The sequence below is a fragment of the Neolamprologus brichardi genome, chromosome 19 (assembly GCF_056152115.1).
Source record: "Neolamprologus brichardi isolate AB-2024 chromosome 19, ASM5615211v1, whole genome shotgun sequence".
NCBI classification, from domain to species: Eukaryota; Metazoa; Chordata; class Actinopteri; order Cichliformes; family Cichlidae; genus Neolamprologus; species Neolamprologus brichardi.
This window is the reverse complement of record NC_142122.1, coordinates 2,180,523-2,468,880: the sequence shown is the minus strand read 5'-3', so window position 1 is coordinate 2,468,880 and position 288,358 is coordinate 2,180,523. Positions and strand designations below refer to the sequence as shown.

Below are 288,358 nucleotides of genomic sequence, written 5' to 3'. Positions count from 1 at the left end.
TTTTCACTCTGTGAAACTGTAAGGCTGATTATTACCACTGTTAGGAGTCCGGTTCCCGATTTGTTAGGAAAAATGAATCATCTCTTTGTGGGAACGCTGAAACTGTCCTCCAGGCCAGTTCCTGTCAAGCAGTGCCTCAAAGCTTAGACAGACTAAAGACACAAACCAGAATCTTTTTTCCCCATCGTGTACACGAGGATTGTTCTAACCCTTTTGCACCTTTGAGACATTTTCTGAAACTCTTATCCAGTGAAAAGCCACAGAGTGAAATGCTACCGACATAACATTGACCGTCATTTGCGAGGAGGTTGTTCCTACAAACGCTTGCTTTATTGGTCTTAGATGATAGCATCAACCACAATGTCTTTTGCTTTCATAATGATTTACTGCCGCCTGGTGGGATGAGCTCAGTGAATATGTGGGGTTGGCTGCCAATTCCACTTTTTCCTCTGTTTCTTTTTGGTCTGTGTGGGCCCAGGAGGTTTCTTAACTGTTACTGAGCCATTTGGACTGGAGACCAGGCAGTATGAAGCTGTATTTGGCTAAAGACCTCACTGGGCCTCCAAAAATAAGAAAGAACAGGGTGAGCATATTTGTGTGTGTGTGGGTCAGACAGATACAGCAAGCCGTGTTTGTTCAGTAACACTAATAACTAAAAATACAAATGAGCCTTTCACTGTAAACCAACTCGCCAACTTAACAGAACAGACAAATTGGAGTCAAGTCATCAGCCCTCTCATTAAGCTTTTATATTGACCATACAGGCTGTAACAATTTAATAAAGCCTTTTTAGATGTTAAGAGGGGATAAAGGGATAAAATATACTTTTACAAATGTTTAAGAACGTGATGGTGTTAACATTTTGCCAGCTGTGGTTAATTCTCTACCTGCAGCTGTTTCTGCTGGTGGTCATCTTGAGGAAATACTACTCAAAAAAGAAGAAGAAGAAGAAGACGTGCGCTTGACCCAGTCACTGCTGTTGTTTTAAAGGGAAAGAGGTTAGGACACTCCTCCTGAGGGACTGGTGGTCTGACCTGTGGACCCAAAGTCAAGGATGTGAACCACAAAGAGCAGGCTGTGACTTTATAGAGGGACTGAGCTGTAGGGGAGGGGGTGACATGTCTATGAAGGTGAAAGATGTGGGTTCCTCTCAGAGGAGGGAAAACCACAGATATTTTTTTATTTAATTTTAAATGTTTTAATCTACATCAATACTCACTGAAATAAACTTTTGTGTGTCTGTGTGTGTCTCTTGGATAAAAACGGAGTAAACTGTGCAGGCCCGTCTGCTGCGCACGCATCATGTGATCAGTGGTGTGACTGTGGCGACCTCTAGTGGTCGCTATTCATACTGCATTGCCATATGGAACTGGTTTACACCAGTGGTTAAATATGCAGCGCCACATGATACTGGGCATGCTGTGCACGACCCCTGCTTACAAATCGTGCGATGTCAAAGTTTGTAGCACAAAGCCAACGTCACTGTTAGATTTTGTAGGGAACTGTGTCAAGCTTGTAGCGGGGGTCATATTGAAAGGGAGTGAGCTGGAGCCAGTAGCACACATTATATTTATTGCAGTCATATTCAAGCTGCTCCTTGTTTCCCTGGCATCATTCATGCAGATGACAAATGATCCAATTGCATAAATTAGTTTGTTAAATGTGCTTTTTTTGTTCCAAATGGCAGAATGACACAATGCATAGTGGACGGGCTTCATATTTATTCTGCAGCATGCTGCATTTAGTTCAGTTTGACAGATGTGCCCTGCACCCCCATACACTAGCTGACCCTTTTAGTCAGTATGCATGAAGAAAGCGCCAAAGTCACTTCTTTCACCTCGCTCAGATTTTTATGGCTGACTTTGTGGACATAGAAAAGCTACCCAGGCCGAGCAGCAGACAAATAGAGCCCTGTTCATCTGTTTCTTTGGCCACCCTCAAACACGGCGTTCTTACATCATCCATAACTTTTCTTTCAACAAGAAAGTGCCATTTATGTTGCGTTTCCCCCCTCCCCTTGCAGCGCATAAGACACCGATCCCATCATGTAAAGCCATTTGTTTGGAGACTTTGTGTGGTGGCCACCCGTGTTTAAGCAGGGCCCCGGCGTGCTGATGACTTTTCCAATCTTTCCTCACAGGCTGGCAGGCAGAGTGGAGCAGAGCACACAGCCCCAGACCTCAGGCAAGCCCTAGCCTTCCAGAGTCCAGCGTTCATGTTTGTTCTTCTTCACCTTGATTCCTGTAAGAGTCTACCATCTGATGTACAGGTCAACAGCAGAGGAAATGACAATCCCAGCTGAGGATGAGGATATAACCTATTAACTTTCTCATCTGTGGGAGGGAAAATGGATCACTCACTAAGTCCTCTTCTAACCGGTGGCCGATTTCCTCCCCAAAGGAAATTAACAGTTACTCTAGAACTGTAAGTTCTCTTACAGAATCCTCTGCTCTGTCTTTGTATGCACATGTTTGATGTGTACCAAGACATTACATAGTGATAAACAAGACAGATGGACTTTATTATTAAAGTCATATTGTGGTCATTTGTTGTTTACTTGATTGAAAGGTTTTTGCTTCCAAGCAGATCTTTTAGTGAACTGTTTCTGGCCTATAGGGTGGAAATCTACGTCCTTCCAAATAAAGCCTGGAATCCTGTGATGATTTATAGCTATTTAGACAAGTGTTTAACAGAGATGTAGGATTATGGAAATACTGCTGTCATATGTAATACACAGAGCACCTCATGCGGGCTTCAGTGACCACTTAAATCTGTTGGCAGGTTGAAATGTCCCCTTCAGCTATGGCAGATGGATAAGGCTACGTTTCAATCCTCACACTGAATATTTGACTTCCTTATGAACTTGACAGTTAATGCTAGTTGGAGGTCCCAAGGTTTTCTGCATGTCATCTGTCTCCACTACAGAGAAAAACGGTGGATCCACATGAATGCCGTTTATTGTTCCATGAAGAAAAGCATCTTTTTATGATCAACTGATGTCAAAGAAGCTAAAATAGAGCCTTCCTCCTGGGATGAGATCAATAACACGGGGTAGTCACTTGATTTTTGACAGGTGTTACGATTCAGACGGGAAATTCAACTACTCATCGTGTTCAAAAACATCAATTGTTTTTATATTGAATTATTTTAAATTACATAGCTACTTTCACAATATGGCAGCTGCTAGGCTCCATGGATGGATGTACAGACGGAGGGAAATAGTTATACATGTTAACCCTAATTAAATATTGCCACTAAAGGTCATTTGAGCTCCTGCGTGTTACAGAGGCTACAAGTTTAGCTGTCAGCAGCTGTCCTTCTTTCTCATGTGGAGAAAAAGAGCAGAGGCTGCAGAGAGATGACAGCATGGCCACCCTCCTCTCCAAAATCTTTCACTCAACAGCACCGAGAGGCTTTTCTGGGAGAGACAGAAGATGACCAAGGGTCAGACTGACACACAGACATGAATTTTTCACCAGCATATTTTCTTTGGGTAAATAATCCAGTTGAGCTGGTTGAGATTATAAATCCTGGATCAAAAAATAAATAGTTTTTGAAGCAAGCAAACAAAAAATAGCTTTTGGGGATTTATTTGCCACAGTGCTGTAATGTTTACTCTTTGGTAATGTGAGGAAAAAAATTCAGTGGTAGTTTGAATTCATCAAAAGAATGAAAATGTGATCATTTGTTTATTAATTTATTTAGTTACGAGAGAACAGCTCTTTTACTCAGTGTGATTGTTTTTAATGTACTCTTAATTTGATCTGTTATTGTATATTTTACACATGTTGGTGTGGGATATTGTATTTGTTTTAAATGTTATACACCTATGTGGTATGTGACTTTTGTTGCCATGATGCCAGGTCTCTCTTGGAAATGAGATTTTTAATCTCAATGAGATTTTTTACCTGGATCAATAAAGGACTAATATACAACCTATATATGTAAACACTTTGTAACCGACGCATTGATCTAAAAATCTGTCAAATCAAATTATTACTCATTTTTTTTCACTCAGTTTTTACTTTCGCCTGGTTGGGTTTAGAAACAGATGATGATTTGGGGATAAAACACCCCCCTTCACAATCGTAACCACTGACAAGTGCCAAGTCGGAAGAGCCAGATCTCTTTTGCTATTGCAAACCGAGCGTGTCATTGTGTACAGATGACGTTTTTGTCTATATCTGTGTTGACACCCCCATGATGAGAAGAGAGTCACCAAGGCTGCTTTTAAAAGAGCATCGGCTGAAATATTAACCTCAAAGCTTTAAACTTGACAAACAAATCATCCCAGCTGCCTTTTATATACGGTGTGTGCACAGATAACTTTCCCACTGACATTCACAGCACTTCAAAGTTACCAGCAGATCAGCCCAGTAACCACACACTGTTAGTCTCTTTCAGTCTGCATCCTCCTGTAATCAAGTCCTACAAGCTCCGTCTTTCTTTTTCTTTCTTTCCTGTATATCAGTTATATTTGTTTTAACCATTAAGCAACATCTGCTAAAGAAGAAAAAAAAACTTTCAATTTTTTTCCTTTAAAAAAATCTGAAGCCCATGAAACGTTAAAAGCAGACTCCACCACCATCCGTGATCCTCATGAGGTCTTTTACACAGGTAACCCTACCTTTGATGGTGTATCTGCACCCTATTATGAAACGGTGGGGCTGCACAGCATGCCTGTGGGTCTGTGCCACTTGTAATGAGTTCCACTAGCAGGACATAAGGACAATCTACAGATCGACTCAGACTTTCATTTCTGCTGAGTCAATATCATGATGACTGTACCTCCTATTTCCAAAGTTTACTGCTTCTTTTAAAAAGTATTTGGGGCTAGTAGCCTCCTGAAATCATGTTTGGACCTTCTGGTAAAACTTCAGACACATTCCTTCTGTGGTACACTCTTGCTCTTGTATTTATTAGTCGCCCACCTGACAGTAAATGTCAAACTTTGGAGGGTTCAGCTGATCAGTGTCTACAAGCACATGAGAAGAATTTAGGCAACCTAAAGGTTTAACCGCTGAAAACGTGCGATGTTACTTCTATTTTTAAACAGGTCATTAACTGTCGCCTCCATTTTCCTTCTAACAAGTTTCGAGCGTATTCAAAATCACATTTTTTTCTCTAAAATTCTTCATTCTCTTCATCTCCTAAACAAACACGAAGGCTGTGAGGCGTCATGTGTTTTTGATGACTATTTTTCCATTTTAGAAACTCTGAAACATCCCCTGTTTGCTTGAAAAGGATAATCACCTAACCCATGAAATGTTGATGAGGAAAATGAGCGGAGCCATATTTACCATACGGAGAAGCTCATTAGAGAGTCAGTGGCAGGGACGAGGTGCACGAGGTGGCAAGCACCTGCCTTCTGTCTGAGGCATGCCTCTTTTATTGCAGTGGCTTTTATTTACTCACTCTTAAATTATTTTTGGTCCTTAGTTGACAAAGATAAATGAAGGGATTAATATATATTGGACTAATCTGGAAGCTTGCAGTGGGGGTAGCAGCAAGCCTGGATAGTATTTCCCTCAGGTAACCAAACGCAGGCCCACTGGATTAGGAGCCATTTGCAGTAAGGCTTAGCCATGATCCAAAGCTATTAGCAGAACATGGCTGTTGGAAAAATGACGGGAGGAGAGCTAAAGAGCTTTTTAATTGCATCCTACTGATTGTAATTCACAGATGCTCCTTAACAAATGATCGTATTCACACTTCAGCTGACGGGTTTTAGCGAATAATGTGGTCTTGAAAATATAATAAAAAGAAAGAAAAATATGATATGGGGACTTTTTAGGAAGCAAGCGTTTTTGGGGTGCTTCATATTTTTGTTCATGAATAAAAATATGTAGTAAATGTGACTGGGAAGGTCGGGTCTGGTTAAACACATCATCTCAGGACTGGAAGGTACGTATGGGAGGGGCCCAAATGATGGGTCCAATCTGAAAGCACCTGCATGGGAGTAATGTGACTTTGTAAGAGCTTCCTTTGAACGTCATGTGCATTTCTTTGCTACTGTTTAAGTGGACCAGTGTTGTATTAGCACCTTCAATTAATTAGATATTAAATCCGATGGGTTGGTTAATAGCTAGTGTTGTGGAATGAGTTGATTTTTCGCGTGTTTTTTCTGTCAGTGAGAGCATGGAGATATTTGCTTGGTAATTAGAAAATGTGCCACGCGCTGCTTACATCCTCAACATACTAGTGTGCTCATGGTACAATTGTAAATAAAGCTGCGGTTGCTGTACTCCAGCATATAGCTGGCACAACAGAGGAGAAGCAAGCAACCTTTTAATAGTGGTGTTTCATTAAGACGAGCAAGGCAAGCAGTGCCTGCAAATCTAAAAATAGACATAAAATCAGTGGTACCACCGTAAATTGGTTTCTCTCATTTCATCTCAGACATCCACCATAAAGCTTGTGATCCATCCTCTATATTACTGCCATCTTGTGGCCACAGTCAGCTATTTTCACTGCTTGCTTCACAATCATAGGAAACCGTAGCTCTCTCTGTCATATGAGTCTCTCCCGTTAGCAGTGGCTGGAGATGAGTAAGCTGAGAGGCGAGCAGCTTTTTTGGGGGGGAGGACTTCTGCATGTGGATAAACCTCTGGTTTCACAGCAAACTGATGGGAGACCCGCATGTAAAGCAAGCTGCCACTGGCTCTGCTTTCATTGCTCTGAGACAAGTTAGGATTTGTGCTTCATATGGAGACACAGGTAGCATTAGCAAATGAATGAGCTTCAGTGATTTATCATCATGCCCAAAGAGTTTCATCTTGCAAAACATCTTGGCAAACATGTGTGATGTGGAGAAGATGTTTAGAAAAAGCGGAAAATGGTGGAGCATATGCAGCATTATGTTAATACATGTGACGCTGATGGGGAGCTTTTTTTTTGCAGAATAATCAGTTTAATTCGGTTCTTTATGCTCAATTTTCAAATCATACAGTTTTATGTGTGATGACGTGTTTTCGTAATGTTTTATTGCCTTTTCATTGCAAATACAATATGGTATTATAGAAGATTTTGGGGCAGCACAATTTTCTTTTTAATCTGATCCAATTTTTGTCCAATTATTGCTAAATAGTGGAGGAAGATCTTTTTTTGTTTCTCTGTGTAGGGAGAATCTCTCCTTTCCTTTCTCTTAAAGTCACCACACTTTACTGCATTTTAAGTGTATTGTAAAATACAACATTTCAAACACTGCAAAAAATATCAAATACATAAACTGTATCTTTGTCTACAGCTGGTATATTTCACAGAAAGCACAAAAAACAACATATTGTAAAGTAAAGACTTTACAGGATTAAAAAGAAAACCCAACAATCCCATAGCTCCAAACAGGCAAGCCCTTGGTAAAACTCCCTTTAAAGAGGACAAACCACCAGCAGAACCAGGCTCAGCTACAGGTTGGGGGTATGCTAGACTACTGATCTTCCGACTGACCTTCCATTGTACAAAAAGGTCAGTCATATAAACATTGTTTTGTACCTGTTGAAGGTCAGTTTGACCGGGTACAAAACAATGTTTGGTACAACTATCCTTCAGCTATACACAACAATGTTTTGTACCCGGTTGATGAAGGTTAGTTTGACTGGAAGGTCGTGACTCAGTGAAATAGTGGTCAGTGAGAAACTTAAATTTTTACTATTTAATTTATTTATTTTTTATGTTATGCAAAGGTTGCATGAAAATACTATACTTGTCAGGTAGGTATAGATACCACTGGTTAAACTGTTTCATTTGTTGTCATTTGTACTGCAGGAAGTGGATTCAAATGCAAAAGGTAACAAAAAGGTGAGCCTTTATTTTGGCTGATTCAAGAATTCAACAAAAACAAAGAGCCTGCAGACAAAGAGGCAAACTAAGGCAGACAGGCGACACATGGGGAGGTAAACAGGCTCTGAGGCAAGGATTTCAGGGACGTCACCATTATTTATATACAAGAGGGTCATCAGGGGAACTGAAGGAGGGTAGCGAGATGGAGATGAAACCATTAAGACTAACACACAAATTATAATTATATGTAAGACACAGGAAACAAATGAGTGTCAAAATAAAACAGGAAGTAACTAGCAAATACAAATCTAAGACAAACACATACACAACAATTTTACACTAGTGGGAATATTGGAAAAAAACTTATACAAAAACTCTATATTTAAAAAAAAAAAAAAAAAAAAAAAAAAAAAAAAAACTCAAGAGCTCCAAATAACCATAAAATCCCAAAGAAAACAGAAACACAGGGACCATGACTGGTAGTAAAGTTGGCTGTGATGTTCACAGTCAATGCTGGGTCACATCAAAAGGTACCATCCTGTCATAAGGGGCGTGATTTGGGCTCATTTTTCTCTGCCTGGGTTTTTCACCCTTCAGGTGTGCTCATCTCATTGGCTGTATCCCAATTCAGGGTCTGCATCCTTCGGAGGACCCGGCCGTGGCAGTCCGCGTCATCCGAAAACCGAGAGGGCCGGAAGCACGAGGCTTGCGAAATGGGACAGTCCAGCCTCCGTCGCGCTGCTCAGGTTGCCTAGCAACCATGATACTAACCGCTGGAAACGTTTCATACAGCTTTGACAGAAATGAAGGAGACATTTTTTTGTTCTTCTGTTTTTACTCGGCTGGCCCGCTTTTCACTTTGGTCATGTAAATATAAAAAGGCCAATATTAAAGTCAGCATTATATTTATTATTGTTATTACAGCAGTGAGCGTGAAGTCTGTGTCAAATCCGGCGGGGCAGTTGTTTATTATTCCTATCACCTTAAATCTTCACTCAAAGACAAGCATCTTTACACACAACATCTGTACACACAAAGGAGAGACAAATATTGTTATTTTATTATGTTGGCATTACTAAATTTGGCTCAATGCTTACATGTGTAAAAAGCAAATGTACGAGCTGTGATAACCGTTTATGATAAAATGAAGAGTAGACTGATATATGAAATATTCTTTTATTGGGTGAGAAAATCAGACCATGTCATAACTGCTTTAAGTCATACAGAATAGATATCAGAGCCTTAAACAGGCTGACTTCTGCTAAATGGGTCAAACTGGGCAGAAAGTCTACAAACACATATTCAGAAACCTAAAGTATGTATCAGCAGCAGAATGGACCTAAAATAAATGTTTGTTTCAGTTCTATGAAGCTTTGAGTATTTTGGATTAGTAGTACTGCTGTGTTTGTTGCATCATATCGCTGTAATTGTTTATATGCTTTATATATTCTGAGGTAAGTTGATCTATAGTGTTACATCATATTCTATAAGGATGTTATGAAACTTGCTACTGCCTTTCATAGTGTTAGAGTGCTGAAAACACTTGAATGATAAAATTATTTTAACATTACCTAATAAGACTGATTAAGGACAGACAATTAGTCATTTTAAACTTTTCTAGCAGTCCTTCACACAGAGTAAACAGTCTGTCTATTCCAGGGGTGGGCAACTCCAGGCCTTGAGGGCCGGTGTCCTGCAGGTTTTAAATGTGTCCTCGATCCAACACAGCTGATTTAAATGGCTAAATTACCTCCTCAACATGTCCTGAAGTTCTCCAGAGGCCTGCGAATGAGCTAATCATCTGATTCAGGTGTGTTGATCCAAGGTGATATCTAAAACCTGCAGGACGCAGGTACTCAAGGCCTGGAGTTGCCACCCCTAGTCTATTCTCTCCATCTGTCAGCTGCTGCTGGCTTTTCCTCCTCTTCTTCCTCACAAACCGCTGAGTTTGTCCTGGTGGATCATCAGGGGTGCAAAGCCTCACAGTGGGTCCCTCAGTCTGTCCTCACTTTGGACACTTGTCACACATGAAAAATGAAATGTGATAAGCTGCGTTATTACGAGTGCTAAACAAGATGGTACAGTGGACACATGTGACTCCTGTGATTAAAGCATCTTCAGCTCGTTCAAACACACGTTGAAGTCCGTTTGGCTCGACACCACCGAACAGAGGCAGCAATATAACATAGCTAACATTAACAGTGCAGTGAATCCTGCTTGTGCCGTGATATTCAGGACAGCAAACAGAGCAGCATCATTGACTTTCAGCTTGTTGTGTTTGTGGATATATGACTGACTTTAATTATCCACAAAATCATCACATTCTCTGTAAGATTAAGGTCGACTACTGAACGGCGTATATTTTAAAGGCTTTAAAGTCAACGCTGAAAGTACAAGCATCACTATTGTCACATAACTTTGACATGTGACCAGTCATGTTTTAATCTTCATCGTTATTAAATATTTCCACATAAATAAGTGACATAATATTCAGTACTTACTTTTACAAGTTTACTCTTCAGCTGCACCGCTTCAACCATCCGCCGTTTTTTGGGGTTTTTTTTGGGAGGGTGGGGGGGATTCACCGCCGCGTTATGAATTCTGGGATAGGTTGGGCTGCTTAGGATACGCCTGACCCATCCTTCAAATTCGGCAAAATGAAGGACGCATTTGTTGGCCGCGTTTGGAGCAGCCTTCATTGCTGTGACGTCATCGGCCTTCAAATGTAGCCCCGGAATTGGGACACAGCCACTGTCCTCTGCTTCTTCAGGGCCAGTATAAGAGGAGCAGCTGCGTCATCACCTCTGCCTCCTACTAGTGGTAACAGCCAGTGGCAGCTACACTGTGCTCCTGCTCTTACATGTTTCTTTTTGTTTCCATCTGAAGAGTCTCATACCATCAATTCACACCATCAAGATAAGCAAGCTGGTTTGCAAAGTTAACCTACTTGGATCACTTACCTGCATCTTCCCACCTGACTGTTCACCCTCCAGCAGAAACACTCACCTGGATGTCAACCCGCACCCCGCTACTCCCCTCTGGAAAGTTCCCTCGTGGACTCTCAAAGCTCACAATCACCAGTCAAATCATGCTCACCATCAGGAGTCACCTGTCATTCTGATGTAACACTTGTCTTCTCTCTTCAGTGGAACCCCTTCCCCCTCAAACCTGAATGATAACCGCACAAACCAACCCTCGACCCTGCACTTTTTCCTATTTCTTTCTTTCTTACAGTTGTATTGGCGGTTGGCAAACAATTGAAAGGTCTTTTTCCTATTTGTGTATAAGTGAAACTTTTAAGTGTTGTCTCTTTTGATTCTGCTTTAGGGTCCATCCTAGTCATCCAGCTGCACAGCTGTGACACATACATCAATTTATATTCAAGCTGATGCTAATTAGATTCACTCCCTGAGTGCTACCTTTGATACCTGCTTTATAGTGTCTAGACCAGGGGTGGGCAACTCGAAGGCCGGTGTCCCTGCAGGTTTTAGATGTGTCCTTGAACCAAAACAGCTGATTTAAATGGCTAAATTAGCTCCTCAACATGTCTTGAAGTTCTCCAGAAGCCTGGTAACGAACTAATCATGTGATTCAGGTGTGTTGACCCAAGGTGAGATCTAAAACCCGCAGGACACCGGCCCTCGAGGCCTGGAGTTGCCCACCCCTGGTCTAGGGGCTGGAAATCAGTTATATAGCTTGCCAAACATACTTATTTTTTACTGACTAACTCCACAAAGAGCAGTGAATATTAGATTATCAGCACAGGTCAGCTGATCACAAAGAAAAATCTGCTGGAGCTCACAAAACAAGCTGTTGGAAACAGCTACACCTGATCTCAGAGTTCTCCCACCTGCGAAATCCCTTTTTAATCCCTGTTTAGGAGTGAAAACAACAATCAAGCGTTTTAACAAATTTCTACAATTTTTAAAAACTGAAAGTTTCTTATTTTATACCAGAACTAAATCATATACTTAACAGTGTTTGTTAAAAAATTTGTTGCAAGTAAAGCCATTAAAGCTGTACTACTAATTACTACATACGTTTGTATTTATTTAATTTATTTGTAAATTTGTCACAAATAAATGTTTCAGATCATCAGCAATTAGTTTTTTGGTAGAGCCAAGTAGGTTTGGATAGCTTTGCTTTCACAATTAACCCACATCTCTCCTGAACCTAAATTTGGCATGTTGTTTCACCTGAGCAGAGGCCATTCATCAGTTGGTTCAGTGGATACAACACCAGAAAAACCTGTTTACTATAAAATAAATAAATTAAGTGGATGTACTCAGGACCTCAGAGTGCTGCTGTGATCCTGGGAGATCACCATAGCCCAGGGTTAAGCAACTCCAGGCCTCGAGGGCTGGTGTCCTGCAGGTTTTAGGTGTGTCCTTGATCCAACACAGCTGATTCAAATGGCTCACATACTCAAGCACATCAACAGTAGGTGGAGCATCTGCATTCACTCAGCCCAACAATAAGGAACCCTAAGGAATATTATTCCCCACCTTTTCTCCGATCTGCGGCCAGTCTTGTGTCCCCCTGTGAGTCCATGTGTCATCTGAAAATGTTCTAGAGACATCTGCAGAGGTACCACAGTGGTGTTTATCCTTCATATGTGTACAGATTCTGACAGTGTGATGGTGTACCTGTGAAAAAAAATAGTCACAAAACTTTGCAAGGGTGTAGCTGAGCTGCATGAGAACTAGTGGGGCCAGAAATGTGGCTGTGGAGCCATTTACTGCACTGCAAGAATTACTGCATTGTTTTAAGTGAGCACTGTATGTCACGTTCACTAACGCACCTCAGTACAGATGCTGACTTTGAAATGTGTGCCGATAACACTCGAGATCATCCGTCTCCTGCATGATTTGGTATGAAATAAGGTTAATAATTTAACTTGCATTCATGGATCCACCAACTGTGCTCCCTAACATGGGGTCTCAGAAAGTTCATAACTGCCTGCAGTGATTTCCACAACCTAACTGTGACCAGTCGTACTGTAGTGCTACAAGAGGGCCTGCAAAACAATTCCATTAATAATGATTGCAGACTGATCCATGTTCTAATGGAATACAGAGGCTTCTCAAAATTATTTAAAATTACTTTCATGATCTGATCTACAGTAGCTCCCCAAATTCATTGACTACAACATTTGGACTTTTTTGGGATTCTTTCTTTATACTGAAACATTTTGCAGCATGTTGCACTGTCACCTCACGCACAGAAGGTCCCATGCTTGGTTAACTGTTGATTCAGTTTTGTCTCTCTGTGATGGACAGGTCCAGGTCACCTGTCTTTGCTATACACCAAATCTAACATTTGGCAAACTGGGAGAGGCTCACATTGACCCTGGATTAGAATCATGATTAAATGGTTATATTTTGATAAGTTCTGGAGTCTGTTCTCATTTTAGGTCATTTTTGTTTCTCTTTCAGTTCATATAAGAATTACAGTGTGTAATATTGGCATGTCATTATGTTACCATGAAATTAATTAGCAAACAATTAGCTTAACTTGATAAAGGAATTACCAATAACTCGGGGAAATAAGGTCACTAAAAGTAAGAATCAGTTTAAGGGCTTCACTTTTGTGTTGCTCCTCGCTATAACAACGACTTTTATGTGAAAACTTAAGATGTTCTGTCCACTTTCACATCACACCATAGGCGGGAACCGTGTTTCTTACCGGAGCACCCCTGCAGGGAAACTAGGTCAGTGTGTTGGAGCCCGTTCTCACTCCCGAGGCGTAACATGACGACGTTTTGTCACGTCCCGGGGCGTTCCTGAGGAACGCAAAAGGAGACCTTCGGCGTTCTTATGGTACGCGGCGGGTTATGGGCGAAATCCAGTGCAATGACACTCCCCCTGTATTCCAGCCCTAAACCTAACCTTATCCCTAGCCCTAACCATAACCTTTTTCCTGAGGTTAACCAGGACTTTAATGATGTTAAATAACGTGTTTCTAAGCGATTTGAAGAAAAAGAGCGAACATGTGTAAATTGAGTCCATATGGTTCTCATATTTCGTCATTTTTTTCCGAGGTCGTCATTTAGGAACGTGGTGGGTAGCCGAAAACGTAATATGTTGAGGATTTGTCACCTAGCGTAAAATGTTACGCTTTGGGAGTGAGAACGTGTTGGCGAAGGGACAAGAAAGACACCGAGGAAGAAATGGCACACTGTTCCCTTTCACGTCATCTCAGTGATTGATTACTTCGCTTAGAAGTGAGGAAAAGCGAAGCCCAAATGTAAGTAATTTTCTTTCTTTTTTTTTTGTTATATTTGTGGTGTGATTGGCATGTAGTGCCTGTGATGTTCTAGAATGTTTGTTTGCACTTAGGAAACGCCAGAATATTTTATTTATTGCATTAACATTAACACAAACATGTGCTTTATCAGCTGGTTGGCCTGTCGCGGGAAGGCTGGAGTTTCAGACTCGCACAGTTTTCATTCATAAAGTGCTTTACAAACCCCAGTCAGTGCAGCTAGCCAAACAACAAAGAACCACTAACTGCTACAGACAGTGGAAGTGGGCAGTATACTCTCGGTTTTAACATAAAACTCGTTGTTACAGCCAGGGACAGCACAGAAGTGACCACCCCCAACTGATTTTTACTTTTACCCTTCTTATTTTCCCGAGTTATTGGTTCTGGTACTAGCTGGCTAAGGTAAACTAGTATAAGTCTATTTAATTAACCCAGTGACGTAATGTTCTGTGCTGCCAGAAGATGGCGCTAAACATGTTTTTAAAGCTTTAAGCGTTCATTTCATAAACCCAATTACATCCAGGGGCGGATCCAGAGAAATGTTCTTAGGGTGGCTTTAAAGTAATCAAATATGGTGGCAAAATTAAAGCCACTTTATTTTACACATATGCAGGTGTTGCATTCTGTAATATGCAGTGTTGGGGAGTAACGGAATACATGTACCGCCGTTACGTATTTAAAATACAAAATATGAGTAACTGTATTCCGTTACAGTTACCGTTTAAAAAGGTGGTATTTAGAATACAGTTACTTTGTTGAAATAAATGGATTACACGGCGGTACTTCCCTGTTTCATATTGTGGCGGGTCAGGACTGTTTGGGTTTTGTTTGACAGCTACGTTCTGTTGTTCCAGGCGGCAGCGTTACGGTTGCCATGGTTACAGGGTGACGCTCTCTCTCTCTCTGCGTGTTTCCTGGGTGAGAGAGGCCTTTTTGTTGTTGTTGTGCTAAGCTAATAGGCAGAATGCTACAGGTATAGCTCTAAAGAATGTAGCATCATGGGCAGTGTAGTCCGTGCTGCAGGGAGAATGGACTGCCATACACAGTTATGTGTCTGTGAGCGAGGGAGGGAGAAAAAGGAAAAGTACGAGCTGTCATCGAGCAGAAACGGGAGCTGGAAGCATGTAAATATAATAATAACCGCTGCGAGCCCAGTTGTAAGTAAGCTATTAAGACTCGACTGTACACCGTGTTCGTGTTTTCCTCTGAAACAATAAGCTCCGTTGGAGCAGCCTTTCAACGCCTCTCTCTGTCTCTGCTAGCAAAGTTGACCCAGACAACAAAGTAAAGCTAGTTTTCAGCTACGAGCCCGACACGAACCCACCGTATTAGCCAGAGGTCCCTTTACTACGGTTCGGAGCCGCAGACCTTCAGTAACAGTAATAAATCACAGCAATAGTACATTCATGTAGTTGTAAACAGCATGATAATATATTAAGTAATCCAAAGTATTCAGAACACGTTACTCTCATTGAGTAACGTAATGGAATACGTTACAGAATACATTTTGGGGCATGTATTCTGTAATGGAATACATTTTAAAAGTAACCTTCCCAACACTGGTAATATGTGTTATATATGGTTCAAATTGATCAAATGCAGTAAGTGTACACATGTTTTATATGAACATAGTCTGTAACTTTCTTATCGGGTTTAACCCAAATAACTAAAAAGTTCAGTTATATAAGAAAAATGTGAATTTAGTTTGATTTTTTTTTTTTTTGTAGTGTATAGCCTTTATAATGGATAAGCATGTAGCATGTATAAAATCCAGAAAACTACACAACATGAGGGTATCAGTTTGAAACACAAGTCTAACTTAAGTTTCAAACCCTTTTTATTAAAAATAATCAAATTGTTACATGCTTAAATTTAAAGAAAATGTTAGAAATCTGCACTGTCATGAACAAATGTTTCACTAAAATTTCAAACCTGATTTTTTTTGGGTTAATAACACTCACCTGTGTTGAAATGCCCATTGGGTTGATTCAAAATATGCTCTGGCACATGGGTAGGCAACTCCAGGCCTCGAGTGCCGGTGTCCTGGAGGTTTTAGATGTGTCCTTGAACCAACACAGCTGATTTAAAGGGCTAAATGACTCCTCAGCATTTCTTGAAGTTCTCCAGAGGCCTGGTAATAAACTAATCATTTGATTCAGGTGTGTTAACCCAGGGTGTGATCTAAAACCTGCAGGACACCGGCACTCGAGGCCTGGCGTTGCCTTCCCCTGCTCTGGCACATTCATAGGCATCAGCTGCTGGTGACAGCAAGAAATAAAGCCGTCAGTGCTATGAGCTGAACTGTGGTTTGATTTGGGGGTTGGGGGGTAATACTACGCAGTATATTTAGTTTTAGAATTTATATTCAGTGTTAATTGTAGCTAGGCTCAAAGTTAATGCTAGCTTATTTTAATAAACAACATTGTCATATGCAAAACTAGGCTGGCATTAGAGTTTTTATTCCATCACAGCAGATCCTCCCCTGGTTACTGTATGTCAGTCTTTGAGAATAGAGCTTAATGGTGTAAATTAGCCTTTTTACATTTAGTGCTTCTTGTGCACTTTAATTCTGGCAGTTGCTCTGATCTAAGTAGGTTTGCTACTCTATTACTTTAAACTGAATCCGTTATCTCCACAGGTTATCTGCTGTTCTTTAACTGCAGTCTGGTACATAAAAACATATACGTGCATATATTTCTCTCTGAGCCTGTAATAAGACTCAGATCCTAAGGGGGACTCCTGCAGTGCACTACACCACACACAAGGTGGAGCTGCAGAATAAGATTTGATGCTGCCCTGTTTCATTTAGTCAATGGGAGACGTGCTGGAAAACAAAAGGAGAATTTATCGACTTTCTTATCTCACGTAGATTAAAACCTGGTTTAACAGATATGAACTCTGTTTCACACGTCCAGATGAAAAGACAGCTTCTCCATTTTCCTCCTGACCTTTTCTGCTAATCACAGCCACTGTAAAAACAAGTGCTATAAAACACCGGCCAGCTGGTGATAAAGAGCACTCACATCTAGCAGGTGGTGCTCTGTACGTAACGTCCCCTCAGTACAACCAAGCAGTTATGGTTTTATTGCCCTACACATCCCCTTCATATCTGTGTACTTCCCAGCCGCGGCCAGGTAAGACCACCTGTCGGAACAACGATAAGACAATAAGAGGGATTGTATGCAGCGATAGCCTGCCAGGCTCTGGCTTTGGCTGTGATAATAGCGAAGTGCAATATTTTGATGACTGTGGCCGTGTTGGTTTAGTGCAGTGTGTGTTTTTGTGCGTGTGGGTGAGAGAGAGAGACATTGTGTATTTCTTGAACCTTGCAAGACCTTCTGTCTGTGCTGAAGCCAAAGCCGTCCACTGGAGGGCAATGGTGCTCACTATAACAACAAACCCTTTTTCCATACTTAAACTGGTTTGATTTCTATTTTTAATATTTTCCACGTTTTATTTTAGTTTTTTTCAAAGGAACAGACACTTTTTAAAGGTACTATTTAAACAAAGGAGCTCTGAACTGCAAAGAACAGCTTCTTACTTGCAGCACATGCTGGGTGCAATAAACAAATATGGCTCACTTTTTTTTTTTCTTTTTGTTTTGCAAGATTATCTGAACGGTACCACAGCTGGAGCTGTGGCCAACACTCAGCCACTTGCACAGGGTGGTTGGCTTAGCAATTGTACAAACAGGGTTTGCTGATTATTTTTGCTTTGCTTTACCAACATGCCGTTGAGATCAGCAGATCAACAGCCAGCTTTTTGAGTGCTCTACTTTTCAGTGTGATGTGCAGTAAGTCTGAGGATCGCTGTGCAAACAGCCTCTTTATGACAGAGAGCAAGGTGAGCGGCTTCAGACACTACAAGCCAGACAACTCATCAAACAAACACACTAGAGGCACTGAGTACACTCACTGTGTACCATCTCGTTTGTGTTATTAGAGAATTTATTGACATTAGTATAATATTACAGCTTGGCACAAATAAATACAGTGCTGATGTAGTTGCTTTGTGTGTTGCGCTGCACATAATCTTCACCTTACAGCAATATTGTGTTTTCTGAAACCTGCCTGCATTTCACCACCCTGCTGTTTGGTGCTAACATACATTCAGCATCATCTCCTCAGTTATGACAGAAGATCTAAGTTGCCGCCTTTATTCTTTTCTTCGCACTCGTGGCATTAAGAAACATTGTGTTTATACAGCACACCGAAAGGTACCGTCTTTTCTGCGTGAGCTTTAGCATCTTTCAGCACCTTGCTAGCAGGCTCACCTGACGAATCTGCACAACTCCCTGCTGCACAGCTGAGAGGCTTCTTTTCTCCAGCCTAGCAACAGCTTTGGCACTAATCTCTCTCGCTCTCTGTTTTCTCTTTCATTTTGCTTTATTGTTTCTTGAATGTGAAAGTTGATGACTGATTTTTTTACTGTTCTGCCACCTTTCAAATCTCTCAGCGCGCCTTATCTCGAGATAAAACCCCCAGTGCCTGTAAATGGTTGAATTGAATGCAGGTGCACTTAGTGCTCAAATTATAGCAGAGAGAAGCGAAGCGTGTATGCTAAATCCTTACAACCAAGGAGATATCGAGTCGAACCCTGTTGTGCACTTTAAAGAAATGCTGCCTAACAAAATAAAATGTTTTTTTATTTTTTAACATGGGACAATCTGCTAATTACAACTAAATTAGCCTGAGCAGCCAATATGTGAAATGCTCTATGAAAACTGCCACTACAGAGTTCAAAGCAAAGGGAAAAGCAGTCCTGACTGCCAGACAAATAATATGATGCTCCAGCATTATCATTAAAACACTTTCTTCCAGGGTGCACTGTTCTGTGTTTATTTATTTCAAAACGAGCACCAATCGTAGCTGTCAGAAGGCCAAACAAGAGGCGCCGCAGCTGTCTCGCAGTCAGTCACATGTGATGATGCTGGCCCATCAACGTCGTTGTTCTCATATCCATAAACGGATATTTCGAAGCAGCATCTAAACTGTTTAGCCAAATTAGAAGTCAAATGAGCAACAACATCTGCTATACGTTAACGTCGAAACGTTTTCCAGAGACAACACAAAAAAAAGACGTGACCGCAGATTCAAATGCCTCCCTTTTCTTTTCAGTTCTGGGATTTAAAATGGGTCCGACATTAGAAAGACTATTGTAAGGAATAGGAAAATATCATTCACGGAATCAATATCTATTTCCATATGACATGAGAATGATAATAGGCCAACAAGCTCATACAGATGGTCCAAAAAAGAAAGGTGGTTAGGAGGTGTTTCACTTGTTCACATCCATAGAAACACATCATCACACACATCATGTGGTCTGCTATTTTCTATATCGCTGAGAAATTAAGCAACTGCCACAACTGCCAGTCTATTGCCTTTAAGTCAGCTGTTAAGCAGCTTTTACAACTGCCAGCGTCTATTTCATTTTCATTCTTTACAAGCTCGATTCGATTCGGCTGAATTATTCCTTCCTTTCTGAAGAAATAGCCACAGCTACTTACTTTTTTGAGCAGCTCAGAGCTATTTGGATTCAATGAATTGCAGATCAAATTTAGCATTTACATTAAAAACATCTAATGGTCTTGATGGACATCTTAGGCAACACTTGCTTGTCTAAGATGTCCTGCGACGGCCTTTTTTTCGTGCTGTTTTGCTTGTGGTGTTTCACTGGTGCCAAAGTGGGCCTGCTTTGCAGCCATGTGTGACTGGGGCACTTAGTGGCTCACACTAATGACCCTAATTGGGAAAGTGGGCTCAGTTTCAGGGTCACTGACAGACTGACTGGCATGTGAGGAATGTGACCGGGTGGCACCCTCCTATTGTCTGGGCCAGCGTATCAATTAGCTGCTTATCGCAGTGGACACCTTTCCGCACGTATCGCTCCACAAATGGAAAACGACCTGCTTTTTCCTCCAGAGCTTTGCATGCAAAAGATTCTCTCTCTTGCATCTTGTGCTTTTTGAGTTCCTAGACCCAAAAGTAAGAGAATCATGCAACAAGCAAAAAATTCTCACACTTTTGTCTAAAGCTTCCAAACTTGTCTTCAAAGACTTCTTTGTCATGGGAAACTAAACTCACCTGACTTGGGAGGTTTCAGTTCTTTCAGCAATCGCCTCTGACTTCCATCGCTACAGCGCCGAGCAGCTTTGTCCCTTTTGTCACACAGGTCTGTAGACAGATATGCTTTGTTACCGCAGGGAGTGGTGGGCTATTTGTTAGTGTTGTACTGTGAGCTGGAATTAGGTTTTGATGCATCCCTGTGTGGGATGAAGGTTTTCAGACAGAATTCAGGAGAAGAGGAGTCACCGAGCGAGAAGTTTCGCAGTAACAATTGTTGCACACCCTCTGGCATCGCACTGTCAGTTAATCAGGTGTTTGATGTGGTTGGCCTCATGCTCTGCTCCACACCCTCTCTGAGGCTTCATGAATGAACCTGTTGAAGCAAAATGAAAATGTAGCTTCAGTCAAGAATTTTCTGAAATCCTTTGTGTTGTCTTTGCAAAGATTAATATATTTGCTCTGCTGTTTTAGCTGTGATGTCATAAAATATGATAAAGCACAGTTCAAACTGGCTATCATATGATCCTTTCTAGTGCATTAAAATGAAAGTGAACAAAATTCAGTTCTTTCCTTAAACTAGATGAAAGTTCCCAGCTTTTTCACACAAAACTTGTCACCTTTTGTGATCCAGAACAACAAGAATATTTCGTATTTAAAATGCCAATACTCTTATGCAAGCTCTGTGCATTTTTTTTTTTTCAGACTAGGAATCTTTTAGGACCTTTTTAAAGGCTAATATAGACGGGATACATTGTTACAACAAGAAAAAGTGTTTCATTGTTCATAAAGGGACAAATGTGTTTTATTAGTTCAAGTAACATACACTAGCTTATCTACCTCTGCCTTCAGATTATTTAGAGAGTGATCTCAGAGGCGCAGTGTGGACAATAAGGCTTCCATGTGCATCTGTGATCTTTTTTTGGCCGTGCTATCCATGCAGCTCTCTCTCTGAGCGTGCTACTGTCTGCCACCTGCTTCCCTGTGGTGCCACTCAGATGTGGCTTTTCCTAATACCTGTGCTACGGTCCTCTCATTTCAGACTCAGACGTGCATTACGTTGGTAGGTGTGCATTAAAACTAAAAGCCCGCTTTGGACCATGCAATCTCTCGTGATTTGTACACAATATAAATATTTTAGTCTCAGCACATTTCAGAGTACAGGTGACGAGACGGCGGCGCAGCAACATACGATACACCTTTGTGATCTGGTTGAAGGCAGTTCAAAGTTTCTCGGATATATTCCTGCACTCAAATTATCCAAAGAAATCATCAACATCTAATCGCGACAGTCAACAGTTTACATGATGATTTTTTTTGCTCACTGCTTTTTAACCCCAGCCACTGAAAGACATGGGTGTGAGCCACGCGCAATAAGGTATGTGTGTCAACAGCGCTGGCCTGGAGGTGAACTCTTAGATACACCTTGTGTGAAGGGGGAAGAAAAGGGAAAGGCAGAGAGAAAGATGGAGAACAGCGGGTGTGGCCTGCTAAGTGAGTCAGCCGGTCTGCTGAGTGACAAATCAAATGCCAATTGACAGAGCGCACTCTGGCTCCGGATTCACTGGCTCCCTCCACTGCACAGGTGGTCTTTGTCTCACGCGTGCACGCGCACGCACGCCGCGACACACTCAGCCACTCTAAATGCACAAACGCACTGCAGTGCAACCTCAATGGATGATTGCTCTCTGCATTAAACAGGTTAATCTCTGCAGGAAAAACAATACTATTTGAGTTTGACAAACATTCCTGATCACACATAGTGAATCAATATTCAACTGGAAAACAGGAACACAAATCATACTTTCTGGGGGGGGGGGTTTCGCACCATTAAGATATTGTGCGTCTTATCCGGTGCCCCGTACATGACCTAGCAGTTGCGACACGACATGCCAGGATCTGACCTCATCCACACACAAGCACGACACTTGATTAATGGGCTCCGAGCTGAACCCTGCGAGGCTGTCCCAGATCAGTCTTTTTGTGCTGATCCTTGAAGGGAGTGGTCAAGTTGTGGCAAATTGATGGTGCTTCCCGAAAGGAGGAAGGTGAAACAAGTGCCACATAGAAAGACTTGCTGAACCTCTTTATACTGTGTGTGTGTGTGTGTGTGTCTCTCTCTCGCTCGCTCACGTACGAGAACAAAGAGAAACCACTTTCAGTTGTCAGTCACAGCTCTAGTTTACCTTGATAACTTTGGCATACTGTCAAACTTTAATCTATAATAGGTGTGTTTGCAAAGCAAAGAATCCCTAAGAATGATCTATTTGCTCATTTCTTAGGTCTTGTTTAAATAAATGCATTACATAAACTCTTTCTGTATTTGTTTGTAAACATCAGGAGATGACGTGCTGAGCAAATTTACTCTCGTGTGTGGTCACAGGGGTGCTGAAGTAGCTCCAATTCATAATGCCACCCAACAGCCCGAATATTACCCTTTCCAGCTTTCCCTAAATCTCAGTTTTCATAAACTGAAGACATGAAAAAACTACATGGATCAGCACATTTTCAACGAAATAAAATCCAACTTTTCTGGAGGGACTGAAATTGCAAATATAGAATTGTACTTTTTTAAAAAAGGGGGGAAAAACAGCCCAAAGAAAATTTGGTGGTTGAGTCCAAATGTGAAGTAACGACCTAGTCCTAACTTGTCTCACGGCATCTGTAAAATCGGGCAGGTGGCGCTCTCTGCGCCATTCTCTAACTGATGCATTTCCACCTTTTTGTACGAATCACAAATTCTGCTTGCAGAAATAACCCACTGTTTTGCATCCTCATGCTGATAACATTTCTGAAATTTTGTAAATGTGAAACGCGTTGTCATGCTCGGCGTGTTAAACATCTTATGAACAGACTTGCAACCTGCCCGCCTGTCTGCTTCCCTGTCTGCACGCCACCTCGGGAGACGGGGATTAGAGGCCTTGGAGGACTGACTGTATGGATGGTGTATGAATAAGTTGGAGAGAGGTGACAGACGGGACAGATCGCGTCTCATCACCAGTAAAGCCTCGGGGCTCCCATAGGGGACCGGTGCATCACACAGAGAGCTACATAAAGGGCCGCCGCAGACGAAGGCCTGGTCAAGGCCTAAGCTATAGAAGCCCTGACATCTGGCTTTCTTCTATGTTTCACCGCCAACCTGCTACCCCAGTCTGGCAGCTATATGCACTTCATTATTGTGCCTTAATGCACTCTTGAATCACAGTCAAAATTTAGTCCTGATATGTGTCTTTATTGCCAATAAAAATCTACTTTATATGAAGTATCTACCATAAGATATATGGCGAGTTACAACAGCATGCAGTATATGGCATTGGCAGTATCTTTATGCTGCCCATTTATGTACAAATGTGCAATGTGTGTTGCATTTTGGCCAACAAACTGTAAAGATAAAATTATGATGAGACAATAAAGGCAGGCTCAATCATTTTGAAGGGAAGATACACAGCAGGTGGTACGAAAAGCTCTGACAGAACCCCTGATTTGTGCAGAATTGTGTTGCTTAAAGGATATGGCCACCAGATGCCCATTTGGATGAAAATCTAGGTTTCAGTCTAATCTGTCAATTTCAGAAGCCAAAAACGTGTCAGCTTCATGAGCAATGCGAGAAACTTTGCTGTTAACACTGTTCCAGAGCACTTCTTTACTTTACTAGATTGAGAATTGTCAGACATTTGTTTGCAATTTTATGATTACAATTATATTTTATTAATCTTATTTACAAATAACAAGCCATACTTTTTTTTTTCCTCCTAGCAATACATGACTGCCTTTGTGCTGGGTGCACAGGACCTCAGCAGTCCTAGGAACATAGCCATAGATGGCAGTGTTTTGCCTTATTTTTAACAGCCCACTGAGTTCTGTGGAGATGCAGAAATTAAATTTAGTTTCTGTGTAATATGCTTCCTGGTGGCAGCATATATATAATACATTTATGTATACACAGAACACTTTTGGCTGATCTGTTCCTGAACTGGAGATGAATCTCTAGATTTAAGCAAATCCTTTATGATATAAATTTCCAGGTGGCATATTGTTACAATCACCTTTAAAATTTGCACTTTGTCTAAAGATTTTCCCATATTTTTGTTACTTTTTTTGTTTCCATTTTCTAATGTACTTTTAAAAATAACTGCAACAGTTTCCTTATTTCCTGTGCATAAACAGAAAAAAGGGAAACACATTATAAAACTCAGCTGTCTGTCTAGAGGCGCCGCATTTTTAATTTTCCCATTTACGGGAATATTGCCTAATTATTTTAATTTTTTTTACTGTTAAATTACTACATAAATAATAAAATCACCTATTGTACTTGATGAGGTAATCTCTGCTGCTTTTCGACTGAAACGTCCTGATATTCTTCTCGTATTTGCCGAGTCGAAGAAGATTTGTTGACAAGTTCTACTTGAATAAATTGTGTTTAAACAACAGTAAATTTCCTTGGTCTTTTGCTCCGACTGGGCCAAGGTCGGTTTTATATTCGAGCGAAATCATAAAATGACACTTGAGATAAACAGAATGTTTACCCTCCCCATGTGAGCTGAGGCTGATATGTAAATGCAGCCTTATTCTTTCATCAAATTTGCATTTACCCTCTTAACCAAACACTACAGGGCTCCAATTCAAACAGCACTAATGATGGCTGGCCCTTTATGACCGATTGCCGTATCGGCAAAAAAGGGGAAGAGCAATTTAGCCCGGAATGAAAGGAGTAAAGCATAGTAGCTATCTGTGAGTGGCTGACAATAATTGGATCAACTTTGCAGAGAAATGGATGTGTTTTGATGCTCTAGTGGCTGACTGGCAATCGGCTGGCTTTTCGCCTATTTATCATTCCCCTTTTATCTGCTGCTGCCAGACCTTTCCACTGCCTCCATTCCAGGGCCGGCTAATCAAACAACTTTTTAATAAGACCAAACTGCATCTCCGCAGCCGGAGAACAGAGCGGGGCTTCACAGAACAGCGAGGAGAATCTCGGGATGAATATCAATTAACACTCTGACATGCTGTTTTTCTGCACTGAAAAGTTTGACACAGTATCAAGAGCAGTCAGCTGACTTTGTTTGCTGCTTTCAGATCTGTCAAGCAAGCTGTGACTCACAGGGCCACAGCCTCTTCAAATTGGGCCGCTTACTGCTCATCAGCAAGAAAACATTCAGCTTAGCCGGATTTGACTTTTCGGCTCAAACGACGTCTTCCAGAACTGCTTTAACGGCTGCAGCCTGGTGCTTCGAGGACCACGCTGCTGTCGTGTTTTCCTTTGCATGTTTCCACACTGAGTGGGATTGGTCAGAACCTTCCAGTGAGCCGTTATCAGCATGTAAGGTTTAGTGCAAATAAATGTCAGTATATAAAGTTGCCCAGGCCGGTGACACTTGTTGTGGTCGTGTGGCACCTTTGCACATCTCTCTGGTCACAAACGTAAGCTGGACTTATCGCTGCATAGAAATCTGGACAGATAGTATTGCAGGGAGGAGGTTCAAGGTCCTGCCTGGCTTGTTTTCTGGCTTTGTCCCGCGGGTAAAATTGATGTCTCGCAGCCACTGCAAGATCACCAGCTGCCGCTTGTCCGTGTGGCTATAGAGAAGCTAACAATCTCCCACCAAAAACAAGTGACAAGATGCAACAAAGAACACCAAGGAGTGAACAGGGCTGTCTGTAAGGAGGAGCTCCCCGTTGGTCCACCAAAGGAAGGCAGGGTAGAAAAGCAGACCTTGATTCGAGTCCTTGCTAGGTAACTGAGGGTCTCGTGTTTGGAATGCGTCCCCCTGTGCGTGTGATACGCCACCCTGCGAGTCCACTGGCCATAGGTCACGCAATTTATCTTTGTTTTCAATGCCTCAATTATGTATTTCCTTTTCGATTTAAAAAGAAAAGATGAGGTGCCCTTGGAAGTGAACAACAAACCTCACATTTTGAGTGTGCCTGTCAAATTGCTATCTAATTGTTGCAGGGCTGCAGGGGGAGCTGATATCTGCTTTTCTCTCGCCGCCGGCTGCCGGCCCTGCCGTTCACAAAGCCAGGGATGCCACACACATTCTGTTTGTTCTACATGAGCAAACAGATTGTAAACTGGCTGATAATTTTTGTTCTGACAATGTCATTTACGGCTGTCAGCCTTTTGTCTGCTCTGTTTGCTTTATTCAAATATGAACCGAGTGGACCTCCCCTTCAGCGCTCACTTCTGCATTAAAATCACATCAATTCACTTCCATTTTGTCTTATCTGAAATTCATTGGAGGCAATCACTTGGTTGAATGCCCTGCCATTGCCATGGAGACCACAGGTCCCGTGTGGACTTCAGTAGGATTAGGAACTTGTAAGATTTAAGTCTTGAAGTACACAGTTGCTTTGTTGTGTTTCTCTTTGATTCGATGGGGAGGAATTTGCCTTTTTCTAACTTTGGACTGAGGTGAAATAAATCTGTGTGGATATTAGCATCCTCTGCTAGGATTGATAAATATTCATCTAGTCCCCCTTGGACTGATTTATCTCTACATTTACCAGTCGCTTTAAAGGCACTTCTGTAGTTATTTGCCTGACCCTGATCTGCATTCATATGGCATGGGGACCTCGGCGGTGAACCACTCTGAAAATTACATTTTATTCAGGCACCGCTCAGCTTCATTTGTCAAGCAGCCACCTCTGTGCTGAAACTATGACAGTCCAAGTGGCATGCAGTGCCTGGGTGCCCCAGTGGCACCTCTCTGCCCCGCCGAAGGACAATAAGTCCAACTCAGCGAAACGAGCAGGGGTGCTCACTGGACGCTTGCCTCCCAGGGCGTCGCACTTCACTCCTGAGGCATCCCCCCCTCCCTTTTGTTCGCCAAGGTCAGGGCACAAAGTGCTGAGTTATTCACATCAAACTGTCTGGCTGGAAGCGGCTGCAGATGTTACTGTTTTTGTGTTTGGTTTTGTCTCCTCGCTCCGTCTTTTCCCTCTCCCCCGCATCTTGTCAGAGCTGGCTGCCAGGGCGCTTGGCGTGTGAGGTTTTAAAAAGCTGAAAAAACGTGGCCCGTGAAAGAGAAGTTGAAGCCTTGGCTCCTGCACCTCATGAATTGTGTTTTTTTTCTTCTTTGCCAAAAGTACAAAGTAAACAGAGTGAAGTAAATGGATTCATTTTTAGTTGCGCCAGGCAGTTTGTGCACAACAGAGAGACGCTTCTTTTTGTCCTCTTTACCACCAATGCTAACATCTATTAGGCCACCCTTTATTGTCAGCCATGACAGGCGGTTTTCAGAACTTAATGCATTCCAAATATTTCCTCCACTTTCTTACAAAGGCTAAGAACAAAAGAAATCTTTTGAATAGTTTGCACATTTTAACTAACAAAGGGATCGTCTAGATCAAACCACTGAATAACAGTCCTAAAATATGCTGTAGATGTATGGAGTAATTTGCATCTAATTTCCTCATTGAATCGCACCGTAAACTCTGTACACTCGGGCCCGTTTAGACATCGGTGATACGTCAAGCAAGAGATGCACAGATAGATATTTTTATTTATTTAAACGTTAAAATTTATACATCAATTGCGCTTGACTCTAATTTTTATTTATCAGCGCAGACGCTTTAGCAATATGTCAATAATTTTTTAGTGCCATTTCAACATTCTGTGAAATTTGAGATGTAAACAAAAGTTCTCTCTGCTGGCACGGTGTCACCGAGAGCATCTAAACAATCAATGCACATTTGCAACTTGGTATTTACCTGCTGTTGACATCAATGGCAGCCCTTTAAATTAAGGTCATTTTGTCAGATATTGCATGACATTACACGTGGCATTTTGCAAGGATAACTATACACTGAATATAAAATCAAGGCGACCAAAAAAAACGAAAGCAATTATATACATTAGTCATTTAGACAAATGCAAACTAGGTTTTTGCAGTAGAGCAAAGATTGCCTACAATTTTGCTTAATTTCACATTTCCTGTGTTCAAAGCCAGGTGGCACATTTACATCACTGGTTTTGTCATTAAAGAGACATTTTTCAGCCTCCAACATCGCAGATCCTCCAACGATTCACCCCTCAAAAAGCTTTTGACAGAGTCTTGCCGCTGCCTGTCGAGACACTATTTCATCTATGGAAGGAGGATTATTCTCAAATACCAGCCCCTGTTTGAACAAAAGAAGCTGATGATGGCAAATTAGGCTCAGGCTTTCTGTTGGGGAAAAAGAGGAGAAACCTCTAAAGTCTAACTTGGTGGTCTCCATTTATTCATAATGATATATTCACCTACAGTTTACGTGATTACAGAAGGGAACGATCAAAGCAAAAGCCATGGACAGTTAAGGCTGCGTTTCACTCTGTGCGTTATTGCACCGCCAACGGGCCTTTATTGAGTTAAAAGCATCAAAGCGGACATTATATAACGGCGTGGGTTACACTTTAGTCAAGGACACGTCTCGGTGGTTCGTTGACAGTCTTTATTGTGCCAAGAGGCAATGGGAAATCAATGGCACTGACCTGTCCAAGCCAGTGTACCTATAAGCTGACGGAGGTCACTGTTAGGAAAGATCTGGCTCAGCAAAGTACACAGAAAACTTCAGAAGGTCCTCTGGGACGCTTTCGTCTAAATGGCGATATGGTGCGTCGATACTGCAGCGTTTCATATTCAGCGAAACAAATGCGATGAAAAAAGTGAAGGCAAAGTGCGTGCAAGCAGATCAAAGATCCAGATCAGACAATGTGCCCGATCTTCTCTGTCTTGCAGCTCCTGAGCGGCTGCTGCTGCCGCTAGCTGCTGCACAGTTGGCCGCGCTATTGATCTCATTGTGGCTAAAGACACTTCATGTACCCTGAAAGACTGCTACACAAAGCTGTGACATTGATAGGGCCACACTGAGGTGGGTCTTTTTGTTCCTGCCTGTGTGTGGGAGTTGAGCTACAGCTGGGGGTGGGGGCAGTGCTTTGAGCTGACCCGCACAGGACAAAATTTAAACTTCAAGAAGCTGCTCAGGGGTTAAACTGAAATGCTGGGCCGTCTCTTAGTCGTCATGACACTTTTTTTCTTTTTTACTCATTTAGATTTTACAATGGCTAATCCAGTTAATCTACTTTGTTGTCTAGACACGCCATCCCAAAATACCAAGCTGCAAATTTGATGTTTTGAAAAATGTAATAGATATTGTTTATTATCAAACACATAAACACAGCGTCTATCTGAAGTTCTGCCAGGTTCAGCTCCCACACTGTCAGCGATGTTTGTACGTTTTGTTAGGACTGTTGGTTTAAACCTTTCTTTGTACAGTGAAAGGGAAAGTCGGCTCGCAAAGCAGCGGCTGTCGACAAGGCTGCCTTTGCGTCGTCGCACACAAGCATCCTGCATGTAGCCACACGAGGCTCCTGCCTGCACATCTGGCTTTTATTTTCGTAGCTAAGGAGTATCTAAACAGGTCTGAATCCGAAAACGGCTTTGTTGTTTTAGTCCCAGGTGGAAGGGATGTTGGTTGCCGCAAAGAGGAATTCTCATCGCACGCTGATTTCTGTCTTTCCTGCATTCCATGCGTAACATATCGCTGTTGTTAGTGGGCACTTGCTTTTATTGTTTTTCTAAAAGCAGTCCATTTTGATAGGATTAACCATTGCTAGGAGCCTTGTTGTAGTAGACTTAGTTTATCCAAATGTAGGAGCTGTATTGTGCTGTTTTGAAAGCACCGTGGCCACCCAGATTTCTGGAGTTTCAGTGGATGACTTTGCAGGCAAGGCGTGACTGATGCGCCTCCCAGAGGAGAACAACAACTTCCGAAGGGCAAGTGGGTAATTGATTTGGTGCTTTGTTAATAGCTCGTGACTAATTAGGCATACCACGAGTGGCAAAATAAAGTACAGAATGCTGAAAACTGTCAAGAGGGCCGTTCGTTCAGTCCTCGCCTTTGCACCAAACTACATGCAAATAAAATACAACCAGTATCAATTTGTAAAACTGCTTGTAAAATATTGCTTCATCTACAATGTTTAACAGGCTTCAAACTCGCTGGTATTTCCTGGTATTTTTTGTAGGGTCAAACCAAGATGCCCCTTCATCACGTTCAGCCTTTTTCAGCTTGATTTCAGTGCCAACCTTTAGTGTTTACAATGGTCTCCCGTGTCACTTCAGCGGCACATAGGCGTCCCCTAATTAGATCATAAAGCTGATCTGTTGTCCTGATTAGCATTGAATGGACTTTGATCTGCATGTATTATCAGATTACTGTGATAACCCACCTTTGGATTAAGAAAAGGTCCGTGCTCATTGTGCTCTCTTGCTGGGAAGAAAGAAGGGGGTGTGGGTTGCTTGAGGATTAAGCCCGATGCCTCCTTTGTATGCGGGAAATACCACTTTATCAGGGAGGGCTGTGTCGAGCTGCAGGCTCTAGCAATGAGAAAGGGGGAGCGGGTTGCTCTTTCAGGGGAAGCGGTCTTCTGTACCCTGGCCTCTCTTCCAGGCCTCAGCCCCCTTTGTGGAGGCCCAGTGACCAGCAAGGATCACAAGGGATGACACACCCCAATCTGGCCTGTTTACTCAGGGAAATAATCACTAATTTTGGAATAATCACGCCTCCTACTGACCAAGACTAATTGAATGGTGGCATGCCATGGAGGCGCTGGACCAGCTTTGCGTTGCGTCTGCCTCGTCAACGGTGTTTGGCGAGGCAGCTCAGAGTGATTGATCCCCACGGAGCTGCGAACACAGAGAGGCGGAGAAGAAAGATATAGAAACATAATTAGTCATGAATATGCCTCCATACCCCTGCTGTGATGATCCCGAGATTTTAGGATTGAGGAATGTTGGATTACCCATCGGCACTATTTGGACAAGTTGGCTGCATTGTGGTGCACGGGGATAGTCCGAAAGAATACGTGACCCAGCCTAACCCTATCGAGAAATCAATATTTCATATACGGGGATTGGCTATTCATAAGCACTGAGAGCACTTGCATTTCTTCATTATGACGTGATGCTTCAATCTTACTGCCAGCTTTAGAAAAGAAAGAACCATCCCTTGCCAATAAACGGGTCAGCCCTGTTGACATTTTTCCCAGCGTGAGCCATTTTGATCACCCAAAATATTTCAGTTCCCAAGAAAGGGGATTTAGGAAAATTTTCTTTCATTCTGCTGATCATTTCATCTCCCGTCATGTTGCCATCAGGTAATTCACTGAAACTGAAAGAGAAGCTTTGAATGAAGTAATGGAAAATTTCAATCCATCTTTTCTCGCTGGCAACCCTTCCCTCCTTTAAATGCAGCTTAATGCAACAAAAGAAGCTCATGCATGTGTTTCATGCTTTGTTTGGTATTTTTCAGAAGACAAAATGCCTCCAGGTTTGGATTACTGTGAGAGCCAAAGTTCAAATTCAGTCTCAGTCCAAGAATGTCACTTTATCTAACTTTAGGAGCTTTTTAGGGTTACAAGGCTGCAGAAATAAATTAATAATAAATCAAACTTCTCTGCAAGTTGAAGCAGCGAGCAGAAAATCTTCTATGACTATAATATTATTAGCGATTCAATCTCAGCACTGACAAAAAGGACGTTCCCACCAAAGCTTGCAAATCATTTTATTTCAAATGAAATGTTGTAAACTGTCAGCCTGCATTCATCTGCACAGCTGATGGAAGGACAAAGACTGTATGGAAAAACTGAAATTGGATGCGAGATATTCTGGATTAACTTCAGGCAAAACAAACACACAAAATATGGTTTTAAATATTTTCCTAAACACGAGAGTTCCAGCTCTAAGAGTACAGACACAGGAAAAGTGAATGGCTGATATCAAGGTTCCCATCTGCTGTCAGATCAATATTTTGTGCAAGCCTTGTAGGCCTGTCTGTTTACCCTAGGCATCTGTGCCGAGCATACCAACCCGGCGCAATGTTTGAGCATGTGACTGTGTAATAATGGCTAGATAGAGGAACTAATAGCCACTGCAATATCTGTAGCTTGACCCAGTGTGCCTCTACCTAATTGATCTATAGATTAACATCAGACACATCAGTCAGGGGTTAACCTTTTCTGTTTCCTGCACTGTCTTTGCTGTGGATTATAAAGCATTTGGAAAGCTGACAGCGGCTTGCAGGAAGGAAGCGATCCCTCTTCTTTGTTTTAACGCATTTCAAGCGAGGGGTGAAGGGAAATGGCACAAGCACTACCAGCATATTAAAAGAGATGTCAAAATACTTTTTTAAAACGCTATATGTGCCACAGATGCTGTGCATACACTTTCCACAGCATGCAAGTATTATATTTATAGTCGGCCACCCTTCCTTTTTGACCCACGTTTTTATGCATCTTCCTCTTCTGTGGCTTCGGTCACAAAGTGTCTTTTTCCCCAGTCCAGACTCACGGAGGTCAGCCTAGTTCAGTCCCAGTTGGCCCCACAGTTCCCCTGCCCTATATGTACACTTGGTCTGGCTATGTAAACTTTGACATGTGGGTGTCAATCTCTCCCATATTTACCGTGGGCTTTATCAGACCATGATTAGTTTTCCGAGCAAATTTGGAGGTAAAAAGAAAAACACCACTAGCAGTATGTAAGCCAACACTGCGTGTGCCACTGTTGGGCACTGCATATTTACAAGGGTCCAGCTTGTTTTGTTAAGGCTTTCTCTGTAGGTATATGTCAACCGAGGGCTTCTGGAAGAAGCAGGGGTTTATCAACAAGCAAGAAAGGGTGCTTTCACGCACGCCGTCCACCCCGACAGGTTCGTGTTTGTTAGCTGTGCCGTTCCCTTGCTTCTACTACAAATACTTGGAGTGCCGTGGATGTCAACAGCAGCATTTCTGTGAAACAATCACAATGTCATTGACGTGTTTCGCTATACCGGCTCAAACAAGTAGGCAAAAAGACTCCCCGAAGTTCATAATGCACTCAAAAAAAGGAGTTTTGTGTACATTAAATCAAGACAGATGGGATTATTTTCATTTATTGCATTAGGAAAACAACAGCGCAGGACATCCTAAGATTGAACTTGATAGGATTATATTTGTGGACACTGGTCAATGACATACGAGGGCCCTAAGTGTTTGCCTCAAACAAATGGTCCCCACTAAACGTGTACTCAAGCCAGAGTAAATTTGATTGTGGCGACTGGAGAGAGGAGGGGTGATTTCGGCCATTCCTGTAAACACAGGAGAAAGAGAAACATTTGCTATGACACGGATAAAGCAAAGATGATAATAGCATGCAAATGTTGGCAGATGTAACAAAGCAGTTTGCTTTTACGGACCTTGAAGAGCCCTCGTAGAATATTGACACTGACCTTAGCGCTCCTGGTAATCTGCAGTTGTGCAATTTTATTTTATTTTAATTTTCCAGACATCCAAGGCCTGCTAATGCAGAATACTGTGAATAACCCTGACTTTCAGTGCAGGAAGTTTCCAGCTTTACCTCTGATTACACCCGTCTATGAACAGTCCTCTCTGCGCTAATCCAGAGTCGGCTTTGCATCGACACAAATCTTACCAAAAAGTATTCACGTTGAAGTTGTTCCTCACTCCCAAGTTACCATCTAGTCTGGACAAATCCCGCTCTGTGCTGCTCGGCGTCATGGCAACCGTGGGAACGCTTGGTCTCTGTTTAATAAACGTGGTGGGACGAGGAGCGAGGGTCCGATATTGACCACTCAAGAAAAGATTAAACGCCGGTGACATTTCCCGAGGTGGAATTTGCAATTTCCACAAATATGAGGGCGTCCTCGAGCGCGGCATGACAGCACATAAAATCAATACAAATAACCTGAATCCCTAATACCTTGATCCCTGTTAGTGGAGGGATGCATTACAACTAAGACACTGGGAAGTGGGAGACACAGCTCTCCATAACCCCACCACCAGGCTCACTGCTGATTCCTATCGACTGTCTCCAGGCCAAACACAGACGCAATAACAATTAGGTGGGACACCGGGCCAATTCTCTCACTCGCACACACAAACACACACTCGTACAGCACAAAAAAAGAAAAGAAATATAATAAAAATCATCAAAAATCTTCAAATGTTGTTTTCTGTGGGTCAGGCATATAAATATACACACGAGAGAAGGTGTTCCTCCACCATTAGAAACTATTAAATGCCACACAACATGATTCACAAAGCCAACATAAACATTCCTATTGATATTCACACTGTGGAAAAGATATCTTTGGGAACACATTGGACACACCCGTTGTGAGTCATCACACCAAGAAGGATTAGCGGGCTTACCCCAGACTTAGCCGAGGGGAGATACTGAAAAGAAAACAGCTCTCCTTCTTTATATCTTCTTTTCTGTCTCCTGCAAGAGCCAAAATTGGGGGGTGGGGGGGTTTGCTGCGCTGTACAGTAGCTACTAGGCAGGGTCTAGCTGTCACTGCAACTCTGGCGTTTTTTTTATTCTCTAAGCTCTCACAGAAGGGCAGGTGAGCGGAGGCAGGTGGCTCTTTTACAGCACGGAGAGCAGTTGGCCTCTCTTCAAAGCAGGCACCCGTAAATGTCACAGCACTTTGAGTCTAGGGAGAGCTCCTAAACAAAAGGGATACTACTGCCAGGGAACGGGTGAGGAAAATTTCCCTTATCGAGAAAGTTAAGTGCCTAGCGTTGGCTTCAAACAGTTCGATGTGGGAGTCGTCTTGTGCGCCCCATCGTATGTAGACCCGCGTACATGACTAAAATATCGTTCGGTGCAGCAGAGTAGGCAATCAAGCTCAGCTGTGCCCTTCATTTCCTGCTGATTGTGGTGTGGTTTCATTACCTTTCTATGGAGGTGATAACAGTGCACCTGCTGTCTCTGCTTCCTGTGTCTGACCACAGCGAGGCGAGCCACTCCTAGTCAGCACAGTTGTCTGCCTACAGGTGGTGGTGGAGCTGCTGACCCTGCAGTGGTGCCGGATACACACAATTACCAACAGCTCTCATAATGGCCATGTTCTTTACTCAGGATTAACTGTTTCTATTCCCCTTCCAATCCAAGAATAAGGAACCGATTCCATTTACTGCCTTAAAGGGGAACTCAGCCTGTGAGAACAGTTAATGCCAGACTTGCTCTGGCAAATGACCCTGAAGAGTACGATGAACTCGTCTTGTTTTCTTAAGCGGTGCTCTAAATAAGTCGCATTTTTTGCTCATTTTGCACAAAAAAAATAAATATAAACTGTAAAAACTGAAATGCAATAAAGTAATTGCAGAAAAATAAAATGCATGTAAGAAAAAAAGCGAAACTCAACTGGATAAGTGGAATAAAATGGATTTATTTTTTAAATTATTCCCCAGTTTGCTTTTTACAGCCTGCATCCGCGAGAGTTTTAGTTTCCCAATCCGTCATGAAGTTTTCCTCACATATATAGGTGAGCTGTTAGGTGAAGGATCAGCGATGGATGTGAGAATCTGAAGCCCGGCGCTAAAGCTCTCCTGTCAGGAGGCATTACTGCTCCGTGTTGTGCAGGAGGACAGTTGGAATCCTTCAACACTGATTTCTTAATCTACGTCTTTCAGAAGTGCGACTCCTGATGAAGTGGTCACTAAAGTGGGAGAGAGGAGGTGCAGGGAATCCAGGTGGCCCGTGACGTTCACCGGCAGGTAAATCTGAAGGAAATGGCATGCCTTGACTCCTCGCACCTTTTACTCCCCCCCCATTCCAGGCGAGTGTTTGCAAGAGGCGTTTTAAAAGCTGTGCCCCAGCTAAAGCTGCCATCATCATTACACTAAGAGGCTGAACTGTGGTGGCATAATGTGTGTGCCGAGTTACTCTGTCTGTTTGAAGGGCCCTCAGCAGAAGTGTGTCTGCTGTTGACTCTCCCCATTTAATATTGTTTGAATTTTTCATCAAGATCCCGAGCCCTGTTACAAGAGCCCTTTGTTTTCTGACTTGTTTGTACATTCTTTGTGCACGCTTGTGCGCGCACGTGAACGGTAGTGTAAGTGCATGTTTGCAGAGAGGTAACAGACAATTGTTTAGCGTTAAATGTAGCAAAGTTAGCGCTGCTTTGCATGCCTCGTAATCGTATGTCACCTATTTATTTTTACTGCAATATTTCCTTGATTTCAAAGTATTGTCCATCCCAGAGGTCTGTGAGGGTCTAATGAGGAATTCCAGACTCAGGACTGGACATCCAGCTGCAGACTCCCCTGTCTCCCAGTGCCTTTTGTTCTGGGGACCCCGACGTAGCCTTGAATGCAGGTCACTGCAGGTTACTGACAAAGCTTGGTGAAAGGGGCGTTTTGTGAGCATGTCTGAAAGAAGTGCATACAATTAAAAATAGCCTGCCCTCCTGTCAGTGTATCGCCATTAAAAACAGCTGGGCCGGGCTTCTGCCTGCATTCAGCCACGTGAAAGTTGATTCTCTCATTGTGCGCCAATCTTGTCACAACTCCCCCTTTACTGCCACCCTTTGTTGGCTGCTTTGTGCGAGCGCCATCGCGGAGGCAAAGTCAGCCTCATAAAAAGAGTTCATTTTGGATTCACTGGCCTCCGATGAACAGTGGGAACTTTCTTTATTGTGCCTTCATCCATAAATCGCTGCTAACTCACTGGGCCGTGTCAGTCTGTCTCAAAAGATTCTTTATGGGGCATTTCCTACTCCTTCCCTTGGATGCGTTTTGTAGGTGATCGTGAAGCTCGAGTTCCTAGGACGGTGCGCGGCGGATGCTCCGTTTCTTTTATTGCAATAACAGGGGAAAGAATAAAAACGCCTTTTTATTTTCGATGGCGGGAATATATTTCGATTAATCAAACGTAATTAATCTCACCTGGCTGCCAGATGATCGTGCAGACCCGTGAGAGTGTTTTCATTTTGCTGTCAGTTATGACACATTGGAGCTATCATTGGCTTTAGGATCAGTCCTCTGAGCCTACAGGTAAAAGTAAACACACAGGATCCCACCCATGGAGCAGCTGTCAGTGGCTTCAATGAATCAGCTCTACCTGTGCAACCAGGCGCTCTATGGGTTAATGGAAGTGGAGGCGGACAGTCTTGTCTGTATGGTGTAGCCGCCTGTGTTAGATGTGGTGCTTTCAGGAAGACCTCCTTTACCAGGCTTGTCATTTTCCACCAGCCCTTATTGTTCCACCCCCGTCTCCGTCTCCCTCTCTCTTTTTCTCTCTCCCCTGGGCCCTCTCTTCACTCTGTCCAAGGCCTTTTCTCATGCCAAGAAAACACACACAAGCAAGCAGCAACATGCACCCTCACACTGACACACTCTCATAAAGACAGAGACAGAAGCAGTCCAAGACACAGAAGACTCGCACAATCAGAAAGTCAATAAATGGCCTTCTTATCTTATCAGTACTGTCATCGCTCTATCATCCACAGCCGGTCCTTTTGTCTCATCGCCTAGTGATTCCCAAACAACGGATGCAATTTATACTTAGGTTTGAAATAAGCCAAACCTTTGAAATTTCACTAAATCAAAGATTAGTTTGCAGAAACGAAGAAAACATTTTTTTTGTTTGTTTGGGGGTTTTTTGTTTTCAAAAATGCAGAAGTCACCATTTGTAATCAAAGCAGGCACACAAGAAGGCCTTTAAGTTGTTTATGAACAAATCTACAGGAGTGTTTACTTATTCTAATGCGCGAGTTTTATTTTTGCTCTACGTTTAGCTCAGGGGTCACCGCAGCGGGTCGCTCTGCATATTTGATTTGGCACATCTTTACACCAGATGTCCTGTTTGATATACGTGTAGTTGTACCTTAAGCTTATACACACAGACACCTAAATAAACCATAAAAAGGTTATTACTGTGTTTCTTTATTGATAAATTACTGACTTTTGGCCGTTCTTCTTTTTAAATGTTTAATTGAAGAAGAAGAAGAACTCCCCGAATCCTTACAAATGATACAATCTGTAAAAACATGAGTTTATTCTTTTGTGATATGCTGTGAGGCCTCTGGGTTCCCTCCACTACTAAGTCATCACATGTGTGAGCAATAATAAGACAAATGTTCATTTTGCACAAATTTCTCTGATTGATATCCTCATATTTTTACATTCATAGTTAAAGCAGATGCCGTGGATTTAAAATCCAAGCAAATTCCAGGTGTATCACCACAAACATACTGCTGTGATAACATGAGAGGCCACTGTTGGAAAAAAAACCTTAAATATTCACCCACCTCCCCATAATTAACTATTAGACATAACATTGTGTTGTTTTTGTTGATATTCGAGCAGCTCTTTTAATGGTTACATAGACGGCGTTTTAAAGATAGGCTTCACAGAAAATGTAAACTCCTCCTCTCGCCCTGCTCATTTTCTCCCTCACGGCTCTCCGCCTCTCTGCTCTTTTGTTCTGTCTCTCTTTCTGCTTCGGCCTCTGCCGCTGCTGCGCTGCTGATGGAAGGGATTGTCTAGTTTTATTAATATGACAGGTGAGCCTGCCCAGCTGCTACCTGAGTGCATCTGTTTGTGTGTATTTGTGTGTCTCTGTGTGTGTGTGAGTGTGCCAAAAAGCAGCAGCTGTCTCATACACGCAATGCACTCTCATGTGAACCCTTTCACTCCACCATTATTGTGGCATATAGATTTTTATTTTATTGCACTTTTGATTCACAGCAGCCGTTTAGAGGATGGTGCAAAGAAACTCGACACATCTCAGTGAAAAGCAACGACTGGCCAGATGCTCTTCATTCTGGATCCATATTTGTGCATTATTACCCTCATATATGAGTGCTTTGTTTACTTCCTGGGCTGCAAATCACCAGTGTAATTTCCACTTCCCCACTGAAGCCATAACATCCCCTGCGCTTGTATATACACTTTATGATTTGACTCATATGTTGGGGTTCAATACTTTCGTATTGACTCAGGTAATTGAACACGAGGGACACGGTCTGTATTCATAAAAGAAGCAGAGAGACTTTTCGGTGAATCCGGGTTATCCGAACGGTTGTGAGAAGCTCCCAGCAGCGCGATCGACACGCTTTTTTGCTTTGAGAGAAGCGTCAGGTTGTATGTCTGTCGTTGACTGCAGTTCAGGCATGACCACGGCAGGACGGAGGTCTTCCACCTGAGTCGCTCCACGCTCCATTACCTGAGCGAGCCTCCTTTGTCTTATAGCTCCATGTGGAAAATGAATACAAGCTGAAACGCTTCAGGTCACCAGGCATCGCGGGTGTTGTTTGTACGTGTGCGTTTGGCTAAAAGCTGAATATGTTTTTAATTTTCTCCTTTTAAATCCAACAAACACCTGCTCTGTGGTTTCTGATCCTATCAGAGATGTTTCATGAGGGCACTACCTGAAAATCATCAACCCACCAAAGATTTCTAAACTATGGTGTATTACAGTGTTTTAACAGACAGATGTCAATAGATCCCCACTCAGTAGAACAGAGCCATCACATTTATATGTGTATATATTGTTTTTCTTTCTTTTTTTACTTTAAGGAGTCAGGATGGGCAGCGTTTGTGCCGTCGTGGCCCTGCATTGCCCTCACTGCTGTTAATTTAAGTACTGCGATGTCATTATTAAAGGCTGCCTTCATTTCTATGATGCTTTGTGGCCATCACATTTATTATCAGACCTATAATATTTACAGAAAAGAGTTAAATATATAAAACTTAAAGAACAGACAGAAATGTTGCTATATTGCCAAATAAGTCTAATTTTTCTGCTTTTTCTGCCTAGCACTAAGGCAGCAGGTAGAATTAGGAGGTCATTACTCATCAAGTACATCCTCCATGGAGTTGGATATTACGTCTTTCTAGGTGTGGGCCTGTCAAAAGGCAGGAGGTTAATGCAGTGCACTGCTGCTTAAAGCACACTTTGCTCTTTTCAAATTTAGTCATTGTGCCCGGTGAGATCAAAGCGGCCCTTTCAACATGTTGCTGTTGTCAGTGAGCTTTCATGTCTTACCTCATTACTGGAAAACTTTTCTTTGATTGAGCCGAGGTCTGAGCTGAGTTTGGCCAGACAATGGGCCTGGACGACTTTCACCATAATACAATGAGGAGGCAACAAAGATGTTGTCTCAAATCCCTCTTGAGATGCTGGGCCTCCACGCTTTACCGTGGCCAAAAAGCCGGCGAATTACAGTAAGATCCCTAAAAATAAGGATTTGTAACTCCTCTGATCAAACTCAGCTCACGACCAGCAGAGGCTAAATCCCCGCAGGGTACCAGTGTCGGAGAAGAAGATGAGACGAGCTTCTCCAAATGCCCTGCCCACTTCATTTTAAACCCCTTTGTGATGATGTCTGGAAAAATAGCTTGAAGAGGTTAAATGTAACTTTTTAAATATGCAAGTTGTAGCAGACTTAAATATCCAAAGCACCGTCGGAATGAAAATCCTTTAATAGACAATTATACTTGTAATAAAGCACGACGCCTTTCCTTAAAAATATTTTATTCATGTGGTTTCTAAACAGCTCCAACATTTTTTTTACTTCTAACAAAAATGTCAAAGCAGGGCACCAATATTTTTTCCAATCATTTTTTTGAGGAATAGAGCAAACAAAGCCTTGAGTGAATCCTTGAGTATACACGCCCCTCTCTGGCTCTGAGAATTGGGCTGCAAAAGTCAGAAAATACTGACAGAAGTGGCGTTTTATGGATCAGTAGAAAACTACTTTTGACCTTCTTCCTTTTTTTTGCTTTACCCATTATTTCCCTCCTCACACAGACATTAGCTCCACGCTTTCCTTTCTCCAATTTCTCTCGATTTATTTCGCACCTCCTGTCTGAGCTTCTCACTTTTACAACTTAATTTCCTCTCCCGCTGATTTAAGTGTTTGTTTTAAAATATTTTTATCATCTTTCCAGTGATAACTGCTTTACGGGCTCAGGTAATTGCACACCGTCAAACCAAAATGCCCATAAGAGACAATATAAATATTTGAGTGATTAAAAAAAGAGCGTTTCCTGTGACCTGGCCTCTGCAGAAAATTGAAAATGAAATAAACTGCGCCTGTTGCAAATTTTCCACTCTGATAATTTTTCCTTTCTTTGGAGGAGCCGGCCAATAAGAGCCAAGCTTTTGTTCCTGTTATCACACGCTGTTCATTTGTCTCCCGGCCGGAAAGCTGTGTTAAGATAACGCCATCCTATCATCTGATTGTCTTATCAAAGTTGAGCGACACAGCACCTCCAGACACTCTGAACAATCAGTCGAGCTGGATGAAAAGGTTAAGTTCTGCAGACACATCTCGTTAAAAAGGCCACAATACTTGGATAGAAAAGCATTTAAAAACACAACTTATTCAAGATGCTTTTTGTTGCTTTCCTCTCCCGCTTTCAGGTACCTCGCCACATCAGGCCAATACTCAAAGCCTGTTTAATTTCTTACAGCCTCCTCTCAAGATTTCAAGTGCAAGAGTGTGCAACCCTTATGCAGCGTTTGACACCAGGGTCAGTGGAATTGCCCCACTTGAACTAAAAGACATTTAGTTTGGTTTGGAAAGTGAAAACTCGGACACCGTTAATTTGTTTGCTCTCCCACTAGTCATGACCGCAGCAAATGCCATCACCTCAAAGAAGTGGTCGGCCGTCCTCACTTTTATTTGTTTGTTTCTTTGGAGGGTGTCAGAAGTTGTGGAGCCCAGCTGTAGCAGACATTGGACTTGTGCAGGGGGGGGTGTGGTGACTGTCCAAAAGGAAGGCTTTGCAGGGAGAAAGCTATAGGGAGCTAGCAAACAAGCTAGCGACAGAACAGAGGGGGGTGGTGATGGTGCAGGGAGGAGTGGGGATTCATTTAGCCAGGCATAGCTGCTCTTGTTTGTGGTTGTCCCTGACAGCGTCGGCAACGCTGCTCCAAAGCACCTGTGTTTGCTCACTAGCTTTCCCCCAATCTGCTCGAAAAATGCTGTGAGCATGTCACATGGTGGCCAGATAGCCTGGGCACCATGGGAATACAAAAGCCAGGGCTTTTAGAACAGTTAATCATTAATGGAGGCCTCTCTTTTGTCCCCATTCAGCTCCACGCTGACAGAGGCTTTGATATTACATATAGCAGACAGGTCAGTCGTAGATATCGCCAAGTACATGGACAGGAAAGCGCTTTCAGGCCGCTTGACGACGGGAAGAGTTTCCTTACAAAGAAAAAGGATCTGTAAAGGACAAGGAGAACATATATAAGTCAGTTTTATATAACACTGTAGGGTTTTTTTACTATTTAATTAACTGCACAGTAATTGTAAAGCAGCTTAGCAAATGCTATTGAGCTCAATTAGTGAGTACAGCCAACAAAAAATCAAGTAAGGGCCACAAGCTTCATGATTACGGCTCTGTCGGTGATCGTCAGGAATGCAATTAATAGAACGGGTCTTTTATAGAACTGAAGGCTGTTTTACCAACCCTACAATTAATTAACACGCCTAATCTCAGTTTGCTCTCCATCTCGAACTGTCAATGAAAAGTCCCGGGCTCATTTCATGCCTGTCAAAGTGGGCTTTAGAATAGAAGAAAAACGCAATGCGTGAACTTGCTTTCACAAAGCAAGGCCAAATTTATCTTGAGGAGAGATTAGGTCTGCACACCCACGTTCTTATAAAGCCCTAAAAGGGTCGGAGACAAACTCTTATCTTCCATTTACCTCAGCATGCCAACGGTCCTTTATTGAAAGTTAGAGCCTACCCCACCTTAACCCCCCCGGTGCTAATAATACTGTATGGGACTTGGAGAGCATAGTGGGACCACAAACATTTACGGCTGAAAATGCAGCACAAGAGCAGGCAAAGTGGCCACTCGATGCAGGATGCTTGGTGTGCCGAGAGTCAATCATTAACGTGGCACTTTTAGCGATATCTGCTCTCTCGCACAAAGTAGAAGTCAAAAGATAAATGGAGGTGGCGTTTCAGGGAATGATGTAAGGCTCCGGCGTACCAACTTGGGTTCTTTGGCAAACATAGCAGGTTTCTTTTGAGATGTTTGTGGATGCTTTTCATGCTTCTCTTAGATAATATGTTCCATAGCTGGCCACCGAAAGCGAAATGACTCAGGTTTATGTTTGTGTTAATATCACTAAAACACTTCCTGAAATCTCTAATGGAAACCTCTCAGCCTTTCCATTATCACGCAGTTTAAACTTCCCTGTTCTGTTTTTAATGACCTGCCTGAAACACGAAAACTCTTTGAACTCAGGTGTATGACTGCAGAATGATGCAGAGACGCCAGCAGAAAGTAAAAACAATTCCTTTGGCATGTTTGAGCGTCACGCAGCCATAAATTGTTCCCTTCCTTGGGTGCAGCTTGACCTCACTACAGCATGTTTATTTGCAAACCCTGGTCACCGGCGATAAGAGGTACTGATGTCCCCAAACTGTAGCTCGCAATCTCTGCTACAAACACAGTAACAACACGCCCGTGTTTTTAACTCATTTGCACGGCGCAACAATAAGGAAAAACACAGAGGCGCTAATAAATCCTCTGTCTCAGCTATAAGGAAATAAATCAGGTTGACTACAGTCAAAGGATGGGCTTAACAAGTGCATGTTTCAAACAAAAGTTCCTGTTTTAGGAGGGAAGGTGCACGGCTGATAGATGGCTTGGCAAACATAGTTGACATACCTGGCCGATGCCATGGGCCGGTCAAAACCCAGGACTGAGAGGGACATTGTGCGAGTGTTTGAGTGTGCGAGCGCATCAGTGTAGCTCTTCTACAGCCTTCCCTCTGAGGCTTCCTCTCCCTCCTCTCCTCCTCTCAGGCCGTGGGGATCACTTCAGTCAGCAGAGCCCTGTTTGACAGAGACTCAGCCTCCATATAAATCCCATCCTCCTATTTATTTGATGTGCAGTTCTACTAGGACGCCTTCGATCCGTCCTCAGGGAGCCCGCATCTCAAAACACTCAAATAGTCTGGGTGCACAGATAAGCACGGGGCTGGAATTATACTCCCAAATTCCCAAATCCTTATAGAGCATTGTTCCATTGCATTTTAAAGCACTTACATAGAAAGAAAAACTGCCATATGGTATAGGATCGTGAATGACTGCAACTGCTGTTTTCTGTAATTTAGTGTGTTAGTGTGAAAATGTGAAAAAGGCCAAAAAAAATAAGTAAATTAATAAAAGAAAAAGGGGGGAAATATTCCAAATCCTTTTCCATGAGTGCAATTTGGAGCATTGGAAATGGGTCAGTGCAGTGTGGTGGATGAGTGGTGAACCTTTACGGGGAACACCCAGGAATGTTTAGTTAACTCACCCGTCGCATTCAAGCATGTGTGTCAAAGGTGTTTACAGGGTGCTGACATTCACACACTGGAGGAGAAGTGTTGTCAGTGAAACAGCCGTGTGTGGCTCAACTGAATCTTTAACAGAAGTAATAAAAGAGATCTGGAGGAAAAACGTTCCCAAAACAAACAGCTGCATGTGAGTTAAGAGTGAAAATACTTCCACAATTATTTTTAATAAAATGAAATACAAATGCAAAGGAAGAATCGTTGGCACTGCAGCCTTTTCACCAAAAAAGCCTTAAATACATAATTATTCATTTCATTAAAAAAAATCATGAGATTAAATAATAAATTACATTTATATAATGTCTTATTTTTATATTTATTTTTGCTCGAAATTCTATCCTGATATTTAATTCATTTATTCCTTCAGATATATTTTGAATTAACACTAAAATTCGGTAAATAAAAACTGACGCAGCACTGACTCGATGAGGCAGAAGCACAAAAATGTGACCTCGTTCTCAAAGGTAAAAAATGGTCAGCGCAAAAGATTGTTTTGATCCAGCAGTCCAACATTAATCCAGCATGTAAATATCATCAGCGCGCTGTCACCGCAGCTGCTCGGTGCTGGTTCACCCAGTATTGGATCGCACTGACCCCACGCTGGATACATGTTTGACTCAGTGACACAAAAACATATTTGAATATTTCTCGTGTCATTTTTTAATTTATAGGATAAATTAAATAATTAAATATATTTGTTTAAAATTAAAGATTTTTAGTGCAGCCAAAGATGATGAAACAATTCTTTTTTTATTTATATTTATATTGTTTTATTCTACATAATCATAATTAAGCATCTTTTTATTCCAAAGTCATATTTATTTAAATTTTGTTTAATTTATGTTCTTATTATTTTTAAATTTGTCTTTTTAAATGTGTGTTGGGGGGGTGTTATCCATTTAAATTATGTTTTTGTTTGCTTTTTTTTAATATGTGTGTGGTTAAAATATGAACAAGGTATAATTACTCTAGTAAATTTCACGATTAAGTAACATGTTGATCTGCTAATAAAACCAACTTGATAATATGTGGTTTAATTTCCCCTTATTTGATTCCCCGGCAATAAAACACAATTATGCAGTCATATATCCAGCCGCTGTAACGCAGGGCAAACACAAGATATGTGAATCTAAATGTTTAGTGATTTAAAACTGTGTGATTATGAATCATATTTCCACAGTTTAAAAAAGTGCTGTTTATATTTTAACACCAGCTCTTTTAATTAACATGTTGGTGAGATGTGGGTTGTTAACACTTTTATTTATAACAGATAAATGGAGACTGAATGAAGAACAGTTTATTTTGAAAATAATAGAAAATTGACTTTTTTAATTCTTTGTACGATGTTTCGTATTTTTGTCTGACGTCTTTTTGAAAATACTAAATTTGGAAAAAATCTTTTACTCTGTTTCAAATACAAACGTCAAAGACGTGCCCATGAGCAAACACTCAGTAAGTCCTCTGTCTGTCCGTGTGACCACCCACCGAGTGCTTTGGGGCATGAAGCGAATGACTTTAACCGTGTCCTACCAGCTCGCCACACTGACCCACAGGTGACAAAACGGCTAACCTGTTAAAGTGCCTGTACACCCAATTACTTTAGGTCGCATCGCGTCCACGTCTAGTGACTGAACCACATGCGAGAAAGCTGCAGACTTCACTCAGACTGGCATTGTTTAAGGTAATTGGAGGAGTGTTGTAAGTTTCCTATGACTCACAAGGCTCTTTTCTCCACCCATGAATGCTGGAAGATTGTAGGTCGTAGTTAACTTAAAAACGAAGTCCTCCCAACTCATAAATTACACGGTAACGGACAACCTTAAGCAGTGTTGAAATGCCTCGAACAGAGCTTTATTTCAGCGTTGCTGGAGCGTGAAGCTGAGAGCACCACCCCACAAGGAGCCTGGCTCTCACAACCGCAAATAAGACAGCTATTTATCTTGCCATACCTGAGGTCTGACATGCTGGCAAAACGCTGGTGGTGCACCAAAGGTGGATGTGAAAACAAGCACTTACTGTTTCTTAATGGTGTTGCTCTTTGAGGTATTGCTTCCGTAACAGGTGATACCCTTTTTATTGTTGTGAATAAAGTCAGGTCTTGAATTTAAAATTTCTGGCCTAAACAAAAGGGTTTTCCTTCCTGGGGCCTGTCTTGGCACAGCTACTGGCACTTTGAAATCTGATCTGATAGATTAAGAGCTTATCCATTAGAATAAACCATTGTGGAATCGTCGTGGGCTGGGTTTTCACTCGGCTGAAGAAAAGAACAGTTTTCATGCCATATCTTTGGCTGCAGACTGTATAGAAAGATGCACACACTTGTATAAAAGTGGCCTTACAGACACAGCCAGTGAAAAGCTTTCTTAAACGTTTCCTTCACAACGTCAAATTGTGTTGAAATTATCCTCCGTCTGACCACCCAGGGGGTCCCTGACATCACAACCTTTACAGAGGGGGAGGGGCTCAGTGTGTGTGTTTGTGTTTAGGCAAGTGTCTGCTCACATGCATGAATATGCTGCTTCATCTTATGTGTATTGATCCTCCGGTGACGTCCCGCTCCTGCTCTTTTCTGTTTGTTTGTGTGTGTTTCAGATTCATTCACCATTGTTACTTTATTCCCTGCAGATTCCGCGGGGAAGCACGCTACTTCCATTTCCTGCCACCCCGGCAGCATTGCACGGGCCGAGTGTGTGCGAATACACATTCAGCAGAGAACTGGTCAATGTAAATGCAAACACCAACCAGCACACCAAAACAAAGGAGCACAATATGCTTCTCTCTGCCAGAGCCCCTACACTTGCTCTATTTGCCCTCTTTTCTGGTTGGAGTCACCATTAGGTCATATAATGGCAGCATCAAGTGCCCTCAGCAGCTTCCTGCCTTTGACTGGAAAAGGACTTTTTGTTGGGCGCTACAAGCACGAGCTTTCCCTGCGCCATAAATCTAGATCCTCGAAAATTATTTAAACTAGGCCTCCTGCTAAAACCATCTAAGCGCCGTTATCGCAGTCGGTGCTTGACTTGTGCTTCCTTCTCTAATACGAGAAGAGGGGTCACCCGTTATCCCCCTCCCACAGGCCTCAGCTGCCTTTTATGGTAAAGAGAGAGCAAATGGAGGCCAAAACGAGCACACATGCTAAGGTGAACAGAGATACACGAGTGATACCTCATTCAATTAGACAACGCCATTAAGGCAGGCAGAATGCGGACAGATAAATGACCATACAGTATGGCGTACAATGGGAGTTAAAAGTATAGGGCAGCTGTGCTCTTATCTGGCTGTGGTAGAAGAAACCAGGCAACAAAGGGAGGCCTAAGACTAAGAGGCTTGATGCATGGGAAAGCCATGGGCCAGCCATTGTGGCTGCCCTTCTGCTGAGCAAATAGTCCAAACTGTTCATTCCCCATCTCCCATTCTCTCGCTGGTACATTGTTTGTGTCCTTGCATTTCATTCTGACTGGGGAAGATTGCTCTCAGGGCCAGTGAGCAAACAGTCCAGAAAAGAGCCAGCTATCTCCTGCCGTTCCCAGGAGAACTAGCATTTTTATTTCAGCTCCAAGCTGTCAAAGGATTGGAGAGTTTATGTCAGGATCCTGAATTAATTGCTTTAAGCCTTGGGGCCGACGCCGGCGTTTTTATCACCAAATGTTCGGTAAAATGTTTCCTAGCAAATTATGCGGCCCCCCTCCCCACCGTTTCCTCGCTCAGTCGCCAAACATTTGGTATTGGATACATACAGGATGAGTTTCTGCAACACAAATGATGTGTTTAGTTGTTGTGACAGCACAATGGTGTGAATAGTGATGGGCTATAGCACGGCTGTCAAGGATTTGGTGGAATGAAGGCAAACAGCAAACTTTTGTGTGTGTGTGTGTGAGTGTGTTTTCTCCCTCTCCATGACGGTAGATGCACGAGCCAAGCTTGGCAATAAAATTAGTAAGCTTACAGATGCCTCAATAAAACATAGCTGCTCAGACATTTGGTGGACCGAGCTTTAAAGGCTCCAAACTGTCCCGTGAACTGCCAAACTGACTTCGGAACCGTCTGTCATCCTCATATCCATCCCATGATACTGCTAGCTAAATAACTGTACACTGTATATCATAGATTTGGAGGTGAAAAACTCCTATGAGTGACCACAAGCCGTGTATCCAACCGAGCGGCGTGTAGAAACCGCTCGTTTCAAAGAACCACTTTTTAAAATGAATTTTCCCTGCGATGAATGCATTTGTAGCTAACACTTGATACAGTTGATACATTTGGCTCCGTTCACTGTTTTAAATCTGGTGCATCTATCTCAATTATCCCAATTATTCTATGCATAATTTTTGGAAATAAAAAAAAATGCTGTGGTATTTATGAACACACAATGTTGGCGTATCTGGATGTTGCGTTTTCACTTTTTGGGGCCAAAAACAACACGGCAACGGGAAATCCGTCGTTACACACCAATAACTGAACCTGGATCCGCTGTGTGCGTGTTGTTTTTCTTTTTACCGGTCGTCAACCACTGTATTTGCGTCCAAAAAGGCATTAGTCTTTTTTCCACTTTGCTGCATGATATTAAACTATTTGTATAAATAAGCCCTTTGACAAATCACCTGTCATCTATCCCTCACCGTCTACAGTAAATCAAGGATTGCGTCGTCTGATCTACGTGCTGATAGGAAGCTGTTCCCAAAGAAACATTTGCATACGACGGGATCTCAGTGGGAAATTTGCATCGGCACATACATACAGCTGTCTCTGACTCCGTGACCTCAAACAGTGGTTGCTTGTAACAAGTCTGAACCCACAGCAAATTTAACTGTAACCATGGCCCTTCACAAATGCTTTACGACACCTCTTTCTGCCGAGACTCCGCCATAATAACCCGACTCTGACCAATAAATCTGCCAGTTGACTCCTTAATCTAAAAGGATATTAAGTGACAAACACCATGATGTTGCTGTCAGCATCAAGCAGGCGAGGGTTAAATAGTGTGTATCAGGGGACTACTCTGCAGTGGGGGGAAACATACAGGCCTCATCCTTCACAATAATCTGCTCAACAGCCCTATAGACACTTCCCAGCTTTCCTCAATCCTTCAACGGAGCATCCGTCTTTCCATTATAAATAACACGGCCATTTATATGGGATTAAATTGGGGATTAATTTGATTCAAGTCAGGGTATGGGAATTCATTAACGGGCTGACAGTGGCGCTATACATGGGGAGAATTTAATTTGAATCCCCCCAAGGGAAGCACTGTGAGGCGCTGGAGCTGTGTTGAAATGGAGGTCTGAAAGACAAGGGGGGATATTGTTCTTTAGATTTGGACACTTGTAAGGTGGCACTTTATTGCTGTTGATGGTTTGTTATCAAATTGAGAGCAGCACTGCTGTTAGCTGAGATGGCACTGAAACAGAGAGCATGCTGGACAGCAAGAGACGGGTTTATCTGGAGGAAAGGGCTCAGATTTCACCTCGTCTGTCTGCGTGGATCAAGAGTCGTTTTTGACACTCGCTTGACCGTGAAGAAGAATATAAAGGTTTCCTCACACAGACTTGGCTCTCACTCACATGGTATTAAAATGAGCACATTATTTGAATGTCAGTGATTCTCATGAATGTTGAAATGGCATATCTATAACAGCCATTCCCGACAAGCTATGCAGTGTAAAGTAAAGGCATTAAATTCAACTCGGACGCCCATTACAGAATTCGCCCCTGCAGAACACCATCCTGGCATTCTCTAAATTGGACAAGTCCCATTGTAAGATAGCCTATCAATGTGCACATGTCTGCATAGGAGAACATATGCAGGACAAAATATTCCATAGTTTGTTATTCCGAGGACAGCGCTGGGGGCACACAGGCTTGTTTGCCTTTGCTGGGAGAGGAGATTGGATTGGGGGTTTAAATGAATCGCTGGCGCACCACGTTTATAGGTTTCATTAACTTTTAATGAGTTAGGTGTCCTTCGTTGCGATTGGCTGGCAAAGCTCTGCCTTCACTTCCTGGAACTGGAGCTCAGGGGGAAGTGAGGAGATATTGCAGCATCCTAGCTTCCATGTTATGGCCGTGCGATGGCTAAATATGCCACAGTGTGTGAATGGTTCAGAAAAGGGGACGTAACATCAACACTGCAAGAGCTGGGTCTAAAATATTGAGGTGCATGGTCTCGAGGGGAATAAAGACTCCACACTAGATCAATCACAGCCAAGCAAGCGTCCCTTTACCACTGCTGACCGACACATCGGCCGTGGCGGCTTTGCCAACAAGGTTTGAGCTAAAAGATCTGCTGGGAAACGTCTGAGGAATTACCAACAAGGGCTAAAAGCACGACTGTGTGCATGTACACAAATGCATCAGCAGTCAGCCTGACTGATATCTAACTTCACGTTGTAAGCATCTCTAATCTCCAACCAATATGAGTGTTTTCTGCCTGGATGATCACACTTCTATTATCTTACGTGGAGGGTTGCTGTTTCTTTTTTCTGTTTCTCTTTGGAAACCTAATCTTCCCCTCCACTGCTGGGCCGAGCCTCACGTCAGCGCTCAAGAGAAACAAAAGCTTTGATGGTCATCTCAATTTTATCTCGATTCCACCGACATAAGACGGAAAGCTCCTCTTCAGAAATTTACATCATCTTCCACACCCTTGATATTTAGCCGTTCCCATACGAGAACTTGATTGGTTTGGTGAGGTGGGGACTGCTTCTCTTCCATTTTCATGATGACAGACCTGTGCTGCGATACTATTTAAGGATAAACACTGACCATCCATCCACTTCCAGCCTTATAAAAGCAGGAGGGTAGTGAGAGGCACCCCGTTCTGGACTGAATAGATTGCCTTTAGGTCACTGCATGTCCCACCAGCTGCTGCCTCACAGTGCTCAATGGGCATTGTTGACGGACCCCTCTCTCTCTCTCCTTCTCTCTGAGAACATGATGGAGTCCTGTGCCGGAATGTCACACAGTCTCGTCAGGAAAGTGCGGACACATCACAGTTAGCGTCCGCATTCTCAGCCTCCATCCCTCCCTCTCTCTTTCTGCCGCTCGCTCGCTCTCACACACCCAGCTCTTCATCATCTTCGTAACAAATCTGCGTTCATCTAGAGTCACCAAATAATATCTGCGTCTGTAACTCTGAGACTTTGCAAAAAAATTAAGATGAAACATGTCAGCATTACAAATGACAATAAGGTGATTTGTAAATATAGAATAAATCTGCTTTGCCTTATTAAATAATCTGTATACATAAAGATTTTTTTAAAAAGGGACAGAGGAAAATTAAAGCCAAATTTTAGTCAGAAATGATAAAAGTTGAGGTTTCACTTACATGCACATCTTGTAAATTCCTCATGATATTATTATATTCCAGGTCAGGAGGAGAAAAACAGGCTTTTCTATAAAATAGTTTCTGCTGGCTGTCTCATGCAGTTTGTATGAATTATCCACAACCCCCCAAATTAAATAAAGAAACATTTAAAAAAAAGCCAATTTTATTTTGCTGATATATATTTTTTAAAAATAAGGAACATTTGCAATTATTGAAACTCCATTTACTTTAACTGCACTGTTTTAATAGGAAAATTATTTATAAAAGCCAAATAGTTAATTCATTGCTTGAAGGTCTGCATGAGATTCATTTTATGATTTTACTTTTTAATATTTCAAGTTTGTCTTATTAAAAACAAATAAGCCACAGGAAAGAACGAAGCTCAAAAGTCATTTTAGAAAGCCAAACACACAATAAAACAATGTTTTCAACAGCTGCAACGCAAACTTATGTGGAATTAAAATGTAATTTATTAATAAATCATTTGTCCCTGCAGTAATCCTGTTTTCATTTCTACCTTTTTGTGCTAGAAATCCGTAATATGTTTGCAGAAGTGCGTATTTATGTGCAAATATCCTTATAAATACAAACGTGTGGGACAGCCTGTGAAACGGCAACAGAAGGAAAGCATTTTCAATTGCAAATTAGCTGGTTAACTGATAGATTTGATTTCGATACATTTTAATATTTCACATTTCGGACACTCTTCATGTATATTTTGGTTATGAGCTCATTTTAAATTCCTGTTAAACCAAATGTTTAGCAACGATAGAAAATAGCAGACGTTCAGAAATGACAATAACGCAAACCGAACCGTAGTGCCGCCGTAAAATGTTTATTAATTTATCAACATAACAGAATTTATTTTCTACAATTTATTTATTTATTCTGTTATTTAAAGTTGAATTAATATTTAAATCTTCTGGATTTATTTGCGCAAATTTGTCGAAATCACATAATAAAAAGTTCTGATTACAAGTATTAATTTTCTGTAAATAAGCGCTGAGAAAACTGGAGACACGTACAGTGGCTGGCCGGACGGGACGGGGCAGCGACGCTCACACCGGGATGGGCCGCCTGCTGGGAAACCATGGGTGGCTTTAAGTTTTGACTTTGTGGTCTCTTTAATATACTGAGGGACGGCAGTTTGCCTTGCTAAGATATGGGATTAGGAGTATTTCTGGTGAAAGAGGAGTTAAGTCGGGCTAGTGTGGACGGTCCCTCCCCTGCAAAAGGCTGAGACAGAATTACAGCTTGTTGGACCGGTGTCCCGCCGTCGTCATGGAGACGGATCTACTTGGGTGTTCCAGTCCGCGGGCTGCAGCGCACGGAGAGCCTATAGGTGCGCCAGACACCTTTCTGTGTATATAACACATCTGACTCTTGAAAGAAGACTGCTCCAGATTTAATATAGCCTACAGACACAGGCTGATGAACTGGGCAAGAATCGAAGAGGCTGTATTAGAAGGCCGATTGGAGGATTGATTACAAAACTACCCACTCTCACACACGCGCACACACTTTTTATTGTTCTTCCCTTCCGAGGCCAGTGTTCACACGATAATTCCAATAATTTGTTGACATTATTTCAATTCTTTTATGCGTAAACCGATGGTGTAAATGGAGTCCCATCAGGCTGATATAGCCTATTCAGTTGACGCCCATGGGTGGATGCGCATATGGCTTATAGGGTACTGAGTCATTCATCGAAGACAGAGGCCCAAACTCGCCTAGGCATTAAAATACGTCGCTGTAGGGAAAATGTCTCACTTTGGAGGTCTGGTATTAGACGCTATTTAAAGTGATAAAAAGAAAAGGAGGAAAATCGTCTATTGTTGCAGTAAATATATCCTCCTCCTCCCCCCAAAAAGACTGAACTAAACAGCAGATGATTTTATAGTACAATGATATTTGGTCTATTGTTTCCACCTACGCTGATTTTTTTTTAAACATATATAATTTCCCATCGACGACCTGCAGCGAGAGTCAGAATGCCTGCCAGAGATGAGTGCCTCTGAGAAAAAGGGGGTCCTGTTTTCAGGCCCTAATCAAGAAATATGCAAATACGCTCACAAAAAAAGCAGAGAAATCAGGTTAGCGGGCTAAGGAAAAAAAGGATCAACAGGCCGGGCCATCCTTTATTCAGTTGCTATAACAACAGATGTGCTCGTCTATGATGGCGCGGCCAGAAGCTCCAGAGGTATCCTCCCCGATGGAAAAACCTGAATAAAGTTAGGAGATGCATGAGCCCCGGCGCACTTTTGTCTGCCGGTACAGATTGAGGTTGGTTACCTTTGAACCGGCAAAGCTCCACAAGGCCATTCCCGGCTCAGTGCGCGCGAGAGGGGGCTTGACTGGGGTTACCGCGCCTTCTGAGGGTCACAGGAGAGCAGCGTTGGAATATAACTGTTATATATTGGCCGAGGAACAATTTGAAGGGCTCTCCATCTACTTCAGATTTTAAGAACCAGTATTTTGGATGCAGTGTCTTGAACATTATTATTATTATTATTATTATTATTATTATTATTATTATTATTATTACATGTTTGTGTTTAATAAAACGGTAAAGATTATAGCTTTAAAATTAAGACTTCCGGTTTTTGAATCCAGGAAAAAAAGGGAAATAAGATAAAGTTTATTATCCTAATTTTCTTAAAATATTTTATAAAACGCGTTTAATAAAATATTTTGGAAAATAAAATCGATTCAGTGTATTTATATACCGGTACCAAATAAAAGCAGCAGAGTCAGTGTTGCAGGAAAGCTCGCTTTCAGGACGTAAGAGCAGCCACACTGATACCAATCAGCCGCACACTGCAAAAAATATCTGCACTCAGTCTCACATGTCTCTGAACAAGGAAAGAGTTCCGCTGGTTTCGTGTGTTTCCTCCAGTTTAAACAGTCGCTTTTCTCTAACGTGCTACAAGTTACAATTGTGGACAGAGTTCATCTATTTGGATGATTTACTTTTGCGAAATAAGCACCAATTGAGGCGAGAGAAATTATCTAATCAACTGAAAACGTTTAATTAAAAACAAAAATTGCGCAGTTGAAAGAGTAAAGTCGTGTCCGTGGCAGTTTTTTTGCAGTGCGCTAAGGTCTCTCCAACATGCAACTCAGAGACAGGGAAACTTGCAGCAATCACACAACCTGCAGATCCTCTCAGCTTTGCACCACCCTGTCGTGAAATCAAATACGTCTCGTTTCGACTGAATTTAGGAAATCAGCCTCTGCCCCCCTCCACCCCATGCACCCCCGGGAACGGCTGTCAAACCGTCTATCCCTCCAAGTAAAATGAAAAAACGATGTAAGAAGACAGATTTATAAAAATAAAAGCTTCATACCTGCGCAAAATAGCCGCTGCTTGTTGTTGGCAGGCCACACAGGAGCCCATTGTAGAAGCTCGCCTTCTGCCTTCTGCAAAGGGCTCCAGACATCACGGCATTTATTTGAGCTCAAACTCTGTCACTGTTGACTTTAGCACAAAGCAAAGATTTCACTGCCCCGCTAGTTAAAAAAAATGATTATTTTACAGAGATATCGATCAGTGTGCTATAAAAAATCAGCTTAGCATTATATGTCTAAAATGAATAGAACGAAATTTAATGTCTGTGTAAATTTACAGAGCTGCGGCGTCCTATTCAAAGTTTACACTTGTGCAATTTGGTTTGTGTGTGTACTCTTCCTATATGTGAGCATAGCCTACACTCTATTGTTTACTGGCTTTGTTTATTCGCAGATCACGCTGTTTAAAGTACGATCTGTAAAGAGGGCCTGGAGAATAAACGCACACTTTAGGCCCTACGTGTTCAGAAGTCGAAGGGGTGTCATTTGGTTATAAGAGGAGCAGAAATGCTCCCAAACTCCCTGGCCTTGGATTTGAGCTCAGGAGGGGACTTGGAGTCATTTGGATGACAACTAGCCTATCTTATCTAACAAGTGGGGAGGGTCCCACTACTTTAAAAATAGGCAGAAGACAATGGTCCCCCAGATTGTGGGGAGAAAAGTTAGAGCATCGCATTGAGCCGGCTCTGTTCCCAAATCAGGCCCCTTTTGCAACTATTCTGCTGCGCCACGGGAGGCTGTTTTATGTGACAATGACACTAATCTTATTCAGTGATCCAAACTTTGCACTGTGCGCGTGCGTGCGCGCGCGCCAGTGTATGTGTGTGAGAGAGGGAGAGAGAGAGTATGTGTATGTGTGGGAATTTAATGGCTGGCATAATGCATGCATGTAGGCTGCATATAATCTCACCAACTGCATCTGAAGATTGCGAGATTAAATGGGAACGTGTGCATTTCTGCCTTTGGATCGACTGTGTGGGGTCAATTTTGCTAAAAATAAAAAAATAAATAAATAAAAACAATTTTAATTTTTTTTTTTTTTAAATTATCCTGCCGCTTTTTTCTTTCAAACCTCCTTTTTCCTCACTTTAGTTTAAAAATGTTATATTACAGAATGTGGCGCACTGGCTACATCTCCTTTTTTCATATAAATATTTGAATTTGTGGTTGGGATTAATGAGCATATATGTGTGTTGTTTACATTTCCTGAATGACAAATTGGGAGCATTGTTCCCGGTTTTATCCAGCAAAGCTATTAATCCAAGCTGACTGTGCGCCTTACGTGGGTAAGAATAAATTCCAGAATTTGAATTAAATAAATAACTACATCGTGAGAAACGTATTTTAGGATCCCAAACATGGATGAATGGATTCGTTTTTGTTATGATAATATAAACCAAAATTGGACTAAATTAATGCCGACTCAAATTGTATCTTTCTCCTGCAAATTCTTCTTTTGAAGTTCGTTTTTTGGATAAAATCTAATTTTTCCTATAATAATAATAATAATAATAATAATAATAATAATATAATAATAATAGTAATAATAATAAATGGTCCAACACCGTGACATTCAGAAAACAAAACCAATAACACTTTAATATAGATTCTGTTCTTGTCACTACAAGAATACACATATACAAGCCATAAATAGGAATTACACAAATGATTGAACAAATCCAGCGAGGCATTTCGAGTCATTTACGAGTCCAGTTATGCGGACGCAGGCTATTTTACAGCAAGTTGTTGTTGGTTGTCTTTGGGTCCAGTCCTGAAACCAACTTCTGAGCAGATTTCCGTCACATTATCAGTGTTTTTAATCATTAATATCAGCATCCTCTCAAAATAATTAGGCTACTAACAAACTCGACAACTAAAACTGTGGGAAACGTCAAAAATATCTGAAATACATATTGTACACAAAGTCTATACTTTTTCTTTTACAAATGTACAAAGTGAATGGGAAGAAAGTCCACATTACATGAGGGAATAAAAGAGTTTATGAGGAGTTCATAATTGGTCTGGAATAGACACCTTGGTAGTAAGTTGTGTCAGGTATGGATGAAGAATCCAGACCGGCTTTCCCCGCCATGGAGCCCATGGAAAGAGGTCCCGCCATGGGGGAGCCATAGCCGGAGTAATGCATCACCTGCTCGTAAGTCTTTAAGTCCATTTTGTGATGCTGCTGCTCCGAGGACATGAGGTTATTTATGGAGAAAGGGTGGTTGAAGGAGTAGTGGTGCTCCGGCTTCAGGTGCGCGTCGTGCGCAAGAACCGAGTGATGCTGAGACATGAGGTGCTGCCCCTGCGTCACCGGGCTAGCAGCGGTGTGCTCCGGGCTCAGGGCCTGGCTCGTCTTCATGTCCGACAGGGACCTTTTGTGGTCGCTGGAGGAGGAGTTGGAGAGCGGGGACTCGTTGCCGTTGCAGCTCTCCGAGCTGCTGTTGGAGGAGCCGCCGTCCCCCGACTTGCGGCCCGGTTCCTTCATCTTCTTGTCGCACTTAAAGCGTTTCTGCCTCCTCAGGTAGCAGCCGTTCTCGAACATGTTCCCGGAGTCCGGGTGCAGAGTCCAAAACGAGCCTTTCCCCGGTTTATCCGGCGACCTGGGCACTTTGACGAAACAGTCATTGAAAGACAAAGAGTGGCGAATGGAGTTCTGCCAGCGCTGCTGGTTCTGTCGGTAAAACGGGAAGAGGTCCATTATCCACTGGTAGATCTCGGCTAGTGTCAGCATCTTGCTCGGGGACTGCTGGATGGCCATGGTGATAAGAGAAATGTAGGAGTACGGGGGTTTGGCGTGCGTGTAGCTCCTGCGGTAGGTCTTAGGGTCTCTGGACCTGTTGATGTTAGACTGTCCGTATATCGGGCTCATGGCGTTCATGTTTGAGTACGACGTGAGGGCGTTCATAGACGCGGGCTGTGCGGTCATGGGACTCATGCTGGGGCTCAGGGCTGCGCTCATTGCCGTCATCCCTGCGCCCATGCCGTTCATGGCGCCGGTTCCCGGTGACATGCCGGTCATGGAGGGGCTCATGCCCGTGTTGACGTATGACATATTCATGGAGTTGGCCGTCATGTTGGCAGTGGTGCTCATGCCGGACATGCTCATGTAGGTATTCATAGAGTTCATTCCCAGGCCCGCGTTCATGTTGCCAACCGAGGTGTAACACTGTCAGTGAGGGAAAGAGGCATTCGTGAGTTTCATCTGGCATTGCAGCGAGGAATAAAGCGGCACAGTGATTTCTAAACACGGCGAATCGTTCTTATTTGAGCCTGATAAAAATCGCCTTATTCATCTCCATAAATAATACTTTATATTTTAAAGCTTCCCGGTTTCGTAAGTGTGAAGTGGCATTGTAGGCGTTTGCTCTCGCGCGAAGTATTTCCTAAAAATGAAAAACAGGGGTGTGTGTATATTTAACAATATATTTAACGCCATTATTACAACAAAACACAAATAAATAAATAAAATTGAGGTGACTATTCCTCTTAAAATGTGCAGCCTAGATGAAAATACTACTCGGTGTGCGTGTGGCCACTGAAAAATCTCCCCGAAATCAAACAGCACACGTGTTTATTGGGTGGAAAGCTGACCAACAATAACCCGATTTAGTAGAAACACGTAGAGACTTATGAAATTATAATCCGAGCGAAAAGTTTCTTCCCCTACATGTCAAGCAACTTTGTTAGGATAGTGCGCTGCGTGGAGATGGGGGAGGATTTGGAGGCGCCTCAAGTCAATATTTGATCACAAAGTTAATATTATCTCAGGGCTAATATTGAGTTGTATAAAATGGGATCGGCTTTAGACGGAAAAAAATATATATTTAAGGTACCCACCTCGGGCTCTCCGTAGTAGGTGCTCCAGTCGGTGTGTTCGTGTCCTTCCATTTTAACTGCTCCAAGCATCATGGAGGACTTTTACAAAGCGTCTCCCAGCAGAGGGAAAGCCAAAAGTCTCTCTAATAGCAGGTAACTGGGGACCACTGAGTGTATTTAGGTCGTCGGTCTGTCCCTTCGTCGAAGACTGGAGCATGTGTGTCTTATGGAGCCAGCCGTGAAATGCGTCTGTCAGTGACTGGAGTTCAAATGACGCTCCGTGCTGCTTGTTAACGCTGTGATATAGCTCTGTGCTCTAGGCAAGCCTCCAATCCCTACTTCTACGCCTTGGGCCCTATTTGAATAATCTCCTCGCACCTAGGCGTGAGACTCCTCGAGCATCCCCCCACCCCAATTGTACACCTGCGCTAACTGAAAAGAACAGTTTCATATGAAAAGCTTCATTATAAACTAATCTTATTGTATTTTGGTTGGGGCAGAAAAAAAGGGGGGGGGGAGAACTATAAAAGGAATGTTTGGCGCTCTTCCTTGGTGCGCTTTTCATTACGCACATCCTCCAAAGTGCTTATTCCACTTCAGCTGAGCTCAAATCATAATCCATTTTATTGCGTTGCATTCAAGGAATTTATTGCCTAAGCCTACATATACATTTTAACTATTTTACACCGAGAACACCAAAGAACACGAAAACGTTTAGAAATGAAGTAAAATCTCGTTTCAGCAAAAATCTCTACAGAGATTTAAGGCAGATTAAACCATTAACTGATACAGGATTAAATATTATTCTGCCATAGCTCTGTTGCTATATAAATCCAAGAACACATGTTTATGGCATACATAAATGATAAGACACAGTTTTAAACCTTTCTGATGTTCACCTGAAGAGGATTTCTCTTTCAGCTTTGTTTAGTCCACAGAAAAAGCAGCGAGATCCGTGTAAATGACCGCAGCGTGTTTGATATAATTGGTCATTTTAAACAATATCAAAACTTCCTACAAGCTAAAGTTTACATTTTGTCAGTACTAAAGTCCTTACCTGTTTCTCAACTGATGTAGGTGATGTTTGCACAAAGGCACAGTTTAACCTGATTTCTTAACCTGGGACTGAATTACTGTTTCTAAATGTTTTAATTAGTGTCGAACACGCCAGGCACAGCTTCAGAGCGCCCTCTCTCGGATGCCACCTCCGACTGGCTCTACTGTCTGTGGCACGTAAAGTCATCCTTTGAACTCAAACGCCCGTTAAAAAAGAAAACTGGGCGTTTTTTCTTTAGGTTGACTCAAAAGAAGAGATGAAAAATAACCGAAATCAAGAAAAACACGGAAGTGATGACGTTACAGCCCACATTCTTTTATTTAAATAGGTCGTTTGAGAGTGCGCGTGGGTGTGTAGGCCGACAGCTTTTTTTGATTTTGCTTGTTGGGGGACCTTTAAAGCACGAAACTCCTGTTTTTCATCAGACGTGCAGGCCTGTGTGTTGAGGGCCTCTCATTTTCGCAACCCGTACAGTATTTGTATGACACAAACATCAAGGTGAGGCTGCAGAGCGACGCCAGCCACGTGTCAGTAGTTGTACATCTATTTGACTGCATATTTACGCAAGAGCATAACTATCAGTATAGAGCCCCATTAGTAAAGGCGAGTAAACCTGTCGTGTTGACGAGGGACTAACACAGTCTGCTTAACTTGGAAATGAGATCATGAGAAAAAGCTCTGTGTGTTTGAGGATTTGGGATTGCACCGGCGGAGAGGTGGAAATGGAGAAAGCTGGAGATGGTCAAATCTGCGCTCTCCCGGCTCGACTGAGTTAACAACAATAAGTTTAGTGAAATGTTATTTTTGAAAGGGGCAGTCGCTGCAAAATCACAAAACGCTTCAAACAAACAGCCATGTAATATCTGTATATAATAGAGCCTTTATTAAGTGTTGAGGGCGGAAGATTAGGCGCGTTGAATATTTTCGGTGTGAGCTCATTATGGAGTGACTGGATTTCATAGATGTTAAAATATAATTTTTAAAGAGTTTTACAAATATTCTGACGCGTTTCTGTTGCAATAATGTGCTAAAAAAAATCAGATCGTGAATGCTTGCATGGCCAGCAGGTATGTTTGTGTGTGTTACGCAACGATGTGGTCACGCTGAATGTGAAAAATGTTGCGTATTTTCTTTAAAAAAAAGTATGAAAACGGATTCAAAAAGGACCTGGATTGATTCTAGTACCGCTAAATCCATTATATATGAGTCAAAAATATTATTTCATGAAGTGCTTATTTTAAAATGACAGAAACAAAAACCCGTGAGCGTTTTAAAAGGGTCCTTGACCTGTGTAACATTATGTTCCTGAATGAGACATGAAGCTAAATCCATGGTTAATCATCAACTTTCCAGAGTCGTCTGACATGAGTGAAGGTCACATTTTGGAAAAACAAAAAACTCGTGCAGGGCTTTATGCAGATGTGTTTTCTATTCAGTGGATTTTGTTTTTCTTCATTATTCTTTGGTGTAGTGTTTGCATCCAAAATGTTCCCTCCTCTCCACAGCAGACACTACATATCACTCTGACTCTATCTCACAACTGTAACATTTTTATTTATGACCCGCTCTGACTGTGTCAGTGGAATGAGGCAGTCAAAGGAATCACACGGTAAATTTAATATATGGTGGCTGACTTCAGTTTTTGGAAACACAACACACACAAAAACAAGTAAAGAAAAAGTGTCAGCAAAGTAGTGACAAAATGTGGAGAATTTCAGAAAAGTGAGCTCCGAAACAGTTTAAATGTTCCACAGAATCAGAACAAGTTCCTCCCGTGGTAGCTTTAATTTGAATTTTAAAAGCCAGAGTGGTTAATCACTGCCTCTTTATGGTTGGTACAGAAAAGATGATTGAATCATCAAAGACTGAAACTCTTGCGTTGCGTTACACTCGGCTTAAATTCAGAAGGTTAATTACACCTGCATGTATATACTTGTAAGCTGGTCTGTTAGTGAATATAAAATATGCCAAGTATCCATTCTTCTAGTGTAATTATGTAAAACGGGACTAAAGAAAAAGATTTCAGAGTCTTTGTGTTGTTTCACACTCAAATTAAAGTAATACTGTAATGCATTTTGCTTATGGTTGAGGTTCAGACCATGTGAACCTTTGGGTCAAATACAGGCAGTGTGTTCCCTTCTGTTTAACCTCTGGTTTATTCCACTGACACCAGCTTTAAAATATGCATTTTAATAGTTCACTTCAACACACTGAGCAGGGAATCTAATGGCCTGACGCTCATTGCTGCAATATGTACAAACCGCTGCCGCGTTTCTTGGCAGTTTTTCTGTTCCCAGCTGAAGCTTTCACAATCCGGCGTGCACTGAAAATGAGGCCAGGACTGCATTGACTTGTACTCATGAGATTGAGTCAGAACACAGCTCAGTGTGTTGTTATAAAATGTATATATTTCCAGTGAAAATTGACTTGAGGCACCTGAAGCAGCAGTGTAGCCCTCTTTCTCCTGCAGTTAGATTTGCCACACTCTTGATTAATTAGCCTTTAGAATGATGGGTGTTGCATTTCACACATTTAGGTGTTATTCATTTACTGGTTATGATAAGGGAATCCACTAAGTGGTGAAAATGTAATGACTGAGTTAAAGAGGTGAAAGCAAAGCACACACGTGGCCCCGAAGTGACACCAGGAAGTTTTCTTGGGTGCAGGGCAGGGGGATGGAAACGGATAGATCTGTGCTCGGTGAGAGGAAGGTGGAACATTCCTTCAAACACCCAGGAGCTGTTGGCAGTTATGTGCTAGCTTTAAGTTTCAGCTTTCAAAGTAAGGATTTCTTTCTCAACTGAAATTAAAAGCTCTGCTGAAGAATGCACCTTTTTGTGCCTTTCTACTCTCCTGAGTACACCGAGCCACACAAAACGGCACAGGGCAAAGGGTTAAGCATGTGATTCGTCAAAATAAAATTAATAACAAGAGAGTCTTCCTCTTGGAAAGTGCTGGAAAAAAAATGTTTGCGGCCAACTCGCCTGTGGTGACAGTAAACATTCCAGAGCCGGGCTGGAGTTTGGACCTGCCATTATCTGCCACAGCTGTGACAACGCCTGTTGGCTGCAGGTTTGTGGCTGGCCACACTGTGTTTACCTGGAAATGAATCTGAAAAGCGGCCGGACTGGGAAGGCACACAACCTAGCTAAATAAAAACTGAGAGTGGTCATTGCGACGAGATGCAGTGGGAGGCAGTCCAAAGTTATTGCACTGGCCCCAGTGGGTCAGGGCGCAAACACAGGCGTAAACGCAGTAAGGCTATCCTCAAACACGCACCTTTTGATATTGAGAGGAATGCGGCGAGGAATGCCATTCGATATGGTTTATGTTGACTGTATCCAAGGCATTGTAGATGCAATACTTTCCTCTTGTCATGTTAAAAAAAGAACCGATGTTTACCGCCGGCCTTCATCTGTCAAACAAGGTGACAGTTTATCTGTTGGACCACAGGAGTAGAATGAGGAAGATGAAATCCTGAGAGATGGAAGGATCCAATGCACTGAGTGTTTATGTTGCTGCAGTTTATTCTTTTGACGGGTCTGGAAATTAATTTGACCGAGAAAAAAAAGCTGCTTTATTTGTAATTAATACATGATTTGCAAAAACCTTCTAGATTATATTTGGTTTTCAGGTTGTGAGAGCAACAAAATAATACAAACTTACTGCTGTATTAAGTGTTTTTAGTTCTTATAGCCGCACACTTAGTGGGTCATATAAGACTGAGACACACTTTTAAATTATGTTATTTAAATGAACCCAGTTTAATCTCAACTGAAAGAAGTACACCAACTATGTCTTTTCAGAGCTTTTCAGACTTCTACATCATCGGTGTGATATTTTTTCCCCAACCAAAATAAATTGATCAAATTATTTTAAGTAATAAATTAACAAACAGAAAGTGCCAGATGAAGCAAATATAATATAAATTAAAACTCATATATGCAAATAGATATTGAATTTGTCAGAAGGTTCAATAAAAACTTAATTTTCAAAATATATAACTAAATATATAAAGATTAATCCACAAATATCAAAGAAAAGTTATACAAAATAATACAAAAGGAAGTTCCAGTTATACAGTTATATAATTATATTAATTTTCAAAATAAAAGCCTGAGCAATTATTTAATTGCTCAGGCTTTACAGGGTTGCTGGATATAAAGCTGCAGGTTAAAGGCTAAAATACTTTTTTTTTTTTGAGGGGGGGGGGATATATACCCACACTCTGACATAGATCAGATGCCACGACTCCTTGTGCTTTCTGAACTTTCTACAAAACGTGGATGGGTTGTGTATTAGAGCCAGAAGATTTAATATCACCAAATCAGCACATTGTTATTCATTAGTGGACCAACTGCAGAGTCAATACACATTTAATCACAGACTGAAGGCAATTAGAACAGGAGCAGAGCCACTGGTGCTATGTTAATTAAAGTGCCAGGCTCCCATGGGAAGCACTGTGTCTAAATATCACTACAATCAAGCCCGTGCAATAATCCACGACGAGCTTGCTGTTCACACGCGGCCGCCATGCTGTCAGATCCCTGTCAGTGTGGACAAGAGGGCAAACCTGGCCTCGTGATTAAAAAGTTGCGTATCAGTAATGGTCTTTTTAATCCTACGTGCGCCCAGCGTCTCACGGGGGACAGACCTCTGGTATCGTCCGTTAGGTGACAGTTAAATGAATTCATCAACTATTTTAATCGTGCGTTGATTCGTGATTGATGTTCAAACCTGCAGCACTGCAGCTGTTGCCGGGAGACCTCTCGAGAAAACACATCTCTGAATCTGAGTGGTCCATTTCCTTTTTCCATCAATCACTCAGTCAGTCAGAGTGAGGTTCAGATCTGCTGCGGTCTTATCTGTATTCCAGGCTGATGGGGAAATTCAAGTTTGGGATTACCTCTGACTGCTGACCCGAACCCATCACAAGCAACCGGCCGGCCGAGCGCTTTCATTATCTTCACGCTCCAACAAAATCTTTCTCTCGAGCAAGAAATCGTTACCAGCATATCTAAAACACTGACTGTGCACGCTTTGTTTTGCATACGTGAGAAATTAAAAGCTGGCGTTGGGGGGGAGTTATTTGTTAGAGGAGTCGATATCTTCAGCCTTCTTGCAGGCAGTTGTCTGCTTCCTGTATGGACTAAGGGCCCATCCATATGCAGATGGCTAATTTGTAGTGTTTACAGAGGAGCATAGAGGGGGCTGACAACTCATGAAGAGGGCTGAAAGAGCTGCCTTCGTGTCACCCCAGGAGCCCGGTGTTAAAGCCAGCTCCACCAGAGCAACAGCATAAGTGTCCAATCTGTGTTTGCTTACCCGTGGACACCGATGGCTGAGCCCTGGCCTGGGGCCAATAAATTCTGCCTTTTTTACAGGCTCTGACAGCTAACAGGCCATTGGGAACAGGGCCCCAATGACACAGCCACTCAACAGATTAGCACCTCATCAGCCTCCTGCAGCTTCGAACAAATATGGTGCCTGCCTCCTTAAGGACACAATAAGGCGGCCACATCTGAACAACCCCCCAACAAGAAAGCCCCTTCCCCTCTCCAGCCACAAAACTTCCCAGTCTGGCCACAGCTGCATGGTGGAGGCCCTGCCCAGCCCCTGAGCCCACCCCTACCCCAATTGCCATGATGTGAGTATTTCAGGTGAGCAAATATTGCCACTTGCCTGAGAGTTCAATGACCATTCCTTTCAGGGGGGGGTTGCGTATTGCGCCTGCCTGCTTTGCAACAGGGGCAGCCTACATTTTGCCTCACACAACAACCAGATCTTAGGATGGGTCAGGGGAATTCTCCAGGCACAGCTGGAGTCAGCAAATCAAACATACCTACATGGCTCATCTGCATTTTCCCAGACGAGGAAACCATTCCCGGCTTTCATTTCCTCTCTCCACAGCTTTTACAACAAAAGGATGACCGGATGTCCTTACAAGCCACCACACACACGGCTTTCACCTCCTTCTTTTCTCCAATATACAGTCTAAAGTGATGCCAAAGCATTTAATTAACGTATTATACAACCTTTTGGTAAATTTCAATTATTAGTCAAACGTTAAAGATGCAGTTGATCTTGTGAAGCACTCCCCACCCGTGTGTCCAATACACACCGGCCTCTGCGGAGGCATTCGTTTACCACCCGGGTCTTAATGTGAAAAGAAGAAGGAAGAGTGCTTTTTGGGAGTGATGCCCTTTACAGAGGACACAGGAAGAAAAACCGGAGCGGCGTGGCTAACGTGTGGGTTACAGCCTCTTCCAGGCAGAGTGCACTTGACTGATAAAACGACAAAGAACATAATGCAGAAACAGGAAAATCAGTTTAATATTAAACACCGATCTTGATCATTTCTTTGGCATTTGTGTTTTAGATTATTTATCACAGTCAGCATTTACTTAAAGTTCATTATTTGCTGGTCATGTCTGAAAAACAGCTGTGTGAGGACGAAAGGCCACCAGCTGAATGCCACACCAACAAGTCCCTCAGATAAAGGCCAAGACCACAGCTGACCAGTACAGGACCAGCCTAGGTAAAGGCTGCAGCCAGCTGTGTATTGGATCAGAAGATGATGTGTCAGTGCAGAGTGAAGACCACCTTGATCCCCGTTGGAAGTCAAACACAAGTGTGGGTAGTAGTGTCCTGGGAGTGAAATAGAACTGGCCCAGAGAGCAAACAAGAGCCATCCCCATCTCTCCCCCCAAAGCCCAGCCCGACCTCGTCCGGGTGATGGGTTTTTCCGTTGTTCTGTTTGTTTGCTTGTTTGGTCTGAAGCTCACGGATCCCCAGCATGGAGCGGAGAGGAGAAGCGGATGACACGGAGCAGAAGCGAGAAGAAGCGGCCGCGGATGGGGGGTTGCGAGGGCGCGTGACACGCGGACCTCCCCTCGAGGTGACGAGAGACCTGCCGAGAAGCTACCAGGCAAAGCTGCTCAACAAATACACACAGACGCCAGGATCAGGGCAACAAAGGCAGATCGCTGTCTCTGATCCTTCAGCAGATGTTATTTCTGAGAGGGATCTTGTAGCTCGGTCTTCATGTGTGAATTTTATATCAGCCTTTCAGATGAGTCTCCAAAAGAAGCTTCTAATCAGCTGTGATGTGTGACTGATAACACTGTAGTTTCACTATATGCAAAGGCAAATTCTTAATGTTATAAACTGTAATACATTGATTATATCTTTTCTCATTTGTAAAGAAATAATAATCTGCCGGTTCTGGGATCATCTGTTTTCAGTAAGAGCCACAACCAGCCTTCCTTTCAAATTTCAGTGGATAAACCAACAGAGAGTGACACCTCCTGGCAGCAAAGAGAACAGTTTTCTCTTTGGATACAGACAAAGTAAAAATACTGACACTACTTAAGACTATCTAACAGTCTTGTTCTTCCATTCTGATAACGTCTCATAACGCCGCCCTGTATGATTAGCACTCTGTATTCGACCGTGGCTCAGGGGGTTGGGAAGCGTATCTGTAACCGGAAGGTTGCCGGTTCAAGGTTCGATCCCTGGGCTCTCTGTCCTGGTCGTTGTGTCCTTGGGCAACCTACCTACTGTTGGCCAGAGGGGCCGATGGCGCGATATGGCAGCCTCGCTTCTGTCAGTCTGCCCCAGGGCAGCTGTGGCTACAACTGTAGCTGCCTCCACCAGTGTGTGAATGTGAGAGTGAATGAATAGTGGCATTGTAAAGCGCTTTGGGTGCCTTGAAAAGCGCTTTATAAATCCAATCCATTATTATTATTATTATTATTGTGTTCAGTAATGTCATCCACGTAACTTCTGTGTCCTGTAGATCAGCGGTCCCCAACCCCCGGGCCTCGGACCGGTACCGGTCCGTGAGTCGTTTGGTACCGGGCTACGAGAGTTGAGGCTCAGGTGTGAAATGTATAGTTTTCAGGGTTTTTATCGGTTTTCAGCGTTATTTTGTTATCGTTTTTATCGTTTACTCTGTTTTCCTGGGTCTTTTCACGTGTGTTATGAATAAATTTTCTTTTTTTCGGTACCGGTACTAGTTTTATTTTGTTGTATTTATCCGCGACACCTTAAAGGCCGGTCCATGAAAATATTGTCGAGCATAAACCGGTCCGTGGCGCAAAAACCCATAGAAAACCCATCAGAACTGTGCAACTTATGCTAAAGTCATCGTACAGTTTCACAATAAATATGACAGCAAGTGTTTAAAGACACTTTATAAATGATTTGTTTCTGGTTTGATTTTTCCAACAAAAATTCAAAAGCACAGTGTAAAACTTTAGAAAAAATCCAGCTTCTGTAAAAAGTTTAATGTACTTTCCTTATTACACCTCTGTAAGCTACACAGGGCCACGAATGGCTTCTACAAAATAATAAAGTTGAGCTCAGAAAAAGGAGTAACACGGTTAAATGTTAGGGTTGAAAAAGTGGGGCCACGACAGGTTAAAGGAACGCACGAATGACTGAAACCTTTACACCTCTGGGCAACCAGACGAGGGAGACATTGCCTGTTTTTTGCCTGATTCTTCTTACGCTGTATCCTCTAATTTAACGAAGACGAGCTACACTTTATTATGAGGTACGGCATGCCGTTTGAAAGAGAATATATGTTGTATTCGGGCCTGTTCAGCGTATCAGAGCCTCTGTGTCCCCCCCCTCAGAGGTTAACGGGGTCATAAGGACTGCAAAGGAAGTCCACATCTTGAAAGCATTCATGCTAATAGATAGAGGTGAGCAGTATCATGTATCCTTAGAGAGAGAGGAAAAGAGAGCTGCAGCAGGGATAATTGTGATTACTTCACAGTCTATATCCAGTGAAGGAAACTTCAAACACTTTTCTAAATTATTGACAGCTGTCTGTTCCCTGCAGCAGTTTATTGTGGGCCTACCTTACAATAGGCCCGTCCATTACACTGGAGCTGATACTCGAAGGGATCTGTGATAGCTTTCATCCCGAGTGTTTTCAGAGTTTTCCACAACCCCCGTCCTCACTACCGCCCTCTTTAACTATGTCATTACTCTCTTGTGGTGAGTGGCTGGCTCGGTAAACTGCTCGGTGCGGTGCAACAATCACATCCAGCTGCTGCGAACGGGATCCGACACGCAGGCGCACACTCGCACATCTCGATGAATCACACAGAAAACTACGAGCCGCCGCTGCCTCTGCACACATCCAAAGCCCGTCTTTATCTTTTATTGCACCTGGAGCCGTGTTCTCCAGACAGCAGGTACATAACATAATACACCGCTAAAGAAAGCAGAGAGGATTTCAGAAATTTACAAAATGTTTCATTTAGGGTTTTTTATTTCATTGGTATGTACTGAAATATACAAAACACTGACACCTGCCAATCCAGCGGCAACAAAGACAGAGAAAGGAAACTGGAACATACTCCCAAACTCGCTCCCGTGTGAAATGATCGGACAACATAGTGAACGTGGAACTCCTGATATTTTGTTCTGTTTAAAAGCCAGTTTTGCCCACGTTGCTGATGAAACATTTCAGATAGCTGGGTTGAGGTCGAATAGTCATTTTTTCAAGGAGGGTGTGACAAGTGTTGGTTGGATTCTCTGCTGAGGAAAGGTGACGTTTAGGACACACGCTGACCTTCATTTAAGAAATGTGGGGACACAGCGGCTTCCCATAATTCAAAGCGTTGCATCGTTAGATCAAAAATCATCTTATGCCATAACATCCTAATATGTTTTTATGTTTTGAACCTTTAAGAATATATTAAAGCGAAAGAGTTTGAAGCGTTTGTTGAAAATAAAGAATACACTAAAATGATTAACTGTGTATCATCAGACTGAGCTTGACTGCTTTCACAGCTGAAGACAGCTCAGGGAAACTGGAACATCTGTTTAGTTTGAAGAACAAATAAAAAGGAACAGGACGAGTAACCGTTCTCAACGTGACAAACGTGTTTTTCACTGCGATGGGTAACATCCTTTTCCCCAGATACGCTTCCCAACCCCCTGAGCCACGGTCAGGGGGTTGGGAGGTCGCCGGTTCGATGACCGAGCTCTGTCCTGGTCGTTGTGTACTTGGGCAGGACACTTCACCTACCGCCTACTGGTGTTGGCCAGAGGGGCTGATGGCGTGATATGGCAGCCTCGCTTCTGTCAGTCTGCCCCAGGGCAGCTGTGGCTACAACTGTAGCTGCCTCCACCAGTGTGTGAATGTGAGAGTGAATGAATAGTGGCATTGTAAAGCGCTTTGGGTGCCTTGAAAAGCGCTTTATAAATCCAATCCATTATTATTATTATTATTATTATTAAATATTATTCATCAAATGTGATTTCAGGAACTGTTGTCAGGGGCATTTGGCCCTGGTAGGGTCTGACAAGGCAAACAGGTTCTTGGTAAGAGCACAGATTTACATTTACCCCTATGAAACAAACATCATGGGACAAGAGCTCAGGCCTGAGCCCATGGGGTCTGGCCATGTACTCGCCGCCCTGTGAGCCTACCGCCCGAAGGAGGCGCCACAGGGTCGATGTGTGGTTGCTGAAACGGCAGACTGACGTGGTAGCAGCCATGATGCTGAATGAATTATCAGACTTGGTTACCTTGGGAGAGTTTAAGTCTGTCTTAAAGGAACGAGAGAACAGCTCTTTTACTCAGTGTGATTGTTTTTAACGTACTCTTAATTTGATCTGTTATTGTATATTTTACACATGTTGGTGTGGGATATTGTATTTGTTTTAAATGTTATATACCTATGTGGTATGTGACTTTTGTTGCCATGATGCCAGGTCTCTCTTGGAAATGAGATTTTTAATCTTTTACCTGGATAAATAAAGGATTAATATTAAAAATAAATGATGAGGACGCTGTACCAATCTGCTGTAACGAAGAGAAATCTGAGTGTAAAAGTGAAGCTGTTGATTGGCCACGAGCTGGGTAAGAATGAGATCGCAGATACAAATTCATACAGATTCCTTCTCTCACCCCAGCCAATCACAGCAGATGGCCCCGCCCCTCCCTGAGCCTGGTTCTGCCGGAGGTTTCTTCCTGTTAAAAGGGAGTTTTTCCTTCCCACTGTCGCCAAAGTGCTGCTCATAGGGGGTCATATGATTGTTGGGTTTTTCTCTGTATCTATGAAGCGCCTTGAGGCGACTTTTGGTGCTATATAAATAAAATTGAATTGAATTGAATTGAACAAATGGCAGAAATGAGCTTCCTCCAAAGGGAGGCTGTGCTCTCCCTGAGATGGGTGAGGAGTTTGGTCATTCAGGAGCTAGTTGGGGTGGTTTGTGCTTCTAACTAAGATGTTTTCTTGGTGCCTACTAGAAGAGGTGTTTGGGGCACACTGGGGGAAAAGTATCTCTGAGCTGGCTTTGGCATGTCTCAGCCCTTACAGGAGCTTGCTGGTGACAGAGAGGTCTGGGCTCTCCTTAGAGCAGCCAGTGGGCGGATGGATGGATGTTTATACAGCCAGCATAAAAGCAAAGGGTGAACTTGATCTTAATCAATATTATTCATCATCGAGTGCTACACAGCCTAGCATGGATGCACCAGGTTCTCTGTGAACTCTCACCTTTCCTTCACCTTGTGATGTTTTCTTAGAGAAACAAGAACATAGGACATTTTTTTGACTATTCGACCGCAACCCCGGAGAACATCAAAGAACACGTCCCAGCACCGGAGCGCTTCAACGGTCACATTCAAGAAAACAGCAAAAGTACAAAAATGCGACGCCGAACAAAAAGAGTCCGCTCCTTGTTGTATTGCATTCGACTACACTTCAGGGTTACGGCCTTCACAAAAGATTCACAAAGTCAAACAAGGAAAACAGTTGAAAGGAAACGTTGTGACATATTTGGTCAGGGTTCGTTGGTTTCTCTCTCCGAGAGCGAGCCGATAAAACTCGCACGCTACTAGCTGCCGTGAACAGATCACACTCTGAACACACGTAGGTTAAAAACACCTGCTGGGATCTGAGACAAAGGAGCTAATACTGCGTGACACCGTTACTTTGAATATTGGCGGGAAATGTAAAAACAGTTTGCGCTCTGTAGCAGTGAATAGTGTTTTCTATTCAGTTGCTATGGAAATTGGTAATATAGTGCAAAAACCTACCACGATTACTAAAATACATTAAAAAACCCAGAGAAATCTGCGTGATAGTTCCAGTTTCATGCCACAGGACAGTCTCACAAACAGTTTAGAAATGAGAACAAACTCGTGTGTTTATTCTCAGGCTGTAAATCCCTTGCGAAAAGTGCCCTTTAATCCCGGCGTGCGCGCTTCACGCCACTCCTCTTACATCACGAGCACGGCCTCCATCCAGAACTGTGTTCATAAACATTGTTCTGCTAGTCCTTAAAAAATGAACCAAGATTGAACAAATTCATGGAATGTTTTCGTATTATTATACACAAAGGAAGCGGGAGCACTCGCCTCCCGTGTCAGCGTCTTAATGCGTTTCTGTGACACGCATCTCCGCCTGCGTGTAGCGGTGCTTCGCACTACAACCTCTGCTGGGTTTTCCCACTTTTCCAGCCTCTCCACCCGACCGGCTTATCTCTGTTTCGAGAGTTCTGGAGGGAAAACCTGCCGCTTTCAAAGCTTCGTGAAAACTCTGTGAGATACATGTGGTGCAGCGAGTCTCCCGCTCCACTAGGGGTCCTCCTCCATGTCGTCCAGGTTGGGAGCCATGATAAAATGTTTCGGGTAAACAAGACTGTGCTCGTCCGCGTACTCCTCCCAGCGCGCGTCGTCGCTCTCGTGGGTGATGTAGCGCTCGCCTCGCCGCGTCTCAAACTCCCTCAGGTCCAACCACGTCTGGTAGTCCTGACCAAAACACAACAAAAGTCCTGTCAGTCAATCTGGCTGGCAGTTTTCACTCCCTTTACTTTTCCCGCTCCAAGTCTTGACCACGTAAGCTAAACGCTGTTATTGACACAGTGTACTGATGTGCAGGGACAGCGCTGTTGTGGTTGTTTGACTTCTACTTCACCACCAGGAAGTTTAATGGTGACACAACCACGAGTGGGCGGAACCTTTAACTCTATTCATGTTTTCCATGTTCTGACTATTAATGTTCACACAACTCATCTGTAGATTATTTTAGATGAAGGGAATTGATGACTTGACAGAATTATGACTCTGAGAATGAGCTCGAATTGCAATTTAAAGAGAGGAAAAAGCAAATGTGTCATACCTGTAACCAGGGATGGCTCAGACACTTGTCCACGCTGTACCTCTTTCTCATTTTGACTTGGAGGAGATTGTTGATCAGATCTGTGGCTGCGGAGGAATCAAGAGTACAAGAAGTGTAAGTGAACAAGATAAGTCAGAGGTGGTTTTGAGTTAAAGGGAACAAGCAAAAAGATATATCTATCAATTTTACCGCGTAATATTCTACATACAGTGAGTGGGAGGAGGTGCAGCTTGGGCAGTTGGGGAGATTTGAAAGTGATTCATTTCAACCACAGACATCAAAAAGCTGATCTAAAGTTCAGATGACCCAGACGTGTGGGTGGGGAGGAGCTACATGTGTGAATATCATTTATGTTACAGGTGCAGCAGGCCGCCAACGGCTCACAGACGAGAAGGTCAGATCAGATCAAACATTTCTGAAAGCAAACAAACAAGTAGCTCTTTGTCTTCGTACCCTCTGCAGAGATGTCCTTCCAGGGCGTGGGAGGGTACATGAAGGCCGCGTTCTGGATCTGATCGTTAATGTCCTCGTCCTCGTTGAACGGGAACGTGCCGCTCAAGCTGACGTACACGATCACTCCCACCGACCACATGTCTAAGGAGCGGTTGTAGCCTTTGCTGCGCAGCACTTCTGGCGCGAGGTAAGCCGGCGTTCCTACCACCGACCGCCGGAAGGACTTCTCCCCGATGATACGGGCGAAGCCGAAATCGCACAGCTTCACCTGGAGAAGAAAAGCGGCGTGGTTAACGTACACATGCATGATGCGTGCAAAACACATAAATATATATGCTCTCACCTGAGGGAAAGGCTCTGCAGAGGCCAGCAGTACGTTCTCGGGCTTCAAGTCACAGTGAACAATGTTTTTGAAGTGCAGATGTCTCAAGGCCACAAGGATCTGTTGCAAACACACGAGTCCCATAAGCACAGATTCAGCTAAAAAGATCAAAACTGTAAAGTCTGTAAAGCGTGCGCTGTTTGTGTGATGTATGGAGGAGACTCTGTGGTGCTGCCATGTGGAAAAATAGCAATATAAACACACTAATGCCCTTAAATACTTGCATCTTTACCAGCACTGCCATATAAGGGACACGTGATCTCATCTCATCTATATTCACAAGGCCTATTGTAAGTGAGCGCTGCACGCACGTCTGCCCGTGGCCCCAAGACCACAGAGGGCCTGGCTCGCCGATCCTGACCCCGGCTTTAACAGAGGCCCCCCCGGCCACATCTGAGCCGAGCCTGCCGCAGCTAATGGGGTTGTTGTTAATGGCCCCGCTCCCGTTTGGTACCCGAGATCCACGGAGCCTGCTGCTCCTCTAATCAGGCCACAGAGCCACCAGTATACTGAAGGCTATAATCCACAGCCAGGGAGGAGGCCGTGATGCCACGCAGACCAAATCCCGTAAACAATCCCCTCCAATCAGCTCACCACAAGAATAAACAGGCCCCAGAGCTGGAGCGCAGACCCATTACACCCCCAAAATAGGGCACAGAGAGAGAAGGGGAGGACGACGCAGCACTAAGAGGACGAAACGTGCAGCAAAGGGCAGAGAGCCGCGTTTCAGCGATGCAGACCTGCGTCACGAGGAACTTGGTGATCCGTTCGGGCAGTTTGCTCTTCTCGCTCGACAGGATCATCTCCAGCATGTCGCCGTGCAGCTTCTCCATGACGACAAACACCCGCTCGGGCGTCTCAAACATGCACTCCAAGTTAACGATACCCGGGTGATGCAGATTCTACAGAGAAACAGATCAAACGAGGAATACGCTAAGAGTAAATGCAAACCTGTGACAAATGTAATGAGCGGATTTCACTCTGTTATCAGTGATTACCTGTAATATGGCGACCTCATTCCGCAGCTGACTCTCCTGCTTGGTAGGAAATTTCATCTTGTCAATAACCTTGATGGCCACATCTCTGCCGCTCTTTCTGTGTTTGCCTGTGTTTGCCGAACAGAAAAAACATCAGTTCACAGCACAGACGCTGAATATAAACTGTTCCTTTTAATTAAAGCGCAAACATACCTCCATACACGATGCCAAACTGGCCCGATCCCAGCACTTCATCGGAGAATATTTGGTACACCGAGGCGATATCCTACACGGGCGTAATTCACACCGTTAATTTTCCTCTGCTCGTGGAAACATTCGAGTTAACTTTCCATGCCGAAACAGTCACGTCATCTTTGGTTTTTGGCAAAACTGCTGCCCTTCCAAAATGTTTTTCAGGTATTGCCAAATATGCAACTTTCACTAAATGCAGAAGTGGAACCGAGACGAAAACTCCGCAACCAAAAAATGAGTCTGCAGCTTCCCCATTTCTGCAGCGCGAAAGCTTCCACTGGATGTTTCGGCGACAGACGCACTAGGATACCGTTTCTGATCTAACCACAGCAACTATTTTAATAGCGTATGAATGCATACATTTGCAAGCTGTGCTGGGAAATTGTGCAACGGCATCTAAGAGAAAAAAGAAGCTCCACTTACCACGTTCTCCTGGACCTGGCAGTTGGACACAGATATGCTAATAGACAGCTCTTCTGCAGAGGGAAACACATGACATTTCCACATTTAACAAGTAACACAACATCACTCTGCCAATGCACAAAGCAGACACTAAATTCTTAAGCAACTGTAAGCAGAGCTTGCTCAGATACCAGTATTTCTACTTTTCTAAAACGTGCAATCTTATCACAGCTGCACACAATAACTCACAGCCCCACATAATGAAGCATTTTATTACACAATTGGCTATAAAATTGATCTGGAAAGCTATCTGTGACTGAATGCTGAAAGTATGCAATGCATTTCAAAACTGGGGATTGAGACAGCCGCAGAAACTAATTCTGCATTGGGCAGAAAGCCGGAGATAAAAGCCAACAGCAAACTTTCTGTGAGGTAATGCTCGACACAAAGAGGGAACTTCACTCTCAGACAATGCTTTGATTTTTCAATTAACAGAGACAAACACATCCATCACGCTGTCATCTGCAGATTAAACGTTTCATCTACTGATAGTAAAGTGCGGCTTAGTTCATTAGTAAATGAACGTAGTGAGTTTGAGGTCGGCTTCTAGCGTCTTTTCTCGGGTTTTCTCGTGTCACGCTCGTTATCAGTTAATCTCAAACTGCACATTTCTCATTTCTCTCTGGGAGATATTATCGCTGCCCTGACCATCAAAAGCTCAGTTTCCATACAGTCATGTCACTTCACTACTTACACTACTGTCATCCCCAAACAGTGACTTCACAGCCCCACTTCCTTTGGCCTACAGACCCTGAGTCAGGGCTTTCCCAGACTAGCAAAAGTTAACCGAGGACATCAACTTTAAGGTCATCGAAGTAGTTTAAAAATCGCCTACGACGGGGCACAGAGAGCCTTATTCTTTCTATATGAGCAAACAGTTGTCGTTTGTCACGGCCGCGACGGGTAACAAGCCTGCTAACCAAAGACACATGCACGCTGATTTCATTCCTACAGACACAAGATAAAAAACAAACAAGTTTTTCATCCGGATAAATTCTACTTACTGTGATCTTTGCCTTGGCCGGCAGCACTGGCTACACTGGGCTGAGGCGTGACGGGCATCAGGGCCTGTCTGATGGCCTTCTCCCAGCCTTGAGCCACCTCCGTGCCGACTCCAGAGGCGGCCAGAGCAGGGCTGTGGTAGTGACTGCCGTTGTTCTCCCCTACATAGTAGACCATGGTGGCTGTGATGATCTCAAAGCAGTGAGGGTTGCTGCCCTGAGCCAGATTGCTGTAGTCTCTGCACAGCTCCACCTGGAGGATCTCAGACAGAGGGATTTCCTGTGGAAGTGTGGAAGGAGAACCGATAAGAAAAGCAGACGAAACGTAAAAGAGCACAATCTGCATTTCTCAATGAAAGCTCGAGCTTCTGTCTTTCTTAATGTTTCAGCCAGTAAACAATTTATGCAAGTCCAAAAGCACATGAACGTCTGAAGGAACCAAAACAAACAGATACACTTCCCCTCCACACAGCGCTGCACATCTAAAGTGCTGGGATGGAGTGGTGGAGAAATAAAATCTCCTGTAAACTAGAAGAATATGAAAAACTACTTTCTTAGATCAAAAACATGTGATGCTACTAAATGAGCAAATCCACAATTAAGCAATGATACACAAAAGGTAACGACAGAGGAAGTAACACTCACACACGCCGCACTCAGTCGTCCCCGCTCTAACTTTCTGCCTTCCTCTTCGCCTGACTTGTGAGCACAAACAGAAAGCGGAGCCGCGCTACACTTTAAAAGTCCCCCCCTCGCCCGTCTAACTCGCTGTCAAATCAAAGGTGGGAGGGCCGAAATTACAAATACAGACAACTTCCAACCAATGGGGGCTCAAAGAGGCGCACGCCGTCTGCTCTGCGTGGCTCACCACACAGTATCAGATGAAGTGCTTGTGGTTAGCAGGGCCCGGTCACGTGAGCGCGCTCTGCGGCGGCTCGAGCGGTTCCCTGATTACAAGGCAGGGCCAGCGAGAGGCCCCGTCTGAGCACGAGGCGCTGGCGCTACCACGAGTCACCGAGACAAAAGACGAAGCAACTACTGTTCCCCCGCGGGGTCGTTTGTGAGTGGGCGTGTGCGATACTGTGACAGGGAGAAGCCCCCTCACCCCATGAAAGCTTCTTCAGAGAAAGCCACAAGTACAGGGGTCTCATCTTCAAACGAGTAGCTGTTATGGCTTCCAAATGGTGAAAATGGCTGCCATGCCTGGCGAGCGAGCCACCACGCGACCGCCACTAATCAGATTGGAGGTATAAAGAAAAGGAGCGGGGAGGACGGCGGCCACACACTGATGAGCAGCAGGCTAGAAACTGGGAGGAATGAAAGGAAAGAGCTGGAGGCAGACGGCTTTCCGGATACCAGCGGAGCTCATGGAGAAGCGGTGGTTTCGGTAGAAGACCCCCTCCCCCCAAAATACTACAGGAAATAATTTCACGTTATCTGTCCCAGATAAAAATCCTCTGCTCTGAAGCAAGAGGCGAAGACCAAACGTTGGAGCTTAGATTTACAGCAAGCCTTCAATTAGCCTCCTGAAGCTTTTAAACATAGCTGAGTGCCAAGTTGATAATAAAGAACCACATAAAGCTGCCCTGTAAACACACCCGAGGAGTCGTCCCCGCTGAGGCTTCCTCTCCGAGGATTTAGTGGCCGGGGACGCAGGGTGTGACAGAATAATTGGGAGAGGAGGAGGAAGGAATACAGTTTTTCCAAAACTTGCTTCACAACAAACGTGGACGGAGAAACAACAAAAAGAAGGCGGGACAATAAGCTGTGAGCGAGACCACCTGTTTGAGACTCAGCCGAGGTGGAAACTCTGCCCCTGTTGCAACATACCTCTGACCACAATCGAAGAGGTGTTAAAGTCTCAAAACGCACAAAGCGAGAACAACAATAAGATAATTACACGCTCCATCCTACACACGACACACATGTGGAAGTCTTTACCTTGCAGCCTGTACTTCCCTCCCCCAGGCCTCACTGTGTAATTACTCTGCTATTAAGCCCCTGCGGCGGCGTAATGACTGACTACGGCGCTGCCACCGAGAGGGAAGTGTCACACATATTCTCCTCAACTCCGTTTACACGTTTAAACCGTCACATTTCACTCAAAGCAAACACTGAGGATCAGAAAAAGAATCAACAGATCCCAGCGTGACTTTTTAGAAATGTTTTCCCTTCCCTAAAATAAGAGCTCATCAAAACTCTTTTGTGTGACAGACGCCGTCTGAATGCTGACATTTTCTTCAAAACCCCATTTAAATGTCCGTTAGTGATACTGAGGATGATGAAACGCAGAAACTCCGAGACGGCGACCCTTTCGCTTCACGCAGCGATGAGACCAGGCGGCGTTGTGAAAAACCACAGGGGGATTTTCAGTGGGACGAAGTGACCTCAGGGTAGTTTACAGTCGTGAAGCGGCAGCCTTCAGCTGAGTCACGCGGCTGCCGCTCGGTAGATTTTATTTACATATCACTCATAAGCATGACAGACAGCCTTTATACCTGAATATGAAAACACATCTTTCCTAAATGACACGTTTGAATCATAAGACAGTCGAGCGGGTGGATTCTGTCTAAGCACTGTGGGGATTTTCATGATATAACTCTGCACAGACTGGACGCTGCTTTTCTGATATTCTTATGAATAACAGTTCGTCGCACGATCGAGCCGAAGCCGTGGTTTTCCAAGAACACGGCACAAATAATAGTTTTAATCTTACTTTGTAGAACTTGGCTCCGGTGTCGTTCTGGAAGAGACTCAGGCTTTTGCTGTCCAGCCTCCAGTAATGCCTCTTCCGCTGTTAAATGGAAACCCCGAGTTAGTCCTAGCGGCAAAATATGGACCACCTACCGATATTACGGAAGTTCAAAATTTTACTTCACAAGGAAAATACCTCGTGTGCTGACTTCAGCACATGTGAACAGTTTCCCCAGCATACATTTAGGGCAGAGCCGTTTCAGGCTAAGCTCCTCTGTTGGGCTTTGGGGTTATCAGTCTTACCAGGTTGTCCCTGCTCGTGTAATGAACCATCCAGCCCTCCTTCACCACCGTGGAGCTCCGCCTCTTGGTGTGTTTGATGGACTGGACCACCCGCATCAGAGGGATGTTGGTGCTAGTGGAGGGGCTGCAAACATAAAAGGAGGTTTTTTTATTTAGCGATGATTATCACAATAACCGTAACTCTCTTAGAGTTATGATTTCATTAGCGAAACACTATTCAGAGCACAGCAGGTACTTCCTGAGACATCCCTAAGTTTTACGTAACACTGTTGGAAACATCAGGCTGCTGCTGCTGGAGAATAAACAGAGGAGTTGGAGCGTTAGACCTAGTAGTTAAAAAATAACCCCAAATTCCCCAGTTTGGATCAGAGAAGACAACCTTGAATGTCTTCCCCTCCTCTTCTTGTTTCTGATCCCTTTTTTCAACTGTTTGATTACAGTAGAGTAGAACAAAAATACAAAAATAACAACAGAAACCAGGACTGTGTAGTTCGCATGAACTCTGACATTCATCCCACATCAGCTGGTAGATTAGCCACCTGATTGGCCAATCCCGTGTCTGACTTGTCTTCTAGGAATAATCCTTGAAGCTTTTTTCTGAACTGAACGGTGTCTGTTTTATGTAAGGACTGCCTCGAGAACAAAGAAGTTAGTGAGGCTGATTTCTATCCCTTGAAAAAACCCACAAACTATCCTAACGGTCCCCAAACAGCAACTTTACTGACATGAACTCAGGTCAGCGTACAGGTGAGGTCGCCAGATGTCGTGTTTATGAAGGAAAGAGTTGAGCAGTCGTCCTTGTCTCTGGTGTCACTGGTGCCTCTTAGTCTCCATGGAACATCAAACTGTAGTTTTGGCCTACAGCTGGATTAACCAGTATGTTCATACCTAATAGTCTTGATGGGCTCTTCATCCTTCTCCCTGTCCAGCAACGGCGAGTCCATTTCAAACATCCTCTCATCCGGAGTGGATGGTTCATCTGGATCATCCATCCCTCTGCCACAATCCATGTAATTGCTGTCTACCTCCATTGTATCCATGGTAGTGTCTGAGTCCGGCCCGGGGCTCGCTGGCTCTGCACAAGAACTTTTATTAGAATTAAATATGAGAAATAAACAACTGTCCGTTTGGAAGATGATGTAGAACTTACCTCCATTGAAGTCCACCTCACCTAAACAGTCTCTTGGTACCTTTGAAGCACAGCGCTTATGGCAGTTGAATCTGCAGTCTAGGAAACAAGATGTTACAATAGTTATGGTAAAGCGCTGCTGTTCCACGTCGTCTGGAGCAGAGTCTTCATTGGTCGGCCTACCTTTACACTGCATGCCCTGGCGGAAGAGACCTTTGAGCAGACGCTTGCAGTACTGGCAGATCGTAGGACGAGTGTAGGTGTGAATGGCGAACGTGTGTGGCACCTTAACCCGTGTCTTTTCCATCTTGTCCATCCAAATAGGCCGGCCGCTCCAGGACGGGATGCGCTTCCCTGCCTCCTGATGGGACCTCTGCTGCTGGGGTTGGATGGGAAAAGGGGAAGACGGGGGTATTTGGAAGAATTAAAAACCATATGCAGGAAGGAAGAGAAAGAGGAAAGATAAATAAATAAGATAAAAACAGAGGTTGAAGAGAAGTGACATTCCATGTCTCTATTGCCAGTCTTGGCAGCCGGGGGTCCTGGCCGCCACCCGGCACACAATGCACCCGACCCCTATGGCGCCTCCTGCGGGTGGTGGGCCTGCGGGAGGATGGGCCCATGTCTCCTCTTCGGGCTGTGCCCGGCCACCAGACGCTCGCCCTCGGGCACCCTGGCTCCAGGGCGGGGCCCCGGTAACCCTATCCCGGGAAGGGTAAACTGTTCCCTCGATGTTCTTTTCATAAGGGTCTTCTGAATCGCTTTTTGTCTGGTCCCTCACCAAGGTAGGGGACCAGGAGGGACCTGGAGCCAGACCTCCCCGGGCCTGGCTCCAGGGCGGGGCCCCGGTAACCCTATCCCGGGCAGGGTAAACTGTTCCTTTTCATAAGGGTCTTCTGAACCGCTCTTTGTCTGGTCCCTCACCTATGGCCACGAGCTGTGGGTAGTGACTGAAAGAACGAGATCGCGGATACAAGCGGCAGAAATGAGCTTCCTCCAAAGGGTGGCTGGCCTCTCCCTTAGAGATAGGGTGAGAAGTTCGGCCATCCGGGAGGGGCTCAGAGTAGAGCCGCTGCTGCTCCACATCGAAAGGAGCCAGCTGAGGTGGTTCGGGCATCTGACAAGGATGCCTCCTGGGCGCCCCCTGGGTGAGGTGTTCCAGGCATGTCCCACCAGGAGGAGGCCCCGGGGCAGACCCAGGACACGCTGGAGAGATTATATCTCTCGGTTGGCCTGGGAACGCCTTGGTGTTCCCCCAGATAAGCTGGAGGAGGTGGCTGGGGAGAGGGAGGTCTGGGCCTCTCTGCTTAGGCTGCTGCCCCCGCGACCCAGCCTCGGATAAAGCGGATGAAGATGGATGGACAGAGGTAGAAGAGCCTCAGAGGGCTTTTTACTTCTATTGGTCCAAACAAGACGATCAGATTTGTCCCTCTTGCCACACATTAGAGTTTAGTTGTGATTTTTGGTGGATAAATGGAGCCGTGTGGAATCTGTCAGGAATGGAGTTTTCTTCACTTTTTGCCAACAAGTGAGCAGATACATAAACTTGGACTTCTATGGACTTTTAATGTCATTAGCATAATTACATTTCCTGGTGACCTTTTGGAGAGACAAAGACAAGAGGGGAATATCTCAGTGTGGGCTTATGCAAAAAGGGTTTCGTAAGACCTCGCTGAGGATCTCTCCACAGAGCTCTGTGCAGCACAATTCAATTTTCTGCATCAGTGGTATTCTACAACAGGGCCCAGGAGGTTCGCTCGTGGAAAAGAGCCACATTTGATAAGTTTAGAAACATTTAACAGCGGAGACAGAGCCTGTGAGCTGCATGTGGATTGCCTGCCGCACATACTTGCTCCGAATATGTCTCTCTTCCTGCTTCTCTCTCATTTGTCTTCATTTTTTCCGTTTAAGACAAAGCTTCAGTGAGTTCATTTTACATATGGATAAACGGTAATCCTCACATTTTCCCTTCTGTTCAGAGAATTCGCAGCTGCTAAAATTCCTTCTTTTTCTATCCGATCACCTTCATCCAGTCACACTCACAGCAATCCGAGCTCACCTCATCCAGGACGACCACTGCATTCTCAGCAGGTAAAGGTCGGGGGACCGAGAGCGATGGTCCAGGCAGTGAAACATTGGACAGTCGCCTCTTCCTCACACCACTACAGTTATTTGGGATCTTGAAGGCGCAGCGCTTGTGGTAGTTTAGCCCGCATCCTTAAGAAAGCAAAAAAAAAACAGATCGCATTAGTTCCCGAAATCATGGAAAGATGACATCATGGTAAGAAACGCAGTGAAGAAACGTCTCGTTTTGCAAATCAGCCGCAAGATGGTCCTGCTGATAAACAGGCTCAGCACGAGAATTTATGGGCAGGAATGTTTCACTGGTGAATAAATCTTCTGTCTTTAAACTTTATTCGCTGTCAGCGGAGAACACGAGAACATATTTCAAGTATGATTCAACAATGTGAAAAAATGTAAGGAAAGCGAGCGTGACACGAGTCCGCTGGGATCTGAATGTCAAGCATTTCAGCGGCTACTGTGCCTGCGCCACATTGTTCTCGTTCGCCTCTATATCTCCCTGATACAGTCACAAGGTCAGATATGTGGTGTGTTTTTGGATCTGTGTTTGAGTGCGGATACGGTAAAAAGGAAGGTGCAGATAAAAGCAGAGTTCTTGGGAATTCGGTAGAATTGATCCAAGTGTGGGTGCCGCTGTGTGCGCGAGCGTCTAACCTTCGCATTTAAGCCCCTGCCGAACGAGACCCCATAGCATCTCGCCACAGTAGTCGCAGAAGGTGGGGGCCTTGTAGGAGTGGACGTAAAGGGCATGGGGTCGGATCTGGAAATCTTCAACTGTGGCTTGAGCTAGAAAAGCAAACACAAACAGAAAAAGAGGTAGAAAATAGAAAAGTTCACAAAGAAACTTCATCATTAAAGATGAAGAATAAATATTTTTGAATAGAGTTTTTAATGCACGTGAGCTTGCACAGGGAAGATCTACTCTGCACTGCACATAAACACGGATGCTATGTCTCACTGCTGCAGTAGAGGGCATCACATCTGCACCACACGAGCGTGATCGAGTGATAGGGCGTGCCCGTAAGACACCAGAGACGTGCATTTTATTCCTGTTTGTTATTAAGAACCGAATATCAAATCAGCAGAGCCGTGAATGTGTCTCTCTTTCTGTTTCTCTCTTATTCGTCTTCATCTTTTCCACATTTCTGTGTCAAATGACACACGGTGAGTTCGCCGTTGGCAACAAGACTTGGCTAATCACGGCTGTGAGTCATCAAAGATGTGAAGATGAGTAAGATAAGGCTCATGCTGCCAAATATCCCTGAGTGTGTGACTGTGCCTCCTCTGTTCCTGTGCAGTCACTTATGTGGCAGCAGTGACCGACGAGGGGACGCTTAATATTTACTCTTGGGTTAAGCAGCAAATGTGCTAACGCCTTTTCATTGTGTTTGCCGATAAAAGCATTTTCAGCTTAAAAAACAAATGTGAAACGTCCTTTGCTTAAAAGCAGCATTTGATACGAGTAAAGGCAGTTGGTTAAACGAATCCGATCTCTTAATTTGAGCAAAGAATGCAGGACGGGTCAAACGGGAAAGCAAACGTTTTGATGTCACTGCTCATAATCCCTGGAATGGAAAATATTTACAGACTTTTGCAGGAATATTAAAGATCTGAGACAATTCGGGGCGGCTGTTGAGAACTACAGTGGCTGGTTGGGTGATGTTGGCAGTTTGGGAAGAAGAGGAGAAAGAGCCGAGCGAGGTCACATGTCGAGAGGCGCGCACAGCTTTCTCGCGCTGACACATGAAAGGCAGCATTCATGAGCTTTCTGCACATGCGTCTGCAAAACAACTGGCCGCTTCTTAGCAGTCGCAGTGTTACGTAATGGTTATCGTGCTAATAAGTATCAAACAACTCCAAACATAAACTCGACACGTTGTTTTTTCGGAGCGCTTCTCACGAGCGGCGGGGCCTCGCATGAATGTGCTATCTGTTCGCTCGGAGGCGAGTTTCCATTCGGAGTCAAAAGTTTCCATGTCACAAAAACAAGTTAGTTATATTTATGACAAGCAGAAGGTGTTGTAAAATATCGATTTCACGCGGCCCGTGGCGGTGAATAAGGGGCTTGTGAAAGTGGGTGGAGTGAGAAACAGAACAAAGGGACACTCGGTCAGGCCAAACCTCAAACCTCATGGGCCGAGATGGCCCGCGCAGCGTCCGCCCCGCACATCAGAGCGTGTTTACACTCTGCGGGTCCACTACAATCACTTACTGCAGGAAAAACAAGCCTTTTTCTTTGAGCTCGCAGCCAAGAAAAAGCCACTTCTGCCTGCTTCTTGCAGAGAAGGAGATATTCAGACCGTCCTTCTCCCACAGCCGCACGATCCAAAAACAAGCTCGCCGAGGAAAAACTGAACGGAGACGAGGACGAGTGTTTCACACGCAAAGATCAAGCGTCCGACATGCAAAGCGCCTCTCAAAAAGAAGGTCGCGTTCACAGATTGTGAGATGAAGCATGTGTCCATGTGTAGCAAATCTGAGATCTTCTACAGCCGTTTTCAGCAGGTATGTCTCAGGTTATAAATCGCCCGGCTCCACTGTTGGCGCTAACACCTGCAGACGGATTTGTTCAGGTAGGGGGGGATTAGGACGAGAGAAAGCGGGGAGGGAATTGCGAGCCGCAGAGACTGACACAAAAGAGCACAAGACAAACACAGACAGAAACAAAAAGAAGGAAGTTCTCCAGTCTTTAGTCTACATTCCTCAGCCTGAAGTATCCTCAGATCCTGAAACTATACAATCATCCTCTGACTAAATCCCTGCAAACAATACTGCCAGCCCAGGAGAGAGGGGGGGGCTCGGCACAGGTGGTGTCAGGTGCTTCCCAGTGGAGGCAGATGGAGCAGCAGCACAGATTGGAGCAGAACAGATATGCTAAGCCATTTGTTGGTCTCAGCACCGCAGAGGAAGCCGGCTCATTCATCGCAGGAAATAACAAAGAAAAACCGAGCACCTGTGTCGTTTTACAAAGGTGGAAAATTATGGAAACTCAAATGTCACACAGAAAGCAACTGTCTGCTTGTATTCGTTCACTAATGACAGAAAATTGCTCAAGACTAATATTTATTTTGGGCGAGCACAGAGGACGCTCACAGCAAGCATCTCAGCCCCAACGGGACCCCGAACTAGACAAAAGACGTGTTTATGAAGGTGTGGCAACGACGACTGGGCCCAAAATTTAAAAAAAAATAAGCTGACTCGAATACTTGAAGCGTATTACTTTCAGACCATTGTTTAGACTTTGCAAACACGTGGTTTATACTGCTCGGAGGAGTTTTATATTCATTTTTCTCCTGTTTTGGAAGTCTAGAAGTCTAAAACAGCAGCAACGCTGTGCCAGCAAACACACTGCACTGTATCACAGTTTGTATGTAAGAGAAGACTGAACAAAAACTGGGCAAATTGGAGGAAGTGCGCTGCCAGATTTAGAAGAATTTGGTTTATAGTATAATCCTCTAAATACATGAACAAGTCTGCTGCTGGGTTTATATTAGGGGAGTCACTGCAGGTAAATGGGTCACAACTTCCAACATATACCACGAGTACAGCAGTTTATCACGTACGCTAAGACAATCATCCGTCCTATTAAAACCACTCTATACGCTGATGTCTAAGCTGCAAACAAGACACGTTTATTTTCCCAGAACAGAAATATGAACATTGGATGAAGCTCAAAAATGTTTGTTTCCTTTGTTGAATTTAAGATTTAAAAAATCTCATTTTATCGCTCATAAATAAAAAATGATATCAAAAGCCAGGAAAAATAGTTTCCACCATGTTTTTAGGAACAGGATGTTCAGTGAATCTGTCTTTGAATAAAAGGTCTACAAACCCTCAAAATCCTGAGAATATGAACAGAAATAACGCTGCGGAGCTCGGATGGATGTGAGATATCTGCCTTGGATAATGAGCCTCTGTATTTAGAATTATGAGCTGTAAAATTACACACATTTTTTCTAAAAAGCGTATTTATGGTAAAAAAAAAATGTAAGTAACAGATAGCATCATCGTATTAATACGATCACTAAATATGCAAATCAAGCAATCAAACAAGCTCAATAATTCTACATTAATTCTGCATAGACCCCGTATAGAAGAAGTGCAATAAAATAATTATGTTTGAGGGCCAGTGTTGGTCAAGTTACTTGAAAAAAGTAATCAGTAACTAATTACTGATTACTTCCCCCAAAAAGTAATCCTGTTACTTTACTGATTACTTATTTTCAAAAGTAATTAATTACTTTGTTACTTAGTTACTTTTTAAAAACACGATTTACACCCTGAATAGGTGATAAAGTGATAGATCTTTCAGCCCAATTCTACTTTTTCTGCATAATCATCATACAAAATGTAATCAAATGGAAAAGTCTCTTTTTAAAACTTGTTTTATTAGTTTTAATCTTTTAACTTTATGCATCAAGCAAAAATTTAATTATCTGCAACATTCTCTGACTGGAAGAAATTTGTTTAACATTTAAACCTATTTTCTGCACATTCCAGCACATAAAATAATTTTTTTGTGTGTGTTTACACTCAGTCTTTCAAATAGATGCAAGTAAAACACAGCAGAAAATAAATAAAGTCAAAGACTAGCGGTCCTGTTGCTCTATTTTCACCTGTAAAGCAGGAGTGGGGTAGGCGGAGGTTTACCCTGCTGCAGGTGTGCAGCGGTCAGTGGAAGAATCCGCGAGTTTCTCTGTGAGTTTCCCATTACGTCGTAGCTACTCGGTGCTTGTTTGGAAGTTTAGGGTTTTTTTCGCTGTAAAAAGAAGTTTTCTTCCCACGCACAACGGACACTAATGTTTTTGTCACTTTTTATGGAATCAAACTCAAAGTAAGGTCAGTACTTCCACGCTTTAAACGCTGCACGCTCATACTCTCTCTGCACTCGATATATGATCCATTGTTGATCTGCACACAGCTGTTGTCACGAACCTCGCACTCGCTTACGTCACTGTTATGAGACATTCTCGCAAAAAATCACGATTTTAGTAACGCAGTAACGCAGCGTTCCTACGGGAAAGTAACGGTAATCTAATTACCATTTTTGCAATAGTAATCCCTTACTTTACTCGTTACTTGAAAAAAGTAATCGGATTACAGTAACGCGTTACTGCCCATCTCTGCTGGAGAACTTCAAGACATGTTGTTGAAAGAAGACGGTCCAGTCATCGAATAAGTGATCTGTGCTTTTGCATGAAAAAACTGTGTTTGCATAAAGTCATCATCAGTGGATCAAACTGTAACACTCTGTGTCTGCAGCTGCATTTAATTAAAATCAATCAAAAAATGTCTCTTTTCCTTTACAAATATACCAACTAACATTTCACTTAATGCTATTTTGACCTCTTAAATTAGAGGAAAATGTGCACACACCGTACAAACACGTTTACGGTAAGGTGAGAAATGACATCAGACTGCTTTGCATACCAGAAAGCACCACCTCAATGAGGTCTCCTTCGTGGATGTCTTCAGCTGCAGTCAGCCTCTGCAGGATGTTCTCATCGTTTAAGTCGTGGCGGAATAGCAGGATCTTGTCGTACATGCCAAAGAAGCCGCACTCCGGGAACTGGAGAGAAAGGGAGATACAACAAAAGAAATAAGCAAGTTTAATTGTAGGCATAACAAATACTGGTAAAGTATTTATGGTTATGCTCTGCAGTGGCTCAATATCTAACACAGAGCATTTAAAAAGGTGTGGATCAGCCAGTTGTCTTGATTCTTTTTCAAGCACGCACACACTCACATTATGTCATTTCCAGCAGCTTACATCACCGCTTGCGTGCAGTATTGTGAACCCAGTGGCTCAGGAAGAGAGCCCCTTTCCTCCCTCAGAGTAATCGACACTATATCCTTGGAATAATTCAGTACAGACTAATTCACGTGATCAAAACGAGCGGCTTGCATTTAAACCCGTGTGTTCTGCATTGTGCACTTTGACTTTTCTGAGTCATCTATTAAGACGAATCGATGACGTGTCTGCTTTTGTTGAAGTGTTTCCGCTGGATCTGAGCAGCTTTCTGCAAAAAGATAAATCACCTTCATCCAAGCATGTCTAAAACGCCCGACAGCAGCTATCGCCGCTCGCAGCGTGTTGACCAAAACAAACCTTGACAAGCTGGTCGTGAACTGCAGCTGAGTGTGCGACATAAAGTCACGTGACCAAGGAAAGGGGCGGGGTAGAGGGTGGGAGAGGTAGACGGGGAGAAGGAGGAGGTAAACATCCTGAGAGGAGTTCAGAAGAATCAGCATACAGGAAGTGCAGCGCCAGTCAATACTGAGTCACTTCCTGTGGTGAGGGCAGCTCATAACCTCTTAGAAAGCCGTGTTCTTGTCACAGGGAAAGGCCTATAATGAAAATATCCACTGTGCACGCGGCGAAACGGCAGAGTTTGCCCAGTGTTGTCGTGCTGTGGCTCCGCCGCACGTCTGTCGTGTTTAAAAGGAGGAAACGCCATCAAAAGGTCAAATCAAAGTGAAACTTACTGAACATCTACTTGGCAAGGATCTCTCCTCTGTGCTCAGACTTTTCAAAGCTCAAAGGAGAAATGCGCTTTGAATACCAGGAACCTGCGCAGCATAACGACACATCTGCACACCTGACACTGCGGAAAAAGTCCAGCGACCCTCAGTGAATTTTCAAAGCTGTCCCTGCACGGATCGGGAACTGTGACGCTGTAGTTTAACGCCGAGGCAAGAGCCCAGCCTTGATGCCAAGTAGGTTGGTACTGAAGAATCCACCAGCTGTTTCCCCCTGAACCAGGGTCACATTCAATGGGCCACACAGAACAATGCCGCTGTGTCCTGGGAGTACCAGGGGTTGGTACCGTGTCTGGGCACAGGACACATAAGACACCTGGTGGCTTATAACTGCCAAGAAACACAGAGAGAGAGAAAGCGAGACAGATTGATGGCCCGGGGAAATCATGAGTGAATCACATGACTTGTGTCAACTAAGCCTGAAGGATGAAATGCCTAAAGGTAAAAATTTAAACTCTGCAAAGCAACCGATAACCGATGGTGCTTCAGTCAGTAGTGGAATACAGATGCATGGTAATAAAGGAGCTGGACCCCCCAACATGCACTCGGCACTCCCACTGTGGAGGGGAACAGTGTCCCCCCGGGGGAAGTTATACGGCAATGGTTTTTTCCACTGAAAGGCCCAACAGTGGGGTGCTTACAAAAGCATTCATGCACTTTCAGCAGGCTCGTTCCAAGAAAAATGTCTTCTAATAACAAAAAATACTCAAATATGGTAGTGTGCAAAAGTCTTGAGCCACCCCTCATTCCCTCTCATGTTCTTATGACATTGGCTGCTTTTTCACCCATTTTCACAGGAACGTTATGGTTTCCTTGTTAAACCACCACACAATCATTCGAGCATAAAAAGAGCGCCTAAATCAAGAAATGGACTTAGTACTAGGGATGCAACGATACCAATTTTTTCAAACCGATACGATACCGATACTTGGATCTGAGTACTTGCCGATACAGAGTACAAAAACCGATACTTCTACCACACACACACAAATGCAGACAAGTTTTATTTTATTCTCTGCCGATAAAAAATAAAATCTTAATAAAAATGACCACAAAAAAAAAAAAAAAAAAATTTCTTCGCTTTTCCAAAACCTGAGTTAAAGTTGGCTGTTCCACACTGCTGACATTTTGTTTAGCCTAGCTACAGCAGCCTCCAGTTTCTCTTTTTTATCTAGAGCCGCCAGTCTCACTCGCCTAACCCTGTGCCTGTTTAGTGCGGGATGTCCCCCTAGTGGCCAATCTAAAAAACTACAACAGAAATGACAAGCCACCCTCTGATTAATGAAATAAGTTGGTATCGGTTCATGGTATCGGTTAACTTTTACGAGTATGAGTACGCACACATTTTACAGTATCGGCCCCGATACCAGTATCGGTATCGGTGCATCCCTACTTAGTAAGCATCATTTGTTCTCATGTCTTCATCTGAATCTATGGATAACGATAAAGATAACACAACTTAAGTCAGACAAATAGTTTTTGGAGCTATTTGCTGAAAACCTGGAGTATCTCAGGATGGTGTGAAATGTGTCCTTAAAAACATGAAAGTGGAGGACAAAAGATGAAACAGCAGGCTTAAAAACCTACCTACAGCAGCTCAACAGTATCTGAAGGTCATGTGCTTATGAATAAATAAAAAAAAAGCCCAGTAAAGACCAGACATGGGACCTGAGAGATGAGACTTTCATCGGAAACGTCTCAGTGGAAGAGGAGGTTAGGAGAGTGCTACAACAGTCAGTTTGTGCAAAGCACGGTGGAGGCGCTGTCATGGTTTCTGGCTGCATTTCATCCCGTGGTGTTGGAGGTAGAAAAGCACCATTAGATTTTGATCCAGCATGCAGCACCATCTGGAATCTGTCTGATCAAACTGGGAATCATCAGAAGAAAAGAAGTTGTGCATGTGCAGCGACAGCCTGGATGTTCTCTTCCTGTTCTCCAGATGTTCCACTTTTGCACAAAATGCTAGCTGCTCACACGTTAACACTCTCGCTGGCTGACTACCTGTCAGGACAGACGCCTCCCTCCTTATTGCACGCTGGGATAATTTTCCCCACGACTCCATGAATGACAAATGTATTTCTATTTGCATCCCTACTCCTGCTCATGACGTAAACCCGTGCACTGACCTCACAACAACAACTACGTGGCAACATAATCCGTATATGAAGACTTTTTCAGTTATATCCAAACTGCACGAGAAGCTGATTTTGCTCATGTGTAAAAACAAGGCACGCGACTGTAGAACGAAAGCTTTCCAGCTCGATGCCTCGGCTGACATATCTACATCCTAATCCTGTCACGCTTTCAGGTGATTAATGCTGTATGGCTCAAACCATCAGCACCAAAGGCGGTGAGGAGGGGGGCATCCTTCCTGAGGCGGCTGCAGTGTCACGGTAGGGTTTTCCTCCACCCGCCTGACACGCCTGCACTTGGACACGCAAACGCACGCACACACAAAAGCTGAGGTCGATGCCCATATCTAGCCAGCTTGAGTCACCTCCTCTTGGCTCCTCGTGCAGCACTTTCCAGAGTCCCATTCCAGAGCATCTGCATCTGCAGAACATAGCAGCTCCGAGGGCAGAGGACATTACTTTTTTCCATGCCCTACTAAAGTAAGAGGAAGCCTATGGTGCAAGAACAATAGACGGGCAGGTTTAGGACAACGTTTTAACAGTTTGTTGCTCTGATCGCAGGCGTAGAGGGAAAGCCGAAGGCCGACTTGCGGGTGGACGGACGTATAAAGCGCCGCATTTATACATTCTCTCCTTCCCGCATGCAAAAATAAACCATTCACCTCCAGCGTGCGCCCATGCACATATACATCCTTACACGCCATCACCCACACACGCTGCTGCATACATTTCCGAAGCCCGTAGTGACTAAGCGCGTCTTTTGTCATCTTCGAACGAGTCCATTCAGCCGAGCAGCCGCGACCACACACGTACACCAAAGACCCCGGCGAAGAGAAGCTGTGTGAGGTCCACAAGTCAGGCTGGAAAGACAAGTGGAAAGGGGCTTTGCAGTAGTAAGCTTTTGTTAAACGAACTAATCCGCCATTGATATGCTAAATCCCGCTGTAAGGAAAGAGAGTAAGAGGCAGGAGATGAAGGAAAGCGGGACAGATTTGAAATATGGTCGCATTTTATTAGAAGCCGAAAACAAATTATCTCAAGACGGCCAAGAAAAAATGATCTGGCTGGAAAAAAAGGCGTAGCTTTGAGGAATATTGATGCTTATTCCTATCAGACAAAATGATAAATGAGTGAAAGGAATCACAAGTCGTAGCTCGTGTATTCTGCTGCTGTACAATTCCTGCACGAGGGCCTCAGTCACAGAGGACAATGAGTTTGTTGTGAAACAGGATGGCGTGCACCTGATTATGTGGTTAAACATTTGTGTTTCGCTGCATGTGTGGCAGAGGTGAGGGCGAAGCGGCGCTAAGAGCATCGTGCAGGCTCTGACAGATGGCCGCGTGTTCGCAGTAAGGAAAAGCATGCAGCTTGACCTCGGGCTGCCTGACACCTTTATCGGTGTGGCAGCGAGCCAGACAGACGTGGAGGACGTTAAACGTCCAGCTCGTCATCGCAGCGCCAGAGATAAAAGTTGGACGATGGAAACGATGCTGCTCGTGGGAAACACGCAGAACTGCAAACCACAGTTATTTTCATCTAGTTGTCATTTTCTTGATTAATCCTTTGATGCTTTGGTTTGAAAAGTAAGAAAAGTGTAGCTCAAGTTTGACAACGCTGACGTTAAACCGCATATTTGTGTCATCGACGCTGCAAAATGTACGGATACTCAGGAAAACTGTAGAACTGTAAAATACAGAATAGCTGACATTATAATTATTATAATTTAATTCATTCTCATTCCAGCGTTTCAGGGCACCAACACGAGAAGCTTTCAGAAATACTCTTCCCGTTACATTTGGCATCCCATGGTCATGTGAATATTTCTGGATACTCTGACTCAAACGATTGTGCCGTTTTCCTTATAACACTGCAAATAACTAAATCAGATATGGCCAGAAGCAGGATAGAGCCCAGGACTTCCAGGTGTCCAGATTCTTTCTGCTTCACCTCCCTACATAAGATATGAGACTGAAGTCGGTTACTATTATTTAGCATTTCAATCAAACGGTCCCTTTAAGAGAAACAAAATGCTAGAGCGCACGGAAAACTTTACATCCTTGGAAACTGTAGATGTTTCCTCTGCAATGTCCTTGAGCAGATACGTACTTAAAGGCCGGGGCAGCGTTCTCAGGTGTAAATGTGTAAACTAATGGATTTTCTTATACTGAACCACAGATATGTAGAAACATTACAGAAGCAAAGGGTAAAAGATTATCTAACCTCCAACACAACCTAAAACGTTTCATCGGGATCCTTGTGAAACATTTAACCAGAGTCAGGAGGTAAAAGACTCTTGTTTATTTTGCTCGAGGTGGCAAGATAAACACTGTCACAAGATCGGCATGATACAAGGTGCTTTTATTCAGCAGATAAATAAATCTATTGACTGATAACCTTGTAATTATTTAACAGTGCTAAGGAACAGATCGCTGTGGCCCAGAGACACCGAACCAGAAGACACAAGATGTTTTCTGTTGCTCTGTATCTGAGCGAGCATCGGGAAGATCTTAAAGAGAGGCCAATAAGAAAAGACGGCATCTGTTCAAACTGGGTTAACAGCTACAATCGTGACTTGATTCATTCTGATGCGTCGCACATTTAAAAGGCAGCGCGCTGTGCCGACGAGCTCCGCAGTCTGTTGTGAAACCATTAGCTCCGCTGAGCCGTAGTGAGGATTTCACAAATAGGACAACAGTGTTTTCATGTCAAAACAATGGGGAAACCATTGTTTGACTTTGACGTGCTTTTTAACTCCCACAACAGAGGAAAACACTTCAATACTTCAACTAGTCCAACGGCTGCATTGGAAAATCCAATTATGTGCTCACACGAATCTTGGAGGAAAGCTGTGTAATTACTTTCTTCGAGTCGCATCAAACGCGATGTGGAAACTTTGTTAATTTATTAAAGTCAACAGTGCAATCGTATTTGTTTTCATTGCACATTATTAATGTAATACCAGGCAAGTTTTTTCCACACAGCATGGCACAAGTCACTCGTGCACTGCAAATTACAAGAGCGCTAGATGTGGGCAACAACGGCAGCCAAATAATGAATTTGTCACTCGGACGGATGCGTCAGAAGAGGGCATGTTGGAAACACTCTGCTTTTCCACTGTCTTCTGTAACATTATGTGTTTTGGCTCCTCCAGTAATCGTTTCCATTCACTTTAGCTGAATGGATTCACTTTGATGGTGAAGATGTCCTCGCAGTGTCGAGCTAATTGAGTAACGTGCTTCTTACCAGGTTTACGCAGCAGAGAAAGTCTATCCCACTAAATGCAGGAAGTAAGAAAAGATCTTGCAAGTCAATTCGAGCGTTCCCATAACCACCAATACATAAACAAACAAACACATGAATGAAATTCACATGCTGAACGACACATGTTGCATTGCAGCTCTGAGTGATGTCACACGCAAGGAGCAAGTGCAGTGGAATGAAAACCACATGGCTGCAAGAAAGGAGGCGTGACGCTTTTGATATCACGGTATTAAAGGAACAGATCGACATCCCATCCTGATACTTTCAATACCGGAATCAGGTGGAAAAATCGAGCCTGGATCTGTCCAGGCTGAGCTTCGTCTCTTAAAGCTTTAACATCACTGATTTTCAGGAAACTTCAAAATAAAGCTGGAGACTACCGAGCATAAAGTCGACCGATTTAATAAGGCAAAACATTTTCATCTAGGATTATTTCTACATGTTTCAGAGACTCTGTCATCTATACAGAACCAGCATGACTCGACTGAGCTCGAATAAACGGTCCACGATGAATCAGGCGAATGCACAGAAAGTGCTTCGTTTCTGCTCTGCAGCTGGTGCACGAAACCGTCCGAGTGCGCGAAACCGTCCGAGTGCGCGAAACCGTCCGAGTGCACGAAACCGTCCGAGTGCTTGAAACCGTCCGAGTGCTTGAAACCGTCCGAGTGCGCGAAACCATCCGAGTGCTTGAAACCGTCCGAGTGCTTGAAACCGTCCGAGTGCACGAAACCGTCCGAGTGCACGAAACCGTCCGAGTGCTCGAAACCGTCCGAGTGCACGAAACAGTCCGAGTGCACGAAACCGTCCGAGTGCACGAAACCGTCCGAGTGCTTGAAACCGTCCGAGTGCACGAAACAGTCCGAGTGCACGAAACAGTCCGAGTGCACGAAACAGTCCGAGTGCACGAAACCGTCCGAGTGCACGAAACAGTCCGAGTGCACGAAACCGTCCGAGTGCTTGAAACCGTCCGAGTGCACGAAACCGTCCGAGTGCACGAAACCATCCGAGTGCACGAAACCGTGCGAATGAAACCGTCCGAGTGCACGAAACAGTCCGAGTGCACGAAACAGTCCGAGTGCACGAAACCGTCCGAGTGCACGAAACAGTCCGAGTGCACGAAACAGTCCGAGTGCACGAAACCGTCCGAGTGCACGAAACAGTCCGAGTGCACGAAACCGTCCGAGTGCTTGAAACCGTCCGAGTGCACGAAACCGTCCGAGTGCACGAAACCGTCCGAGTGCATGAAACCGTGCGAATGAAACCGTCCGAGTGCACGAAACAGTCCGAGTGCACGAAACAGTCCGAGTGCACGAAACAGTCCGAGTGCACGAAACCGCCCGAGTGCACGAAACCGCCCGAGTGCACGAAACCGTCCGAGTGCTTGAAACCGTCCGAGTGCATGAAACCGTGCGAATGAAACCGTCCGAGTGCACGAAACCGTCCGAGTGCACGAAACCGCCCGAGTGCTTGAAACCGTCCGAGTGCACGAAACCGTCCGAGTGCACGAAACCGTCCGAGTGCACGAAACCGCCCGAGTGCTTGAAACCGTCCGAGTGCACGAAACCGTCCAAGTGCACGAAACCGCCCGAGTGCACGAAACCGTCCGAGTGCATGCCTGATTTCTATAGCAAACCTGTTTGCTCCTCCGTTTGCATGCGCAGGCCAAGAACAACACGCTGCAGCTGGAGGCAGAAGTCAAAGTGGGTTAGAAGGGATTTGAAAGGTACGTGCAGCTGACTGAAGAAGCACTCCCCTCAAATGGTTTACACTCAAGAAGGAATCTTTGCACATTTTTTTCAGATTAAGCAAATGGATCCCACCGCTCTCCATAACACGTTCACGATGCGTTGGCGACATCTGCTCCTTTTCCACTGCAAAAGGAAGACTTCGCTGGGGGTAATCGACCGAAGCAGCCGCATGCAACGGAAAGGAAACTCACGTGGTGAATTAGCAGCGAGAGAAGCTGTGACTTTCTCACTCTGGAGGCTGACTAACGTGTTTTCTTCCATGTGGTCGTATACGGCTCATGGTTCATTCATAGCTTTTACTGCATGAGGCTGTGTCATCGTGGAACACAGCAGCGAGTTCTTCATATTAATAGAAACATGCCTGATTTTGTTTAAATATATCTGACAAATTTCAGCATGCATGACAGAAACAAAGCTCCTTCAAAGCCTTCGCAGCCCCCGCTTTGCACAGAAGACAGACTCACTCTGCTTGTTTGTGCGGCCGCAGTTTGACCAGCGTCTCTGGACACTAAACAGCTTTTCACCCTGTGTACTTTCACATAAATCTGCGCCTGGTTTAGCCGTAGCTGACGCGCTCTGCAAGATGATGAATGCACGGGTCTGAATTGGTGCCAAACGTACAGATGCAATTAATTCACTGCTGCTTGTCTTGTTTTTGTAGGTGGAGGGCTGTGTGTGCATATCTGTGTATCTATGTGAACGTGTGCATCTACATTTCTGGTCCGGACTAGGAGGAATTGCAACTCTAACCACTGAGTTTAGGTCAGCTGCCTGTTCCAGACCACAGCACAGTGGAAAACTCTACACCTGTCATTCTAGACCTCTTTCAATCACCGAGAGACTCTGGGAAAGCTATACCCCTTACCCGATTTACATCAAGCACAAAAGCAGAACGTCCTCCTGCTTTTATAAAACGTAGCTGTGAAAATCCTACAGTAATTTTCTGGATGTGGAAGAACAATGCCCTTCTATCGTTATTTGGCCTTAAGAACAAAGGCGCTGAAATGAAGTCGAGATAATGGCGGTGAGGTCACTGCTTGGTTACTAGCCACCGTATCCTCGACGAGAGCCAGGTGGCTTCCAGCCGAACAACACCAAGTTTTTTTATACATGCATGACAGAACCTGCCTCATCCCTCTGCAGTGACGCATCTCCAACACGTGTGGGTGTGCGTCTCCGTGTGCGGGTTTTATATGCAACAGCGCCCAGAGGCCAGGCATAGGAGAGGAAGGCTGAGTCACAGGATCTAAGGCCTCGCAGGAAGACAGCAGTGTGATCTAAGACATGCTTGGCCAGGCCCCCGCACACCACCGATGAGTTATTGCTCCGTTGCGCTCCTCAGCCAGCACCTCCACCCCCAAAGATATACTGCAGCACATACTCCATCTCCTCTCTGTGACCTGGAGTAGGGGCCGCCAGATTCACCTCCACAGGGGGCGAATAAACAGGTGAACCTGGGGGGGAATTTTTGCGAGATTGATGGCAACTGATCTTTCTCTTGTTCGGCTAGAGCAAAAGGTCAGAAGGTGTGCAATAATGGCAGGATGTAGAAACACTGCTGTTGCTCAACAAAAGCATTAATAACTGCTGTGGGCTCTGCAGCAGAAAGTAGCTCGGGACTAGCTGCATAAGCTTTACTTTATTCCCGAGTAATAGTGAGGAATTGCTTTTACAGACGTGCCTTTGTTTCACACAGTTTTGCGTAAATGTACCTCTGAAAAGGGAAAACTAAAGCTAAATAAGCAGTCCGGCCGAATTCCAACACTCTAGCTGTCACCTCCTTCGAAACAGCCACCGAGAGGCAATTTCTCTAAATGTTTAAACACGCAGACAAGAATAATAGCAAGTGCAGGGTAGAGAAAAGCCATTTGAACGCAGGCACACAAAGTGAACGGGCTGTGCTGCTCTGCCGACCACAGCAGATTGGAGAGCAGGAGCAGAGAGAATATGGAAACAGGGAGCGGCTCTGAGGGGAACTAACCAGCGAGCACGGCTGAAGAACGAGAGAGTGACAAAAGGAGCCCAAATTAAGTGGCTGACTGCTCCCCTTGCATTCAGAAACGTTCAAACAAACCAAACGCTTCTTTCCCTTTTGCCCGCGGTGCTGCTTTCTCACAGCTGTGCATTTCTTGAGACGTTTTCCAATCGTAAGTCGGAGAGCTTGTTGTTGTATTCTTGTTGTATCGACATGTAATTTCACTTCCTCTGCCACCTTCCTATCAGTTTGACAGATCACTCTCTGCACTGAGACAGGAAAGGCAAAGAGCGCTGAGAAAACAGCAGAGAACGAGACGCTCTGTGACGCGCTCGCGCTGCAGGGATCGATGATAACGCCAAAGCGATACGACTGCACGGCCGCTGCGTGTCAGTCGGCGACATGCACGCGGTTCTGATGTTAACTGCTGAGGTCGCAAACAAGCAACTTTCTGCATTTTCAGTTTACGAGCTCCTCGAGTCAGAGAAGTGACATTAGTGGTTAACTGCGTCGAGTCCTCGTCACTACACCGCCTTTAACTGTTTCTCTTCAGCATTCGTCATGCTTGAAGTCCTCTAAGTATGCTGACATTGTCAGCAAGTGCAGTCAAGTTAGAAGCTGGTCAACAGAGGAAGGCCTGTTAATGAATACATGAATAGGTGAAGTAAGACATCCGTTATGCCACGGCAACAAATTTATGAATGGAAACTCGAGGAATCTCTCGGGAAGTGCTCCTAAATCTCTTCATGCGGTTGGTTTTGCAAAGACAAAGTCGCCAGCATGTGCGAGCATTAAATAGCTCTGCGGTGTTCCTGCGTGCCGCGTTAATATAATCGCGATGGAGCTCTGTGAGGCCGTATTAGCGGGGATTGGAGCGATGCCACGTTATCTCCCACCACTGGCTAAAGTGCGATGAAGGACATTTGAGCAACCGAGAAGCACAGACAGGCCAAGGCGAAGCCGTGATTGGTGGCAGAAGCGGCTCCTACTGATGGTTTTGGCACAGAACATCAGCCACGCGGTGCCCACAACCCCCTCTGCACCCCAAGCAGGGACTGCCAAGGGCTGTCCCAGCCCCCCTCTCCCCAGAGAGGACCACGCTTCTCCACTCTGTCATTCGCTGACTTTTGCGGCCAGGCCCCGTGCTCTGCCTTGCCACTTTACATTTAAAGGAGAGCGAGGCGGTAGAAATGTGCACTGCAGATGGTAGAAATTACTTAGCTCACTTAACTTCAGAGATATTTTTTTTCCTTTTTCTTCTCTCTCTCCCTTTTCCACAAATTACTCCAAGACTGGGGAAATTGATAGATTCCTCGTGCACGTTGGCTTTTGATTTGTACATGGAAGACTTTTGTTCTTCGGCAGTCCCATCCTGATATCCATTTAGCTCTATGGCTTTGGAATACGTTAGCGTGCCTTCAAACGACACCGAAATGTTGGGGAAAAGGCTGAAAGCCAGAAGTTTGCTTTACACTGGAGAGACTCGTTTTTCCTTGAGAAGAAGCTCAACGTGCTTTCCAGGAAACGTCTGGCCCTGTGCAGATCGCACGTGTGATGTCGAGACGTCCTCTGGGGCGAAACATGTCAGCTAGCTTCATAGGAACATTTACATGTGGCCGTATAGCGTCGAAGAAAAGCAGCGAGGGAGACGGTGCTGATTTATTTCCCATGTGTTTCGTTTGCGCCGGTCGATGTGAACTGCAGCCTCCATTTTCCATCTGTGCACTTCTTTGATGCTGTTTTCACCTCTTATTTCCTTCCCCTTATAACCTGTTTATGTCTCCTGTACCTTTCTGTCAATGATTTTCTTCCAGAAGGGGTATTTATGAGTTAGTGATACAAGCAAATAAAATAAATAGGTCTTTATTGCTGTAGCTGTAATCCTAATCTTTTCTTTTCATTTGAAAGTTTTTAAATATGTAATGAACAAGGAAGTAAAAACTGCAGATTAATACGATCGTTTTGTAGCTTCTGTCTAAACCAGCGGTCTCCAACCTGTTTTGCACAACGGATCGGTTTATGTCCGAGATATTTTCACGGAGCGGCGTTTAAGGTGTCGCGAAAAAATTCAACAAAATGAAACCAGTGCCAAAAAAAAGATTTATTCATAACACGGGAAAAGACCCAGGGAAACCGAGTTAACGATAAAACTGATAAAAATGCTGAAAACCATAAATTTCACACCCGTACCTCAACTCTCGCGGCCCGGTACCACTCCGTGAGTCGTTTGGTACGGGCAGTGTTGCCAACTCCTCAGTAAAATCTAAAAAATAGGAAAATCGCTATTGGCTGTCCTAAAAGTCGCTAGAAGTCGCTAAATGACGTCATCGCCTAATTTGCATAATTGGTCATGCTAATGTAATTGTAACCTACGTTGCTGGAGAGAGAAATAACATCGTGGACGAGACATTAAGTGAGCAAAAAATATCCTAAATGCATTTAGAATTTATTTAGAACTACAAATTAAATTTCTTTTAGCAATTATTGTTTTTTGTAATGTCACAATTCCAACCCTGCTCCTTTATCCGGGCTTGGACCGGCAAAAGTGACCCGAAATAGGCACTCTGGTGGAGTTACTTTGTGTGTGTGTGTTTATAAGTAGTTTTAAACCTGATCCACAAAACAGTATAAGAGTAAAAGAAGAACTGACTGCGTTACAGAACCCGCTGCTTGTTGAGAGTAAAAGCGATATGCGCTTTCACGTCTTTTTTTTAGCGACTTTTTTTAGAAAAAAGTCGCTAGGGGGTCTGAAAACTCGCTAAATATAGCGACAAAGTTGCTAAGTTGGCAACACTGGGTACGGGGTTGGGGACCGCTGACCTAAACAACAGAATTCCTGCTGTTGTCACCAGACCTGCAGTAAACTTCACTGGGCATGTACTGCAGCTAGGCCGGGGTCACAGGGGTCAGCCACATGCAGCTCTTTACTCATTTTCAGCATCTTTTTCAAGCAGTTATGTGAATGTGAATAGAAATAACCAACGTTGTGGAGTTTTAAATAAAAAAATGCCTAGCTTAATTTAAAATGTTTTCACATGTGCCTTATAGTCTTCTTCATTGATGTGTTAGCTGGGTAGTAGGGGTGGGGGAAAAAATCAATACTGTGTAGCATCGTGATATTTTGTTTGCTAATAATGTATCGATACAGGGACAGCAGAAATCGATACTTTGTTACAAAAAAGGTTTTTTTTCTGAGCAAGGATCCTGACATTCCTTCACTGTCCAAATGTGTTTAACTTGTTTTTGGCAGCAATAAACATGACAGTTTACTTATTTTAATTTAAGACATGTTTTATTTTAATTAAGTTTAAAACTTTTTTATTTAATGTAAAATTATATTTTGTTTTAATTTACTTTCAAATTCTTCAGTTGCTGAAGGGGCTGCATAGTTTTCATAAACTGCATAGTTCAGAATAGCTATAATTGTACCAGATGGTTGATTCAGTTAAGTTGGACTAGACTGTAATACAAACCGTTCAGTTTGTCAACAATCAAACTGAAATGAGAGAAAGACTGAGTGTGAGACTTTGATATTAGATAAAATGAATATTGATAAAGTTTACCTTTATGTAAAAACTGAAAGAAGAAAACTACCAGTTGGAATATCGGATTTTGAAATCAACAAATCAAAAATGCTTCATCAGCTGGGCTCTAAAAGCATGGCATGTTCAAAAAAGTTCTAAATAACACACCCGGTTGACTGCAGAGCAGGCACAGCTGCTAAAAGGTTTGAACTGCAAATGTGACACACTGATTTACACGTAATCATCTGTTTCACTTTCACCGTGAGGCACAAATATGTATTTTTTGGTCAAGAAAAAAAAAACAGCTCCTTTGGAAAAAGTGTTTTTAAAACAAAAACCACCAAAAAAACAATTATCAAAGCATGATTTATTAAAAATTCTTAATTATTAATGGCAGTCAAAGAACAAGTTCAGTATTAACAGGCGGAGCTACATACACAGCTGTTTGTAGATCTGTGCAGTGCAGACAGGAAGTGCGAGGCAGGAACCTGTGCAGTGTTTTGTCACCGTCATGAGTGCTTCATGTTACGTTCAACAGCTCCGTTTATTGTTTGTAAAGCTCCAGCTCAGTTTGCTGACAGCAGTTTTAGTCATTATTCAAATCTTTCACTGCACAGCATTTTTATAATGTGCCCATGCTTCCTACAGGCCCTCCTGTGCGCTCAGCACAGATTCTATATCTCGCGGCGCCCACGGGTATTAAAACGGCTCCATTCCCAGGCCTCGCTGTCCCGTACGAATCCAAACCAACACAAATCTTCTGCACTGTCGCAACTCAGCCTAATTAATCCTGGAGGAGAATTCTGAGCTGATCTCGTTTTCTCTGCCAGCTGTTACCTTGCATCATGTAAGTGATATTACTCAAAGGTTTAGAGCGATCCAAACCCTTCTGTTTTTATAATACTTTGCTTTTTTCCTGCGTGTTGTCCAACACGGCCCATTTCTGACTCAAAAAGCTCTTTGTCTGGCTAATTACAGAGGCAGCTGCAGAGCTCTGAACCAGAGACTGGGAGTTACAGTGCTGACAAAACCAATGGGGGAACCTGCGGCTGAGGCCGCTGCCTTTCATTGCATTTTCAGCTGTAGTGAAAAAGCATCAACATCCTAAGGGCTAAATTAAAGTATTCATAACGCTAACATGCTCTCTTTCCATCTCCAGTGCCAAATAAAATCAAATTTCCTTCCTCCTGCTAAACTTCATCGTCGCCTTTGATGGAGAAACTTTTAACTGATGCCAAGTTCCCCTGTAAATTCAAACATATCAAACGTGCTGCTGCCGACATTCATCAGAAAATTCTATTGTTGCACTAAATACAGTTGAACAGGAATGAAAACGAATCTGTGTTAACCGTGAAATCGGCATTACAGCGCTCCTTACGACTTGTCAAATATTCACTCCGACCGCAGCAAGAATTTAGCCTCACGCGTCTGAGTTTCATAACACTGGAATCCCACCCATGCCCAGGAACATCACATCATCCTCCAAAAATGCCTGGGCAAAGACGAACGCTCTGTAGCCGACTGCCTCACCAGGCTGACCAGCTGGCTAACTGGGAGTCGTGAACTTTTGTCCCGCCGCTGCTCCCTTTGCTGGCTGCTAGAGAGGACTTGGGCGACACCAAACAGGAAGCATTCAACAACTGGACGCTTTGGATGTTTATCTCACGCCATTCATCAAACCCCCAAAAGCAGAGGAGTCGGGCTGGTGAAACAAGGCTGCGATCAGGGAGCCATCGCGGGGTTAGATCTGGGCTTCTTCGTACCCTGACAGGGGTTGGTCTCCTCCACCCTACTGGCTCCCCTCCTCCTTTCTCACAGTCTTCAAGGAGCCTGGCTTAGGGTTGATGCTCTTGTGCCAAGTGGTGACAATAAAAGAGTTACACTTTTAAGCATTCAGCAGATTGCAAGAGCAGTGACCACAAAAGCTGAAGTTATCAGCGTCAGGGTGCGCGAGAATAAGGTTGACCTGACCACTATAAGTTGGTAATTACGAGCCAAACCGCTACTATCAAAATCAACTTCCCATCAACACAGAGAACAGAAAGAAAATCTATTCTGTAGAAGCAGCCAAGTCATGTGGTTGGTCGGGTGTTTAGCAGGAAGAAGAACGAGCCGTAGAAAAAGTATACAATGCACAGCTATTATAAAAGGTTGCATGACCCCGTGTGAAACAGAGAGACTCATTCAATACTATAAGGATAGTTTACTAAATATTAGCGTTTGAGGCATGATTCAGAGCATGCAAACAGCTGGAAATCTGACAACCGTTCAACCACAGCTGGACTAGAAATACAGTATATTCCAGATAGAAGTGAGCTCAAAAGGAAAACTATAGCAAAGTAAAGCACTCTGCTGATCAGAAAACTTTTCATCCTTAAGCTATGATCACAAGCTTTAAGGAGATACCAAAGGAATGTGACTGCAGATTTCACGATACCCTCTTAGAGCAACTGCAGCAGAAGAGTGTTTGTGCAGAGCGATGCGCTGCAAGCATTTTTCTCGAATATTAAAGCACATAACGTACCGATTAGAGACGATATGTGTGTCTAAAGAGGCAGAAACCTTCACAACAACCTGAAATAACAGCAATAATTCAAAAGATATTCTGTTAGTGGGACTCATTAAGTCCTGGTTTACTAATCAAGCCGGGCAGTGGGAGATAGAGCTGGCTGTCTAAAGGGAAAAAGCCTGGCTCAGACAGCAGACAGTAGGGAGGGCATCGACTTCTTTATGCTGTCTAAACAAAAGAGCTCAAGGACACCGCTGAGAAAGAAAAGTGGATCCAAGTTGCCATCCCGCCCTGCTGGCACAGCGGCCAGACCTGGACGATCAGCACAAAGGTGGACACACTGTGCAGCCGTTTGAATACAAATGTATCGACTAACAAGACGTCGATGTGATATCCGCTGCGGTTCGTAAGCAACCGGATTCTACACTGAAAGCTCACAAGCTGACGCAGCAGAAAGGCTGACACTGAACTGCACAGATCTGAGTTGGGATAAGCATCCCTGTTTGTTGCATGGCTGAGCGGTGAGTCACTCGGCGAAGCGGGCCAGCTCTCAGCGGAGGAAACGGCACCACAGAGGGGGAATACGCTTCCATCCAAACTCCATCTCCGCGCAGATATTACAACATAAAGTCGACGCTTTTTCCTGCCTCGGCCGCGCTGACAGACACCTGAGGTTGTGCTGACTGGAGACATCCTGGGACTGCTGTCAACGGCTAGACCGGCTAAGGTCAGAGATCCTCAGCTGGGAAAGTTGGCCGGGATGAGCGGACTCTGTATCGCTCACCGCTGTCGTGCATATTCTAGAAAAGAAGGCAGGGATGGACTGAAAGCACACGAGGCCTACAGTCATATTTTCCACTGATATCAAAGCCATATGGCTGGATTTCATGAAATAGTTGAAGCGGTGCACTGCTTCTGGCAGCGTTTAATAGAAGCGCTGCACACTAATGTGGATGAACAGGCTGGATGTGTTCTGCGGTGATGATGTACAGTATATTATGATGAAAAGATATACAGCGTGGTCAGATGTTTATAGGCTCGCCTGACTGCTGGCCATGAATTTTCTAATCACCTGGCACATCTTATCAGGCTGCCCGCCATCTTTGAATGAACGCATGCGATGCAGAGATAAAGCCGGACCGGATCTCGGTTGGATCTCAACTCAAAATGCAGGCGCTGCACTGATTTTCTTTAAGGTGTGTTTCTAAAGCATCGTGTTTCCTCACCTTTTCCTGTTGCACGTTCTGCACCATTATGTTATGAGATCCATGCAAATTTGTGCAGCGATGAGATTTTCTGCTCTGTGAACCAGAACTGTTCATAACCAGCTAGCTAGTGAGAATCAGCAGACCTCGTAAAGAACAACAACATTACCCCGCTCCTCTGGAATGTCAACTTGGACGACACGAAGCAAAGGACGCGGGCTCGGCACACACGGCTCCCGCACCGTCTCCCATTTGTTCCGCACAAATTTGCTCCTAATTCCTTTTTTTTTTTCCTTTTTAATTGTAATCATCGTGACTTCAAAGACCAGCGCGGCTCTGACCTACATAAATGTTCAGATTCTAGTGGCTGATGAAAGTGCTTTGTTTAATCACCCTCTCTTTTTATGCACTCAATGATAATTACACACACAATCATCATTATTTGCAAGAGGTTAAACATGTGCATGCACACAGAAGCCATTCCATTATTCCAATAGGCTTTGCATACTATTAATCCCTCACAACTGTTAAGAACAGCACCTATAAATGGTTAGAAACGCCACACATTTAGCAGATAGATATGAACTACAATTTTTTTTCACTGTGCAAATACAGCGTTTAACTTTCCAATTTATACCAAATACTATTTTTGTCCTTTTTGTAATTATTATATGATTATGGAGAAGAAAACCACTTCACACGACGGCCATAACATCTGGGGTACTGCGGCTTCGCTGTGCTTATAATATGAGGTTGTTTCAGATGAAGGAAATTAAAATGTTTAACCCTCATTCTTACTTCACACATTATAAAAAGAGCCCACACACGCACATGCAGGATGACTATAAATTTCTGACCAGTTTCACCACAAAACTACAAGAACATAGAAAGTAAGGCGAGGTAAACACGCCACGGCGCTCGTTTGTTGAAAGATGCAACCTATACTTGTGCTTAAAGGCTGAACTCCTTCACCGATACCATCTGCAAATAATGCTTCGAGATGCACAAAACCACTTCATATATGCGCGTGCATATGAGTTTGTACTTGCACTTGCATCGTGTCCAGTGACCTTACACAGCAGCATAAATAGCAGGCGCTAGCAGACCGTAGCTGGAGGAGCGTCGATGCTGTTGTGTGCATGCTTCTGCAGCGTTTGACTCATTGGGAGCCACATGGCGCAGATGTCTGCTTTGGAAAACAAAACCAAAACAGATGAATATGGTAGGAGATGGCAAAACACATGCTGGTGCTTCGTCACGTTGGTCCTCTTGAGCCTCTGATATTACGGCTGCACTGTGAAAAACAAGCTCGCTGCAGATAGCGAGCTTGTTTTTGTGCAACACGCTTCATTTCAGAAGAGATTAAAGAAAACAATGAAGGTGAAGAACGTCCTTTATGACAGAAAACAGACTGTTAAGTATAATAAAGAGTGAATGAAGACGTCCCTACCTTCTGATCCACTATGGAGCACACCAGGTCCTTCACAGCAGACAGCGACAGGTCACTGGCCTCCAGGTTCACCGTCTCTCTGGTCAGTCCGATCTGCAGCAGGAAGGACACCCCATGGAAAGAGCTGCGGGAGTTGGTGGGGCTGGGGGCGTTGTGACTGCCGTTGGACAGCCGTGTGTAGACGGGTCCAGACGGGCTGGACGACGGGGTGGATGGCAAGGACGGGTGGTGCACATGGACAGAGTGGAGGAAGGCTCGAGGTAAGGATGGGGGAGAGGAGGCAGACATTGGGTTTCTTCCAGTTGCAACGCAAACGTCTGAACTGTGGAGGAATCAGTGAGGGCTGGCAGAGAAAAGCACAGCTGGGTTTGTGTGGATGAACTCCTGATAGGGGGAATCTTCGGTCTTCATCAGTAACAGTCAGTCGATTGTCAAAGTGATACCGTCCTTTTCAAACTAACAGCTTATCCACCCGCTGGAGCTCCCACGGCCCGAGCTCTGCCACCAGACTGACAGGTGATGGAGGAGAAGTGTCTGAACGATACGCAGGCCTCTGCAGTGAAATCACAGCAACACACTTCATATCCTGGAGTTTTGTTCCTTCTCCTTAGTGAAGTCAGTAATCCACTCTGACCACAGGAAGCCTGTCACCACACACACGCACACACACACACTGCTTTTTAACGAGAAGCATTCTCATATCTGAAAACAGTTGTGAAAAGCATTCAGGGTGTATGAATGAATCAGCTGCTGTTCTTACAGAGTAAAGACGCTGAGCTGGATTCATTTTACGTTAGTCACAAATCTTTATTCAGAGCTTTTTCAAATCAAATATAAAGTTATTTATTGTTATCTGCAAGGATCGGAGCAAAGCACGCCCCCAAACTTTGGGGCTTGTCTATGATTTCAATTATTTAAAATGTTCTCGCTACATTTCTCGACTAACTGTGAGAAAGTTGGAAGTAGGCGACTGTACGCGAGCGCGTAAAACGCCAAAACAGCAGGCCACGAGACGCGCAGACGTCGATAAAGGGTATCACTTGTGTGTTTGTACGGATTCAAACCCCACAAACATCTGGAACCGAGGCTTCTGAACATCTGCTCCCCTCCCACTTTCGATTGGCTCGCTGGCAGAACAACCCGAGCCGAGAATGCCAGCAAAACAAGTTATACAAGCCCCGAATCTGCGCTTTCTGAGCCTGGCCGCGGAACGCTCTCTCCCGGTACGGTCGGGTTAAAGCCAAACGTCGAGTTAAACGCTTCTTACAGGATACTTTACCTTCGCTCTCGGCGCAGGGCGCTTTTCGATCCATTGTGAGAGGGCTGAAGAAACTTTTCAACTCCATCAAGTGAGGGAAGCGCAGTCGGAACTTTATTCTTCTGCACTTTGTTACAAGTCCCACAGAAAGCTCTCCGGCGCAGCCCGCAGCTCACACATACTAACTTTAGTTTTGCTCGCTGAGACGAGCCGCTCCGTGCATTAATTTTCTCTTATCTTTTATTCCAGATTGTAAATTCATGCGCATCTTATTATCCTTCCAGCTGTGACTACTCCCCCTGCTCGACGAGAAAAAGAGCAGCGACCGTCGCTGGGGCTTGGAGTCTTTTTATTATGTCCGCATAACTGACTTTCCATGAGTGGGGAGGAAAACTTGAACTACACACCATGTGAAGCAATGGCGCCTCCGCTCGAGCTCGAACCAGTGCGCATGTGCCTTTTCTTTTCCGTTATTTCAACTTGGTCATGCCAAAAGAAAAAAAAAAGAAAAAAAAAAACTTTACTCCACATGACCCGGATCGAATTGTAATAAATGGCTCACGCAAGTAGGAAGCGAGAGTCGCACTGAAGGAGTTCATACAAGTCGGGGTTTATTACCTCAAGTGCGCTCGGCTTAAGATAAAGGGACGGTGTCTATGAATAGATTAACTTTGAAGGGCTAATATGTTGTCTGACTAATACTCAGAATATTACAGAACAAATGTCAGGAAATTGTCCAACAGTGACTGCGTTGTGAGATTGTGAGAACAGCCTCTCTCTCTAATCAGGATGCTCAGTTTAAAGAAAGCCAAGAACCGCAGAGAAACAAACAGAAATCAGCCTTTATTAACAGTAAAAACATAACAAATGCATTAATACTGCGGAAACGTGCAGTCTATTCCCCTCGCCCAAGCCGCGAGGCCCCCGCAGATGTCTTTTACAGTGACACGGTCCACTTCTGATCCGCTCATCTTCTCCAGAATCTGCACGGCCTTCTGAGAATCGTTCCCCTGCTTGCAGATCACGTAAACTGGAGAGAGAAGTCAAGAGAGAGACTGGTGGACTCGTTATGTTCGATTGGTTGAAACACAACATCAGGTACAAACAGGTGAATATTTAAAAATCGAGACAGAGTAAAGTCCAGGCTAAATTTATCTCGCTGATTAAAGAACGTCACCAAAATAATGTTTTGAATGTTAATTTCTGTGAAGCGGGCCAGCTGCACAGGCTGACCGTACTTGTTTTGGAAAAGGCCTCGCATAGCAACCCCATTACAACCTGTTTCTAGCTGTCCAAAATAAGCCTCCGGCCCAGCAGTGTGAGACTACACAGTGGCGTCTGAATATGCACAAGTGACTGTACGTGCCCGTTCGTTTCAAACAACACGCCCTAAATGGTGTTTTTGCTGTGTTACCTGGCGGCTGGCAGTCACCTGCCATCTGCTGCTTCAGCTGGCTGATTCTCTCCCGGAGTAACTGGAGATGTTCCCTCTTCCTCTCCTCCAGACTTGAGAGTGGAATATCTGGCAGCGATGTAAGGCGAACAGCCACACAGACACGAGGCTCGCACGAAGAGAAAATACACGATTATGGTGCAGCCAGAACAATTTGTGTCTTAAAGGATACTGAGAGAGGAGGCTAAGTGGCATATATCCACCTCCACCAGAGGGCGCACATCCAACAGGAGATGGGGCTCTTCACTGTCCATGATCGATTTATAGTCCTGGAATCACATGAAAACAGCCCTTAATACACTTAAACTACCAGCTGCTACAATTACAGAGGTGCGGCTTCGCTTTTTGGGTAAAGGCGTGGATTTCTACGTAAGCAGGGAAACCAAAATTACTCCTGGACTCGTAATTATAGAGTAATATGAAAGTTTTAACAGTTTTTCCTTAATTCACAGGAAGCAAAACTGTTTCTAACTGCAGCCTCTTGCACAATCTCAGCTGCACCCCAATCAATCATGATCCCCATCTCTGTGCAAATGACTCAGTGGGTTTCAAAGCAGCAGTTCTGCAGAAACATAAACAGATGCAATCCACGCTCCTGCGCTCGGCGCCAAAGAGAACGTGTTATTCTTTCCCATAGAAAATTTACAGGTGCATTTTAAGTCATTTCCCATTTGGGGCCGGGTCAGCACCGAGATGCAATCAGTTTATGAATGCACATGAAAACTGAGAAAATTGGGAGTAATCATATAATAAACAGCACTAAATACAGGGAGTCACGCAATGACCCACCTGCACTGTGATCCTCTGCTCTTTGGACAGCAGGTTCAGTTTGCGGCACTGAAAAGAGAATTTTCCGAGAATTAGAGATAATTATTTGCACTTTTAAAAATGTCACTTGAATATAAATCGAGTTGATTTAAAAAACCTTCAAAAACCAGCATTCCTCTGTAAATGGGCGTGGCCGCAGAAAATGAGTTTCTCTTATGACCAACCTTGTCTGTGGCAGCAGATCCACAGAAAGCCTCGTAGTCCACCAGCCGGGTCACGCTGGGGTTTTCTCCACATACTGCACAGCCGGCCTGCTTTGGCCGCAGCCTGATCGACCTGAACCTGGCGTCTTGGGCGTCAAACATCACCAGCTGCTGGCCGCAGGAAGCTGGCACGCCCGGTCAAGGTTACTAACAAGGCTATTTACTTCTGAGAAGCACCGTGTCGCTCCATTCAGAGGTTCAGAGTCTGGCGCGTCTCCCACTGGTACATTAAAAGCCTTAGCAACATTCAGGGATTTTGCTGGGAATATGGTGCAACGCTTTCCCGGCTGACACATCACGGGAGGCGTTAGCATCAGTACAACAATGCAATACAGAAGGCAGGACGGGCGCGTCTATTCTGTCCCGTGACTCTCAGTACCAGCACGAGAACACAACAATGGCAAATAAATATTCAACTCAGAGAACGCAGACAAAAATCTTTTATCATCCAGCAGCTCATTGTTAATCAATTCTGGTGACTAAGCAAAAAAGCTCAGATGCAAAGAAGCACAATAACTAAACTATAACAAGAAGGTGAAGAAAAAAAGGATACAGCCCTGTCCAGAGGCAATCTTGAGGACTTCCAACGCTTGGAAGCAGCCCATTATCCCTGGAACTTCAATACAAGCGGGAAATATTATAAAGAACGATCATTTACACAGACTGTGGCCTCTGTGGAGGTGAGGGAACAAGACTCACCCACTCCTAACACTCCTCCATCAGAGCAGTTGGTCACCGTCTCTGGAGGTGGAGGCACTGGATACAGACATCTGTAGCAGGGGCCTCCACGGTAGTTATACACCGTCAGCTGCAGACGCACAAAAGACACCACAAACTGTACCCACTGCACCGACGAGGAAAACGGGCGTCTGCCTTCTACCTTACCTGCCCTTCCATCCGTAAGGCGCTCGCTGACACGAGAGGTTTGCCGCTGAGCACGCAGGCGTCGTTCACCAGATAACGAGTGGGGACGTTGTCTGAGCAATCAGCCACGATGTTGTATATGAGGTCAGTGAAGTCAAGGCGTCCTCGCGGTTTATCAGACACACGTTACTTACAGCTTCTTCTGAATCTCTCTTCATGTGCGCTGATAAGTAATCACAGAACGAGACTTGGCAGATAGCAGCTACGCAACATATTCATGATTTTACAAGTAGAGGTCTGTGCGATAGAGGATACTGTTGAATGAGCTGTAAAGCGTTTTCCGGCGAGAGCTGCAGGTGGTAGGGAATGCACTCCACAGTGGAATTTAACCTGCAGAGATAGATGCACATTCAAGTAATTCCCTAAAAAGTCTGTGTCCTGCATAAACAGCACATTTAATACAAACACCTTAACTGTCCTGCAGCAGCACGAGAGCCAAGAAAGCAACAAAAAAGCAACATGTGAGTCCCGACTGCAGACCTGTGGGAACCTGCTCGTGCTTCCTTCCTTCTCCATCTTTGCCATCTCGACTTCATTACAGTCGCACATCATTTGCATCGTGCATGCAAGAAACGATTATTAAAGAGCAAATATTAACAACAAGGCTGAATAAAACTGGGGAACAAGTGCAGCCCAGCATTAAATCGATGTTTCGGCTCTTTGTCAGTCAGCGAACTGACGCCCTCGTGTGGCCGTAGGTTAAAGACGTGTGCGCGAAACCACAGAAGGCCCACTGTGTGGCAAAAAGGCACAAAAAACAGCTGTCTCTAAAATAACATGTTTACAAAATATTTGTAGACTGGGGTGAAATACAAAAACAAATATAACCTGTGGCGAGACAGGAAAGCGCCGGTGTGCATTATAACGCAGCCCAATGTTTGCACGGAGCATAAAACACACTAATTATCACAGTTACTGAACATCTACTAATAATATCCAAATAGTAAGGTCTCTGTTTCCTGTCCGGGGGGGGGGCATTTTTAGACAGATTAGTAACAGTTTACTCAAAGTATTTTTCATATTTGAAGTCCTAGATGATTTTGGTATTCTCTAAACATCTGCATACCACGAATTATACGCAGTGTCCACAGAGAGCAATCTGGGAAGCCGTCGCCTATCGTGTCAGACTGAGCCTGAGTAAGATGTCGTTACTGTTGTTGAATGTAGAAACTAAATGAAGAATAAGAGTTTAAACTGTGCTGGGATGAAGGTGCCACTGCACTATGTTTTAGTCCTTCATGCTTACCTGCATGCAACCTTAAAGTGACCAGGACTAAACAGAGAAATACCCGGTCTCTGGTTTCTTGCATAGATATTGGCAGTTGTTCACATGCAGACACTTGATTGCAGCAATAAAACAGTCTGCACCTCTGAACTGCACTGGCAGCAGACAGCGCCTTGGCCTGGCCCTGGTTCTCCTCCCCATGAAGCACCTGTCTGTGCAGGTTACTCAGCTCCACTTCATCGTAGTCTAGCAGGCCGAGGCGACCTGGGGAGGCAAGAAAGGCTTTAAAACTCCTCAAACACTGATACCAACGAGTATACTCATAAGGTACAAACTTTTAAATTATGCATCCAAAGTGTGCCTGACACCCCACCTGAGGAAACAGGTAGTATGACTCTCACTAAATGTTAAATCTTAAATGTTATACCGCACGTTTTCTTGTCTCTTCAGCTTTAATCGTTTTATTCACCAAAAATTAACTTTTTATGGCTCAACATTATTTTAAGTAAACGCCACTTTTTAATGATTATTTTGGTCATGATGTCGTCTAATCAACAAGCGTACCTACCAACACCTGCTGCTGCAAGATACTGCGCCAGGGGGCAGCCCAGTCCTCCACAGCCCACAATCAGCACGGATGTCTTGGACAGATTCAGCTGACCTGCAGATAATCAGTCCTCGCTTGGTACAATGCTGTGAACATCAGACGAGTGTAATCTGCAGCCATCCGTACCTCGCACACCGAGCTCGGGCAGGAGGAGCTGTCGACTGTACCGCGTGATGTCCTCGTTGCTCAGAGCCGCTTTCCCTGTGAGCGGGGTTAGGGGCGTCGCTCTCTGATGTAGCTCCACTGATGCAGCTCGGCTCTGATGTCACACCAAATACATTTGCATAGTTTTTATTCACGTGTCACCAAAGTCTTCAACAGTTTCCCTCTAAAATCAATCCAGATGTGTTTTTTAAGGTTTTGATATTTGAAGTATTTTGTGTTTTTTGATAAACTCTGATGTACAAATGTATGGCTGCACTCAGATTAGAGCTGCACCATGTGACCACTCTCATTGAATTTTTACTTTGATGTTTCCTCATGTTAAAGAGCCAGTACTCAGACATGTTTTATGCATTTATACTAAATTACAGATCCTGGTTCACTTGAACATTTCACTCTTTTTCATGACAGCTTTCAAGCTATTCATGTTCAAAGAGATTTCAGTCTATGAAAAAGGTCAGAAAGTGAGTTGGATGAGTCTTTAAAAAAATCCAGGAAAGTATTTGATTCATGAAGCTGGACTTTGGATCATCTGGGCGAACAGAAAATGTTCTTAAAAAATGGATGATTTTGGATTGAATGGTATTAACTCAAAACATGTGAAAACAGGAGGAAAGAAACAGGTTTGATCAGCAAAGGTCAAAGGTTAAATGTTAGAAAGAGATAATAATTAATAACCAGCAGGCTAAAGTAAAGCACAAATGGGTGACATATTTAGAAGATAAGATAAACGATCAATAAACATGGTTAGATGGAGAAAATAAATTGTAGGCTCACATAAATGAATATATTAGCGTTTTTTCTTTAATTTAAAATAAGGTTTAAAAACGTCAGGTAATAATATAATAATTAGACGCCTACAATGAGGAATCTTATTTTATAAGAATTAACGCAAACTTTTCATCTTAAACTCTGAGATTTTAAGGATCAGGTGAATATGAACTCTTGTCTCAATGATGCATTTAATATTAATTATGCAGCTGGTTGCTGTGGCGACACCTTGTGATAGCCGGATAAACTCTGAGGTGTTGGAGTAACGTAACGTTACTCTGAGGTGTTGGAGTAACGTAACGTCGTTCCCCGATATCGTCACTAAACTAAGCTCCGATTATGCTCACGTTGTAACTGCACCGTTAATGCCACGCAAGAAATCAGGCACATACACACACACACCGAGACACAGACGTGAATTCACTTTCGCACCTTTTCCAGTTGCGCCAGTTTGTTCTTCAGAGCTGCGATCTCCTCCTCTTTCTGCCGCAGCTGCGCCTTCAGGCCGCACACCTCCTGCGCCATGGTGCAAAGAAAAAAAACCCACGGTTAGAAAAATGAAGCTCTAAAGCCGGAGACTCCTCTCAGACATGTTGACATGCCAAACACACGGTGCAGGCTTCCGGGTTGGTCACGTGGTAAAGACACCACGTGGTAAATGACGTCTGGAGCGCCGGTCAGAAAAAATATCAAAAAGTAGCTAAATAATAGAAAATTTTAATTAGATTAAGAAGTAATAATACTAATATAATATAAACAGGAAAATTCGTCAAATATTTTTGTGTTTATTTATTTTTGCCAGGGCGTATTCTTAAAAACATTATAGGTGAAAAATTATGCATTTATTTAATTAAAATAAATAGAAACCTATTGGAGGGGAGATCCTAAGGATCTGTTAGTGCAGTGAGTGCCAATTTACCGTCATGGTTTGGGTTCACGTGTCCTCTCGAAAGCGAAGGAAAAATCAAATGTAAAGTTGCTGTGAGAGCTCACAACGCTAATCCTACACACCCCTGTACCAGTGTGCGGTGACAAGTGGCTGATAACTCATTTCCTATATGTCCCTGAACATACCGGGACACGGAGTTGGTTTTCACTGGGGTGCTATTGGGGGGATTATAGAGGGGCTCATAGGAAACCAGGAAATCCTGTCTATAAGAGAGAAACCCCAAACACAAGCACGTGAGTTTAACGATGTTAATGCGCACAGAGCTCGTGACTCCATAAACACAGAGCAGGAGTCGCACTGGAACAATGCAGCTGCATCTCTAAATGGCAATGCGTTCATAATCCCATCAAAAAAACAACAAAATAATGCATTAAAAAAGATGAAAACTAAAACATCATTAAGCATCATAAACATACTTCATTGTTATGTGTTTACGATAAATTGTGTGCATAAAACAATAAGGAGGGGGCACCATAGTAAAGCTTCACGTGGCCGGGCTTTGCGCTGTGACCTGCAGCTTATGAACATACAGAATGTGCGGTTTGCTGCTCAAAATGAGCACCTATCAAATGACTCTGGGGTCACTGTGTCAGGCACCCATGCGGTTCCTGGGAGTGGAAAAACACACACACAGAGAGAGACGGTGACGCGCTGCGGTTTAGAGTCCTCCCTCCTGCTCTTCACATGATCCGAAAGCTTTCACAGAGGAGAGACAGGAATGTGCAAAGGAGCGACGGCATCAGTGGCTGATCGAAGCCACGCTGCCTCCACAATGTCTTTATTTCACACTGTGGCTGTCTGCGTGACCCTCATCCACTACACCAACGGGATCCCATGGACAGAAGAAAAGGTAAATATATTCAAAGGATCTGCTCACGCTCTGGGCCTGAATGCACCGTGGTACTGCCTCAGTCATGTGTTTAAACGCTGAGAGAAATCTGCTCCAAATATGAATCCATTAAAATAAGAACTCACCACGTGCTGTGTTTACTCTGACCATCAGTAACCTGCATGACTGCTTACTGTCATCATTTCCTGTCTTTGTGATGCTTTTATCGTTTAAAAGCATCTGTGCTGAATGATTTGATCGTTTTGGGACTAATAATTAACCATGTAGAAAAAAATAGTAATTTTAGCATGTTAATGCATTTATATTGTGATTATATTGTTTGTGGTTACCTGCACCGTTACTGCTGTTACATTACTCCATAAGAGAAAAAGAGAGGCTCTCAAGTAATCGGATACATCTTTATAATTAAGTGAAATATGTGTTCATGACGTGAGAACAATCCCCTGTGCTTTTAACACTGTTGTGTAATTCTCCTGAGGTACACCAGGGTATCCCTGCACAGAAATCTTCTTCATCTATATTCTTCTTCTCCTCTCCCCTGTGCTTGGTTGCTATGGCAGCACAGCCTTCATCATTGATCCTCCAATTGTGGGTCTTGGTATTTATAGACCTTAAGTGGACCCCCTTTTAACCCTCTATGAGCTCAGCGAGCCCCGGCTCTTTGAAGGGCTGTATTCAGTCTGTGTGACCACATAATTATAGTTTTCCCTCTGCAAACACAGGCCTGCTGTATGAGTCAGCCACTATGGGCTGAAGACGTACTGGGAGCAGGTTTTGTAAGTGAATATTTGTGCCTCGGCTGAAATAAACAGACCTGGGGAACGTATCTTCTGTTATTGTCTGCAAGGAAGAGCAAATGTTGTTGTTCGTTCTGCAGATGTAGCAGATGTGGCCATTTATTCCAACTCCAACAAACATAAATATAAATGACTAATTGATTAAGTGAGTAATGACCACATCAACTGATAATAACCTTAATATTATTCCTTTAAGCTCTGAATCTATATAAAGATTTTATAACCTCGGAGTGCTGCTCGTTTCCACCACATTCCCAATTAAGTACTAGCTGAAGGCCTAATAGAATAAATGGAGCCGCACATGGCTTTGATCGGTCTCTGATATTTACTCTCAGCTGTTTCCCCCCGATTCCCCGTTTGTTACCAGGACAACAGTGTTTCTCAGCAGGTGAACTTTGTGACCAAATGAAACAGGACTGATTGGAAGATCAATGTGTTTTTTAGGCCACGACTGTGAATCAGCAGTCATTGAACCGACTCTTATAGTTTGCACAAAACAGCAAACTGGCATTTTACTAAAGAAGAGTAATTCCATGTTAACAACTATGCTTGATGATTAGATGCTTGCTTTTTTAAAGGAGCCACTCTGTAAACGTGTCTCTTCTCAAAGCTCTAATTAGCTCTTGTGTCCCGACAGGCTTTTTTCACAGCTTATTAAGGACACTGTCTTTTATTTAACAGCTTCACCATGTGATCAAGTTACTCATAGCTCATATTGTCTTTATTTTTTCTGTTAAAAACGTGACATTTATTCTTTCCTCCCCCAAAGTTCCTGCATATATGAAACATCCAAATTCCCCATGTTTGTAATCTTCGCGCTGTTTCCTGTAACATGACAGGATGAACACATCATTATGACACAACAGCAGTCTATGCGTCACCCACACACTTACTTAACTTGAATCCATCACAGGCTCCTCTGCTACTATTAAACAGCTGCTGAGGAAAAAAGTGGACCATTGCACATGCTGTGTGAAAACAGGTGTTTGTTGTGTTCTATGCTCTGCAGCGATGAACAAAAACAAGCCGTAGGACTGCTGAGCAATACTTTTTTGTTGTTTTTCTGACAACCACTTATTTTAAGTATCAGTTGAATCCATTCATTTTGTCTCTTGCCTCTTTGGTCCTGTCCAGTTGCACCACACAGCTGTCACGCTAACACAGGATGAGATCCGCGCTGCCCTGTCGCACACTGATGTAGAGCAAATGTGGCAGAGGGACCTGAGACCACTGCTCGTCACCAGGTATCCAGGGTCTGCTGGCAGCCAGGCTGTGCAGGACGTAAGTTGATCTGATACCAGATCTGTGTCTTTAACTAGAGGAACAGTCATCTTTTCTATCATCATGTGTTATCATGCACACGTCTGGAAAAAGGATGGCGGGAAAAATGTAAAAATAATGTTATATTTCCTCCAAAAAAACACCTGGGAGGACACTTTCCACAGTTGTAGTAAATGCAATTCCACAGGTAATAAGAAAATGCTGTTTAATTCTGCAAAACAGGAATCAGGTCAGTATATTCAGTGGTTTAGCTGAGTAGTAAGGAGATGATAAGATGAAGGAGAGGCTAAATTACATGAAAACCTTTGCGTGCGTGTCCGCAGCACATCAAAACAACCCTGGGTTCGCTCGGAGCACAGTGGGACGTTACAGAGGACAAGTTTGTGTCACAAACACCATATGGACCTCTGCCCTTCACCAGCCTAATTGCCACCCTGAACCCATCAGCCAAACGCCGCCTGGTCCTAGCCTGTCACTACGACTCCAAGTACTACCCACCACAATGGCACGGAAGAGAGTTCCAAGGAGCCACGGATTCTGCCGTTCCCTGTGCCATGATGTTGGAGCTGGCAAGAGCCCTGGATCTGGATCTGAAAGCTCACAAGGTATCATTCAAATCATGATTTACAGCTGCAGTAAGCTAAAATGGTGAATTATACATTATTAGTAACAGGCGTTTCATTGAAACCCAAGCCTTTTGGTGCTGCTCGGTAATGTGTTTGGTGTTTTAGAGGTTGTGATCAGCACTGACTTGACTGTGGTCACAAATCACGATGAACAACACAACATCACACAACAACAACACAAATGAAAGCTGAATTAAGAGACAAGTGCTCAGGTGCTGCTAATCAGTCACACTTGATTGGCTGATCATCATCAGCGTGAGCGACTCAGGTGTGCATTAACACAATGACATCAGCGATGAGCTTCGAGAAGCAACTGTTGCTGCTCATCAATCTGGGAAGTGTTACAAGGTCATTTCCAAACAGTTGGAAGTCCATCATTCTCCAGAGAGAAACATCAGTGACAAGCGGAAAACAGTCAAAACAGCTGCCGGTCCTCCCAGTAGGGAGCGTCCCACCGAATTCAAACCGAGGTCAGACCGTGTAATGCCCAGAGAGACCCCAGAGCTTTATCTCAGACACTACAGGCCTCAGTTATCATGTAAAATGTTAAAGTTCAGCCAAAACCAGGGCATACAGGACAATGATCCCAAGAACAGCAGCAAATCTATAACAGAACGGCTGAAAACAATCGAGGTTGTGCAACGGCCGAGTCAAAGTCCAGACCTCAGCCTGACCATCGGTGAGCTGTGCATAAATAAATGTCCACAGACTTCATGTTATTGCCGCCACAGGTGGTGCTATAACCTGTTTCACAGGACTTGACGTAGCTGCCCATCATTGTGTGGTAATACAGCTCCCACCAGTACACCAGTGCATTTTAAACACCAGTTAGGATCTCTTGCAAAAAGGAAAATATGAGACTTTAGCTCTATGTTTTACACTTATTAACCCTTTAAAACCGGTCGGAGCGGGCACGCTCTGTTTTGCGTAACTATTTTTAAATCCCGGTAGCTCTGCAACCACGTGAGCTAGCGCAATATTTTTTTTTGCATATGAAACCTGAGGAGTTGTACTTACATCTTATGCCATCAGCTTGTCCTAAGTCACAGTTTCCTTCCACATATAGCTTTGCAAAAACTGCATAAAAAGCGCTTGCAGCAACAAAAACATAATATTCCAGAAACACGCTTTGCTGATCCGATCAGCTGTTTGTAACACTTCCTACATTGGATTAGACGGCAGCGCGAACGATCGCATGTCCACCATGACCTGCCCGAAACCGGAAGTGACGTCATTTTCGCGGAAATGTAGTTTTTTACGGTCCGGGCCTCAATGAGCCTATACTGGTGTTTTTAAAAGTTATGTTTGACTTTATGACTTTCTGTGTCGTTTCTGGGATGCTTAGGACTCATATTGCACTGCTGGAAATAGTTTATTTTGATGCATATGCTGCTTTTTTGCAAATTTGCACTATAATATTTATTTTCGTTTTTCCTGCAGTGTATAAAAATTGGTGTATTTCAAAAATAAAACTATGAAGGCACTCAAAATAAATTTCCTGTGGTGGGAAACTATTTTGTGCAACTTTTTTGTATTTACAGTTTTGAGGGATAAGCCTCTTAAATTTCTCTAACTAGAAATATATGTTAAAAAAACAAAAACGATTTTCAATTTTTTTGTAGTTTATTGCACTTTTTTGCAATTTATGTAATCACTATGCACTTAATTCCTACATATTATTAAAATCTAGGCTGTAATGGTTGTATTGATGTATAGCAACTTGAAATGCTCCCAAAAATGGCACTACAGCATGTAAAAATATAATATAAGCTCTGGCGGACTTGGTTCTATGGTAGGTCTTAAAGGGTTAAAAAAGAGAAAAGTAAAAAAGTGCACAAAGACTTAGGCCATCACACGCCAGGACTTCCAAATGCATCCACACAACATTAAAACTAAGTATAATGCATAAAACGAACAGCCGCCTCATGAAAACACAAACAGCAACAATGAGAATCCAACACTTTGTAGAAGCTGTTGTCAGACGCGATCTCATCCAAGCACAAAGCAAAAGGGAGCTGACGACTTTTGGAACGTGAAGAGAAACCGATCATCGAGCAACGTTTAGGAAAGCCTTTCCTCCAGTGTTGTCCCGTCTCTGAGAAACAACATCAGGCAGAAACGATTAGTGAAAACAGACTGATGTGTGCGACCTGTTGATGATGGCGCACAAACCAGAAATCACTCCCCTGCTGCAGGAAGGTCAATAAGGCAACAACTAAGACTGTTTCTTCTTAAGACTCACAGCTTTGTGCTGCATACACACACACACACACACGTTTTTATTAAGAACAATTCACTGCTCGTATTGATCCTTACATGATGAAAATATAAGAATTTGCCCAGTGCCATCTGCTAAGAGCTTTCACAGAGTCAGGGAATAAGAGGATGCAGACGCTTTTCACAGCAGAGATGTGACACGTCAAAGCAGCAAAGCTCCACATAACCAGCATTGATGAAGGCTGTGAGTCCAGAGCTATCGGTACTGCTCCAGTACGGAGCTTCCTATGCCTGATGTAAATGTAGCGTACACATTTCAAACACTGAATATTTTTTATATTCGTTTGTGAACCTGCAGGCGTCCACACTGCAACTCGAGATCGGGATAAGAGCAACATTTCAAGTTACATTCTGGATGTTTTAAATTAATTAGTACATACACGTTTTAATTGTTCTGCTCAGTATTAATGCATTGGAAAAGAAAAAAAACATTAGCATTCATGCAGCTAGCTCCTCTGCCCTTTTCCTGTTCCACAGCTGAGCTCCTGTCTGCTGGGCGGACAGTGACATCGTCTGTGACAGAGATCAGCCAGGGGACGTGTTTTCCACACTCAACTGTCTGTCACAGAGGTCACGGTGGAAATGGGAAGCACACTGAATTCAAATGCATTCTGTGGACGAGAGGACACGTAATCAATATGAGAGCTGATAAATCATGTGTTTAAAAATATGTTCTAGAAAAGAGCAACGAAGCAAAAGAATAAAATGAATATTTGTTTTCTGTCAAGTATTACGAAACAACACTAGATGGCAGCAAAACTCTTGGATAAAAAGTAATTCTACTGGTTTTTGTTTTTACTCTGTTTAGAGCTTAAATTCCAACCTGACCCTGCAGTTACTCTTCTTTGACGGGGAGGAGGCTCTTTTTCAGTGGACCGCCACAGACTCCCTGTACGGCTCTCGCCACCTTGCCCAGAAGATGGAGGCCACCGCGCATCCTCCAGGAGCCGCAGACACCAACCAACTGCACGGCATTGTAAACATCACTTCTCCTAATTCTTCTCTGTCCACATCACGGAGGATTAGGATAATCGCTTAATCACACTCAAGATCATCCTTTTGTTAGCCAACATCAATTTCAGTACAATCTGCTTAGCCCTGATCTCCTCTTACACACTCCAACAACTGAAGTGCATTTCTTAAATAGTTTTGTATTTGAAAGAATTACGCAGCCACTTATTTTATCACCGGGGAGGCTCAGAGGGCTTTATACGGAGCAGAAGTTATTACACGCTCTATAAAAGTATGATGTCATTATATATGTCCGTATCCACGCTATAAAGAGATAGCTGTTATCCAAAAACTGGGGAGATAAAGTTTCCCATCATAGCTGGTGTGTGAGCGTGTAGACAGACAGAAAGACAGAAAGGCGTGTTTTATGTGCAGCACCATGGAGCACGTGATGTAATCACCTCAAAGCAGCGAGCTGCTTAACGGGGAATTACCGCCGGGGTGTGTAGACAGAGTTTCTCAGGTGATGGGCATCATTCATCCCGTCCTGTCTCTGCTCCTCCAGGATCTGTTTGTGTTGCTGGATCTGATCGGCGCTCCCAGTCCTCGCTTTGGCAACCAGTTTCCAAGCACAACAGCCTGGCTCTCCAGACTTCAGCACATCGGTGAATAATCATTCACTAATGCTTTATGTGTAATATGCTGTGTTTGGTGTAGCGAGTTTGAGTGATCACCAAACATTAGCAGCTACATGAGTCTTATTAGTCATCACCATACAGAAGCTATTCACCTTTGTAACATGTTATCCTTTAATTGCAACATTTTAATGAGATTATGAATAAATGAATGTGATAACAGTCATTGGTTGTTAATGGAAACTAGTTAACCTGCGTGGATGCTGTTACAGTGTTTAGATTTACAGCTTTCCAGGGTTTAGTCTTTTGTGTTTCTAGCTTCCAAAGTTCTTTGTGTTTCCAAGTTCTTAGGTTTTGTTCCTTTGCCTTCCACGTCTATAGTTTAGGTTTTCTTCTGTCTCCATGTTTACTCATCTGTCTTCCCTGTCAGCCGTGTCTCCTTAAGTCTGTGTCTCTGTGTGTTATATGCTCAGTTTCTAGTCTCTAGTTTTCCGTCACTATGCCTGTCCTGTGTTCCACGTTTAGTTACTCTTGTCTCCACGTTTCATGTCTGATTCCCCTGGAAACATGTCAGTCATGTCTCCTTGTCACAGTGAAGGTCTCATGTTTCCTGTTTTATTTTGATAGTTCCTTGTCCTGTGTTCAGTGTGTTCAGTTTTGCTTCCTCCCCGTTCGTTGTGTCTGACTAGTCCCAGCTGTGTTTCCCTCCTGTTTCCCTCATTACTCCCGCTGTGCTCTTAGTAAATTCCTCGTTCACTGGTTTCCAGTTCCTTAGTTTTTTGGTTTCAGTTTCTTATTTCTAGTTCCTTGTTTTTGGGATGGTTTCTGTAAACCTGTAGAATTATTTCCAGCAATAAATTCAGTTAACTTCCTGTGTTGTAAATCCTGTGTTTGGGTCCTACATCCTGCCACCACGCAGCCGTGCATTGACAGATACAGCCATGCTGATTGGTGCAGGGAGAGAGGAGTTAGAGACAAAATCAGAGAGACAAGGCTGAGATGGTTTGGGCATGTGCAGAGGAGAGATAAAGGACAAAGGATGCTAAATATGGAGCAGGAGGAAACGAGGAAGACCTGAGAGGAGGTATCGAAGGAGGAGATGCAGACGGTTGGTGTGATAGAGGAGGAAACAGGCAGATGAGTAGCTGAAAGAAGAAAATACAGCAAATTGTTTATTTATTTTTTTACTATTAATAATTAACATGAGAGGTGTTTTCACTAACCTTTGAACTTTTATTTTCTGCTCTGCCTTTTCTAAACTTAGAAACGCGTCTTCACTCCATGAGCCAGCTGGTGGACCATCCTAACAGCGTGCAGTATTTCTGGCCAAATCACCACGTGGGCCACGTGCTGGATGACCATATACCTTTCCTAAACAGAGGTATGACCCTCAAAAAACACATTAACTAAATCAGCAGTTGCCTTTACTGTGTTGTTCTCTTTGGTGATCCTCATAATGCCTCTCTGCAGGTGTTCGGGTCCTTCACCTTATCCCCTCCCCCTTTCCCTCTGTGTGGCACACGTTTGATGACAACGAGCAAAACCTGGACCGTTCCACTATTGAGAACCTCAATAAGATCCTGCAGGTTTTTGTTTTGGAGTACCTCAGCGCCAGACCCACCGTTCCTTCAAATCCACAGAATAGCCCCTAAAGCTCCCTGTAAACCCGTCATCCTTTGATGTGTCACTGTAGTAAAGAGCCTCAGCTGCCAATTTAAAGACACAGAGCATACGCTGCATTAACCTCTATTTATATACGGAGACGCATATGTACTGCTTAACTTAACGACTGAGATAAAAGGGTTAAATTGTGTGCATCAGACGAGTGCTTGTTGTAGAGAACATTTTCCATAGATGATCTTTAGAAATATTGATCTAAGCTGCGTTTTTATTTTGAAAGTCTGAAAGTTGTAAGCGTGTAAAATGAAAGATGAGGCTCATCAGAGGCTTCATAGCTTCTTCATTTCAAGCCCCCAGCAACAATCCGAGCACAAAGGACCATCAGTGTGTTTCTGCAACACTGCTCTCTTTGTATCAGTCAAAGGCCTTCCTTACACCGCGAGGATTCATCTCAGCGCCAACACTAACATCGAGGATCTTTACCGCGCCTCGAAAAGTCGAAATAAGAGCAGCGCTGTGTTTAAAAACAGTTTTCATTTTACACACTTTCTCAGTAACAATGAAGTAAATGAAGCCGCTAAGATCTAAATTGGAGATAATTTCATTATGGATTGCTTTTGGAACGCCCTCAAACACTCGCTTATAGTCATTTGATGACATTCAGAATCCCCCGTCGGGCACGCTGTGTGAGAAATACAGTCAGACCACCCACACAGCTGCTACCAAACATATTGAGTATATGCGACACACATGCCACACTGTGTGAAATTTCCCCTCCTATATTAAACCTGTTCGGTGTTTAGAGAACAAACCTGTCAGGAGCAGGAAGTGTGGTTAATTTGTACTAAAACAACATCTTTAGCCTTTTAGATCCTCTCCTCTTAGGTGAAGTGGATGACTTCCTGTGCTGATGTTTCATGTGCCTGTCTTTGTTTATATGACGTTATTAGCTTGGTTTTAATGTAAATGCCAGAATAATATACTCTGCCAAAACTGGACTTCCTGTATTTGGAGACTGAAATAAATGTTGATTCAGAAAACAAAGTTGAGTTGGTTTTTTGCAGGTTTTTTAATCATTTGACAACTTTGTTGACGTGTTTAAGGAGATCCAGACTGCTATACGTGCTGCAGCTCCTCCTCTAAAGCCTGGCCCTTGTGAGGATGATCTACGGGAACTTTCTCTGCATTTCTGACCTGCAACAAAGAAAAGTCGACTCTCCTTCCAGTCCAACATCTTTTCAAATCACTTTTTTGATTCCTCGGCTTCACCGGTCTTTCCCCTAATCCTATCGAGAGGCGGTTCCCTGAATTCCACACCATCTAAATCCTCTTCAGTCCGGACCACTCGCGTGTAAATCGAGGAGGTTTTTGTTTGCTGGAGGCAGAAATATTTATGATGCAGAGATGATGAAGAGGTTTAGTTATATGTGAACCAAAGAGAGGGGTTGGATTCAAACTATATTTTGGAAAGCAGCACGTCTGAACAAAGAACAGAAGGCCAGGCAAATCGAGAGTTGTATAACAGTGTATGCGTGACAGCAAATTGATGAATGCCCCAGTTTAATAACAGCAGAGCTTTAATCTGAGCTGATTAGAGAGCAGAGTGTGCAGCTGCACAATAGTGGATTGATGGGTAGGGCCCGAACTCTTTCTAGGTGTGTTTGAAACTGTTAGAAAACAAAGAAGCGAGCAGCGCTGTTTTCTTTGTAAGGTCGCTCGCCGGAGTTTGACTGAGAGGTTTTATAAATTTCTAAAAAACAAAAGGGTTACACAACTTCACAACAAAGAAGCAACACTGTACTGCAGCCACCACGATGCTGCACCTTTTTTCCCACGAAAGGTCAAATTTTATATATCCCCTGGCTCATACTTTTAAACATACACATTCCCCATAACGTGACCTTTACGCTTTCTGCGCTGTTGTGCAGTGTCCACCTGTTGCAGCACTGTAAACCCACTGAACCAGCTGCTTTGTCCAATCCCAGTCTGCATCGTGTTACATATTATATGTCCCAGTTCTGTCATGCAAGAAAAAAAATCACAAATAAAGATTTTTAAAGGAAGACCTTCAGCATAGTGCTGATAATATTTTTCTGCATTTAAATTCCCCTTTTAAAAAGATTTTTGAGAGAAAAAGAACAACAACTGATTCCCTTATCAGACCCACCGAAGCCTGCACTTCATTTTCTCTGCACTGCACAAGTGTGTCCATTCTAAATGAGCTAATGGGGAATATTAATTATATTATTGCGTGTGCATAAAGAGTGTGCAGAGTGTAAGCTGCAAAGAAGCAAAACACCAGCAGAGAGCAGTGCCGAGTCATGTTCAGGTTCCAGGAAAGCACAAGCAAAGCTCTGCTGCTCCTGTTTGTCTCACATGTTGTATTTTGACGACTGCTCATTCAAATATAAGGGAAGAAATTCAGCTAGTGTCACATTAGGTCAATAGCTTAATCATATCTATGAGGCCTTTGCAGTGCTCAACACAAACGGACGAAAATGTTCTAGTTTAATTGTGATTGTTCACATTGTTCTGTATTCCCCTTTTTCTCCTGAAGCAACACAACACAAACCGGTCAGCACTGTTTCATATACACGCCTCCACTTTCAAATGAGGGCGGCGAACACACGGAAACTACCTACATCATACGGTGCGTTCAGGTACGCTCCGTAAATTCATATCACCTCTCGGGCGTTCTGGTGGTTTTTGGTTAGAAAATTGTAAAATTGGTTTATTACAAGAAAGAAAGAAAAACATGATGTAATGGTAACAAAATTAATATCTCGGTATTAGTTTTTGATACGTAAGCACTATTATGAAGGCATCTGCACTGTGTGAAAATATAAACTGTGATATTTGTTAAGTGTATCAGTGTTTTATTAATCACTCACTGGGCATTTAAGGAATAATTGTGATTTTTCCGAGTATTCCCGGCAGTACGTGAATGCAGCATTAATCCCAACCCGAGCGGTGAGGACCTGAGGGGGATTTCAGTCCAGCCTCCCGGTCGAGTGTGCGCACAGTTGTTCATTTGGTGAACACAAACAGACGCTGAGAGCGAAGCTGGAGCGAAGAATGTGACAGAAAACAGTTCTCCGAGTTCTTCATCAGCGCCGCCACATTTCGGCTCATTTCTCTCTCTCTGATTTTATTCTGAACACACCATGGAGCCGATAACCAAGTGGACGCCAAAGCAAGTTGTCGACTGGATGAGAGGTAAGTGAGCCACTTTGAAAAAATTAGATTTTCGTCTAAAAAAAAACAAATCTCATTGACTTCATTAAAAGAGAAGCTGTTCAAAGGCTTCCGTGCCCCAGCGCAGAGTCGCTCCTCGGTTATCTGCTCTTAGTTTCGTAGAAACTGCGTGACAGCATACCTTCACTGAGGCGCATAACAATGGGACTACGTTTCTTTGACTCTCACTTACACAAGAAGGACAAAGAAATGACACTTGGCTGTGTAAGCAGTCCCCTGACATGCCACTCTCACTACTGATAACACTTGATAATGAGATTTATGTTGCCACTGTGCTGACAAAGGAAATGTATTTGATTGGCTCTTAAATACACTGACTGTCCTAAGTTTGGTGTCCTAAACAAACAGGATCCAAGTGTCTCTCATTATATTTGCTGCTGCTTTTTTCTTTATTTAAATAAAGTGATATTGATGTGTAACATTCACTGTACTCTGGACTTTTAGAGCTTTAAAATCTCTAAAGAAAGCCCGAATAATTTGTCTGTAAGTTTGCACTGATTTTAATTTAATTTTCTGAGAGGAATGAGAGGTATGCTAGTGGCATAAATATTCTCTGAACCGGACTTTAGTCACAGCATAGGTATGCATGGCGTGCGGCGCAAGAAGCTACGTCGTGGATGGAGTAGCTGCAGAGATGCCAAACTCAGAAACTGAAGTCTGTGGTCATCAGCCAGGAAAAAGAAGCGCAGGCTCTCCGTGATGGGATCAAAGCGTCTGTCTTTGTTCTGAAGGACATTTGGAAACTTTTTTCATGTACTGATTTGTAAGTTTAAGCTAACTTCTGTATTTTTATGGAAGTGTAACAGTTAGTAGACGGTGGTGTATTAACTGCTGAATGAGGCGTGCCTGCTAGTGCGCATCGATAGTTGGGGGTTAAAGGGATTGTGAGGGGTTAGTTTCCATGTGTGCTGTGAAAAGAGCCTGACGGGCGTTTGTGGATGGAGGATTAGTTGTGTATATGGGCCCCACTACTGTCAGTGACCTGAAAATCTGACTCAGCAGTTGTCTCTGTAGGTCCCAACTACTGGATTTGCAGACTCCTGCAAACACATCAGAAGAAGAACTGACTGAAATGCACTGACACGCTCAGGGAAGTGCTCCCTGCTGAAGCTGGTGCATGAACAACAGTTGATGAAGTTTTGTTTTTATACATGAGAGGCTTCCAGCGTCACTGCTCTGGCTTTGCTGAATCACATTCACTTTCATCACAATAACTTTGCAAGCAGGTGGATCTGCATTTAAGCAGTCAGAGCTGCAAAAAAATGAAGCGCTGTGATATTGCACTTCTTCCTTTGGTCATTTAAACCTCTTCCTGGGTCGGCTGTGCTCATGCGCCAACATTTTCTTTGTTAAAGAAAAGCAAAGAGGCTTTTTAAAGGAGGGCCAAAAGCTACCACCAGTTTTCACAGAGAAGAAAAGGCCTCTTTCTGTCCTCAGTGACCGCTGCACCGTCCACAGCCATAACACAGCACGTAACCGCTTGTGTTGTTTGACTGAAGGAAACCTTGTGCAATCTTTTCATACCAAAGCCAAACGGCGTTGAACTGAAGGAAAGCGCACGCTTGTTGACCATTCGCACCAACACCGAACACGGCTGTTTGCAGAGTTGCTGTTTGGCGACAGAAGCCAAACGAAAGTCTCAGGAAGCACTCTGTGCAGACCTTTGCTCCCGTTCGCCTCGGGCTGTTTCCCCGGGCTGGACAGGGGCTGCTCTTGTGTATTGAAGCTGTTGTTAAACACCTCCATTGTTGCAGCGGATCAAGTGGTCGCTGGTGGATGTTTATTGTCACTGTTGATCCCTTTCAATTCAAACATTGCTGTTGTTGTTTTCTATGTGTTTAGACTGGAAATGTCCTGAAGCACATTTGCTTCACCACAAGATCTCCCAGCTGGACCTGCAGTGCTCTGTGACTGGTATGCCATATGTCATGTGTGGGATTACGTCCCCCGGGGAACTGACCGCACTTTCCTGAGAACACGCCATGTTTTCAGTAAATGCATTTTTAGCTCATTGTGATGCTTTTGAAATAAGGCTTAGATATGCTGCTAGTCATTTTCCAAATATAGTCTTGGATACACAACAGCAGTGTTTGAGTGAAGGTGGCATTCAATAAATACAAACACCTGAATAGGATGTAATACCGATTTTTCTTTTCCACCTTGCAGCTGCTGGGAGGAATCAGTGCATCTGTAAATACAATCTTACTGTGCGGCTTTTTGCTTTTGCAGAACAGCCTAAATGTCCTGCAGCGTTTTCCATAAATGTATCCTGGCTTATCAAATTTCAAAGCTCTGTGTCTGTAAAGCAGGTTGGACACGTAAACTTCAGTGATGGACTTATTTTCACCAAGCTTTGCTCAACTACTCAGTAGTAGCTAGAAGAGTAGCAGCAAGTGTGTGTTCATCCGATTTTTTTCCCACTTCCAATCCGATCCAGAACCCAAAACTCTGATAACCAGGTTAAATTAGTAAGATGTAAATCCTCACTGTGTGGAACAGACCGAGACTCAGCTCAGCTTCCTTAACTTCATTCACCTAAATTTCATTAGCCTCATTTCAGCTCAGCGTGAGCGTCATTAGGTTTCTGTTAATTGCGTTCGCGCTGGTTTGTCCGTTACATCCTCTCAGTCTGAGTGCGCATCCTTTACCTGCTCCTCACACACTTATCGAGCGTGGATTGGAGCAGACAGGAGACGGCTGAAGTGAAATCAAGTCCAGCAAGAACCGAACACAAACAAAGCGAGACCAAGACAGTGAAAGCATCGTCGCTGTGGCAGCTTTTCAGGTGCGTCCGCTCACTTTGACCAGAGTGGGTGTAGCTGCAGCGAAACACCACCAACCTAATACTTGGATATCTTATCCAAATATCAGATCAACACGTCCTTAATGACAAGCACGGTTCTGTCTCCCACCAAAGGGCTGAGATGGCGGTTATCTTGTCAGAAAGGTGACAAACGTGCTTTTGTCTTTCGCCAAATTCGAACCTGGGAAAAACAAAAGGATTGTTGAGTAACTTCACTGACGGGTGATTTCAGCAACCTTATCTCTGGAGAGGACAGGAAGGTGAGGGCAATGATGATTGATCCTTATCTGGCTGAAACAGAGTTCCTAAATGGGAGCAAGAACAGACATTGTCCAGACACCTCACCCTTATTAAGGCATCCTTTACCCCTGTTTTAGTGCCGGCTCTATCAGGAAAGTAGAGTCTATGTTTGGATAGCCGCCACAAGCATCATTAATCCATTTTTAGCAACTGTGTGTATATGCATGAGGAGAACAAGTGTCAGATTAATCCAAACATATTCTGTAAGCTGCAGAAATCTGTCTGCTCCGTCTGACGACCTCAGTCAGGAAAGGAAGTAACAGGATGGGATGATGTATTTAATTCCCGTAAAGTCCAGCCTTTGTTTTTTAACACTTTCTGCATCTTTATGTTTAACCTGTTGAGTTCCAGTGATGCGCGCATAACAATGTTTCTTTAGAAAAGAGTTTAGGGGAAGTGCTGTAAGAGGATTCCCCCTGGGGAGAGGTTACTCAAAGGCACTGCTGTGGTTTTGTTGCTGTCACGGCCTCTGTGGCCTTTTTGTCACATGCATCCCAGCCTGACAGCATCAGGCGCTCCAACATGGGGGGGGGCACAGTCAGCGTCGGGGTTTTCACACTCTGATTTGAGTAAAAGGCAGCTGCATAAATAAAACCTTAAAAATGACTTTCCTCCGCAGCTTCACCAGCAGCCGGCACATTACACAGTATACTTTCTTGCGTATGGCGCTTTATAGGTCAAACGATTGTTATCAGCGCACTGATATCAGTTTGCATTTGCATGTAGAGCACATTAAACTAATTCCCACAATGTCAGCAGATAGGAGCCCGAGTTTAACCCCACGTCCAAGCTAACCCGAAGCTACACCAGTCTGCTTTTCATTCAAATCTAAAATGTGCATTGCAAATCTCCCTGATGAGCTCAGCTTAGTCGGACCTGCAAGCCGTTTGGCCTCAGTCTGCCCTAAGAGCATTGGCCTGTGAAGCGCCATGCTTAAGTCACGGGACTGAAAGCACCAACCTGAGGTGACGCAGCCGAGTGTGTATTTACGAGTCACATGTTGACCGACCTCTCGTGCAGGGATGTCAAACGCTCCCGTGCACTCGCTGGTATGTGTCACGATTGTTCCCGGTGATGTCTGTGAATGCTACCGGACCTGCGTGCGCTGGTACAGGAGGGGAAAGGAAGTGTGTGCCTGGCTTGATATTGTTATCAAAGCACCGCTAATGCATTTATGCTCAAATAAACTCCGAACATGAGAGGAATGTAAGTGCTCCTGCTAAACCAAACCAGCGGCTCTGTGAATGAGCAGTCCAAACAGGTCACACATGTCCTTTGTTGCGTTTGGGGCCACCAGTTGCTTTTAACGGATTTAAAAATGCCACAGCCTGTCAGGTCGGTGCCCCTCGCTGACCAAATACACACAAAGCTCTCTCATCCTGCCACCTGCTTACACTCTAATGGAGTGTAATGTCATTATGATTATAAAGTGATCTGTAGTTTTATGAACTGTCGCCTACTTTGGGGTTTAGCCGGGCACTTGGGCGAGCGCCAGATCAGTGCATGTTCAGACTAGTCCTCCGTGGAGGCTGAATTCCTGTCTCGCTGTTCCCACAGGATAAAATGTCATTCCTGTGGGAAATACATTCTTGTGACTAAGCTTTAATTTGCTTACTATCTTTTTTCTAATCCACTGTTGTTTATATATGCACAACAGACGTGCTAGTATCACCGCGCACATTTTTTAGGTCTCCGTGCTCGTGTTTGTGTTTTCACTCGCCTGTGATGGTTTTTTGAACTTGTCAGCTCTCATTCACTGGTTACGCAAGAGAGCGGCGATAGATGAGGCAGCATTAATGGGCCAGTCTGTGTTTTTAAAGCATAATGAGCCCCACTGTCTGCGTGGCTTCGTGGGCTCTGAATGGGTGGATGAATAAAAGGTTCCTCGAAAAACACCTAAAGTCTTTGTGTTTGTTACGTAATTTCCAGGTCAGATTTCTATTGTTCTATTAAGAAAAGCTCATAATCAGGTGACAAGCCTCCATTTTTGTTTTATCATGGCTGAAAGTCGCCTCAGGAGTCTTCAAAACATTCCACAAACACATCCTAGTGAAGTCATACGTGTTGCACCAGCTTTAGTTTCACTTGACGCTGCACATTTTCCCGGGCTTCCCCATCCCAGAATGTGGAAAAAAACAACTATTTTTGTCATCATACTTCTAACTCATCCTCTTGTGTCCAGTCCACATACTGAACTAACCATTTTTTGTCTGAGACACAAACTCGGAGCGTTGTACAAAAGATTTGAGAGCAAATGTTGGTTCGACTGTTTGGAGAGGGAGTGGCGGCTCCTCTTTGAGAGATTTGTGGACCCGAAGAAACAATCAGAGGAGATTCTGTTGATCCTCCCTTTTGTTTCCAGCGGTGCAGCCTACCTGGGAAAACTCTGTCACGTGACCTTCCTCTCTGTTTGTATATGACAACCTACTCCAGCTGTTTCCAGTCAACAGCACATTTATTATTTGTAGGGACAACACGGCAGGTGCTGGCAAGACTAGAAACAAAGCTCACCGGTAAAGTGTGTGTGTGTGTGTGTGTGTGTGTGTGTGTGTGTGTGTGTGAGCTATCATTTATTTCATACAGCAAGAAAACAGAATGTAGGGACAGCACAGATCACATGCTGTGTGTTCGTGCGTCACGGGGGCCCTGTCCTGGCCTGTGGGTGACACACTGTCATTCAGTGCTATCTTTTCATTGAAGATGACTCACCCTCCCTCACCCCTTGCAGCAGGGAGAACAGGATCAGCTGCCCACTGCCTGTAGGCTGCCTAGTGATGTCTCGCGTTGCATAATTTGTTGAAGTTCTCCTTTCTGTCATGAAGAGAATATTAGTCACGATTAATCCTTTATTCTTAATTGATTCATGGGAAAGCCGATCGCTTCTAGTCATGCTTATGTTTCTGTTTCTATTTAAATTGTGTGCCGGACTTCTGTTTGACAGACAAACGATGCTCTCGGTGTTTTCGTGTCCTCTTCCCCTGACCTGGCCATGAGCCAGGTTTCTCCCACCCTGAAAACCCCTTCCCCTGTCACTATAGTAACCTTAACTTTATTTACAGCCTCGGCCAGTCTGGTTGACGGCCGTTGTGGCTGACCACCACCAGCAGCTCTTTGCACTGCCGCAGTAAAACGCTGTGTTGTGGAGGGTTGTGGACCTCCTGTCGGCTTAGATCGAGTAAACGCTCAGCTCGGCTCGGCTTTGCAGCAAAGTCGATCTTTTTACTGCTCTTCCAGCCTCGCTCTGTAACAAATTCGCCCTGTGATAGATTTATGTCAATCAGCAGGTTCTTATCCAAGGATGCCTTCGTCGATCCAAATTAGGATTGGACTACATTCAACCACATGAGCCACTGGAGCAATATGAAGATATCTTTAGCTTAATTAAAGGCCTCTTTCTGTCCGTCTGTCTGTTTCAGAAAGCATTGTCATGCAACAGAACAGCACAATGGATGCAAAGTTAAATTTGTCTCTGCTAGAAAACATGCCCACATGCAGCGTCAGGAGGACGTCTAGCACAGTATTCCCATGGCAAACCAAATCAGTGGGACTCATTTCCTCCCCCAAACATGGCTCATCTTTATTGTGGTTTCCATAGGCAGCTATTATGGTGCTGGTGAATTGGTCTGTAATCAGCATGGAGGGCCACCCTGGCCATACACCGTACATGTAATGGGAAAACACTGTTTTTTGCCTGTGTGTCTTAGAGGATTTGGCTTTGAAGCCGTGTTTCAGGCCTGCTGTGGATGCAGTGTTTTAAAAGTGTTCATTTTCAGCTTCTGTCTCTGACATCTTTCTCTCCATCACTGTCTCTTTGCAGAACACAACAGTCTTTAATTATAGATTTTTTCTTGGGACAGTGATGCTTAGGTTGTAACAAAGTGAGCGCTTTTGAAGTCGCGTTGACACGAAAACAGCGCTTCACGGAGGGAGCGTCCTCGTTTCTGATTGATCACCTACTGCGATCAAAACTACAACACTCTGCTCTTAAATGATAAAATCAGCAATTGTGTTGTGACTATGTTTTGATGTTCGTCAACAGGTTAAGCACAACAATATGAGCCTTGGTGGGGCCAGGAAGACAAAATATTGTGGTGGGTGGAGAGGCAGGAACAGGAGAGAGGTGGGGGCGGCTTGAGACATTTCTGAGGTCTTTGCTGCTTTCTTTAGAACGTGTTTATCCTGCGGTAACGAGCTGCAGCATGGCCAGGCGGCCATGTTATTGCTCCAACTCCTTCGCTTACCTGCGTAAACTATTACCTCGTGGTGCCTCGTATCTTTTTCTCAAGAGACAAGCAGTTTGTATCTGCTTTTCTAAGCCTGATGAACCCTCTGCCATGCACCCATGTTTATTGATTGATTTTGTACCCTTGTTCATTAGCATAGTGTTACACTGCTGAAATGATGGGCCAACTCATCTCCCGTGCAACATATTTATTTTTACAGAAAACTGTAAAGACAGAAAAATGTCTGATTAATCAGTTCTTTCGGCACGCGGACCGTACGCTGCCTCTTCACCACTGACACTACTTCCTCTAGTGTAGCTGGCATTACTTTATACAAGTAGCTTATACAGTTTCATATTCACATGCACCACTCTTATAAACTGCTTAAATCACAAAAATACATTTTACTATACGCATGAATAACATAGTGAACTCTCATTACAGTTTTATCTTGTTTTTACTTCTGTTTTAATCTATTTATGAACCTGTCTTCTTAACTGTATTTATCAAACTAATCTCTTTCAAATAAATGTTTTTCTTAACATATTTTTATAGCATTCACTCTTCATGAACTAAACATAAAGCAATTCACATTTTCTTTTATTGTGCAAAACATATATATTGCGACTTTAACCCAAAAATACCTGCACCGAGCTCACAGAGTTTCGGTACAGTCTAACACTTGGATCGGCACAGGCTAACAACTGGACCAACTTGGAAATTAGCTCTTTAGCTTAACATTCACCACAAACAAGACATTTATCATTAATCGCCACTGCTGTCTGTCACGTTTAGAACCTCTGTTTTACATTATCAACCACCCAGCTTACCTGTAAAGACAGAAAAATGTCTGATTAATCAGTTCTTTTGGCACGCAGGCCGTACGCTGCCTCTTCACCACTGACACTACTTCTTCTAGTGTAGCGTCAGCTACCGATGCGTACAGGACTGAGCGCCCTCTGCTGGTGGAACTTATACAACAGTAAAACTGACATTACAGTGGCCTTACTAAAAGAAAGTGTCTCTGAGCATAAAATAAAATGGGGGGCTACTATTTTCATGTCTCTGTCTTTAACATAGTGCCACAATAGCTCCAAAAGAAATCACCCAGGACAGAAACACACGTAGCTCATTACTTACGGGAACAAGACGCAGATTTTGTTGCTCCAAATGGTTTTTGTTGCAAACCCAGCAAACAAACAGCAGACTGGGCCAAAACGGATCCCAGCACGAGGATAGGCAGACGGATATGAACACGTTTTCCATGTACGGTGGAGTTACAGTCGGATCGTTTCTTACAAAGCAAGAAAACATTTATGAGATTATTGCAACGACAAAAAAATGAAACACACGACGTCCTTTCCACGCACACAGACCTGAGCCTTATTAAAATGATAGAAAACTCTTTCCTGATTTATCATCTACTACATTCTGTCTCATGTGTTGCATGATGAATTTAAAATATCTGGACTGACACAGTCCGGTGTCCTCATTCTAAACCTGTGAGCAGTTCAGTGTGCAGCTCGTTACTTCTGCAGGATAAGAAAATGAGCTCTAGAACCAGCGTTTTGTTCATTAATCAATAAAAAGGTCACATAAAATGATTCCTGAACATGAATTTGATCTTCCTAGAAAGTCTCGTGACTTACGAACAACTGCAAAAGTGCATCTAGCAAACATTTGATTAGCTAACTTTTCTGACACGAGCACGATTAAAGATGTCTTGCATGCACTGAAAATTAAAACACTGTAATACAGCTGAAACACACTCTGCAATAATACAGGATAACTTATTGACTCAGAAAGTTGTTGAACACAAGAAAGGAGACTTCCATGTTGCTGCCTGTCCTACATGTTCATAATAATCCACCAATCAGTGACTGCTTAATCACTTTCTTAATCACTTAAATATTGCAAAGTAAATCACCAACAGATAATGAACCTGGCCATTCACAGATAGCCAGTCTATTCATCCAATTGCCTGAGCTTAATCGGAATAATCGGGATTAACCGGATAGTCCCCGTCACCTCTCAAAGCTTCAGATCTAAGATGTCTAATCTAATCTAAACCCAAAACTGATATTCAGCGCAGGTGCAGGTGTAGCTCACTCAAACTGCCCAAGAAGCCCTAATATTACCTGCATATAGGCCGACTGTATGCAGCTGTTAGAGGTTCCACGTGTGGCGTTGAGTAACTGTATACAAGGAAGGAATTTTTAGGTTTAAACTCGGACCCAGCCAGTTTCAGAGTCGTATCCCACGCCTCTAAATTAGGCAACAAGTGTTTTTGTTGCTGCAGGTTCACAAAGACGCTCGTACTCATACGCCCGCAGCAGCGTGCTTATCTCTTTGCCCTGTTTCTTGTTCTCTTCCGTCTTCTGATGTCATTGTGACCAGAAGTCATCACATAACAGCCCGACCAAAAATACCTCTCCTAACCTCTTCTTCTCCTCCCCCCAGACCTCCATCACCTCCAGATCTTAGTCGATATTAACTGAGCTGCCCAACATCCTCCTTCCCTTCCAGCTCATTCAACCTTAGAAATCTAAAAAGGTAGCAGTCACGTGACTCGGTCTGCTGTGCTAGAGGTGAGGATTAACTGAGGGGGCTGGGGCTGGCACTCTTACTCGCTGAATGTGCTTCAGCCACGACAGCCCCCTGAACTCTGACCCTTCAGCTCTCATCAGTCATCGTCCATCACCCGTTAAGAGACAGGGCTGCTTTTGTCTTCTGTGGAGGGGCCAGCCTCAGCTGCTTAGCCCCCTTACGAAGCACACTTGGGACATGTAGCTGCCAGTTTGTAGTTGTCTGTCTTTAAGATTAGGATACATAAAGTGAAACACTCTGTTAGCTGGAGGAAGCGATGATAAGATTAAAGCATGGATGATACCGGGTCGTAGCTCAGCAGATAGGAAATGCCAGGAATGAATTAGCCTGTGAGGTTTTAGCCCTGAAGGAAACTGTGCGTCTAATATATATTCAGATTAATATTATTATTTATATTAATATTAACATTTTGTACTGTCTGCAGAAGAAGAGACAACAGGCGCAATAGAGACGGAGATCATCGTTGTGTAACTTCCCAGCTCCCAGTGTGTGTACAGGCTTTGTTGTTGTCCTGTGAAGTCATGCATTACAGGATAGCTTAGCCGTCGAGAGGAGCTTTTTCTTTCTTTTTAATTACTGCACGGCCTGGTCCAGCCAGAGACCATTGTGCCAAAGCGCTGCGAGTTCCCACAATGGAGCCGCTCAGCAGAGAACAATGAATCAAATTCCTGACCGTTCCCCACAGGTTCAGAGGCCCGGCTGACAAATAAAGACAGCGGAGTTACAGTGGCTTAGCTATTCTACACCCAGTAGCTTTCCCAGTGGCCACCCCTGTGGGGATACTGGTTTATGTGTGTGTGTGTCTGTTACATGGTGGCAAGTGCTCCCACTGGGAGCACAGGGAGGGGTTGAAAGATGGGGGAGGGAGATTGTTTGTTTCTTTCTGTTGGGGGAGAAAGACTGTGTGCTCTTTTACTAATGTAATCAAACCCCTGAGAACGAAAAGTTGGCAACCAAAAGCTGCACTGAAGAGCATTATGGATCTGAACTGATCAGTTTTCTTTCCTTGGGACGAAGATGTGAACTTGTTTCAGAAATCCTCTTTGCTGTTGTTTAATGTTGTTCATCACAAATACAGTCCTGGGCTCTTATGTGCTTTAGACAAAAAAACAGTCAATTGTTGAGATTAGGATAAGAATAAACGAACCTTTTGCAAAAGGATGTGCTCTGTTTATATTGCCAAAACTGTGTGCTTACACAGGCTTTAAGTAGGCTGCAGAGCTTAAAGGCCACTAGGCGGGTCTAGTTCCATTTATGTTGTCCAGCTCTTGTCCTGAAAGTTTATCCATTGTACTGCTAAACCTTTGCTGCTAACCTGTTTTGCACATAATCACTGTTTACTGAAACAGTGTGTGGTGGTGAGACCCCACATTGAACAGCAGGTGCCACATTAGGCACAGCCAGATCCCCTAACCTCTAACCTCTAACCCTGGCATTTGTCCGTCATCTTCTGCACTGTCAGTGATTACAGTCTGTCTTCTCCATTCTTCCTTTTTAAACTCTTTGTGACTCTGGTACTCTCACACCTTCTCTCTGATTGTTCCCGGATGAACATAATCAACTTTTTCGGATTTCAGTACCTGGATGATTGAGCCTCTGTGGGCTGGGAATGAAGCACTTATTTGCAGACTCAGGATGAAGGAGTTCTTAGTGCTGCAAGATTTTGGTTCAGATTTTGAAATGTGAGAACTTTGACAAGCAAACTCTGTTTACTTTTAGAAAAGTGAGATTTATTATTTCACAGTTTAAGCTAAAGTATTCAGAATGCTAAGTTAGCCTGCAAAATGCATTTACACTGATATGAAGTGGAAAACAGCAGATTGTCACATCTCACACTGGACTAAGCTGCCACAAACGATTATTTTGATAGTCGACTAGTCACCAATTATTTTTGCGATTAGTCGACTAATCAGATCATCATCCATTGGACATAAAACGTACAGCTTATTGCACCAGCAGCATCTGCTCTTATATAACTATCATTAGCTTACAGCTTTAAGTGTTTCAGGTATGTGCTAACTAAAAATAAAGACAAGATGATAGTTTATTAAATTTAAATGAAATTTGCAGATTGTTTCGGTGAAGTTTAATAAACTCCTTGGCATCTAAAATATAACAGGACACCGGAGTAAATTCTCGCACTCACACTTCTGATAATCAGCTGTCTGCTTGACGTTTATTCAGCTGTGTAAAAACTATAACTTTAATCTCAGCCAAACCGATTTACTCAGGAACAAATAAAATACTAAAAAAAAGCCAAACAATAACATTTTTAAGTTATCTAAGTGACTTATATATCATGTTTAACCTGAGTAGCGAAAGACGGCGGTGGGTTTGAAAACGATTTGCCGGGAGTCCGGTGTTCTCACGGCTCTAGTGAGCCTAGCCCCCGGCTAGCTATCGAGCTAGTGGGTAACAGACGTCTCCGAAAACGTCGGAGCGCTTTTGAAAATATGTGGTGTCTTGATAAACTGAGCAGATATTTGAGGTTTACACAGCTACATTCTCGCCTGAAAATATGTTAAACGTTTATTTTGTGACCCAGAAAGAATAATAAGAGTAATATTAAAACTAACTAGCTGCCGCCATTGTTGGAAACTGAGCTGGGCCGCGCTATGAATTTTGGGACACAGCTTCTTCTTCTTCGGGGTTTAACGGCAGCTGGCATCCTTGTACATGCAGTGCTGCCATCTTCTGTTTCAGTCCGTTATTACACTCTTAAATCCTACTACTTATTCCTGCGTCTTTTGGGATATTACAAAGCTTCAAACGACGCGTCGACCATTAAATTAGTCTTCGACGATTTTAATAGTCGACGTAATCGTGACTAGTCGACTAATCGTGGCAGCTCTACACTGGACAACTTTGAGCTAAAGAATGATGAAGCACGAACCAGCTGTCAAAATGCACACAGTAATTTAGACTTTTTGATGATGTAAATAGGAGGTAAGTGATTGTCTGGTGTTTTGGTGCTTTGCTTCCCGGTTTACATGCACTCGCTCTGGTTTGAGGACATTTGCCAAGCGGTTCTCAGAGGCCATAAACCTCCACAGCATTTCATCCTGTGCAGGCTTTTCAAAAGCATTCACACACTCCTCCCCTCTGCTTCCCCCTTTACTCAATTCACAATAACGTGACACTCTATCTCTTTTACTGGTTTCTCTGCCCTTTAATGAAAATTGATAGTCTCGCACACACATACACACGCCCTAACAGCCATTGATTGAGGCACAATAAATGTTTTATAAGCCTCACTGTTAGGAGGCTTTTTTTAAGTGTCAGAGGGAGAAAATGTCCCCTTTCTGTATTTGGCACAAATAAAAACATTTTAAACCTAAGCCAGAACATCACTGAGGGATTTTCCTGATGCCTACAGCTTCTAGGAAAATTCTTGCCAAAGAAGGAAAGTGAAAACAAGCTAAAGGAGAGGATAGCCCCTCATCAGTTAGTCCAATCAGTTAATTCCAGAGTGTTTTCTGATATCTACTCTGTTTTTCTAACAGTTAAGATCCTGCAATTGGAGCCCCTTCAACTCTTTTTGTAGCCTAAACCACAACTTTCCCTTGTTGGTGGAAGGACGGTGGCACCATTCCACAGGAAATGCCTTTTTAACACAGCAGGAAAGGGAGACTTTGCCCCGTCCAGACCCGCGTCTTTGTTACCATCTAATCGCATTAAGTGACTGGCCCTGTGTTTGTGCTTGGCTTGTGTTCATGTCAGTGTGGGCTCAGGCCAGTGCTCTGCCCCTTGCCTACAATGCGAAGTGGATTCCCTCGCAGAACACCGGCCAGTCGAGGGTTAAGCCTAAAAATTCTCTGAAGTCTTGCCTAAGATTAGCATGCCGAGGAATGAGAAAAATGCAATGAGCCTAACTGGACCTGACTTGTATGGAGGCTAATGGTTAACGAGTCGTGATGGATTTTCTCTGTGATTCAGTGGAGATGACTCTCACACGTAGATTATATTTTCTGAAGGATTAAAATTGCTGTCAGGGTGAACTTTGATGCCATAATGAGGTTTTAAACGTCTGAAAGGTGCTTTTTTATAGGCATGTGAACAGAAAGATTCGCTCTAAAGTCGAACGCTACCATGAAACATGCAACAGGTGTTAAAGAGTTTGCATAACTTTAAAAAAACATGATGAGAAGTGATGGTAAAAATGTCCTGAGGTCTCCTGACACTCAAAGATTCTGAGTATTTACCTCATGGGAACTCTGCGGCTGCAGAGCTCGCTGAGTCACCTGACGACAGTCGTCTGATTGGTGGATGGAACTTTTTAAACTGAGCCCTTCCCACAACACCAAAATGGTTTAATTTCAGTCTGAGTCCATAACTCCCAAAATATGTTTTATGGCTTTTTTTTAAACTGTTGTGCTTGTATTCATGCTTTAATGCGTTTTAATGCAAGTATTTGCATGCAATTCAGTATTGTTTGGTCAGGAGCAACTGTCACATGCACACCTTTGTCTTTGCTTTATGCAAACTCTCTGCAACAGGTGCACAAACTGAGCCCCACAGGGACATAAACATATGAGGTGCCATTTAAAGACAAAAGCAGCCACAGAATAAACCCACAGGGCTTCGCTCATACCTCCATGTTTGATAAGGACCCATCTGCAGACGTTGCACGTGGCCAGGCTAAAATTGTCAAGTTGCTTTTGAACTCTGATGCCCCACTTAAAATATATCACCTAATCATGCGCCGCGCTAAGTAATGTCAGTTGTGCTTCGTGCATGTGCTGAGGTCTGAAAGAGTGGGAGAGTCTCGCAGCTGACGGGTCTTTCAGAGGGAATCGGGGCGCAGGGCCATGTAGCTGCAGCTGCCGCCTCTGTGTACGCTCTTTGATGGCGAGAGGCAATGGCGTTTACTTCCACACCCGCAGCTACACACACTCACAAAATACACAAAGGCTCATTTTCTCCTCTGTTGTTTGAACTTTACTTTCTGGTCGGCTGAGGGGTGCATTGCATGCATAGGGAGGGCATGTTTTGTGCGTTTGTTTATTATAATGCACAGCTTTGAAATCATATGCAGTGTGAGAGGAGGCTGTGTGAGCTGCATCCTTGTAAGTTCAGTGACTGTAGCAGTTGGTGTCACAGTGCAAGTCATTTGTTAGTTTGGAATAGAAGCAAGGGGACACCCATGATGCTGACGCACTTATTGCAAACACTCACACCCACATAGACCCAACATGCATACACACAAATACAGCCACCCATTGTTTAACCAGTCTAACAGACTGAGAGCTCTCAACCGTTACTCTGTTTATGGTTTGTTTATCTAGCAAAGATAGCCATCCCACCTGCTCCATATCTGGACGCTGCACACGCACACTTGGAACGTGCTAAAAAACCTGACATCACCTGATTTTTGTGGTTTTGTTTTGCACGGCGACAAAAAGGTTTGTGAATGACATCAACGTACTTTGATTATCCTCATTCGCTGTTTTTTCCTTCTTGTGTGTGTTGTAGGTTTGGATGACAGCTTGCAGCAGTACGTTAGCAACTTTGAGCGGGAGAAGATCAGTGGCGAGCAGCTGCTGAAGATCACACATCAGGACCTGGAAGAGCTCGGCGTTGCCAGGATTGGCCACCAGGAGCTGGTGCTGGAGGCTGTCGACCTGCTATGCGCTCTGGTCAGTAGATCTGTTTCTGGTTGAATCTACGTGAGGATTTTATAGGCTCAGGAAGGCTCTGCTGGTCCCTGACCCTCCCCCCTCGCTCTCATTCACTAAAAACTGGTAGTTTCTGGTCTGGCAGCTAAAGGAACTAACGATGCAGAAGAGCTCGTCGTTTCCCACACATCTCAGCAGGGTGTGGACACATGAAGCAGCCTGAGGACACTGGAGAAGAGCAGCGTCACTCAGCAGGTCACAGGTGTCACAGCTGTGTGGCAGTTTGTAGATGTGGGAGATAACAGAAGCTGATGCTAATGGGTAACATGTAGCTAGCAGTGGCAGTTAGATGTGTTTGACAGATAAGATAAGAAGCTCCTCCTCCTTTCTCGCTATATGTGCACCACATACATACTTAAGCTGTTTGTTCATCAGTCTCAAAGGAAATGAAAAGTTGGTTTCGTGCTTACTCCTGCAATCATCTTCACTCCTAATTCCAGGCTGAATCTCTCCCGAATCCCATGTTTGGCTCCTCTTGCTCACTTTGAGTCACGCTGATCTGCTGTCCATCACCACAGATCCCAGAACAGCTTCCAGCTAAAGTGTGTCTGCCTGAGACCTGCAGGCGAGTGAAGAGTGATGAAACTTTCCGCGCTCCAGCTGAAAGAGAAACAGGTTCTCCAGCAGATGGGATCGATTTGGAGTTTTATCACTTCCTGTGCCATAAAAGTCCAAGCTTGTGGTCCCCGCGTTTTTGATCAGTGTCAGCATTTCTGTGCTCTCTTAAAACACGTTACATTAATCATTTGTGGCGTGGTTATTTTTGCTCAAAGCTATTTAAATGTTAAATCTTTCTTCTCCTGCATGAGGCGGGATGGAAAATTGTGGGTAGAATAGATTTGGAGTTACACAAAAGCCACATTTGAGTTCTCGTGCATAATAAAGCAAGTGTACGTGCGCTTAGCTCGGATCTTATTATCGTTCCTTAGCTTCTTTGCATTGCAATAGAGTCACATGAACTGAGCTATTAATATACACAATCTACAGGAAGGACGCTGAAGTATCTAATCTCATGACAAAAGTCCAACCTGTCTATTTATCAGTTTCATTGTGAGTGATATGCAAAATATGTTCATCTCTTCCCTTTGACACAGTTTTTGACAGTTTTTCCATCGATGCACGATAAGCTGCTGCCTCCTATCAGTGCTCGACCTGTAGTCACCGCACTGAACAGATGGAAGCATTCAGCACGTATTCATTGGGTTTTTTATTGGATTTATTTATCATAAAATTTGCACCATGTGTTGCACTGTCCCAGTAACCAGGCCCAGATTTGGATTCATCCCTGGAATCTTTTGCATTGACAAAGTGGAATCTCAAGTGATTTACGGTAAAACAAGCTCCCAGTTTGTGCTTTGGTAGTTGGTGCACTGTCCTTAACCTTTCACCCTTGATTGAAGCCTTGCAGCATAATGTTTTTTGTCCGTTTGGGGTTTCCCTATTAAGAAGCGGGCCTCAACCTTCCACTCGTCTCATGGGAGGAAGTGAGGCCCCCGATTCAATTAGCTTTTACTCAAGGTCACTGCTACTCACAGGAACGCAGCCCAGCAGCACCCGAAACCCCCACACACTCTCACACTTTCACCCACTTTCTCCCCTTTTTTTTTTTAAATTTACTGGGAGGTCAGACACTTCCTGTTGACGTAGAGGCCCTTTGCTGCGAGGCTTTGCTCTCGCTTTTTAAATGTTTATGCACGTGTGCACATCTTTGTCTCGTTAATAGTTACAAACCTAAATCATGATGAAAGATGAGCTAACGTGCAGCGCTGCAAACCTTTAGGAAGCATTCGTACTCGTCCTCCTCCGTCCGTGCGAAGGAGATCGAGATCAAACTGCTGTCTGGAGACAAAGAAAGAACACGTCAATTCATTTTACTGACTTCTCACGAGCCTTGATGCTTTCTGCAGAGTCGGTGCTGAAACTCAACACTTCTATCATCACACGAGCATTAGCTGCAGCCATTGAACATGGCTTCATCATGGGCCACAGCGCTGCTGCAAATGTTTGTGCTATTGCTTAAAGATATGTCCTTTATAGTCAAGTCTGAGCCTAAAGTCAGCAAATAACCTCAAAGAGCCCCAGAAAGGCCTTACTTTCAAAATAAAATCTGCCATCTTGGTTTTTGTTTAGCTTGGTGTGTCTAAAAGGACGCTGCAAGAATGTAAATTTGACTTGAAATGTTGTGAGGATGAAAAATGGGTTGAGTGAAAACGCAGATTTTGCTCAGACGTGGTTTTTAGCTCAGCGGACATCTGCGGGCCAGTCAGAGCCGCTGCGACGGTGTGATTAGCCTGCTAATGAAAAAGCCAGGAGAGGTGTTTGATCTGGAAGGAGCTGACGCCGCCTTGGTGCTAAAGTTACACCGAATGAGAATAAAACCACCAAGTGACTTTTCTCTCTTTTTCACATATTCCTTGATCATGTTTGCATTTCCTTAATGATGTTTCAACAAACCATTTCATGCCGAGTGTGGCGTGAATAACGCTGCCTTCAGCTACTGTTTGACTAGTCGGATTATTCCAGTGTGTCCCCGGAGACTAAAACTGGGCAAATGTATGTTTTTGAGCCCATGTTGGCGAGGGGCGGTGGAATAAAAGGAGACGCTAACCACTTGCAGATCTCGTTTGTTGGTTGCCAAACACGTGCCGTGTTACTCCTTGCAAAGCATATTTAGCTCCTGGCATGTCACTCAGAGTGCAGCGTTTGCTGGCAGCGATGCAACATCCTGTAAGCTGATATTTACCGGGACAAGGGCCAGGCTGCCCTTCCACTGCGTACATATGGAAAAAACACATTATTCCAATTTCTCAGCTGCAAGAATGCAAAAGTTTAAACACTGTTGACTCTGATAAAAGGTGAATTCTGTTGCTGCCCAGTTTCCTGCAGCAGCTCACTTCACAGCTGGTTTATAGTGTATTCCCTGATCTTTGAGACCGGCATACATTCCTCTTCTAAATAAGAGGAATGTATGCAGGAAACAGCTTAGACTTAGGAATGAAAACTTCACACCGCTTGATAAGAATCAGGTGATGGAAGTACACCCTCTCTCACACCCCAGAACAAATCTAGAGCTGGATGGTGTGATGTCTTGTTCACGATGTTCACAGATAGGGCTGCCACGATTAGTCGACTAGTCACGATTACGATTTTAATAGTCGACGCGTCGTTTGAAGCTTTGTAAGATCACAAAAGACGCAGGAATAAGTAGTAGGATTTAAGAGTGTAATAACGGACTGAAACAGAAGATGGCAGTACTGCATGTACAAGGATGCCAGCTGCCGTTAAACCCCGAAGAAGAAGAAGCTCTGTCCCAGAATTCATAGCGCAGCCCAGCTCAGTTTCCAACAATGGCGGCAGCTGGTTAGTTTTAATATTACTCTTATTATTCTTTCTGGGTCACAAAATAAACGTTTAACATATTTTCAGGCGAGAATGTAGCTGTGTAAACCTCAAATATCTGCTCAGTTTATCAAGACACCACATATTTTCAAAAGCGCTCAGACGTTTTCGGAGACGTCTGTTAGCCACTAGCTCGATAGCTAGCCGGGGGCAAGGCTCACTAGAGCCGTGAGAACACCGGACTCCTGGCAAATCATTTTCAAACCCACCGCCGTCTTTCGCTGCTCAGGTTAAACATGATATATAAGTCATTTAGATAACTTTAAAATGTTATTGTTTGGCTTTTTTTAGTATTTTATTTGTTCCTGAGTAAATCGGTTTGGCTGAGATTAAAGTTATAGTTTTTACACAGCTGAATAAACGTCAAGCAGACAGCTGATTATCAGAAGTGTGAGATGCTCGAGAATTTACTCCGGTGTCCTGTTATATTTTAGATAGCAAGGAGTTTATTAAACTTCACCGAAACAATCTGCAAATTTCATTAAAATTTAATAAACTATCATCTTGTCTTTATTTTTAGTTAGCACATACCTTTATCATTAGCTTACAGCTTTAAGTGTTTGTTATATAAGAGCAGATGCTGCTGGTGCAATAAGCTGTACGTTTTACGTCCAATGGATGATGATCTGATTAGTCGACTAATAGCAAAAATAATTGGTGACTAGTCGACTATCAAAATAATCATTTGTGGCAGCCCTATTCACAGAGAAGTGAACTCAAAGCATATCTGTCAAATCAATGATTACAGCCTTTCAGTGGACAGGAAACGACTTGTTTTGACAGGGTGGGACCATAAGCCTCGCAGGTAGACTGTGTAGAAAGATTGATGACGAGTGTGCTCTTAAACCGTTCTGTTATGTTTAATTTGCTGTTTCAGAACTACGGAGTGGAGTCGGATAACTTGAAGAATCTGGTAGTGAGGATGAGAGCTGCCACCAACAGTCTGCACATGGCCACGGCCGACCGCAGGAAAAGCCCCGCCTACGATGGAAGCGCCTCGCGAAAGCCACCTAACGATTTTCTTACCTCCGTGGTGGAGCTGATCGGCGCTGCAAAGAGCCTCCTGGCGTGGCTCGACAGGTAACACTTTGTCCCGGCCTTAATGAGAGGCGGAAGTGTCACGTTCGATCACACTAGTTTGAAATAAAGATGCAATTTGATATTTAAAAAACGAGTCTGTTTATAATCAGACAAGAGTTCGTTTTCAGCATTATAAAGACCTTTTGCATGTCAGCTTAACGTTATATCCAGCTGGCAGAGCGTCCTGTGCGCTCCTGTTGACCCGCTCCAAAACACATTACGCCATAAAAGCCGAGCATATTAAGCAGGTTGCCAGGATTAAGTGTTAGCTGGCTCAAATTAAGCTTCTCCTTTTTATGGCAGGCTCGGCTAAAGTGGTGCATTGATGTCATTGTTTAAATGGTTGTTGTGATGCTTAAGTGCAAGCAGAGCCAAGGAAAATTTATGGTTCAGGTTTGTAGGTCATTAGGCTTCTCTGACTCGATCTAATAATAATGTATTTGTACAGCACATTAGCTCAGCAAACAAGTCTTTGCACATTTGGTATTAGATCTGTTTCTGGTCAGACTGCAGTTTAATGATTTTGCATCAAGTTTCTTGTTTATTAACAATAAAAATATATAGAGACGTATTTCTGGCACACAAATAAAGTAATCCTTATTTTTTTGTGCTACTGGCCAATAAGTGCTATTTGTTTCAAGATTTGTAATATAGTCCGACATAGTCCAAGGACTACAAACTGGTTTTTGAAGCACATGTTTCAGATAGAGTGAGGTGAGAAAAAGAAAAGTATAAGCTGGCACCAGGTTGCACACTTGAGAAACATGTAACAAGCCTGTCGGTGGCCAAACAGCAATCTGAGCGAGTACAATAAACTTGAGCTCATCTCTGCAGTCCATCGCTTGTTTCCAATGTTCTCTCTTTCCTCCTTTGTCTGCTCGCAGGACGCCTCTTACAGGGATCAGTGACTTCACAGCCACCAAGAACAAGATCATTCAGCTGTGCCTGGAGCTCACCACCACAGTTCAGCAGGTCTGCATGCTAGTTAGCTCAGCAGAACATGTGGAAACACACACACACACACAATAGCTTTTTTCCACTGAGCACATACCGGCTCAGGGGCACAGATGTGTAGGAGAAGAGTGTTATGGGAAATGTGGTCTGGCAGCCATGACATGAGCCTGAAGCCAGCAGTCTGAGCACATTATTGCAAATGCTGCTGTTTTTCTCGGGATCTTTTCCTCCACGCGCTGGCTAATGAGGAGACCCCCTCGGTGTGGGGACGTTTAATGGTAAACGTTGCTTTTGTGCTTCCAGTTTCATAAAACCCACGAGTGCTCTTTTAGAGGTGGCTGCCAACATTCCCCGGGCTGCTGTACTCCTTCGGCCATGTGGTTCCTGTTTTTGCTTCTCCGAGATGCTCGCAGTGGGAGACCAAACCGTCTGAAAGCATTTCCTGTGTGTAGGTTTAGTGGAAGGATTGAGGAGGTGGTCCTTCAGACTGCTGGAAAGATGGCTAACAGATAACGCAGAGCATCGGCAGCCACCCTTTTATATTTCTGCAGAGGGTTGCTCTTGAATTGCATCAGTATAGTTATTCCTGCTTCTGCCAGTTTCACGAAACCAGTAGTGGTTTCTCATGCATATGGGGAAGACTTTATTCGACTGGGTTTTCTTTCCTATCAATTCACCCGCTTGTCTTTTATCCCTCAAGGGTTATCCCGATAAGAAACTCATTTTATGCTGCCAGCGAAAGTGGCTCCTGAGAGTGCAGGTGTCATTTTTTTTCACAGGGTTATTGCATCAAAATAAATTCCTTTCCCAGAGTGCCTATTTCCTCGCCAGAGTCTGGGATTTCAGCGCCTCCGGTGATTTACTGTGGGTGTATCGGTCATGGTCATCCAGGAGGAGTGGGGGTATCCATTTCTCACACTGCCATGTAACGTGGAGAGGTTATGGTGGAGAATAAACTTCTGATAGGTGCTGAAAGGTTTGAGAGATTAGCTTCCTCTCGCAGCTGGAGAGACATGCCGTTCGACTTGCTCGTTTTAAGCCAGCTAGCAGCTGATGAGGACGGCCGATTTCCAACTAATCCCATGATTCGAGTTTATAAAAAAGCACACGGGCTCAGAAAAATCCTCGTTTCATTTCCGATTTGTCTGAATCGTTTGGATTCCTTGTTTCTTTAGAGCAAGTGGGCTAGCATGGAAAGCACTGGTTAATAAAACGAGTTGCACAGGAGTCTGCCACAGTGATTCGTTTTATGACGGGGGAGGACGGCGTGAGGTTTGCCCAGAAATCGGGGCTTTTGAGATCGCACTTTATGTGTTCTGCCTGAATGAAGCCTGTGTTTGCACACACAATGGGACAAGGCCATAAAACACTGGATGCATCGTCCTTCTTGGCTGACCCGTCAGCGTGGAGGTCACTCTCTGTCAAAGTATGCACTTTTCATCAATCCCGCGTGTCTTTAGTTTACGCTTCGCGCTGGATGACGAAGGAAGTTCTCTGCTCTGCAAACGATAAAGTCCATCATTGTCATCACGTGGCCTCCGTGGCCTTGATTTCCTGCAGGTGTGAAGTCAGTCCAGGCTCGGCACTGTGCCAGCGCTCCACTCTCAGCCACCTCACTGCCCGACCATGCAAATCTTCTCTGGTGGCTGATCAAAGGCCCAGAGAGTCATCTGATCCACGCTGGTTGTGAGATCAAGTCCATAACGTCAGGGATCAGTACACCCAGGGAATTGTCCTCAGCCGCAGCGCTTTCTTTCTCATCTCGCCCTCGTCTACTGCGACTACTTTGGTCCTGACAAAGATGTGGGATTACTTTGGAAGCACAAACAGTTCTCAGAAATGAGAAATAAAGCCAGAAGTCTAAGTCTATGATATTGTTTTCTCATGCTCTGATACTATGGAGAAGTTCTGTAAATGTTAAAGCTTGATGGGAGTCGTGCCAGCTGATAATGACACGCTGTTTTGTTTCACGACCTCTAAACGTTGAAATATGTATTTTTAGTTCATCCTTCTTGGCTCAGTGAAGAGAGCAGCGATCCAAACGTCTGTAAAAGAAATATGCAGCTGTCTGTTTATGGAAGAGCAGCTAAATTCTTGCTGAAACCGCCATATATTCCTGGCTGGAATTAGATTGTTTGGAAACATGATTTTTTGGGGACCGATATATGTCACAGGAAATGTTTTATAATTGCATTTATTCCTACCTCGTGTTTATACTGATTTTTCGTTTTCCTCCCCAAAGTCAGGGAAACATAGCAGCCGCGTGTGTAAACCTTCACCGAATGAGTTTCATCCTTCAAACAGACGGTAAAACGTGGATCGAAGGGAATATTTAGGAGCGCTGCGTGCATTCTGCTTTGATGCGCAGCCATCGCTCACGGCCACAGACCGTCGTGCGAATCTCGTTAGTGCAAACAAGCCGACGGTTTTGAAAACAAACGCTCCGCTTTATCCCAGTGGAATGTGCAAGCTATGGAAATATGGAAAAACATGGCTGACCCCCCTATTTGCTGCCTGTACAATGCGTTTACAAAGAGCAACAGAGCTGGCTTTGTGCACATCACAACAGTTTTCCTTTAGGTTTGTAGCTCGTACGAGCCTGACACTGATACCTTTGTGCTCTGTGGTTTTGACAGAAGCATGTCACCTGTGATTTGTTGGATGTTTTCCCTCGGGGGGGGGGTTCTCTAGACTGACCCCCCCCCCCCCCCCCCCCCCTTTCCCCGCCAGCGACACAGTTGTCAGTGGGGCTGTTGCCACAGCTGTGTCCTGTCTAGCTGACACTTGGAGAGGGCCAGTGGACAGTTTCCCAGCTGACTGGGTGAAGGAGCTGCTGATAAAATCTGCAAAGATCAGCTTCGTCTTCAGAGGACCTCCCCTCCTCCACGAGCCCACCCAGTCGCAACGAAGAAAGCGGCCGTGCGTCCAAATATTTGCTCTCTGCCAGCAGACGATTTGGAAGAGGCTTTTCTGAGCACGATGACATGTTTTCCCGACTGCGCATAGTTACCGTATGACTGTTCTTATGGTATTTACATTCCAGTATAAGTCAACTGAACCACAAAGGGTGTTATGTAATTAAAGCATCCACATAATTTAAGCAAAGCGCTCATTTAAAGCTAAAAGCTGTGTATTTGTGGCTTTTTTCATTTTTCTCAGTTCTATATGGAGGATTCTGATTATATCCCATTCACCCAAACCCTGCTTCATGCTTTTGCTTTTTCGCTCTCGAGCCATCGAATAACTTCTTCCTCTTCCCTGTTTCTCTTCTCTGCAACAGGACTGCAGTGTTTATGAGATGGAAGAAAGGATCCTGGAAGTTGTAAGTACTCTGCATCTCTTTGCGAACAAAGAACTGACCTGGAAGTTCCAGCGTTGTGGGGAATGGGCCTTGAAGTCTTTTTAATTGGGCATTGTGTCAGACTTGCTTTCAGCAGCAAGGTCAGATTTTTGAGTGAATAGAGCAGGCGGGTACACAGAGGGGGAGGAGGTGGGTCTATTATGGCCTTGCCATCAATCAGTGTTTCCTGTTGTTGACACTCTCCAGACTCTGTGGGCTAACACTGGGCTTCCTCTACCATTTTCTATCTTTCTTTGAAATTCATATTACAGACGTCTGTGTTTAAAAGCTTTTTTCTTTACCTTTCTTTCTTTCTTTCTTTCTTTTTCTATTCTTTATTTGGCACGAGTCCGATTTATTTTTATTTCCTGCCTTTAGACTCCTCAAGATCAACTCTACATAAAGTATATACGATAAAAAAACCCTCTAATGATGAGAAATTATAGTATTTGCCATTAAGCAGGAAAGGAACATAGAAGAGGTGTGTTCAAAGGACTGATTTCAGTCCTATGCGTTGAGGTCGCTCCACTTAAATTAAACCTCACAGTAGTGAGGTTAATGTCAGGCATATAGTATGAATAGGAGGAACGTAACCTAACCGCCAGTTCTAAGCTGTAAAACACACAATAAGTTGATCTTTGGATGATGAAGTGCAGCACTTGATGATCACAGCGAGGAGTTTATTAAAGTCTTGTGCTTATTATTTTGACCACTGAGGCATTTCGTTTGGCGTTCTCTTCTGCAGTCAAAGATTTTGAACACCATCTGCGATCAGACCGTGAGAACCACCTCTGACCCCCTGATGAGCCAGTCGGCTTGTTTGGAAGAAGTCCAGTTGACCAACATCAATCCCGGCGAGGGTCTGGTGAGGAATGATGCTTTTTTTGAACCTCGAACTTGTGGTCGGCTTCTTGGGTTGGCTGTCTGGGAATGTATTCGATGTGTGAACTGGTAATACGCTGTTATCCACCATTTTTCTTTTCTTTTTAAACCCAGGGAATGTACATCAAGTCGACTTATGATGGGTTGCATGTCATCACTGGAACCACAGAACATGTAAGTAGGACAGGACGAGTTTAGCCAGTTTCAGTGCTGAAATTCATTCGTTTGCTGCCAGTACTCTTAAATAAGCTTTTGTAAGTTTCATCCTCCTCCTCCTCTTCATCCTCCCCCTGAGTAACATCATGTGAGGGAGTTCAGAGCTGCTCATGTGCAAAGGGGATAGTTTCTTTCTGCGCTCCACACAAACAAGTTTTACCTTTTCACCACACTTAGACAGTCAGTGACTCACACACGTGCATCACAGCCACCGTCGGATCCTCACGCCTCCAGTCCCCACTCCTGAATCACAACCTGAATCATCGCTTATAATGACCAGTTTATCTCGTTTGGCATCTTCGTGATATTATTCTGCTGACAGTCACACGCTGAGAGGCTTTTTCTCACGATTCTGATCTCTGAGTGTTCATCTGGTGCAGAAATCAGGCACGAGCGGTACCAGAGCGCCGCCCAGTTTCCACAGCATTTTGAGAATGCTGTGTTCAATAAAAGCTGTTTATGTTTTATGTTTAGTCGCCCGCAGACCTGACGAGGAAGATCCACGCTGGGGACGAGGTGATCCAGGTTAACCATCAGACTGTGGTAAGAATCCCAGATTGTGTGGGAGGTTAAAGACATGCTGTAAATCTTTAATCAAACGCACGAGCGTCATGTGCGTTCGCTTCCTGTTAACCAGGTGGGCTGGCAGCTGAAAAACCTGGTTTTTAAACTGAGGGAGGACCCTAAAGGTGTGGTGCTACTCCTGAAGAAGAGGCCCACGGGCACAACAGGTTTCACCCCCGCCCCACTGAAGAACATGCGCTGGAAGCCCCCAGTACCTCAGGTACATGCACACATGCATGCACGCTTCCTTTCATCGTCGTCTCGTCTAATCATCGTCAAACAATTACCAGCTTTTTAGGGAGTTGGTTCCAAAGCAGCAAGTCCAGACAGGGCCACCCTGAAAGAGTGCTGCTGGCTCGACTGAATGCAGCATTCAGCTGTTCTTGCACAACAAAAGAGGCAAACAAAGTCCCAGGATGTTATTCAAGCTTCTGAGCTTTAGTGTTTCAGAATGGTTAGTTTATTAGACGGCCCAACGTCACGGTTTAAAGCAAACAACAGACGCACAATCATGTGTTTGTGTTAAAGAAAAAGGGAAATGGGATAAATATCGAGCCTGTGAGGGAATGTGTGAGCTGATTCATAATCAAATGAACACATTACGCTAAATTAGGTGAGTCCCCACTGACAGAGGGGGAGGCTGCAAGCCTGTCATAAACGTAGACTACAAGACTGAAGCTCTGGCACCGCGTCATCCTGTGCGCAGCCTCTTTTATAGCCGGAGAAGACGGGAGGAGATTAGATCAGTTAGGAGGGGCTTTCTCAAATCTGTGCACAAAGGTGACCAATGTCTACACATCCACCAGCATCATCTTTTAACACGGAGTCAGACCCATCAGAGCCAGGCGTCTCCGTTTATTTGTGATAGCAAGGCTCCGAAGAGCCAAACAGACAAATCATACGGTGTGACTGGAGAATGAATGACACTGGTTTTGTAATAGTATATAATTTGTACTATTTGAGCTATTTGGAGAAGCGCAGAGAGCAGTGTTTGACGAGATCCCCAGTCGGATGTTTCGTTTGCCATATATCACATTTACAATGCTGCATCAGCAGATGTGTAATTTTGCCCTGATGAGAACAGCAGAGTAACACTCAAGGACGATGTTGGGGAGACATAACTGTGGTAAGTGTCTCAGGCTATTTTGGACTACACTCAGAATCTTTCCATACCTCAAACAAGAAGGCCCGACATACAGGAACTTAAATGTCTCGCCACATGTGGGGAACTCCTCCCGTTAGCCAAGAAGTCAGATTAAGTCTTTAAGGCTGAGAAAAAAATGTAAGCAGAAACTGTAATGACGTCATTTGTTTTTAGACAGAAACTGATCTGTACATGCAGTCAGATGAGGTGGAATGACTTTCTTCTCCAGATTAGATCAGGCTCTCATACTTGTGCTGTATTCTTTCAGAATAATTCGTCCCTCGTTAGAACCCAGTCTCCTTCCAGTTCAGCTAACGGATCAACCAAAAAGGAGAAGCCGGCTATCCTGGACTTGTACATCCCGCCTCCTCCTCTAATGCCGTACACGCCGCGGTAAGCCATCCTGTTTCATGTGCACCGATTATTAATTTACTGGCAGCTTCAGCTCTAGAAGTAGTAAAGTACTAAAACAAGAAGGCTGGAGGCCACCTGCTCCCCCCGCTGTGAGGGATTCAGACACCCCCAGTCAACCTTTGCTACAGCCTAACTCAGAGCTTTAAAGCTGATGAATAATGAGTGTGGTCCCGGCTCGTGATCACTTTCTCTTCTGCTGGTCTTCAGCCCACTCAGCTCCCACCCGTCCGTACACTACGACTGTTTTATCCTCCACCTCCTGTTGCTGTGGAGATAAGTTAATGAACATTTGTTCCTCCGTCCAGAGAGGCGAGAACAGACGCCTTCTCCAGCATCAGTAAAAGACCAAAGGGCTCCGAGTCACCTAACTCCTTCCTGGACAAGGAGAGGAGAGGACACTGCACCGAGTTTGACAAGCAAAGCGCCGGCTGTCCCATCGAAGCCAAGGTGGTGCAGCCCAGAATGAGGGAGCATAAACCCTCGCGTGGTCAGTACTTTCTCATCGCAGTGGTTTATAAATATTCTTCTGACGGAAACTCAGAAAAAGTGCTTTCAGAACAATTAACAAGCGTGAAACTTTTGTCTCAAGGTAAGCCCCGGCCGCTGTCCATGCCTGCAGACACCTGTCTGTCAGTGGTTGATCCTTACGCGAAGCCCTGGGCGCAGGGAAGGAAAGGTGTGTACAACTTATCATTTAAATTTGGAGACAGCCTCAAGTGGCCACTAGTGGAACTACACTTTATCACACATTATTTTTTCAGCCCATTAAGTTGCTGCTTAGTTAATTTCAATAAGAAAACAAGTCAAATATTTAAAAAAGATTTGCAAAGCATTTTTAGAGACTTTAGAATAACCTGTCATTGTCTTTGCTGTAGGTGAGGACCTCCTGTACAGATACCTGAGCAACGAGAGGATCCCCACCATTGCCGAGGAGGTCCCCTCGGTGTCTCCACCCTACAGGCCTGCAGGGGAACGGCATCTCATCCGAGTGGACCACATCCGGGGCAGCCGCTACTACTCCAACTCAGACCTCCACAACAGTGCCACCATCCCCTACCAGGAAGACACGAAAAAGGCTCCGGTAGCTCCCGTCTCCAAGCGCACGACGGCAGAACGCTCACTACTGGTCAGTTGGATCACGCGGCTTAAGCTATTGACTCACTGATGATGCGCTTCCTGTCCGGGGCTTCCTGTTCCTGTCTTGTCTTCCTCAGTGCCTTTGACATTTAACGTCCTCGGGCTTTCTCACACTCCTCTCTCCCATACCTCCCTGGTGTTACTACTACTACCAACTACAACTGCTACTCCTCAACCAAACCTGCTTTTGTAGTACTCACTACATTACGTCATCGCTCCTTTAACACAACCCTCATCTCTGACACAAGCCTCAGCATCAAGAGGACACAGTTGTGTTCAGATTTAGGCTTTTTTTGGCCTCGTTTGCTGTACACGGACATCTCTGTACATATCATGTAATGTTTCGGCTAAGATGTTCTTCACGTCGCTTATTTAATACACTGAAGCTCTCGACCAGTTCGGTTCTCTGTCTATTTGCTTTTCATTTGCATAAATAAGTTATTAAAAAAGAATAAGTTAGACGAGCAGCACATGTCTGTTAGCGAGGCTGTTTTTCTTTTCATGTTGCTTTTTTTAAAACATTCATTTTTGTGATTGCTTACATTAACTTCTGCCAATGGTTGCCTCTTGTAAAGCTATGCATACGATTTTTACTGTCACTTTAGTGGAAAAATGCTGCATTGGTTGTTAAAGGTGTTTATCTTGTCACTAGCAAACATTTGTGCATGATTTAAGGCTATGCACTCAACTCAGTAAACCTTTATAACCTGTGTTTCAGCTCACTCTGCAAGCACCCATCTAAAGGGCCTCTACGTACAGCTGGTTGACAGTAAACTGGTCTTTTATGTCAGTGTTTTTGAACACTGACAGAATGACGGCATTATTTAAGAAGCTACAGGGAATGAGTGTCTGTTGTTGCTTTATCTGCCTTTTTGTAAGATTTGAATAGCGATTTATTAAAAACTGCAGTTCATTTCAGTCAATTTTTGTATTGTCTTTATTTTACTGGTGCGTGTGGAGCGGCTGCTAAACGTCTCACTGTAATATGCATCTTCTCCTGCAACCCTGCTGAGCTCCATTCAGCCTCAGGTTTGGTTGTAAAGAAAAAATATATATATTAATTTCCACGCCAGGACCAAACTGTAGAGCCAGCTGTCTTTCTAACCTGCTTTGACCTTTGAGGTGAACCTGGCCTCAGTGCAACAGGATAGCTAACGTGAAGTTACCTTTTGTTGGTGTCAGATGGCGATGGTTATGTAACCACTTCCCTCTTTGAACTTTTGATTCCAGCTGGGGAGCCATATGGTCAAAGCAGGTTTTCCCACTGGGGCATCTCTTTTCTGGCACATATGTTGCCTTTTAAACATTAAAACGGCAGGTTAGGATTACCTTACTGGGACTGATCATCAGCTTTCGTCGTGAAGGTGAAGCTCTGACAGCCACGAGGAACGCCCGCCTCTCTGACCTCTCTCTTTGCCCATGTTTTCACCATGCATGCATTTACTGACTGAGAGGAGCCTGTCTTCTTATCTCTCTTTCACTTCTTCCTCCTAAAATCTTGCTCTGCCCGAGCTTGCTGAGCTGTAGTCGCCTGCGGTCCTCACTAATTTGCACTTTCTGAGACGCTGCGGTCTGCCTAAGTACTACCTGCGCTCTGTTTATCCCACTGCATAAGTTTGCTAACCACTAACATTTTATGCCTACACATCACAAATGGTTACAAGGGAACGATGTGCTGAAGTATTTCTAGTTTGTGCATGTCACAAAACAAAAATAAAAATCTGCCTTTTGTTATATAATTGCATTCTTTTTATTAACTCTAAAATCACAACCACTTGTTTTCTGTTCTCCGTTTGTTTTTCTGCAAAGCTTACCTTAATCCGTGCATAATTCAGTGCCCTGCAAGAAAGCAGCACACAAATCTTCACAATCACAATCACAGGAATATTAATCAACATAGAGCGTCTCAACATTCAGACTGAGGCTTTGAGAGCACATGCGTTAACTTAAAAATCTTTATTTATCACAGGGGTCCAGCTGGCACTCTAGCAGTGACTTCCTCAACCGGTGAGTTCCCTTCCCTCTTTCTCCTACATGCACAGACACACACACGCACAGACACACACACACGCTGCTGGTCAAAGGTCTGTGACATCTTAAATAAATTAGTTGCAAAGTGAGAGTAAAATACTTCCGTTTTAGTTGAAATTATCATTTTGTGTAGCTCCCTTGTGGTGGACATGTCGTCCTGCACGATGATGCAGTGTATGTGCTGCTACAGCTGTAATAGGACTGGCTTTGCATTTCATACACCGTATGTCATTCGTGTCCAAATTCATGGGCTGCATCCTCCTGAAGCCGCATTTGTAGACCGATTACGTCCCAGCGACGCGCCGAAGGCTGTCCAAATTCGTAGACTCCTCCGAATGCAGCCGACAAATGCGTCCTCCTTTTCCCCGAATTTGAAGGATGGGTCGGGTGTGTTCTTTGTGGCCCACCATATCCCAGAATTCATAGCGCGGCCCAGTCAAGCTCCAGTTTCCGGCAATGGCGGCCGCTACTAAGTTTTAAAATTACTCTTATTAATCTTTCTGGGTCACAAAATAAACTGTAAACATATTTTCAGGCGAGAATGTGGGTTAGCTCGTTGATAATTAAAATGAACACAAAAAACGGAGAAAGATTTCGGGGTCCATTTTCGATTTTTGTGCCGTGGCGCTGACAACCGGAAATACTCTGAATTAAGGGCGGGAGTAGATCGAGAAGGCTAGACCGTCCAATTCCATAGCCATTTACTTCCGGCCTACCCGACCTCCTGAGGACCCGGCCCACGTAGACCGCGAAGGCCGGGTCCTCAGGAGGATGCAGCCCATGAATTTGGACACGACCAGAATCACAGAAGCGCTTTTATCTCCGCCTTTCACATTGATGATACATCGGAGAGCAACTTGGAGCTGCGCGACCTGCTGAGGATACTTTTTTACCAACCTTCTGATTGGTAGATGACCTGCTCCCCTGAGCCACCTAACAATCATGTAGCAGTCCCACCTGTCCAGCGTGTCCCCTTCCCCCTCCCCCAGCGTCAGCCGTGGCTTCAGCTACTCTCCAGCTCTGAAATGAAAAAGCGATTTAGAAATAAACGTCTGCAGAGACTCTTCCAACGACCGCCTTACTTCTTACATTGTTACTGTCACTTTCTTAAAGCAGTCTTGGATAAATGTTAGCCCGTGCTTTATGAAGTGCAGCCCACAATGTGGAACGGTTTGATGGGCACTTCTTACATACAACATTTTTCCCACCACAACAGCAGGACTCAGATCCAGAGGCTGTGTTGTGTGCAGGCAGTATACCAGCTGACTGCTCTCTAAATATTTATAACATGTCGTAGGGCAGTGAACTACTAAACTACTCTCCAAAAACCCCCAAACCCTCACTTTTGGGGTCTTTTGCCCATCTTAATATTTTCCTTTTTTGTCCGTCTCTGAAAATTCTTTTCTTTGCAAATCTTCCTGGAAGTTGTTTCTTCACCGTTGGCCTGTGAGCAGACAGTTTCCCAAATCTGAAACTTTGACACACTATTTCTGTTGCTCACTGGGCACTCTCACTTCTGTTTCGCGTGCACTTTTGTGTGTTGCACAAACTGTTGCACCCCATAGAATAGCCTTAGTTTCTCAAACCACGAATCATCTGGCTATTTTAAGACAAAAAGCAAGCACACAACAGCTAATGCTCCAGATTTTCAACTAGCCAAATGAATTATTTGGAGGAGAGATGGTTACAGAAAAAGGGACCTCTTCATACTATGTCTATATATGAATATACCCCGCAAATTATTGTCATTTACAAATTATTAGCCTTCCAATGAAATCTAAAGTTTTGTCTAACAGAGTAAGGAATCTTCTACACAGCATTTCTACACATACTAGTTTACTTTAGAAAGCACAGGTAGCATCTTAGCATCCTGTAAAACTGACTTTTTTATTGAGCATCACAAACAAACCATCCACTGCTGAGCAATGATTATAATTATTTTCTAACTTACACACAGTATAAAAACTTCAGTAAGGATTTGATCTGTGTCATGAGAAAGCATCGTGGAAAAACCAGCGAAATAGAATAGAATAGAATAGAATAGAATAGAATAGCCTTTATTGTCATTGTACAAAGTACAACGAAATTGGAGTGCCACTCCCTTGGTGCAAAATGCAATAATAAATATAAATGTAAAATATAAAAAGTACAATAAAACAACCGAAGTACTGAGACAATAATAAGTACGATATATACAGGATAGCAGCATAATATAGTGACAATGGCAAGTATGGTATAGTTAAGCGGGTTCAATTGTTTTGTGCTTATTTACTACGGTGATAGCTCTGGGAAAGAAGCTATCCCTGAATCTGTTTGTCCTGGTTTTATGTGACCTGTACCATCAGCCTGACGGTAATAGTTCAAACAGTTGATTACTGGGGTGAGAGTAGTCCTTAATGATAATGCCAGCTCTGCTGAGGTATCGAGAGTAATCCGTTTAGTTTAGATGCTCACAAAGCAGGAGATGGATATTCAAAGTTATCACAGATTTTCCGAGTGTGGACAACTGGAGTGTAAAGTATTATCAAGAACCACAGAGTGCAAAAGCCTCACAGACTTAACCAAGTCGGGAACTGTAGTCACGAGGACCCTGCAGGGAGGGTGAGGTATCAGAGAAATGCCACTTCTGCACAGGAGGCAACGTAAAGCCAGACTGAAGGTGTCTAAGTACAACCTGGAGAACGATTATGCTCCCCGGTAGAGAACTACCTCCAAAGTGAAGGTTTCTACTGTGGCTGATGGTAGTTGGTAAAACAATGTTAATTACAGAGATAGATAAACATCCTCTGCAGAGCATTAGTCATTTTTATCGACGTGACTTTTTCCATTATTGAAGTTCCTTAATTAATTTAGAGCTTATAATGAAACTGAGAGTATTTGTGGCCTTTTTTTAAACAGCTCTGTCTCAGCACCTCAGCATCCAACATGTCCCACACAGCAATGTGTCCATCCACCCCCAAGATCCCCCAGAGATCTTTAGAAATGTCACTGTTATGACGAATCCTAAATCCGCTTCCAACTATAAATAACTCCATCCCACTACCAAATATGATGACATATGAGGACTGCTGTTCCCTCTCCTCATGCGTTGCCCATAGATCTCTTGTCTTGGACGCAGGGCCTGGGGAAGTGTGACTCCCCACATTAACACCCCAATAGATGACTAAACGCCTTGCACCCCACCCCCAGCCCGGTGCTTCTATTCTAAGAGCCGCACACAAGCGCGCCGCATCCGGTCTATTGCACGCTTGATCAAAAACATTACTCACAATTAGGATATATAGACAGATGCTATTGTAAATCTCATAGATACGTAGTTGACTCATCGCTGGTGGCGGTTACGAACATGCGCCGCTGATGCAGGGAAAGGAATTTGATTGACAGCGGATTTAATCGTGTGTCATATTAATTTTAGGCTGGTCAATCTGTAAAAACAAGAGGGGGGTTTTTCTCACGGTGAAGCGAGGAATGTAACGGTGCATCAGATTTCTCTTTGTCATCTATTAAAACCATTTTTAAAACAATCTTTATCATCATTTTTTTATTAATCTGAGAGGGGGGAAAACAAAAATGCAATTAAAGGGGAAGGACAGCAAGCCTTAATCCATTTCACAGCCTGCAAATCACACTGGCTGAGGCCCAGCAGAGGGCAATTCAATATTGAGAACAGTCAGAACATTGGGAGCGACCTTCTTCTCCAGCATGCTCCTGTGACTGCTCTCCAAATGTATTATCAGACGCACTCACAAATAAATCCCAACCCGTAAGTGTCTGCTTCTGCTTTGCCAAATCAGAGAGTCCGATTGGGACACAGATAAAGATAATGAGCAGTTAGCTGGGAAGCAATAAGTATGTGTTGGAAATGTTCAAAATACACTGCGGTAATGTGAGATGAATCTCTTTGGTGTGTGATATAAGTCTGCTCGACATCAGTGCGTGTGGTGTGTTTTCAGTTATTAATGTGTTGGCTTTCGTGTCTCTCGCTTGTTCTTACAGGTATAATCATCCACATTTACGATCGTGGTCCTTTTCTCAAGCTGTAAGTAAATAACAATCAGCTCCTCTCACTGAAGAAATGAAGTGCATGCACCTGAATGATGTGTTTGTGAGGAAAGGCCTGGACAAAGAGGCGCTGAAAATCGAGAGCTTCGATGGTTGACCCATTACACTGCACACAAAGCTCTTTGTTTTTTATGAATATAAATGAATCTTTCTAAGTGTCTCGATTTTTCCTGCATCTTAAATTTGACATTTGGATATGAAATAAAATTCAAAATTTTACGTAAAACTTGAAGACATTTATGTTTGGGGATAAATCGGATCCTTGACAGGTTAATTTTTTATTCAACTACAAAATCCTAAATTAAAATTTGTGCTAAATCTCTAAACTAACGTGGTACAGATCATCTTTATGTGTTAGCAGCATCACTTTGCAGAAGACTGCATCTCTGTTGAATGTGCTGTCAGTAGAAAATTGATCGTTCACCTTCTGGCTTTAACATATGTGGGAATGAGATGACTGCAGGGGTTAACTGAGGACGCACACAGTGAAACCACACACCCCAGTACCACGGGTTACTGTCAATCCTCCACAGGGGTAAGATGGCTGGACACACGGAGTCGTGGACGAATCACATTTGTGCACATTTATGTTAAGTTGTTGCTGCACAACCTCAGCCTTGCTGTCAGCGCTGATGCAGGCGTGCTATACGGGATGCCACCACCCGCTTCTTTTAGACTATTTGTGTCTATATAGGTTTATATGTTGCAGACCAACTTCTGATTTAAGTTCTTTCAGTCCTGAATTCAGAGCTTTGTGCACCAAAATCAAAATTCAGGACATGATCAGCGGCAACTGCACAGTCACCAACAGCCGGCGAGGCGCATGCAGCGCCATCAAACCGAGCGAGCGAGAATCTGATATCATCTCCAACCACTGCACCCTCCCCCCTTTACACTGTGTCAGAGTCCCCTGGTAAATAATAGCCACTCTGTTTGACCCCCCCTCCTCTTTCTGTCTCACACACAGTTTCTGGGTGGGGGTAAGTAAGTGCCATGACGATTCTCAGCACGGATCATGATGGGAGATTGAGTTGGTGTGACCAATCAGCACTCCCTTGAATCCTTTGACATGAGTCGCAGGCCAGATTATCTCACTTCCACCAACACAGAGCTGCAGTAAAACGCACAGAAATGAGACGGGCGTTTAGTTCAGCGCGTTTAATTGAAATATTAAAGGTTTCTGTGAGGTTTAGAGGCAAATCGAGGAAGTCACTTGATACAGATGAGACAGATAGGGTGACAGCGAAGCAAAGAGGAAGCCACAGCCTGCGCGAATGTGAGCGAGATAAAGAAAGAAGGCCTCCTCGTCACTTCACGCCACTTTCTACTGTACAATGGCAAGTGGAAAGAAATACGAGGCCCCTGTCTATTTAGGCTTAGTAAAAATGGAGACTATAATAACGCAGGACTCAGGAATGTGCCTGCTGGTTTACCGCCAATCCGAGCTTCTGCACAGATACAGCTCAGCCAGTGATGTTATGGCTAAAAACTCGCTCCCCACTGAGGCAGCGAAGGGTGTTGATAGCCAGGGAACAGCTTCCCTAAGCAACGAGTGGATGGGTGTAACATGAACCGCTTATGTTTCTAATTCTTCTTGCAGGCGGTTGTTGGTGATTTTTATCAACTTCTCTTAAAGTAATAAAATAAAAAAGTGCTTTGTAAGCATCAGTGCGGACATCCTCTGCATTCACCACATGTGAAATGCTGCTTTTTATACTCAGCGTGAGTTACTGTGAATGTCACAGCTGTTTGAAACAATGATGTGTTTTGAATTACGCAGGCAAGTCCAGTTTACATTTTACGCGTCAAGTACAACAACAGCTGTAAAGACAAATGTGTGTGTTGGGTAAAAATGATGCTTTTATGACGCTCTCACTGAGGTTCCCAAGGCTGTTAAACAGTTGGGATTTAGCGACACCCAGCGGTCAGGTGGGGTAACTGCGAAAACGTATGGATTTTACTGAATTTAATGAATGAATGAAAGATGCGATGTGTGGGGAAAGTGGGGAAAATATGAAATGAGAAAAATTAGCCCTGTAGTTATATCTGAATTATTGGTGGGGATAAGTCAGAAATATTTGTCACTTTGTCAGTTTCAGTCTGGGTGGTGCCTCTTTGGAGGGTAACGCCCAGACAGGACCTGAACTCACCTGAAACCAGCCGACGTGTCTTTGAATGCGCTCTTTGGCTTTCTGCTTGTGTTCCTGACATGTTTGGCAAAGTTTGGTCAACCTTTGAGCGAAGGTTTCGAGACAGACTACTTTCTCTGAGGTTATGGTGGAAGGTACAGTGTTTGTTTTACTGGCAGCTCGGACTAATTCATTTGTCCGCAGGTTTCTTTGACTTTGTTTCGCCATCTAAGCTACTGGACAACAAGCAGTCAGGCTACTGCTGACTGCTGCTGAACTACACAAGTAGTTACAGTCAGAAAATCGTTATTTAACATTTAACCTCTATTCTTTGTCATTTCATTGTAAGACGCAGATTTTTTTCGCTCTTTTGAATCCATTGTAGGTATTTGTTTCAGGTAGTGGTCGAGAAATTGCGTCATTCTTTTTCTCCCGAAAGCTTACTTTCAGAAGCAAAATCTTATTTTCAGGTGAAGTGTAAACTTCCTCCTTTAATGGTGATATAAAAGAGCGTCTTACATACAGAGGGAATATTTAATTTTTCATCTCTTGTTGCATCTAACCTCAAAGAATAGTTGCGTAAATCTGCAGGTAGGTTTGTTCAGTCTGGATCTTGCCACTAAAATTACACATGGTTCTTAACATGTGCAAAAGAGAAAACTCCAAGAGGAAGTTAGTTACTAAACACAGTCACTCTCAGTCAGGTTTGGGCAGTGGTTTGTGTGGTGATAGGCATCTACCTCCTACACTCAGCCTCTCAGCTCTGACAGCCGGAAAGCAAAGTGATGATACATTTGTGTTGAGCAAGGCACAAATATACAGAAGTATTGATGAGAGCTTCTAGTGATGGTTTATTATCGCTGTCAGAGGCACAGAGGATACTTAGCTGTTTGGACGAACCTTTTAAAGAACCAGGTATGAGTCTTTCTCTCTTCATTGTTCTAGCTGGGGACTTTGGCGAGCTGTGGTAAGTGGCTAAACTTGGACAGCTGCAGCAGGGCTCGGGACCCTGTGAACAACTCGCTGCCTGGTTTTGCCACCGAGTCTAAAAGTGCCTGTGGGTTACACGTTTCAGAGTACTTTGAAACGTGTAACCCACAGTGTAGATTCTCATTTTCTCTAACTTCACACCCAGTGGGGCAGCACGGTGCTTAGTTTTGTCTCTGTTCTTTCTCTCGAACAGTTCTGGCATTTCAAAAAAAAGGAACTTAACCTAGAGGAAGTTGGTCAATAAAGGCAACTTAGATTTCACAACGTTACTGTCCATTTATGAGCTTGAACTGCAAAGTGAGAAAAATCTTTCTGATTCTTTGTTTGGGAAAAAATAGATTTTTGCACGATGTCGTTTTGCAGAAGAGTCCTTTTCGTTTTGCTGTGAGTCAACTTTCTGTGTGTGTCACATATTAAACAAATCTGCTGACACTGATCATTGTGACACTTGTGCTGTGACTCAGTGTTGATCATGAGCGTTAACGTTTTACGTTTTTAACCTTTCTCTGAGCTTCTGCTTCCACAGAACTTCTGCTGTTTCTCAGCATGTTCGATTCAGTTTTTTCCGTCCTCTGAAAAACAAAACAACAATAAGAAAGAGAAAAAAAGCTGATTGGGAAACATCGTCTTTGCTGTACCCGTGACGCCACATCCTTTTGTCACACTGAAGAAATTTTTTTCTCCTTTTCTGTTCATTTCTGTTTTTTTTCAACCTACACATCTTTGAATAAGGTGTTTCTTTCAACAGGCTGCCTTCCCCATATCTGTGACTCCTTCAATGGCTGCCGATGACTACAACCCTGTAAGTAGCTCTTTTTTGTCTTTTTCTAACATTTACTCGCTCTCTCTTTAATGAATTAGAAACTTCTGCTTCCCTATTTATCAGTAACTCATTTGAATGTAAGCAGTATACACCCAGAGTTTAGACACCACCAGGTGGATGTTTTGTTTGACTCACTGGGGAGCAAAGAGAGTTACAAATAAAAGGAGAGCAATAAGAAACAAGTCACAGATGCTAATGGTGTTAAACAGCATGTAGAAAGACAGAGAAGATGCACGTGACACTCAGTGTGAAAACAGGATGTTTCAGACAGCCTCTTCTTCTCAGTTGTGTGGTCTGAAACTGCTGCTCACCCCCTTGCCTTTTTCTTTTTGACCTCCCCCAAACCCTCCTCTGCACTCCTCAAAGGTCTCCCTCCGACACAAATCCAAGAAGAAGAGCCGAGGAGGTGAGTCCTGCCTTATCACCTTGTCACTTATCTCAGCCTACAGCTGCAATTTGAAAGCGTAGTGGGTGGATGCGAAGCAGCGGTGCGCTTGGTGTGTGCAGAGGGATTTTAGACGAGTTCAGTTACTTTCACTTCACTTCTTTTATTTCTTGGCTCTGTGTAGCCGTGCCTTTGGGTTCTTCTGAGACGCTAACTAACTTGTATATATACTGTTTTTGCTGACTGACTCATATCGTTAACAGGTAGGATGAAGGTAGAATAGCACTTTTGCACTTTTGATGTGACTCTTCCAGGATGCTTCACGCGCTTCTTAGTTTTAGAGGTCCATTTGGTTATCAACCAAACTCCGGGAGCTCTTTCGACTGAAATGGAAACGTTTTGGTTGTTTGTGTTTGGATGTTTAAATCTGTAACGTTCTGCTTCCTCTGATGCTGTGACTAAATGCGCCGTTGTCTGGTTAAGGCAATGGTACGATGAGCAGAAGACGGATCTCGGTCAAAGAGCTCGGCCAGCCAGACCACCAGGGCTGGCTGTACAGGAAGAAAGAAAGCAAAGGCTTTCTGGGTATGAAATGGAAGAAGTACTGGTTTGTGCTGAAGAAGACTGCTCTCTACTGGTATACCAACCAGCTGGTGAGTAAAACACCCTCTGACTAGAAGACTAATGTGGGTTTTAGACTTGAGCATTTAATAGCTGGTTGCTATTCAGAGATTGCACACAGCGAGCGTACAATTGCACAATCCCCGATAAGAAAAATATTTAACACAGATAAGTCTGCTCCTCTATATCAGTTGCATGCTTTTCAACTTCTTCAATTTATCTTGCAAGATTATAAGATATGATGTAATGATGAGAATTATATCAAAAGAGAGGAAAACATAAGGAAGCTATTAAAGTTGTACCTCTTTCTTTTGGTTTTCCACCACTCTTTGGAATATTTTGTGTGTCATGTTATCTGTGTTGCCCTTTTTAAAGAGTATCTTGCATATCTTCTTTATTTTGTTACAAAGTTACAAAGTGCAACAGTGTTGCACCCAAGTCATCAAAAAAACGCCTTAAAAGAATCTTAAAACTGTTCGATGATCCTTTTTTTTTATCATGAAAAAATAGTTAAAAATAATCGGGGTAGTTCTTGAGAACTTATCAGCTGCGGATTAAGTGCTGTAATCACTATTTACAGCAGCAGGATGGTGGCATCGTGTATCACAATGACTGAACATGTAATCCGGTGATTGATGTGGCTTCATGTGTTTTTATTTGCTTTTATGCTTTTTTGTCTCATGCTAAAGATGAAACATGACTACATTTTATTACAGCTTAAGTAACAGACCACAGAATTAACACCGGGTGAGTCACAGATATGCGCTAGGCAGGTTAGTCATACTGGTTTCCTCCACAGCTGTCTCCTCGCCAGCCTGTCACTGCAGGAACCAGCGAGCGCTGGTGACACGGCGCTTCCTGAATGTGACCGTGTCACTAATAGCCCGCCGCTACATATATGTGTAATCTACATCTGTTTGACTTACTGGCACGATAACTTCAGTCCGACCTGCTGCACGTCACCACTCAGTACGAGGAAGTTAAAGAAGTTGCCTGTTGCAACTCAGACGCGCTCGTCCGTGTGGGGAAGTGGTTTGAAAGTTGTTCTAATACTCGCTGTTGTTCAATCTGTGCGTTGCAGGCAGAGAAAGCTGAAGGCTACATCGACCTCACAAACTTCATGATCGACAGAGCCATCGAGTGCAAGAAGAAATAGTGAGTCCTCACAAACAGTGCTGGGTGTGATCTATGAAATCAGTTATTATAACAGTAAAACTGACTTTTTTTTTTACCCTCGAAACACTAAACTGCTGTTCGTCTGTCTTTCCCTCTTCAGTGCATTCAAAGCTTGTCACCCGCAAGTTATGATGTTTTATTTTGCTGCCGAGAGCTACGAGGACATGAACTTGTGAGTCGTGTAAACTGGAAATGTATACATTTTATGTGCATTATAATATTTTATCAGAATTGCAATTAAGTTGGATCATCTCTTTGTTTCAGGTGGGTGAATAAGCTTGGGCTGGCCTCCATTCAGTATGAACAAACAGAAGTAAACGCTTCAGCCGGTGAGCACCTGTTTCAGTTCCCCGCCTCTGTCGTTCCAACATCTCACTTTTTTGGGTTTTAGTTTAAGAAATTTACTATTTAAGTTTTTAATCAGCAACAGAATCTTTTGTTTTTAATTGTCATGTAGCTCTTCAGTACTTTCCAAGCAAACACGCCCACTTCAGCCCCGTGTGGGGTTACTATGGGCAGACCAATATGAAATGTATGGCACACCTGGGCCCCACAGTGGGGCTCGTTGTGGGCTCTACAGTATACCCACAGTACGCCCTCATTCTGAATGTTAGTTGCCCTCTGAGACCCCGCCCAGGCCCCATACTGCAGTACCCAGACATGCCTCACATTTCATGCCAGTACCAGAGCCCACAGTGGGCTGCCCACATCTGCTCCATGGTACATTACCACCACCAATTGGTAAGGAGTGTGGACAAGGATGTTCATGCTCAGTCCCAGTTCACGAGAGATCACCACGTAGTTAATTTGGCTGATCTTTACAGCAGATGGCACAACCCTCAGGGGATCTATATCTCTCACTCTCAAACCAGCAATCTTCCACTTGATCCTTAGATCAGATAAACCGTACTACACTGTGGATCCACGTGCTCTCAGAGGAGAAAAATAAAACACTAAAATCCTATCAAACGTGTTAGTCTGTCTTATTAAACCAAATATGGCCTGTTATAGCTTCCACTCATTGACTTCTTTTGCAGTAACCCCAGTTTAGCTTCCGTTACTGAGGTTTTGAACCAGCCACTTTCTCTCAGCCTCATATTTCTGACAGTGTAATAAAACATGTTCTATGGTTGTCTCTTCTTCACAATAGTCATATTTTCTTTTTTGATGCTTCCTTATCATAAATAATGTGTCAGCAAACATGCCCGTGTGGGCCCACAGTGTCTAAATGTGGAGCTGTGTGGGCAAGGCAAGCACAAACTAGATCCTGCTGCAGTTTTGCTGTTCGGGGTCCCTATAAGACAACTGTTGGTTGCCCACAAAGTTCCCTCTCGGGGCCCCAAAAAGAGCAAAACTCCTGTAAGCCCCACGTGGGCTTACCCACAGAAAACCCATGTAAGGTCCCCAAAGGGCACAACTGCAGCAGGATCTAGGTGGGCACGCCCACTTGGGGTAAGTGTGGGTTTACAGCCCCACAGTTGGTTACATGTTTGAAGTTTTTGTTTCTTGTGTGTCTCCATGTTTCATGTTCAGAGTGTTATAGTGAAGCCAGCGATCACGAAGAAGCTGAAACCACAGAGATACCCCCTCCACCGTACTCTGAACAGACGCTGCGGGACTCCTCGAATGCCTCCGGTCCGCCTGGTAGCACACATCAGGTCAGTAACGGTTCTGGCTGGACGCACATCCATCCATAAGAGCCAACATTTATCTTTTCATTTAATATAAGATCATTTTGAATTTGATGCACATCTGTGAAGGCATCGGCAAACCTGTACAGGTTCTGGAGAAACATATGCTAACATCAGCTGGATGCTTGTTTATTTCAGCAATGCTACTTTGAGAACATTAGAATGACTCTGTACTAAGTGAGGTCACGGTAATAAACAGCCTGAATGCAGTCGAATTCAAAATGAGCATATAACTGTAGTTTAATTGTTAATGTTCAGCCAAGATTTCCATTCTGTTTAGATTAAACACACGGTCACAACTTTTGCAAAGGCAGCTGTGTCTTTAAGGGACACGACATGTTTTATTACAAGTAAATAAAACCAAGTGGAACCAAATGGGATTAATTAATAGAAAAAACTCTTAACTTAAATGTATTTGTATTTCAGGGTACCCTCCCTCCCCCTTACTCCTCTGCAGTCCCCAGCGAAGCTAACGGTTCGCTCTCCTCACCTGTCAGTACGATGACATCTCAGAGCTCCGCCTCTTCGCTCACCAAGCAGAGACAGTCCTGGTTGGACCTCGTCTCGCAGGCAGCTCCTTCTGCTGGGGAAACAGCAGTGGTGTGCTCAGCCCAGGTCCACTCGCATCAGCCTCCACCAAAGGAGACGGCAGAGGAAACGAGGCTGGAGAACGTGACCACCCAGGACTCCTCGGACACTGAATCTAATAAGGAAACGCCTTCAGCTGAGGGGGAAGATCAGAGGGGAGTTTTAAGGACGCAAAATAAAGGTGAATATTTAATATATGCGTTTTTTTCTCGTGGCCCACTTCCAGCTCTGAGAAGCAGAGCACGTTTCCTGTTTCTCAGAACTTTGATTAGCATCAGTGATCAACAGAATATACGACTGTTAATATTCTTAATTTAGCAACCACTGCATGTAGGATGATGATGAAGTGTGTTGTCTTGTTGCAGGCAATCATGAGAACGGCTCCGATGAGATGGAGAAGCTGTATATTCATCTGAAGGAGGCCAGTCTGTCGCCGATAGGAGAACGTAAACCATCAACAAAAAAGGAATTTAGGACCTCCTTCGTAAGACGCTGCAAAAACCAGGCTGTCAATGACAAGCTGCACCTTATCAGGACACTCAACAGCACATTAAAGGTACATTTCTCACCTCCCTTTTTAGTTTTTAGTTTTTTAGTTTGCGAATAGCAAAAAAATACAGTTAAATAATTTATGCATATTCAGTTTTTCACTTTTTTGCACAGGCAAAAGAAGCGGACCTGCAGGCAATCGAACAGATCCTGTCTGACCCGGAGCTTACCTCAGACAAGTTCAGAGAGTGGAAGGAGGCCAACGGACCTTTGGTGCAGGAGATCTGTGTCACACACATCCAGCAGGTGGCGTCAGAGGCCGCAAAGGCTGAAGCGTCGGTCATAGCCGCTCCTGTGGTAGAGACCAGTTTATAAAGACTCTTCATGACTTTTATGGTGTTCGGACTCTGAGGACCTCACAGTCACATGCATCAAATACACACACTTACACTTACACACACACACACACACACACACTGCTGTTGGTTATTCACTTGAGAACTCTGTTTCAAGTTCTTTTCAACTAGTAGCTGGATGAATGAACTGTTGTTTTTAGTTCCACGTGGAGACGGTGTATGATAAGCAGCACACATTAAAATGTGAAATGTGTCGTAGTATTATTTTTATTGTTTAATTTGTAGGTTTAGTGATTTTTACAGCTGTTTGTTTTTATAATTTGATGAACCTATGCATAAACTGTATATTTGGAACGGTGGAGTGCATGGAAATAATGTCTCCGTTGTTCTCTGCATGGAAACACTTTGAATTTATCTGTAGTGAATTGTGTTGTTTTTAAACTATTCACAGTCAGTTATTGGTGCCATGCACCTCCAGTGCCTGTTACACATGTGTTACAGAAGCTTTTTCAATAATGCGTGTATGTCGTCGCCCTAGAAATACTATATTCATGCTTATTAGGAAGACTTTGCTGACTGAACACTAGGGCCTGCACTAACAGAATAAATGTTGGTCTCAAATCAGAATTTCTTCTTTTTTTAATACTCAAAAGTGTCAAATTCATGTGACTGTAATGTAATTTACTGCTGAAATGTAGCGATCGCCTCGTTTTTTGTAGAAGATTTTTTTTAATCTTCTAAACCAAAACAAACTTTTTAAATTATTTCAGCTACACTGATTATTTTTGTCATTTCTGCCCATGAACATTGACAGTATGAGACAAAATCGTGTCTAAAATGTGACAGACTTTATAACTGATAACATCTGTGCATACAGTATATTGAAGTAAAGTGGGGATTTAGCAGTATTAAGGATAACTCTCAGGAAAACTCTCCTGGAATCATACAAACAAGTCTGAAAGACCTGGTACAAGTTAGATAAGTGGATGGTTATAAATAAATTCAGACATTATGTGACTGCACAGTAGGTTTGGACTCCTCAGGCCGAACAGGATTTTAATATATGACAGGACCTGCCAGAATACAGAGGCATTTTCCCCCTTATGTTTCATCTGTTGTATAAGTTAAAAAAATGTAAATAATTGTGAAGGGATGTGTGATGTTTGTTCTTAATTCTGGAATGAAAGTGTTTGTTTGTATACAGGGAAATAAAGTCAGAAAAGTGAACTTTCCCAGCCTCTTTGTATGATTCCTGGAGTGAGTGTCATCACTGATACCCATGGGTTTCAGAGGTTTTATACTGCTTCAGGTGCTCTTTTTAAGGGTCGTGTCACAGCTAATCATCTACCTCCATCTCACCCTATCTGCAGCATTCTGTCATACTAAACATGTCCTGCTTCATCCACATATTTTTTCTGTGGTCTTCCTCTTCTCCTGCCTGGCAGCTCCATCCTCGGCATCCTTTGTCCAACTTGACCACTTTCTCTCCTCTTCAAAGCATCATCGGTCGAAACCATTTCAGCCTTGCATCCCCAACTTTGTCTCCAAACCGCCCAACCTGTCCCCCTGATGCACTAACCGAATCTTCTCCACTGTGGTCAGTCACAATGAAAATCTTAACACCTCCAGTTCAGCCTCCTGTCTTTCTGTCAGTGCCACCGTTACCACATATCATATCAGGTCTCATTATACACCGTCTGATACGACTCGTTGACGCTAGGAGTCGCCGGTTTGTCTCCACATTCCCCGCTGAGGTTATGCGCCATATTGGCAGTCTCCTCCATCTCAGCAAGCGTCGGGCATGCACGCCTCTAACCGGTTATCGAGGAGACGTTTGTAAATATTTACTGTGGTCTGCCAGTCGAAATACAACACTATGGAGGCGGTCAAAGCCTTTAACAATGAGGTTTGTAAGAGATTCTCGCTAAAAAATTTGAGTATATTGAGGATATGTTGTCTAATTCACAGTCGCGGTAGCTAGTCGGCTAACGTTAGCATCTTAGTAAAGAAGAGGGTAGTGTTTGGCAAGGCCGCTGTTTCTGCACAGCAGTGCAGCGGTAACGTAAAGTCAGTGAGTGTGTACTTCGTATAAACTGGCCACACATCATGCAAGAAGAGAGTGAATTTGTTAGTACAGCCCGAATCAGGATTAAATTCTGTGAACAAATATTACCCAACGGCTGCTAGTAGCGCTAAATAGCTAGCTCGCTAGCTAGCTCCAAATTAGCAAAACCGCTTGAGCTAACTATCTGATGTGAACATGGACAGAGCATCGCTCATTCACCTTGGAAAGAAACAACAAATGATTGTGAATCAGTACTTTCCAAATTACAGTTAGCTTCCCGGTGTATGCAACCTAAACAATGTGAAGTAGCAGCGCATATCCACACTGTTAAGTTTAGCCTTAGCTATCTGAAGCCTCCAAGCGGAGACCGCAGCCGTCATTTGTCTACATAACACAAAGTCTTTGCTTTAGCATGATGATCATTGTAAATAACACCTGCATTTAATCCTAGTAAAAAATCAATCCGCTGTCCACCACAATCGAATTGCGAGTGTTTGTTTTAATGACGATACTAACGCAAATACCTGAGTCAGAGGCAAGCCCCCGACGTCGCTTTATTGTGAACTTGGTGTCTCTCTGAGCCCCATGATAGCGAAAGCCAAGGTTCTTTAAATTGTTAATAAAGCTTTGTAGTTGATAAATGGGTGTACTCATTTAGAAAGCTATTGGGTGGCAGTTTACGGTTCTTATAGGATCGCTTCAGTATTTAAACAAGCTGTTCTGTCTTTTTCCTTTCATATTTCAGCTGTACTCATTGAATGAGTACAAGCCCCCCATCTCCAAGGCCAAGATGACTCAGATCACCAAGTCTGGAATAAAGGCTATAAAAGTAAGTATGCAGTGTTATAGGATGAGGCAGGTAATAGAGGAATAAAGACATGATTATTAAAGAGAACTGTTCCTTGGCTCCCAATAAATACAAACATATGCATGGTCTAGCAACCAACATTATTCTAGTTTTGTTGAGTTGCTCCTACAGTAGAATAGACCTCAAGTAATTTTAAATCTCAATTTAGGTCACAGCACACTAAAGTTGTGGTATGTTAATGTTATCCGGTATGAAGATGGTAAAGAAAATGTGGGACCAAAATTTCTTCAGTCACATTCTGGTTTGGTCTTTAAATGATGCAAAACTGTGTCTTAATGCAAATTGAAGCATCCAAAACAATATGTGGTTATTGGTATTTAAAGGAATAAAGATGAAAATATAAATGTTGACTTTTACTACAATGGCAGTGCAGGTGGTTGTATTCCCTTTGGCTTAACACACGTAAGACCTCCAATTCTAGACAAAGGGAAACATACATTTGTGCGTAGGAACAGCATGTGGAGTAAAAATATACCAAATCAAATATGCTGTAATGACCACGTGTGAATAAGGGAGCAGCCAAAAGAAGCTGCTTTTTTAAAAAAAATCTTATGCTGTTTACTGGATAAACTACAAAGGAATGTAGGGTTATATAAACTCATCAGCAGTGTGTGCAACTCATCTGCTCTGCTGTAAAACTGCGTGGTGTTTGCATAACTTTTAATAATAGAACAGTTTAATAAAATCCCAGGAAAGCTGAATTACCTAAGAATTAAAAAATATATGAGGTGTTGCCCTTCTGCTACCTTTTATGGTTTCTCATCAGCCTTCAGGCAATAAGCAATTTTTTTTATTGATTTTTTTTTTTCATGCAATAGAAATGACTTCATATGTGTGGGAAATATGATGATTAGAGGGGCGCAGTGAGACTGAAGTACCTCGCTAGCCAAACATCCCAGTTTAACAGGGAGTTTCAGCAAAGTCGAACACCAATCAAATCTATAGGTTTTTATCAATTTATGTAGTTTTCTTATAGTATGTTTCTAATCAGACATTTGTTTGTTATGCGTCGAACATGGTAAAGTACCAGTTAACATTTTGAGTGTATGAAAAGTAACTGAACCCAGGGATGTTGAGTTAACAGGTCGTGTATCACATCACACTGAGGTTTTTTTGCCTGCTTCAGTTAATGTCTGCATATCAACGTCTGTTACTGCGCAAAGTTCATTTATGTGCTAGGCTGTTAGTAAATAACGTTTTCAAGCTTGAAGATACATTTTTCACCATCTGTATTTATAAGTCTCTTCGTTTAGTTTTTTTAATAAAACTGACTTTTAATTGTGTAAAAGGCAAAAATGTTAGTAACAAGTATAACAGTAGCTTCATTCCTGTGCAGTAAGCAGTGAGCCAGCGTGCACAGCGCCAGAAACTCGGGAATTAAAGTTAAATCCAGCAGTCATTATTTTTATTTATATAAGTCTGCTTTGTAACTCATCAAAGTTATTTTAACATATGCGATAACTGTTTTATTGCTGTTATTGTAAATCATGGCTGAATTCACAAACTGATAACAGATTTCTTTTATACATTGGAAATTCTACACACGTTACTGTGAATACAAAGCTGTTAAAAGGCTGCATTTGATTAGTTTTTACGTATATTAACACATCAGCAGCCAACAGCAGTGCACAGCGGCTTTAGCACTTCTTGTGGTCTGGAAAATATAGATGGGATGCCTTGAGTAAATCGGTTATAATTCTAAATAAAACAGATGTTAGACATAAAACATTAAGGTGAATGTGTTAGGTGCCAACAGCGCATTAAGCCACATTCAGACTACGGCAGCTTGCCACTGTGACATCATTTAAAATGAGCGTTTTAGCCTTTGTTATCTTAGGGGTTTAAAACCAGACATGATGAATGAGGAGAGCAGGACCTGACTGTGAACCTGTGAACTTTCTCATTGGCTTTAGTATACCCTGGTTGTGTCATATAATCTCCAGATTTTACTGATTGTGCTAAATTTTCTGGGGCAAATTCATCCCTTCTGCTGGCTTTGATTGATCTGTGGTCTGATGCATCACTCGGTCACGGCTCTACAAATGCCTAATCTGACCACTGTAACAGATGTAGACTGATCCCAGTATAAGCCAGTCCTATTGGAGTCTGTTGTGTATTTTACACAATTACAACAAACAGAACAATCTTCAGTCAGCAGTTTGTTGCGTGAGCATCAAATAAGGTGAAGAATACAGCTTCACATCATCTGCCGTATTAGTTTGGTTTTTGATCATTATTTTCCTATGATGTAACACCATAACTGCAAATCCTCTGATTAAAAATGATACGCAACCAGTTGTTATTCTGACCTAATTATGTTCAGTGGTACACGTGTAAAAGCTGCACTACTTGTTTTTTTAATTTTGTTTGCAATATTCACATCTCATAATAACAAGAGCCGAGTGCTATAATTAGGCTGAAATTAAATGTGATAAAAATAGAGCTGGTTATTAATCTGGCTAAATTAAAGGATACATGGCAGTGAATTTGTTTTGGGAGGCGTTTCTGCCCACTGAGACTGAGCTTGAATACTTTTCCATGTGTGGGAAACAGACTGTTGTCATGGAATTAGTGAGTTACATTGCGGGATGCAACCAAATTAGCTTTTTAAATATATCTTACTGCTGTCTGATTTTGAATCTATGGACAACGTCCTAGAATGACTTTGATGGAGGAAAAATAAAATCCTACAGTGAGTTCCGACCTCCGCTTTTATTTTGTAGTTTTTTCTGATTTTGACAACAATGACAATAAAGTGCAGACGCATGCGTAGCTGTATTGTTGTTAGCTGTTATAGTGTTGAAAGCAGTTGGCGCCATTTCTGTTCTTGCGTGCTGTTAAATGCTTTAAACTCTTGTACTTGTATTTCACTTGAATATTTTTAGTTTAGCTGAATTTGTAACTAGTTCTAACGTCACAAAATGAACAAATAGCAATAAAAGTCTCACTCTGCTTACTCAGCAGGAACTGTGCGTCCTCATGTTGCAGGTGGACTGTTATATTTTAGTAGTTTTGCATGTTGGTTCCTGTTTACAGGTCTGTCAGTGTATCATTAACACATGGCATGTAGCCAATACACAGCAAAATCTGTGTGTGTTAAAAACCCCAGCAGAAAGTGAGACTCTACATCTGGAGAAATCTTAGTAGTAAAAAGTAATCAGTTGAAACCCAAAGAAATGCTGCTGTTTTTTATTTTATTTTTATTACTTAATTTTATATATAGATGATTTATAAAAGGTGAAGGTCATTTTTACTTTTCAAAGTGGGCAAAAAGTGTTTTCCCAGAACGGTGCTTTTTATAATTTGCATGCTTGGCTGGTATCCTGCACACTGTGCCTATAATTCGGGGGGTGTTTTGCATCGCTGATCATTAGTCACTAACAAATTCTCTTTAGACTTCATTGTTTAAAGTTGTTCTTATTATGAAATACTCAAGGACCAAAACACAGTTTTCTTCTTTACAAAATGAGTTATTTTTTAGTCATTTGAATTCTGGGCCTGACACTTTGAGTTCAGGACACCAGCCTTTAACAAAAGTCCTCTCATGATATATTTCTTTGTCCTGTTTGCACTCTAAAGGAACTGCTCTTCTTGTGGTGTTTCTATGCCTTGTGTTACCTGTGAATAACACCCGTTTCCCCTTCCCTCAGCAGCTCTCCCAGCTCCCCCAAAGCACTGAAAGTGAAGCAGGAGGATGGGGTGGAGAGAGTTACAAAGAGATAAGAGAATCCCTAACCAGCTTAGGTAGGAGTATGGGTTGTTTCACAAGGAAGATGGAAGAAGACTAAAATCATTTAACTGAATTTGTTCCCACACACCCAGAGATGCACAGCTTTTGCTGTTCTGGTTGTCTTGCGTTGGTCGATGCTGGCTTTGAACTCTTGTTTTTCATATTGAAGTTGCAGTCTTGTTGATTTTCTTCGTGAGTTATTTGAAGATATTTGTGTTTGGTGCAGTTAATTAAAGTCAGTCTTCTGTGTTGCTTCATGTTGGATGGAGCTGGAGCGGAAATTCGTTAGCTTTGGGTTTAAGATGCCATCAGTGACTTATTAAATGTTGAGTATACAGTTAACTGCATGAGTCCTTTAACATTAAATATACACGTTTAGTGCTTTTATCTCCAGCAATACTCAGATTTGCATGTCAAGACTAAGTTTTTATTAGAATCTTATATTTATTTCATTGAAGCTTGAGGTTTAAAAACTGTAAATCCATGTTTTGGCAAAGCAGTCGTAATTTCTGTCTTTTGTACATGCAGGAAGTTTGCCTTTTTCATGATACCGTGTAAAATAACTGAGAAATTCAGTTAAATCTACATATTTCAGATGGTGATTTGAATGAAAGCTTGGGGCTGTTGCTTCTTGTTGAGTCGTGCTCAGATGGAGGAGAGCTTAGAGAGCTTAAACTAGATTGATGATGGTGCTTCAGTGCTGGAGCTGATCCGTAGGATAGGGCGCCACATGATTTTAGAAGTTTCTCTGTAATGTTGCTGATCATTTCAAAACAGCCAACATACGTTTGTATGTGATAAACAAAAAATAATAAATGGAAAACGATGCATATGTGACCTGCTGGGATGGTGCAACAAAGCATCTGACATTACATCTCAGATGCTTTTCTAAGAGACTGATGTCCACAGGCAGCAGTTTTTATGCTGCCATTCAAAATGAATGAAGATTCTAAAAGTAATTTTCATTCATAGCCAGATTAGAAATGCTCTTTTTAGTCACTGCCAGAGTTACATTCCCCTCTGCTATTATTTAGTGTAGATATCTGTAAGAGGAATGAACAGCAGTGCTACAGAAACTTAGCATCTTCCAACCCAGTGCACTTTAAGTGTTTTTGCACAAAGGACTGTAAAATAGAAACTTCCAGCACAGAAAACTGTTCCTGTGGACTCAGCATCGAATCTTTAATTTGGTTTAATGGGCAGAACAGCCTCAGAGTAAGGTTGCATCTGAAGAGCACTTAACCTTACTGGATTGTTACTATTCTCCATATACTGAAATTGGATGAATGATTAAAGACAGGATTTTAGTTTGTCTTTCAGCGTATCTTGAGTTCTGATAAGAAGAGACAGTCCTGCACTTTAAAAAAGGAAAAGTTACCTTAACTCATGAACCAGCCTGACAGACTCACACATGTTCAGACAATTATTTTCACAGCCAAGTTTTTTAAAAATTGATGAAAGTGTGGCATTAATGTAAAACCGTTAACGCCTGTAAGGTGCACAGCTACAAACCAGCGAATGCTGCGTTTTTGCCACATTCTGCATTTCGTCTGTGACCAACAACAAGTAGGAGAGAAATACATGGTTTTGAACCAGCCGGGTTCCACTTACACAGTCTGTGTACGCTTGTAGGTTGCCTATATTTTACCCGTGTTGACCCACTTGGCATTGCCCACCAGCAGCTGTAGATGTCTCGCTCTTTTCTTTGTGTTGTTTGTGTGTATCAGTCTGTCTGTACTTCCAGGAAAAGGACAGCTTTCAACACAAAAAAATCTCTGAAACATTCCCCTTTAAACCATGCAATAAGTGATACTGATCCCCGTCTGCACAGAATCCGTTAAGACCTAAAATTACCTGTGAAGATTATTGTGAAACGAGTTGGTCTCAGTGGATTATTTTAATTCCAAGCGTCTGTGTGGCCCACAGGCAAGTGGTGGCTTTCTTTTGCAACATAAACTATGTTTCTTTCATTCACAGTTCAGTTTGTACTAAAATGCAGCAAAGTAGCAATACGAGAACTGTAACAGCAACCTTTAGCACTGGTTTAAACTAAGTTGGTGCAAATTACAGTGGTCACCAAACTACCATTGTTTGAACCAAAAAGACATTAAATATTAAAAGTAACCTAACCTGACAGCAGCTATAACAGTGTGTGTCAGGTAATGAATGATCAGGAATAATTAGGAACCTCTCTGCAGTCTGAGGAAACAACACACAGGGTAGTTGATTAGTTACTACAGGATACAACCGATAAAATCCATGCAAATATTTTGTGAGTTTAAAATATTTTTAGACTGACCTAAAATGACCCGATCTTAAGTCATTTTACCGCCACTGACTTCCAGCCTTGTAATTTCACTGGAGGAATTTGCTGCATTTATTTTCGAATCAGGCTTCATCTTTTAGATTTTTCGGATCCAAAACGCCCGTCGGGCTATATGATAACCGACGGGTGGGGCTGAGGTAGATTTTGGTCACCCGACCGGAGATATCGCTAGCTCCGGGGATGTCGGGCTAGAGATTTTGCGAGCTCTGAGATCTGACCAATTGGATCACTGCATTTCGCAACAGGTGTGCTCGTAACTCAAATCGCGCACTGTTACTGAATACACAATGAGATGGAAATGGTAAAATAGTCCTATTTAACCTCAGGCGCACGGTTAGATGCTGCTCCAGGTCAGTCGGCTCTCTCTTAAATGATTCCTCTCCATTTTCAGATAAGGTCCCAACTCAAACGATTAGTTCATTAGCAGGCCTCTGGAGAACTTCCAGACATGTTGAGGAGGTAGTTTAGCCATTTAAACCAGCTGTGTTGGATCAAGGACACATCTAAAACCCTCGAGGCCCTGATTTAAAATGCTGCTGCTGCTCCTGAGAAGTGGATGCAGACAGAATCTGTTTCCTCCTTTTCTGGTTTGGAAACATCGAGACCAGCTTATGATCGCTTCATGTCTACTCCTTTATTTATTTGTTTGTTTATTTTTTAATCAATTTTAGCAGAAATCCGACCGTTTGGTGTATATATATGTTACACGACAAGTTTGGATCTGGAAATTTCTGAATTTCGTGTCGTTTTTTGCACATCGCGTTCGGTGTGTAACAGATTTACTCTACAGGATACTTCAGATGTATGTAGCTATGAAAGCTTTAAAATTAATTATTAAAGTGAATTTGTATTGAAAACTTTTATTGGGAATAATTAGCAACTGTTTCGATGCTGTTTTTATTTTCTCCTTCTTTAATGGATGTTTTAAACTTAAACGTGCTGCTTCGTTTAGGTTTTTTGCATTTGCTGCAATATCAAACAAGAAATGTAACATCTACTTCATGAAGCTGACGCTATTAGCTGCTAGAGTCACACACAGTGACTCGGATACTTTCTTAGAATATTTTTTATTAGAATATTTGTATAATGCCAGGACAGTTTGAGAGTGGACAGGAAGGCTGGGAGAGACACAGTAAACAAACAGGGGCAGATTCAGACCCTTGAGCTGTACGTCTCAGTGAGCTGTACCCAGCATGGTTACTTTTATGAGAGCTAATAGAGGACCAGTTATAGAAGCTCTTCCCTTATTCAGGGGCCACCACAGCAGGTAGTTGTGCACGTCTGATTTGGCAGACTTTTACACCGGATGCCCTCACTGACACAAACCTCAAAGGGATTTGTGTCTCCTAATAGGCTCGAAACAGATGTTTTCTACACAGCAGAGCCTCATTGAATAAATGTGTGATAGATCCACTGATCTAGGATCAGTTATGGCTTTTAAAAATAATTCTGTTAGACAGGAGCAGAGGAAAATTCCTTACCTTATACTTATAAATGTGGCACGATGGTCCTTTGTAACAGTCCCTCGCGTATCATCTCAGGTTAGTGTGGAAATTTAAAGATATTAATCTGAAAAGTGCAGTTAGAAAATACTAGATATGTAACTTATTTTTAAATGAGTTTTATCTTGTTTATTTACTTAAAGTCTGTTTGAGTCTGTGACTGCTAAATACAAAGAGATGAAGTTACTCTTTATATGTTGGAAGAAGTAAAAAAAGAGAAAAAATAAGTAGGATTTGGATGATGTTGCTGGCAAGTATTTGCAGGTTGAGAGAAAATAATTAGACTGGTTAAGTAGTCTGACAGAAACCCTTTAAATCTGAACACATGTTACACGAATGAAGCAAAAAATTGGCCAAGCAAAGACTTAGTTTATTTTAAGAGCTACATGAAGGCATTCATCACATTCCATGTTCAATGAATTATGTTTTAAATCTGACACTTTGCATCACAGATAATATTTGAGACCCTGGAGTGGCAGAAAAGTCTGCAGAAGTTAAGGTGGTGTTTCTGTGAGCACTGCATGTAGTGGCTGCTGGTGTAATGTAATTACACATTAACAAAATAAACAAATTCAGTTTGTTTTTTTCCGCTGCTACATTTCAGTGCTGTGAAACGTTTGAGCTCAGCCTAAATGATCCTGACTGACATAGAAAATCACAAAGCTCTCTGCTGAGTTTGAGAGAGACGTTTCATTCAGGAAGTATGAATTGATCATGTCCTGGTTTCTATATCTGCAGTGAAATGCCACATGTGCTAGCATGTGGCCGATGCTTGTTTGGTGCCTCGAGTGAAGAACAGCATCTCTGTTAAAAGTGGTGAAGATTACAGCTTTGCTTAAATGATCCCTCTGTCGCACCACCTTATCACTTTGTCTCATGAAGAAATTTGCCAGATTAAATATAACCTGATCATTTACACTCTTCGTCGTCATCATGACATCCGCAGGTTACCAAAGTTACTAATAAATGATAATACCTTTATTATAGCAGAGTTACGAAGTGCTTCACAATTATTTATCAAGCTTTACAAACATAAAACGGCTCAGGAAGAACGAGGCAGGCTTTAACTTATTTCACAACCTGTTCAGCTAATCCACTTATGTCCACTGATTATAGATGGTGGTAGACTAGATTGTGTGATATGTGGATAAGGTTGAACATGAATGGCAGGGATGAGCTGCACAGTGGGACGTTAACTCTCTGGCTTTTGTCTCGGTCCCTCTCGCTCTCACATCATGTGCTGTCAAAGAAAAGCTGTAAAGTAGTTGCTGTAATAGTCTGATCGCACGATGGTCTGTAATTTGCTCCTTTCAGTTTCTGTCTATTCCATCGAGCATTTTCAAACAGTGTGTGTGTGGGGGGGGGTCACAGTATTATGACAGTAGTACATAATTATCTACAGTGTTTGCATACTTGCCTAGATTCATAATGTGTTCATCAGAAACATGCACGTGTGTTTTACTTACTCAGTACTTTCTAAATGTCTGTAGAGGGACACAAACCACCATAATCACAGTGATGCTACTGTGCTGCTCATGTCTTCTGTCTACAAGTACAAGGATGAGTGCAGTTCGGTAACAGTTGCAGGTAGTGTTGTGCATATCTTTCACACACACAGCCTGTGCAGTGTGTGACCAGTTGCCTGGAGACTGGTCCACACTGCAGCAGGTTATGTGTGAGCATGTGTTGTTGTTTTTATTTATTCTTTGGTGTGAAAGTATGCGCTCAGTAGGGTTTCTGGAAAGGGTGGAGAATCTGTGAAGAAGACTGTCTGCTAAATGTTCACGACAGTTGTCTTTGTTTTTCATACCCAGACCCAACTTAACTCATTAGTTAAGTTGCTGCCGCTGTTGTTGTTAAAGCTAAATCACAGTTTAAGGGTCACGTAGAGGAAGTGTCTGCCTTTACTGTACGGGGAAGGAGGAAGAGACCTTAAAGGAAAGCATAGGGAGAATACAAGCACATCAAAAAAATATAAATACATCGTCAGCAGGCTAATGGAGTGGAGATGAAACACCCAGTTAATTTATTCACCAAGCCAAGTTTTCCTTTCTAATGGAATCTTTTAAAGGACTGTTTATGTGTCCTGGTGCCAGTATTCAGTGTTGTTGCACAAAACAAGTCACCTCTAAACAGTTTCAATGGTCCACTCAAGAGCCAACAATTCCTGACAGAGCTGAACACAGCATCACAGCTTATGATCCCAGTGATCACAGGGAAGAACCATCGCTAGCAGGTTGCTGGATCATTGGAGGAGCTTATTTTATGCAGGTTTAGTTCTTGTAGTAGATAATCGCAAGACACAGAACTCTGAAGGAGGAAATAGTTGGTCTTTCTGCAGGGCTGATCTAACAGTGGCATCATTTCAAACAGGGCTTGAAGCCCCAGAAAGCTGATCCTGTTGCCCAGTGTTACAATGGCAATAGTAGTTGAGTTACAGTACTCGTAGTTCTGCGTGTACTTGCCGTAAGTCAAAGTTGTCGCTCAGTGTGCACATTTATTAATCTAAGATAAACAACAAAGGTGACATGCTTTGTTTCCAGGGTGCAGTTACTTTAATTATTTACTAGTCTGTTGATTGCTTTTAAAGTAAATGAATAAAGTTACTAAAGTTTGTTTGCAAGTTTGAGTCTGTGAATGGCGAACTGCAGTTCCCACAGTCACACCATGTTAAGTCTTCATACTTTACAGTTTCTGCTGTAAATTTCTTGTCTTGAAATTTCTAGTGGACTGATTTCAGCTTCACTTTCCCTTGCATATGTATAATGTGTATATATTGAATATTGTAGTTTGCAGCTTTATGTTGGCAAAATTTCAAAACTACCAGCTTGCTTGTTTAGCTTTACTTGTATCATATCTAATGACTTTTAAAACAAATTGCTGGCAGTTTTAGAAAAAGCTCTACATTGTATGTTACCTTAGATAAGTTTAACTTTGACTGCAGCTGAACTTATTGGAATCACTCCTCCAGAAACATCATCAGACCGGCTCCTCTGCTGTACTTTGACTCCATCTGCTGGCTGTTTGCAGAATTGCATCATTAACTAGAAATTCTGACTTTTCTTAGCAGGCTGTGTAAATACTTGTGGTGAAGGGCTCCCTTTCATTTGCTTAACCACAACTACATTGCTGTTGTGCAGTTGTACAAATACACAAAAGACTGAGTCAGTAGTAAATCTTTGAGCCCCAGCAAAGATCTTCCTGATGGGATTTTGTATTTTAACATGGCACTTGTGTATCTAAACTTCACAAGAAAGCTTCAAAAAAATGTTCAAGTTTAATCTTCGTCTTTCATGAGGACAATATTAGCATTAGCAGCTGTCGAGTTAAACTAGATGTCAGTGATATGAAGAGATTTTGCTGCAAATGGGTGCACAAAAGTAACGTCTACCAAAAAGTCACTTTTAGTGCTGCACAGAGTTTCAAAAGTACATTTGAAGGTGCCTAACTGTCAAATATTTTTACTGTCAAAGCGCTGAAATGCTGCCTGTTTAAATGAGAAAAGCCTGTGAGGCTGTTACTTTCAAGTGTGAAGTGCTCAGACAAAAAATGTCCATGAAAGCAAGTACAATGATTTAATCACAATGATTTAAACGAACTAAAGCTAACACTGTAATACCCATCTCTCTTCTGTCAATATTAAGCCTATTTCTGACATTTCTGATTTATTTATGAAATAGTTTTTCTGTGCATGCCATAAGGTTTTTTTCCTCTGTGAGATGAAAGCACCTTTTCCATCAGTACCTACTCTGCTTAACTCGCCACAGTTTTCGGGGTTTTCCATTAGGTCATAGTACCAGGTACTAAAATAGTACTGCTCGGCCGACGTACCAAGTGATCCGATACTAAAATGTGACGTCATCAGACTGCATGCCACCGATTGGCTGGTCAGTGGTGTCACTTGATGAGTCATTAGTCTCTCGTTCCCGAAAATCAAAACCGCCATTTTTGAAACAACGCTGTGGTCCCCGAGCCCGAAAAGCCACAGATCGAGCAGCCACCGACGTCCACCTTTGCTGTAGCGTTCGTATCGCATACTGAATGCATCACAGGACGCTCAGCAGCGTTGCTATGACGACGACCATTCACATTTAAGCTGTACTCTATTGTAATGGAAAAGCAGTCGATCCAAGTCGAGTCGTGGCGAGTTAATCTGAGTAGGTACTTCAGGGAAAAGGGGCTTAACCCTCACAATGTCCAGGTTAATTTGGGGGGAGGCAAAGAATTTATTGCTGGTAACGCAGGAAGACATCCATCAACAGACCAAAACTGTTGGCCTGTATTTAGACGACAAACAAAACTGGCAAACTGTCTTTTAGAAACATGATCTGAAGCCAGGACAGGCTTGTCCTCATCCTGAGTAGTTACCAGGGTGGTTTACTGCTTACTCAGGCGAGGTCCTGTAGCTTGACTTGTTGCTCTTTTGGTCTGAGTTTTTGGGGAATTGTATGCAAGTACATAAACATTAATGGATTTTAAACAGTTTGGCTCACAGGGGCACAAACCTGGGACATGTCATACAAAAGCAGTAGTGGCCATACAAGTCAGGACTGTTGCTGTTCTTGTTGTTATCCCTGCAGGACTGGTCTGCATACATTTAATTCAAGCAGTGTGCTTTATCTTATTTAACAGAAAACTCTGGATTTTGTATTTGGCTAAACTAAAAACCACTTTAAAAAATTGTTACTTTTTTGGTCATTGTTACTTTTTTTAGTAAACCCAGAAATCTTTTTTTGTTTGGCAAATATTTGTTTATGTGCAGTAAAAACCCCACTCTGGCCTGCATATATAACAGGAACGACCTGACACTGGCACGTCTTTATAGATGTCAGCTGTGCAGCCCATAATATCTAAGAGTTGCTAAGTGGTGTAAGTTGTAAATAAGGAAGAACCTCTCAGTTTCAGAGTAGTACAAGTATTTGACATTCTGGTGTTTGGATTAGTTTAAGTAATCTAAGTTACTTCTAGCTCTTGATTTATGTGAATTTACAGAAATGTATGTGGGACTTTTGCAGTCCTAGCATAGATAATCCACTCTGCCATCCATGGGTGGCAGTGTAAACGACTATAGTGTTAAAATAAAGATGGGAGATAAATCGAAAGAAAAATCTCACTAAGCCATCAGAAGCTCTTCAGTGCATCTTGACACATATTTTCCAAAGTAGGAAAATCATTCTTCAGTTCATGTTGATGAAAGCGTGACCCATCAACATCTAAGAAGAGACCCTTCAACTCAGGATTTAAATGTTCCAACGTAGGATGAGGAGGGGACTCACTAAGAACACATTTGTATAAATTTATAGCTACACTTAAACTTTTTAACACACCTGTCTAGACAGTCTATATATATCTCTGCTATAAATCAGTGTTTCGCACACAGGATCTGCTTAGGCAGTCAGTCCAAGTGTTTTTATTTTTTTTCATGTGTTTGAGACGAAGACAGCAGCAGCAGAGATCAATTGCTCTTATTTGAAAGGTTTGGCTGTTTTTAACCAGCTACAACCGGCTCTTCCCATCCTGCGTTTCCCTACCAGTGTGTGCCTGCCCCAACACCGGCACCGCCAGGAATAGAATTCAAACCTGTGGGAAACATGAGCGATATTCCTCTGTGTGGGTGTTGACGGAGTGTTTTTGCTGACGCAGTCTTGTTTTGTCCTGCACGGACGCTCTCCCCTGAGGAAATGTTGCTCTTCTGCTTTTTCTTGCATATCACACTAATGCACAGTCATCACGGTCATAGAACGTGGAGCTGTTTATGGTTCATGTCTGTGCTGGAAGAAGATGAACCTCTGAAATCACTGAGATGTTTGTCTTTCCATCGAGTCTTCCTGCTCAGTGTGTTAGTGCCTAATTGTTCCATACGGTGGACTGTGTGAAAGCATCTGCATTTGTTGTTTCTCTGCTCTTTTAGTCTTTAGGGGTTTCCTTTAATTTGTCACTTTGCCTGTATTTTAATTATAGATGAATATCTACTCTACTGGGGTTTTACTAGTAGTGCTACTAGTTGTCTAACTCCAGAGTGACCTGCAGGCTGGTGTGATCATTACAGTTTAATCTGTATTCATGAGCCACTCCCGTCCTCAGCCGTAATTTTGATCTTGTCTGCAAAGCTGTTAAATTTCATGACTTTATATTGTGCAGTAATTGCGATGTTTGTTCACAGACATGAATAATAACAGCCACACTGTTGCAGATAGTAAAATAATTGTTTTTTTATTATTTGGCTCTTTTAGTTTTTGAATTCTTGTTTAAATCCACATAAAAGTGATGATGCTGTCTCCATCTGTCATGTCTGTTGTATCCTCCTTTAACAGCACTAAGCTTTAAAAAAGCAATTATTTATTTATTTTCTTTTTTGTGCATGGCATTAATTTGTAAATCTGAGGAACGGGGAGATAAGACGATTTACTTAAGAGCCTCCATCCAGTCTCTCGCTGTTCCCCTTTTGTTACTGTGCTCTGCGATGTTGTTGCTCAAGTCACTCAAAATATTTTTTTCTCTTTGCTTTACTTTCAGTTCTACAAGCATGTTGTCCAGAGTGTAGAGAAGTTCATACAGAAGGTGAGTTAATGCTTTAATGAGAAGCACGAGCCACATCCAGGCAGGTGCAGAGATATCCGTACGTTGCTCTGCTGTTCATATATCTCAACACCAGCTGTCTTTCTTCGACAGTGCAAGCCAGAATACAAAGTCCCGGGGCTGTATGTCATCGACTCGATCGTCAGACAGTCCCGGCACCAGTTTGGCACAGAGAAGGACGTATTTGCCCCGCGCTTCAGCAAGAATATCATCTCGACGTTCCAGCACCTCTATCGCTGCCCTTCAGATGATAAGGTTGGACCGTTTTTAATAGTTTTCTGTTCCTCTCTGTGGCTTCTCATTCCTCGGTTTCCCAGCACATTACTGTGACATACAGGGCGTTCGATTGAGTGCGCATGTCTCGTGTGTGATCGGTCACAGAAATATTTAAAGGTCATGTGTCTGAGAGAAGGTTTTTGAGTAAATAATTTGTCTTATTTTGTGTCATCCAACTTCCAGAGTAAGATTGTGAGAGTCCTGAATCTGTGGCAAAAGAATGCGGTTTTCAAGAGTGACATCATCCAGCCTCTGTTGGATATGGCGGCGGGGATTCCTCCTCCCAGTGTCACACCCGTCATGCCCAGCAGTGCTGCCCCGGTCAACAACACTACACCCGGTCAGTAGAAGCACATTAAAGTTCAGATTTGCTCCTCCAATCACTGCTACTGTGGTGTTTAACATTAACACGGCGACCTCGTGATTCTCTCTGTGTGTCCAGGGACCCCGGCTACACCGGCCACTCCAGCCAACATAGTGCAGGGTCTGCCTGACTGGGCTTCGCAGATTACCAACACCGACACTGTGGCTGCCGTGGCCCAGATCTTGCAGAGTCCCCAGGGACAACAGGTAAGTGAACACATCCTCCCAAAAAGTGTTTACATCAGAGCAGCATGTGTAGCTGTCGGAGTGAGAAGGCGTTTAACTTACTTTGTTGTCGCCTGTTACAGCTCCAGCAGCTGGTGCAGAGTCTGCAGATGCAGCAGCAGAAGCCCCAGCCGTCCCTGCTGCAGGCCTTGGATGCTGGCCTAGTGGTGCAGTTGCAAGCTCTGACAGCTCAGCTCACTGCGGCAGCTACTGCCAACAGCCTCAACCCCCTGGAGCAGAGGGTCTCCTCTTTTAATAAGGTAGTGCAGCAGTCAGCAGCTGTGAGTTTATTTTTATGCTTCTGTGGCAGCCAGAGCTGGAGGCGTTGTTTTTGAGTTGGCTCCATGTATATATGCACATATATGCAAAAACATTTGCATTCATTGAAACAAAAAACACTTCTTTTTTGTAAGAACTCGAATTCATTGGCCAGCGAGAAAGAAATGAAACAGAAATCTATAAAAGAGTTAAAACACAAAGTTAGTGGAATTTTGTGTGTAAACAGTCAAAGGTCTTGTGTGCATGGATGCTGTTGAAGGCATGCATCCTTGCTTCATTTGAATTCTCTTTATTTCTACTCACATTTTGTTTCTGTTGCAGAAACTTTTGGGTCCTTTTGACTTCGGGAACGATTCAGAGCGTAACGAAGAATCTAAAAAGGACAGCTCAACATCTCAACTGTGAGTTCAGTGTGTTTGACGTTTGTTTTAGTCCTTCGTTAACCCTTTAAGACCTACCATAGAACCAGGAGCTTATATTATATGTTTACATGCTGTAGAGCCATTTTTGGGAGCATTTCAAGTTGCTATACATCAATACAACCATTACAGCCTTAATTTTAATAATATGTCTGCATTAAGTGCATAGTAATTACATAAATTGCAAAAAAGTGCAATAAACTACAAAAAAATTGAAAATCGTTTTTGTTTTTTTAACATATATTTCTAGTTAGAGAAATTTAAGAGGCTTATCCCTCAAAACTGTAAATACAAAAAAGTTGCACAAAATAGTTTCCCACCACAGGAAATTTATTTTCAGTGTCTTCATAGTTTTATTTTTGAAATACACCAATTTTTATACACTGCAGGAAAAACAAAAATAAATATTATAGTGCAAATTTGCAAAAAAGCAGCATATGCATCAAAATAAACTATTTCCAGCAGTGCAATATGAGTCCTAAGCATCCCAGAAACCACACAGAAAGTCATAAAGTCAAACATAACTTTTAAAAACACCAGTATAGGCTCATATAGGCCGGTTTTAAAGGGTTAATAGTGATTCTGCTGCTTCCACCTGAGAGTTTGTGTCTAATCACGCTGCTGGCTGCTTCCAGGCCCATGGTGTCGGAGCCCATTAACAGCTCCCTCTTCCATCAGTTGGCTGAGCAACTTCAACAGCAAAACCTGGAGCAGTTTCAGAAGCAGCTGCTGGAGCATCAGCAGAAGGTAGAGCACGCACACAGAGAGCGGCCTGTTTGTTCTGCATTTATGATTTGCTACAACTTGCATTCTGCATGTTTTTGCAGGCAATGAGCATAGAAGGGCAGGACTCGATCTTTGGGCAAGAGAACTCGGTTTCGAATGCTCAGAGCAGCAGCCAGCCTCAGCTTCCAGAGCCAGACAATAAGATCGACGACTCCATAGACAACCAGCAGCAGGTACGCCCGTGGGCCATTACTGCAACTTTACACTAACTTAGAGGTTGGTGTATGCACTTAATATTTGGAAAGAAATGCATGTCTAAAAGCAGGACTGCATTAAATGATTAGTTAGCTCTAGAGATGGGCTTTACCTGAAACTACTCATGGGTTTTCTAGGACATGGATCTAGATGAAGGCCCGGATGGGATGGAAGAGGAGATCTTTGAGGCTGAAGAGAAGAAGACCTTGAACACACGGTCTAGAACAAGGTCAAGGTCACGCTCCAGGTTGGTTTGACTTTTGATGCCTGGGTTTGATGTTTAAAATCAACAGGCTCAGGGTTTAATGTTAGCATGACAAAAAGTCAGTCTGGAGAGAATTCCCAAAAGGTTTGGCGTCGTCTCTCCTCAGATCTCCAAAGAGGAGGAGGTCTAGGTCGCGCTCCGGCTCACGGAAACGCAAGCATCGAAAACGGTCGCGGTCACGCTCTAGAGATCGCAAGAGGAAGTCGTCGCGGTCTTATTCTAGTGAGAGACGCGCCCGAGAACGAGAGAAGGAGCGGCAAAAGAAAGGACTTCCTCCCATACGGTCCAAGACTCTCAGTGGTAAGAGGAAGTCATTGTTCTGTTCTGTTAAATATTTGCAAAACTTTTTTTCCCCTGATGAGTAAAAGTCCCGTTATTTTTCCCCATCTCGTTACCTAGTGTGCAGCACAACTCTGTGGGTGGGCCAGGTGGATAAAAAGGCCACTCAGCAAGACCTCACCAATCTGTTTGAAGAGTTTGGCCAGATTGAGTCCATCAATGTAAGCAGACCTCTCCCTCCTTTACCCTCTAATTTGGTTGCAGTGTGTCGTTTTGATCTCTTAACAAGAAACGTAACGACGGTGCCCCAGCCTGTCGTTACTGTAGCTGTTCCTAATGATCTGTCCCGTGTGTTTTTTACTTACTATCTTTCTTTCACCAGACACACAAATCTGTCAGTATTCTGCGCTGCGCTCTTTTGCTCTCTTTAACCTCCCCTGTCCTCGTGTCTCTCTGCAGATGATCCCTCCCAGAGGTTGTGCCTACATCTGTATGGTCCACAGGCAGGATGCTTACCGCGCCCGTCAGAAGCTCAGCACCGGCACGTTTAAGATCGGCTCCAAAATCATCAAGGTCCACATTACCTTTACAGTTTATTCCATTGTGTTCTTTGTTCGTTCTACACGGTGAAGCTTTAGATTTAGGTGCACATGGTTGTATATTACAGAAAGCTATAATAATAATCTGTTATCTTGACCTTTTGTGCGTCTTTGATCCAGATTGCGTGGGCTCTGAACAAAGGTGTAAAGCAGGAGTACAAGCAGTTTTGGGATGTGGACCTGGGTGTCACGTACATACCTTGGGAGAAGGTGAAGCTGGATGACCTGGATGGCTTTGCCGAAGGAGGAATCATCGATCAGGAGACCGTCAATGACGGTAAGAGGAAAGGAGCCTTTCTTTGGCTCAGACTCTGTTAATTCTGTGGCGGTGTTTGTTGAAATAAAAGCAGGACAAACATACGAGTTTGTGCACAAATGATGAAAACAAAACAGTTATCCAGGCAGACAAATCTTGGCATTTCATCATCAAGTGAATTTACTCTCTGCCCCGTTCCCTTTATTTATTATCCACTGGAAAACTCGGTGAGGAATCAGATTGAGTTGGAAAGAAAAACTGAACTCCTTAATCCAAACAAATAATTGAACAGTATTTGTTAACATTTTTTTTTTGGTTTGTGTCTGCAGAGTGGGAAGCTGCCAAGAATACTGAACAAGCCAAGGAAGCTGCAAGTCAGCCAGTGAGCACTGAGACTACAGCAGCATCCAACACCCAAACCGAGACCTTCAACCAGCAGGTTACCATGATGCCAGTGCAGGTACAGTCTGCCTGTAAACTGTAAAAGCAGTACACCACCATGATTCTGATTAGTTACGGCACACTGTTGTAAACCATTAAGAAACTTTGAGTCGCTGAGATGTGTTAAGGGATTTGTGTATCATAAAACTTGGGAGGTTACACTATTTTTCTTTTAACAGCGTTTTGTTTACACAGTCTTATATCCCTCATATTCAGCTTCCGGTTGCACAGGCGGTTCCCAGCGCGGTCGGTTTGGTGCCTCCTGCCTTCCCTGTCACCATGGGCATACCTCCGCCAGGTTATGGGCCGCCGCCACCCTTCATAAGGGCCAGCTTCAATGCCTCACAGCCTCCGCCAGGTAAATGATGCACGTGTTGTAAAAAGATGAGGCCGAGAAAAATTGACCAGCTTACACAAACGATTCTTTCTTGTCCAGGTTTCATGCAGGCTGCTCAGACAGCAGGGATGGCCTCCGCATCTGCCTGTGAGTCTCTATATGCTACCAGTACATGGATGTGAGTTTGAAAGTGGAGCTCCCTATTAGACCGTCAGGTTTAAATATGTTTTTGTTTTGTTTTTTGTTACCTGTAGCTCTGGTCCAGCCTTCAGTGGGCTCCAGCCAAGATGCTGTCAAGGATTCACCGTTCGCTGCTATGATTCCTCCAACAAGCACCATCCCGGGTAGCTTCATGCCCTCGGCTATCCCAGGAGCTGGCGTGTTCAACCCAGTGGGAGTGCAAACTCAGCAGGCCGCTAATGAGAAAACACAGTCTGCAGAGGGCATGGATGCTACTGCAGAGCTCACGCTGCAAGGTGACACATCGTTACTGTGTTTGAATACTTTTATTTCTAGTATTCATTTTTATGTCTCCTTTTTTAAACAATTCTGTCTGCACTTGTGTTCGTCTGCAGGCATGCAGAACGCTGTCCGCAGTGGAATGGGGCTGCTGGGCATGCACCCTACAGCTTCCCTCACCCACCCCCTGCATCAGTCTGGACTGAGTGGGCAGAGGATGCCCGGCCTGCTGCCTTTGGATGTGCGCCCCAACCTGCTCCAACCCGGAGCCGCTGCTCGCTTCCCGCTGCTCATGCAGCAGGCCCATGCCCAGCAAACCCCCGGCCTCCTAGACGGTCCAATCCAAGCTCAATCCCGCCCCAGGGCTCCCTTCTCTCAGCTGGACCCCTTCCACCGCCCCCCCAACATAACCAGTGAAAATGTATCCAAAACAGAAGATGAGTCGTCCTCTGGCGCTGACGAGGGCAAAGACCAGGACTACCGCTTTCCTCCGATGGAAAAGCAGAGCACGGGTCTGCTGCGGACGCCTCCCCCAGAGCACAGGGAGCCTCTTGCAGGATCAGGAGCAGGCGTGAGACCACCTTTGCTCCAGACCCCAGGTACTCAGCCAGCCAGATCTAGCCTCGTAGGCCGTCTGCAGGCTCTTGCAGGGTTTACACCCGATAACCGCTGGAACCAAGCCAGAGGGGACTTTGATGAACGCGACGGCATGCGAGGAGGCCCCCAGGCCCCAGGTGGTCCAAAGGGCTTCCCGGAGGCTGGTCCCACACCTGGGCAGAACTTCCCCAGCCGCTTTGATAACCGTCCCGGGACAGCAGCCGGTGTTTCTGTAAATGCCGGAGCTGTTGGGGGGCCACAGGCTTGGAACCGTAGCGGTAACGCTGCAGCTCCTTTTGAGAGCGAGCTCCATCAAGACCTAGATGAAAGAAGACGCCCATGGGACAGGCAAAGAGATAGAGATGAAAGAGATTTTGACTTCAGGAGGGAGATGAATGGAAACCGCCGCAGCCGCGAGAGGGAGCGCGAGAGAGACAGGGGCCGCGACCGCACCAGAGAACACGAACGCGAGCGAGACCACGACAAAGAGAGGGACCGCGAACGCGGAGGCTCAGCACCCCTTCTCCCTCTGCCCACACCTCTGCTACCAACTCCACCTCTCAATCCCAACCTGACACTGAACCAAGGCAAAGTGCTTGCTCCGCTTAAACTGAACCCTCAGATCCCGCCACGATTCCAGCCCCCGCTTCTGCCTCAAGCTCAGGGCAAGCTCCCTCTGCTGGGTCTCAATCAGGCAGCGCCTCAACTTCAGATCAGGTCTCCTCCTCCATCACAGAACCAAGCAGCCGTGCCCGAGCCCGAGTCAGAAACCCCAACTCCATCCGAGGCCCCCCAGGCGCAGCCGACACCCTCGACGCTTTCGCGCGACCCGTCATCTGACGGCGAAGGTCAGAGCACATTGACCGAGGCGCCTCCAAAGTCAGAGTCGCCGCCACAACCAGAGACTTCTCCACGCACAGATTCACCATCCCAGCCTATAGCCCAGTCCGCCTCTCAGACCACTGCTTCTTCTGACAGTGACACCCCTAGCCACGCCTCACCACCTGCTGAGGCGTCGTCCCAGGACTCATCCATGGCCTTCACACAAGCTGCCAGCCCCCCCGAAGATACGACTCACTCTGCGGAGGAGCAGAAAAGTGGACAGAACGATGAGGAGGAGTCACAAGAGAGACCCTCCTCTCCCCAACCGCAGGGGGTCAGTGGACCTGAGCTGGACAATGATCAGAGTGAGCCCGTGGAGGATGCTGCAAGTCTGCCAGTGGTAGACACTGTCACAGACACTGAGGGGACATAATCATCACTCAGTAGGTAAAAGATCATTTTGTAAAGTTGTCTCTTCTTCTCTGTACTCATGTCAGCAAACTACCACCACCACACGGGACATGACGATTACTGACTCACACTGTCTGATAACAAATGATTTTATCCTCACAGAAACCAGTGTACTTAAATAGAAGGCTCATTAGCTGATTTATGGATAGAGACTTTTGTTTGTATTTTATTTCCTTTTTTCCTTTTTTTAAGTTGTAATGCCACACCACCCATTTTAATTATGAGCTTGGTGAATTTTATCAAATTGCCTGCCAAAATGTTTCAATTGTATATGGGGAAATTTAGCTTTGACCTTCCTATGGAAGAGAGTAAGACATCCTGGCTGTTCGACAACGGATTGATATACTTGAAAATGGCAGCTGTTGGCCCAATTTCTGTCTCCTCTTCTTTTAAAATGCTACTGCAAAGTTTTCAATGAATGCTTTTGTGGTGTCTTGCAATGCTTTTTTTTTCCTTTTTTTTTCTCCTGAGCAGAACAAATGGCCTCCATACATTAAAACCAGAACAGCTGCTTATAATTGGGAAAAAAAATGAGCATTTTAAATAGAAAACATGAAAATGTTGTATCCCCAAAATAAATGTCTGTAATTTGTTTCTAATTATCCAGTGAACACAAACAGAACATTACATGCCCGGGGGAAGAAAAAGAAAAAGGAGCAGAGGGATGTTCTGATGTCGGCTGCATATTGTTTTAGTTTGAAATAAACATGCTTTGTCTGTTTAAAACACTTGCTTTAGGACTGTTTTCTGACCCAGGACCAGTGGAAAATGCTTTACAGACTCGTGCGCGCACACACACACACACTGTGTGCTGTCACTTCGGTCGATTTGATGTTCTTGTAACTCAAGTTGCTGCTATACCATCCATCCACAGAGCACTTTGTTGGATGCAACCGTGGGACTTGTAGTTTTAGTCTGAGGACTTCAGCCTGTATGTTTCCCTAAGCTTTTTGCTGGGTGACTGTTGAGGATGGGATTGTGCCTTTTTGACTGGATTTGTCGTTCACGATGCTATCCAACACTACTGTGCGATGTACATCAGACTGTGCGTGCAACTCTGCTTTAGACAGCTCACTGAAAAGAACGCTCCCTGCACACAATTGACTGACCTACAGTTTGAACGGTGGCTGCGCCGTTTGTGCAGCGCCGTTTGTGCAGCGCCTACCTAGAGAACAATATATCCTCCATCGTTCTGTGCATGCAGGCCTGTAGCCATGTTTTAACCTTCTGTCTTCTCTTGTTCATTTCATACCTGTAGTGGTTTTCTGTTGAGACGTACCTCTAGATATCCATAGTCTGCTGTTCTCTCAGACCAAATGTCTACTACAGGAGTTGTGATGTTGAATAAAAGTTCAAGGTGCATCAGACTTTCACTCCTTACTGTCATGAATTCCCATTCAGGCTGACCAGAATCATTATTTTGGGATTAATAGAAGTCCAATTCACGGGATTGGATTGCATCGCAATAGTCTGTAACATTTCAAGCACCACCCACCCGCTCTTCATCAAACAGTAACAGTAGGAACTCGCCTGGGTTTGGTCACGTGACCACAACCCGTGATGGATCAAACATGTGCATGAAGCTAAGACAAATAGTTCGATGCGTGTTAGTCGTTTAAACCGAGTAAATCATATAAATTAGTTCTTCACAGCTGTTTTTATAAAAGAAACACCAAAATAGCATTTTGAGACCCGACAGACTGGACAAAGGTGAATTCCACACTGCAACACAGACGCCACACGAGACCTGCTGCCCTTTATATTTTTTATAATTTAAAAAATCCACACAACAAAAGGAAAAAAATAAAGAAGGCTGGCTAAAACCCCCCCACCCTGCTGGAGAGCTGGCTGCTGCATCTGGTCGATGTGCTTACTCAGCACGCACTAGCACCCAGCTCCTCTGTGCGCTCACTTACGGCCTCACTAGGGTCCGAAAAAACACGAGCTGGAGGATTCATTAACACAATCGCCTCCATCAGCCTGTCTCCTGCCACCATCTCAGCACTTTTTATTGTTATAGAGAAATGGTGGACAAGGGCAGTGCAGTGTGCTGCTTCATGTCTCTACCTCCACTTAAGCTTAGTCCAAACAGTAGTCAACAAAAATAGATTTCATGCTGAGCATGTAGAGACCTGAGTTCTGGTAAGAATATCCAGTTGTGTGTCTATGACTCAGTCCATAAATTTCTAGCTCCCACCTGCCTCCCAAAGCCCGGGCAGTCAGCCAGGTCCATCCTCCTGCTGACCTCCCGAAAGAAAGATTTGACAGCCTGGAACTTTCAATCAATGACTATCTGTACTCAAACAGACACACATGTACACAACAGTTGGCTAGGTCTTCCATTCACAACAATAAAAATAAATATTCGCTGGCCGGAGGTCGAGCAGCTTCAGTTATATGTCTATGGCTGGGTAAAGGGCATGCCACAACTGTAGTGTGATTTATTTAGGAACTGCAGCTTTCAAATAGTTCCCGGGGATGATTTAGGATACTAGCCTGTGTGAGGTTTCCTTCCTTCGTCCCACCTGCCTCCGATCTGAGTCTAATGCCGTTTACTGTGCCAACCCATGTGCTCTTCATGCTGCATATAAATTCTGGGCCTGACCTTTACCTTTTAGCCCAGCACGGGCACCAAAACTGTAATGGCATGGAATAATGGTACATTTCCAGAAGCGCTAATGTGTGGTTTTGACTGCAGGTCAGATACACAGAAGTTCCCTGCTGTGAGGAAGTTAATTAGACACAGTGCTAGCTTTTGGCTTGTAAAAGGCTTTTTACTGTGTTGTGGGAGAATCATAAACATTTCCCAGCCTAATAATGGCTAAACTTCAAGCCCTAATTTGTTCTATAAAGAGGATTTCTCAGCAATTACTTGATACACTGGAGGTCCATTTTCACAGCCGCTATGGTGCTCCTGCTGCCTTAGTATAATAGCAGTGCCATTACTCTGTCTGGCCATTTGGGGTCAGTGTGGTGCTGCAGCACTTGTCAGTGCGCCGGCGTTGCTGTGCTCAGTGCAGACCGGATTCTTTGAGTGTGACGGCTCAAAATCTGCAGTGCTCACCTCTCTTACCTTCTGTTCTTCACCATCTCAACAGCACCTGGCAAAATATCTCTACATGAACCCCCCTCCTTTGAAGCAACAGTAACCTTGGTGTAAGGATGCGGGCGAAGGAAACCACTGATCCATACAGGACCTTCATTGCGCCAGGTCCTTGAAATGAACTCGTTCCATACCTTTTTGGGATCAATACAGACGTGTTGTGATAAAAGGAACGAGGTCTTTTTAGTGTGAGACTTGGCTGATTTCTGCAGCTTCCCAGTTGCTGCATTCTTAATTGATTAAAGCTATTGATTAGGCCTCCTAAAGCCTCCAGACAGAAATGAGCCTTTATCTGCCATGGCCAGATACCCAGATATCATATTCACTCACTGCGCAGCCTGTGCCAGATGCAGAGAGCCAGAGCGTCTCTGCTGGTGTGACCACTCGCACAGATTCATGAGCACCAGAGATGGAGTCAGAGCAAGAGACAGAGCCATCTATCTCCCATCCACCTAGTTATGCAGGAGAGGAATCCCCTATCTCTGCTCACAGTCTGCAGCCACAGTAATTACTCAGCTCTGTGGGAGTGCGCATAACTTTTCCTCTGCTTTCAAGAAGCCACTGCCCACTCTGCTTCCCGTTATCAGGGCCAGCAGACACTCCTAGACTGGGAGGCGTCCAAAGTTCTCCTCACCCAGGAACTTGGGCTCGCCGCAAAAGAGCAAGGTCATACAGCTGTCCCACTGCGCCACGGGGAAGTGTGGGTGCAGTTAGAGCAGCACCGGAGCTGGATGTTGGTGAGGAGATGTGCTCAAGGCCACATCAGCAGTGCCTGTGCTTGCAGCGTGCAGGTATAAGCAAAGCTCTTCAGGTTTTAGCTTTCTGTTCTTTTAAGTTGCAGCATGAATTTTAATGTGCAGAGCCACAGGGGAGGTGGGGGTTTGTGTTTTATAGCTTTTAAAGAAGGAAAAGTTGAAAGTGCGACGCCGAGGCTGTGATGGAATTCATCATGAGAGAGACAAAACACGGCCTCGGGTGACTGCACGTCAGTGCTTTGCAAATTGGATGAACGGTTATGTGTTCGTGCTGTTTACTCGGACACGTTTGATGCTGACAGCTGTCGTCGTGATAGAAACGTCTGATGCTGTGTAATTGTACGCATCAGCCTCACCTGGACTGAGACGTCCTGGAAATAAAAGATATTCAGTAAATTCAGATGTGTCACATTGAGATAAGGCTGATGATTCCCTCTCAGGGAACATTTTGTCTCGTTTTTTGATGAGATTTTTTTGTGTCATTCTCTCGAGATGAACAGAAATTTGATGGCAAGCAGTTGTTTTTTTCCCCCAAGACTGCTGGGAGGAGGAGAGAGCGCCTGTTTGCGCCAAGTCAGTGTGTATTTGCATACTGAGGAGGTGTGATGGGGGCACACACACACATCCTCTGTGTGTGCTGGAGCTGTCAGTGTGACGACTCGGTGCAAGCAGAGACGCGGGCCTCGCCGTTTAGGATGCGAGCAGCTCTTACCTCCGTGCACGCCGTCAGCCGTCCTATCTTTCCTGCCCGTACGCTCACTTCAAAACACACAAACATACATGATCTGTTTACATGCACCTATCTGCTAAAAGTGGCAGCCTTGAAGCGATTACACAAGCTCTGCTGGTGCTTCTGCTTCTCGTCTTCAGCTGTCTCTGCACTTCTCGAAGGGTGAACGTGGGGTCATCGGGGCAGGGGATGTTAAAGGGCGCCACTGTCGGGAACAGAGGGAGGACTGTGGGAAAATGAGAGTTGTCATGGAGGCAATTACAATCCACAAGCACCTGATTTGTTTTGTTTTTTTGTCCAGCCGTGGCTCACAGCAGGCACAGTGTTGTGCTGGGTTTTGGGGAGCTTATTAAATCTGCTAACACAGACGAGGAATATGCATATATGTGTGCTTGGGGAGTATGCAATAGGGATGAGGCGGAAAATGCTGAGCAAGCAGGGAGCGGGCTGTTTGACAGCGCAGCACATTGTGCCTGAGAATGGGGGGAACTGGGAGATGTGTATCAGGAAAGACAGGCAGGTACTGGATGCAGCCCCCACCACTCTGACATTAGTGGTGCACACACGAGGGTGGGCCCGTTAAAATGTCGTACGCACTCTTTAACCAAATCCCAGATCGGTTTTCTCATTGTGAAGCCGCCTCTCGTTTTCCTGCACTCGTCTGCAGCGACACGAGGTGTGTGACACACACATTCGTGCAGCCGTAACACACTGCAGGCCTTCTGTATTTGTTTGACTCTCATGCGCCGGGTGTTGCCTCCATTCACGGGTCTGTCATCATTTGAGAAAGACGACCTTATAAAAGCTGCTTATTAAAGGCTGACTCAGCTTCTTCCTGCAGATGTGACACCTGCTTCTTAAACCGCCAAAACAAGCTTCATTGTTTCCGTTAAGGAGGATAGTGAGTGTGCGTCTACCTGCCCACACATGAATAAACAGTCGCTGTTTGTTCCCCACCCCGGGCCCTTTTAACCCCCACCCTTTTTAACCACCCCTCCTTGCTGTTTCCAAGCAGCAGCTAGCTGGTAATTAGCCCTGAAGGCCTCCTCATTGTCTGCCTGTTTGTTTGGTGGGAAGCAGATTCCCTCCTGAGAGTCGGAGGAGTCACAAGTGTGCACAAGAGACGGAGCAGACGGTGGCAAAAAAAGAGGAAATTCCAGACTCACCAGAATGAGGCCGGAGCGAGGGGTGATGGTGATGGTGCGTGGCATGTGATCAAACCTGGTAATGTGTTTCATGGACAGACTGCAGCAGCGTTTGTCACTCGTAGATGTTAGAACGTGTAGACCTGATGGAGTAGCGCTAGGATCAGTATATTTCAGATTCAACATAAAGTCAAAGCTTCTGAAACAGCTCTGGGATCAGGAACCTTCTTTGTCTTCTTTCCAAATCCCCCACAGAATACCACACAGTCATAAATCTATTACTTTATCATGTCAAAATCAAAGGCCTGCTGCAGTTGTAGCTTATTATTTATATTCTTTAAAATATTTATTCTTGTTTTTATCAAAGGAAGACGACTTGTTGTACTTTTGAACATTTTTCCAGGTGTGTGAAGTGTTCTAGCAATAGACCATTCGTGTAGAAATCCACCTCAGCAGAAAATATCTGAAATTAAAAAACAAGGTGTCATGGAATATGCTGCAGTCTGATTTCACAATAATAAATACAGCAAATAACATTTTCGTGAAATCGATACAAGCATTTGTGATCAGTTCTTTCGGTTTATTCAGATGTTAATTTTCTTTGTTCCTGTTCACGTACGACAGAAAGTACATCCTCTTTTTAATTCTAAGGTTTTGTCCTTGACGACATCATAAAGCACACCTTTACTGCTTCCATGGGAGTTGCGAGGGTGCTGCATCGGTGTGAGCACCTCTGTAAAGGCAGAGGTTTCCAGTCAGCTGTGTGTTAGCTCAGTGCCAAAGGGGGAAAGACATCAGCAATGATCTTAGAGGACCTGCCCATCAATTCTCAAGGCATGTGAGGCCATTTCCAAAACAATTTGAAGTTCATCCTTCCACAGTGAGAAAGATTATTCACAAGTGTAAACATTCAAAAAGCTGGACAAATGCATCCCAGGAGCTCCATTTCAGACGTCACAGGCCTCAGATAGCATGTTAAAGGTTCAAGTTAATAATATGATTAAGAAAGGACTGAACATGTTTGGCTTGTTTGTAAGGGCTCCATAAAGAACACGGCAGCATGGCTTAGGTTTGCAAAATTACATCTTAAGAAACCAAAAGACTTCTGGAGCAATGTCCTTTAGACAGACGAGAGCGAGGTGGAGATGCTCGTCCATGAAGCACAAAACCAACCTCAGCACATCAGCACAAACACCTCAGACCGGCTGTCAGCACGGTGGTGGAGGGCTGATGATCTGGGCACCCAGCAGTTTGTTGGGTTGACCACAAACTCCTCTGGATACCAAAGTACTCCAGAGTCAAATGTGAAGAAATCCGTGTGACAGCTAAAGTTGGTGGACACTGGGGTGGAGTGAGAATCATGACTTCAAGTTATTGCAGCTGAGATCCTGCAGGCTACAGAATCACAGGGTGGACTTTTCACTCGTTTTCTTCCTGAATAATGACGTCACCTCTACTTGCAGCCCAGATGTTGATATGAAGAAATAGTTTAAAATTTATTATTCGAAAAATGATTTTATTAGAAGGCAATATGACCAGCGTGTTACAGACATGGCCCTTTAAGACTGTAGCCCCATGGGCGGTGTAGTCCTCGCGGCAGGGAGAACGTGCGCGCCTCCGTGTGTGAGCGCGAGGAGTTGCTACCGAGCAGAAACGGCAGCTGGAAGCATGTAAATATAATAATAACCGCTGCAGCCAAACAGAGCCTGACGAGCCCAGTTGGAAGTAAGCTGTTAAGACTCGACTGTACACCGTGTTCGTGTTTTCCTCCAAAACAATAAAGTTCAGCCGGAGCAGCCTTTCAACGCTTCTCTCTGTCTCTCGCTAGCAAAGTTGACCCAGACAGTAAAGCTCGTTCCCGGCTACGAGCCCGACACGGAACCCGACGTATTAGCCAGAGGTGTCCTTACCGCGGAGCCGCGGACCTGACCGAGGTAACAAACACGTTGAGGGCTGTTAGTTCAGTGAGAGGTTTATTTGGAAAGAAAACAATTTTCACTTGACTCAAAAACTAATGTGTAGGCTTATGTCCGCATTTTTATTTTGTTAAATACAAACAAAATTATAGCAAAAGTGCTGCCACGTGTCTGACCGGAAAGAGCTGTTTATTTGGTAGTTCAATGAAAGGCTTCAGGTGAGAAAAAAAATTGCGTTCATGTTTGCAGTTTTTTCTTTTTAAACATTATTTAAAATTAAATAAAACAAAGAAAATACTACATTTTAGTAAATATTAGTGGGTGTTTTCTTGTTTGTTTTCTTGTACTACTTCAACACTAAAGATGACAGAAGTGGCCCGAGGCTCATTTGAGTTTGAGACCCCGGGTGTAAGATGTCACGTGTTGTTGTTTATGGGATCATATTAGAAGCTAGAAGCTCCTGATGCGTTAAACCTTTGCACGTCTTTGGCTACGTTCACACTGTAGACGAAAGCGCATCAAATCCGACTTTTTTTGACCCTCTGCGACCCATATCCGATCATGGTGTGACAGTGTGAACGGCGCAAATCAGATATTTTCAAATCCGATCTGGGTCACTTTCGTATGTGGTGCTGAATCCGATACATATCCGATGTTTTAGAAAGCTGCTGTTTGATGGTCACGTCGCATTAAATCCGTCTTTTACGTCACTGACACAAGACAGATGCCAATTATCAGCGCCAGAGAAGACATCGTGAACGCTTCCTGGACATCCGGTGAAACTGTTGGGAACAACGTTGGAGAAACGTGAACATTTTATTTGTACTTGATTCTGACAGAAATCTGCAACTATCCTTTGAAGCTCCGCTCCTCTAAAACCGCAATAAGGATCATTATTAGGTTATCTACATTATTATGTAAATAACAAAATAACTTAAAGCAAAAATTGGGAAACGTAAAGTCCGAAGTCTTTATATTAAGGGCCATCAGTCAAACAATACTGTTGGTCTGGGTCTAAACAGAGCGCGTTGTGCGTGACGTCTTCTTTTGCGCATGCGGGCGCTTTGAGCGTTCACACTAGAGCGCGTTTGCTGTCACATTTTATTTGTAGTGTGAACGAGCAGACAAAAAATCGGATTTGATCAAAAAATCGGAATTGAGCATAAAGACCTGCAGCGTGAAGAAGCCTTAGTGTGTTGATGCACTTTTTTTGAAAAGCTAAAAAAGTTCAGATATGGGACACTTTGCGTTACCAAGAGAATTCTTCTCAGTTTAGCTCCTTAGAAGCAAATGTTTTTTTGTGTTTTTTTTTATTTTATTTTATTTTTATGGATTGTTCCTACTTCTCAGTTAAACCCAAGATCAAAATGTGCGTGTTTCCTCAGGGTGTGGTGCTATTCATCCATCTACATTGGTCTGGTGAGAATTACTCCGATTTGGAGCTACTGTGTTGCTCAAAGTGCAAAAAATGCATTTGAAACACTATCTGGTTATGTCTCTCTCTACAACTCGTGTGGTCATCTGTTTCTATGCAACTCCCTCCCCTCCAAAGGTTGGGGTGTGGCCAGCTAACATGAGGGCGGACACCATCGGTGCTGACGTTCTGTCTCGCTGTCGCACCACAAGCCTCTCATCACAGATAAATGCATGCTCCCTTTGGCACGGTGGTGCAGTTTGCAGGTGTAGTTTCATAAGGAGAAGAAACGGCTCACAACAAGATTTCTGGAAACAGATGTTGTTACTTTCTTTATTCCGATATATTTTTTCATAGGCATTGTGCCACTTAGTTCCATTATATTGACGAGGAGTCAGACATGTTTACGCCACATGTCTCTGAAACCTTTTAGATGGATAAACAGCAACTACAGAGGAAAAACATGGAAATCAGAGTTTGCCGTCAATCATTCCTTTGTTTTTTTTTTTGAATATGCATAAAAAAATACTGCAGAGGAAATTCTCCAAACACCGAAAAGTAGATCCTGAGTCCTGAGTGGTTAACCCCGTGTTCAGCGCCTCCTGCCGTTTGTCCAATCTGCCGAGTTTGTGCACGTGTGTGCGGCTCTGTCGATATCACCCGTGACGGTTCCTATGCCGCCCCGCTGATAGGGATTAAACATTCATCATCATGTTTATTAATGACCAGCAGGCATCAGGGGTCTCCAGGCTGTCACACACATGCTGTAGACAAGCTAAAGCTCACGATTTCCGGCACTTTCTCTCAAGAACTTGCACCAGAATAATAAACACACAACTGCAAAGGTGGCTTAAATATTCATGAACCCCTCCCTTTGTTGTTGCTTGTTTTCAAGCTTTTTTGATGGTTAGAAGTTCTCGTGTGTGCAGCTATCGATCCACTGGCCTGTTAAAGAGTTAAAGAACAGATTTAGTGTCTCTCTGGAGCACCAGCCTCTCCCATGGGTGGAGGGATGGACTGAGAACATCTGCGATGGCCGACCCCAGCAGAGAGACATCAGTGTGTGTGTGCAGGGTTGAGACGTCTGTCACCTATAGAAGCTTTAGAGGAAGTGCACTCCCGGTTTATTTCTTCCTTTCTCTCTCAACTGGACATGTAGTCATTTATAAGCAGGCGGCTGCGCAGACAGAAACCAGCTACTGTCATTTTTATTCAATAAAAGCAGCTGTGTGGCTGAAAATCCTTTGAGTTTATTTGCATCTCTGCATTTTGACCATTTTGATCATTCACTCTTCAACTCGGAGACTAGGAGATGTGCCCTCCTCTTAGGTGATACTCATAAAAACGACATACTTTGCACCACAGCCTCTGCAAATGAAATGATAAATGAGTGATGAGCAGAAGTGCGCTGATGCTGCACTGCTCGCAGCCTGCCGTCTCATTCTCTGTGTGGTTGAGCGTCTCCCTCCATGCCTTCATTATTATTGTGCTCTGCTGCCTCCCCTTATCCTTTTTTTACTCCTTTGGCCAGTCGTGTCTCATTTGACTTCTCTGCAGCTCCATCTTTGTGCTCCACTCTCCATTCTCCCCAGTGAAGCGTGTCACAGTCTGGTCAGATTTCTTGGTAACGGAGCCTCTCAGTGAAAGATGCTGCCCAGATCATAAAACTTGCTTAAAATATAGTTTGTAAAGCTGTGCATCATGTGAGTGAGGCTGAAGAGCAAACTAAGGAAACTGATCTCAAACAAAGTCAGGCTTTTAGTGGAAAAAATAGCAGTTTAAATATAAACACAGATTTTAAAATGATCTCATCTTCTTAGTAGATCTGAACTGGAAAAACAGAACAGGTAGAAGGCTGGCTTTTAGTAAGAAAATGCTGGCATTAACCAAATATTTGTAGAAACAACAACAAAAACTGATATATACACACTCTGGCCACTTCATTAGGGACACCTTTCTAGTACAAACGATTCCTGAGAATTCGTTGGTTACGTCCGAGATGTGAATCTCCCGTTCCACCACATCCAAATGAGCTCCGCTGGATTGAGATCTGGTGACTGTGGAGGCCGTTTGAGGACTCGGTGTCATTTTCAAGAAACCAGTTTGAGATTATTTGAGTTTTATGACGTTATCTTGCTGGATACCTGGTGTGTGTCATTTTATGACCATACATATCAAGGGATGGACATGGCAAACTATACATGCTTCCTAGGGGTGGGCGATATAAACGATATACGATAGAAACGACATAAATTTGGCCAACGACAGAGATTTTGACTATACCACTCTATCGCGATAGCGCATGTTGATGATGTCATCAAGCTGCGCCTGTTTTGGTCGAAAGCATCGCAGCGGCTACAAACATTATCATCTGCAAAATATGCCGACAGTTATAGCAAAGAGATGAAGCACTTTTGAAATATAGGGAAAGCCAGCTTCACTGTGCTAATGTTATGCTAACATAGCTATGTTGCTAGCAAACACGTAGCACAACATTATATACCAGGTAGTCCAACTTCAGTAACCCTGCAAACGCCACTGCTGTTTAGTTTTCTGTCTTCATTTATGTTGGAAGTGGTAGCAGAGCTGTACGTTTGAATTATTTTCAAAAATCTCTCAGTCAGAACATGGTATGTTATGTTTAGATGGAAACTAGCGAGCTAACTTCCTGCTAACTTCTAACTCCGTTAAATTTAATAACTTCTGTTTTCATGGATGTTAAACTTAATTGTTACACCCGATAAAGCAGCAACGCTGATGATTTAATTAAAGATGAAAGAATTTAGACAGTTTTTTACTCTCAGTGTTCGTTTGACTTTGGGACCTGAAGAGGACGGAGTTTTGGACCCAGATTACTCTGCGAAGCTCCTCACTACGGCAGCCGTAATGCTCTGACAATCCATCAAGCAGTGCAGCTTACCAAAGTTGTACTAAAACATTTTTTAACAGATTTCTGCAGCTAAAATCGGTTCGAGGTCAGTAAGCACAACCAGAATTCATACATAAGGCACACTCTCGATTTTTGAGAAAATTAAAGGATTTTAAGTGTGGAAAATACGTTATACAGAAGAAAAGAATCGTGATATATATCGTTACCGCACGTGCTTGAAATTATATCGCGATATGAATTTTAGGCCATATCGCCCAGCCCTAATGCTTCCCTTAGCTAGTATTATTAGAGAACATTACATACATTTTCATTGTTATGCAGATGATATCCAGCTTTATTTATCCATGAAGCCAGATGATACAATAAAGAGATTTCCTGCTTCTAAACTCAGATCAAACTGAGGTTGTTGTTCTCGGCTCTAAACCCTCAGAAATACACAATCTAACCAGATGACATCACCTTTCCCTCCAAAAGCTCTCTGAGTCGTTTTTTGACTGCATCTCAGAATGATGCTGAAAAACTACTTGGTGCATTTATCACTTTTCTCCCATATTAATGTCTCTTTATTGGCTCACTGTTAAATTCAGGTTCGCATTTAAAATCCTTCCCCTCACAAGGTCAGGCCCTGTAATAATAACAGTCAAGCCCCATCTTATCTTGAAGACCTCGTACCACATGACCTCGTGTTTGTCTTTTTCAGACCGTCCTCTGTAAACAGAGATGGTTGTTTAGGAAAATCCCAGTAGATCAGCAGTTTGTAAAATACTCAGACCGCCCGTCTGGGCCACGTGCAAGGTCATTAAATCACCTTTCTTCTCCATTCATTCAGTCTGAACTTCAGCAGGCTGATGTGACCGTGTCTACATGCTTAAATTCAATGAGTTTCTGCTACGTGATTGGCTGATTAGATGTGTAGAAATATCAAAAAATGTAATATCACAATTAATACTCAAAGGCTGTCCTTTAATTTTATGATGACTGCTGTATTTGCTTTCAAAACATTGTAGTTTACTGTGTTATCTTGACTGAAGGGGTTTAATGAATATTAAGCATTAACAAAAAGTGAAATATATGAAAGCTACCTTTCAGGCTATAGCTCTAACCTCCACCAACCAGAGGAAGGCAGCACACGAATCCCTGCTTGATCGCTCTCTTGATTGCTGGAGCGTTTTAAAGACGACCGTGGCATTACAAAAGCGTTACATAGTCAATATAAAGTAAAAATGTTTCCATTTGCTTTGCTTTTTCTGACTAATTTGCATTTAGTTACTATGCTATACCCTGACTACGTGAATACATGTGAAGATGTGCGTCAGATTTTTAGATTTTGTTTCATCTGTGGGCGTTTACAGGCTTTTGAGTCAAAACAATAAAACCTTTTCTATGTTAAAATGTCTGATTCTTTAATCTAAAGGGGATTTCTATTCCATTTCCAATGTTTCAGCGCAGCACATGTAAAAAAAACAAAATAGAAATCAGACAAATGACAAAAGAGGAAGTGTCTGTGCAGCATAATGCAGTCCGGCACAACAAGGCTTTTATGCAGCTTGAGTCACAAAGATAACTCGAATTGAAACTCAGCAGAAAACTGAACATGGAAACGAAGACGAGAACAGGAACAAACGCGTCAGTGGGAGTCGGCAGAGGAGGGTCACCGTGTTTGACAGGGTAGCAGAGGGATTTGTTTCTAATGAGTAAACAGACAGCGTACACTACTGCCAACACACACACATTCTGTGCTGTTGTGTGGGACACCGGGGAGAAAATGAGAAACGTGAAACTTGCACTCATCTCAAAGAGTTTCTCTGTTAGGAAGAATAAGTGTCAGTGAGGTCAGGCTGTTGGTTCGGGGGGTAAACGGTGAAACCCTAACTGCACAGAGAAAAGAGGGGAGCTAGGTATCACATATACCGTGTAAAGGTTTCCTTATGAAGTCATACTGAGCAAGTGAGGCTGGCCAAAATAACAGAAACATTACTTATGGGAGGACTTTAGTTTCCATCATCATAATTAAAACAGAAACATCAGCAAAGTGACCTCTGAGCCAGTTAGTGTTGCATGTGTGGGCGAGCTGTGTCGTGGTTTATACTTTATCAGATGTGGATTCATAAATGTTCTGCCCAGCTGATACAGTGTAGCTGATGTGCAAAGTTTATATATAGACACGCCTCGATACTTTCATTACACGTGTTTGAAGGCAGGATCAGAGTACACCGTCACAAAACGACTCAACTCTCCCAAAACCCGATTGCTGAAATGACCCTGTCACTACTGAGTACTTGCAACAAGCTAACTTGTTAAGTAGCAGTTTACCAGCTGCAGTGCCGTAGATCCTCGTGCTTCGTAATGATCTTATTTTTGATTAGTGGAGAACAAAAGCAAACCAAACTCTAGCAAAGCTGCTAGAGCTGCTGGACCAACGTGCAAAGAACCTCGGGAGAAGTTGAGCTCACATAAATCTGCCTGCTTCTTCTCTCCCACGTTTCACACCGGTCCGAGTATATGACCCTAATTACACTTGAACTTAATAGTTGACAAAGCAGTAGCTTTTATCTTTCAAGGCCTCGTTGAGTTATGGGGCCACAAAGAAGTCTGTTCACACGCAAGTATAATCCCAACCTTAGTGTTGCATGTGGGCAACTTCGCTAAGATGATAATGCTCTCATAAACACACCTAAAAATGATTTTAATAACTAAATATGACTGAAAACAAGAATTCAACCAAATGGTTCCCATGACCTCGTGATTCAACAGCACTAAACCTGTCTGGGGTGTCCTGTGTATTCCCTAAGACCTGGAGCGTTTCCCTCCTGCAGATATCCGCTTCATTATCCACTTAGATGTGCTTTAGTATTTTTAACAGCACACAAGAACAAGCGGAGCCAGCTAGAAGCGTTTCTGTGGAGCGTGGAGGATTTTCTCGTGCACGTCATACGCGCACTGTGCTCGAATCAAACATGTGAGTGTGCACACGCAACACAGCACACAGGAGAACTAATCTGATTTCACAGCCCAAATGAAAAGTGATGCACACATACACACATCCATTAGCTATTATTAGGTAAATAGGCTAATAGGTAAACACACAGAGAGCTGCTACGGAGACCACAAATGTCAGAGGGGCAGCAAGAAGCGCTGGATTGTAGTGGTGAGTTCTGGGCATGCTCACTTAGGGCAAACACCAACAGGCAGAGATGTGACTCGTTTATTGGAAGTCACACCTGGAGGCGAAAACTGCCTGCTAGTCATTTTTATCAGGTTTATTTAGCCAAATGTCAGGACGTTAATCGATCAGATACTCTAACGACTGGCTTCTCAGTTTGTTCACAGCTGCTAAACAAAGTGTAGAGCATGGCGCTGCACGCAAACACGCTGCACCTGAACACGCTGTAGAAATGTAGTGACAAAATCACACCAGCCCCTCCTTCACTGTAGCTCTGGCTGTCAGTTGTGGGTTATTTAATCTGTATGAGTGGTTCGCCTGACATTGGAAAATGATTTAAAATAGATTTATGTCATAAGATCACCTACCAAACTATTACTGCTCGTCTCTACAGTCCTGCGAGGCTCCTATGACCCTAATATTAACAGCCCACGGATGAACTTTAGCTAGCTAGACGTCATTACATAATTAGCACTCACCTTTGAGAATTTCGCCTCCTTCTTCTCCCAAATGGCTCACATAACTGACCTGACATTCACATCCACAATGCTTTACAAGCTGGACACGGCCAGGTCTGCACACCGCAGCACCTCCAGCTACAAAACTGAAACGTGCTGAGTGCTTTTTTGTCAGAACAGTGGTCGGCCTCACTATAAATAAACATTTCCACCTGGAAAGACTAAGAGAATAGTGCTGTAAGACGTTCTAGAATGATCTTTATTATCCCGGTCTCACAGACAAACTGTACCGTCTTCAGTGTAAGATTAAGACTTTGATTACAGTCCCCAGTTTGTTGGTGCTGATGACGCATCCTGACGGGATGAATGCTAAGAATCTTTGATGATGATAGTGTATAAAAGTGAAGGTCAACCTGATGAAACTTTTTAATGACAACTCAAAGCTGCAGATCCTAAATCTATGGAAAAATGATCCTCAGGAAACACTTTCCTCGTTTTGGATCACAGTGAATACAAAACTGATTCCATTTTGGACACTTTGCTCACTGTAGAAGTCAGAGTGGAGGATTATCCTGAGTGGAGGAGTTCAAGTATCTCGGGGTCTTGTTCGCGAGTGATGGGAGAAGGGAGCCGGAGATCGACAGACGGATTGGGGCTGCAGCTGCAGTGATGTGGACGCTGCACCGGTCCGTCGTGGTGAAGAGGGAGCTGAGTGTAAAAGCGAAGCTCTCAATTTACCGGTCGATCTACGTCCCTACCCTCACCTATGGCCACGAGCTGTGGGTAGTGACCGAAAGGACGAGATCGTGGATACAAGCGGCGGAAATGAGCTTCCTCCGAAGGGTGGCTGGCCTCTCCCTTAGAGATAGGGTGAGAAGTTCGGCCATCTGGGAGGGGCTCAGAGTAGAGCCGCTGCTTCTCCACATCGAAAGGAGCCAGCTGAGGTGGTTCGGGCATCTGACAAGGATGCCTCCTGGGCGCCTCCTGGGTGAGGTGTTCCAGCCATGTCCGACCGGGAGGAGGCCTCGGGGCAGACCCAGGACACGCTGGAGAGATTATATCTCTCGGCTGGCCTGGGAACGCCTTGGTGTTCCCCCGGATAAGCTGGAGGAGGTGGCTGGGGAGAGGGAGGTCTGGGCCTCTCTGCTTAGGCTGCTGCCCCCGCGACCCGGCCTCGGATAAAGCGGATGAAGATGGATGGATGGATGGATGGATGGATGGATGGATGGATGGTATTTGAAGTCCTTAGCATACATGGCATAAAAGATGGATGAAGCTACCATGACTTCACCCATTGGTCCTGTTTCCTGTAGTCCAGATAAACATTTCCACCTTCACCACCTGTTTGCCCGTGAAACCACACATTCATTGGCTAATGACTCGTCACTTACAGTTCATTCACCACTGAAAGTACCCCGGATAAATAATCCTGCTTTGTGAAACGCAGAACGAACCTGCAACCACACAAACTCACTTAGATAAAGAAGTCTTCTCTGGCACTGGATAAAAGTTACTGATGAAGGTAACTAGTTAGCTGCACATGCTAACCATTGCAGCAGAATAAATCCAGGCATTGAACTTGTGTGTGCACATCATTTTAAGGTAGAGAATCCCAAGTGTGACTTGTTCGTTGGAGGGATCGGCAACAGCAAAGCAGTCTTTTCTTCTTTTACTGAACTTTATCTCCTCTGAACTAACTGACGTTTATCCCTGAATGCTCATAAGCTGAAAACAAACACGCAAACATGCTAACGTAATCTTACAATCACAAAGGCTGAGCTAAACGTCTCCCTCCACAAGGCCTGTAAACAAACCAGTCCAAGTGGTTTGGAGGAAGGTATCAGCTTTCCAGGTCCTGCTTTGTTTAATAACCGACATGTCAGACAGACCACTCCCCTCGGCTGCCCTTCCCTTAGATTTGGTGCCCTCTGTTACAGTGCATCACACTAGTCGCTGATAATATTGTGCTAAAGACCCAGAGCACTGTATCTGTTTCCAATTAAGAGGTGAAATGAGCAGGTTTTTAACAAGGTGACTGTAACAGCGCCCAGCTTCCCTTCACATGGGTGTGAAAGTATTTGTCAGCAGGGAGTGAGGAGGTTATGGGTGTGGGAACCTTACCTTAGTGGGCACGGCAGAGGGACAGTCACAGTCCTAATGATGCAACAACAGTTTGGTTCTCATGCTTTAGATGTTGCAGAAGACATCCTCAAAACACACTAATTACTTCATTTATTAGCAAAAGTTTGGGTGAGATTTGCTGCGATAAAGATCCATCCTGAGACTTTCTGCTCGACGTTGTTTTCAGCTCGTCTCGTTGCTCTTATTGAGTTTGCGCGAGCTGAATTTAGCCCAACACAAATCACGTTACACTTCAGAGTGAATGATTGCATTTAGCTCATTGGAATCAGCCTTTACTGTTTTTTACTGAATGAAGCTTTTGATTTTTAGGCATGTTTGTTCGATCATTTGACTCGGTGTTAGCTTGCGATAACTCAATCAAACGCCCCCGGGTTTGCTGTGGATTCCCCTCCACTGGCCTGCAGGGCTGTGGCTGCAGGAGTGAAGAGGTTTAAAGCAGCTTAAACTGTCACGCCAGCCCAGAGCTGCAGACTGTTTCCTTATTCTCTTTCACTGAGTCTATAAAAGATGAGGCTTGTCCAGTCTTGATCTGTCTTTCATAAAGTAATCTCTCCAAAGTCCCTCAATCATTTATATTCTTTGCTCTCTCATGTGGGATATATATTCAGCCGCTAACATGCTCTTAACTTTGTCAGTGTCGAGTCTGCCCCACATTCGGGCAAAGAAAAGGACAGCCGTGTGTACTTTGGTGCATTTTTAGACCCGGGCCTGATGTCACGCTAACCGCGCGCCGGGTTGTCCTCCGTCAGTCATGCCCTCCATGAGCTTAGACATGGTACGGCGCCACCATGCACCAACTTTGACGTAGCCTGGACGACAAACAGGTTTTTGTTTCAGGACTGACAGTTTTCTTCCGGAGCTGCTGACTGTAAAAGCAAGCGAGAGCTGAATGTTTTGGAGCTGGTGCAGGTGGGCATGGTTACCTGAGAGGACGTGGTAAACAGGAAATAAGAGGCTTAAAGGGATAAAGAAGATGTTGTATTTCACAAAGTTCTCCTTGTGCAGCCTCGACGGTCAAACTATGGAGCAGCTTTCAGATGCTCATCAGGTCTGAGACAGGGCCACGCATCATACCACACGCTGGATATACTGCACATACAGTTACATCAACAAGTAGTCTGACGAGGGGTTTGTGCACGTTTTACTGTTGTCGTGTCCAAATTCATGGGCTGCTTCCTCCTGAGGACGCATTTGTAGACCGATTACGTCACAGCGACACGACGAAGGCTGTCCAAATTCGTAGACTCCTCCGAATGCAGCCGACAAATGCGTCGTCCTTTTCCCCGAATTTGAAGGATGGGTTGGGTGTGTCCTTCGTGGCCTACCATATCCCAGAATTCATAGCGCGGCCCAGCCAAACTCCAGTTTCCAACAATGGTGGCCGCTACTAAGTTTTAAAATTACTCTTACTAATCTTTCTGTGTCACAAAATAAACTTTTAATATATTTTCAGGCGAGAAAGTAGCTGTGCAAACATCAAATATCTGCTCGGTTTATCAAGATATCGCATATTTGCAAAAGTGCTTCGACGTTTTCGGAGACGTCTGTTACCCACCAGCTCGATAGCGAGCCGGGAGCTCGAGGGTCACTGAAGCCGCCGAAAACGGCACAACTCCCGGCACATCGGGACAACAGGGCACACGTGTCCTGTTATATTTTAGATAGCAAGGAGCAGACGGCGAGTTTATTAAACTCCACCGAGACAGCGGTGACGCTAATCAGAAGGCTGGACCGTCCAATTTCACAGCCGTTTACTTCCAGCCTACCCGACCTTCTGAGGACCCGACCCACATAGACCGCGAAGGCCGGGTCCTCAGGAGGATGCAGCCCATGAATTTGGACACGACCTATGACACGGCCACAACAAATCACTTCCTGTTCTACAGTTTTAAAACTCCCGATTGGCTGATTCCTTTCTTAGTGTTTTATTTTTGTTGCTGCTCATCTGACGCCACTGTGGGTATTTACCATAACTAGTCATGTGAGTTGTGATGTGCACGAATAACATCAGTTGTGAAATAGTGTCAGGAGGTTTGTTATCTTCATGCTATAATAAGCTGTAAGCTTTTGAAGCAGTTTATGGGCTTTTTTGTAGCTGATTGTGTTGTTTTTTACATCGTATCGTAACCAATCACAGCATGATTCTCTCGTGCATTTCGTACGTGTGCAGAATCCGTAATCATTTCAATGATGACTGATGGATAACATAATGCTGTCTTAATAATCCCCGCTTCAAAGCTCTGGGAGTTGTGGATATCCTTTAACAACTTCACTGCACTTACCTTGAAGTGATTCATTTTGCAGATGGTAATGAGTGCAAGTATAGATGGATGGAGGCAGGCAATCAACCACAGAAAGAAAACTATGCTTACCCTGAGGCAGTTTTAGGGAAGTTGTACATGATGACACTCTGCAAACTAACATGGATTATATCCTTTTTTTTAAAACTGGGTTAACAAGAACCGTTTTATGACTTTTTGTTGTTATGCTGGCTTCAGGTGCCGACACTTAGCTCTATACTTATCTTACAGTCCCATCCTGTTCGTCACACGGCCGTCTCAATCTTTTCTCACACGCAGCCAAACAAAAGAGTAATTCAGCTCATCACTCTGTAGGAGCCTCGTGACAGTTTCTTCACCTACAACTCAAGCGATGAGCAAACACATCCAGCTCCCCTCACTGCTCGGTAATGAACGATCGTGCTGCAGACGGGCAGTCAGACAAACACATGATGCGATGTGTGGACGACACGTCTGTCAAATATGTCGCTTCCCACACCGCTGACTCCATGCAGCTTTATATATTTATATATTCATCATCTTCAGCTCTGACACATATCTTGCAGGTCCGCAGTTTGAAAAGCATTTTAAAAGATGCTCGACTCAAAAAAATAGAATTACACTGAAAGAACTGAGGGTTTAATGTAATACTAATGTAAGTGCATGTAAATCAGGGGCTTTAAGTGCTGTGTCTGTCCTTTAAGGACCCTAATAACATTGCTGCAAAAGGGTGGCCGCTGTGACACACTTTGCTCGTCTAAGCCATTGATTTCTCATTAGTTAGGCCCTCAGGAGTGTACAAGCTATCACTTGGATCAGCCCTGTTGTATTCAATTAAAAGCCTTTCCAACACACCCTGGCTTTTTTCTACCTTATCTTTAAGCGCATATTTTTGCTGCTTCTCTGTGGCGTGAGCTGCTGCCATGGCCTCGTTCATTTTGGCTGCCATATTTAGAAACAAGTAAGGAGTCGTTTCAGGGTGTGGCGGTGGTGGCTGTGATTATAGCCCTCCCTTTGTCTCACATGCACCTTATGACATCTCCTTTGTGTTCATGAATGCAACCATGTTCCCAGCACCTTCTGCCTAACCCTGCCAGCCTTTCAGACAGCTCTATGAGCAAACCATTAGGGCTCACATCTCAAATCAGTTTGGTAATTACACGTGGACGCTGAACAGGCCGGCTCTCACATCTCAGCACCTCATATAGTGGTAATAATGGCCAGATCACAGCCTGCAAAAGGCAGCTATGAGACGGGTGTGAGCATCACTCATCGGGGACTCTGCAGCCCCCTCCCTGCGTCTCACGTACAGTAACACACACTCGCATAGAAATGCACGGACTGCGACGATCCTATTAGAGAAGCCGTAATGGCAGAACAAAGCGATGACAGTCGGAATAGCTGGACCGGGGGTGTTGAGAAGCCTCATTTAAGAGGCGAGGAAGGAGGGACCGAGGTGTGGATGTGTGTCACTATGTGGAAGCCCACATCGAGCTGTTTTATTGCGTCAGCGTAAAAATGAGACGTTTCTGGCTGAGCTCAATGCTTCCTGCTCCCCGTTGTGTTTTAAAGCAATAAACTGACAATACCAATATTTCATTTCACCGGCCCTGTCCTCACTGCTCGGTGTGTTCGCAGGAGTGGCAAAGTCAGGACCGTCGTCTTGTGCCAGGCTGACAAACACAGAGGGGATGACGGGCGGCAGGATGACCGTCAGAGCCAATTACGTTTAATGAGATGTGGAGTGACCAGAGCTCCTGAACGCTGCCAGATGACACAGGAAGCGTCCGAATGTATCCAGGATTCTGCCCTGGAAACATTGTGTGCTGGGATCGGTGGCATGTCACTGGTTGCCCAGTTGATTATTGCACTAAAATAAAAAGATGTGAATCAGTTCAAACGCAACAAGTTCCATTTGTAATGATTCACATTCCCTAACAAGCTAATTTGTCTCTGAAATCCTTTGATACTCCTGCAGATGCATATTAAGATATGTTGATTTCACAACAACATGCTTGGTTAACTGGAGCTAAAATCCCCAAAGCTATGTATATCCAACCAAGGGGGATGAAAGGCTGCTTGTTGTGATGACAGATGCTGATCAGACTGTGATGAAAGGAGTAGAAATACTGTATCTGCCTCTACGACAGGCTCTGTGGCCACAGCTGTAAACTGGCTGATATGCAGACTGGACAGGGCGGGCTGGGCTGGCACACCCGGCCAAAGAGCCACGTTATGAAACTCAAGCTTTGTGCCAGTTGGGAGGGAGTTTTAAGGAAGTAAGTCTGTAACGGTCATGTTATCAGTAATCTGAGACATCTCGACAAAGAAGGGTAGAAAGAAAATGGAACAAAGGACTTAAATTTAGTTCAAGAGAAAGAGCGATAGTGGCAGCTACCGCATACTTTCTGAGTTCCTGAGAAAAACCAACCTGTTCCCTATCACACTGCTTATCAGTTCATCAGCCCACGTGACAGTCAGGGTTGTCACTGTTATGTAAAAGATGCCCTGTTCACCATTTCCAAGGCAGGACATGCTTCAGGTGAAGGACTGTCGTGGAGAAAAGGCTTTAAACTCAACGACTTGCCCCAAGAAAGTTTCGTTAATGCTGGATTGAACCTTTGCAGAATGATTGAAGAGTTCAGAGGAAAGAGTGAAATGCTCACGCCTGTTCTGACTGTGGTCATAAATGCAGATGGAAACAAATCGTTTGGTGTCAGTGACCCAATCAGTTTGCCTCCCATACCTCATCTTATATAATAACTAACTAACAACCCATAAGTTAACTTTAAAATATAGTCTACACATTTAATGGATATTTACATTAAATCTATAATTGCATACGTTTAACTGCAGTATCATTTTCTTCACCTGAAGCCCCGACGAGCCCTCGGCCCCCCTTACATCAGCGTTATTCTCAGCTTTCTATGTGTAATTAAATACTGCATTAATCCTTTAAAGCCGGTCAGAGCGGCACGCTCCGTTTTGCGTAACTATTTTTAAATCCCGGTAGCTCTGCAACCACGTGAGCTAGCGCAATAATTTTTTTTGCATATGAAACCGGAGTAGTTGTACTTACATCTTATGCCATCAGCTTGTCCTCGGTCACAGTTTCCTTCCACATATAACTTTGCAAAAACTGCATAAAAAGCACTTGCAGCAACAAAAACATAATATTCCAGAAACACGCTTTGCCGATCCGATCAGCTGTTCATAACACTTCCTACGTCCATCAGCGTGAACTATCGCATGTCCGCCATGACCTGCCCGAAACCGGAAGTGACGTCATTTTGCGGAAATGTAGGGGTTTTTTTTACCATCGGGGCCTCATGAGCCTATACTGGTGTTTTTAAAAGTTATCTTTGACTTTATGACTTTCTGTGTGGTTTCTGGGATGCTTAGGACTCATATTGCACTGCTGGAAATAGTTTATTCTGATGCATATGCTGCTTTTTTGCAAATTTGCATTATAATATTTATTTTTCGTTTTTCCTGCAGTATATAAAAATTGGTGTATTTCAAAAATAAAACTATGAAGACACTCAAAATAAATTTCCTGTGGTGGGAAACTAGTTTGTGCAACTTTTTTGTATTTACAGTTTTGAGGGATAAGCCTCTTAAATTTCTCTAACTAGAAATATATGTTAAAAAAACAAAAACGATTTTCAATTTTTTTGTAGTTTATTGCACTTTTTAGCAATTTATGTAATTACTATGCACTTAATGCAGACATATTATTAAAATTAAGGCTGTAATGGTTGTATTGATGTATAGCAACTTGAAATGCTCCCAAAAATGTCACTACAGCATGTAAAAATATAATATAAGCTCTGGCAGACTTGGTTCTATGGTAGGTCTTAAAGGGTTAAGGAAGAAGATGCTTATAAACACACAGTATAAAATATGATCATTTTCACAGATTATATCCACGACATCCCCAAACTCATTTTAATGTTGGTGCCTCCCTATAATTCATGGACATATTTCAAATTAAGACGTCTCCTGAAATCTTGGTGCTGACGACGTTTCCTCGCTGCTCTGCTTCTTTTTTAAAGTCTTTTGATTGATTGATTTTTTATCTGTGTAGCAGTCACTTCAAATCAAGCTTAGGCTCTAACCCAGGACACCCAAGAAGTTTTTTAATTAACAATCAGAGAACAGCCAGGTTAAATAAAGTTCGGTGTCTTTTTCTCTTTTCAGTCTGACTACAGGAAGCTAACTGTGGTCACAGGCTGAGCTGTGCTCATGAATAAAGTGTAAAATGAACACTTTTCTGATATTTTTGAGGACCCTAAAGTCTTTCTTCGCGACCCCTAAAAAGTCCACGAACCACAGTTTGAAACACCTTGGTTCGTCACACGGTTAGATTTCCTTCCACGGTGCTCCATGTTGTAGTCTATTCAAGGCTCTCGGCCATCCCCCCTCTCGATGTCCGTGGGAAGGAGGAGTTTAACCCCACATTGTCTGCGAGGAGTCCGCAGTCTCTTGGCGCTCCGACCCGGGATCGTTTGGCGTGGACACGGAGGGATCGTGGAATTAGCTCCAAGAAACGCAGACTTTTTAATGCAGCGCTGGTATATTAAGAGTTTTCAGAGAGGAGGACGCAGGAGTGCTGCGGGGAATGTGTTTCACGGGTGGAAGCGTTAGCCGGTAAGTTGTAGACGAACTTATTCCCAGTCACGCTGTTTTTAATAGACGGCCGTTCACGCGTCTCCCACTCTGCGCGAAAAAGTTTAACAATTTAACAAAGAATTGTCCGGTAAGTGGACCAGTGACGGAGGCAGCGGTGTAATCCGACTGCAGCACGTCCGGTTATCCAGATTTAAAATTTGAATGATTTCATAGAGAAATCTGTTTTATTCTGAAGGTTTCTGCCGTCGTGTAATTATTCACGTTGATCTCCCCTTTCTTCCGTCTGTGGATCTGTCACGTATTAAAGCCTTCACTGTGGATGTTGTTGGACTTTCCTACCTGAAAAGCAGTAATCGTTATGTTTTATTGGTGATAAATAAATAGCAGCACCATAAACACAAACTGTGCTTGGACACGATCTAAAAGTCCCACTAAAGGTTTCTGCGTGGCTGTTTCATTCACGCAATAAATCCGAGTGCAGACCTGTTGTAGCTGCAGCAGTGTCACAGGCTTTCTCATTTATAGGCTGGGAGATGTGGGACACACAGGATGTGAATTACCTGCCACTTGCATTGTTTGGGTTTGTGCTGGGGTGGAAGGGCTGTAGCCACATACAGAGGCAACAAAAGGGCCCCGGGACCCCCGGAGCGAAGGGTCAGCCCACAGCAAACAGAGCTGTGGATTAAAGGAGGAAGGGCCTGGCATGCCTTTTGGGATGGTCATGGAAACACCCCCAGGAAGGTGTCAGTCTGACTGTCCTCCTACCTTTAAATGCCACAGATGAGAATGAAACAGTGGCTAATGTTTGACTCGAGGAGCCGCCTCATTTATCTGTCTGATGGCTTTGGCTGGAGTCTGTTCAGTGTTTTGCAGCGAGACAGATTGGATATGTGCTTGCACTGTAAATGTAAATCATTTACTCCGGTCATTTCTATCCAGGAATTATGCTGAGCCCAACATGCACAGGAGGACAAACTTCAGCAAATGCCTTGTGTTTATTTTTCTGCAGGGGGAACACGCTGCGTGCTCGGTTTATATTGCATCAGGCCTATCAGCCCCCCTGCCTCTTTAATGGACTATCCAGAAATAGTTATTTACTTACATAACTGCGTTGATCTCATGTGTGTTCCCTGTTCTTTTTGTGCGAGATCAGTAAGAATAGCGCCGACCGTGTGCATATTTTGGCCTCTGCGGTTCACATTTTTGCGGCACAGAAGTCCTCCGCCACAAGGAACACGTTGTTTTTACTTTTCTGTTTTCCCTGGATTGGAACGGGGTCTTGAACCAGAGCAAAGCTGACCGAGTGCGGCTCTTAATTTAGTGGAAAACATGTGATAGCTTAGCTGGTTCGTTCTGTCCTTCTGCGGCACGAGGGGCGAGTTTCATCTGGCAGGGCCGTCAAAGTTGTTTACGAGTGATAAAAGGGTGAGGCCACGCTGGCTTCTCTTTGGGTGGCTCAGAAACAGCATGGCTCTGTGACATAATTACACTGGAACTGCAGTCAGTGCATCAACAGCTGATGCACTTTGTTGAGTAACGTTAAGAACAGCCGTCTGACTGTCGACTGCTCTCGTCTTCGCTTCTTTTTGATGCTCCGTGTGAAAAGCAGTCTTGGTCGGGAACAAAAACTTGGAAGTGTTTTCCCCTGACTGCGCCTGTCATCATTAATTCTCAACGTGCTCGCGCACTGGCCGAGAAACGCCGATGTTTCATGTCTTCTCCTCTGCACATTTTTCTCCATATAAGGTGCACGGGTAACATCTGTGCTCGCTGTCGCACGGCGATGAAGGCCTTTCACTGTCTGTAGGTAGAGAGGCCCTGCAGAGGGAAACCACAGGGACTCCACACGGAGACAAAAGGATTTGAAAGGATCACATTTAAATGAGCAAAAACTTGATTTCTTTTCAGTTTCTCGGCACGTTTCTTGATTCCAGTGAAATGCATTTTGAGGCGCAGTCGGGCGAGCATAATGGTGGCCTGCGTGCTTCTATTTCTTGCTGCTGTGGTTGAATTTATATTTGGCTTTCAGAGTGTTTGCTGGTAGCCGATGCCAGCAGTGTCTGGAGTGGTTGCTATAAAAAGCAGGTGATCTAAAAGCTGCTGTTGACAGCATCTTGGCCAAGACTTCTCATTTCATACGGCGCTCACCGAGAGGCTGACCAAAAGACACGCGGCGGGCTTTGACCCCTTGGATTCACGCAGCTACAGGTCGAAGAGCTACCACGGACACAGCACCGAGGTTATCCTTCTTGGCTTTCAGCGGACGCTTGCACAACAGTAATAACCGAACCCTGTTGCCGCCGAGCCGCCGAGTACTTTGAGTGCTGCATAATTCAGAGATTCTGAGTTTAACTTGTTTTGCAGTGGATGCCGGGCTGGTGGTCGCACACGCACAAGCGTGCGTGCATCCACTTTGTGAGATTTGTTCAGTCAGCTTTGTGTATCTGCTCGAACGCAGCATTTCCTGCTTTGCTGCACATACTGAACCTTCAGCCCATCCACTCATCCAGCTGAGCCGGCCCATTCATGCTCCTCCTCACGCCGGCTCCTCTCTTTGAGGAGATTCATTTAATGCACGGGGCTAAACGCAGCTTCATGCTGTCTGGGTCACCTGCTAAAGGCAGGCAGTAAGGTTTTAAATGCAGGCAGGCGTGTAAACAATTGGGGTGCAGATGAAGAAGAGGATGGCGTAGCTCTTCACGTGTGATTCAGACTTTCATTAACCCCAAAGAAATAGCTGTTAGGCTGTTACTACGCTTTTATTGATGGCCTTATATATCACGCAGCGATTGGTGAACACCAGGAAAAAGCTCCCGTGGCGGCAGTTGAGTAGCAGCGCATGTAATTCCTGTAGCTTGTTAGATGGCGTGCAATATTTCAGTCTGGTAATGGTGCCGTTTCAGCATTTTGAAAGCGGACCAAGTGATTTAAAGGCCTTGAATTATAAAAGCAGTAGTTTGTATTATCTAAATGTGTGAACGATGAAATGAATGACAGTATGGCGGCTACAGAGACCTCAGTCGGACGGCGTGTGATCGTCTTCGCTCAAAGCGTAGCTCTCTGTGTAAACGCTGTTTGAGGTCTGGATTGTAAATTGAGACTGGAAGCAGTCGAGCTGCATCGCGTCTCTACTGTGTACACGAGAGAAGTCTGTGTTTACATGATGTTTGTGTTCAAGATGACGCGTGCTGGCTCATCTGTCAAGCACTCAAAGGCCCAGTTTGTATGGAAATAACCCAGTCTGTCCACACACACACACACTGGCTACAAGCCTGCTTATAACAATAGAAATTGTGATTGATCTGTCCTACCTCAGTCCAGGAGCCATAAGGTCCCACTTACTATCGGTGGCCTATTGGAAAGGCAAACACAGCTGGTGCTACAGGCTCAACGAGTGCCCGGCGCCGGGATGTTCAGCTGACGCTGTGCGTCTTGCATTGTCCTCCATGATGGATGGAGCAAATTCATTTACAACAGCATCCCAGCTGCTCAACAGCAGAATAAAAAGCCCTCACCTCTTTTAAATATTTTTTTATTATTAATTAGTTTTTTATAGTTAATTAAGACACCACATTGCTCGTCATACTCGTCTAACAGGTACCCAGCTGCACTTGGATCCTTTCAGAAGATGACAAATGATGAATCTGGGCGATACAAACGTCAGGAATAAAGTTAAGATGCTCATAAATCCATCATCGTGCACACATGGATGCAACTGTATCCAGTAGTCCATTCATCCCAGCCTTACCTTCAGCAGTCAAATATCAATCATCGCGATTGCACAACTGCAGTCTTGCAGGATATTGATGTTGCTTCGCTTCGTTCGCTCGCTCCGGTGAGCTGTGCAGAACAGCACATGTCCTTATCTGCACCGTTTCCTGGGCTTTGTGAAACATGCAAAGTGTTTCGAGGGTCTTTGGCAGCCGTTGCATTCATGCTATGTTGAGGAACATTTTCAGGCTCATTAGCACCCCTCTGCCCGTCCAGCCCGCTCCCTGCTTTAACAGTCGGCGGTTTGATCTCTGAGATAAGCTCTATTCTTTACTTCTTAGTCTCCAGCCTTTGTCACGTTGGCGTGCGGCCAGTGTAAACACAGACGGGGTCCTGATTGCTTTAGGTAACCAGCAATCCTGACGTCCACTCATGGAACACGCTCAATTAAAGATTCCTCTAAAATCCTGTTTTTCCAAAGAGGTAAAAGTATTTAAATAACCTGTTTCCTGAGCTGATATCATCATCCAGGCTTGTTCGGCTCACGGGCCTCGTCGAAGGAAAAGGATGTAGAAGTGAAGGGCTTCATTGTGCCACAATAAGAGCAACGAAACAGAACATTTTATCAGGTTAATGTGAAATTGTGGCTAAATGGTGTAAGACAGGCGTCACATCCTCAACCTAAGCCGAGCGGTGTGTGTGCTTATTTTCTATGGCACCCCTTCTCTACCTCAAACTGTAGTCTAGACACTTGGGTTTCCCTCCCAGAAACTTCCAGCTCCACTTTTCTGTGTTCGGCTAGTGCCAGGACACGATCTGAGCTCGACTGTTACGTAAGAGCCGTGTAATGCAGGGCTGGGCTTCCCTGGCTGCGAGTGACAAACGTACCCACTGCCCAGGTGGCTCTCTGTGACACTCAGGCTCCACAAGAAACTGCCGGGATGGTTTTTCACACCTGATGGCTGCAGGTGCCAAACACCGAGTGGCTTTATCTCCCCAGAAAGTACAGACCGTACAGACTGTTAGAGGAGAAACACTGGAGCAGAGGAGCAGGGCCGCTGTTCGCGTATCTTTACGTCCAACAACTCAGGATATTTTCTCATGGATGTTTGTGCTACCAAGCATAGTGCTTATCTCACAAGTGCATCCTTGGCAAGTTGACATGCACAAAAGACACAACATTTAGATAAAGTCAAGGTCGGTATTGGCCGGTTCTTCCGTGGTTAGTCATTCAGATTACAGGGTGCGGTTTGCAGTCCAGCGTGTTGTAATATGGGACAGCTGTGCAGATTTAATACACTTCCCTCCCTCAAAGAAGTCGGAGCAGGCGACACTATGCACCCTCATTCCTGCAGCTTCACTCATATCACCAAATCCATAAATCTTCCTTTAAAATGTGATGCGGCGACGGAGTCTGATGGAAGGAGGTGTGAAGGGGATACCTGAGGCTATTACAGGTATTTGACATTAAGGTGTCACTGGAGCTCCGAACCTGCCTGCTGCTCAATCCTCATGTTATTTAAGGTGCCGGAGCAACGAAAGTGAAGCGCCGGGTTTATGGACTGTCATTGATCCTGGTGTCTCTGTTCATGCAGCACACTTTAAATTAGAAAAGACGTCAGACAGCATCAGATAAAGTTGACCCAAAAAACTCTTATTAAAAAAAATAACGGGTTAAACATTGTTTGGGAATATTTTTATTTAGTTTTTTACCTAGTTTAACCCTTTAAGACCTACCATAGAACCAAGTCCGCCAGAGCTTATATTATATGTTTACATGCTGTGGAGCCATTTTTGGGAGCATTTCAAGTTGCTATACATCAATACAACCATTACAGCCTAAATTTTAATAATATGTCTGCATTAAGTGCATAGTAATTACATAAATTGTAAAAAAGTGCAATAAACTACAAAAAAATTGAAAATCGTTTTTGTTTTTTTAACATATATTTCTAGTTAGAGAAATTTAAGAGGCTTATCCCTCAAAACTGTAAATACAAAAAAGTTGCACAAAATAGTTTCCCACCACAGGAAATTTATTTTGAGTGTCTTCATAGTTTTATTTTTGAAATACACCAATTTTTATATATTGCAGGAAAAACGAAAATAAATATTATGATGCAAATTTGCAAAAAAGCAGCATATGCATCAAAATAAACTATTTCCAGCAGTGCAATATGAGTCCTAAGCATCCCAGAAACCACACAGAAAGTCATAAAGTCAAACATAACTTTTAAAAACACCAGTATAGGCTCATGAGGCCCTGATGGTAAAAAAAAAAAACTACATTTCCGCGAAAATGACGTCACTTCCGGTTTCGGGCAGGTCATGGCGGACATGCGATAGTTCGCGCTGACGTCTATTCCAACGTAGGAAGTGATATTAACAGCTGATCAGATCGGCAAAGTGTGTTTCTGGAATATTATGTTTTTGTTGCTGCAAGTGCTTTTTATGCAGTTTTTGCAAAGCTATATGTGGAAGGAAACTGTGACCGAGGACAAGCTGATGGCATAAGATGTAAGTACAACTCCTCTGGTTTCATATGCAAAAAACATTATTGCGCTAGCTCACGTGGTTGCAGAGCTACCGGGATTTAAAAATAGTTACGCAAAACAGAGCGTGCTGCTCCGACCGGCTTTAAAGGGTTAAGTGCACTGATTCCACTTTCACATACAGAAACATTAAAGCAAACCTTTGACCTCTGCAGTGAGCCAATCTTGTGGCTCTTTTATGATTTATAATGAACTCACTGGAGGATATGGAAGGGGGAAAAGTCCTTGTGTACAAACTTCTGGAAATCCAGCAGGGCAGCCATGTTTCTTGACTCAATGTTCACATGCAGCGGTCCCCACGAATCGGTTTATGCCCGACAATATTTTCATGGACCAGCCTTTAAGGTGTCGCAGATAAATACAACAAAATAAAACCAAAAAAAAAAGATTTATTCATAACACACAGGAAAAGACCCAGAGAAACCAGTTAACAATAAAAGCGATAAAAACCCTGAAAACCATACATTTCACACCCGAGCCTCAACTCTCACATCCCGGCACCAAACGACCCGGGGGTTGGGGACCGCTGTTCATATGCGGTCTTTTTGTATTGCTCTTAGTTTGGCTCCTCGCCCATGAAGCGTTTGCCTTCGGAGACTCTACCAGGGGCAAATTGGCCTGACAATCGAGCTCTTGGATTACGTGGGCATGCAAACCCTTCCACTGTGGGACATTCATGCATGGGGAGGGTTTATGCCGCTTGGCTAGCGTGACAGAAGAGCTAGACTGATGGCCGCGACCCGGATAAGTGGCTGAAATTGGATGGATGGGTAGCTGGACCTTCATTAGTCAAAGGAGGGCTTTAAGGCAGGTTCTCGGCTTCATGCTTAACCAACTTCCTGTCTTTAAAAGATAGAGCTCATTGACCCATCTGTCTCTTAGCTCCAGCTTGTGTTGTGACATTTGCATCTTTCCACTTGTCCTGTTTCAAAAAAAGTAAATAAGCTTTAAGGTCTTGAGTTTCTTGGCGTTTTATTTGCAGAGTTTTCAACGCCGCGGAGTGAAAGCAAACTCGAAGCGGTCATGACTCTGCCTCTGTTGAGGCCTTTTGAGTCAGGTTAAAGACACACCGTATGGGCAGAGCAGGAGCTTGTATGGGTTATCTCTGACAACCACTCAAACATCCCAGGTGGGTTGTCGCACTCAGCGGGACCGTTGTTGGCCTTCCTGGATGGATCTGACTGTGTGTGTGCTGCAGTTTAGGGGAACGAGTGACTCACAGCTACAGACGATATGCAATACACATCCTCTTTATGCGTGTGTGTCTTTGAGAGTACGACTGCTGAAATATGTGAGGCCAGTGTGGTTCCCATGCTATGCAGCAGCCCTTCTGCCCAAATTCTTCTCAGCTGAATAATGAGAAGTCTGTGTTACTCTGCATAGCTCTCTCAAAGCCTCCAACATCCATGTTGATGGAGTAGCTGCACACGAAGCGCCTGTTGGTTTTCAGCGGCTGTGAGTTTTGATCTCTATCTCACCTGCTTTCATGGTGGGAATCCTGCTTCCAGCATATCAAAGGAACATAAAAAGTACTTTTTCTACATCTGCCAAACAGCCTTTTATATCCTCATTGCTATTCCCCTCACATGTGACAGGATCCGGTGTAAAGTGAATGCGTACAGAGGTGAAGTCATTCATTATAAATCATTTCCACTTTGCGGGGTGAAATCATTTATTCACAGTCTCATGAGGTTAGCGATCCAAGGAGCACACCCTGACTGGTGACTAATACGCGGCTGATGTTGTGTCACCCGGCCCGCGACACGCAGCAGATACTGTTTGGTCTCCAGGTTACTGCGCTTCATCTCGTCTGTCGTTGCAAACAGCTACTCGGAGGCTTCGTTAGCTCAGGTTTTTGTTGGCAGAATAACTTCAAGAACACATCACAGTTATTACAGTAATTTTGTCTCTTTAGGCGCTCGCCCTGCTCCTCTGTAGTCATTTTGTGAGCGAGCGGTTTTGTCTCCAGCCCTGCGGTGGAGAAATCGGCTTCACTGGAAACTTGCGGGTACCATTTTTTCTACTAATAACGATCTATTACAGCACATGGGTGCACGCTGGCATGCCCGGGCTTAAGCTAATAATAAGAACACTGAGAAATGCCAGGAAGTGGGTTTTCCTGACAGTTAAGATGATTGCTGCAGTTCAAGGAGCTGCGAAAGCTGCATTTACAGTCATATTGTGTTATTAGCCTCGTGCATCCCTTTTTCCTCCCCGTCTGTGTGATTCATATATGCATTTGTACTCGATCAAATTTTGATTCCAGTAATTGGAAACAATGTTTTTCATTGTCTTCCACACTCAATTGGCCCTTAAGTAAAACATAGTAAAGCAGGCCATTAGTTAGCGGGCAGTGATGATGTGTGGGGGTTGTCTTAAGTGTTCATGTTTAATCCCAGACGTGCCTGCTGCTTTTGCTAATTATCCTATCATACAGCGCCACGGGCTTTTCTAAGCCAACAAGTATTTTAACAAGCTGGAAGGCTGCGCTCATTTTTTCCGATCTTTCCCAGCATCCATACCGTCACGTTTAATGTCTTGAGGCGCAGTAAGCGTTCAGCTAACCGCTAACTGTACATGGAATAAAAAACACAGAAGAAATGTTGGATCGCCGTCTCATGCAGCCACGCAGCAGAGTCGCTTTGATGTAGCGTGAAGCGAAACAGCTTCACCGGGACTACAGACAAGTCGGATCAGGCCGGAGTGTTTGAAGTGCCTCTGCTGTGTGCCTTTGTGGTCATTACTGCTGCTTAAAGCGGCTGCAGTGCATCAGTCCTGTCAGAAAAGCTGCTTTTGTTGTTGTTATCATGCGTAGATGGCAGCACAAGATCTGAGCAAGTTTTTCTTTTCATGTCTCGCTCTTTTCTTTTTAATACCTTTCTCGTGGTGGCTCCTTTATCTCCACCAGCAAGGAGAGAAACGCTGCATTGTTGGTACTTGGCCATTTGCCTCAAGGGTTAAGTATCCATCTCCATTCCCTCTGAGCCCACGCCAGCTTAGGAGGGAAAGCCTGTGAATAAATGCCACCCTTGTCCTCCCATAATGGAGCAGCTTGACCTTTCGTGACCTCTGCCGGTCGAAGCATCTGCCTGTCGATTTCTCCGGCCCGTCCCGTGGGACATCGCCGGGCTTTCACATCTGCCTGCGAGCGGTGATTCGATTAGTTGAGGAATTTGTTTTGCTGAATAAAAATTAAGAGGCGGACTGTAATTTTTCAAAGTCAGGAAAAGAATGGGCGCCAGCTGAAACACGCTGTAGATTTACTGTGTAGTCGTGTGAAAGTGCGCGTTTCTTTGTGCATGACGACTGCATAATGAGCATGATCCTCATTGACGTTCTTGATCCTCCCTATATGGATGGGATAATAACGAGTTTGGCAGGAGCCTTAATTTAATCATGTCGGTAAAAGCGGCGCATATGCGGCACAGCTGCCGCTGCTTAGCCGAGCCGAGCCGTGCCCTTCGCTGAGGTGGCGTTCGGTGCCCGCTTTGGCTTGTTTTGTGTTATCGGCCTTCCTAAACCACATTCCTCGCTGAAAAGGCTTTGCGGAGAAGGACAAAGGAGTTATCTTTGCGGAGATTTGCCTCTGACTTTTTCACAGCCATCGAATTGCTTCACGTGCCCGTGCATCGCCGTGACTCGTGAGACTGGTTGCACAGGTCACTCTTTTGTCGTTGCCTTTGCAAGTTAAACACAGGTGCCGCTCGAGTGCTTTGTCCAGCACCTGTTGTGGATTAAAGGTCGATAAAGGCTAATTTCTTGAGATAGCTCCGCAGTGAGATCTAATCTGGCCCTCGCCGCTTCAGCGAGCTTTGCAGAACCCGCGTCCTGATGTTGGGGTTCAGAATCTGTTCCTGCTTAGAGTGAAAAGGAGGCGGAAAATTCACATGTTTGCTCGCATGCATTAGCTTTTTCACACAGTGTTGTGCTCCAGTGAATCAGGCTAGCCCTTGACACAGTTTTGGACAGAAACTGTGTCATGCACTGGGACGAGGAGACACGCTCACCACAGGTGGTAAACCTGTTCGTAGGTGTTGGGCTGCACTGTGGCCTTAATCATTAACCCTTTAAAGCCGGTCAGAGCGGGCATGCTCCGTTTTGCGTAACTATTTTTAAATCCCGGTAGCTCTGCAACCACGTGAGCTAGCGCAATAATTTTTTTTGCATATGAAACCGGAGGAGTTGTACTTCCATCTTATGCCATCAGCTTGTCCTCGGTCACAGTTTCCTTCCACATATAGCTTTGCAAAAACTGCATAAAAAGCACTTGCAGCAACAAAAACATAATATTCCAGAAACACGCTTTGCTGATCCGATCAGCTGTTCGTAACACTTCCCACACTGAAACAGACGTCAACGCGAACTTTCACATGTCCGCCATTACCTGCCTGAAACCGGAAGTGATGTCATTTTCGCGGAAAATGTAGTTTTTTACTTGTAGACCTTAAAAGCCTATGCTGGTGTTTTTATAAGTCATGTTTGACTTTATGCTTTTCTGAATAGTTGCTGGGATGCTTAGGACTCATATTGCACTGCTTAAAATAGTTTATTTTGATGCACATGCTGTTTTCTTTGCAAATTTGCATCATAGGATTGTTTTTCGTTTTTCCTGCAGTATATAAAAATTGCTGTATCTCAAAAATAAAACTATGAAGACACTCAAAATAAATTTCCTGTGGTTGGAAACTATTTTTTGCAACTTTTTTGTATTTAACGTTTTGAGGGATAAGCCTCTTAAATTTCTCAAAGTAGAAATATATGTAAAAAAAAAAACCCCAAAAATGATTTTCAATTTTTTTGTAGTTTATTGCACTTTTTTGCAATTTATGTAATTACTATGGACTTAATGCAGACATATTATTAAAATATGGGCTATAACAGTTGTATTGATGTATAGCAACTTGAAATGCTCCCAAAAATGGCTCCACAGCATGTAAAAATATAATATAAGCTCTGGCTGTCTTGGTTCTATGGTAGGTCTTAAAGGGTTAATCAAAAAGTCTTTAAATGTAAGCAAATAAAAATCTGACTTTGACTGCATGACTTTGCATTAAGCTCACATTGCATTCCTTCATTTGCAGATACTATATGAATGAAATTCATCCTGCCCCCAGTTGCATCTCCTGTAAACATGCAACATCTTACAGTCCCGGCTCGTATGCAAGAATCCATCCATCATATGCAACGTGCAGCTAACAGCATTCGCCGATTGTGGAGGAAGTGGATTGCTGGCATTTTGGGCCATGCAGTCTGTAACCCCCTCAATAAAAATGTGTGTGTGTGTGCCTGGCTCCTACCAGCTGTCTCACCCATCATCAGTGCTTCCAGGATGTTTAGCAGACACATTTGTTTCCTCTTATCTGTGCCGTGGACAGTAACAGTTACTGTAAGTTCTCTTTAGCCTGTTTTTGGCCTCCAATAAAACTCAAGTTCAGGTTGTTAATAACCGGACGACTCGTGCGTCTGCCTTCCTGAACATTCGACCAACTTGGCTTTAATTCATAACTTGTTTATAATCAGCTCTGTTTGATCAGCAGAGATTGTTAGCTCTCCTCTTCAGTAAAGAGTCGGTTGCTGTGAGGAGCATGATGTCAGAGGATGGTTACTTTATGCGGTAATTTACACGTCATTGCCTGTGAGCTCTGTTTACTAAAGCCGTGCTGTGGGATATGTCCTTATTAGAGGCAGCATATGGTTAAGGACGTTTATATGGTGAATAATGTGATCGTGCATAAACCTGCACATGTATAGGGTCTAAATACAGCGAGTCATGTCTAAACAGAGCTGATTTCACCTGATGGATGGTTTATATAGCCCTCCAGCCTGTGGTCCTGTGTTTACAGGCCTCTGATGTAGGTCCGTGACACGCTGCCGACATCTCCACCGCTTTATCAAACCATCTACAGCCGGCCGGCCGACTCCTCTCGGCTCGGGTAGAGGCGAGGATGTGTATTTGTAACACGCCGGCTCGGCAGCGTGACGCGAATACCAAAACCTCTCCGGTGAATCATCACTTTAAACTGAAAGAAGTGCGTCCCTGCAGTTGTGCATTTGTGATGTGGTCTGGATTTGCATGCTGCTGCTGCAAAGAAAGGTCGGTGCCAAAAAGCAGCGCAGGCCCGAAACTTGTTTCAAACAAGTTAATCCCCCGTTCACGAGGAGAGGGATAATCCTGCTTGTTTGGAGTTTTGTCCGCTTGTTTCCGGGAAAACAGATCAGCGCTGCCGTGTTAAGAAAGCTAGATTTGCACTTAATTATGTCACGTCAGCATTTTTGTGGCGAGTCAAATGAGCTGGCATCTCCGCCAGGTAACCAAACAGTCTCTTATACCTGCCACTGTGTTCAAAGAGAGTCTGTAATAAGGACATTAATTACTTCAGGTAATGACTCCCAACAGTTTCCTGAGCGGCAGGTCCTTTGTTACCTATGTTAACCTTCACCGCAGTGAGCAAACCAAGCAGGCGGGCCCAGGCTCGTCTAACCACCTCTGATGGAGCTTCGTCTTGGCTTTGGCTTGTCAGTGTGTCGCAGTTTAAGGCTTCAGCAGACGTGACGGTGATGTATGAATGGGTGAGAGTGCTGAGCCAGCGCTCACTGCGACCTGGTTGTTGTCTGGTTTTGTTTTTTTTCACCTATTTATCAAAAGGTCAGTTTCTTGTGCTGTTGCTCAGATGGCGTCCTAACCTGAGTGACAAAAGAATAATGCTCGATAACTCGATCAGTGATTCATGTCCCGTCTGGCCTGACTGCATCTACACTTTAACCCTTTAAAGCCGGTCAGAGCAGCACGCTCCGTTTTGCGTAACTACTTTTAAATCCCGGTAGCTCTGCAACCACGTGAGCTAGCGCAATAATTTTTTTGCATATGAAACCGGAGGAGTTGTACTTACATCTTATGCCATCAGCTTGTCCTCAGTCACAGTTTCCTTCCACATATAACTTTGCAAAAACTGCATAAAAAGCGCTTGCAGCAACAAAAACATAATATTCCAGAAACACGCTTTGCCGATCCGATCAGCTGTTTGTAACACTTCCTATGTCCATCAGGCAAACTTTTGCATGTCCTCCATGACCTGCCCGAAACCGGAAGTGACGTCATTTTCACGGAAATGTAGTTTTTTACCATCAGGGCCTCATGAGCCTATACTGGTGTTTTTAAATCTTTGACTTTATGACTTTCTGTGTGGTTTCTGGGATGCTTAGGACTCATATTGCGCTGCTGGAAATAGTTTATTTTGATGCATATGCTGCTTTTTTGCAAATTTGCATTATAATATTTATTTTCGTTTTTCCTGCAGTGTATAAAAATTGGTGTATTTCAAAAATAAAACTATGAAGACACTCAAAATAAATTTCCTGTGGTGGGAAACTATTTTGTGCAACTTTTTTGTATTTACAGTTTTGAGGGATAAGCCTCTTAAATTTCTCTAACTAGAAAAATATGTTAAAAAAACAAAAACCATTTTCAATTTTTTTGTAGTTTATTGCACTTTTTTGCAATTTATGTAATTACTATGCACTTAATGCATACATATTATTAAAATCTAGGCTATAATGGTTGTATTGATGTATAGCAACTTGAAATTCTCCCAAAAACGGCTCCACAGCATGTAAAAATATAATATAAGCTCTGGCAGACTTGGTTCTATGGTAGGTCTTAAAGGGTTAAAAGCAAGACGCTGCCAGTTAGAGCGCCAGTTCACCCTGAACACATGGCCCAGTTTGGCACGGGGACACAAAGTTTGAATTACGATTTCCTTTTCTGTTTTTTCGAGCTTGAATCGGACACGAGCGGTCCAACAGCAACAGATTTCCCTTATCCAAAAGTGACCGAGAGGGCCGTGAGTGGTTCTCTAAAACGAGGATGGGGGAGGCCACAGGGGTAAACTCCCTCTGGCGTCAGAGCCCCTCAAGAATGCAGAGGGGGATTAATGCATGTCTGTGGCAGTGATGGATGGGACGCGGCGCCACACGCACTCGCCCAGACATACACCCACAGAGCATCTGGATGCAGACGGTTTGGCCCTCCCCTGCAGCAGGATGTGCCAGCTTAGCAGGTGTGTGCGTGCGGCTTGTGTGTCCGCTGGAACAAGGCCAGCCGCGGTTGTTTGCCCTACTACCCCAGATAGAGCTGTAGCCACCAGCCGCGTGTCATTTTGATTTGAAAGCGCAGCTTTCATCTCGCCAGCTCACCTCTGGGGCCTTTTAAACAATTCACTTTGTCCTTCTCAGATCGCAGATGAATCGATCGCCGCTCCCTCAATAGCTTCTTCTTTCCTGTTGGGTTCGGTGATTGATGCTGAATGTGCGCCGTGGCGATTTCTGCTTTCTGTGCGAGAACATCGATTACTGTACGTGCACGCGTCTCTCTTTCCCGCCGATCCGCGGCGCCTCGTCGTTTCCTGCGTGACCTCCAACAGCTGTGCACCTGAGTCGGTCCTGCAGCGGTCAATGATCTTTGATGGATCACCTTGGGGATCCTGAAGTGTGCCTCACAGTACACTACAGTGACCACTGCGGTGCTAATGAGCGAGTGGGTCGCAGGCTGATCGTATTAATCACTAGAGCTTATGAAACGTAGCGTGTGACGGATTATCTCGCCGTGCACAGCGGCAGTCGATTCGAGTGGAGATAACAGAGTTTGCTGGTGTGTTTAATGTTGGTGTTTTATGCAGACATTTGCACTCGGACGTACAAAGTCACTGTGAACTTTTATTGATGATGCCTCTGCCCTTCCTGAAGGTCACCACCGAATGCTGCGATGTGATGTGGAGATATCTGTCAGCTGTTGTGCTCCGCCCCCTCTTCGTGGTCAAGGCTGGCTGTTTACTCGTCCTCCCAGGAGCCTCAGGGTCTCCTATATCGCCCTTGTTCCACATGTTTTGCATGCACTGCTGCCACTCATGACTCAAGACAGAGGGTCTCTAATGGTGCTCTGCTGCGAGCCGATCACAAGAGACTCGAGCAGCTCGGCTGAGATGTTCTGCTGCAGCACAGATGTTGAGACGTGTGTGAGAGCATGCTGAGTGCACTGGAAAATCAATCCAGCTAAATCAGCCTGAATGCCAGATACTGCAGCTCTGGAAAACGTTCAAGTGCACGCTGTGTGTGTGCATCTCGTGTCTTTTTCCGTTACAGATTCAACCCTCTGAATGACCTTCCTTTTTCCATTAAGCTGCTTAATTAGCAGAGAAGCTGATGGAAAGCTGATTTGCACCTGGAGTCTTCCAGCTGTTTGTTATCACGCACACACAGTCTTCTTGATTGAGAGCCTGTAACCTATTCCTCCCTCTGCCATTCCAAGCATGCACATAAAAAGTGCACATTCACGTGAACACGCGCACTCTTGTGCAACAGATGGAAGCTGACACACCCTGGAGGACGTCCTCAGCCCGTGTCCCCTCTAAAGAAAAGGCCCCAAAGATGTTTAACCCTTTAAAACCGGTCGGAGCAGCACGCTCCGTTTTGCGCAACTACTTTTAAATCCCGGTAGCTCTGCAACCACGTGAGCTAGCGCAATAATTTTTTTTTGCATATGAAACCGGAGGAATTGTACTTACATCTTATGCCATCAGCTTGTCCTCGGTCACAGTTTCCTTCCACATATAGCTTTGCAAAAACTGCATAAAAAGCGCTTGCAGCAACAAAAACATAATATTCCAGAAACACGCTTTGCCGATCCAATCAGCTGTTCATAACACTTGTTACGTTGGAATAGACGTCAGCGCAAACTATCGCATGTCCGCCATTACCTGCCCGAAACCGGAAGTGACGTCATTTTCGCGGAAATGTAGTTTTTTACCATCAGGGCCTCATGAGCCTATACTGGTGTTTTTAAAAGTTATCTTTGACTTTATGACTTTCTGTGTGGTTTCTGGGATGCTTAGGACTCATATTGCACTGCTGGAAATAGTTTATTTTGATGCATATGCTGCTTTTTTGCAAATTTGCACAATAATATTTATTTTCGTTTTTCCTGCAGTGTATAAAAATTGGTGTATTTCAAAAATAAAACTATGAAGACACTCAAAATAAATTTCCTGTGGTGGGAAACTATTTTGTGCAACTTTTTTGTATTTACAGTTTTGAGGGATAAGCCTCTTAAATTTCTCCAACTACAAATATATGTTAAAAAAGCAAAAACGATTTTCAAATTTTTTGTAGTTTATTGCGCTTTTTTGCAATTTATGTAATTACTATGCACTTAATGCAGACATATTATTAAAATTTAGGCTGTAATGGTTGTATTGATGTATAGCAACTTGAAATGCTCCCAAAAATGGCTCCACAGCATGTAAAAATATAATATAAGCTCTGGCAGACTTGGTTCTATGGTAGGTCTTAAAGGGTTAAACAACATTTCTCACATTCGATTTTAACGCCGTCAGTGTGAGCACAGAGCGCAGTCCCTGCAGTGTTGTTAGCTGAGAGCCCGAACGCACACATCCGGTTTATTTAAAGTTGGTGCCGAACTCTCGGTGCAGAGGCCCGCTTCGTCTGACAGGAGCGCCACTGTGCAGAGCTGACAGCAGGGAAGCTGGCGGGAAAAACGCACATCACAGTTTGGAACAGAGGGATGAGGAACAGATGATTAATAGTGGGAGGGATAACCTTTGCGTGAATGACACAGAAGCCGAGAGATGAGTTTGAATGCGCTTCATGATATTTTCAGACTTTTACATTTGTTTGTTTCAGTCGTAGATTTGTAAAAGCAGCAGGTTTCAGGGTGAAACACGGTGTTGCACAAAAGAGCTGACCTTTCACCCTGGCTTAAAGTATCCCAGCTTAAGTAAATTCCCTCAGTCTACCCCACCTATGTGGGGGGATGTGTGTGAGTGCACATCCCCCAGACGCACACAATAAACACCCGCCCTGCACCGCCCGCTCCGTCCCACTAGGCTTTATTTTGAAAGCAAATCCAGACTCTTAATATTCCAAATTGATGTTTCAATGTGAGGCTGTGTGCTAATTGCTGCTAAAACGAGCAATTAAGCTCTATTTATTTCCTCCCAGTGGATGTTTTACTCACAGACTGCTGAAGACTGCAGTCCCCAGTGAACGGGACAATCGATGGCATCAAACCATAAACGGCCTCCAGCCACGAGAACGGCTCCAGCGTGCTGTTTATGAGAGAGATGACTGATGTCACGATGATAAATAGCAAATCAACAAATCTGTATTTTAAAAATAGATTTTAAAGGTATTTAAAGTCAGTTTTTTTTATATAAGGCTCAATTCATCCATTAAGTCGTTAATTTCTGCTGCAAATTCTGCTCTTTTTAATAATTTGTGACCAAATATGATATTATAGACGGGCTTTTAAGTGCATCATATGATATTTTTTTGTCTGGGGGGGGGGGTTAATTGTTTAAACTTTGATTTTAAATCCGGGGTGAGGGGGTGCAGATTCTCTCACACTCTTATTATTGTGCCTGAAAGGCCATCGGGGGTCCTCCGGAGCTCGTTCTCAAACTTCTGCTGACTTGTATTCCTGTCAGTTACGTCATTCCCTTGTGTTTCACGACAGCTGCGCTGCTGCACACATGACCTACAGTCCCCATGAACTACCTAGTTGGGTTTCGGTTCAGCTCTTGGAGATGTGAAATCGTGCAGAGATTTGAGCACGTGTGGGGATTTAATCTGGCTGTGTTGATCGGCGCTTAATTCATCGTAATTAGGGGTCGCAGCATTTGGCCGGCAGGAATTAGACCGAGCACCTGCTCTGTGTGAATATGCATCACGGCGGCCCTGCCCGCCTCCTCTCTTTCTCGCTGTCTCGCTCTTTTCACGTCTCCCAGTCACTCAAGTGTGTTGTTGACCAACCTTTTAGCTGCCTCCATCTATAGCCGGACAAAGGCCTTTGAGAGCAGCTCAGACTGAGCCACGAGCACCATTGTGCTGTTAACAATGTTGTTTAGCTCTGCTGAACGCTGCTGATGTCTGCGTGCGGCCGGCTGATGGACGCCTCTCCACAGCTGCTCGTGCAGCGTGCACGGACGTGACTTTGAATCGCCACAATGACTTTCTGGAGGAGAATCCATCTGAACGTTCTCGTTATATGTGCTATAAGCGCAGATACAGCTGCAACCATCCACTAATCTCCGCTCGGTTACTCTGAAATAAAGCGAGAGCGCCGTCTGGCACACAGGGTCCAGTTCTGATGGCGTGCTGTGTTCTGGTGTGGCTTTGTTAATGGGTCCAGTTTGTGACCACAGTTATGCGAACCATAGAGAAATGGAGGCATGCGTGTGTTTTTAGCCCGACGGCGGTCTCAAATTCGTCTCCGCTGGGAGACGGCTTAGTCACAACACTTTGAGAAAGTCGAATTCCCGGGAAGTTTTGCTTTTTTGTTGCATTTTAAATCAACTCCCTTCAAATTAGGACTTCCTCCCCGGCCAACAGAAACGTTCAAACGGCTCAGGCACGTCGCCGTCCCGCTCGTTTTATCTTCTTCTGCACTAAACACGCACACATCTCTCTCTGTGGTGGCTGGCTGCCTCCTTGGCCTCCTCTTGGGGTCATTGTGGTATTTCGGGTCAGACAAGAGCTCCAGTCATTGCGCCCTCAGCAGTTGCAGCGCTGCAGCCATTACACGCCAGCTTGTCTCAGCCAATCCCCTCAGACCGCTATGGAAAACCGCCCGGGCTGCAGCGGACCCTGCATCCTGCTCCTTGCCAACGGAAAAGCTGGATGTAGGAAAAACAACACGTTGGAGTAGTGGAGCCTTTCTGCGCTGCATGAGCGTTATAAAACATCCTCGCCTCTCTTGCTGAGAGAGCTCTTCTGTCGAGGACCTTTCACTTTTTCCTCTCTGGTTTTTCCTCTCGGCGCTCCGTTACCCAGGGTTACCCTCGGAGGATTGTGATTCGCTGCTCCTCCAAAGCCGGGAGGGAGTTTCCACGTGTCCTCCAGTGTGCCTGGGTGTGTGTGAGTGTTGCTTTAAGACTCAGCGAGCCTCCCCAGAGTGACTCCAGATCAGAGAACAGCAGCTAGATTTCTCCTTTGCGAGCTCTTCAAAGAGCTTTTAGATTAAAGCCCGGGCCACGGAGGTAAGGTCTGCTCTGGACTGGAGTTTTATCTTTGTCTCCTTTGTTTCTCCTGTTTATGGATTAAGAAGAGCCTGGAGTGGAGCGGCTGCATTGTGCGGCCCATTATCAGATGCACAGGTGTGGTTTACACTGTGTGTGAATGCTGTTTAGTTCCCACCTGGATCTGCTAGCTTCACTTTGCATCTCTTGTATCCGGCCTAACTCCATGTACTTGCTTTGTACATGAAGACACAACGAGGTCGTCTTTCTCAGTCTGAGACTTTATCGCTTCTGTCGCGTCCGTCTGGCTCACGAGAACTTTGTTTGACAGACTTGTTACTTTGTCTAAACTTTGTGTGAAGTTTCTAGATGTTTGCACGATTGTACAAAAAGTGTTTGGAAACATTTTCTTGGCATTAGTCTGGAGTGGCGGTGGCATACACGTTTAAATCTTTCAGAAGGCCGCCGTGACATTTTTGGTGGGCAGCCAGGCTCAGAGCTTCTAAATGTATAATGAAAAAGTCAGAAAGACACTTAACAAGCACTTTGATGGATGTTTGGTGGCTTTGGCTGGATCCAGCGCAGTATTACGGGCTTTCAGCGAGTGATTCATAGATGGACATTTCTGCTCGTGAGCAAACAACCGCGGGATACTTTAAATCTGGTTCGTATGACAAAAACTCAGCAGGAGATGGCGTCGTCTTTGGCTTCAACCGCCCTGTTTTCTCTTCTTCTTCACTTCCTGTTGTTGTTTTTCTTTGCCTGGAAAGAAACGACGGTGTTTTGCATGACTTTGACTTTAATTTGTGAGTCTGAGAGAGAAGCTTTAGGCGCGCTGTTGCTTTAAGAGCCGAGCTGTCGCAGCGCCAGAGGAAAGTGATAAGAGACGAGTCCCGCGGGCTGTGATTTGACAGGAGGAAAGCGGTGCGATTGTGTTAACACTCACAACCAATAACAAATGACCTCATGGCTCCTGGTGCACAGTAATTCAAAAAGAATGAAACCTTGTTGGTATCTTTTATTATATTTGAGGTTATTTTGTCACTGTGATATATTCTTTTCTTCAAACAAAACCTCGCCTGGATTTTCAGCAGGTCTAAAGCTGCCCTAGCAGCAGCGAGACGTTACCGCGGGGCTTCAGGGAGTGTGTCACTGCTGTGTCCGGAGTTTTTCCTGCTGTTTCTATAGTTTAGATTCAAGGACACGAAGGGCCAGGTTAGGAAAGTCCAGACTCTGCATGTGTGGGTTTGAGTTTAGAGGTTGGAGCTTCTCTGCTACAAATGCACGGTGGTCTTGGTGAAAATAAAAAGGCAGTTACATCCTCGACAATTCACATACCTGCTGTGTTTACACCAAAACGAGGCGTGGCTCATTCCTCACCGTTATCCTGAATCGCAGACCCAAGACACACACGGTGCCAGACTAAACACGGAGCTTACGTAGGAGTCGCCCAGGGCCGGGCCGAGAAGAATGCCAGGTCACGGGGTGGCAATGCTCCCTTTGCCCTCGAGCAGATGGCCTGCAGGAAGCCTTTTAACGCGAACAGAGGACTGAAGGGGAAGAGGGAGGGAGAGTTCACGACTGGGTGCAGCGGTTCGCGGCTAAAAAGGAAGACTTATCTCGTTGTTCTCCGAAAACAGTCGCACAATGCTCCGGCTCGGCGCGCAGCAGAAGGCAAACGTGTGCCTTAGTTTGAGTGTTGGCACGCCTTTGAGCCTTTCATACCCACAGCTCTGCTCTCCCCTGAATAAACTTTGCAAGAAAAGCATCGGTGGCAGCGTTTAGAAGAAAGCCGTCGTTGTGACAAGTTTGACAACCAGCTTTATGTTGATTCCCGACAGCTGCTTCCTTAGTCTTTTACTCCTGAAAGAGAATAGTTGAGTTGCTCTGCATTCATGTAGAAAGCATCTGAATCAGGCTAACTCTGCTTTTTAGCTCCTTCTGCTCTTGAACAACAGAAGTCGGGAGGCTATCGTTGGTCAGATTACTGAAGACGAGGGAAGCGTTTGACCATATACTCCACAAACGCTCCCAGCTTGACTTTTTCCAGGGTTCGTAAGAATAATGGCAGCAATTTTCCCAACTGTGGGATAAATAAAGCATCTCATGATATATCCGGAGATGTATTCCTGGAGAAAAGCTGCTTCAGTAACTCAGATTATATTTCATGCTTATATTCAACATCTTCTCCTTATAACTCTTGTGAAACGAAGCAAATGTTTAGTTAATACTGTGATCGTGTCAGACTCGCGCCTCGAGTTCATTACCGGGCCTGCTCGTCTCCACAGCCAAGTTTCCACTCTGCTTTCTGCTGCTACTTTTCACACTCGTCCTAAACAGCTGCAGAAGAAGAGAATCGTTTCCTCAAGTGGCTTTTTTCATTTTTTCTTTCTATTTAAAGTGTTGATGTTTCCTGGAATTCCTTTGTCCCTGCATTAAACGCGCTCTTTAACTTTAACACGTCTTAATCTCACCTGGCAGTCAAGGTGCACCCAAGCAGGAGCAGATAAACTCTTAATGCTGCAGATCGCTTAATCCTGAGGTGACACTTGGCAGCTTTGTTTTTACTGTAACCGCACACATGCTGTACGTATGCTGCACGTATGCTGCGAGGCTTAGCAGAGTTAGCACTGCTCGAAAGCCCTCTCAGACTGCATTACTGCATGCGTTTAGGCGTGTTGTGTTACATACACGCAAGGCAGTCACATTGCCTGGAGAGACACGTGGTGCGCTCTTTCTTCTCCTTTGGATCCCGGCCCCCTGGACGAATTTGGAGACGATGGCTGAAAAAAGGAAGCGAGCGAGGATTCAAAGGTTTAAAAATAAACAGACGGGTAAACTGTAGCTGGCTTTGAAACGCTTTCCCAAACCCGATCAAAGACGACGTCATTTACTCGGAGGGAGGTGGAAAAATGCAACAAATGTTTGGTTTGGACGGCTGATGTGGGGGCTCTGCTGGACGTGCTCCCTCGTACTTTTCTTGTACTTTGCATTTTCGAGGTCCTGAATCATTTTTACAAGATGACAAAACAAACGTGCATGCACCAAATCCTGTCCTCTGCTCATTACACAAAGTCAATTACAGTTTCGTGCACTGAGCCGACCTCTCCCTGTGTTTCAGATGAGCCAGACGACAGGAATGAGTTTATTTTGAGAGATGAGGCGGAGAGTGGCGCGAACATAGAAGCTCCAGTCTGAGACGAGGCTTCAGAGGTGAGTGTACGAAGCCTTCAGGGTCAGCGTTATGCTTTATTTCTTCTTTATCTGCTCAACTTTTATTTTATTTAATAGGTCACTCTTGAAACAGAGATTTTCAATCTTATAAAGACCTGAAGTGTTGCATCCTTCCCACGCGTCACGCAGGTTTATTTTAGTTCCTGATCGTCTCGGTTTGCTAATTCAAAGACTTGAAGGCTGTTAGAAGTGTTTGGCCTTACTTCCACCTGTTATGCAATCACATCATGGGCGACGGCGGTTACGGTAATAGTCTTAGCGGCAGTGTGGAGTCTTGTCACAGCTCTCTGATGCTAATGTAAGAGAGCTGTGAAGCATCTAAAAGTTTTTAATTGTCAACGTAACGACCACGACAGATTAAAGCCTGCTGGTGTCTAGGGATGGGTATCGTTTAGGTTTTATCCGATACCGGTGCCAAACCGGTACTTTTGAAACGGTGCCGGTGCTTAAACGGTGCTCAAACCGGTGCTTAAAGAATGGAGAACACAAAATTGGTCCAAAAACCTCTCATGTTCAGCTGTTTTTTTGTAAAAATATAACAATGTTAGCCTTTTCTGCAGCTATGGGGCATATATGGTATCACTCTTGGCTGGAAGCAGCTTAAACAATGGAAAAAACACAAACTTTGTCCAAAAACCTCTCATGTTTAACTGTTTTCTACTTTTTCTTTGGTCATTTTAGCCTTTTTGTCCAGGGTGAAGGGAGTATCTGCCATCAAACAAGAAGACAGCAGCATGTAGCTATGATGATGTTTGCTAGTTCACCTTACTGTATTAATGTAATAACGTGGTTAGCCTACTCAACGTAAATTACACACGAACAACATTAAGCTACTCACACAGAGAAGAACGGCTGCTGCTGCATCATCATCCTCATCATTTCTGCTACACTGGCAGGGCTAGGGCTAGTAGATGTGCACGGGGTGAGGTCTCGCAGCAAGCTATCAAATACGGCGCATTTCTCGGCTTTTAAAAAAACGCTATGCGTCGCCAGGTGTTTCATCAGATTTGAGGTGTTACCTCCTTTGACAGTATCACAGTATCAGCTTAAAGCACTTGTTGCAGCTGCTGAGTTTGCATCTTTTGCTGTGAAGTACAGCCAGACTTTGACCGCTTCGCCTTGGGCATTTTAATCTGTAGCTCTGCTCTAAAAGAACGTACGTACCTGGCCCCGCCTACTATCCTCAGAACGTAAAATGATTGGCTAGAATCTAAAGTGTATCACAGCTCAGGAAAAAAAAGCACCGAAATGTGCGCTGCTTTTCGGTCTGGTTACTACCGTTTATGTCAGAACCGGTGCCATCATGGCACCAGATACCGGTACCCATCTCTAGTGGTGTCAGTTATCTGCTCCTACAAGAATATAATAAAGTGAGAGGGAGACATCATTAAGCATCAGTGACCCGATGCAGCAGAATAAGCTTTGGAAATCCTGCTGCTGTAGCTCAGATGACTGTGTGTACCCGTTATTGTTTATGAGTAATGAGTTAAATTTATGCCTCTGATGAACCAGCATTATGTCATACCATGTCTAATGTGTAAGAACCACGAATTTTCCAGTCGTGACATTATGGTTTTGTTTCCCTTTTTCTGTTTTTCCAGGGCAGGATGGGAAATTCAGAGAGCCAGTACAGCATTCAGGGTCCCAAAGGCACCAGCTTGATCTTCCCCGGGAAACAGAAGCCATATTCATTAAAGCTAGGCTCAGCCAAAGGTGATGCTCTGTCTCCTCATTCGTGGTGGAAAAACGCTCCAGTAGGCTCAGGGTACAAGGCCAGGTGCGTCGGCCGCGGCTGTCTGTCGCCTCCTAAAAGCCGACAGCCTTACTCTGCCCGGCTCTGCGACTACGTCTCCAAAGGAGTGAGGGGAAGCCCGGCTCAGCACCGCTGGCATCGGTCCCCTGGATGCGGCATAAGGAAGCGGCACATGTCAGATGATGATAATCCATACGGGGTGGAACTCAACGGGCACGCCCTGAACGGAGATGACGACGAGCACGGGGATTTAGGGGAACAAAGCAGCCCGCGGGTGGTGATCAAAAAGGACGGCACGCTCAGGGTGGAGTTCACCAACACCTCGGGGAATCCTCTCCACCTGGATGAAGCCACTGGCCCGGTCCAACTCCTCAAGTTCTCCCCCAATGTGGAGTCGGCATCGACTCCCAGTCTGCCCGGGTCCAGTGGCGCTCCGCTTCCAGCCTCTACTTCCTCCACAGCCAGAACCAGCAAAGGCAGCTCGCTGAGCTCCGACGGCTCCTGGTATGACTCCCCCTGGGGGCCGAGCGCAGAGCTGTGCGAGCAGGACCAGCCTTGCTCCGCCAGCAGAACGTTAGCACACTCCCCCATTCACCAAATTGTCTCCTTTGCAGAACAGTCTCCCCCTTTGTCCATCACAGATCTGTACAAAGACCCCACAATGGCTGCGACTTTCCCCACAGCCAGGGACTTGTCCTCCCAGTTACACGAGCCGCCGCCGGGCCAGAGGCCGCACCGAGCGTCCTTTGCGTCCATTCTGGACGTTCCTTTGGAAGAAGAATGCCCAGAGCCCCGCCAGTACTCTTCGTACACCCTGCCCTGTCGCAGGCCCAAATCGCACACCGTCAGCGAGAACCTGCACCAGTACGGTGACCAGGGGCAACGGCAGGAACAGGTGGGGCTGGATTTCATCTTCCAGAAGAAAGACTCCATCAAAAACCGCATCAGACGCTTCAGCGACTGGACGGGCAGCCTCAGCCGCAAGAAGAGGAAGTCTCAGTCTCAGGTGAGCCTGCACAAGACACGACTCTTTAATGAATGACACTCTTTAATCACTCACAGGATGCATACAGATGATTTTATAGTTTAAAATCTTAGTGCATCTTCATAACTACCAAGAAGGGAGTGGTCATCAGACAGTTTCCCTCCTGGCAAGATTTATGTGATTGCGGGCCACAGCGGTTGTCCTGGCATGGCTGGCAACCAACCACCGTCCTCTGGTCCTTTAGCAACACAACACCAGCTGTCTGAGGACAGGACGCAGCGGGGTGACACGAAATGAAATCTGTAAAGCAGCCAGGGCTGGGTCTAGTTGTTCTAGTGAGGAGGGAACAATGCCGAAGCATGGACGACGCTCCGACGAAGAGGAGCGCGGGGCTGGTAATCAGATACGAATACTTTTACTGGGTGGGTAAATAGTAGTATTATTGCACCAAGACTGTTTTCTAGCAACGTGCAGGACTTTCTTTTACACGTTTAGCTCGTTCGTTTACAAGTCGGATCGATTAATCGCGTTACCGAAGATGTCCATGGGAGGTGCATTGAATTTTGAGCGGACAGCTGATCGTCGTGTGAGTAAAACGATACCTGTGCTGTGAGGAGAGCAGCCTGTCAGCCCGCTGCCTGCACGTGCTCGCAGGAACGCCTGATTTCGGTTGTACAAACATTTTAGAAGCTTTAATTTGACCTGAAACATTTGCTTAAACTGAGCCTGAACTCTCGTCCCTCCCGTCTTTGAGGGCTTGAGAGCAATTGTTCCTGCATTAATTCGTTTAGCTTTGCCTTGTAAAAGTTTTCAGAAGGCTGTTTGGGTGCTGCCAAGAGAATAGCTGTAAGCCTTTGAGAGGATCTGCAGAGTGAGACTAAAGCCGAGCTGAAGATTTAACCCCTCCTCTAACGTTAATGAGTGACTTATGTTTGTTCTGGTTGTTGTGTTCAGATTCTCGGGTCTCCCCTCGCACGTTCCTCGGAGAATAAATCTGCTAATAGGGATTGGTGCTCAGTCGGTTGAGTCTAGGAGCAAAACAAAGGGCAGAGAAGAAGAAATGAGAAGGCGTTTTCTTCTCGGAGACTGTGTAAGCTGCTTCTCGTGCTCAAACGTCCGATTATTTGCAGTGAAATATGCGAGAAGCTTTGCCGTGACGCAGTTTTCTGACCCTGTGCTTACTCGCCTCCTTCTAAAGCTGCTGCTTCGCATTACGCTGCGCTAATTCATAACCACGTGCTGGTGCAGGATCGATCTGCTCCGGTTTCCTCGTCCAGAAGTAAAATTCAAACAAGTGGACCGAGGTCTGGTAATCAATGCTGATTACGGGTAATTGTGTGAAGCACATAAATACTTACAAAGTCTACATTTCTGGTGCAGTTTGGTATAAACTAATTGAACCAATCAGGCAACTTCACAAACAAGTCAGTGATTAATGCTCGGGGGTTTCCTTTCTCCGTAATCAACGGGGCATGCAACGAGTTCTCGTTAAAGTCATTGAGCTGTTTAAAACTTTTATTTCCTTTTTCCTTTGGGAGCCGTTTCGATGCCAAACTTCGGCGTGCAATATCTCTGCGGGCTGGTCACAGCGCCTCCTTTCAGCAGGTCATCAGCTCTGGTTCCCCTGGACTCATGGGTTTAAAGGTCACATAGCGACCCCGATGCCAAAGACCAAGAATCTGCTTGTAATGAAAAGCAGATGGAGGACGGTGAGGAGAGGCTGGCCCTCTGCACAGCGTGCATCTACAGCTACTAACTAAACAACGGTGCATTTCGTGGTTGCTACAAGAGGACGAAATGGTAAACAAAGCCCGTCCTCAAGCGAGCGCCGAGTTCACCGGGTTCACTCCTGCTGCGAAACTTAAACATGAACCCTTTGCTGCCTGGTTACAGGGCGCAGCGAGGCAGAAGTGCATGCTAAATATGCAGAAGGGTGAGTGTGGATGCAGCATGAAATGCGCATTAAGGACTGAGAAGACGCAGACAGGTTGGAGCGAAACACATTAATAAACAAAAGATGGAGACAGAGCTCTGTCGTGACGCCGTCTGCACGCTGTTGCCAGGGGCGGAATCGATGCTCCGATCTAGTCAAGTGTAGGCAGGCTGTCATTAGGCATGAAAGGGTGCAATTCCATCAAGTATTCATTTGGGGAATTGGGAAGCCAAAGCAGACCTCAAATGACGTGAAATTGTCTGAGCCTGGAGGGTGCCAACCTCTCAGGTGCCATCACAGGAAATTTGTCCCACTTTTTCAGCCTAGGAAGGATTTCGAGACTGTAACGCAGACTTTGAAGTAGGTTCGAGTGGTTTGCCTCGATTTTTCAAAAGTTTCGCAGCGCCCTGGGGCTAATTGAAAGAAGCAGAGTTGATTTGTGTCCCGCTGTAAGCTCACGGGTACCTACAGAAGTCTGCACACCTGGAGGGCAAACATGCTGTGTTTTGCCTAAATGTGGATGCAGCCAAGTTTGTAATCCACAGCCCCACACTTCTGATCTTCCTCCAATTGACTTTTCTCACACTCTTCATTCACTTTTCACCTTTTGTGCCTCCTCAGGAACCCCGCTACAAGGACCTGAGTGATACCTTTGACAGTGGGGTGGATGGTCTGACTGCAGACACCAGCTCCCCCTCCCAGGTCTCCAGCCTCCTCTGGTTTCCCGGAGCCTCCAGGGCCCAATCGTCAGGAGCCATTCACCAAACGACCAACGATGCCCTTCGCCAGAACATCTACGAAAACTTCATGAGGGAGCTGGAGACGGGTACCGGGCAGGGGGGAGGCGAGAGAAGAGTGCCGTCCACCGGCACCGAGGAAGACGAGAGCAGCAGCGAATCTGCCGAAGGCTCGCTCGAGCAGCTCGACCTGCTGTTTGAAAAAGAGCAGGGGGTGGTTAGGCGGGCCGGCTGGCTTTCTTTCAAACCCCTCGTTACCCTGCACAAGGACAGGAAGCTGGAGCTGGTGACGCGGCGCAAGTGGAAGCAGTACTGGGTGACCTTGAAAGGTGAGCTTCGGCGTCCTGTCCTTGAAACTCAGATGAATCCATTTTTCTGATTCAGTGCAGGATTTGTGCTTTTATGTCTCAATGTCTGCTGAAGTTCATTGCTTCGATTATTTTTCCCGTTGAACAAGGACACGGTGTCTGCAATAATCACACGGTAAAAGCATTTCCTTCCCTTTCCAGGCTGCACGTTGCTGTTCTATGAAACTTACAGTAAAGGCTCTCCGGAGCAGGAGCTGTCGCCCCGCTACGCCCTCCTGGCCGAGGACAGCATCGTGCAGGCTGTTCCTGAGCATCCCAAGAAGGAGAACGTGTTCTGCCTCAGCAACTCGTATGGAGACGTCTACCTCTTCCAGGTGAAGAGTCACCTGACTCCTGTGCTTCTCAGAAAGTCTTTGCACACCCGCTGGTTTCTTTTTTCTTATAAACTGAGCTTAGAGCCCAAGTCTCATTTAAAAAGGCTTCAACTGATTCTCATCCAGTCTCCTCTCAGGATGAAACGAGCACATTAACCTTGATTTAAGCAGGAGTCTTTCAGCTGCCTCCTGATGATCTTTCTGAGATAAATGGTACAGTAACTTCATCGTGCATGTAATGGAAATTCTGGTCAGCGGTTTGAGCTCCTCGTTTCTTTATTTCCCTTCCAGGCGAGCAACCAGACCGACCTGGAAAACTGGGTGACGGCGATCCACTCCGCAAGTGCCTCGCTGCTGGCCAAGCGCCAGGGGAAGGAGGATACGGTGCGGCTGCTGCGGAGCCAGGTGCGCGCTCTGCTGCAGAAGATCGACATGGACGGGAAGATGAAGAAGATGGCCGAGCTGCAGCTGACCGTAGTCGGCGATCCAAAGAACCGCAAAGCTATCGAAAACCAGGTGAGCAGGTGGCGATGAGGTCTGCGGGGAGACATTGGCGATGAGGCTCACACACTTCCTGCCGTTGAGACAAATTCTCAGAGAAAATCTGCAGCGGCGATAAACGGACTCGGTGGCGTAACGAGTGCTCGTTTCACGTTTCAGTTTTTAAACTCATCTGCGTGTCGTTACCCTGCATAATTCGTGGTGAAACCACACGATGCGCCCTACTTCATTTTCCTGATTATTTCTGTTTTGGACTGCGGCGACGAGCCTGTGTTTCATTTTCGTCTGCGGGTGGGTGAAGTGGCCTAAATGCTTCGGTCCCAAACGCGTCGCGAGGGGCCCAGGGGAGCAGCTCTCTCCCCAAACATGTGATTGGGATTCCAGATGTTTCCCGGTAATGGGCTCTCAACATGCATTATCCTCTCCCGCCTCCTCGCAGCCGGAGGGAGAATCCGAAGCACCCAGCGCTGTTTTATCCTACATACAGCAGATCACAAAGAGCTGGAAAAAGCTCCAAACCTGTAGCTTAGCAGGAAGACAAACACTGACAGGAAATCAGTTTGTTTTGCAGCGTCAGGCTGTTGTTGTGGGTCATTTTTTGCACCACATTAGACACGAGGACCTGATAAAAGCTCACTGCAGGGTTGATCCGTGGAGATGTCACCGCCCAACTTTGTCCTCGGGTCTGTTTTCAATTAGCTGCTACGCCGAGACAAGAAGACGGACATGGTTGGAGTCAATGACGGGGTCAGGACTCTGATAAAGACGCCATGAGGCTGATGATAGATTTAAGGTTCTGGGGGAGTTGTGGAGCACCAACAGGGCACTACTTTGATGTCTCTGCCTACCCCCACCTATGTCTACGGTGCCAGTAGATGTTTGAAGCCTACACACACAGACACACACAGAGTGCAGTGAAGCATTGAAGCATGTGTAGAGAGATCAGGCAGATGTTAAAGAGAATCTCTTAACAGAAAAGCTCTGAAGTGGAAGTAAGTTGTGCACGCCGGCCAGATGTGACCAAACATGACTCCTGATGTGCGTTTCTTTCCCTGCGCTGACTCAAACCTGCTACATCCATCAAGCATTAAGACAAAAATTCTATTCATCAGTAACGCGCCCCAGCATGAGTCATCAAATCGAATTTTCTGCAGGCTATTTCAGGCCGTCCCGGCACAAAGACGTGGATATTTGACTGTTGACAAACCGATCAATCTGGAGCTCGCGCGCATCTTGTCAGATGTTATACATAAAAAGGATTTTTCCAAAGCAGCGGCTCTGCAGGTTTTAAAGAAAGAGCTTATCTGATTTCGGCGGCGATGCCTCCCACCCCCTTTTAAAGTCATCTTCAAACCGCTCAGTGGGAATTAAATTACGGTACGCTGCGTTTTATACAATGACCCAAGAATAGCAGGATAAAAAGACCACGAGCCGCAGCAGACAGGAAGCTGTTTGACGCGTCCTTTTAAGGGATGACAGCGAAGCCATCCACAGGTTTCTGCTGTGCTCCTTCAGCCGCTGCTATCTGCACAGAAGTTACCCACCTTTTAGTTTAACACTGACTACCGAGTCAAAATGTTTTCCTTTGACTTGACTTTGACTTTCTAAGATTCAAACAGGAACCTCTGGCTCTCAGCGCGTTCGCCCAGCTACCTGCACAGTTCCAGTTTCATACGAGCGGCGTGTCGGCCTCTCGGCGATTTCTGTGCAACCTTTGTGTTTAAGATGTTTGTGAAGTCACAGGGTTCATAAAACGCCGCCCTCGTGCCCTTTCTCAGTTTGCTCCTAATCCGAAAGAATGCCGTCAATGTGAGCGAGACCTAATGGGAGCGCCATAGGGTGCGTTATTGTAAATGAACTCGCGGTGCAGACGAGACCCATTAAAGTCAGTTTGTTATGGAGCGTTGTTTAACTGAGTGTTCTCATTAAAAATGGTCTCCAGCCAACAGAATAAGCACTTTCTTATAGCTTACACGGTGCAAACGGGGACGTGGGGACTGTACGTGTGTGTGGAGGTTTAACTGGTGGTCTGTGCAACATCATCAGCCTCTCAGGTCGTCCATAAAAACGGGCATTTGAGTTTACTACACACACACACTCTCGTCTGCTCCATATGCAGTCATCCTTCACTATCAAACCTCCACAGAACTTATGCCTTTACCCTCCACCAACATCTGCAAGCAATCGCCTGAAAAGCTCCAGACTGACCCTGGATCCCCCTCTTTCATTCCCTCCCCGCCCCTCGACTCCCTCCATTATTATTTCCCGCAGCGCTCTTCTGCTCGCTCACCTACCAAACACCAATTTCAAATTCAGATCTTGTACCGAGCGCGTCTTTCCTTTTCCCTCAGATCCAGCAGTGGGAGCAGAACCTGGAGAGATTCAACCTGGATCTCTTCAGGATGCGCTGCTACCTCGCAAGTCTGCAGGGCGGAGAGCTGCCCAACCCGAAGAGCCTGCTCGCCATCGCCGGCCGCCCCACCAAAACCACCCTGGGACGCCTGGGGATTTTCTCCGTCTCCTCCTTTCATGCGCTGGTAAGGAATACGTAAAGAGGCGACTCTGACGCTTCTGAATGGGACGTTTTGATTTACTTGATGTCTAGCAGTAACCTTGAAAACTCTTTATTCAGTTTAGTATAAAGCAGCGTGCAAACGCTCGCTTTGTGCATCACGGGAGGAAAATGAACTTAATTAAGATGGTTTGATTAGATGGAATTTCTGTTGAGAAATGTGATGGTAGTGCTGATAAAGTGTATCTGCTCAGATCTGTTCCAGAGACGAAGCCACGGTCAGGAGGCGCTCCCTGTCCCTGACTCACAGGCAGCGCAAAAGAGGCCTGTTCTCCTCCCTGAAAGGCCTCGACAACCTCACGAGGAGAGGCCGTGACAAGAGACCTTCTGTCTCACAGGTATTCACGAACACACAGACACCTGAAGATGTTTTCATATAATTCTGTGTTTAACCCTTTAAAGCCGGTCGGAGCGGGCACGCTCCGTTTTGCACAACTACTTTTAAATCCCGGTAGCTCTGCAACCACGTAAGCTAGCGCAATAATTTTTTTTGCATATGAAACCAGAGGAGTTGTACTTACATCTTATGCCATCAGCTTGTCCTCGGTCACAGTTTCCTTCCACATATAGCTTTGCAAAAACTGCATAAAAAGCACTTGCAGCAACAAAAACATAATATTCCAGAAACACTTTTGCCGGGCCTCATGAGCCTATACTGGTGTTTTTAAAAGTTATGTTTGACTTTATGACTTTCTGTGTGGTTTCTGGGATGCTTAGGACTCATATTGCACTGCTGGAAATAGTTTATTTTGATGCATATGCTGCTTTTTTGCAAATTTGCATTAGAATATTTATTTTCGTTTTTCCTACAGTTTATAAAAATTGGTGTATTTCAAAAATAAAACTATGAAGACACTTAAAATAAATTTCCTGTGGTGGGAAACTATTTTGTGCAACTTTTTTGTATTTACAGTTTTGAGGGATAAGCCTCTTAAATTTCTCTAACTAGAAATATATGTTAAAAAAACAAAAACGATTTTCAATTTTTTTGTAGTTTATTGCACTTTTTTGCAATTTATGTAATAACTATGCACTTAATGCAGACATATTATTAAAATTTAGGCTGTAATGGTTGTATTGATGTATAGCAACTTGAAATGCTCCCAAAAATGGCTCCACAGCATGTAAAAATATAAAGTAAGCTCTGGCGGACTTGGTTCTATGGTAGGTCTTAAAGGGTTAAAGAAAGAATTAAACAGGTTAAACATTAATGCACTGATTCTTCTTTTTATCTTAAATTCACTAAAAAACCTCATAAACGACATGAATGTGCATGATTACAGGCCGTGTTCACGTCTACTGTACATGAGGAGAAAGAGCCTTCAGTGCACAGTGTGCACGTTCGTTAATGGAGCAACCTGAAAGCATGCTGGCCCATCGCTCGCTCGCATGTGCAGTGCCTTTGTTAATGTGAAAGAAATAGCTAGAGACTGTTTTAGTCACGCAGCGCTCTCTGCACATTTCCCCTCCTCCCCCAGAGGAGTCTTTATTAAATGAAAAGCGCATAAGCTCACATCCCTCCTGCTTTCCTGTAAGGCTGAGCGCAAACCTCCCATCAACGTAAACACAAGGGAGCATTCCTCACCCAGGTGCATTGGGGGGGGGGGGGGGGGGGGGGGGGGGGGGCATCTAAATCCTCTCAGGTTAGTAATTAGACTCATGCAAGCTGGTTATTTATTGATACAGAAATGCAGCGCTCTGTGCCCTGCAGATACGGCCCTGGAGACGAGCCTTGGTGGTCTATTTTAAGCATCACCAAAGGAAACACTTGCGTAATTTTATGGACCCCTGTTCATTAGTCGAGCCTCTAATAAAGCAGAGGAATGTAACTTTGTGTTTCTTTGTGCTGTAATGTCAGCGTGGCGTCCAGCGTTTCCCGAGCGCGGCTCTCCGGTAGGCGAGCAAAACGCCGCCTGTCCCGTTTCGCCTGCTCTCGTCGGGCTCATCTATCCCATCACCTGCTCTGTGATATTTATGCTTGTGCATTTGCGCACGTCTGTCCCCGGCTAGGTATGCGTGTACGTGTTATTATTTTTCTGGGGGGACTCCAGCCAGCCGGCCTAATGAGGCCCACTTACATTTCACAGTGCAGGCGGCCGAGGTGGCGCTGCAGCACGCATGAATTATTAAAAGCCATATGTGGTAGATGGCGTTCTCCACTGTTTCCTCAGCCCCGCAGACACCAGCAGATGGTTGGTGTAAAGACGCTAAATATTAAACAGCCTCCTTTTATTCCCCCCCCCCAGGTTTCCTCTTGCCCACGAGCTCTTTTTTAGTGTTTTCTGGTGTTTTTGTCTTTACTTAGAGGCTAATCATGAACAGCTAATGGCTGCTGAGCGCTCTGAGGGATTTTCTGAATGCTGGGGTTTCCTGGACATCTGCTATTTTCCTTAATCCTTTTCCCAGAGCGAGGGGGTCAGTTTTGGTTTTCTGTGATTCTCTGTGGGAAATTCAACCGTCGCTGTCACAAACACGACATCATCGGCTCCTTGGCTATTTCTGCAAGTTGGGCTGACGAGTGATACGTCTTCACGCGCTCCTCAGGTTCTCCCAAACGTGCCATCTCCAAGGGTTTCTCTCCATCTACCAGTTTAAAAACACTCTCCAAGCTCCTTAATTTATTCCATCTCTTAAACCGTGCGGTTCCCTAATTTCTATCACCATTTGTTGTCCCTCTCCCCCTCCAGCTGCCCCCATTTCTCAGAGCACAAACATGAGAGCTGGCGGTGCTTCTCCCACAGTCTCCACACTGACTCATGTGTGTTGACTAAGCCTAAATCCCATTTACCACTTTGATGGCGCACTCCACAACCTTCCCCCAAAGTCATCCCCCCTGCTCTCCCCTTTTCTCTTCTCTCATCCGCCTTAGCGGAGCTCCGGATATAGTAAGGAGCTGGCCGCCAGTCGTTTGTGGGAAGTAGGCCAGAAAGGTCCGAGGATTTGCGGAAGAGTTGTTAAAGCTTTCTAAAATAAGCTGGCTTTTTTTAGCGAAGCAGCAACATTTACAGCTATTTTATAAACGTCCTCGTGCTGCGGAGAGACGCAGTCTTATTAGCAGAACAAGAGCTGGAAGTTTCTTTGTGATTGTAAAGACATTGTCTTGGTCCTGTAGACCCTCTAAGTCCGCTTGAGCCTTTTAATTTGACGGCAAAAACAAACCTTTGACTTCATGTCGGAGCTTTTTGGGGAGCAAAATAGTGAATTGAATTTGCTGCTGTGCTGCTTGTCATGTCTCTGCTGACAGATTGTCAGAGCGCAGCCGGATAACTGCAGTCCACTTAAACGAGGACTCGAGGCACGCCCTCATGACGGATAGCTCTGTCACGGCCGTATTATAGAGTTGTTGAAACGTTCTGAGGCCGCAGGGTTAGCAACACGCCTCCCAATCACAGACAGGCAGGATGGACTCGAGGAGCCAGAGAACTTTGTGGATGTGGAGACGCATAGGTGGGAGCTGGCCCTCCCCTCTGCTTTCAGACTCCCCCCTTTGATCTGCCTGCTACACAGTGTCCACACACTGCACTACACTACTCAGTGTCCACACACACATTTCCTCCACTCACTCACACACTGCACATTTCCACCAATGCACCTTCAAAGGCCACAGTTTGGAAGCAGTATCAAAGCGCTGCACTCGCCATGCGTAGTTTTTAATTAACTGCATAAAAGCACCGTGTGTGTTTAATATGTGTGTTGCTGAGATGGCGAGGTGCTAATGGCTCATGAGTCAGTCAGCGTGGTGCCCCTCTGTCTGTACTTCTTACTGTCTGTCTCTGGGTTTCAGGTCTTTGAAAGCGATGCTGGAGGCCAATCGTGCGCCCTGCCTCCCAGGAGCACCGAGGTGAGTCGCCCATTTCAGTAACTTCTTTTTAAAATAATCTCCTAAAAACTCCCCCGCCATCTGTCGCGGGCATCCCGTTGCACAGTTTCATCTGTACTATTATTAGTTTAAGTTGGAAGTAGCTGCAGTTGAAACGGGTCTGCTGCCACTTTAACCTCTGCTGTCTTTGATGGTTCGCTGTGCAAAGATATTTGAACACGCCGGGCGTGCGTACGTTGGGATCACAAGGCGCACGTGTCCGCCTGAGTATATTACACGTCCAGGATCAAAGCAGCGATTCCTTTCATGCTGATCTGCAGGTGTCTGCAAGACAAATGGAGAGCATATCTAACAGGAGGGATGGAGCCCTGTGAAAAAGCGGCGTGAACAGGGGTCCAATTCACGCCATAATTGAGTTAAAGGGTGGTGTTGTACGTGAATGTGTATGTGTGTGTGTGGGCGAAGCGTTGGATGACTGACAAGTGTGAATTCAGGCCATCTGAGCAGCCAGACTTTAAAACGCCAGCGTTTGCTGGTTATTGAGGGCTGTAATTGTAAAATAGCAGCGCGAGCTTGAGGTCCTTACCTCGCCGGGCTCCAACTTCCACACGTTCTTCTCTTTTTAATTCCCATTTCAGTTTAAAACTCCCAACATGAATATAAATAGAATCCAAATACGCCACCTGTAATAAATCCCATTGTTCACTTTCTATTTCATTGTTTTGTGTCTTAAATTTTTGGACTGCATGTTGTAGTTTTCAGTCAGATACAGGAGCCAGATTTTAAGCTTTTATAAGCTAGGCTAGGCTAGGCTAAAGTTAGCAAGCAGCTCATTTAGATTTTAAGCTTTTATAAGCTAGGCTAGGCTAAAGTTAGCAAGCAGCTCATTTAGATTTTAAGCTTTTATAAGCTAGGCTAGGCTAAAGTTAGCAAGCAGCTCGTTTAGATTTTAAGCTTTTATAAGCTAGGCTAGGCTAAAGTTAGCAAGCAGCTCGTTTAGATTTTAAGCTTTTATAAGCTAGGCTAGGCTAAAGTTAGCAAGCAGCTCATTTAGATTTTAAGCTTTTATAAGCTAGGCTAGGCTAAAGTTAGCAAGCAGTTCATTTAGATTTCAAGCTTTTATAGGCTAGGCTAGGCTAAAGTTAGCAAGCAGCTCATTTAGATTTTAAGCTTTTATATGCTAGGCTAGGCTAAAGTTAGCAAGCAGCTCATTTAGATTTTAGGCTTTTATATGCTAGGCTAGGCTACAGTTAGCAAGCAGCTCGTTTAGATTTTAAGCTTTTATAAGCTAGGCTAGGCTAAAGTTAGCAAGCAGCTCATTTAGACCAAAACAGACCTGAAAAACGCAGCTAAACATTCGTGGCCACTGCTTGGTGGCATGGTGACAGTATCAGATTTGTGCAGCAGTAATGAGTCAGTCCATCCTCCTCCTGATGGCTCCAGCAAGCCAAAATATTTCCTGCCTGATGAAATGTGGCACTGACAGATGGGTATAATGGATAGCGTTAGACAGAGGAGGAATGGTGTTATAAAGATCAGTGTTTCACAGGATGTAGTGATTCATAGCATTAGTCTGTGGTCAATGTGGCGAGTGTAAAACGGCCCTCATTAAGGGCCTAGAAAGGGACTCTGAGCAGGAAGCGTGTTGGGGAAACAACACTGGCTTTCATGCATGTTGCTGGAAGCTTCTCTGCTCTTTTCACTCAAAGTCTCTCAGATTTGGACATAAATGAGGAAAGCGGCTCATCGCAGGGATCCGTTTTGTTTGTCGGGGGGATTAAGGCTTCACGGTGTGGGAAGTTAGAAAAGAGAGAGGTTAGCGTAGCCGCTTTGATTTTTGTCAACATGCACAGTTCTTCATTTCCGTCTTGATGACTTTGCACCTATTGTGCTGCTTTGGACTCAAAGCCCTCGAATTACTCTCATAAGCACTCATCCTGCACTAATCCTTTGAAGTGAAGGGTGTGCGTCGCTCTTGTGCTTCCTTGTGTTGCTGTGTTTGTGCGTGTCATGTCCTCTCTGTGTGCGTCTTTTCCATCCAGCTTTTTCTGCAGGTCACGTTTAGCTGTTGCCTTCAGTTGGTGAGATAAACATCTGTATGGGCTCGAGCTGCCACTGCTGGAGCTGCCTTGGTATGCTGTGAGGTTAAAACTCACATAGCAGAGCTTGGCTCCTTACATCCTCGGTCCAGCCTCTCCTCCAGCAGTGGAAAACGGCACAGGGATGATTTTGTTTTGCTGTGGATTAAGACTCCTCAGCGGAGCGAGCTGATATGTTTTGACTGCTGGAGGAAAAACTCCTCGCTACTTATTCTTATGTTACTAAAACAGCTTTGCTTTAACTTCATTTATGCATTTTCACACTCCGTCCATCCTGACGCTTTATTCGTAAATAAGGTTGGTACCTTCCTCCTGGGGAAACTCCCGAAAGCTGTTTAATCAAACCAAAGCACTTCAGCTGCTGCTTTTTGGAATAAAAAGCTTCCTTGTCCTAGTTTGGGTCACTTCTGTCTGCTAAGTGGTTCTTTATAAAGATTAGGACAGGATTATGAGCCCGCCCACCCCAGCACAGATTATTTATGTTTGCACATAATAAAAGAATTATAATCTGATAAAAACAGAAATTATGAGGGTGAATATTATTCGACTGACCTTTGATTGAGCCACAGCACAAATAACGACTGACCAATGACGTGCTTTCATGTTTTATTACACACAGTATAAACCTCAGCAAAGATGTGAGCTGAGGGAAGGAATTGTTGATGCTGAAAAATCAGGACATAAAAAGTTATCAGTGTGTTTCCAAGTTTAATGTGCAAAGTAAAATAATGTAAATATCTAAAGTAAAACTGGGATGTTTGGAACAGCTGTGTTTAAAACATTGTTGCTCTGTTTTACAGGAAGAAGGAAATATAACAAAGGTTCATAGCGGGGCTAATATTTCAGTCCTTATTAGCAGAAAGGATGAAGGTTGGAACAAACATTACCAGGTAAATCAGAAGCGTAAGGTTTGCCTTCCACATCAGCGTCTTCTTCACCTCGTGCTACATTTATGTTTCATTTTTCCTGGATGGTGCATCCACAAATGAATAGCAAAGAACTGACTTGGAGGCGAATATATCAGGTTGTTCTCACCTGGCTGCAAGCTGCTCCAGTGCATGCTGAAGGTCACATCGTTATCACGCTAGCAGAAGCACATTATCTTCAAAAAGCACAGGAGTGATTCGTACGAGCCCGACTGTGCCTTAAGGTGCTCGCCTGAAATATCGCAAACAGCATCGAGGAAAAGGGGCGACCTCGAAAGACCCTGGTCTTATGCTCTCGCCAAAACCAAGAGGGAATGTTGAGTTGTTATGTTTAGCACTTATTCTTTTCATTCTCTTTGAAATGAATTTGAAAAAGACGCTTTCACATTCTTGCAACTTGACCAGAAGAGCTCAGGGCGAACGATGCAGAGCTGTGAGACGATGAAGACTCAGCTGGTCAGCTGCAGCCATGTTTCGTTTATTAGGGAGACCAACAGGGGTGAGACTGAGAGGTCTGCTGGTGAAAGAGAGTAAAATGAAACGAGTGTTTGCCTTCTTCAGTTATAAGATTCGGGTTAAGAAACAGTCAGTAGTGTTATGAGTGTGGAAACTGGTGTCATTGTAAAGGAGGGGACCGCTGGGTGGAGTAAGACGCTTTAAATAGACCTGATTGGCAATTTTCAGTCTTTTCCTATCTGTTTGAGGAACTGCTGTAATATTTGTGTTACAATGTTGCTAAGTGGAACAGAGAGGGTTATTCTTCCGCAGCAGCGGTCATCACTAAACGTCCGTTACTCCACTCTGTTCCATCTTTAGAAGCTCGGGTGGAGGACCGCTCGCTTCGAAATAATTTCCACACTGGAGGGGAAACGTTGAAGCGCTGGCTCGAAGGATCTGGCTGAACGCAAACATAAATAGCACGCGCACACTCGCCACAGAGGGCACTTGTTGAAGTCCAGCGCGTGTCTGGCAGCGGCTCGCGGAGCGTTGGCCAGGCAGCCGTCGGCCCGTTAGAACGCGCTCTGACCATGAATGAGTGTTCAGTGTTAGTCTGTCTCCGAGTTTTTGGTTTCGCAGTCACACCGGGACACAAACGGGACATTTATGCAAACATGTCGGCCTTTTTTTTTTCCATCCTCAGGTTGTGAGCGTGACCTCACATCTATAAAGCTGCAGACAGAAGTGGGCGTTGAAGCAGCACCTTGTGTTCCTTCATGCAGACGGGGTAGGGAAACATTTTTAGGAGGAACACAGGTGGCTCATTTTTTTGGCTAGTCAAAAGGACATTAAGGTGGAAATGAGGCAAATGTTTGTGTGTGTGTGGAGCAAACTGATGCTCTGAATCAGAGACTGTAGCGCGTCCCTTTAGGCCGTCTGTCTGGCAGGAAAAAAAGGTCTTTTTCCTCTTGAGGTGATTCATCAGGCAGCTCGACTCTGGCTGAAAAGCTCACACACATGCAGAGCAGACAAAGCCTCACACACTCACACACCACGCTTTATTTTATCATGCCATAATGCATCTGAAGCTGCGCTTTATATCCAACCTATTCACTAAAGCAATTATCCCTCTCATGTCTGAGTTTAACCAGCACGTTTCACATCGTGCTGAATCACAGGCTTCTTCCACCCGCGTGTTTCACTACATTCGCCGTCGCTCGTGATCCAGAGCTCTGATAATTGTGGTCTCGGGCTGCACCGCGGCGTCTCCCACAGCCCCGCAGCTCCACGTCGCAGCTGTGGCGTTTTTTCCCCCAGAGACACCGAGTCGCGACCAAAACCCCTAAATGGCCGCCTGCGAGGCCAACCCGCCCCCACCTTAATACCCCGCTCGCTCTTAATCCCGCAAATAATGCAGCACATAATTACCTCCTGAAAGTTCGAGTGATTCGATATAAATCGTCCCCCCGAACTTCACCTCAGTCCAAACGACTCCTGTGGTTGTTTTAGAAGAAAAAGCCCGGGAGAACCGCGGCGATACCATCGGGACGTCTAGACGCTTGCCAATCCTGTACACGGTCATTATGATGACTATTATATGGAGCAACTGCCATCTGTGATGTCAGATGAATTTCTGAAAGGCTAATTGTATGACATCTTTGCTCTGCCGCTTGATCCACAGCCAAGCATTTAGACTAATGGACCTGTATTGATTTGTGTGTTGTTGCTCTCTCTCTCCTCTCTTTGTTTACCTCCCTCTCCCCCGTATTCTCCTTCCTCTCTGCTCCATCTAACGCTCCTCACCCGCCTCCTCCTGCATCCTGCCTTCATGCCCCTCTCTGCACCTACACAGAGGCTGGACGTGCTGACGAGTATATACTCCATGTCGCCCCCCGAGGGCGGTCTTTGGGACAGCGTCAGCAGTGCCGCAGATGCGCTGATGTGCGTGTACATGCCAGACGGCCTGACGGTCCAAGTTCCCATCAGAAGAGAGCAGGCAGCTGCTGACCTTCTCTGTGCAGCGTGCAAGGTTGAGTTTCAAAGAAATTATGCCATTTGACAAAAATCAGACGATAATATTCCTGCGACTGTTTTAGCAAAAAACATTTGAATGTTTCATATATGCAAAACTTCTTAACTCCATCGAGAACAGCCTCAGTAATGGTCTGGTGTCAAACAGCTGTAGCAGCAGATTTGATTGCATTATGTCCCCGAGGGTTTGAAATGACACACTTCACACTGCCCCCCCTGAATGGCTGCAGATGCATGGGCTCTCACATGCATGGGCTCACACATGCAAAAACAACATGCATGCACTTTCTTAGGCTAAACATTTTTTTGTTTACTGCAAATTTCCCATCACTACATGGGAAGAGTAATTGCCACCTCGGGCCACGCAGCAGCTGTGTGGCGAAGCACTGGTGCGGAAATATGTGGGATGATTTTCGTGCCGTCTGCTAAGCATTTACTGGCTCCTGTGTAAACAGGTGAAACAGCTGGACCCGGGCGCGCACTGCCTCCGACTGCACAGGCGAGCGGGGCAGCACGTGGAAGTTCGATACGTGGCTCCCGGAGAGCTCCTCCGTGATGTGGTGAGGAAACGCGCACGATCCCACGCGAACGCTTCATTTATCCGCTCTTTCTATAACGTGTATCGATTTGTTTAATATCGCCCCGCAGGTCAACGATCAGTTGGAGGTGGTCCCGGCGAAAGTGTTTACGCTGCACATGAGCAGGCAGAGCGGCAGCGGCGACTTGGGTGAGTCGGGCACGTTTGGGCGAATCGTGTTTGGAGTTTCTGTCGTGATGCTTTATGTAATCCTCCGGTTGAATCCTCCTGGCAGGTTTTGCAGTAACAGGATACGCAGACGGCCAGAAGAACAGCAGGGTTTTTGTCAGTGAAGTGCTCCCTGACGGCCTGGCCTTCAATGAAGGTGCCGATCTAAAACGACCGATAAGAGCGTCGCGTTTGAGATCGGCGTGGCTTTTCTGAAACGAGTTTGCCCGTGTGTGCAGGTCTGCGTCCTGGCGATGAGATCCTGGTCCTGAATGGTCGGTGCGTCCCCGGTCTGGACCTGGCGTTGATCCAAACGCTGTTTGCTGAACAAACTGTGCACCTGAGCCTGAGGCGGGAGGGCCCCGTGCTGCCACCTGTGACCTCTGACCATCTGGCTCCTCCCACTAAACACAGCCAGGAAGTTCGAAGTAAACACCACCGAGCCAAGTCGTCCTCAGGTGCTTTAATCAGACACACGCTCATAGATGGAGTCGTTATAGGACATCAGCTTTACTTACTGCAAACAGCTGACAGTAGAATAGAAAGTGACGCTGGTACAAGTTGAAAGGTGACACGTTTATGAGTTATGACTGTGCAAACGTTACTTCTGCTAAAAACATTCAGCGCCATTGTGCAGAACTCCAAACCGCAAAGTTCCAGTTTTTCTTTCCTCTTTTTCTGCAGTCGCTTCTTATCTTTGTAATCGATCATCTCGGCAGCGTTATTGCTGTGACACCCGAGAATCAATGCTTCTTTAGAATTTACTGTTTATTTGAACCTCAGAGTTATTAGTGGTGAGCTGTTGCTCACATTACCAGTAAGCGCTGGGAGTTCTGTCACCCCGTCACTACGTTTCCGTTTCAGTTAATAGCTCCACTTCCTCGAGTTAAACGAGTAGAAAGAGGAGGAGGGGGGGGCTCGAGATGATGTTTCACAGCTCTGTGTGTTCTGGAGGAGAGGAAAGGCCGGGAGGGGCTTTTGACCGCAGAGGGCTCATTACTGCTGTGGATGTATAGAGCGCTGTCAGCCTGGTTTAGTCTCACGGTGCAGACGAGGTGTCAGAGCGGAGCAGGGCGTCCGTGTCAGCACAGCTGATCCCCAGCTGGAAGAGAGAAATATCTGATTGTTGTTCAGCTCTTGATTTCAAGGTAAGGAATAAAGAGATAGTATGGCTGATGTTATTTTGAGTGAGATGTAATAAAACTGCAGTCATTGCAAGACAAAAGAAACTAAAAGTGTCAGTTTGGTATATTTCTCCTAGTTAGAAGCTCCTGGATCAGGATTTGCAGTTTGCACAACCTCCTGTAAGACGTGCATATCATTTTGTGTCGCTTTTATTGCATTTCATTGCACAAAAACAGTGATAATAATTCATTAGCGTTTCCTCCACTGCGGCCGTAATTGAACACAAAGGGATTAATGACTAGAAGACCTCATTACTGCAAATGGTGCCATCAAAGCGCCTGCAGTTCTCCCGCTCCGTCTCTAGAGGGCACATGATCCCAGGCAGGCTGATAAGGAGGCAGGGAGGTATGCGCCCTCAGTGGGGGAATTAACACTTGTCTGACACGAATTACAAAAGGATTTCACTGTGGCGTTCCTAGAAGGAAGACGTCTGTCATCTGGCGTCATTCAGCCTGATGCAAACGTACGAGACGAGAGAAGCGACAGCGGATGATTAGATATATTTAGAAATTGCGGCCTAGCTATCAGACGTTGGCTGATGATGATTGCCGGCTTAAAAAATGCCAAGTTCGGCTCAATGGGAGGCCCAGAAGTTTTCTTTTGTTTCCCGCCGACACGTTGGCCTGCCTCCCAGCCGACAATCAGAAATCTTGCATGTGCCAGCTGCTAGAGAGCGTGTCCTCCAGACCTTGAATTTTAACCAGGAGGAGGCTGAAAAATGATTTTCAAAACACTGTTTATCTGTTTGTCATGCTGTAATCATGCAAATATTATTTGCAGACATTTTTCAGGCTGGACTCGCAGCAAACTTTATCTCCAGAGTTGTTGTTTTTTTCCCAGTCGAGCAAGGAAAGAGATAACGGAGTCTTTAATTAGGATTTCCAGGCGTGTGGTTGTTGCTTTTCTGCCCTTGCTGTTTTTAGTTTGGAGACATATTTAAGTTGTGTACACGACAAAGTCGCCCACAGCGGTTTCAGACCGACTCTCGTCTGCATTGTTTGTGCTTTGTGGGTTAGAAGGATGCGCTTCAAGAGGCGGTACGAGCTTAAAACACCATCAAACACAGATAGACGCACGCTGACTCTCTCTCTCCACAATCTCTCTTTCCAGATGTTTGTACTGCAGCTGGCGGTGGCGAATCGCCGTACGTAGGACTGGAGGATGGTCGCTCCCACTGCGCACACAGGCCCGTTCAGCACAGCAAGGTAGGAGGGGCCCGAGTGCGAGAAAAAGACGTGTAAACATCCACGCTCTGTCTTTCCTCAGGTCTGTGTGAGTGAAATCGTGTGTGCTGTGTTTGTGCGCACTCTCAGCAGAAGCTGCGGGGCTGTCAGAAACCAGACTGGCACCAATCCTCAGCATTTCCATAATTAGGATACTCAATCGTAGCCACCGGTATAAACACAGCTTATTACTGTCACGCAGACGGCTGCAGACTGAGAGGGGAGGCTGTGTCACACTCCCACTGCCTGCTGCACAAACACACTCGCATGTGTCTACATGCACATGAGGACAAGCACGCCTGGGGGCAACGCCAAATCCTCTGAAGAGAACGCTTCTCCTGTCATTCACATGCACCATTTTATTAAGAGCTACTCTGTTTGTTACATGCAGACTTTTCCTTCTCATGCATTTGTTAGCCGTGAGAGTCCAGCTTTTGTTCTAAGCACGCTACAGTTAATGCAGCTTCCTTTCAGGCCACTTTAGAGGAATATCTCATATCTGTAAATGTGCCAAACACTTCTGAGTTATGGCAGATTGTGCGCCTATTTCTGTCCTGTTGGTCGCTCAATATCTACTCAGGTTTTTGATATGTAAACCAACTTTATTGAAGTCATTAAACCGCGAGGCTGCTCCGCCGGGAATTACGCTTCAGTGATGTGATAATGTAATACGGGAAGATTTGTGTGCCGGTGTTTATTGAGGGCAGTAATGAGTGTGTGTGGTCACAGCAGAAAGCCGCGTGTTAATGATGCAGCCGTGGCTGGAAGCCTAAACGTATTCGTGCACGTTCACCTCCTCTTGCATCGTTCGGCTAATATTTAATGCCCTTCAAAGCTGTACAGTCGTCGCTGCTGTGATTGTGAGTGCATGTTTGGCAAGTTGCTCATTATGTAATGCAGAGTAAATGAAAAAGGGAGCAGGCGTCATTGATATGATGCAGGCGACACGTTTGTAAAAACGTTAATCGCTGCAGCCGCCGCGTGTTTGACCCGAGGTCAGCCAGGAGGTGGACTCTCGCTCTCTTCTGTTCGTCTCTTGTTGTTTGCCCGGCGACGTGAGTCAGTCCTGTTGCTGGGATCTGCACTGCACCACTGCTCAGCTCCCTGCCGTTTCTGTTTTCCCGAGGAACGAATGGGAGATGGGAAGGTGTGCGGCTGTGCGCGAGAGAGGGAGGGTTACGAGTGTGTCTGTGTCACTGGATGTGTGCACATTGACACGAAAAAGGAGAAAAGGGCTCCCCCTTTGCATCGGTGGGAATCGACCACTGTGAAGGAAATTAAAAAGAAATAAAATGCAGGGGGAGATGTTGGTGCTGCTAAATCAGATTTTTGCTGCTGCGCACAGAACGATTTAATCAACGCACAGTCATCAGTTTGTTCTCCAGGGCGTGCAGAAAGAAATCGAGTCGCCGGGTAGAAAACCGGCCGTGCATCAGCACAGAGCTGCACACGTGCATGCACGCGGTGCTCGCACAGTCGATAGAGATTGATGGAAGGGAAGGACCAATTTCATGCCTCTTGTCACACATGCAATCAGCTGCCTCAACCTGACTGATCGTTTTTGATTAATTAGTCTATTGCATTCCAATTTGTGCTTATTACACGTGTGTGTCTGTGTGTGTTTGTGTGTGTGTGTGTGTGTGTGTCTGTGTGTGTGTGTTTGAGCTGAAACACTTACCAGGCAAAGTTAACGGCTTTGTTTACTGTTGACTTAATGATTGTGTCTATTATTTAATGAAACGTTTGGATGTAGAGCGCCATTGCAGTCGGTTTAACACGGTGTTGTTGTACCATAATGAGCTGAGCCACTAAAGTGGTCTGAAAGACGTGAGCGGAGCCTCGATTGGGACTTCTCTGCTCGCGGGTCATCAGCAGATTCTCGATCAGTTTCTTCTACTTGCAGACAATTGCAGGGGGGAGGCGGAGCCTATCCCAGCTCTAGGACAGGTAGTCAATCTGCTGTTGACACCATTGACACCTACAGTCAATAGAGAATGACCTAACCCCACACAGAAAGGCCCCGGACTGCATGTGATGCGTCGGCGCTAACCGCCGCGCTGCTGCGCTACAACATAAGCATCTATAGGATGCTGTGCAATCCCATTAGGCAGATGGAAGGATGTGGGAAGTAATCTGGTTTCACCGCATGACACCAGTCCGCATGCAAGTGATTGATTAAAATCATTTAAATTCACGTTTGTTCTGAGGGTTTAATCGACTTCTTCCACTTATTGGGCAAACTGTGGTTAAAATAATCGATAAGGAAACGGACCAGTCGGTGCAGCTTTGAGCTCAGGTGTCCTCGTGTATGAACGATGACATAATAGATTCTGCGGTTTGTGTTCGATGCAATGCAAAGCAGACAATCATCTTTTGCATTGAACCAAAGGTCAAACAGCGGACAGACGTATTAAGCTTCTTTGCATTTGTCCAGACGAGACGTTTCACTAAGAGCATTTGAATGGACTTATGAAGCTATGACTGGAGCCGTGCTCTGTCTGGACGTCAGTGCAGCGAGATTTGCGCGATTCAGGCAGAGATGTTATTAAGTTGAGTAATAAGCAGGCTCGTTTGTTCACATCTTTACTCTCCAGCTCTCTGGACTCTCTGTCTGCGGGCTGGACGAGTCTGAGGTGTTTAATATGTTTTAAAAGCCCGTGAGGATGTTTCAGTTCTCCCCTCTTATCGTGGATCCCAAACTTCAAAACGTTGGCACATGCCTGCAGATACGAGGTTGTATCTTCTTCTTCACACATGATTTTGTCTTCCTTGAAGCTACCGCCGCCCCCCCTCTAAACTTGAGCAGACGTGTGTGAGGGGTGGGTAGGTGTGGGTAATTTGTGGAAGTGCTTGTGTGTTATGACTAAGCCCATCAGCCGCCATCTGGCCACGAGCATGCTAATAATCTAGGCTTACTGCTGTCAGCACGGTTAATGCTAGCCTTCCCCTGCTCAGTCCACTTCCAGAACTTCCAGACGTGGAGATAAAAACTGAGTGACGGGGATCCCGATGTACAATGACCCAGCATGGCCACGGCATTAGCAGAAAAGGATGAGGATCCCCGGCCGTGCCTTTGCCTCACCATCTTATTTGAGCTGCTTCAGAGGGGCCGGTCGCTGGTTCAGGCCTCGGGCGCAGTCGCAGCCACGTGCTGCTGCTGGTTCTGGCCGTTTGGCTGCAAAGCCGAGGAAATATCCCCGTTCTTAGGATCTGCGCTTCTCAGGCTGGGACGGCTCCTGAAAGACAAGCTGTCCTGCGTGGTCCAGGACCTGACCGCCTGCTTGTCCTGCCGGAGAGACTCCAAAGAAGACAAACAGCCGGTAACTGTGGGCGCGTGGGTTTCTGTGTGGGGCTGGGACGGCTGATAGTTCAGACTCTTCACACTTTAAGCTGCAAAGTTTCACACAACCAGCCCACATCCCTCTGTGCAGTAAAAATAATCGAACAAATGCAAGCAGGGAGTCGTTTTACTGTCAGAGTGCTCGCAGCTCGGTTTGAGGCTCGTGGTGACGGCAGGTAGTTGCTGTATCGTGCATCCTTTGCTTTTCTGGGTCGGACGCGGTCTACAGAATGACGTTTGCCATTACTGTGAATTATTTGTGACCGTGAGGTGTTTAACATCAGCAACAAGCGTCGCCACTTAACCTTTTATTCAGTGTGGGCATCCCTTTGAGAGGGAACAGCATCGAGTCGCGGCATTACTTTGTCTTCTGGCTTTAATGCAGTGGAGTGCATGTGAATAGCCTCGGGGGCTGAGGAGAACGGGTGTTTTAATGTGGAGCTGGCTTCATTATTAAAACACACTCCTCTCTCTAAGTCCTCGGAGACTTGGCGGAATAATATTTGTTTAGGATGAATAATAAAAGGCGTAAATGGGCTGGAGCGGAGCGCGACGGGGCCGGCCCTCCCCGCTCGTATTTCTCTCTCCTCCCCTCTGCTCGGTTTGATTTACGAGTGCGCGTCTTCTTTTATTGAGCTTTGAAAAGAAGATGGCACGGTGGCACTATAGCCCGCTAACACGGCAAATGAATCACCGGCCTGCCCGGCGGCCGCGGGCCTCCGCTCTTTCTCGGCCGCGCTCTTTCTCGGCCTCACGGTGTCACGACAAGGCCGTTTGTTTTGAAGGATGGTCGACGCCAGCCCCGGGGACACGCCTGTTTTTCATGCCCTCCTCCTTATCTCCTCCCTCCCCTCGTTTGTTTGTTTATTCCTGCAAAGACGGGGCTCCTCGCCGGTAAAGCGCGAGGCTTCTCCTTTGATTTGAGCAGCGTTTCATCTGCGAGGCAGACTGAGCTCTGTACATAATGACTCCATCGGAGCATTAAAGGGAGATAGAGATGCTGTTTAGTGTTTATCTTGCATCCTCCCACTCTGACAGAGCTCAGCTGTGTTTTCTTTTTCTTTTGTTTTCTCCAAGTAAAAATAAGTGAGACTTAATTATATGCAGCGGCATGCTTTACTAGCTTACTCAGTATAAAAATATTGTACGTGCATGTGCACACGAACTGAAAACACTGTCTCTTTAGGACGTAGACGGATGACCGCGGGGCGAGAGGAGTCTGCACATGTGGAAGAGTCCAAATTTAAACAGAACTTCATCTCATTTGGTGCAGTTTGTAAAGTTTAGTCCCGATATACCAAAGCTGAGGATGCTCCTGCTCACACCTGGACTTGGCAGGAAGACGTCTGCTATTATGCATTCACTGACTGCAAATATAAAAGGCTTGAGTGTGAAGGCTTTGCAGACAAACTTGCCCAATGGGCAACAGCTGGGGGTTAAGCTGCGAAAGAGGAAGCGCCACAGCCTCGGTTTGCATCAGATGCCGTTCCCTTTCTCCTCCACCGCTCCCCTCCCGCTGTGCGCCGCCACCGTGAGTCAAAATGAGACGTTCATGTCACGTTTACTACAAAAACATTGAGAACTGATTGTGATTCCACACACCTACTGGCAGGTCTGCAGCGTTAGATGCAGTTTGGTGTCTTACGCGTCTATACTGCATTTACACGGCATTTTACAACCAGGCAGGAAGCTGCAGTGCAAGTAGAAGTAAAAGAACAGCAGCAGGAAGCTTTAGGACAAGTAACTAACCTTCCTAATTGTAATCCCTTACATTTATTTACCCGAGTGAGGCGAGAAAAATGGTTCCATTATAGTTTGTTGTTAAAACCAGCATCTGTTTATTTCTGTCCACATGAAGTAGCCCGCCAGCGAGCGAGCGATACATGTCATGTTTTATTCCTGTACGAGGCCATAGTTAACATTCCTGCATGGTTCCCCCCACCAGCTCAGAGCCTCCCAGCTTTGAGTCAGCCATTCCTGTGTGTGCGGAGGTAACAAGCCAGAACAGTCTGCATTGTACTGTCGCTATTGAGAGACTGGACCCAGATACAGCCCCCAGCCTCTCTGGAAATCACAGCAGCGAGGTCACCTGGAGCCGAACAGGAGAGGAAGGAGACAAACGGACAAAAGGAAGTAGGATGGATGGCAGTCTGTGGCGGTAGAGACATCGGAGGAGCAGCGCTGATACGCGGCGACAGAGAGTAATAGCTGCTGGAGGAGAAATTCCCCCACAGGCCAAGCGGCCAGACCGTCCGTACGGACTGATATGCAAAACGAGCAGGCAGCAAGCAGTTTTTCTCTGCCTACGCTCACAGACCAGTGGCCACTCGCCCCAGAGGCTGAGGTGCACTCAAGTCTGAGGGTTCTGACTTGGGCCTGATGGAGAGACGGGCAACGGCGAGTTAAAGAGAAATCACAGAAGAAGAAGAAGAAGGAGGAAAGTTGATGAGGGTGTTTGACTGATCATCAGAGGGAATTAAAATAAGAATCGAGGCAGGTCAAGTAAACTTCAGAGCTCACTCTCTCCGAGCTGTTATGCCAACGTCCAGAGGAGGCCGGCTACGCAGGAAGAGCTGCTCGCTCGCCCGCAGGACCCAACAGCAGGCCACGGCGGCATGGAGGCTGCTCTACAGACTGCTCGTCATGGTGACTCGCAGACTGGGAGAGGTAGTGGATGTTTAAACCTTAAAATATGAGCTTCGGTAGGAGATTTTAAGAATTTAAACAGATGTAGTCTGGCTTCGCTGGAGAAGGAAGCTACGTGTTGTTGTGCTTGATTGTTGTGTTTTTGGATGTTTGGATTGACAGTTAAGTTTTTATTTGACTTGACGTTGGAATTAAAATCTCTGGCTTTGATTTCGGGGATTTAGGAAACGGACAGCTGGCAGACGAGCGGAAATAAAAAGAAATGCAGCTGGAAATGCGTCACAGACGAAATAAGAAGAAATCTTCTCCAAATCGGTTTGAGCAGAAGTCGAAACGCTTCCCCGGCTGACACCTGTCAGCGAGAAAACCTGATCAGGAATCCACAGCAGCGCTGTCAGATCCGCTTGTTTTCCGCGGCGCTCCCGGGCTTTTCTCCCGCCTCTGCTGGTTCACGTCCTCAGCTCTTAATTGGTTATTTGGGCTAGCTGTCAGCTGTGTCGGTGGGATTGTTGTGAGGCGAATGCATTTCCTGAGTCATGACTGTGAGGCGTCCACCCACCAGCTTTCCTTCTCTCGTCACGCTCCGGTGCAGGCGTCCGTCATTAGTGTTGATGAAAATCTTACTAAGCGACCTGTATGAGAGCTGAAAGCGTTCCCCCTCCTCCCCCCACCCCACCCGGCTCCTCCATCATCTCGTTTGTGTGTGTGGGCGTGTAACAAGAATCAAGTCAGCTTGAATGGCGGTCTCTAAAGACCTGGGCAAACTCACCTTTGGTGCCAGAGCTGAAATAAAACAGTTATCTGTCTGCACAGGGATGCTCTGTCCTGTCTGGAGATACCAGCGGGCTGTTTGATGAATATGTCGTGCTGATATCCTTCAACCTTTGTGTTCCCTTCAGGCAGCCCCCACCGCCTGCCTCCACGGTGCATTATGGAGTTCTCCCAAAGCGTGTATCAGTGAATGAAGGTGGTGCTGTGTGTGTGTGTGGCAGCATCAGTGCTGCAGGTGGATTTTATGATCTTTAAAGGGATAGCCTGTGTCAACAGCTCTACTTATGTTCCAATATCCTCGTGTTTCTTTGAATCGCTGATTTGAAAGCATTTAAATGCTAAACGACACGCGCGCAGTCGCATTAAATGTTTCCTGTCACCTCAAACATGCTCAACGTGACATGTTAGCTTTAGCTAAAGAAAAATGCTGTTTGTGAGCAGCATTGCTGTGGCTTCTCACTGCAAACATTTATACAGGTATGTCTGCAGCGTGAGAGTGCATCTTGTGCACATTAGTCCCTACATCAGAGCACAGGGAGACTTCGAGTCCCCTCATAATTATCAGCCCACATTCAAAGACCTCCAGAGTGGAGCTACAGTGGGAGGTGGATCACTTGAAAGAGGCTTAGCCCAGACATACATAAAGAGCATGGAGAGGAATTTCCCCTTTTTCTTCTCTCTCTTTCAGTCTTTGCACGCACACACTCACACACACAGACACACACAGACACACACACACACACACACACACACACACACACACACACACACACAGTCTTTGCTGGAGTATTGGAGGGCCGTCTCTGGAGTGACCATGTTATAATGAGCTAGCTGATGAGTCGCAAGCTTATTAATGGCAGACTTTATTGTCTGCGGTGTCCCTGGGAATGGGCGGAGGTGGTGCTGGGGGGTTACGGGTCGTACCTCACACACACTGTGAGAAGCTGCGTGACTCGGGTGAGCTCTCACACACTTCCTGGCAGCGTATCGGTTCCGTAGTGACAAAATGAAGGTTTTATCGATCCACGTCTGTTACTGCACAGCTCTGAGGGGGAGCTGCGGCTGACTGCTTGCTTATGCAATATTTTAAATAGCAGCACATGCACGAGGAGGCAGAGAGTGCTGAGCAGCTGTTTTGTTTGGCGTCTTGGCTGTGTTGCTGTGCAGCGGACTGGAACCTGCTGTTACTGGCGTTTATCAGCTCCTGCAGATTTTTTGTGACTATGCAACATCATGCCATTCACTTGGATAAGGGGGTCTGGGCATCATGATTTTAGCACAAGCATCAAAGGTAATTGATAGCTGGCGCGTCAAAGTCCAGCAAAGCTTGCTGCAGTTGAAGTGTTTTGCTTCACACGCCTGAGTAGGTAGGATTTTGATTACTTGAGTATAGTTTGCATGCATTGCAGTGCTTGCTAACTGCAACCCAAACATTGCAACAATGGTGTAAGTTGGAAACAACAGAGAGGCTTTTCCCCCTTTTGCTTCTTGTTTCCGTAGAACAGAGCAGCTCCTAATCGTTCACTTTCTGACACGATTGCTCTGAAAGTCGTACCTGCCACAGGCAAAACTTCACAGTGCGCCGCCGACGGCTGATGTTAAGTTTCCCACCCCAGGCGGTACAGTCCAGCGAGCGATCTGCTTCTGTAGAATATTTTTGTAAATGCTGTGACGCTAAGTTCTTCATGGGGCTCCACCCATCAAAGGTGTAAGCTGGAAGAAATGACTCATTTCTGAAGGTTGAGACTTCCTCTTCATCAAACACCAAATATTTCACACTAATATACGACCACTTGGGATTTCTGATGTCAGACTGTCTGTAATCGACGTGACGCAAAGCTGCATAACTGTCTATTATGGATTATGGAGAATAATGAAATGTGCTGTAATGCTATCTGCTGGGATATCCAGTTGCTAATTCTGTAAAGTCTTTGATGCAAAGCCAATTAGCACAGAGTACATAACTAAATCTCAGTAACACTCTTAGTGTACCCAGGGGGAGCGTTGACCAAGGGTGGAGTGATCCACGTGGTTATTTTACACAGCTTTGGGCTGCAGTCATTAGCTGTGGATGGTTAAATGAGGGATCTTTAAATGGATCCGTGTTCAGGCCCGTGTGTGTCATCATGCAGTGCAATATCTTCTTATTTTATCCAGCTGACTATAATAATCCTGCCTAACCTACATACACCACCTCTCTCTGTCGCCCCCTACAGAGCGTGGACACAGTGTGCACTCTCTACCACTCCTTCCAGGAAGGGTCGGGCTCGGGCAGCGGGGGTCTGATGGATGACGGCGGGGAACCCTCGGCGAGGCAGGGAGGGGATTTGGGCTCGAGCCCTACGGGAGACGCTGCCCTGCTCAGACCTTGCCCCAAGCATATGACGGCCACAGAGAGGTTACGCAAGGTCATCCAGGAGCTGGTGGACACGGAGAAGTCCTACGTGAAGGTGAGACCAGCAAAGACATGTTAGAATTTCTAATATTAAACTTCACATCGTGATTTAGAAAGCTTGGGTTTTTTATGTAAGGTTACTATTCGGGAGCATAAAACAAACATTCACTCATTTTATAACCTTTTTCCCCCACCTACCATTTTTCATTTAGTCTCCTCCCCCCCCACACGCCTCCTCTTCAGCGAGAGGATTGTCTTCAAAGTGTGGCCTGATTTAGGCATCTTCACCCGTATCCATGCACCACCGGCCGGTGTAACTAGGGGAGGAGGTGAAAGCCCATATATCAACTTAATGAGTCCCTGCAAGGCGTGGGGGGAACTAGGGGCTGTGGCTATAAAGAAAGGAACAGGAGGTTCAAAGGTTAAGTGCACTGACCACTTGTGTTTCAGGACCTGACCTGTTTGTTCGAGATCTACTTGAAACCTCTACAGGACGAAACCTTCCTCACACTGGATGAGGTAGGTGGAGAATTATTTATCCTTCCCTTCTCCTATCACCCCGATCGGTGGGGGTGATGATATCTCCCCTGACCTGGCGTCCTGACTCCTCCTTGCCGTAGCATTTATATTCTACCGTAGGCTTGGTTAGCATGGGGGGTCTAGCCTTTGGACCCTTACTGGATACAGACACCCCAGGTGGGAATCGAACTTGCGATCCTCTGCTCCCAAGGTGTGTAGTCTAACCACTACGCTATCCAGCTGCTATCTGACTGATATATGATATATATATATATGATATATGTTGGCAAGGGGAAATGAAACTGTCTGTGAAGGTTCTCCGTCATCCAGGTCATTGTAGTCAAAGGAGCTTGCAAAGAAAAGCGTCTGGACTTCTTTAAGTTGCTTGAAGATGTTCAAGCAACTTGAACGAATGAAACTATTAACTGTTTTTCAAACTAACTACTAAAATGAAACTATTTGAATGTGAAAGACAAAAAATAATAATGATGATGGATTGGATTTATGTAGCGCTTTATTCATTCACTCTCACATTCACACACTGGTGGAGGCAGCTACAGCCCAGGGATCGAACCGGCGACCTTCCGGTTACAGATGCGATTCCCAAACCCCTGAGCCACGGTCGAAACAGTGTAGCCTTCTGGATTTTAGACTTATTTATTATACAGACTATACAGTACATCAAATCAAAACTCACATGTTTTATGTAACTAAAGTGTTTAATTATGTGACTATATTTATATGAAAAACATGTATACTTACTGCATTTGAATCATTGTAACCACCTGCATGTGCTTTGATTTTGCCACCCTAAGAAAACGTACGTATGCTAACTCCGTGGGACGCCTAATATGTGGAGCTTTTATTATCCATCGATGAACTCTGCCGGGCCAAATCTCCCTCATTACTGCTCCAACTGCCTGGAGGACAAATTAACATTCTCGTCCGCCGACCTTCCGGCGTCTCAGAGGGCCACACCAATAAAGGGCGGCTTAAGAGCCAACCCACCTCAGCTTAATATGCCACGGCACGGCTGTCCACTGCACGTACTCTTCATTAAGGAAGGGCTGTTTTTCTCCGTTTAACAACTCGACAGCATATATCGTTGCTGTAGTAACTTTCCAGCTCTGTGACCTCAAACGTAGCACATCTCTCCCAAGTATTACCAAGACACACCAGGCCATTAGGCCATTATTGGACACCGGACACAGAACAGACAAGGGCACGCAAGCTTTTAATGAAAGGAAGTGGCGACCCTGGCTGGATGTGTCAGATAGCGCTTGTTACACAGCTGAAGTTTACTGTGTCCATTTATATGTGCTTTATTTGTGCGCGGCTGGAGCTTGTCCCTGAGTGCCTCTGTCAGAGATGGAGCCATCACAGTGGAGCTCTTATAACACTCTGGGGTGCCGACAGTCTGCTATGAATTACAAGCTATCCTGTCTGTTTTTGCTCGTTGCCACACACTCTCTCACCCTCTGATCTTCTTTCATGCTTCCTTCTCCTCCTCTAACTATTGTTCTACTTCCCTTTTGCCCCCTCAAAGATGGAGAGTCTGTTTGGCAGCCTGCCTGAGATGCTGGACTTCCAGAGGGTCTTCCTGCAGACCTTGGAGGAGAGAATTGCCTCGTCACCTGACTTTAGCACGCTGGAGACGCCCTCGCAGTTCAAGGTAAGTGTTGGGAGGGTTACTTTTAAAATGTATTCCACTACAGATTACAGATTACATGCCCCAAAATGTATTTGTAACATAGTCTGAATACTTTCCATTACTTAATTTCCCATCATGTGGGGTGTAGTAGAGGTGACGTGGGCTGCGAGATTGAGACGCAGACATTCGAGCTTCTTAATGCGCGTTTTGTTTGGGTTTTCCACCAAATACCAAAAACAGGGAGGGCATAGCCTAACATGAAACAGGACAAGACCACACTGTAATCCATTTATTGCAACAAAGTAACTGTATTCTGAACCTTTTTAAACGGTAACTGTAACAGAATACAGCTTGTTACTCTTGTAAACTTGTTACAGTTACTCATATTTTGTATTTTAAATGCATAACGCTGGTACGTGTATTCCGTTACTCCCCAACACTGAAGGTAGAGAAACATCACGCTGTTTGTTAAATATCGAATCCACGCGCTCACAGGCTACAGAGAAAAGAGGGATCTTTCAGGTGTTGGGTTTTAAATAATTGAGGTGGTGCAACAGAAGCGTCATCGGCTGATTTATGGCCTCGGTGTGAGGAGGTGTGAGGTCTATCGATCGCGGCGGCGGTTCACTGGTCGGATTGTGAGCTGCTGAAAGCCAGTGGACTGAAAAGGCTGAGTGAGAGGAAGAGGTCAGAGGGGGCATTTTGAAGGGAGGGCACGGCCATCCAGTCGTGACTTCACATGTTCACACCCTCTAATCCTCTCTCGTGCTTTGTGTTCACACTGGTGTTTTTCCCCCCATCTCTTCACAGAAGCTGCTGTTTTCCCTCGGGGGTTCGTTCCTCTACTACGCCGATCACTTCAAGCTCTACAGCGGCTTCTGTGCCAACCACATCAAGGTCCAAAAGGTCCTAGAGAGAGGTACAACACACATCTTAATATTCTGCAAAAACAAGCTAATCCACCTCCGCTAAATTTAGCTTCCGTGCTCCCGTGTTGCGTCAGAGGAAGCTCGGGCGCTCACGGCTGAAGGTTCGGTCTTCTCTTTTGGGAAGCAAATCAATTATGTATGACAGTAAATGTCCCAGAGTGAGACTGTGGATGAAAGCGAGGTGAGCGATGCCGCTCCATCTCCAGCACCATGCACGAAGGAGCACACGGCTCTCCACCTTTCAGTTTGTGAGCTACACTTTCAAAGCGTTATCGCCCTTTTCTCCTCAAACAGATGATGCTTAAACAAATACATGCACATATAAATACTCTGGCTTTGGATAACCTTGTCCTCTAACAGCAGATGTGTGACCGTGACAATAACTCTTGCTTCTCCCACAGCATGTGACGCTGGAGAAATTTTAAAGTTGATTTATGCCTCCTCAGATGTTGGCCTTTCCGCCACTATTTGGGACGAATGCCCAGTAGAGAGAGAGGAGTGTAAGCAGATTGGGTTCTTAGCTGATGGGGGGGCTGTGTGGGATATTCCTCGAAGGAAGCAGCAGGGCTGATCTTTAATAGGATTAGATGGGACAAAATCACAAAAAAGTACCTTGAGGATGGTTAACCAGCAACACTTGAAAGCGTTTTAGGAAGTCGAAATGATTTGATCTTGTAAATTATGTTAATGCTATGCTTAAAAACAGGCTATAAAAAGATGTTTTGCTGCAGAGGTAAAGCCTTCTGTTATTTTCTGAAGATGCAGATTATTTTTTAACCAATTGTCAGATATGTAGATGAGTTAGGTAAAAGTTTTCCACTTTTCCCCCCATAAGCGTCTGTGATTTTGGCGTAGTGATTATTCCTGAGTGCTTCAGCGTGCGGGCGGTGCCAGCTTGGCACAAAATGTTTCCAAGTGTTTGAGTAAGGGAAATAGACGCCAGATATTCACCGGGTTTGTGCACCCGCTCTTTTAGCCAAAGCTTTAAATGACGGGTGCTGCTCGCAAGTGACGACTGCAAACTGATATTTGAGCAGGAAGCAAAATATTTGCTTAGCACGGATAAAACAGCCGAGCAGAACATAAGCGCGAGTTTCTAGTTGGCTCAGCAAAACCGAGAACACCCAGCGCACTCTGGTCACGAGCAGCTGATCCACAACACATCGCAGGAATCTGCGGCTGCTGTGAGTCCTTTAAGTAATTATATACTCATCTCTGTCATCTTCATCCCCCCTCCTCCTCTGCCACGCCACGGGGCCCGGGTTGCCTTAGTTTCTGTTTATTTGTCGACTCGTTAATTGCCTGCCAATTACTCTGCGAGGCGTCGACGTGGCTGCACGTCTGTGGCTGCCAGTGCTATAATTAATACTTTAATGGCCCCCCTCGGTAACGCTGTGGAAGCAGAGCGCTCGGGGAAAATGTCAGCACCTTTACCGAAGGCCTGCTCTGTCTTACACCTGCCGTTTCACGCTACGCACGGTCGGCCCCAACTTGGTGTTTTACCAGATTTAACGTTACAGCATCAAAGATTTACACTTTGATACCACAGTGGTCGTAGCAGGTGGAGGAGAAGCCCACACCCCCCCCCTGCTGGAGACACATTATTGCACCGCGATTCTGCACTGACCCACTTAAGCTTAATAACGTAGCCGCGGTCTGAAACATAGACCAGAAGCAAAGAGAACAGACGGCTTAAAAAGATCCAGATTAAGTCTGAGTGTTTCTTTCCTTTAGCCAAGACGGATCAGACCTTCAAAGAGTTCCTCGACGCCAGGAACCCCACCAAGCAGCACTCCTCCACCCTGGAGTCCTACCTGATTAAACCAGTGCAGAGGGTGCTCAAGTACCCCTTGCTGCTGAGGGAGCTGGTCTCCCTTACCGACGGCGACAGCGAGGAACACTACCACCTCACCGGTAGGAAGGCTGCGCGCAATCAAGCGCTGTGCTATAAACAGGCCGTGCTGACACTCGCCGTTTCGGTGTCACGTTAGTCGCACGTGGAAACATTAAGTGATAACCTTAATGAACACAGGGTCACGACTCGGTCCTGTTAACACTCTTGTGTCTGCAGAGGCCCTGAAAGCCATGGAGAAGGTGGCCAGCCACATCAACGAGATGCAGAAGATCTACGAGGATTACGGCTCCGTGTTCGATCAGCTTGTTGCCGAGCAGACTGGCCACGATAAAGAGGTGAAGTAGTGCATTTTTGCTGGCGTTTCCATCAGTGCATCAGAGCGCAGCGGTTTAGGTGATGCGCCTGTGCACAAACCCGAGTGTGCAGTGTAACTCCATGCACAGACACGCTCAGTCTGAGCCGTACAAAGCTCAGCGCCTGGCTCGTTCTTCTGCCTCGACCCTCTCTTAAACTGTGTGCCGTCCCTTGCGCCTCTCTCAGGTCACAGAGATCTCTATGGGAGAGTTTCTCATGCATTCCTCTGTGGTCTGGCTCAACCCTCATCCGTCGCTGGGCCGCATGAGAAAAGACCCCGAAATGACCGTGTTCGGTGAGTCGGTCCTTTTTATTTTTCACCGTTTCCCTTAATTGTCACTTGTGGATGTTTGCAGTAGAGAAAGTGAATCGATATGAACCAACTGTATTGGGTTTGCTGCACAGAATAGTGCAGGAACAGAATTTTAATATCCATAGCTGTAACGCTGATATATGCTTTAAGGCTTCAAGCTGGCATTTAAAATGCTTCTGTGGTTGCGCTGCCTCAGTCGGCTTTCCCCGAGAGGCGTTCGCAGTCAAATCCAAGACGCTCATGTGTTCTCTCGCGCTCTCTCACCAGTGTTCAAGAAAGCAGTGATATTGGTCTGCAGGGAAAACAACAAGCTGAAGAAAAAAATGGTATGTTTGTGTCACGTCCCCGTGCCACAGCGAGTGCGTTTGGTGTGAAACCTTACATTTCCTCTCTTACCCCATTTTGCTTTTTTCTCGTAATGCCAGGCCAACCCTCGTTCGGCGCTCTCTCACGGAGATTCGGACCCCTTCAAGTTCCGCTGGCTCATCCCGCTCTCGGCGCTGCAGGTCAGGTTGGGAAATACTGCAGGTAAGAGGCCGACACGCTGCCACATTATCCCCAACAAATCACTCACAAAGTACATCCACTAAATCTCTCCTTTCATATTTCCCTCAGCCCAGTCGCATTACCCGCACGCCCACACGTCTTCTGGCGTTTCTGTTCAGCTTCCGCCCCTCTTATCTCCCTCTGAAACCATAAACCATACACGCACCGCGTGATTAAAGGCCTCTCATTTATTTCCCGGCTCTCCTAGGAACAGGTACGCAGAGCAGCTGTATCTGGGAGCTGATTCACTCCAGGTCTGAAGTGGAGGGGAGGCCAGAGACCGTCTTCCAGCTGTGCAGCAGGTCAGAGATTCAACGTTTAGGTGAAATCACTGAATTGAGATTTCTAAAAACGCACCGATTTTAAGTTAATGCTGCACCGGGAGCATCGTGACACGGTGTGAAAACGAAGTCAGACAGCAAAAAAAATGCGAGCAGTAAAATATTTTGACAGGTCGTCAACACAAAGGAAAACTCTGCAGACTAGTTTAGTCGATACAAACTGTCATGATGTTTGCAATGCACAGTCTGTAGATTTGAATGTCGGCCTCTCGTCCACAGATGTTTGGATAACCTCTGGTTTTTAGGAGCCGTCACATATTTCACACGACTGTCACATTAATAATGACCCAGAATTCTTAAAGAATATAGTCTATCCACTGGAAATGGTTAATTAAGTTTTCTATTAATAGAACATTTTATCCATAATATTAGATAATCAAATAAAGCTACTTCTTCTCTGCCCCCGTCTGCTGTTATTCTAGCATTTCATACAAACATCTACATGGGAACTGCAGCGAGAGCCTGTGACTAAATCGCTGATTCTCATAACATACTATGAAATCGGGATCGGTCCTAATAAATTACATCAGCAATTTCGCCGGGGACACAACGAACCCTTCGCAGATCTTCTTAATCTATATTTAGCTTGTGAAATCAAACTGAGCATGCCCCGTTCTCACGTTACTGCAATACCTCTGGTTTCTTCTCCTCAGTGTGCCTGAGAGCAAGGTCAGCATCATCAAGGTGATCCGCTCCATCCTCAGGGAGAACGTGAGGAGGAAGGGCGAGGGCACGCTGGAGAGGAGCTGTAAGGAGCACCTGGCTCCTCTGAGGAGCACCCTGCCTTCCTCCGCCAGGCTCGGTGGGTTTCTGAAGCGTTCTTATGGAGATCTTTCATCCAGTTTAGCTTGTATGAAACACTCCACACTCATTTTTAGTACCAGCCACTTCTTCCTGGGAAGGTTTCCTGTAAAAACATCTCTATAAAAATAATTCTTGTCGACTGGAATTTGAAGTTATTTGGCCGCCTAACGCTCGGCTGGCACTCGGCTGCTTATGCTGCAAGTGTTCAGCTCAGATAACAGTGGAATTTCCATCTCCACCTTTGTTTCTAGGTTCCTCCAGAGCTTCCTGGTTGTTCAAGCAGCCGCCTGCAGAGCTCTCCACCCAGGGCGAGACTCCGAAGCTCGGGCCAGACTCTGACGAGGGAAGCCTGAGCAGTGGAACCTACAGTTTGTCCGGGGCTCCTCCGGCCCGCGTGTCCTCCGACTCGCCCATCTCTCCAGTCCAGCAGAACTGGTCTCAGACGCACGGCTCCAACTCTCAACCCCGCTCCACCTCTGTGAAAGAGTCTGACATTTTGAGCGACGAGGACGACGACGGCTTTAGCGAGGGCGGGACGAGGAGGGACAGCGGAGACAGCGGCTCCCCGACTAGTGCAATTGAAGCTCAGTTCCTCCAACTTAAACTGTCGGAGGATTCTGCGTCAGAAGGTGCACCGGCCCCCCGCGTTCAGCCCGAGGGCGTTGGCGACACCCCGGAGATGCAACCCAAACTAGTGCGAGGCCACTTCACCGCCGTTAAGAGGAAACCGTGCAGTTTCAGGAGGAGCCCGGGAGCCCTGTTGAAGATGAAGGAGCAGAGCAGGTCACTGGACGGCCAGACGGATGCAGCGCTGCCGTGTGGAGCCGTGGACCTCAACACGTTGCTGGAGAGAGAGTTCAGCGTCCAGAGTCTGACCTCGGTAGTGAACGAAGACTGTTTCTATGACCCAGCTGAGAGCGGAGCCACCGGCGCCTCGTCTCAGGTGTCAGCGTAGACGGGGCAGACGTATGCAGTACCTGGGCTACGTTAGTGGCGATGACTGCGAAGCTGTGCATGAACTTCAATACCTTACAGATTTAAGTCTCACACTCGCCCACAGAAGGTTAGATGCAAACGATGTGTTCAGCTCGTCGGCTGGGACTGCGGCTTTCTTCCCCTAGAGAGGCAAAGCGCAGTGATTTGTCCCAGTGATAACGACTACAATGAATCTGCCAAGCACTGATGTGTGTCTGCATCGTCCTCAGCTCTCCGAGCTCTGCCTCCTCCCCACAAACCATCAGTGCGACGCGCTCCATTCACGTTTGCCCCGCAGCTGCTGCTGATTGGCAGTTTTTATTCGGTTCTTGACCTTTTTCACGAAGAATGTCCTCGTCTGTCACTCCCAAACGTTGAGAGGCGGTGAAATCCACAGGACACCGAGTTGAGTTTCTCAGGCAGACACTGATGATTCGGCAAAGCTTGCCAGGCAACAGGCTTTTGTATCGATTCTGTGAAACCAAAAGAAAACGATTAATACACCGAACGCTGTGTAACAAATATGAAAGGAGGCACTGAAGAAGAAAAAGGTGACACAGACGCACCCAAAGAGCTGCAATGGTGAAGTGAGACTTCCTGAGAACAGGAGGCATCGGCTCAGGAAGGAGGCCGACAACAACTACGCCTTTATTTGCTGTATTTTGTGCACTAAGAGTACACTGTTTGCCTACATATTTGAAATATCTGTACAGGTTGTATTGTTATTACTGCTGTTTTTAATTTATTTCTGGGTTTCATTCTGTTTATTTTAACCTCTTTGGGTTAAGGCTTGAACTCGAGGCTACAGATTCGGTCGACTCTTAAATGAGAGAGAGCAGTTTGAGAGTTAATCACTTCATTTTTAAATGCAGCTACTGGATTTGGTTGTGTTTCGCTCAAGATTGTAATTTCATGCATTGGGATGTACGTGTTTTTACTCAGATTTAAACTGCAATAATGTTTAAAACCCGATGATTTTAATGTTTGTATGTATCCTGTATATATAATCTTTTCTATCTTTGATACGTTTATGTATACTCATACATACTTGACACTGTACAGAAACGAAACAGGATCTTGCAGTAACACAGTTGATATTTTTGTAAAGAGCGTTTGCCGTTACATTAAGTACATGTTTGTACTAAAAAAAGAAAAAAGGCAAACCACTACCTGCTTTACTACGGAGCCTCGCAGGGGACATGGGAGAATTTTTTTTTTAAGACGGACTTTTGCGAGATCTCGCAAAACAAACGCGGGAAAAAGTTTTAGCCGCATTCTTCGGAGGCCGCCAGCTCTAAGCCGACCGGGAGGTCGAGGCACGATGTGGCGGGAAAGCGGTGTTCCTCCCGGCTGTAGTAGGTCTCGACCTCCCGTTAGCTTCGAGCTAGTGGGTGTCAGATCTCCGAAAACGTCGGACAACTTTTGCAAATATGTGATGTCTTGTAAACCGAGCAGATATCTGACGTTTAAACAACTACATTCACGCCTCAAAATATCTTAAAAGTGTATTTTGTGACCCAGAAAGAGAAATATTACAACTAAGTAGCTGCCGCCATTGTTGGAATTCAACTTTTGCAAAATCCCGAGTTTGTCTTGCGAGATCCCGAGTTTGTCTTGCGAGATCCCGAGTTTGTCTTGCGAGATCTCGCAAAAGTCCGTCTTAATTCTTTTCTCCCATGTCCCCTGCGGGCCTCCGTACTTTACCCTCTCAGCTGAACTCTACCCTGCCTTTAATGCTAGCATACCAATGAATGTGAATGCTCCATTCTGATGGAACTGTTTTATAAATAAAAAAGTATATCTGTGAAAACCATCTGGGAAAGTGTTTCCATGCTGCCCTTCAAAGGTGCCACTTCAGTTTTGCATATCCTTTATAGTTCATTGACAGGTAAGCGTCTCATCTTCGGCTCAGCCCCAGGGCTGGGCTTGATGGACGGTCCCCGATTAGCTGTCATATGATCCTAACGTTGGAAGCATACGGTGTCTCCTCAGAATACATAATTACTTGACAGAAGTGGGCCACGGCTACACGAAGAAAGACTTGGCAAAAGGCTTCACGCACACCGACAATTAATCTCCGTGATGGGAAAACATTTGTTTGCTCATTTAGCATCACCGAAAGCACAATTCATTCGTCTTGTTAATTTCCCCCACGTAGCCCTAAACGCATAGCTCGACAGATCCTTCATTTTTGAGACATTTGCTGACATTTTGCCAAACAAGAGGAGAATATGGAATTAAATCCAGCAGCTTAAAGCGGACGGAAAACCTGCTGAGTAACAGCCACCGAGCCTCTAAGTCAGCGGTCCCCAACCCCCGGGCCTCGGACCGGTCCGTGAGTCGTTTGGTACCGGGCCGCGAGAGTTGAGGCTCAGGTGTGAAATGTATAGTTTTCAGGGTTTTTATCGGTTTTCAGCGTTATTTTGTTATTGTTTTTATCGTTTACTCGGTTTTCCTGGGTCTTTTCACGTGTGTTATGAATAAATCTTCTTTTTTTCTGTACCGGTACTAGTTTTATTTTGTTGTATTTATCCGCCACACCTTAAAGGCCGGTCCATGAAAATATTGTCGGGCATAAACCGGTCCGTGGCGCAAAAAGGGTTGGAGACCGCTGCTCTAAGTGATAATGATGTGAAATATTTCACACTAAAGGTGTTAAACTCTGAACCGACTTAAAATGCAAAACTCTAACTGGAGTTGGCCGATATTAGACACAATAAAAAGGTTATTGGTCACACCAGAACAGGTCCAGCAAGAAAATATGAGGTGAAGCAATCTGACATTTCCTCCTTAAAAATTCCACACTGTTGCTTTAACAGCACCAGGGGAAAAAAGGACGCTGCAAGACTCTTCTAGCACTTTGGCCATTGCAGTGTTTCACTGTGAGTTTTTAATGATACAGCAAACAGGCGTGAGGCACCAGCGCACAGCCGATCATTCAAGTAAATGTGCACGGACAACGGTGCTAGAGTAACAGGAAGCCTGCTGTGCTCTTTTATTACCTAAGAGTTACTGGAATTTACAGTTGGTGACAAATCACCAGGGCATGAATACGTCATGAGGCTGGTTCAGTGGCTGATGGAGCAACAAGGATACAAGGTGTACGGTTCTGGTTGGGCGTGATTTAGGAGAGGCTCTTAAACGGCTAAAAATGACCATGGACCAAAATAACGTCATGAATGACTAATGTCAAATATCCTGCAGAGACCTTAATAATGAGGTAAGAAGACTGTACTCCAACAATGGTAGAAATATTGTGAAGTTATGTTAAACTACACTACAGTCAGTTTATTAAATACATTTCTTTTTGAAGTACTTAAGTAAAATGGCCAAATAGGCAGCATTTAAAGTGGTCCCGCCTCAAGCTGCTCTAATTTGAAGTTATTAATGCATCTGTTGTAACACTCTGATAGCAGAACATGACTGGGCTCTAATATTTCACTCTTAACACTTCTGCACTTTTACTGAAGTGAAACATTTCAAACGCAGGACATTACTACTTTAATGTAGATTACTATCAGTGGGAAATAGACTCACACTACAGTTAGCCTCTGTACATCAGTAACCGAAGTGCAGACTTTCTGCTTTAAAGTCAAGGAGTTCAACACAAATACTGCACCTGGTGAGAGCAGTTCATTTGTTATTTCATGACAAGATAAAAGATCTGCAGCTGACTGGTGCTAAACCTTTTTTTAAGCAGCTTTCATTGGAGCTCTCGAAATGACATCACTAAGCTGAAGAGAAAACTAAATCTTAGAAACAATGACTGCAACACCAAAAGAGCTCAGAGAGCACAGTAGGGAGCTAAAGTGCATGATGACAGAATTATTTCCATGATTAATAAGAACAACTTTACATCTAACCAAGACAAAAACACTCTGCAGGAAGCGTATTGAGTCTACAAGAGGAACTTGCTGCACAACTGAGCAGACAGAGCTTCACCGTGCACGTGCATAATGAGCCAAAGAAAACCAAAGAAATGAGAGTTTCTTCAGCGTCACCTGATCTCAACCCACAAACAAGCACCTGAAGGCGACTGCAGTAATGGCCTGCAGGACATCTCCAGAAGGAAAAGCAACTGAACTTCAGTCAGGAATTACTTAGTATTAAAAACAATCCTTATATTTAGAATTATTACAATAATCCTGTTTGTCAAATATGTTTTGAGCCTCTGGAAAAACAGGGCTGTGTATAAAAACGCCTGCAATTCATGCAAAATGTTTGTTAGACCCGTTGAATTAAAGCTGAAAGTCTGAACTTTAATCACACTGTGATGATGTAACAGCAGTGTTGGGAAGGTTACTTTTAAAATGTATTCCATTACAGATTACAGATTACATGCCCCAAAATGTATTCTGTAAAGTATTCCGTTACGTTACTCAATGAGAGTAACGTATTCTGAATACTTTGGATTACTTAATATATTATCATGCTGTTTACAACTACATGAATGTACTATTGCTGTGATTTATTACTGTTACTGAAGGTCCGCGGCTCCGAACCGTAGTAAAGGGACCTCTGGCTAATACGGTGGGTTCGTGTCGGGCTCGTAGCTGAAAACTAGCTTTACTTTGTTGTCTGGGTCAACTTTGCTAGCAGAGACAGAGAGAGGCGTTGAAAGGCTGCTCCAACGGAGCTTATTGTTTTTGGAGGAAAACACGAACACGGTGTACAGTCGAGTCTTAATAGCTTACTTACAACTGGGCTCGTCAGGCTCTCTTCTTGGCTGCAGTGGTTATTATTATATTTACATGCTTCCAGCTCCCGTTTCTGCTCGATGACAGCTCGTACTTTTCCTTTTTCTCCTTCCCTCGCTCACAGACACATAACGGGTATGGCAGTCCATTCTCCCTGCAGCACGGACTACACTGCCTATGATGCTACATTCTTTAGAGCTATACCTGTAGCATTCTGCCTGTTAGCTTAGCACAACACCAACAAAAAGGCCTCTCTCACCCAGGAAACAGGCAGAGAGAGAGAGTGTCACCTTGTAACCATGGCAACCGTAACGTTGCCGCCTGGAACAACAGAACGTAGCTGTCAAACAAAACCCAAACAGTCCTGACCCGCGACAACATGAAACAGGGAAGTACCGCCGTGTAATCCATTTATTTCAACAAAGTAACTGTATTCTAAATACCACCTTTTTAAACGGTAACTGTAACGGAATACAGTTACTCATATTTTGTATTTTAAATACGTAACGGCGGTACATGTATTCCGTTACTCCCCAACACTGTGTAACAGTTACAGCGCTACAGACACTGTGCAAAAACAAAACCATCAAATTTATGATCATAACTCATAAAGGTGCCCAACACGAGCTCAGCCAGCCCCACATTTAAAAACGAATAATATACACATTTTAAGAACTTTGATAAACTAATACTAATTTAAAAAACTACTAATTACTTTTTAGATAAATATTTATCTACTTTTACTGTAGTCAAAGGAGCTGCAAAGAAAAGCGTCTGGACTTCTTTAAGTTACTTGAAGACGTTTCACCTTCATCCGAGAAGCTTCTTCAGTTCTAAGGTCAAATGGTGGAGAGTCCCAGATATAAACCTAGTGGGAGTTTCCCCCCACAGAGGGACAAAAGGACCCCCTGATGATCCTCTAATCGCCTAAGCCAAGGTGTGGAACTGGGTGTGGGTCCCAATCAGCCAGAGCTTTTCTTTGCAAGCTCCTTTGACTACGATGACCTGGATGACTGAGAACCTTCACAGACATACTTTTACTGTAGTATGATGTTGCAGTACCAAGTTTCCTGCAGCCATGCTGACGCTGCATACTAATTAAAGACCAAATGAAACTAAATTTTTGATCCATAAATATAACAGGTGACTCTCCTGACCAGCTCATCAAGTTTTCACTCACCTGTAGCTGCGGGATGACAGTCTTCACACAGCTGTGGTGGAAACGGTGCCTGATTGGCCGCTTCTGTACATTATTCAGAGTATAATTTACTATGATGCGTACACTAATGCTCAAAGGTATCAGACAAACCAAACAAATGCCTCTACGACCACAGCCTTGCATCTCGTTAGTGGCTAATTATCTTCCTCCTCTGCGTGATGCAATTCCTCACCCTTCAGTCCTCCTCCACACGCCGTCATCTACCAAAATAAAAGCTTATCATAAGAGCAGTTTATTTTGGGGTGACTGAGCAGACTGAACGGCGCGCATCACATCACATCACTCCTGCACATCATGCGGATTGTTGATCGTGGCTGTCGATTA

General features: G+C 44.4%; 7 protein-coding genes across 13 annotated transcripts; 4 read left to right on the top strand and 3 right to left on the bottom strand.

Moving 5' to 3' along the window:
• Positions 1-56,479: 56,479 nt before the first annotated feature.
• foxa2 (forkhead box A2) lies at positions 56,480-59,165 on the bottom strand. Its single transcript, XM_006800628.3, has 2 exons — positions 58,748-59,165; positions 56,480-58,076 (listed from the first exon to the last, which is right to left on the bottom strand). The coding sequence occupies exons 1-2, from the start codon at positions 58,817-58,819 to the stop codon at positions 56,907-56,909; spliced, it is 1,242 nt and encodes a 413-aa protein (XP_006800691.1). The 5' UTR covers positions 58,820-59,165; the 3' UTR covers positions 56,480-56,906.
• A 9,883-nt stretch (positions 59,166-69,048) lies between these two features.
• Positions 69,049-108,567, bottom strand: prkd3 (protein kinase D3). 2 transcript variants are annotated; one of them, XM_087832830.1, is made up of 19 exons: positions 108,287-108,567; positions 107,008-107,651; positions 88,094-88,232; positions 83,318-83,449; positions 82,641-82,798; positions 80,765-80,960; positions 80,603-80,680; positions 80,341-80,527; positions 79,453-79,576; positions 79,172-79,249; positions 76,459-76,735; positions 75,416-75,468; positions 74,954-75,026; positions 74,762-74,868; positions 74,504-74,665; positions 73,725-73,823; positions 73,382-73,649; positions 72,929-73,014; positions 69,049-72,558 (listed from the first exon to the last, which is right to left on the bottom strand). In XM_087832830.1, the coding sequence occupies exons 2-19, from the start codon at positions 107,293-107,295 to the stop codon at positions 72,385-72,387; spliced, it is 2,679 nt and encodes an 892-aa protein (XP_087688956.1). In that variant the 5' UTR covers positions 107,296-107,651; positions 108,287-108,567; the 3' UTR covers positions 69,049-72,384. The 2 variants fall into 2 exon arrangements, with proteins under 2 accessions (XP_087688956.1, XP_087688957.1); XM_087832831.1 differs by having other exon boundaries at positions 80,765-80,957.
• Positions 108,568-109,088: 521 nt separating this feature from the next.
• mocs3 (molybdenum cofactor synthesis 3) lies at positions 109,089-115,076 on the bottom strand. The gene is made up of 13 exons (XM_006800627.3): positions 114,871-115,076; positions 113,632-113,764; positions 113,467-113,559; positions 113,042-113,162; positions 111,929-112,003; positions 111,635-111,752; positions 111,449-111,557; positions 111,303-111,365; positions 110,711-110,874; positions 110,508-110,555; positions 109,891-109,987; positions 109,680-109,787; positions 109,089-109,295 (listed from the first exon to the last, which is right to left on the bottom strand). The coding sequence occupies exons 1-13, from the start codon at positions 114,961-114,963 to the stop codon at positions 109,138-109,140; spliced, it is 1,380 nt and encodes a 459-aa protein (XP_006800690.2). The 5' UTR covers positions 114,964-115,076; the 3' UTR covers positions 109,089-109,137.
• Positions 115,077-116,031: 955 nt separating this feature from the next.
• qpct (glutaminyl-peptide cyclotransferase) lies at positions 116,032-125,468 on the top strand. The gene is made up of 7 exons (XM_087832978.1): positions 116,032-116,237; positions 118,169-118,315; positions 118,639-118,920; positions 122,027-122,194; positions 122,735-122,834; positions 124,069-124,185; positions 124,275-125,468. The coding sequence occupies exons 1-7, from the start codon at positions 116,106-116,108 to the stop codon at positions 124,454-124,456; spliced, it is 1,128 nt and encodes a 375-aa protein (XP_087689104.1). The 5' UTR covers positions 116,032-116,105; the 3' UTR covers positions 124,457-125,468.
• A 1,955-nt stretch (positions 125,469-127,423) lies between these two features.
• LOC102797762 (connector enhancer of kinase suppressor of ras 3-like) lies at positions 127,424-172,985 on the top strand. Of its 3 annotated transcripts, XM_087832881.1 has the most exons (25): positions 127,424-127,640; positions 143,085-143,248; positions 147,564-147,766; positions 148,651-148,738; positions 152,001-152,042; positions 152,806-152,925; positions 153,057-153,116; positions 153,633-153,701; positions 153,796-153,942; positions 155,135-155,259; positions 155,586-155,767; positions 155,870-155,956; positions 156,156-156,406; positions 158,387-158,424; positions 162,445-162,487; positions 166,378-166,431; positions 166,819-166,858; positions 167,321-167,490; positions 168,540-168,613; positions 168,735-168,806; positions 168,899-168,963; positions 170,168-170,292; positions 170,752-171,094; positions 171,279-171,469; positions 171,577-172,985. In XM_087832881.1, the coding sequence occupies exons 1-25, from the start codon at positions 127,589-127,591 to the stop codon at positions 171,775-171,777; spliced, it is 3,006 nt and encodes a 1,001-aa protein (XP_087689007.1). In that variant the 5' UTR covers positions 127,424-127,588; the 3' UTR covers positions 171,778-172,985. The 3 variants fall into 3 exon arrangements, with proteins under 3 accessions (XP_087689007.1, XP_087689005.1, XP_087689006.1); XM_087832879.1 differs by lacking the exons at positions 127,424-127,640; positions 143,085-143,248; positions 147,564-147,766; ... (10 more) ...; positions 158,387-158,424; positions 162,445-162,487 and adding an exon at positions 164,689-164,794; XM_087832880.1 differs by lacking the exons at positions 127,424-127,640; positions 143,085-143,248; positions 147,564-147,766; ... (10 more) ...; positions 158,387-158,424; positions 162,445-162,487 and adding an exon at positions 165,075-165,554.
• A 530-nt stretch (positions 172,986-173,515) lies between these two features.
• Positions 173,516-243,024, top strand: scaf8 (SR-related CTD-associated factor 8). Of its 4 annotated transcripts, none has more exons than XM_087832725.1 (21): positions 173,516-173,664; positions 174,569-174,652; positions 188,766-188,810; positions 188,922-189,083; positions 189,288-189,444; positions 189,547-189,674; positions 189,776-189,952; positions 190,293-190,372; positions 191,026-191,137; positions 191,218-191,349; positions 191,509-191,618; positions 191,743-191,936; positions 192,036-192,136; positions 192,375-192,488; positions 192,635-192,791; positions 193,100-193,230; positions 193,407-193,569; positions 193,648-193,695; positions 193,803-194,024; positions 194,124-195,873; positions 242,937-243,024. In XM_087832725.1, exons 1-20 carry the CDS (start codon positions 173,635-173,637, stop codon positions 195,857-195,859), a joined length of 4,083 nt encoding a protein of 1,360 aa, XP_087688851.1. In that variant the 5' UTR covers positions 173,516-173,634; the 3' UTR covers positions 195,860-195,873; positions 242,937-243,024. The 4 variants fall into 4 exon arrangements, with proteins under 4 accessions (XP_087688851.1, XP_087688852.1, XP_087688853.1 ...); XM_087832726.1 differs by lacking the exon at positions 242,937-243,024 and adding an exon at positions 217,531-217,815; XM_087832727.1 differs by lacking the exon at positions 242,937-243,024 and having other exon boundaries at positions 193,428-193,569; positions 194,124-197,283.
• On the top strand, positions 242,949-283,949 carry tiam2a (TIAM Rac1 associated GEF 2a). The gene is made up of 26 exons (XM_087832723.1): positions 242,949-243,028; positions 244,651-245,808; positions 248,342-248,786; positions 248,967-249,139; positions 249,431-249,655; positions 251,992-252,177; positions 252,407-252,550; positions 255,997-256,053; positions 261,348-261,524; positions 261,982-262,086; positions 262,175-262,253; positions 262,339-262,428; positions 262,511-262,729; positions 264,567-264,661; positions 273,653-273,886; positions 274,282-274,350; positions 275,897-276,022; positions 276,812-276,920; positions 278,665-278,844; positions 279,002-279,120; positions 279,326-279,434; positions 279,720-279,778; positions 279,878-279,980; positions 280,207-280,300; positions 280,993-281,141; positions 281,395-283,949. The coding sequence occupies exons 2-26, from the start codon at positions 244,657-244,659 to the stop codon at positions 282,096-282,098; spliced, it is 5,202 nt and encodes a 1,733-aa protein (XP_087688849.1). The 5' UTR covers positions 242,949-243,028; positions 244,651-244,656; the 3' UTR covers positions 282,099-283,949.
• The last annotated feature ends 4,409 nt before the right edge of the window (positions 283,950-288,358 follow it).

What these genes read in the sequence shown, in the direction of transcription:
- foxa2 (XM_006800628.3), bottom strand. Translation starts at nt 58,819, where the DNA reads ATGATGCTTGGAGCAGTTAAAATGGAAGGACACGAACACACCGACTGG. An exon ending in CCTACTACGGAGAGCCCGAG is followed by an intron (nt 58,077 to 58,747) that starts GTGGGTACCTTA and finishes CCTCACTGACAG; the next exon opens with TGTTACACCTCGGTTGGCAA.
- prkd3 (XM_087832830.1), bottom strand. Translation starts at nt 107,295, where the DNA reads ATGTCTGCCTCCTCTCCCCCATCCTTACCTCGAGCCTTCCTCCACTCT. An exon ending in CAGTGGTCGTCCTGGATGAG is followed by an intron (nt 80,961 to 82,640) that starts GTGAGCTCGGAT and finishes ATCCAACCCCAG; the next exon opens with CAGCAGAGGTCCCATCAGGA. An exon ending in CCAGGGCATGCAGTGTAAAG is followed by an intron (nt 80,681 to 80,764) that starts GTAGGCCGACCA and finishes CTTGTTTCCTAG; the next exon opens with ACTGCAGATTCAACTGCCAT.
- mocs3 (XM_006800627.3), bottom strand. Translation starts at nt 114,963, where the DNA reads ATGGCGCAGGAGGTGTGCGGCCTGAAGGCGCAGCTGCGGCAGAAAGAG. An exon ending in GCCCGAGCTCGGTGTGCGAG is followed by an intron (nt 113,560 to 113,631) that starts GTACGGATGGCT and finishes GATTATCTGCAG; the next exon opens with GTCAGCTGAATCTGTCCAAG. An exon ending in GATCTGCTGCCACAGACAAG is followed by an intron (nt 110,556 to 110,710) that starts GTTGGTCATAAG and finishes TTCTCTTTTCAG; the next exon opens with TGCCGCAAACTGAACCTGCT.
- qpct (XM_087832978.1), top strand. Translation starts at nt 116,106, where the DNA reads ATGTGCAAAGGAGCGACGGCATCAGTGGCTGATCGAAGCCACGCTGCC. An exon ending in TCCCATGGACAGAAGAAAAG is followed by an intron (nt 116,238 to 118,168) that starts GTAAATATATTC and finishes GGTCCTGTCCAG; the next exon opens with TTGCACCACACAGCTGTCAC. An exon ending in CTCCAGACTTCAGCACATCG is followed by an intron (nt 122,835 to 124,068) that starts GTGAATAATCAT and finishes TTCTAAACTTAG; the next exon opens with AAACGCGTCTTCACTCCATG.
- LOC102797762 (XM_087832881.1), top strand. Translation starts at nt 127,589, where the DNA reads ATGGAGCCGATAACCAAGTGGACGCCAAAGCAAGTTGTCGACTGGATG. An exon ending in CAAGAAGAAGAGCCGAGGAG is followed by an intron (nt 166,859 to 167,320) that starts GTGAGTCCTGCC and finishes TGTCTGGTTAAG; the next exon opens with GCAATGGTACGATGAGCAGA. An exon ending in AGCTACGAGGACATGAACTT is followed by an intron (nt 168,807 to 168,898) that starts GTGAGTCGTGTA and finishes TCTTTGTTTCAG; the next exon opens with GTGGGTGAATAAGCTTGGGC.
- scaf8 (XM_087832725.1), top strand. Translation starts at nt 173,635, where the DNA reads ATGGAGGCGGTCAAAGCCTTTAACAATGAG. An exon ending in TAGAGAAGTTCATACAGAAG is followed by an intron (nt 188,811 to 188,921) that starts GTGAGTTAATGC and finishes TTTCTTCGACAG; the next exon opens with TGCAAGCCAGAATACAAAGT. An exon ending in TTACCATGATGCCAGTGCAG is followed by an intron (nt 193,231 to 193,406) that starts GTACAGTCTGCC and finishes TTGTTTACACAG; the next exon opens with TCTTATATCCCTCATATTCA.
- tiam2a (XM_087832723.1), top strand. Translation starts at nt 244,657, where the DNA reads ATGGGAAATTCAGAGAGCCAGTACAGCATTCAGGGTCCCAAAGGCACC. An exon ending in TGCCTCCCAGGAGCACCGAG is followed by an intron (nt 256,054 to 261,347) that starts GTGAGTCGCCCA and finishes GCACCTACACAG; the next exon opens with AGGCTGGACGTGCTGACGAG. An exon ending in CCAAAAGGTCCTAGAGAGAG is followed by an intron (nt 276,921 to 278,664) that starts GTACAACACACA and finishes TCTTTCCTTTAG; the next exon opens with CCAAGACGGATCAGACCTTC.